The sequence below is a fragment of the Mauremys mutica genome, chromosome 1, assembly GCF_020497125.1.
Source record: "Mauremys mutica isolate MM-2020 ecotype Southern chromosome 1, ASM2049712v1, whole genome shotgun sequence".
Classification (NCBI taxonomy): Eukaryota; Metazoa; Chordata; order Testudines; family Geoemydidae; genus Mauremys; species Mauremys mutica.
Window position 1 is genome coordinate 351,815,006 of NC_059072.1, and position 288,358 is coordinate 352,103,363.

At 42.0% G+C, this 288,358-nt stretch overlaps 1 protein-coding gene across 2 annotated transcripts; it reads right to left on the bottom strand.

Annotated features, from left to right (window-relative positions):
* Positions 1-1,315: 1,315 nt before the first annotated feature.
* FCHSD2 (FCH and double SH3 domains 2) lies at positions 1,316-233,852 on the bottom strand. 2 transcript variants are annotated; one of them, XM_045021812.1, is made up of 21 exons: positions 233,717-233,852; positions 230,245-230,342; positions 188,969-189,014; positions 111,895-111,971; positions 110,619-110,763; positions 97,020-97,153; positions 92,860-92,914; positions 92,337-92,465; positions 57,695-57,817; positions 50,603-50,698; positions 49,480-49,551; positions 36,374-36,490; positions 35,373-35,477; positions 20,194-20,355; positions 13,011-13,145; positions 12,252-12,335; positions 11,937-12,114; positions 11,406-11,626; positions 6,590-6,716; positions 6,355-6,437; positions 1,316-3,529 (listed from the first exon to the last, which is right to left on the bottom strand). In XM_045021812.1, exons 1-21 carry the CDS (start codon positions 233,735-233,737, stop codon positions 3,449-3,451), a joined length of 2,289 nt encoding a protein of 762 aa, XP_044877747.1. In that variant the 5' UTR covers positions 233,738-233,852; the 3' UTR covers positions 1,316-3,448. The 2 variants fall into 2 exon arrangements, with proteins under 2 accessions (XP_044877747.1, XP_044877757.1); XM_045021822.1 differs by lacking the exon at positions 49,480-49,551.
* Positions 233,853-288,358: the final 54,506 nt, after the last annotated feature.

Consider the following 288,358-nt stretch of genomic DNA (forward strand, 5'->3'; position numbering starts at 1 on the left):
TTTGAGAACAGTTGTACTTAGCAAAGCAAGACACTTGGGATGGCTTCTTAGTGCCATCAGAAATCATCACCAAGACTATCGACATCCTGGCTAGCCAGGATGGGCAGGGATGCAAGCCCATGCTCTGTGTCCCTAGCCCCTCTGTTTGACAGAAGCTGGGAGTGCTCGACAGGGGATGGACAAGTGATGGATTACTCGATGATTGCCTGTTCTGTTCATTCCCTCTGAATCACCTGGCATTGGCCACTGTCGGAAGACTGGATACTGGGCTAGATAGACCCTTGGTCTGACCCAGTATGGCTGTTCTTATGGCATAGAGAAATCCAAAAGATGAGGACAGGGCTGTGATCGAGAGGAATTCATACTGTTCACACAAATATATATACACCATGTAATTCTATTACAGGACAAATGTATTTAACAATAGTTGTAACACTTTCTCTCCCGATAAAGGACACCCAGCAATCATTTTAACAGAATTTTTTTTTTACTGACTCACCACTCTTGGTACATTAATACTCTTTCAGAAGCTTGAAAGCAAACAACATTTCTTAGCAGTTTTGTTCTTCGACACCTGGCAAATTCCTGATTTCTCCCACTATGTGTCTTATGGAACGAGCACCAACTGAACAAAGAATTGTTCACCTGCTTATTTATCTAAAGGATCAGTGATGTCAGCAGAGTTCTGGGAACAACGGCCTAGTCCTGGCAAAGTGCTGATGGGAACGGTGCCAGAATGTGTTAGTTGACAGGTGAACTGAAAGACACATTACTTCCTAAGATCCAGGTACAATATTTCACCTGCAACAGTTGATGTTATCACTAATGCCCAGGGCTGGAAGGAGCAGCATTCTTTATGCTGCTTTAGGAACCAGCAATGCTATCAGCTGGGGCAGGGGTAAATAACCCAGGGATCAGGGCTTAGCAAGTAAGAATGGGAAGGGAAGGGCTGATTTTTAATTGTTACACATGTGCCTAAATCCATCCCTATTTAGCAAAGCACTTAAGCACATTCTTAAGTCCCTATGGAGTCATTTAACTTTAAGCTTGTGTGTTCTGCTGAACAGAGATGGATTTAAGCACACATGCAAGTGCTTTGCTGAACCAGGACTTAAATGTCTTGCTAGGAGAGTGACAGATTAAAAATAAACCAAGAAACAAAATAATCCCTTGCATCAGAAGATGTTTCCCAACCTACCATCAGTGAAATTTTGCTCTCAGTTACTGGTGTAAATCTGGAGTAAATCTTCTGGATGAGTTTGCCATTTTTGCAAGAGTCCTGTGTACCAAGAAACACACATGGGTTTAATTTCACTTTTTTATTATTCAACATTTTATACATAATAAATACAAACTTTTTACAGCCAATATAAAGAAAGCATTTGCACCTATGCTTTCAGTGTATTGACACTGTACATGGTGATGCGTCGAATACATGCCCTGTATGAAGAAGTCAGAGTTAAAAAGGAGGCATATTTTTACAACTTTTCTTATTTTTTTTAAATAAAAGTAGCAGCTCTTACAGAAAATATTTTAAAATACAACTAAAGATATTTAATATAACACTTTCTGAATTTTGAAAGTCCGGATATGAAGGACACAGAAAAACTGGCCAAGAAAACTGAACATTAACATTATGGCAATACTTGCTTTTCTTCAGCATCTTGAAGCTTTTAAAAATTTTGCCAACAATTAAATCTTTTACAAAACTTTTTTTTTTAAACTTAAGAATAAGTTTGATAAACACATAAAAAGACCTCAAACAGATCAACAGGACGAGAGATGCAAAAGAACGAAAAACATGGAAAAGAATCTTCAATGGACAGTCATAGATTTCATGACTGACCGATGACATTTTTCTTCAAACAGCTCCACTCTAAGTTAATATCCCACTGGGAGAAGAGATTGGCAAATACTAATGTTTCAGACACCCAGCTTGGGTTGTGATTTACATGTGCAAAGTTTATGATAAAATGTTGTAAAATGATTTAATAAATGCAGCCTCAAAAACAAAAAAAAGCCCTCGTAAATTAACTAAATGTAGACACTTAATTTACTGGCTTAGGAAAAATATGAACACACAAAAGTGCATTCAGTATAACCACTATAGTAGCTCTTAAATGTTTTGTAGGTGGTTTTTCCATGAAGCTTTGACCCTCTGGGTATTGCTATTTTCAGAACAGTTTAATGATCATATTTAGAGAAACAACCATTTTCTCCTGGGATGAAGGATTCCCCTCCTCTCTTTACCCATTTTTATTCATGTTACAACACAAAATACCCCCACTTTCCTAAAATATCAACAGTTCCTTTCTATAGAGAAATCTGGTGCAAAATTACCCTTGAAGTCCTTGTACTCCCAATATCTTGCATAAAAGTAATTTGAGTTCTTAGTCTCCTCTACTCCTTTCACGCCCAAAGATGGTTTCTGAAGGACTGGAGTAGGCCATGGATTTCCTGGTTCTCTGGTCTTGGCTAGCGAATGGGCTTTGCATGGAGAAATAGAATGGGACTATCCAAAGCAGACGCTAAATAATGCATGTAAGGATTCTGAATGACACTCTAGCCAGATGTTTTGATGGCAAAGATATACTGATAATGCTGATAATAAAGTACACGGCAATAACGGATAAAAGTGACCCACCTACTAAAAAAAAAAAATCTGCTAAGAAAAAAATGAAGCTCAATTTCCAGATCTAGACAAAATGTCACTTTTCTACTGGTTGGTTTATGCTATAGAACAAGATGTTGCTACTAATTCAGCACCTCCTTATTAGATACTCTATTACTAAATGAACTGCATAAAGATTAATACAAAGACTATTTTGTTCTGGTTTTTAATTATCGAAGAGGTGTGCATTACTGCAATTAACGCCATATGATCTGCAGCACTTTTCCCGATCTGTAAGATTATTTTCCGTTTTTTTCCCTTCTTTGAGGGGATGAAAGAGGAGCCAGCCTCTTCTTAAACCTATTCTTTTGTTCCCTTTTTTATTCCATAAAATCTGATTACTATTTAATCAGACAGATAATGCTAGTTGAATTGAAAATCTTTAACACATTCCTACAGCAACAGTAATATACTGTACTAATGCACATGGTATAAGTATGCTATGACTAAGTTGCATGAATGAGGCTCTCTCCTAGACCTCCATATAAAAACTGACCATCTTTAGCCAAAAGAGAAACCCGCTCCAACGCATTCCTCTGCTCACTGTTTGGCCCATCTTGGTTTGTGCTAAGGGAGGAAGGATGATGTATATAAAAACAAAAAAAGGCACAAAATATTCATGACTGAGGGAAGGAATCCACCATGTCACTGTCACCTAATCCTCCCCACTTCGTGCTCTATGAAAAGTCTTCATCATGCAAAGGTGCCTAAAAACAAGGTTGACCAAACACCACATTTGGCCTTGATTGTAGCACTACTACTTCACTAGTCCAATCATTATACCAGAGTAATTTCCACATCCTCTATCTTCTCCGTCGTCCTGCGATGGTGTGTAGGGGGAGGAGGAGCGGCTCGTACCTGAAATGAGCAACACACACCCGTAACTACCAGAAGACTTATGAAGTTTTGTAAGGTGGGTGAGGTAATATCTTTTATTGAATCAACTTCTGGGACCAACACGGCTACAACACTATATACGTGAAGTTTCATGGCTTATATAGACTAAAAACAGAAGCATTGGGTCAGACTCTTAAGCTGGTGTAAACAGGTGTGCCTCTATTCAAGTCAACGAGGCTACACCTATTTACACCAGCTGAGGATTTGGCCCATGCAATGAGGCCATCACTGATATCTGTTCTAGAATTGTTCCAGCTGTCACTGTTTTGATGCATAAACTTTTATTATTCAAGAATGATTAACAGCCCCAATACCATAAACATGCAATGGGGGAATATTCACTCTGTACTGCAATGTGGTTCAGAGTCAATAAATAAATCCAGTTTGTATAACAAACTTGTAATTCTATTGCAGGGATCAGGTGACACCACAGATCACAAGAACGGAGCTTGCGTGGATCGTGATGATACCAGAATTTCTCGCTGCAATAAGCAGCTTACTTATATCTAGTCAGTTACTATTACAATATAGATTTTTTTGTTGTTTAATGAACTTTTGCTTTAACAGTAATTTTTTTTAAAAGAAAAAATTGCATCTTTTCATTGATTTCATATTGTGTGTGAGCTTTTAGACCCAACAGACAGCCTATAAAACCATCCAGTTCTTTTAACTCCAACGACATAGAACTGGGTCTGATGTCCTTTTGATTCTCTCCCACATTAAAAAACTTACTACAGCTCTTCTGAGAGCATGATGGTAAACGTTAATGCATTTTGTGAAGGAGTCTTATCTCATGCTCTCAGAATGGCTTTGATAGCATTATCACCATGTAAAACAAGAACTGCAGAGAACACAAAATGGCTTCACAATGCTGGAGAGAAGTGGAAGATTATGATTGGCTGTCGGTAATCAGGGGCGGCTCTATGTATTTTGCCGCCCCAAGCATGGCAGTCAGGTGGCTTTCGGCAGCATGCCTGCGGGAGATCCACTGGTAACGTGGATTCTGCGGCATGCCTGCAGGAGGTCTGCCAATCCCATGCTTTCGGTGTACCCTCTGCCAAACTGCTGCCGAAGCCGCGGGACTGGTGGACCTCCAACAGGCATGCCGCTGAAGGCAGCCTGACTGCCGCCCTCATGGTGACCGGCAGGCCGCCCCAGGCACGCGCTTGCCGTGCTGGTGCCTGGAGCTGCCCCTGTCGGTAATACACCTCGCTTCAAATTTTGATTAAAACAAGTGTATTTCAATTTTAATGCTGCTTCAAAACATTTGTTTACTGAGGCATTACGCTACAACGCTGTCTCAGGCAGACTGCCAGCAGCAAAAATGCCGTGGAACAGAACTACAGCCCACTAGTGTGATGTGGAAAATCTACAACATGGAATACGAAAGACCCAGTAATTCTATTAGTAGGAGTGAGCTGACGTGAAGAAGCTGATCAGAGAAGATCTGTTTCTTAAATACTAAAGTGCTTAATGAGACAGTGCTCTTTTGCTCCTGTGTGTCCAGTGGATAATGGCAAACCACTAAACTGTGCAACACATTTGGCTTATGCATATAACCCACTCACTTGGAGTTGTGGGTGCTCGTTATCTTTGACAATATGAATTTAGGTACCCAATTTAGAAAATTTTGGCATAAAACCATACTTAGGAAGCCATAATTCCATATGCTAAAAAGTTAAATTGTACAGAAGGGTGGAAATCCTAAAGACACTATTGTCTGCAACCTCACTGGTTATCAAAAATGCTAGGAAAATATGACTGTCTAAACTTAATTGTGGCTTGATTTATAACTTTTAAACCCCCAAATCTCTTGATTTCAAAGTAATCTCAACAGATGGATTTTGAATTTTTCAGCTAATAAATTCCCTCCTTCCTCATTTGGCAAAATCTCTTTGTAGGTAGCCCAGACTTCTCAAAATGTATTAGATCTTAGTATTAGGAGCTCCTCATCAGAGGAGCCATGGGGGGGTTACAAATGAGCTTTAACCCTGATGTAAAGGCGCCAACAGGACCACATGCTGAGACAGACTGCTGGCAAACAGATTTCTCTGCCAAACACATTTTGTGGTTGGCAACACAAAATCTCTGAAAAACGTGTATGAAGTACAGGATCCAGCTGCTCCAGCACCTATTTTTTTTCAGTTTTTGAATTCTATTATTTATGCATATTACATTCATATACACAGACAGGATTATTACTCACAAAGAGAGTACTAGCTATGTAAAAATGGAAACAATCCTCCAAAGCTTGAAGTAGCAGTGCAAGATTAAAACTAGCACCTATTCTTTTTTATTATTGCAGATCTGACCACCTCCTCTGATTTTGGTTTCCATGATTCAAAATTCAGGTGTTTAGGAAGGTAAATATCAACACCTAGATTAGATAGAAAGTGAATTATTAATAAGATCCAAGGTCATCGTTAAACACATAAATGACCCATTGTGTAACTAGGTGCAGCTCTGTTTTATTGTGCTATTTACTTATCTAACTGGCTGTCATACACGTCATGTCGCTTCTTGACACATCTGTGTTCCACTCCACAACATGTGAACAAGCCTTCCTTAGCATATTTTTTTCTGGGGATAATGTTTGCATATTTATTAACCTGACAGATAGGATTTATAATAGGATGTGAAGAATATGGTGGCCCAGATTCTCAGCTAGGGTATCAACATAGTTCCACTGGCTTCAATGGACCTATGCTGATTTGTATCAGCCGGGGATCTGGCCCAGTTTATATAATATTACCACATCACTAAACCCAGCAACACTTGAAGCTTACAGGTCGCAGTTTGCCGTATGAGGTTTCAGGAGCAAGTCGTGGAGGCTGTGAGAATCCAGAAGAATCTGAGCCGAAACTATTTTCTGAAAGAGTGAACAATAAAAACCAAAGCATTGTGTGTGTGATTGAACCAGCTGAATATTGTGAAAAGAACATGTTTCTACTGCAATCTGAAATGTTAATTAAAACAAACATTTGGATATAATGTTTCTTGTACTAGCAAAAAATCTCTTACCATTAGTTGATGGTGACCTGGGGAAGTACTGGGAGCCTCTCTTATCAGGACTATGGTAGGGACTAATTGGTGGCTGGTCATACAGCGGCAAGAGTGGAAGGGAATTGTGAGGCGGCTTTGGGGATATCTGTGTTACAGAGGAAAAGAGATGCTGCAGAGATTCATTCTTCAGCAAGTTCAATGAATACGCAGGTATATACTCACTAACTGATACACTGGTATCCCAATTGCTTTAATCTAGTGAGAAGTTGTATCTGTCAGATAAAAGTGCTTATCAGCTGTATTTGGGGAGAAGAGAGAGGATATAATATAGCGATTAAAAAAAAATCACAAGTGGCTATTCCGAGCAGATTTTTCCTCATTTCCCCAGCAGTTGTAATCTAGACAGGTTTTGTTTGAAGGTTGTTTTAAAAACATATCAGCCTGCTGAGCGCATCTCGCCAAATACACCTTCACAAAATAATGTTCATGATCATGAGTTTTATCATTGCTTGACAGCACGTAAGTCATTTAAATGCAGAGAGGAATAAAAAGTAGGAATAATGAAACTCACGCATTTTACTGCAAAAAGGCATCGGTAAGGAGAAGTTAGTTTTCTATAGCACTTCTATAGCATTGTAGGTGCATGCGATGCTTTACAACAGGTAGTTATGCTACACCCTACCATACACTGCTTATAATTTAAAAGAACAGTGGGCACATTGCAGTGAACAGACTGGCATGTGCCCATTATTGCTGATAAGCTTCTAGCAACAGGTGAGGAGGAGGAGGAGAAGAGGGGATGGGAGCTTTTAATATTGGGAGACTGTTCCAAGCATAAGGGGTGGTACAGAAGAAAGCATGATTTCATTATCTGTTTGTCTAGAAAGTATTACTCATAGACTTTAAGGTCAGAAGGGACCATTATGATCATCTAGTCTGACCTCCTGTACAACGTAGGCCACAGAATCTCACCCATCTACTTCTATAACAAACCCCTAACCTATGTCTGAGTTACTGAAGTCCTCAAATTGTGGTTTGAAGACCTCAAGCTGCAGAGAATCCTCCAGCAAGTGACCAGTGCCCCATGCTGCAGAGGAAGGCGAAAAACCTCCAGGGCCTCTGCCAATCTACCCTGGAGGAAAATTCCTTCCCGACCCCAAATATGACGATCAGTTAAACCCTGAGCATGTGGGTAAGACTCACCAGCCAGCACCCAGGAAAGAATTCTCTGTAGTAACTCAGATCCCATCCCATCTAACATCCCATCACAGACCACTGGGCATACTTACCTGCTGATAATCAAAGATCAATTGCCAAATGAATTGCCAAAATTAGGCTATCCCATCATACCATCCCCTCCATAAACTTATCTGGCATTAAGACTAAGCTTGATATGTCTTTTGCCCCCACTACTCCCCTTGGAAGGCTGTTCCAGAACTTCACTCCTCTGATGGTTAGAAACCGTTGTCTTTTTAATCATTATCACAAGATAGAAAAAAATTGCTTGTATAAAAACTGCAACTCCTACCAAATTGCAACACAGCCTGTATTCTGACATTTTTATATCTGATTCTGCCAAACTCTTGCATGGCTCAGTCAGGAGAAATGTGTTGTACAATATTGTGGTTGTACAAACAGTAACTCCTCACTTAAAGTTGTCCCGGTTAATGTTGTTTCATTGTTATGTTGATCAATAAGGGAACATGCTTGTTTAAAGTTGTGCAGTGCTCCCTTATAATGTTGTTTGGCAGCCACCTGCTTTGTCCACTGCTTGCAGGAAGAGCAGCCCGTTGGAGCTAGCTGGTGGGGGCTTGGAACCAGGGTGGACCGGCAGCCCCCCATCAGCTCCCCACTCCACTAAGTTCCCTGTGTGGCAGCCACCCAGCAGGCTTTCAATGCGGCAGTTCAGCTGTCCCTCCTCCCACTCCCATGTGCTTCTCCTGCCCTCTGCCTTGGAGCTGCTCCCGGGAGCCTCCTGCTTGCTGGGGGAGCGAGAGGGGAGGGGGGGAAAGGGAGGCTAATATCAGGGTGTCCCCCCTCCTCCTGCTTACCCTATCTTTATAGGGTGTGTGTGTGTGTGTGTGTGTGTGTGTGTGTGTGTGTGTGTAGGGGGGGATGGGACATGACAGGGCTCAGGATGGAGGAAGCTTGCAGGCAGCAGCTGCTGTCTCAACTTCCTGATCTAAAAAGGCAGAGTGGGGTCAGTGTACTTAAAGGGACAATGTGCATCTCTCTCACACACACACACGTGTCTGTCGCTGCTATTCTGTCTCCCTTCCCTCCATTCATGCTGCCTTGTAGAATATGAGGCTACATTAAAGTGTTACGCCTGGACGGCTCAGCTGAGTTCTAGTTCATCACTTAGCAGTAAGGCATTTCCTCGGAAATATCCCACCCTCTGACTCTACCACCTCACCCAAGCTTCACAATCATCATTGCTAGGTACACTATTAAATTGTTTGTTTAAAGGGGTGTGTGTGTGTGTGTGTGTGTGTGTGTGTTGAAATTTTTTTCCCTGGAATCTAACCCCTCCATTTACATTAATTCTTATGGGGAAATTGGATTCGCTTAACATTGTTTTGCTTAAAGTCACATTTTTCAGGAACGTAACTAAAGCGTTAAGCGAGGAGTTACTTTATCTGACTCTAAGAGCATCCCTGTTCCAGAAGGCAAGAGGTTCCCAGGTATCTCTAGCTGTGAATTTAGGCTGGGTTGACCAACTCAGCGTACCCCAACTCACTATCGTTATAATCTGTATCTAAAAGGTGTCCTGCAATATGTCACTGGAAAACTTACTAGTTTTGTCATATGTCACTGATCATCAATATTCTTGCATTATAGATGTATGGACAATCAAAAAAGGATTATACAGATATGCTGCAACTATGACTAAACTGTGTTTAAACCAGGAAGTCCAGGGGAGTTGATAAACATTTTTTCCCCAGACAAAGGAATACGGTTCTGCCCGCTTGAATGCGTCTCCCATGTAAATTGAGCAAGGTGTGACCAAAGACAAAGAACATTTGTATGCCAGGCAAACAAAGCCATCACAAGAGCAAGTGGGGAAAAAGTGATCACCTACTCTCAGCAGGGAAAGGAGACTGCACTCCCAGGAAGCCTTTCTGCCTCTTGAAGCCGGGTCAATGAACTTTTAGAGATATGCTTTTCAAAGGTTTACTGGACTAGAAAGAGAGGGGCAGAGAACCCCTAAGTTATCCTTCATCTGAGCAGACAAGGAAAACCCCAGCCTTGGACCACGTGGGGCTCCTGACTCAGAGCTAGTCAGCCATTGCTGGAAAAAGAAGATTGGCGAGGAAACTACTTTGAAGAAACAGAGGGGTAGCCATTTTAGTTTGGATCTGTAAAAGCAGCAAAGAATCCTGTGGCACCTTATAGACTAACAGAGGTTTTGCAGCATGAACTTTTGTGGGTGAATACCCACTTCTTCGGATGCAAGGCACTTCTTGCATCCGAAGAAGTGGGTATTCACCCACGAAAGCTCATGCTGCAAAACGTCTGTTAGTCTATAAGGTGCCACAGGATTCTTTGCTGCTTTTACTTTGAAGAAAGACAGTGGAGCTTGTTATGATAGATCCTCGCCATTAGAAAGCGTATGTTTACTGTTGTTTGTTTATAACCCTTTCTCTCTTTATCCCTTGTACTTGAACTCGCTTAAAACATCTCTCTTTTTGTTTTACTTTTTACCTAAACAAACCCAGTGTGTTTGGATTGAACTGAAGTGATTGTTAACTCCAGTTAAGATAACAAACTGCTGTTTCTGTCTCATTAAGTTGGCAGCTCCCGAATGTTCTGTGAATATACACTTGTAGGGGCTGTGCGTTGCAGAGACACATCTCGGAGGAATTCGGGGGCTGGAGTTCACTGTTACCTGCTAGGCAAGGTTTGGGCTGGGAGAGACCTGAGGAGTTTGCTGGCTAGGCAGACAAGCCGGTGTGTCAGGAGCTGTTGTCATACTGTGCAGCTACAGCAAAGTTCCCGCCTGCTGAGGCTGAGGGAGATAGCACGTGTCTCACAGCTCAGCGTATCCCCAGCAGCTTGCCACAACTTATTTCTCATGTCAGTTTGCATGGTCACTTCTCAAAGAGAAACAATAAAAAGCACTAGATAAATTACCCTCTGGTGAAGGCACTGAATTTTTATTTCTAGCAACACTGTTTTTGTAAATAAGAAAGTATTAATTATTTATTATGATATAAGTTGATTAAATACAAAATTAGTGTATATATTTAGATCATAACATTGCACTAAGCTGAGGATGTACTTGTTAAAATCCTACATCTGAATGTTCTGCCCTCTAAAACTTTGTGAAAGTACTGTACAGCTTCAGATATGAAAGCATTAAGATATGATTGTCTGAGCTGATAATATTGTTTTTGCCAGGGTCTGTTTGATCTTTCGATCTACTCCATAAATTAATTACAGGAAGGAGATTGAGAATTTCCTCCTTGGTTCATTTCCTTTCTCCTCTAACCATCCCTTTATTCTGTGCACAAATATTTTATGATTGCCACAATACATCATTTGATGAATATTATATTGGGTCACACAATAAAGGAAAGCAGTTCCTTTTTGTGTTTTGTTTTGTTTTGTTTAGGGAATGGGGAGGAGGGTCCCTGTAGCCCTTTCCCTTTTTCCTTGCTTTGAATCCCACGTTCTTATAGTAGCCACCACTCTCCAACAAAAAAGACACCTGGAGCTTGTCAAAGCTCTTCACTAACTGGAGGGAAGAGGACGCTATACAGAAATGCCTGGGTCTCCTGTGTGGCAATGCAGAACACTAGCAAACCAGGCCCAAGCTTCATTTTTCACATACCTGAATATCTCCAGTCCACTGAGTCTCTCCATTTTCCGAGGCTGTAAGTTCTTCCACTAACACAGATGGGAAAACCCCAACACGACCATTGAATTCCCCCTCCCAGAAGCCATCATCATCCTGGTTCTCCTTGTTCAAGATACGGATGATTGCTCCTTCTGGGAAGGACAGCTCGTCATCTGTCTGGCTCTCATAATCATAAAGTGCTTTTACAAAACAGACTAGATTGGGAGATGAAAGATTATAATCAGAATGAGCTACTTTTTTTTTTTAAATGCACAGTATATATCTTTGCTAAACTGAACAGGACTTTAGTTTGACTTTAGTGTGACTAATGTTGACAATCACAGCATTATGAGACATATCTAGACACATCTGGTAGATTCCAGACATGGACACGGGTACTAATGAAAATGGCTGCCCTCAGGTAAGGAGACACCTGTCCCAAACCCCAGGCATACCATTCATCTGTAGCAAGAGAACGTTATCAAGAATAAAACTAACAGGCATGTTTTATTTATTAGTATTTACCGCTGGAGTCTCCATTTAGGCTTCCTGAGACTAGCTCAGCTTCAGCTGAATTATTTGAGGTGTGTGACCGACTGTCCAATGCCGCAAGCGACTGCAGCATACTCAACAGACTGTTGGAGGTTGGGAACTGCAGATACTTCTCTGGCACATAACCCACTTGGCCTGCTTTATTTCGCGCCTGTAAGTAAACCGGATGAAAATGTATCAAGTTTTTGCATACTGCTGTAAAAGACCATAATGAGAAACAAAAACAGATCTTCCAGTCCCCTTTCAAAATGCTATAAAGGAAGGAAAATGCGCAAGGAAAATCAATACCTTTACCCAGTCTTCCATGTCTCCATCTTCAATCACTTCCAATACCTCATGTTCCTCAATGGTCAGTTCATCTGGCTGAGAAGCCTGGAATGTACAAAGGTCATATACAAAATGAAGAACGTTACTTGCCAGGTACGTGCCCATCACAGAAACCAGAAATTTAAAGGGAAACTGTCACCTTCAATATTTTTTACACTAACTTAAAAAAAATATATAAAGTTTTGATACAGTCCCCTATAAATTGTATGTCCTGGATTTTTTTTTTTTTTTAAAAACCTCTGAAAACATTTTAATAAAGGTTTTTTTCTATTCTCTTACTAATATTTATAAGTAAGTTTTTCAGTCAAGGAGAGTCTGTAAAATTTATTACTAAAATGTTTAGTGATTCATTGGTACGAAAGACACTATGTGAAAGACGGCATATACGTGTTTAACATTAAGCATGTGTGTAGGCCCAATGAAGTGAATGGGACGACCCACACATTTAAAGTTAGAAGTGTCCAAGTACCTTGCTGAACTGGAGCCTAGATGTGGTTAACAAAACTTTATTAAACTTGTTAAAAGTTGATTAACTTTTACAATAATACATTTATAGCATTACTGTAACTTTACACATTTAATGTATATTATTATTGGGCTAAATCTTGAGGTCCTTTCTTGGGAAAACTCCCACAGGCATCATTATTATAAAGTTTATTATATGTTTCTGTGATAACTCACCTACTGATAAGAGACTGAGATTTAAAAAAAAATACAAACCTTATATGAATAAACGACTTTGCAGGTTAGTGGATAATTTCGTAGCGTTCCAGAAGGACTGGAACTACTATCATCAAAAACATCCATGCTGTCTTCAAATTCTTCCCCTTCCTCCCTTTCTGCATCAGCATTAAGCTATTAAGAGAAATTAATTTGTAACTGTATTGGATTATAAAATGATGATGAAAAAACAGTAAAATCAATGGTTTAGGTTCTATTGTAACTCCAGCTACTTGAAATTCTAGATTCCAAATCTGCTGGTGACTGAGTAGTGCTACAATTTAAGTTTCTATCTTTCAAAAACGCCAAAGGAGAAATGCCACCACTAAAAATCAATATATTTGTTCTCCAAATAACTTCAGGAAAATAGTAATCCGTTTGAGCAAATATCCGGAAGCAAAGAATGCAAGTTATCAATTAACATTTATGTCGGACTCAACAACCTCTCTTAACTGAAGAGCAGTCACCTGTGTTTTAAACATACACTAAACCTACATACTGCTGGAATGTAGGGCCCAAGTGTTTGGAAAAGAGTACTCTTATGTGGAGGTATTACGGAAGTGACAAGTCCAAAGTACAGTAGCCATTCTTCAGATTACCATAGAAAGTTTAATGGAGAAAGAATAATGTACTAAAGAACCACATTGTTAAAAGAACAATGAACCTATGTCCATAAGGTACAAAATGAAGCTGCACTAAGAATGAAGTGCTAAAACTTAAAAAACAAAACCAAACAAAAACCAAACAAAAACACCCGCTTTCCTTCAAGTGTATTGCTGACAAAGTAATTCAGTTTTTCAGTTCAGTTTATATGAAAAAAAAGGTCCATAGGGGAAGAAGAAGAATTAAAATAAAAAGTATTTATAAAAAGCTAAATAAAGGCAGAAGTGGGTAGGCTGGAAAAAATACAAGTTTCTGTAAACACAGTGTGAGCAGTGATGACACGCACTGTACTTTGGTTTGGTGCCTGGATTAAACACTGGATAAACCTTCTACCTCATGAAAAAAACCCACCACCTTTCAAAACCAAAGGCAATACTGCTAGATTTTACCATTCTTAACTTTTTATTTATTCTTTGTAATTTGTTTAATTTAGTGAATTTTGTGCTCCTCATGAAAGCAAGAAGGCAGGCCGCACAGCAGAGCGAGGTGTAGAGCAGACAGCTACTGTGCAGACTTCCCAAATCTGTTCTGCCAAAACACTTCAGGCCACACCTGCAACATCCTTGCTATTCTAGTCTTGGTCATTGCCTGAGCAGAATGACATAGGATGTGGGGATTTTGTGATACAGATTGATGTTCACAGCTTTGCCTGGGAGCAACCAACTCATTCTCTCATTTTACCTCAGCCATATTTGAAGCTAGGTAGTGCACTAACTAAATCCACTGTACTAATTATTTTGACTGGATTATAGCTTTGTAATTCATATGAATTTAGACCAGTCTTTCCACCAAAGTCCAGACGGAATGTTAACAGAGACTGCCGTAACAAAAAGTATTTAATATTCTATCTAGTTAACACATTGACTTTTTAAATTTGACATTCCGTAGATTAAGATAAATTTAAGGTCTTCACAGTTCCTACAAATATCATTTGCTAAGCCTGGTCTCCCTCAAAGCAGCCACTGCTGAACCTGTAGCTGAGATCCATATGAAACATCATGGAAAGTAGCATATCATATTTAGAAACATTTGTTCATAAAACATCTGGTCCTGGTTTTCCAATATAAAGAAGAAAAATACATTTTAATGTTGACAGTGTGACTATTCAAAAACCCCTTGACTAGAATCTATTTGAAAAGCAGAGATATAGAACACAAAGAGGAGAAAACAACATTCAAGATACAGAAGCCCTAATGATTGGATTTATATAGCTTTTCTTTCTATACAAAATCTGCTAATGAATGACAATGTAAACACAGAACAAATGTGTCAGCAGCAGGAACAGCAAAGGCACACAAACTGAACCCAAGACAAGAATAAAATCACATAAAAGTAACAGGGCATCATTTACATAACATTATGTTAGATAATTTAATTATCTTGTCTCAACTATACATACACACACACACACACACACACACACACATTTGGGCAGATTTTCTGCTGGTGACTAAATTACTATCTAGAAGTCTTTTATTTATCCTCAGAACAGACGGAGCTCCATCAACAGCAGAAAAAAATCAATTCACCGCTATTCTGACTTGGATGAACAACTTCTAGGAGTAAAAGGAGTTGAGATTTCATACCCACTCACTCCTTTGACAGCTCTGCTGAAACTGCAAAAGTGTCCATCAGTTGCAAATGTGATGTGTAAAAGCAGCAAAGAGTCTTGTGGCACCTTATACACTAACAGACATTATGGAGCATGAGCTTTCGTGGGTGAATACCCGCTTCGTCGGATGCATATAGTGGAAATTTCCAGGGGCAGGTATATATAAGCAAGCAAGAAGCAAGCTAGAGATAACGAGGTTAGTTCAATCAAGGAGGATGAGGCCCTCTTCTAGCAGCTGAGGTGTGAAAACCAAGAGAGGAGAAACTGGTTCTGTAGTTGGCAAGCCATTCACAGTCTTTGTTTAATCCTGAGCTGATGGTGTCAAATTTGCAGATGAACTGAAGCTCAGCAGTTTCTCTTTGAAGTCTGGTCCTGAAGTTTTTTTGCTGCAGGATGGCCACCTTAAGATCTGCTATTGTGTGGCCAGGGAGGTTGAAGTGTTCTCCTATAGGTTTTTGTATATTGCCATTCCTAATATCTGATTTGTGTCCATTTCTCCTTTTCCGTAGAGACTGTCCAGTTTGGCCGATGCACATAGCAGAGGGGCATTGCTGGCATATGATGGCGTATATTACATTGGTGGACGTGCAGGTGAATGAACCGGTGATGGTGTGGCTGATCTGGTTAGGTCCTGTGATGTCGCTGGTGTAGATATGTGGGCAGAGTTGGCATCGAGGTTTGTTGCATGGATTGGTTCCTGAGTTAGAGTTACTATGGTGCAGTGTGCAGTTACTGGTGAGAATATGCTTCAGGTTGGCAGGTTGTCTGTGGGCAAGCACTGGCCTGTCACCCAAAGCCTGTGAAAGTGTGGGATCATTGTCCAGGATGGGTTGTAGATCCCTGATGATGCGTTGGAGGGGTTTTAGCTGGGGACTGTATGTGATGGCCAGTGGAGTCCTGTTGGTTTCTTTCTTGGGTTTGTCTTGCAATAGGAGGCACCTCTGTGATGTGGGCACCTCTGGCTCGAGACCATGAATCATTTTACAGAGGCTGCTGAAAAACTATCAAATGATAATGTGGGCTGAATTTGAACCTAAAAGGTGAAAGATACTATCCCATTACAATCATCCAAACGATCACAGTTCCATGTTCACAGCTAACCAGCCACCTGGAAAGTACACTCATGGTTGGTTGGTTGTTGGTTTTTATTTTCTGGTTATTTTTTTTAAAAACTGCACACTAGTTTTGATTATTATCCATCTCAGCAGAGTTGAGAGTCATGAGTGACTACCAAAACCGGCCATCATTATCTTCCTCTTTCATAGGATAAATAGACTGCGTCATCCCAATTACACTAATATAGAACAGCAGTATCAACCCATTTTCCAGGTGGCATTAAATCACAAAATTGTGACAAAAGCTTTAGTTGGCACCTAAGTAGAATAAATAATTTAGTGTTCTGTCCCCAAACTGTGCATTTCTCCATTACATCACAAAGCCAGCCAGCTGGCTATGTGAGGTGACATTGATTCCTTAGGCTTTTTACACTATTGTATCTTTTCAGCAGGTTAAATAAATATTGAGATATCAAGCTGTTTCAGCTATGCTATTTTTTAATTTATAACTCATTAAAAGACAATTCATTTAGAGCTCTGGTGAACAAATGATCTCATAACAAGACCAGACATGAAGAACACAAACTTTGCTCAGCTGTGCATGACAAAGCACAGGTAGAAGGTTGAAGCCTTAACATTAAAAACTGCCTGCTCCTAGGGAGTGAAGTGAAAGTGCATCTCGTATGAAAAGCAAGCAGTAAATTTTTAAAATTGTAAGCAAAGTAATGTCTGTAACAGCTTTAAGAAATACCATCTATGGGCTGTCCTCATCTGGCCTGCCAAGGTCAATATAATCCTTTATACACAAGGGAGTGTGTATGTGTAAAGGGGGAAAATGGAAATTACATTTTATCCTCCCACGCTGTAGCATCTGCCAGCTTGCGAGGGACTGGCACTAGCTCTAGATGTGGAGCCAACTGTTTGCATGTCTGATTGGATAGAGGAAGGGTACTGGGAAGAATCCAGTTTCTGCAACAGGAAGCTGAAGGAGGTGGGGTAGAAGGAGAAGAAAGGGAAAAAAATACAGTTAAACATAGCAATGCAGCTATTCTCATCTATTATCGCTTGAAAGGGCTTAAACCAAAACCCGGATGAGAACGCTCCTGTGCCTTGGGAAGTCTGAAACCTGGCACTGAATTTTGTGAGACTCAAGTCGCTAATTGTAACACCACCCCTGGGAATCCTGCCCTAGAGACAGAGTTGTGAGAACAAGGATTGTAAATAGCCTGTAGCATAAATAACTTTTAATAAAGTTTGGAGTATAAGCCCAATATTTTCTGGAAGCCAAAGCACAATGCACAGAGAGTGAATTCAGGAGGCTTCCACTGGATTTCTGCTTCTTGTGCAGAAATTAGATGGATGCAGACACAACGTTCTGAATTTCCAACAAGAGACCCATCTGTGAGGGTTTGCCACCAGAATACTCGGCCATTGACAAGAAAATGGTAAAGATACAAAAGAGCCAAGAAAAGGTGGTAAGGAGATGGGTGTGTGTAAATGCTGCATCCTGGCTCAGCAGGCCCTTCTGTTTCTTGAAGGCAGCCAGGGAAGAAAAGCCCGTCCTCAAAGGCATGAGGCCATAAACTACAAAACCACCCTCCAGCCACAAAAAAGATTTTGTTTATACTCCAAGTAGCTGTCAAAAACATTAATGCGAAGTGTGAATTTAACCACAAATAGTAAAGGCATTTGCCCACTGCAATTAAAAAAGCACCCCTCCTCCGCTCCCCCCATAATTGAGACCAAGTTTGTAAAAGCCTTTGAACTTTACGTGCTTTGTCATATGCTAAGTGGATATATAAAATCTGACATTCTGTTTGAGGCAAACTAACTAAACTTTCAGGAATTTTATTTTTGCCTGCTTCCAATGAAGAGCAACAGACTGGCTAGTTTTACTGCCAACGGTGACATCTCAGCATTGCATGCCATGTAAGAAAAATAAGATTAATAGCTCTTTTTTAGTTCTTTCTTTCTGTTTTTTTAAATAGGATTTCTTGGTTTAGGCAATTTTTATCAGTGTTTGTTAGTGTTTATTTTGAGACACATTATTCTTTGGGCAGGGTGAGGGGGAAAAGAAAATTATTAACTTTTCCTGCTTCTTGAATTAGATTAAAAAAATTAATCTCTTCCAGAGTTGAACATCCAAGTAAGTGTGGGAGACCTATGGCCTACTTTGCCTACTCCGTAAACAACTGTAGACAATACAAAAATGGAAAGTTTGATGTATATTATAGCTAACGCTAAGATTTTGTCATGGTTATTTTTAGTAAAAGTCATGGACAGGTCATGGGTAATAAACAAAAATTCATGGAAGCAGCTTTTGCTGCTGCAGCTCCATGGCTGGGAGCTGTGGGGTCCCCCCTCTGCTCACGATGGCTGGGAGCTGCAAGGTGACCGTATCTCCCAAAGAGAAAATGGGACACCCCCAGCCGCTTGCCCGAGGCGTTCCCCTTCCCCTTGTGTGAGGCTGTCATCCCTGGCTGGAACCCTAAGGAGGGCCCCCCCAGGAGCCTGCCACCTGTCACTGGAACATTGCAGGGGGCCCCGTCGCTAGTCGCTGCTGTCACCTATCACTGGAACCCTGCCAGGGCCCCACTGGCTGCCAGAGAATGTCAAGGAGGTCTCTGGAAGTCATGGATTCTGTGACTTCCATGACCTCAGTGACATAAACGTAGCCTTAATTATAGTCTATACAAACCTATTCTTGTATTTTTGGATTGGCCTGATTTAATTGCTTTGTAGCTAAACTATTGACATACCGTAAAATGTTCACAAGCATCTAATGACTTTGGAGCCCAACTCCCACTTTCAAAAGTGACTTAAAGGCACTTAGGAGTTCAAGTCTCAGTGAAAGTCGGTGGAATTTAAGAGATTAAGTGCCTCAGTTACTTTTGATAATAGGATTTAGGCTCTTAAATCATCTAGGTGTTTTCTAAATTTTATGAATGCTCCCTTTCATCCAATTATCCCATACACCATTCAGATGCTGTAGCAGGATGGTCACCCTGCTCCAGCCCTGAAGGGGTTAAAAACAGCCCTGGGGAGCCAATAGGAAAAGGCTGTGAGGCAGCCAATCAGGGCCAGGCTGGGCCCTATAAAAGAGCAGCAGGGCCAGAAGGCAGGGCAGTCTCTCTCCAGCCCTGGAGAGACAGGGCCTCGCTGCTGGGGAACATATGGTTCCTGAAGCAGAGCAGTGCTGGGGAAAAGGGCAAGAGGAACTGGGAAGCTCCAGCCTGGCAACTCACCCGGCTGAGGCCTTGGTCAAGGCCTAAACAGGTACTGGGGCTGCAGAGGTGCAGCCCGGAGATAGGCAGATGCAGCAGGTCTAACCCTCTTGCCAGTGATGAGTGGCCATTACAGACTGCAGTTTGCCCCAGTGAGCAGGGGCTAGATGACGACTGGCAGTAGCCACTGAGGCAAGGTGGGTTTAGAGGGTTGGGGGTTCCCCGGAGAGGGGAGACCCAGAGTGTGGGGGTCCTGCTGGGACAGAACCCCGAGGTAAAGGGCACCAGGGTCCGGGAGGGACACAGGGACAGCGGCAGGTGAGACACTGGCCTCCAGAGGGTGCTCTGTATGCTGGAAAAGAGCTAATTCCCAGATGACCAGCAGGAGGCGCTGCACCAGTGAGCCTTCGCTACAGATTGGTATAAAACACCTGATAGGGAAATCAAGGTACATAAAAGTTACACTGAAGTTTTCTAGCGTTAGCTGTCTAACAGCTATGCTTCCTCAAATTTCTTTCTTCCTGTTTTAATCCCGCATTAATTGTGATCTATGTACCAGTGTCCAGGATGCACATTAGCCAAGGTTCAAAGAGAAACAAGAGATCAAGGTTACAAACTGGAGACCGTACCAGGTGTGAAGAGCCATTATTGTTCACTGCAGGAAGGCTTGCCCAGCGTTCATTTTCCAGTTCTTCCATCACTTGATTCATTGCACTCTTCAACCACGTATCAACAGACACCCCTATCTGCTTTAGCAGATCAAGACGAGCCTCTGCTTTGAGTTTAATTATCTGAAAAGACAAACATGGAAAATATTATCCAAATTCTTTCACATCTAGATTTAATTTCTTCTCACAGTTAAAATACACCCTTCTCTAATCCACCAATTAGACTACAAAGGAAGCTTAGAAATCAGTTCCACTTTGGAAACAAGTCCAGTTATTCATTTGTTTGCCTGCAGAGATGCAAAATATCAGCTTATCCAGATTCCACAAAATGGGATTTTCAACATCACGTCCATCCACTTATACAAACTTGCTCTTTGTATATTTTATGCAAAATTTATCATCTTAAAAAAAAATTTTAAAACCAATTTTTTACATGTAAGATGTAGAATTACTGGAACTGAAAAATAGGAGAAAAATACATATCTACTTTTTCTGTAAGTTTACTTTATGCATTTAGCAATACTAAATGAATACTATACAATACTACCTACAGTTCCCCTCATTAGTGCAGACTCTTCACACTGGAACAGGGGAGAGAAAATGTTTATAAAAATAGGAAAATGTGATTGGAAGAACTCAAACAATGGCAGTATTTGCAACTACTCCCTTTTTTTAACTGACAATTTCAAGTTAATCACATCCCTTTCATAGTAACAAATTAAAAAGACAACCCCCACCCCCTTGCAGTTCACTCATATCTAAAACTGGAAGAGTCCGTGGTCTCGTCCAGTACACAGGAGAAATAGGTAACAGCTCTCTGCATGAGTGCAGTTATCATGGGATACGGGGTTTTAAGGAGCTACTGCAGCAAAAGTATATATTACTACTTAGCATTTAATGCTGTGTCTCCAAGTGCTTTAGAATTATTACTACTTGTTTAAGAGACCTAGAGGCGCCACCTGAGATCAGGGCCCCACTGTATTAGACACTGTACAAATTCACAGTAACACAGTCCCTAACCCAAAGAGCTTACATTTAGATAGACAAGATGAAGGGTGGGGAAGGGAAACTGAGGCACAGAGATGACGTGACTTGCCAATAGTCACACATCAGGCCAGTGGCAGAGCTTTGACTAGAACCCAGGTCGCCTGACTTCCAGTCCAGTATTGTAGCTACCAGACTACCCTGTTTGCATTTCACAGCTGGGGAAGCTGCAGAACAAAGTTTATGTGATTTACTAAAGGTTACAGAGTGATTCAGTGACAGAGGTGGGAGTGGAAACCCATTTAACTGTCTTGTAGTTTTTCCTGTATTTCCTTTCACAGCATTGTTAATTCTTAGCATGTTGCGCCTGAAAAAAGCAGTCTCTTTTCTCTCTTGCCTGGTTCTTCGACTGTGGTCCCAGACAATACATTTTGATATCACTGAATGAATCAGGAGGTAACCAGTCAGAAAGGAGAAAGTTTCTATTTCAGATACAATATGTTGGTAAATCACCAGCAATAATGGGAAGGGAAGCAGAGAACAAGAGTTGGTGAACCAAAGTGGTCTAATGATTTGTTTCAATCTTCAGTTTACTAAAAATTCTCTGGATAATGATCCATTTTCTCCTGCTCAGTGTTCACTGTTTAGCCTAATTTGAAATGGGAATTGCACACTTTGATAAACAGTCACTCTGTTTAACTGTCGATTCTCTAAAGTAATTCTGTGTACCCAGCTAAAATATTGTTGTGTAATCACTGACAGGAAAACTCCTAAATGACTCAATATACAACGCTACTTCTATACAGTATAAACAACTAGGCCGACCTATTGTTCCTTCTTCCTCAGTGGTGGAAGCACAGCTGAAGAATCTGCATTACTCTGTATTAGAACACGAGCTTACTCTACAAGATAGTAATAATTCTTGGAGGTAAAAGAATATGCCTAGTAAGTATTAACAACGTTAAGGGGATTTGGAATCATGTATCCTGCTTTAGTGTGATGTTGGTCTGGATCCTCAATGATCCTACTTTTAATAAAGAGGATAAGTCAGAAAATCTGCAGCATTATTAAGAGAAACTGTAACTATAACCGCTAGAAATCTAACTGAATGGAACTTTATGTTGCCCTAGTGCACATTCTTACTCTGATCAAAAAGAAGCAACAGTGGTAACTATAAGTCTGTTTCAAATTACAGGACTATTTAAAAAAAAATTCTTACTTTAAACATGAATGCAGTTATCACGGGATATAGGGTTTTAAGGAGCTATTGCAGCAAAAGTATATACTACTACTAATCATTTAACGCTGTTTAAAGTAAAGGTAATTTTTTTAAGAGCGCACAAATGTAAGAGAGGACCTGGAAGAAATTCTGAAGTTCAGGAGAATCCGCCAAGATGCTGTTAGATGCAAATATTGGAGGCTGGGGCAGGAGGAGTTCAAAACACATTTTCCATGGGAAAAGACCAATGCCACTGAACCACGAAGAGTTTCTATTTCTCAGTTAAGTTAAAGATAGTTATCAGATAGCCATCAGTTGAATGATTAATGTATACTGTGGATATAGTTCTCATATGCAAACTTTACTACTGAGAAAATAGTAAATTAAAGATGTTAACATGCACCATATGCACCATGTTATTAAACTTCAAAGAATACTGATTTAAACAGAAGAGGAAGGTAAAAGGAGCACTTGACACTATAATTGAAGATGGAGCCACATCTATTATTTTATGTTGTAAAATGGGTCCTTCCAATTTATCACAGCATTAAGCATCTCTTAAAATGCCAACAAATCACTGACTGAAGTGTCTGTTTGTACTTTTGTTAATATTTAACAAGTTCTATAGCATAAACAACAGTAAAATGAGAGTAAATCTGGAATTCCCAGGACTCCCAGACAGATCTGATGAATCTTGCAATTATAAAGAACATGTCATACCTGTGTGTTTCTTTTTAATTGTACCCAACACTGCAATCTGAGTACTCTAAAGTCTTGGGTACAGATGGAAGAACTATAGATTTAACTAAAACAATACATCCCTTATGGGGGCACTCTTATTTCAGTTAAATATATTTATATCCCTGTATCTTAAATTGATTCCTTACCAAATAAGGCTAAATTGAGATAAGAGATTAACTGAAATCAGAGTGTTTGCACAAGACACCAGCTTAACTAAACTGAGTAGAAACCAGTATACCTTTCTCATGTAAACAAGGCCTAAGACTAACACTCTACAATACGTTCTAACCACACCTGACCCCAGTTCCTTACAGACACTGGGGGAAGCTGAGTTCTAGTTCATCAGAAGGGATTCTTTGGTAATTCATCCATTCCTCTATTTGGAGCTGCCCATTCACGCCAAACACATTTGCTAATGACGCCCCGCAGTGTTGCCATGTTGCTTTGTTAAGATGGGTTCTCACATGCATACAGTTTTGGAGCAACTTTACCATACCATAATGCACTTCAATGATGTCGTACCAAATGCTACCCCATTCTAATACAGTATTACAACATGAAGACTTTTCCCATGCCCTGAAAAATGAGACAAGGTATGTTTAGACCATAATTTTTGTTGCAGTTTTAATGTAACTTATTCTCAATTAACTTAATATATTCACAGTTATAAACATTAATCTAGGCACCCCACAAACATTTATGGTTTATACTGCACCTCAGACTATGGTAAACCACAAATGCTTATGTCCTGTTTGTAGACTGTCTAGGCCAGGGGTTCGCACAACAAATTTTTTGGTGGCCTCAGAGTGTGGCCACCAACTCCTGCTGGTGGCCGTGATTACAATTTTTCCTAAAATATTTAATTAACTTTAGGAAAAACAAAGCACTTCCTCTCTGGGTGAGTGGCCCCAAATGGCACCCTCTATCACGAACACTTGTGCTGCTCTTGTATTGGGAGTATCTTTTGTTTACCAAGTAGTTATTCATACTTCCTATGACCCTAACCAACCTTTGTGAGGCATCTCCGCTTTAATACTCCAGGATGCTAAACATGAGCATCTGAAACCTGGACATTACCCATATTTCAAAGTTTTAATTAAGCCTCAATACAGAACATGGGTGTTTTTACAAGGACTGTTTAATAGCTCAGAATTAGAATGTTTTTATGCCAATTTCAAAAGCCTTAAACTGTTCAAGCTGGCTAATAAATAGTGGTCTGCACAATGCCCATTTATCCAACCTAGGTCTTTCTGATGATGAGTTATGAAAATATAATAAAGAAATAAAGTTAAAATTAAGAAAAATAAGACTGAAGATAAAATATTGTTTTATTTATATTTCATGTGCTCCTCATGTTTGTATTACATGGAAGAAGAAATCCTGTTGTGTGTTTACTACTCCTGTGTGAATTAAAGATCAGTATCTGGATCTATAGTTTGCAAAAAATGAGGATAAATTCCTGCTTCAAAACTAAAGAAATGAAAAGAAGCAACAATAAGTTTCACAGCTTCCTGTGAATATCCAGCCAAAATAATGTATTTCTGAACAGTAACGTAACAATGTGTAGATTTATTTCTAGTCATCAATAAATAATGCAAGAAAAGGGCCTGTAGGAAACCAAGTGTTCATTTGCATCCCCAAAACACCTTAGTGACAAGTCTCGTTAAATAGCATCGTTTGAAAGAATTAAAAAAAAAAAGCAACTACAGAATTCCAGAAAAGGTGACTTACTGTACGTGCTAAAAATGTTACAACTATAGTGTTTGATTAATTGTGAATAAGTTTCAGCCCTGTAAAATCACAAAAGCAAGAAAAAAAAGATTTTGCTTTTTGCACTTCATTTTTTGCTATGACAAAAAGGGGGAAAGAACAAGATGGGAAAAAAATGTCTTCTCTGAATCTTACTGCCCTCCTGGATGACATTTTGCCCCTCTTATGGGCCCTATTTTTCCTCTCTGAAGATACCCGATTCCCTAGTGGGCTAGAGGGGAATAACCAGCAGCATCCTGTGGTGTGTCTGCAACTCCAAGTCATTGCACCTTGAAGGAAGCTTGTTATAAAATTGTAACCCACACTGTTTAATTGAACTGAACTGCCATATATTATTGCTGGATGCCCATTATTCATAAACAAAAGTTATTGTGTAAACAAAACAAACGATCAAAAAAAAAAAAAAGACATCCTGTGAGTCAGAACCAGGGGCTTTCTTAAAAGGAGGATGAATGGGAAGTCTTTGCTTTTCCTTTCCCAGCTGCAAACTCTAATATGCACACTTCCCTGACACTTACTAAAACCATACCTCTTTGAACTCCGCTCCCACAGGAGAAGGGTCCTGCTTTTTTAACCTTGAGAATCTAGTCACACTATAAATATTTTTTATTTTTAAGTAAATATATTTATTATTTACTCCCAGACACAAAAAACCCATTAAAATGAAGTTAAGGTTGAGAATATATATCAGTAACGTAAGAGTAAATGCATTATGGGGTATAATGTAATTATCTCAAAACCCCGCACGTATATGCAGGAAGTTCACTTAAAAGAAACCTAAAGATGTTAAGGTAAGGAATGCACAGTTAAGACACCCAAACAACTTTAACTCTGTCCTGTAGTGATGTCATGAATCGTTTGTGGAGAATACTTTCTATTTTTCATACAATACAAAGAGGTTGAATCCCCGTTTTAAGAGCAAAATTGAGCTCAACCTTAAGTATGAAGTCACAGCTAGCATCTCTATAATACTGTAGTAACAGGCCGTAATATTGTAAGTCAAGGCCACACAGTGCTAGCCCTATACAAACAAATCAGAAAAGACAAGTCTCTTTTTGTAAGGCTCTCCATGAAAGTGAACTTCTTCCCTACCCCCACAAACTCTGCCACAGATTTCTCCTTTTAATTTCTTATTCACTTAAATTTGGAAGTGAAGGGCCTGCAATTGTGTGCTTTGCAGGATCATGAAGGCCCGGTGTACAAGCCATATTATGAATTTTCCATACTGTCCCTGAAGTATTGTGTTTTCTGAAGTTATCTTTTGAAAAACTTTAATCTTCCTGTTCATTAGCATTTTACTGGAATATCAAAACAATATCTTAATATAGTTACAAAATGCTAAATTTTACATTAACTATTTTCTTTTATTGGTGCTACCACTTGTTTTAGACAGTCATTTATAAAAATATACAGAGTTTGTTAGAGGTTCCAAAATCCTTCTGGTGCACTGCCAGCCTTAGTTACTTTTAAGTCTATGGGCTTGGCTACACTTACAAATTTGCAGCGCTGCAGCAGGGTGTGAAAACACACCCTCTTCAGCACTGCAAATTGCGGCGCTGCAAAGCGCCAGTGTGGTCAAAGCCCCAGCGCTGGGAGCGCGGCTCCCAGCACTGTCCGTTATTCCCCACAGGGAGGTGGGGCTCTCTCCCAGCGCTGGCGCTTTGACTACACTTAGCGCTTCAAAGCGCTGCCGCGGCAGCGCTACCGCAGCAGCGCTTTGAAGTGCTAAGTGTAGCCACAGCCTATGGAGCATAGCCATTAAACAAACTGATGTTCCTCTGGACATTCCTTCACAGAATGATTTCCACAGTATGAAAAGCAACAGAGCTTTTCAAAAGGAAAGCTTTAAAAAATTGAACAACTGAAAAATGAATGACTACCTGGGTGCAAAAGTATGGTACGATCACTTCAGCTTCCAATGTAAATAAGAACTCTGATTAACATCTTGAAGCAACGTTAGATCCACAATGAAAAACCAGATCTTTGCAAATGAAGAATGCTTATTTTAAGTTTTATTTGTGACCATTTATAAAGTGAACAGTCCTATTGCAAATGGTATCATAACCAACTGATTTAACCTATCGTCTTCCATGTCTTCTGTAACATTTTAATTGTGGTGTCAAGCACATTATTAATTTAGAAAGAAATTGAATGTGGCAAACAGGTCACAAAAACTTCTGAATTACTGATGTTATCTTTACTTTTAACACAGAGGGTTCTCAGAATTATTTCCACATCTATAGCCAATCTGAGACATTTGTATAGGAAATGGAGACTGTTAAAGGATACTATTTTAAGATTAAAAAACAAAATCAGATGAAGAAATGTGAATCAATTTAGCATTTCAAAATAATCATGGCTTTGCAGAGAACACAAAACTGGAAATACCATTCCTTCAACTGGAATTTAGAGTAAGTTAGCCAACAGCTCAAGCGGGTTTTGGAGAAGATCCATATGTCAAAAGGCACAAAAGGTCTTCAAACAATCTGTATTTTTAACACCACAAACTGAAAGTGAACATTGCCAAATTCAAACTATGTATCTGAGAAGCAAGGGAGCACTGAAAACCATGATCCACATTCCAAAGATGAAGGAAAGAACTACACTAAAGGATGCCAATTCCTCCAAAAGTCAAGAATTCAGGAAAGGAGAATTACACAGAAAGCTATTTCAATAGTTATCTTAGACCAGACTAATCCCAGATGCACTTACAAGAACACAGGAAATTCTGAGATATTCCCTGTAGTCTCGAGATCCTACAACAGTGATGCTTAAGTTTTGCAGTACTGAGATCCATCCTGGCACATCGATTCACACCGTATTTTAATTATGAATAAATGAACATTTTGTTTTTAAGGTGGATTTCAGAGTACCTAGCACTCAAGCACATAGTAAGAAATCAGACAAACAATTTAATAGTTTTCTCTCCATGAATCTTTACACTTTTAAATCTCATCCATCTTCTACCAACTTGCAAACATCCTGCCACGCCTGTAATAAAAAATTCATCTTCAGAAATAAATCAACTTTCAGCTGTGGAATGTCCACTGATGAACAATCTAACTGTATTCTCACTGAGCCACATAAATCCCTCAAGGTCTCCTCTCCTAGTTGGCAAACCTGTCTCTAAATTTGGGTATCAACAAGATATAGTGTTACATATTTACCAAGGTTTGGAATCACTGTCTACATAGTCTACAAGCGTCTTGTTTGTAGCACCTGCTTGGAAAAGAAATCATCACTGAAGTTTATCACCGCAAGATGTCATTGATTCTCAAACATAGTAAATGAATTTTTGCAATATTGTGACCAGGATGAGAGATGGTCAAGTACTGCAGATTTGTTTATACCTCTTCATAATACCATGATATAACTTTGGAGCATATCATCCTTAAAATAAAATTCTTATTTGTCTAGTTGTACTTAAATATTTCCCTCTAAGCCAACTCAAAATTCATGATCTGTAGATGTCAAAGTAACTTTAGTTTTTCAAATTAGTTATCTACTTATGGAAAGATTGATAGATCATACAGATTTCTTATTGGATAGGCAATTTGTTTACTTCACACTATTCTCCCAAGTGTGAGTTTTCTTAGCAAAACCATCGACAGAAGCAAGTGATATTCTCAAATTGAATTTTCTGTTCATTTCCTTATTCCACTTAATTCTTTTGGCAGAAGCAAAGGGAATTAGATTTTCTCACAATTATTATGAGCTGAGAACACCACCACTTAAATCAGCAGTAAGGTGGAAAGATACAGCAGCAAAAATGTGCAAACAATAACAGTCTGACCATTGAAATGTAGATATATGAATTGAGATACAGTAAAATCACAAGTGGCACATAATTAATAGATTATACTCTGAGATAGTGTAATGCCGACAGACCCTGGTTGTTGGTGGGTGGGATTGAACCTGGGGCTTCTGGAGCTTAGTGCATGAGCCTGTACAGCATGAGCTAAAAGCCACCTGGCTATTAGCTAAGGCTGTAGAGCAAACTCATTAATCTCTCTCTAAGTGGTCTTGGTGCCACTAGATGGAATAGACCACCACACCCAGGAGTGCCTGGGTTACAATAGCAGATGCACAGCTAGTGAAACAGAATTGTTCCAGTCAGACCTTAATAAATATCCTTGAATTAAAATAAGGGGAGGGGAAAAGTAGTCCCCAATTTACAATTAAAGATGGATTTAAGTGGTGTTTGGCTCTGCTAAACTCTTGAACTAATCAAATGAAGAAAACAGCACCATAATGAGCCTTAATCAAATCTAATCTGGTACAAACAGTCTCTTGACAGCTATAGATATCCTAATTATGAGGCAAAATGTAAATGAAAATAGGATTAATTGCTATGGAGCCCCTGTTCTCCTACCAGAGCAAAGGTGTCTCAGCACAGATGGGTATTCTCTCTTCCAGGTCAAGAGAAATCTCTTTAGCCTTACAACCAGTTATATTACCTGGCGATACCTAACGAAAGGTGATCTAAGTGAGAGGCTCTATATCAGTGGTGGGCAACCTGCGGCCCATCAGCGTAATCTGCTGGCGGGCCATCAGACAGTTTGTTTACATTAGCACGGCCGCCTGCAGCTTCTGGTGGCTGCAGTTCGCCAGCAGATTACTCTGACGGGCTGCGTGCAGCCCACGGACCACGGGTTGCCCACCACTGCTCTATATTTTGACTGAGACAGAGAGAAAGGAGAAATAAATCCAGTAATCTAGCAGAAGAGTCCAGGAGACAGGATTTTATGTAGATTAAAAAAAGAATAGGCAATCCGAGTGAACAGCTTCAGATTTTACTACCTCTTACTTGTTTCTGCAATACAGAACAATAGATGTACTAATGTCAAATGGAGAGGAAAAATTAAGGTGAAGGGATGCAGTCTAGGGAGAAAGGGAAAGCTATTTTAAGGACAACCAGATCCCCGTCAGATTACCTTCATAGCCTGAGCTAAAAGCTATAAAATGCCCAGAAAGTTTCCTCAATGTTGTTAAAGATGAGCACTTAATATACAGTTGTTCTGGCATATTTTCCTCCCTTTGTTGACTAAGTGCAAAGAGGCAATATAAACATCTTATTTTCCTAAGTAACAGTATAGGGCAACAGAATTTCAAGGGCACTTAAATAAAAATAAAATAAAAAGGGGCAACATATATTCCTTTTCTGCTATGTATGTTCCATTCTCTTCTATTCAAACTAAAACGCTTTTGCCTTATATGTGTTTTTCTTTGTCACAATCAACTGGGAAAGCTTGTACCATCACTTAAGTAAAGAGTGGTTAAGACTTTTCTTGCTTGTGAGAGAATTCCTTCAATAGATTTTTACACAATTCCCAAGAATCTAAGCTTTAAGATTCAGGGCTTGTTTACACAGCAAGCCAGGTCATGAATCTACAATGCACAAGCTCGCCGAGCAGTAAGGTCCCACATAAATACAGGAGGTCAGACTAAATGATTTAATGGTCCCTTCTGGCCTTAAACTCTATGACAATATGAAACATGGACACTGCTACAGCACAGCGGAAGTCTTGCAGCAAGGCTTAGCAAACTGTACTTACAAGTAAAAGTATGCACAGCTGCACACTGGGACTTCTGCTGTGGTGTAGCAGCGTTCACATAGGACATTCCTGGGCAGCAAGGCAGTGCCCTGTAGAATCACACTCTGACGTGCAGTGCAGTAACCTGCCATGTAGCCAAGCCCTCAGTATCAACCATTGTGGGTAGAACATCTTGTTCAGTGCCGATGCTCACATCAGGCATGGTCTAATTTTCAGATTATCAGAACTTCGCTCATCTTTAAGTGGAACATAATAACAAACAAAGGAAATGTTTTACAGCAATTAAATAGAGCCGCTGTATATTCGCTAATTAAATGAGAACAATTTGGGGGTGAGTTCTGATTTCCCCGACTTCATCAAGGAGTCTGTCCCAGGCAAAAGGGATGAGTAAATAAATTGAACTAACAAGTCTCTAAAAATATCCTGCACCAGTGAGGAACAACTCCATTAAAGTATTTTTTTTAAGCCAGTGATAAACATCAATTAAAATTTTTCGATCCAGTCTCCACATCTTACTGTGGGAGAAAGTTGCAATTCTCCACATTACTGTCACTCTAGTTTGGAGACAGTGAAGGGTGTTTTTAATCTATTCCTGTAAGGAAAGGATCCCAATTTTTTATGAAGGTAGCTAATTTGGTCTCTCCTGCAATATATACACTTGTTAGCTTGACTACTCTCTGAGACTGTTGTACTAAATTAAGCGGGATGGGACTTTTCCACTTCTAAGCACTGACTGGTCTGACAACAACTAATAGAGCATCAATCTATGGGGCAGGGGGGAGAGGAGGGATAGCTCAGTGGTTTGAGCATTGGCCTGCTAAACCCAGGGTTGTGAGTTCAATCCTTGAGAGGGCCGCTTAGAGATCTGGGGCAAAAATTGGTCCTGCTAGTGAAGGCAGGGGGGCTGGACTCAATGACCTTTCAAGGTCCCTTCCAGTTCTAGGAGATTGGTATATCTCCAATTATTAATCAACCTCCCTCTCATCTAATTAGCAAGCAAAGTCCATTGACTGATAACTTGAATCTAACATATGATTTATCCTGTTATAATCCCTATGCTGATATTAGACATTTTCAGGAGGTGGCAGAGTACATATCAGTCCTGCTTACAAATACCCCAGCATTCCCTACAGTTTTGCAAAAGGAAGGATATAACTTGGCAAGGTGATAATATCCTGAATCTCAGTGCATGAGAGTGATCTGGTTTGGGCTGCCCACATAAGGCCCAATGGTGCAATATGCTGAGCATCCTCAACATCCATTTACTTCAACAAGAGTTAAACGTGAATAGGTTTAAATAAAAAATACTGGTTTTTTATGGATTTTTTTTCATTGGGTGAATCTGATGGGCCAGCTTTTGCAATCCATTACAGATTGATGGAAGGTTACACTGGCCTGTTACTGACTGCAAAATGGGTTTGAGTCATACAACAAAAACACACTGTTTAAAAACTAGTTTGATCCTTAAAAACCAGTGAGATCTGTAGTGTGCTGTGTGAACATGAAACAAAATGCAGTTGTCATATTTTGGTCATTTGGGGCTGAGGGTGGGGATCTGGTGAGGGGAAGGCTCTTGAGCCTTCTTGTGGGCCCCAGAGGAAGGGAGACATAGGGAGGGAGGAGCCATTTTCCAGGTTACCCCCCAAAAAATTAAAGCAGCCCCTCCATAATATTCATGCTTCTCCCATCCCCACACTAATTCATGTTACCCTCCTACACACTGAATGCAGGGTCCACTTTCTCCCTTTCTATTAAGGCAAGACTCCTCCAAAATGAATGCCTGTTGGATTCCTCTCTATCTTGGGGTGGGGGTGGCAGCTGCGGTTGCAGGGGCCAGTCTGATCCCAAGCTGCTTCTGCTCTTGTTATAGGCCTATCTGTTCCTCTCTCCCCTGTCTGCAAAGGATCATGAAAGAGAAGGAAGGGGAGCTACTCAGAAGCTAAGAGAAAATTTTGGATAGGGTAAGGGGGAGAAAGGGGAGGACCTGACTATTCACAAAGGGGGAAATGGAGATTAGGGACCAGAAAGAGCTCAGCTGCCTGGGCCCAGCTCTGCTCCCACCTCCCTTCTCCTTCTTCCTCTGAATTATGCATGGACCCTGCAGAATGGCTCCCTCCTCTTCCCTTCCCTATCTACTGTTGGCTCATGCCAGCTCTTTAGACCCCCTCTTTTTTCCTAAGAGAGGAGGGACAGAGAAAAGCACGGGGCACAGAGCTATAACAGGAGGAGTCTCCTTCTCCTGCTACCTACAAGCCAGCAGCAACTTGTTCTCTGGACGTACTTTGCTTGAGAAATTGGTATGGGAGGACCGGGACTGGACTGAACTGAATCTGAGAGCCCTAATGATGTTGGTTTTACTTTTTGCTCTACTGGGGCAATTACAGATACTGATTCAACTTCTTTTGTTTACAGTTTGTCTCTATCAGTTTCACTTGCTGGTTCTCCTGAATTAGCAGAGCATTGCAAATGTTTGGGTTTCAAATGCTGCAAGAGATGTTTCCACTGAAAACTTAAAGTTCATGGAAATTTTTCTATTGCAGCTTGTCTTTGCAAAGATTTTGGGTCTTTTTACAAAACAAATTATGAGCCTAAAACTATCTGACAGTGCCCCTTTAAAGATTTCTGACATGGACAGGTGATTGCTGAGGACTGCAGATGACAAAAGGGGAGGGCCAAGAGGAAAATTCAGTTGGAAAGTTTAAAGGCTCAATTCTTTGGGCTCAGGTAAACTTTTTTACTAAACACTAAGTAAATTCTGTGGCCACACACAAGGTTCACAAACATATGAAGCAGTTTACATACCCATCATTCAAGAAATCTATGAGAGCACTTAAAATTTCTTTGGTGTATACAGTAAAAAGCATTCATCAAAAGAGAAGCAAGAAAGAGTTAGAGAAGCTCAACTAACCACTGAAGGATACTTAGACTCAAGGACCTGGCACTTTCACCATCTTTCTTTTGTAAAACAGAATGTGATCTCACACTGGGAAGGACAGAGAAATGGCTCAATTACATAATACCAGACCATGCTAAGGAAGGAGGGGAGACAGTGCAAATACTTTAGTTTTCAGTGTTAGCTTTGTACCAGATACAGTGCATTACATCTTATATAAAATAATATTGTACGCACTCTACTCATTCTTCTATTTTCTAGTGTTTAGTGTGTCATGTGTACATTACTCTCCAATTGTTCCTCATGAGGTGAAGTAAAACTGGAATTTGCAGCTTTCTTTTTCCTCTTTATTCTCATTATGGGTCACCTTCATAGCTAGGTATGTAGTTCCCTCCCTGCGCTTCTGCTCCTCCACAATGAAGCTTTCTCTACCAACAAGTCCAATTCTGGAACAAAACCATTCTCCTCTATGGCATACTACAAGGTTCAGTTCTCATCCCACGGCTTTTTTTCTATATATCTTCTGCCTCTTGGCCCTTTTATCTCTACTTTCAATTGTATGTAAACCCTCCTGTGCCTTGGCTTAGTCAATTTGTGATTTCTGTCTAAAATTATTTTAGTTAAGTATCTCAGAAGAACCAGGGCTTTGGAGCTATGCTCCGGCTCTGCTCCAGCTCCAGGCAAAAACCTGCAGCTCCACTGCTCTGCGCTCCAGCTCCGGGCTCCGCTGAGAAGAGCTGCCCTTCTCTTGAGAGACAAGGCAGGGAGGTAATATCTTTTATTGGACCAACTTCTGTTGGTGAGAGAGACAAGCTTTATTACACAGAAGCCATAGATATTATAACAATCTATACTCCACTAACACACCCTCCCCTGCCCAGTTGCTTCCCTCCCTTCCGTTCCTCCCTATGACTGGAGGGGTGTTAATGGACCATATGACCCTGAAAGGTCCCTTGAAATAGGTGTTAAACATTCATGCTAAACAATGTGTTCTATCTTGTATTTAGTTGTGACACTTCCAGACCTGAAGTAGAGCTCTGTGTAAGTTTGAAAGCTTATCATACCATCAACTGGAAACTCCTATTACTCAAGTTTCTCCTATCTCACATCCCAAATAGTAAGTCACATTCCTAATCACACCAGGTACCTTGACTGTCTGGCAATATGAGAAGCCACTTAAATGAAATAATTATGTTTGCTCTACAGCTTTAATTATGTAGCCCACTCAGATGAAAGTCTAACAGATTGATTTCTGTTCTTGCCAATGGGGTTTTTTTTTGAATCAGTGACCGTAAAAGTTCACTTTTAGCAACATAATATTGCCTAGCTAAAAATGAAGGCGCTATATTTCCTTTCTTCACAATCTCTTCATTAATCTGGAACAGGTCTCATAACCCCCTGTGACCTTTTCAACAGTATCTTTGGGGAGCACAAAATGCAGAAAGATACCAGAAAGATTACTTAAGCTGTTTTCCTTCCTTCCTTCCATCCATCTATCTAAATACTGCTGCATAATCAGTGCAAGTGAACATATGGTTAGCTGCTATAAAGAGCCCCAAACCTAAAGGCAGATTTATGACTAACATTTTCTGATATTAGTTCCTTCAGGTGTGATGAAACAGTTTAAATTTCAGGTTGTTTTACCATCTATGTAACTTGAGAGAAGACAGAAGCTGAAATTCCTACCTTCTTGATCAGGGCACACTGGAAAAAAATATAGTAAATTTAATCATCCATATTGCCAGGAGGATTTTTTTATTTATTTTTTTATTGCTCATCTAATCTCTTGAGCCTTGCACTAAATTGATGTCATGATTTTAATGGAATGAAATCAAAGAGAAATGCCATGTCTTAATTTAAAGTTCCCTGATCCTTTGATGCTAGAAGTCTGGATTTTTCACACACAAATTAAGCTGCTGTAATAGACGTGCCACTGCCTCAGGAACCAAAAAACATGCCAGAATGATTTCTCTCTCACCTCAGCTTTGCGGATATTCTCTCTGGCATCATCTATTTTCTGTTCCAGTTCTGCTCGGCTTTGTTCAGACACCACAGGTCCATGGCATTCTAACTCCTCAAGTGCCTATCAAAAATAAGAGGAAGATGCCATATATTTGGTACATTCATGTGCACTGTCTATAAGATAGTATTTGTGACAATTCACGGAACTAATCATATTCAGATGCCAGGGTGATGAGTAGTGTTACACTGCAGGATAAAAACTCTGCAGACTGATGCAACCCCATTTAAAAAGTTCAATCTTTTATGGGTAAAATTATATCATAGGAAAACTATTCTGAAAATGCCCCAAAATCCTAGTAAAGCATCATGATGTTACAACTATGATCTAACATTCAAGTGACACTTCACACTCTTGTTCTCATGATGATCTTTACACTTGAAGACAATCCCATCAAAACCCACATACTTTACAGTGCTCGTTGAAGGAGGGAGTTGAGAGATGATGAGTGGTAAGACAAGGTAGGATGGGTGATTTATTTTGTATTAGTATGGCTTGACTGGTTGGAGCAACTTGCATTCTGGATTTGTATGTCTGCAAGAGCACAAAGTGCTTTTGGGTGAGAGGATTAAAAGAGAGCTGGAGAAAATAAAACAATAATAATAATCCTCAAAGTAAATTAACAAAATAACTCCCTGATTCTGGAAAGCACTTAAATATTTGCTTAGCTTTAAGCATGTGTTTAAATCCCCCTGACTTCAGCATATTCTTAAGTGCTAGTGTGAATAGAAGTGCTTTCTTGAACTGAAGCCCCAGTGAGAAAAATAATCACAAAAATTGTCAAGATAATGCTGCTGGTAGTCCCACTAAGACATGATATGAGGTGCCCATCCCTCCTGTGCACTTCAACATTAAATTCAAGTTATTAGAATCCGTGTAATAGATCTTAATTTAGCATCTCTTCAGCTTGTTTGTATTTTTCTCATGTCACCTGATGCATTTATTTATTTTCAACCTACCCGCTGATTATGGATGATGTTTTTATGCTCACGTGCCACACGGGTGGCCCATTTCCGGGCTTCCTTGTTTAGGCTGTGCTCCTCCGTTGTCCCGGTTTCAGATTCCAGTTGTCGACTCTGGAACACAAATCAGAAAGTGAGTAGTGTACTAAGGATTTTGGGGCTGTCTCCATGTATAATACTGTTACTTAGCAACCTGGCAACTTTATTTAATTCATAATTATCAGGTTCTTGTAAATTCCTTGCCTGGGTCCTTGTTTGTATGAATTAAGACAACAAAGAGGGAAAAGCGCTGTTTTTCATAAGCTTTGTCATGATACCGTGTTGTGGAAAACTGACTATAAAAGCAAATCACAGTTCAAAAGAATTTACAATTTACTATTTTGAAGACGTCATCTTTACCAGGGAGACAATGCCAGACAGTTTCTTTTTATTTTTTTAAACGAAAGACATTCTTGAAGTAGAACACTGAAGCATTATTCACCACGGCACAATATCATGGAGCTGAAAAAGAATAAATGCCCCCAAAGTAAACTGCTATCCTTAGTTTCCCAGATAAATATGCATTTTAGGCAGTATTTAAAAATAGGCATTTCATATGATGCGATGGATCATTTAGGCTTTGTTCAAAAAACGGCATTTAAAAAAATTATATATTTAAAAAAAAATACAAATTGGAAAATCAAATTACAATTTCATATGGATTTTAAAGAGATAACAAAATATGGTACACACATTTATCTGGGACCAAAAAGTTATCTATCCACCAGTAGTTCACATGCCAAGTTTAAGACTAAGGATTCTATATCAGAGATATTTGTTGGTGATACTGTGCTACCATTATGTCCACTCATACTTGCTCCAGTAATTGAGAAAGTAAATCTCTCCCCTCCCGTCAGATAAAGTGAAATTAGAAGTCAAGAATCTGAAAGTTTCCCAGTTTTGTACTGAATCGATACTGTTCAATCTGAATATAGGAGACAAGTTGTTCCATATTTACCTATCATGTCTGTCTCCCATTTTTTAAATTTTTTGCATTACCGTCATAGCAGATTATCCAATGCATTTATGTATAAATCAATATTTAGGACAAAAAGGACTAAGTTTTACCACCTACTCAGTCCCCATCTTTTCCAGAAAGCATATCTTGTGATATTCCTTAATTATTTATCCAGTTCTGGACAAATTTTGCTCTTGGTATACTGAATAGTGATAACCCTATAGAGATCATTCCTTTCTGATCTAATCACAATACTCCCTCCTCCCTCCAAAAATAGGAATTAGAGATGGAAGAAATATGCTTAGGTCATCTTGTTCACCCCATTGCCAGTGCAGAACTGTCCCTTACAGTACACTCTCTAGTGCTTTCTTGTATGACTATGTCTCAGTCCAATGGATCTCACTACCAGTCTAATATTTTTGTTTAATTTCAATTCATAACTCATTCTATGCCTAGTACCACAGGAAAACATTCTTTCTTCATTAGCGTAACCTTGTACACCATTTAGTTTTGTACACTCTTAGACACAGACTAGACGAAGATAGCTGTTGCCTCAAGGGCCACCTGAAAGTAAAGTAGTGTGTTTTATCAAGAGATTTCAATAAAAAAAGAAGAGTATGTGGTACACAAGAAGGGAGGAGTTTCAGACTTAAGAGGCACCTTCGAACTAGATACAAAAACAAGTGTGAAGAAGCTAGCAAACGACTGCTTTGAGGAGGGCAGACTGGGATGAGAGGGGGATTAGGAAAAAAATCAGAGCACAAAGACAAGGAATGAGTTGATCAGTTCTTTTAGGGAATATATGAAAAGTTTGAAATTGATGCAGAGTTTGACATGAGTGTGTGGATTTAATAGGACGAGTCTCAGGATTTGTGTGGCAAGAAAGGAAGAAGATTTTAGTAGCAACACTGAGGTGAAAAAGGAGAAAGATTTTTCACCTTTAGATTATACGGCCTTCAAGGGAAAGATCCTCTAAGTGATTTGCACTGACATTCATACACTGTCATGTACACTGTGATACAATACAATTATTACTAGTAATTTTAAGAGAGGTAAATGTAATGCATCACTCCGGGATGGGTCCCTAGTTGTGGGGATTGACCTTGGACCTCTGGATCTAAAAGCACGAGCCATCCACAATCAGTAGTTCTCTTACCTCAAAGCCAGAGGCAAAATCGAACCTTTATATGGTTCAGCCACTAGAAGGGGACAGAGAACCACACTGTTACAGAGCAATAAGAGCAACAGGATTTGGAGAACCAAGCTTTGGAGGACATGAAGGATGAGGAGGGAGATGATTTACGTAAGACTGAGCTTGAAAGCCTGTGTGGCAGAAGGATAGAGCTGTCTACAACAAGAAAAGAGAGGAAAAGTACGCTGGATTTTTTTTCCAAGTTCAGTATCGTTCAGTTGCCTTCTGCATGTATTTTTAATTTCTGTAGGTATCTCTGAATGATTTCTCTCAGTGTTTACAATACATCTCAATATGCCCCCTGATGATGTCCTTATCACCTACTGCAAACAGATTATTGCATAGGTCATCTACTCCAGGTGCTTACAAAGCATAATACAAGTGACACACCACTTCATTTTTCCCATGCTTTTTTAATTAAACCTTTCTTGTTATAATTTTCCTTCCACAGCTCAGAGTTCACAGCCAGTAAGGTATCATCAAGAACCTTGTCTGACTTTCCCTTCCTTGTTACTCATAGAAATTATCTCTGTAACAAATTACCAATGTTCCCACCAATTGGCTCCCTATAGTCCTGGTTCTCTTGCATATTTAGTTTAGATAAAATATATCTTCTCCATTTCAGTTGTTTGATAACATTTTGCATTACCTTAAGTGTGTTTTTATTTTTTATTACAGTATTTGAATAGAAAATATAAAAGCAAATGTAGATGCTGCCCTCTGAGTATGGACTGCTAGTGGATTGTGATGGTTATACCAGTTGGTTATTTGTTACACAGTATTGTTTCCAAAGAGCCCTCATCTTGACTTGAAGAACTGAAGAATACCAACATCAAAATAGTTAATTAAAAATAGAGCTTTATTTTAAAAAAATCATGCAGGTCACATTTCTAACCATCTTAACTGGATCAGTACCTTCCATCCTGAAATTAGAGGGAATATTTATATACTCAGCATTTATATAATTCTTTTATTATTAAATATTTATACCGCAGCATCACCCAGACACCTCAATCAAGTGCTGCATGAACAAATACAAAGACACATTGCTTCCTGAGAAGAGCTCACTAAGAAACTTTACAATCTCATTTACACTGTCAAAAACATTTACAAACATTAACTTTCAAATCCGGTTTACCAGATAAGTCTTCAACTTAGATCCCAATCCTGTAAACACTTAGGCATGTGCTCTATTGTAGCGGTTCTCAATCAGGTGTACATGTACCCCTGGGGGTACACAGAGGTCTTCCTGGGGGTACATCAACTCATCTATTTGCCTAGTTTTACAACAAGCTACATAAATATCACTAGCAAAGTTAGTACCAACTAAAATTTCATACAGACAATATGAGAAAGTCAGCAATCTTTCAGTAATAGTGTGGCTGTGACACTTTTGTACTTTTATGTCTGATTTTGTAAGCAAATAGTTTATAAGTGAGGTGAAACTTGGGGGTATGCAAGACAAATCTAACTCCTGAAAGGGGCACAGTAGTCTGGAAAGGTTGAGAATCACTGCTCTGTTGTATCAAACAATCTACTTGTTTTCACTTTCAAGACCCTTCATGACCTATTCCCACCCTACCTATCTTTCATACAGTATCGAAAGTCTGACTCCTGCATCTGGCGGTGGCAGACTATATTAGTCTCTATCCCTCGCTCAATACATTCACTAACAAGCACCTTCATGCCTTCTCTCATGTTGCCCTTCACACGTGAGAGGAGACAACCATAAAAAGCTAACTCATTATTCTCCTTCAAATCCCTCCTTAAAACTCTCCTTTGCCACAAAGCCTACAAAAAACACACTTGACAACAGTCAGGCTACTGGTGTGCGGGGGTTACTGCGTATCATGCTGACCAATATTGTCTCAATGTTTTCTGTACTCCCATTGGTTTGTCTATATCGATCGGTTTTCTTTTGTCTTGTATTTAGGTTGGAAGCTCTTTGGGGGCAGGGACTGTTTTTGTTCTGTGTTTGTACAGTGCGTAGCACAATGCGGTCCTAGGCCATGACAGGGGCTCCTAGGCATCGTGATAATACAAACAACATTTAATAAAAGGTGCTTAATTTTAAACATGGGAGCAATCCCACTGATTTCCAATTACTTCACCGGGACCACTCACATGCGCCAAGTGAGTAGGATTGGGGTCTTCATTTGTTGCAAGGTATCTGACTTGATTTAACATCTTTCAAAAAGAGGAAAAACTAAACTGCTTCTGCTGGCAGGAGAGCAAAGAAAGGGCCCAACAAGCTGAGCTAAATATAGATGAACTTTCTGCTTTAGTCTCTCAGCTTGGAGCACAGTGAAAGCAGTGTCAAGTGCTAAAACTCAGTCTTTTAAAGCAAGCAAACAAAATACTTGGTCACCTAAAGAACATGAAGTCACTGACTGGTTGCAGAGACTACCAATTATATGCTGGTTCTCAAAAAAATTACTGTATTTAGTTTGTAGTCATGTCTCCCAACTTCTGTCCAAAAGGCTATTACAGGTGCAGGATTTGTCTTCAGAGGCAAGTATGCAGCTTGTATATACTCGTACATGCAATTATGCTGGATACAGACTGCACACTTGTAGTTTTGGCAGTAAGAAATGTTGACTCCCTTGAACCTAATAAAAGCTCAAAGTGTTTTTCTAGCATATAACAAAAAATAACTGTTTGACAAAGAATAGAAAGAAGTAAACATATACTACATGCAAACCACTAACACAAAGCACACCTAAAAAATCTCAGCCAGTACTTTTTAAAAGTTCAAAATATGATGCTACCATGCCAATGTCACATTGCAAGACCTACCTTATGATCAAACCCTTTTCTGGGATATGCATGACTTAAGTTTCATATAGCTGACATCTAAACAGTAGTAATCAAGAAAAGCATCAGACAAATTTGGTGCCTATTTTGTTATTATATAGAACCACTGCTTTAATTTTAGTTATTAAGAGTCAGCTGGGACTGCCCTGGCACTTCAGAAAGATGGCTTTTTTTAAAATTGTGAACAGGAGCGGCACCAGCCTCTTCCCAGTGGGGGAGCTGAGATGGGCCAGACAGAAAATTGGGGGGGCTGTGCCCCCCTCCTTGCCACAAGGCCTGGCCCTCCTCCATGGCAAGATTGGAGGCTGCAAGCCAGGGCTAGGCAGTGTGAGGTGCTGGCTGCTCACAGCCGATAAGCATTGCCAGGGTGGGGGCACCTGGCTCTTGGGCCGGCTGAGCCCTCAGGGAGTAGATACTATGGAGGGTGGGGCCCAGGAACCCAGGCCAGAGTAGGTCAGTACAGGCTGCTGTGGGAAGCCCCAGACCTTCCACCTGCTGTGGGTGGCATGGCCCCAGTAGGTGGGGATATGGGCTGGGGGCTGTTCTCGGGCCTCCGACCCTCCACCTGGGCTTACTTCTCTGGAGCTGAGTGCCCAGCCAGCAGCCGCCGCTCTCTCAGCTCTGCCTTCAGAGCTGGGTGGCTGGAGAGCAGCCCCGGACCCCCACCGCCCCATCCACCCCCTCCTCTCATTCCTGACAGCCCCCTGGGACCCCTGCCCCATCCAACCCCCAATCCCACCCCCACCCCCTGACCACCACCCCAAACTCCCCTGCCCTCTATCCAACCCCCCCCTGCTCCATGCCCCCTTCCCGCGCTGCCTGAAGCACTGGTGGCTGGCAGTGCCACAGCCGCGCCGCCTGGCTGGAGCCGGGCCACACCACCGCCACCACGCAGCTCAGAGCACCGGGTCAGGCCGGGCTCTGCAGCTGCACTGCCCCAGGAGCTCACACCCCTGCTGCCCAGAGCATTGCACCAGCGGAGAAAGCAAGCTGAGGCTGCGGGGGAGGGAGGACAGCGGGGGAGGGGCGGGGGCTAGCCTCTTGGGCCAGGAGCTCGGGGGCCAGGCAGCACGGTCCCGCAGACTGTAGTTTGCCCACCTCTGTGCTACAGAGTGGCTGAGGCAAATTTTGGGGTGGCAATAACCCTGGGAAGCCCCCAGCACTGCCCCAATTGTGAACAAGACATAGTTTTTTTTAACATTAAACAATTCCAAGGACATTCTTTAACCTAAACTCCCTATTTTTTACTTTAATGTTAATAATTTATTACCTTATTGTTCAAAGCCTTTTTGGTTCACCTTGTTAATAAATAAAGAGCATGTGTCTGTTTCAAAAACTGATTTCACCTAATTTTTTCTATCACCTCACTACTGCTAATCTTGGAACTCCCAGCTAAAATAAGAAGCAAGGTTATACTGGCAAGTGAGAGGGTAAAAAAGGGCATATTTGGGCATATTTCCTAAAGTCCGTATGGACAGTTAGCACACGGTGTCTGTATGGAGGGCCCATATGGTGAGGGCCGTGGGTTTTTTTGTTTTTGTTTTTTTTAATTACACACATTTTGAGGCACCTTATGTCCAGTAGTGTGATGCTTCTTACCTTCCCTAGTTCAATTCTTTCTTCTGACAAGGAAAAGAAGCATGGGTGAAAAATGCAATGAAACAAGATGATCCCAGTAACATCAGAGGATCAGCTTGAGTTCTCTGTATATACCAATTACCATTATGGTGTGTGAAAGGCCAGGGGAACACCCCATCAAACATAAGGCAACACAAAGTTGTCAATTAAAAATAAAGGACCCATTTTCATCCCATAGAGGCTGGTTCTAGGATGTATGCATGGAGAAAGGGGTTCCAGGCTTTCCAGTGTCATCTGGGCCTCTTGACAATCTTGGGAAAATAATTATCCATCATAATTTGTTGGCTAAAGGTAAATTCTCTACACTAAAATATTTTACTGTTGGCAAATAAAGCTCCATTTAATTTGTCCATTGAGATTAGGCATAACAGAAATAGTTTTATTTGAATCAGTTTTCATATGAAAGAAGTAATTGTAAAGATATTCTGTACTGTTGAAATTAAACAATTCATTGAGTAAGTTCCTTTAGGGAGTTGGATATTTATTTATTGTGCATTTGGATTGCAATGTGGTATCCATACTTTGGGATCACAGCTTCACTTCAGATAACTTCTAGAGCAGTGAATTTTCTCTTTAATACACTAAAACACACACAGGGGTTGTCAAAGTAGCTGAGGCCAGGCATTTTAGGATGGAGTTATGGACAAGCTATAGCTTTGCCTCCCTATGCCTCCATGTTGTTTTTAGGAAAAGAAAGGGTGGAATCTCAAATTGCTTTGTTTTTATAAAGCATGTTAGAAATACACCGCTACCTCAATATAACGCCACCCGATATAACACGAATTTGGATATAACGCGGTAAAGCAGTGCTCCAGAGGGGCGGGGCTGCACACTCCAGTGGATCAAAGCAAGTTCAATATAACACAGTTTAACCTATAACACGGTAAGATTTTTTGGCTCCTAAGGACAGCGTTATATCGAGGTAGAGGTGTAGTTCTCAAATACTGTCTAGAATTTTAATTTCTGGAACTCCTAATTTCTCTGCCATCATGGATAGGACTGTAAGATGTTGGTGATCAATAGCACTACTAGACCTCACTGGTGATTTGAGCTCCTCTCTTTATTGTTGCTTATTTACCGACTTAAGTCACTTCATTAGTTTAGATGACTGGGTTTGAAATACTTCTGCATTCTAATTTTTGGTATTGAATTTTGAATCTGATTTATTTTTCATTGTTTATTTAAAAAATATTCATATCTGCTCACTCAAATTCATTTGAAGGAACTACAAGAAAATTTAATTTTCTGGTACAGTATAGAGTGAAATTTGTCCAGAGACTCACAATTCCTCACTTTGTGCAGACAGCCAACTATCATAGCAGCTGCATTTCCCTCTAGCTATTCCCATATACAACACATTGTCTTATAAACAGAAATACAGAAGAATGGCTGTTTATCAAGTATCCACAGTGAAGAGGGGATCTTCTGAATCAGTCTTGGCACAGATACTGACTCTACGGTCATCTATTCTGGTAGTGACTTAAAACATCAGTAGACAGAAGATCTGTGTAACTGGTCTCTTTGTTTTTAAATTACTTCAACAATTGACACTTGTTTTTAACCAGTTGTTCAGAATCAGACATGGACAAAGTTTACCGAATGCTGCTATCAGCATGGTCTCTAGATTCCACAAAAATTTATGTAGTTAGACATTTTAATTTCCCCATATGCATAGTAAGGCAGGAACCATGTTAAAACTCAGCCACAGCTCACAGAGCCGTTGACTGAGTTTGTAATTCTCCATAATTTTCTTCACAACTGACCTTTTAATAAACTTCAAATATGATTACCTAGCGATGAGCTCCCAAAATCCTAAGAACTGGTTCCCTACTGGGTCCTCGGCGGCACTTTGGCGGCGGGGTCTTCACCCGGAGCAAGTGAAGGACCCGCCGCCAAAGTAGTGCCGAAGATCCGGTAGGGAACCGCGTGGTGAGTACAAGCCCCATGTGCCTGTCTCTCTCCCCACGACCCATCCTACCCCAACCCACGTCCTGCCCCCGACTGCCCCCCTCAGAACCCACAACCCATCAACCCCCCGCCTCCTTGTCCCCTGACCACCCCCCTCCTGACACTCCCCCCGACTCTAACTGCCCCCCAGGACCTCACCCCCTACCCAACAAGCCCTGCTCCCTGTCCCCTGGCTGCTCCAACCCCATCCACCACCACCCCAACAGACCCCCGGAACTCCCATGCCTATCCAACACCCCCCTCCCCCGTTCCCAGTCCCCTGACCACCCCCGCAGAACCTTTGCCCCATCCAACCCCCGCCACTCCCTATCCCCGGGACTCCCTGCCCCTTATCCAACCTCCCCGGCCCCTTACCATGCCGCTTACCCCTGCCTCCCCCCTCTCCCGGAGCCTCAGCGTGCTGCGTCCAGGAGCGGCCATGGACAGTGCTGCAGCGGCGTGGCTCCAGCGGGACCTGAGCTCCTGCCGCTCGGCCTGAAGCTCACAGACCCACCCCCTTACCATGTGGGGGAGTTGGATAAGGGGCAGGAAGTCCCGGGGACGGGGGGGGGATTGGTTGGGGCAGAGGTTCTGGGGGGCGGTCAAGGGATGGGGAGTGGGGTGGGGGTTGGGTAGGGGGAAGGCGGAGGCGGTGCCGGGGGAGGGGGAGCCTCAGAGATTCTCGTGGGGGCCCCTGTGGGGCCCGGGGCAAATTGCCTCACTTGCTCCCCCCCTCTGGGCGGCCCTGCCAACTCCTCCTCCCAGCCCCAGCCCGGCCCCCTTATCATGCCTCTCAAAGCGGCAGGAGCTGCAGAGCTGCGCTGGCGGCTCGGCATGCTGCGGCTCTGCAAGGAGGGGGGGAAGTGGGGGAGGGGCTGGGGGAGCCTCCCCAGCTGGGAGCTCAGGCGGGATGGACAGGATGGTCCCGCGGGCCAGAGTTTGTCCACCCGCCCGCCCTTTTAGCAACCGGTTCTACACCGGTTTCTAAATTTAACAACCGGTTTTTGCGAACCAGCTCCAGCTCACCACTGTAATTACCATATCACAAGCCCCAGACTGTAAACCTGTCCCTTGGGAGGGTCACTCAAACAAAAGAACCTTCAGTGACATCAGCCACACACAGGATGTGTCAAATTACATGGATAATTTTACAGCTTTACAAAGTCCCCACTTAGGAAAGACACCAGCATTTATTTACCAACACCTATTGAACTGAATGGTTGTATTTCTTCTCAGCAGCAATTCATAATACCTGAAGCAGTAACATTTAACCATATCAACATTGGCTTAATTTCCAGTAAAGCTACAGCTAAAAATTATCTAATTATTTTGTACCATTTTAAAATGTATGTCGTTTTTTAATACCTTTTCAGGTAGGAAATTAGAGCCTGATTTTGCAGACTGTGCAGAAGTAGTCTAATTGGACTTGGAGCTACTCATATAAGCAAGGACTGCACATCACTGGGTCCTCCTTACTTCTTCACTGACTCACTAAGGAGCCTTAAGTGTAAGTTTAATTTCATTTACACCCACTTTAAGGCCCTTTCATATTGCCAGAGCGATGTAAAGAGGATCTTAGTGGAAATGAGAATCAGGCCCATATATTTTTATAAAGAGAAAATGTTTCTAGTCTGAGTCGGAACAAATGTGGACAAACTCACCTGCACGTTCAAGAAAATAGTGAAATTATTATCTCTGCTCCCAAATACAACTCAGGACATCAGGTCTTAAAAGTTATAATCTTCAGCATGGTCCTTAAGGAATTAAACTGTGGAACACCCACTAATGTTACTGGACGTTCAAAGTTTACTTCCTGCACCGCACCCATGCTGAAAATGTACTAACATCAAAAGGTACATTTAAGTGTGTCTTATAAATTAAATACTTTTTCAAAAAATTAAACTTGGTTAAGTTAGTAACTGTTAATGCCAATTAGCACTAGTTTAACCTGGCTGAGAGAAAGACAACAATCCTAATACTGTAACAGGAGACAACTGTAATTACAAAGGCAGTGAGTAGAAAAACAGGAAGGAGAATTGCTTCAAAAGTTTAGTGTCAGCTCTTTGTTGCCATTATTCTCATTTTTTTGGAGATGCTTTTCATCATTTGTTGCAGTTTCTCACACGATAACATGTAGTTCAAGGAAGGGGATCCTTTTCCAATCAGGAAGTATAAAAAAAGCTGGCTAATTTTCTTTAATATTTTGCCATGCTCTTAAAGATATGCTTATCTAAGTATTGTGGGGATGGACAATATGTATTCTGTACAATGAACTTTGTTGACTTCTGATTAGAAGTTCATTTTGTCCTCTAAACAGACATCCTGATGATTAAACTCCCCATTATGTTAGCTAAAACGCTCTTCATCTATACACGGCACAGGTTAACTGAATTCCTTTTCTTCTGGAGGAAAAAAGTGTCCCCCAAAATGCATTTATTTTTTCTACTCATTCTTGAAAGGCCTTGTGTGTCTGTAAATTTCCCTCTTGAAAGTAGCAAAAACTAGAGCTGGTTAAGATTTATTTTTTTGGTCAGAAAATATCAATTAATCAAAACTGAAATTTCTCCTTTAGAAAAAAGTTTTGATATTGTTGAAATATCCCATTTCAACATTTTTGAAACAAACAAGTTCTGTTTTTTGGGTCAAAACAACTGTTTAGAAATTTAAGTTAATTTATAGAAAAATGTAAAAAAGTCAAAATCAAAATGAAATGTCTTGAAATTATCAAAACAAACATTTCAAATAACCTAATTAGAATTTTTTTCCAGAATTTTGGTTCACAGAAATGTTGAAGATGTTGACTTTCTGCCCTGATTCAGGATGGCAAAATTTTCTGAAGTACTGAAAATTCTCATGAGTCAGGAAAACAGTTTTCCACCTATCTCTACTAAGAACCTCTCATGGCAACTAACTGTCAATGACCGTCTGTTGAGAGAGAGAATTATCAGCTCCCTCCTTTCAGAGGCTGAAGGCACTGGCTTTGCTGCACTCTTAGCTCCTGAGAGCTTTGGACAGCTCAGGGACTGTATGACAATCCTTTATATTCCATGGTACTGGGGAGCTCAACAGTCAAACCAGGCATTCATATTTAAAACCAGAAAATACCATAATTCATCTGATAGCAGCTCCTAAAAACCCCAAACAGGGACCAGAGCTCTGCTGTGTCAGGAACTTATTCTGCAAGGAAGCTCAAAACTGTCCTTTGGAAAAATAGTATTTTAGCTAAGAACGGCAGATCACTCTACAGTATATTTTCTTAACCTTTTAGAATTAAAAATAATCATGCCTATACCATTAAAACTAAAAAGCAACAAACCCATTGTATCTCAGAAAATCTTCCACACAAAATGGCAGGAAATAAGTGGCATAAATGCACAATAGTTATAAATCCTTCAGTCTTAATTATAATTTGACTTACTAGAAAATGTACCACTTCTGACTGAAATTCAGAAGCAAAAATCTTGAGTGAAAATGTAAAATGTAAAAAGACTGTCCCCACTTTCACACAGTTCTAGTCACCACTCTTGACCCAATTAAGTGAGAAGTATTTGACTGTAAAGACATGAAGCTTTTTATGATTTTCTTGGGGAAATAGAGAATTTCAGAAACAGCTAAAATTCCAGGAAAAGGCCATGCAAGGGGGAAAAAAAAAAAAAAAGAGTAATCCTGAACTTGTGTATGGTCAGGCAAGTGAGAGATAAACTGTCTTTAAATACTGAGGCATGATGTTTTACATCCTTGGCTCTGAACGCTCTGGCACTGCTTTCTAGAAAGTTCTTGAAGCTCAGAGAATCAGAGATGCATATTTGACAAGGCGGAACACACAGCGACCACCTCAAAGAAGAATCTTATTTGTAATGGGGACTTTATGAAACTAAACTAAGGTTCTATTTCAGATGCGGGTAGTTCTCTAGAAAAAAAGGGAGAATTTATGTGGTTGGGGGGGGATGGGGCTGGTTATCAGCACGCTAGTGGCTCCCTTGTATGTTATGAGTCTCAGTCTAATTTTACGTTGACAGAGAGAGAGAGAGAGAGAGCGCGCGAGAGAGAGATACACCCTGATATCACACATGAAAGCATGGAACTGATATGTATCTACTTAAAAAATATTGTTGAAGACCTCTTGTCTTGTATGTATTACAAATATCTTCAGTTATATTAAAAGATGAAATACTGAGATAAGACTCTCTATGCATGTCAGAGGAGTGACAATTACACACTTCACTATACATCCTCAAGTTGTGAAATTTTAATTACAAATGATGTGCAAAAGCACAAGATACTTCAGAATGCAAGAAGCTATAAGTGAGAAACTGATCCATACAATTAACATAACATGAAACAAGAAAATGGTAATTTAACTATTAGTTCTCAAAATGGAGCAAGTGAGTTATGTCCTTATATATTATGCATTCAGTTGCTACTTATGCATGACAGTGAATTTAGCACTCACATTAGCATGCATACCAGTAATACCACAAATGCCAAACACTGATGACAAATACTACCATATACCTCTGCTATAGTCATTCTCATAGCACTGACAGGTGAAGGCTCAATATCCACCAGCTGAACTGCATTAAAACTCTGAATGACAAAGATTGCACAAGGACAAAAACACAGAGCACACAATTAGAATTACAATGCACACACAAGTGAGGAAATTCAGCACACAGTACTATGAACAACATAGCACTTTATGTATACAATTTGCTCTATGGAGAAGTTAGGCAAAAATTAAAATTGCTTATCGTTTGTTAAGATGGAAAGCCAAAAGATAACATTTTAATTTCAAGGGTGATTTTGTTATAGTGGTTAGTGTTTATTTCTGGCAAAGTTACTCATACAGTCAATTTCTGGATTTAAACATTCAATGTGAGGGCCAGGCCTTTCTTCCCCCAAGCAGGATTTACCAAGCCTGAACCAAGGAATTAAAAAGTTGTATAAGGTTCTCTCTTTTTAAACTTAGTTCAAAATAGTACTTATACCTAACTCTAGGAGAATGAAAAATCAACATAGACAATTTCTATTTTTAAAAAACCCTTCAGGAACTTATCCATTATACTGTGATTTACTCAATTATAATTTCACTAGTGATTTTTCTGAAAAGTGGAATATGTCAAAAGACTGCATGTATTTAGAAACAATTTTGGAATACAGTGTCAACTGTATCCTATTTATTTAAACCAAAAAGTGTATATTTTTCTCGAGTAAACTGAAAGGAATAGGACATTTGATTTGGCAAAACATTAAATTGTCTATTTGTAACCCTACCTTTATGGACGTTTGGAGAACCTCACCAGAATATAATAGAGTTTAATAGGTTTAACAAAAACTGTTAGCTCAAAACAGAAATCCAGGATGTTAGTCATGCAAGCAGGAGGCAAAAATAGTGCAGTTCTTTTGCAGGTGACAATACTGGCATCTGTTTGGAGCTTTATTGTAATTACACACCTATTGTAAGCAGAGTTGGTGAAATCAGGTCAGTGACCTCTACCTATTCGAAGGAATACCAGCTGTGTTAGTGAACACTGAAAGATTAGCAAACAAGGCTAGTTTCTTACAGTTTACCCCCAAAAAAACCTTGTTAAGAACAGAACTGGAATAACTGAATCACAGAATTTAAGAATGCCCTTACGGTGTCGCTGTCACTAGGCTGGAACTGGAAGGGTTGTGGTCTGTGAAATACAGAGTTCTCCTGTAAAAACAGTTGAAGATTGTAATCCCGCACCACCTGAAATGAGAACAAATTCCAATTTAGAGTTTTTTATTTTGTAGAATTGGGGCATATTATATTTAGTGCTGCAATGATAAAATTAACACACTGTACTTCAAATAGGGCCCAATTCTGCAGCTGCTCCATGCATGGAACTCCCATTGGTTTCAATAGGAATTCTGTCCAGAGACAAGTGGCAGAGTCAGGCCCTAAGGCAATGACCCTATAAATGATTGTTCACAAGGGCTCTGTGGGGTGCTATCCACTGCAGAACTGAGTTCTAAATAATTATCTAACCTTGTTTTTAGATAAGTACCAGAGATTATCCAATGGAAAATACCAGTGCAAAAGGAAAAGTGGAGAACAAAGCAAAGAGACAAATATATAACATTTCAGTTACACAAACACTTGACCACTTATGGACAATTCTCCAAATACAATTTGTATTTTAACAAATTGAAATGTTGTCATATTTTTCCATAAACAGTCAGACTTTGATTAACCATAGGATCCCTAGAAACTACTTGATAAAACATTTGAAAAATGAAGCTTTAGTTGAGTTCTTATAACTGAATATATATTACAGATGGAAAAATTGTCAGATAAAATGTGCATATCTTTTATACCGAGGTTAATAGTGTGCCAATTAAAAACTGCTTTAGCTACAGTTAAAAACATACCACTAACCTGTAATTTCCAAATACATTAAACAAAGTATTTACACATCACAGTCAGTGTGCATTCACACAATTACTTAGCAATTTGATTTAAAAAAATGTAACTTGCTGAACAGAGATTTTAGTACTTTAACTGCTGGAAATAATGTTTAACACATTTATGTGTAACTATATGGCTAAATATACATTACTAAGGTTGACAATTTAAATGCAGATTTCTATCTGGGGATTCAAAATATGTTTACACAGCTAATATTCATTTGGCTACACTGTGGAAGACAGAGGATTTTGGATGATAGTTTTTGCTGCTAAGTAGGATGTATTCCATAATATATTAAAATACAGAAATTTATGTTGCTGAAAGGTTGAGTGGTTAAAAAATGAACTAAGTCAAGAAAGGTAAGTAAAAGTATTCCTCATTAGCAGTAACTCACTCACATTTGATAATAAGGTACACATTTACTGCAACTGTGTACCTACTAATCCCAAATACACCCTATGTAAAGTGCAAATTCAATTTGTGACACCCACATTTCCTGAGAAAAGTGTTTAATAAGTTTTTGCATTTGATTTTCCTGGTTTTTAAACATGAGATTAAGCCACTAAAATGTATTTATTTCACTTTGTACTGTTGAAAATATAGGGATCTTTGCACTGACAGCAAACTCTAATGTGTCCAGACAGGGAAATAGAGAAAAATTAAAAGTACTATTATACTACAATGTATTCACAATGCTCCAAAGTCCCATAAAAAAAGTATTTCACCTCTAAATTTAGAGGAAATTTCATACTACATGTATTGAAAATTATTTTTATATTTCTTATAACTCAAATATTTCAATTTCTTTTCCAGATTAGTCTGAGCCTCCTCCTTAAAGAGAATTTACTCATAAATTCTATAAGTTTTCCATTTCTGTAGTTTTTGAATGACCCCCCCCTTATAAAAAAGTTTCTATAATTTGTCGTGCTTGGATAACTAAACCAACCAAACAGAAATTGCTTAAACTAAAATATTCACTTTTAGTCTGACACCAAAGAAAGATTTTTTTCAAAAATGTATTAGCAGCAAAACAAAGGATAATAGGAAGGGAAGCCCATGTTGTTCCTTGGTTAGATCATTCTATACTAGAAGGCTATAGTACAACATTAAGATATGGCCTAGTGAATGCTTCTGCTTTCTGAAACATCTTTTTTTTAAATTTTTGATTTTGGGGTGATTATATTCTCAATCCCAAAGTTACATGAAAGAGAAAACGTTAATGAAATTTCCTTATTTAAAAAAGGAAAGAAAAGAATTAAAGTGACAAGAGTTCTCAACCCAATCTTCCCTCTACCCCTTCTCCTGTGGCCAAACCGTTTCCCAATGGAAGTTGTCTTCTAGCTCCAGAAACTTTCCCCAATCCTCATTTCCTACTGGAACCAAGTGCACTAGTATATGTCAGTGCGCATATTTGAATATGAGACTAAGACACACGTACATACACATGTATATTTTAACATCTGAATGTGTGATCAGATTACATAATTAAATGCATTCAGTTTAACCTGAACACATTAAAATATACGTACGTTCTAGCTTTCTCGGTCCTGAAAGGAGCCATGAGTTTTGGTTAGGGCTTCTATAGCTGAGAGGTGTTGGTAGCTGGTAGTTTTGAAACTGGAGGATAAATAATTTGCAGTTTTGGGAGGGGGCTGGGTATTTGTCACTGAGGTGGGGTCATTTCCATGTCATATTGTGATTACACAATCAGACTAACGGTATTTATTATTAGCTTGCACATTTAAATATAACATACTAGGTATACTGAATTCAGAGATTCAAATGGCAATGGATCCTTTAAAACACAGACTTTGCAGAAGATGGCAGGAGACCCAGCCAAAAGGCTGCCAAGGCCTACTGGCTCCTTCTGATACATTCTTAAGGTGGTGAGGGATGGGGAGGCAGAGTACTAACCTTTCACTCTCACCTTTCAGATGGTATCAGAAAGAGCCAAGTCCGGCATGTGATGGAGTACCCTAAAGGGATTAATGGAGGCCAGATGGGCCAATTACCAATCAAACAGCAAATGAGGGAGATATAGGCTGATGAAGAGCCTTGATTAGAGGGAAGCTCACCTGAGCAGAAGTGAGCTGGGGTAGTATAAACCCAGGAAGCTGGCAGCAGCAAGGGCTGCTGGGAGGAAGTTGGTGGTCACCCTCTGTTTAATAGAGAGGGAAGGAGGGAACCCAGGGAAAAGTAGGACCCAGAAAGAGGGCAGAGTGGCATTCCCTGAAGAGATCATGGTGGAGAAGAGAGCCTGTGGAATGCAGGGTAGGAAGCAGCAAGGTCGGGGACTGAACAGCGGAAGTGCCACTGACAGGACAGTGAAGTGGAAGACTGCCTGGGTAACTGTGGGAGTGACAGAGACTTTGAAGAACTAAACCCCAGAAGGGGGGGAATGCTGAGTGACCTGGCTGGAGGGTCGAGTCACAAAGAGGACACTGCAATTCTTGGAGTGAGAGAGGGGCTGCAGGCCGACAGGGAGATGGTGTGCAATCGCAGGAAGGGCTGTCGGCCTTGCAGCACTAATCCCTAGAACAATCAGGAGGAGGCACCATCCCTGTGATGAGCGAAGCACCCCGTGACAGGCAGAAAATCTCCCAGTCACCTCATTCAGATTTAGTGCACTCTACATATGCACTTGTTCTGAATTGATCATCTAGTAAATGCACATTTAAAAAAAAAAAAAGCAGCAGCTGACAAATGTGTATGAAGGATTAAGGGGAAAGTGAGGACAACTGGTCCATCTTTACACCATTCTTGATAGATGCTTGGAGACTGACCATACCACACATACTGAGCATACCATTTTCAAACACTGTAACTATTTAAAACCAACATTTTTTTATTTTAGCAAAGCATTCCTTACTGAGGACATCATAAATGCTACATTGGAAATTTTGTGACAAAGCTGCTTTTCAAGTTAATTCAATGTAGAAAACAGCTTGTACTCTACACTTGTATAACTCAAAAGTGGATCGCTTTTTCCAAAGAAAAAATTCACCTCAACAAGACCATACATGTGAGTGTTCCTCTCAAAAGGATCATTATTTAGTTACGAATGACAGAAGACGACTATATAGCTATATTATTATTACTGTCCTGTTACAGTAGACTGTATGTCCAGCAAATAAACACATCTGGGGCATTAAGTACAGTGTGTCTGGCAATTTTTCTGAAAATAAAGAGACTGCCTTAAGCAGCACATTTTAAGGATTCAGCAGCAATATTTCAAAATTAACCTGTATTTTTAAATTCAGAAATTAACTGGATTCCTCACTAATGCAAATCCTTCAGATGCAATAAATTACAATTCAATATATTCTTTTCTCTGGTCCACCTCTTAAAAACCAAATGGTTAGAATGTGCTAGCTTAACCTGACCGTATGAAATACCAATTACATAATGAACAGTTACTGGTGTGTATTATAAAACTGAGACTGCAATCTGGGTTGCTGTACCTTCTCAGTAGAACTAGATCTCAGAAATTCAGCAGTTCAGAAACAACTAATGGGATTTTACCAAAGTGTTCCAAAGAAAATGAACCTTTAAAATGAAAATTTGGAAAATTTAAGTCCAAAAAGTAAAACACTTGTGTAAGAACAGGCAGTTAAAAAGCAAGTTGAATTACAGGTTATGCAGGTCTCTCCAAATTAGTATGAGTAAAACCTCCATACCACAACACATCACAGCATCGTGAACTATGTATAAGCTCCATTCTATAGAAAAACATTTTAGCAGGAAAGGTATAACTAATAAATTTTAGAAAACCTCTACAAATGACTTAAAGTATCGTTTCCATGTGTATGTTTTAGGTCTGGTGTTTAGAAAATTACCAAGAAGGAAGCATGAAAGGTTAGGAATCTCTTTTTCATTGTACTGAGACTTGATGGTCACAAGGTATAGAATCCTAAAGTTTCCACTGCTTCAGGACTGAATTTCAGTTTTAGGTGGAGGAGGAATGAAACTTTTAGCTGACTTTGCTTTTTATTTTAAAAAATGGCAGCTGTTTAAAGCAGCTCAAAGGTATAGAATGTTAGTAGTAGGTCCAGCAAAGATGGATTAGTGGGCAAAGGGCAGGTGAGGCAGTCAAAGTACACAATAAATGTACTTGTTGTCTTGACTACCTAACAGGTGATGGCAGGTTACTTTTATTTATTTTGATGTATAGAAATGCTAAAAATGGTGCACTTTCATATGCTTTAGGTCAGGAGTCCTCAAACGGGGGGTTGGGACCCCACGGGGGTCATAAGGTTCTTACATGGGGGGTCATGAGCTGTCAGCCTCCACCCCAAACTCTGCTTTGCCTCCAGAATTTATAATGTGTTAAATATATAAAAAAACATTTAATTGATGGGATGGGGGGGCACACTCAGAGGCTTGCTATGTGAAAGGGGTCACCAGTAAAAAGTTTGAGAATCACTGCTCTAGGTGCTCTTGAAATATTTAAAAAATACATCCCATTGCTTTTGGTTAAATGCCCTCAGCTCTGGAATTCACCTTCTCTCAACTTTGGTCTGTTCAAGTCCTGCCAGGATGCCTGTAAAACATGCTGAAGGGCAGAGAAGAGAGGATGGGGAGATAATATACTTCAGTGAGTTTGGAGGTATTTTTACTCTCATTCTGACCTGCTGAGTTTTTATAGCAGTAGAATTTTAATAACTCATATAGGCCTTTAGTATTGGATAGGTTCTTGTCTAAATGTAAAGAACAAATTTATCACATAGCTGTGCATTTTCGCACCAGCACATACACACACAACAAGCAGTAATGTAATACAATCTTTCTGTTTAAGGATAAAGAAAAGGAAAACAGAAAAGAATGAGTTAACGCCAACATAACAAACTAGCTAGCAGCTATAAAAGTTATTTTCAGACATGACTGCTGTGGTAACTTTTTTGTTGCTTCTCCAGGTGTTGTGGTAGCTTGGAGAGGCTGAAAACAGAACTACTTATTCCAGATACAAAGCAGAAAATTGTTACTGTACAAAATAAAATGGTCCACAGACTTCTGGTTGAGTAGACGCTTGCTGGCACAAACTCTCTAGCTAAATTCCATAAAAAAATACAACAAAGGTATTTTCTATGCAAGCGACCTTTAGAAATGACAGTTTAGACAGTCAATTCAGAGAAAAAAAAGCAAAGTATTGCACCTTGCATTCTGATTATGAAGCATTTACTAAAATACTGTAAAAATTAATTAATATGCACAAACTCTATAAACATGTGGCCACTATAAAATATTATACTAATTTTGGAGAGCATCAACAGGTCAACTGTCAAGTCTTTAAGCAAAACTATGACACATACAAAAGCAAATGATTAAAGTAAACTCCTTTGTCTGCAGAAGGCTAAAAGGTATTTTTCATCTTCTACCCTGAAATTGCCAAATAAACTCAAGACTGGCTAGAATATAGCAGTACATTTTTTAATCTGTCCATTACACTCTACAGCTAATAAAAAGTAAATTCACTGCTCCAAAACTACTATAACAAGATGAATGGGGAATGATTTTGAAGAAATACATAGTTTGGTATCTACCTGAGTCAACATTCAGAGGTGCATAAATAATATACTCTGTTCCTGTATGAGTGAGCATGGCTCATACAAGGAATATTACAATTATATCATAATACCTGAAGTCTAGTTGGCTTGGGTTTTATTGGAAATCTTTAATAGTACTCAGCATTTGCAGAAGAGGAGGTTAAGCAAGTTGGTATGCCACAATATGAATTTGTAAATAACTAGCCCTATTTCTGATTTTGGTTACTTGGGGCAAAGAAACAAAGATGTTAATTACAAAGATCCTAATCTGTTTTCTATATTGGCCAATTTCAAATCCAAAAAAGAATCATATGTTATGGTGTTTTGTTTTTAAGTTGATCGTTAATGACTAAAAAAATGATCCAAACAGTTTCATACTGCTATTGCTTCACAGATTACTAATGTTGCTTACTGTAGAGTGAAGTGCAGTTTCTCTTTCTAAGCGTGTAGAGTGAACATAATTGGACATTTCCCAACTGCTGCTGCAGTACCTAAAGAATCTGTAGAATGCAAATGCACTCAAGAGAATGCAGTACTTTTGCAGCAACAGGGAAATTTCCCAGAAATCTTCCTTTAGGTTTTGTCAAATTGAATATAATACAGGGATGAACAGAAATATAATACACCTTAAGAATTCTGTATATTTGTCAATATATTTAGGGAATGAATCTCTAGTGTCCAAAAGATAAGACCAATATCTTACTGTATGTTTTAACTCTTCAGCTATAAAGGATAATTCAGTTAAAAGGCTTACCCTGCTGGAAGTTTCCAATAAAAATTGGAATGTATTCTGTACAGCTTGGCATGTCTCTAGCTCAGTCCTGCTGAATGCCATTAAATAATCCTTAAGGTGATCATATACATTCCCATCAAGAACCTGTATAAAGAAGGGAAGAATTATAAAAGACAAGTAATTAAAAAGTGTGCAGGATAATTTGCTTTATTTATATTCATTTTTTAGATTTATAATCCAAATTCTCTAAACACAATGATCAGAATGGCCTGGAAGGGTGAACATCTTTCACTAGCCATAGTAGCAAAGTCATTGTCTTAATTCCACTAGATGGCATCACAGAGCACTATAACAACAAGTGTATTTCAATAAATATGTTTTCCATGCAGTTATGTAATGTATCCATAGCAGAATGCTGAGGTCAGGTTTGGATAACTGATTTCACTTAGAGATATGTTCTCAATGAGAAGTAAGTGACCTTGCAAGTAAAAGGACATGTAGCTTCTACTGCGGAGGATGTACTTTATTGTGAAGCATTCTAAATGCTGTCATGGGGCGGTTAATAAATAAAAGAGTCGTAATCTGAAATATAGATAATATTGACTACAGCAAGAACTACCTGTTGTCCATTACTTTATGTATATATACACACAAACAACCTATCCATGCACACAAATATCAGCTGCACAAAAGCACTGCCTATCACTCATGTTGCAAACTATTATTAATTATATTAAGGCACAGCTCAGAGGCCATGTTGTGCTAATTGCTATAAAAATTACATTGTAAAACCTAATCCACACAAAATTGTGCCAGTTTAATTTAATATATATTGGCAAACTGATTAAACCACTGCAACTGTGTGTGTACAGACATTCTTATATCATCTTAAAACTGGTGTATATTCTTTAAGCTGATATAAACGTGTATGCCAACACACAAAGTTGCACCGGTTTAACTAAATCAGTCAAGGAAAATAGTGCCTGTTTTCAGATTCCTTTGAAAACAGTTTTCGATTAGTGTGGTTAGCGCAAGTATTTGGTTGCATGTGCTTCAACCTTGTCAAAAGCCTGCTTGCTTGACATTCAAGATGTTCTCCACCTCTGGTGTTATTTGCTGTAAAAGTAGGCGCTCTAGAACCTTGACACACATAGAAAGCAGTGATATTGGGTGGTAGCTTGATGCCTGGTTTGGGTCTTTATCACGTTTTGCGAGGCCGATGACTTTTGACATGCACCAAATTTTCGGCAGTCTTCTTTCATTGGTGGTCCTTGTGAAGAATTGAGTCAGCCATGAATGGGTGCATGGGCCAAGATGTTTCAGGAACTCTTGAAGAATGTTGACACAGCCAGCAGCAGTGCCAGACTTGATGTTATGTAGCACTCTGTCCAGCTCTGGAATTGTGAAAGATTCAGGGCAAGCTCTGGATTTTTGCTGTCTGTGGAAGACCCTCTAATCGATCTGGACTCCACTCTTCACTTCTTTTTCCAGGGGTGTCTTTCCCATGTGAAGCAGGAGACTGTCTACTTGGTTAGCACTTGCAGATGATCAGCTTGACCTCACTGCAGCGTATGAAACTGTGTGTATGTGGCACAGGGGTCTACTTGTTAAAATATCAAGAGTCCTCCCACCATGGATTACTGATGCCATCGAACTGCTACTCCAAGACTGATGGTTCAGGATGCATGTGGGTGAAAAAACAAGTTGGAAAAGTTGGAAAAACAGATGAATGGGTTACCCCAGTGGGTCTGTTCTTGCCCCAATCTTGTTCATTCTATATATCAATGATGTGCCACCAACCCAAGTAAAGCACGGAAGTTCATCTATGCAGACAACATCTGCTGCAGACTACAGGCTCCGACTTTTTCTGAGCTGGAGAACACCCTGAGTAACAACAACGCTGCAAAGCCGACTACAGCAAGACATGGTGCCTTCAGCTTAGTCCCAGCAAAACAGTCTCTAGCACATTCCACCTCCACCAGGCCAATGCAAAGAGGGAATTAAATATCATAATGAATGGGTTCTTTAATAAGAAAAACAGTAACTGCTTATGCAACATTACGGTAACACAATTAAATTCTCTCTCTCTCTCACAGCCCATCCACCAGGAAATTTAAAAGAAAGGACTCCAAAATAAAGTAGGTTATGTTGCACATACATAACGTCTTTTATTCTAGTTCCTCTTGGTACAGCATAGCTCTACTACATCACTCTTTTGTTTAAATTATTCAATATCTACAAGTTAATGTTATCGGAATCTTAGCTTCTGCCTTTCCTGACTTTTTGTGATTTTAAATGAGCAAGCAATATTATTATGCTCACATATGCATTCAAACTCTTCCAACAGCTTGTCCCACTGACACATTTTCAGAGGACACAAATAAAGTGGAAAATAGTTTTAATTGGGCTATAGTGTCTCATTAAAGAATCTCTGCACAATGACTAAGAACATTTAGATTTTCATGATCGTGTGCATGTGTTTCTGAAACGTTTCATGCCAAACTTTACCAGTAATTAATACAAACTGGTTATAAATACTGTGTTCACAAGGACCTGCAGTTTTCACTCCAATTTTTAAAAAATGGAGGATCCCAAACAATCAAGATGAAGAGTAACTTCAAAGCTCATTGCCTTGGTCCTCATTTAAAACTCACACATGCTTTTATATTAGATAAAGTGTGTTCTCATTCTTTGCCACTCAGCTCTACTTTTCATTTTAAATTTTACCAATAAATAAATAAATAAAATCGCTCATGCCCTTGATTTCTTATTACACAGATGTGGCCCCTGCTTTAGAAAAAACAGGAAGTATAACACTAGCTTCATACTGTTTCCATTTTATCCACTGATTAGACTCCCAGGTCCTGTGCTGAAGAGCTCTGACCACACAGGTTATACGGATGGTCAACTAGCATTACAGCACTGAAGTAGGCAATGAAATACACCACAAGAAAGCACATAAAGCAGTAAGAACCTCTGCACTTGGGAACTATATTTATTGCCTTTTAAAAGATGGAACCCCCCCTCAATTAATTAAAATTGGCTTCAATATAAGAACTCTTCCAAACCCTGATAATACTTATTTGTTGGAGTTATAAATGAGGGCAACATAATGCTTCCTTATTTGACAGCAAAATAAACCCCATGGGTAAAAAACACGATAGAACGTCAAAAAATGACACTTCCATCAATTCCATTTTCTTGACTCTAATGCTGGTGAGTTACAAGATGCCTTAAGCATTTTATATCAAATTGTAACTATTATAGCAAATTGGTGAGTTGGGTATTATAAATTAAGAGCTGGTTAGGCAAATTATACATAAAAATTATGTATAATAGATTAGTAAGTATATACCTTTATACATATGAATTTTTCTAACTAGAACTACACAATAAATGATTTGCCCAAGGCAGAGGCAGTCCATGTCAAATTCCAGATATCCAGGCTCATGATCAAACTATTGAATGAGATTTCCTTTTCAAAAATATATATTGATATTTTAATACCTATATATAAGGATTCCTATATATTTCTTTTAAAACAGCAGGGACTGTTATCCTTGAATACTGAAATTCAAATCTGGCTAGATATTTACAAAAATGTCTACTTTACAGCTTCAAGAGGAAGATGAAAAACCAACAATTGCATAATCACAGTGTTTGTCCCCCTTCCTGTATCTCAACAGGCTATTATCATATTAAGACCACACTAAATATTGTGTACAAAATGAGGATAAAAAAAGACCAGGTGATTCTTCCCATTTAATTTTTGACATCATCAGGACTCAAGATAATACCAAGTTATATAATGCAGAATTAGGTTTTCCAAGAAAGCAAGCAGTATTTAATATAAAATCTGTTCCATTCAGATGAACTGTCATCTTAAAGATGAGAAAATTTAAGCCCCACTAAATATCACTGAATCAGACATTTTCAAAACGGCTTAACTAAATTCTATATATTTTTTAATTTCACAGATGTTTAAACAGGTTTGAAAAATAGAATGTTTTGAATATTCTGTTTTTGAATACAGACTTTAGAATATTTGATTCTAAATGGCTTCCTAATAGAGGATATGAATTTTCTCAGTTCTAATTTGCTTCATGAGTTTGTCAGTATCACAGCTTCCTTTTAATTCTTCTCTCTCTCTAGTTAAAAGTTGTAGTGGTTTGAATAATTTTATATTATGTTATATATTTCCCCACATCCAAAGATTTAAGTGGAACTGAACTACAGATATTTTAAGTATATTTGGATGTTTGCCTGCTGTCACCCTTCAAAAATGTAACTGTAGAAATGACATGACATATTCACTGAATATCTCGCATGTTCATTTAAGTAATTATTTATTTAGTGGTCTCTTTTACTGTAGTATTCACAGGCCTCAATTATAGTGGATATCAAAACTAGTATTTAAGTATTAAATCATGAACCAGAAACATTTAAAGAGTATTACCATTCCTGGAAAGCTCAAAAAAAGTGTATCCTGATTTTTTACTCTCTTTCTCTCTCTCTCTCTAAAATGCCAAGGGACAAATAGAAATTGTTTGAGCCAGGCATAGTGTGAACAGGTGCAGTACTAGGCTTCCAGACAGATCTGCCAGTCCATTTCAATCATTACTTGAAACATTCCTGCTGTTCTAATTACGATTTTATCTTGAGCAGAGATTGTGTTTTTGTAATATGAACAAGCTTCCACTGATGAAAATTTAGTGTATTAACCTAATGGACCATATTAGCTTCCCCAACAAGTAAATAACATTCGCAAAACATGCCTGCAAGCTTGCATAGCACCCATTGATACTAGACTGGTTTACAGTGTTGAGTCCTTTAATGAACTCTGAATATAGCTTTTCTTTTTTAAAATAAAAATTCTTTTTTTTCTTTTAATACAGGGTAACTATATGACAATACCTATTGTAGAGATTAATGGTATGATTCATGGATGGAATGCTAGTTTAAATTTATAATTGCTTATTTTTGGCTTTTGGTGTCATACATACTACTACTCAGCAACTTATTTGTGCTTTTTTTTTTTCCTGTTACAAAGTTCAGGAAACAATATAGTTGATGTTGGTGGCTAGAATTTCCTTATATGGGTGGAGGTAATGTAACAAAATTAGACCTGACCTTGACCTGCCTTATCTATTCATGCAGTTTAAGGAAAAGTTTTAAATGAACTAAACAAAGTTAATTGTGTTTGCTATGTAATCTGTTACCTCAATGGTATTACATTATGCTGGTATAACAGGTTTTCCTGTTTAATAATCAAAGCAAAAGCAGAAACTAGATGCTCAAGTCTTCCTTCTTTAGGTACAGTGTATCAAAAAATACCAAAGCTAGGTTCTTACACCACCCTCCAGCTCAGATCAACATACCATATGTATGTGCGTCTGATCCGCTCTGTTTGTATCGGAACTAGATTGTAATTCATCGGAATACAGGGACTGTGCCTTTATTATTAATTATTTTTTATTAGTGTAGCGCCTAAACACCCCATCTGAGATTGGGCTCTACATTGCTAGGCACTGTACAAAGACTTAGTTGGAGAAAGTCCCTGGCCTGATGAGTTTACAGTAAAAATAGATAAAACAAGAAAGAAGTGCAAGGAGAAACAGGCACAGAGAGCTGAAGTGGCTTGCTCAAAGTCACACAGCAGGTTAATGAAAAAAGACAAGAACGAACCCAGCTTTCTTGATTCAGTCCCATGCACTATTCACTGGGTCATGCTGTTTGTATTTGTTTCTTTTAGTACAAGCACACCGTTGGCACGTGATAAACAATAACTCGCTTCCTATGTTGTGCCACAATCTTAAAAATATTATTTTCATCATTTTCCTTCTAAATTTCTCAAGTTAATACTATCCTAAACCTTTAATTTCCTAGCAGTTTTAAAACTGTCAAGCCCATTTAAACTGCACAGTGCACAAGCAGGACAAAAGTTTTCCAGTGTTTGGCTCAAAACAAAATATACCTTTACCCCATTAAATATACGGTATAATCTTGATCATGCAAACATTCTGGTGGATGTTGTAGTTTTCAATAATCAAAGGAATTTTCAACATAATGTCTTTGGGAGATGTGACCCAGTTTTAGATATCTGGGAGTTTCAGATAACCAAGGTTGAACTATATTGCAAGAAGTGTAGAAGTTTATGATCAGCAAAACATAAGATGAGAATTCATTATACACAGTAAAAGCTAGAACTGCTCAGAGCAATATGCACATCTATTAAGGCAACAGTTAATTTTAGCACCACACTTCAGCTCTTTTTGTGAGAAGTCTAATATAAAAAAGGCAAACCCTGTTTTGTATTTTTTATATTTATCCCAGGAATGCTAACAGGTCACAGTTTGTTAAGGGTTCTTGGTCCTGGTGGCTAGTTTGTACTGTACCTGATATTGAGAATTTCTCAAAAATTTATCACCTAATGATTAAGAAAAATAAGGATAACCAAGTCGTCATTAAAAAAATCCCCTAACTCACTCACCAGTAATGCATCTGAAGAAGTGAGGTTTTTTACCCACGAAAGCTTATGCCCAAATATATCTGTTAGTCTTTAAGGTGCCACCGGACTCCTTGCTGTTTTTGTGGATACAGACTAACCCAGCTACCCCTTGATACTTGTCACCAGTAATGAATTCAACACAACTCAATGGGGTTGGCTGACATCAGCAGTGTTCTGATTAGCAATACATGAGACCGTTAGCCAAAGACAACAAGAAAGAAAAGGAAGGAAGGTCAGGAAAACCCATCCTTTTTAGTTAACAGTTGCATTCCACAATTTTTTCCCCTCCAAATATTGGTCCAACTCTTTCAAAAACTGCTTTAGTTGCTATTCCTGGTAGTTGTTTATTCCACTGACTAACTTTTCTTTATACAGACAAAGAGACATTTCTTCTCATAACATGACCAGTAATGCAGCATTCCCAGAATGTTCAGCTTTATATAAATAATGCAGAAAGTCGTGTGTTTTATCCTCCTTTCCCTGATACTCCTTTACCTTTTAATGTTTATGCTATTCATTGGACTTATTCCATTTTAATGTATGATTTCTAGTCTTGTGCATTTCTGTAAACTGAACTGTAGAATCCACTCACTACCACCAACTTCTAGTCTATACAAGTAATTCTTCATTTTTATACAAAGGAAGGCATGTAACAATAGAATTTGACACTGCAAAAACTGAAAGTATGGCAATAAAGTTAACACAAATTATTCTTTGATTCTCATTGCAATCCATTCATTTTCCTCCATCCTAAACCACTTTCCCTCACAACAGCTCTCTTCTCCCTCAATACCAAAACCAACTTTTATCAACCCTCTAGGTAACACTTGCTGATGGCTTCAGTTTACTATCAGGTATCAGTTTAGGAAAACTTAGAATATCATAGTAAAGTCAAATGAACATTATTTACTTTATCTAAACTTTTTCAGAGCCTCAGAGTAGTCATAAATTTCTATTTAGGCCATCATTATATAAAATATTAACGTAGGTATAAATAAGGAATAATTCAATTAAAGTATCAGAGGGGTAGCCGCGTCCGACGAAGTGGGTATTCACCCACAAAAGCTCATGCTCCAAAACGTCTGTTAGTCTATAAGGTGCCACAGGACTCTTTGCTGCTTTTACAATTCAATTAAAGTTAATGGAGTTACACTGGTGTAAGAGTGGAGACTCAGGCCTTTTATATCTAATTTCTTAAGAGCCTCTCTTGAATATATGGGTCATCTTAGCTTCTTTAGAGTACATCAGTATACCTATTTTTTCCAAAGAAGACATTGTGTACTGGCAGTTCTTGGGTTTATCTTACCACTTCCTTCATAATTTTGGAATAAACCTGATGGACCATGACTTTTGTCAGTTTTCAGACTTTTTAAAAATAAATCATTCTGGACTACAAATCACAGAAGTGTAGGGCTAGACGGAACATCAAAAGGCCATCCAGTCCATCCTCGCGTGCTGAGGGAGGATTAAATATAGAAGTATCAGAGGGGATGGATCCAGAACATGGATTCCACAACTTCCCATGAAGCCTATTCCAGTGCTTACTGATCCTTATAGTTAGAAAGTTCACCAGGGTCACACTGCATTAGGTTTGGGAGCCCTCTCAAACAGGGGGCCTGAGACAAAATGGTCCCTTCTCATCTTCCCGCACCCATTACTGATAAGTCCCCAGTTCCTATGAGAGCTCATTCTACCATCTCACACCAGCCCCAAGAAAGCCATTACCCACAGAGACGAGCTTTCTCCTTTATTGTAGAGGACCATTATGTTACAAGATTGGAGCTGTCAACCATGGTTTTCATTCAGGAGCTTCAGGTGATCTATTAGATATCCTGGGCCCAAAACATTGGTGCCTTGAAGATAAGGACCAAGACCTTGAACTTCACTCAATAGTTTATGAAAAGCCACACAAACACACACACGATATGTCATACTTACCAATTATATGTTTCTTTATTTCCTTGTTTTCTTTTCTTTACTCCTACACATATTTCATTTGTTAACAGAAGGAATCCAAATACTGATCACTGTAGGTTTACAATCTATTTTATTTACTCTTAGAGGATTTGTAAACATGCTCCCTTAATCTGACTAGTTTGGGTATAATGGATTTAAGTTGCAATTAAAAAAAAATACAAATTAGTTTCATTCCCCCAAATTGTACATAGATTTAAACATACTAACCATATATAACGATGTTTCAAAGTGTCCCACAGACTTGACAGCTACCAATCTGATTCAAATCACACGGGGCCTTTTCAAAATAATGAATTCATGCTAAATACCAGATAGTTAACAGATTTAAGTGGGTATAGTTAATGTGCACAACTCAGCTTTTTAAAAAAATCTGTTATAAAACTATACTAGTTTTACTAAAATTGAGGAGTACAATGGAAAAAAATCAATTTAATACTATTTTTAGCTACTTCTGCCGTTCACACAAATGATCAATACGCCCATTAAAGGAAAATGGTATGAGCCCCATGGTACTGCAATCACTGTAAGAGCTGAATAATGAGGAAAAAAACAATATAGCTGCATGCTAAGGTATAGCAGCTGCACTGCAGTATTAAAGATTAAACTCTATTTCCCAAATATCACTTGAGACTTCGGCATGTCAATTATAACATTCTTTTTTTAAAGTCCATTCTCTCATTTATTCATGGGGGAGTAATGCTAATGAGGTAAATATGCAATCCCTCTGAGCACCATTGGGAGAGTCAACAGTAAGAAACTTTACAATGTACCACTCTGTCTTTGTGGTTAAAATTTTTTTGAAAGGTTTGTCCCCTTTTAGATATATGAATTTATCCTACCAATGGAGTTCAGAGATTGCTATAAAGGAACCTTCATGAAAGCAGTTTGTCTTCATGAGGTCACTCAAAATGGGTTTGCCTTATCAAGTTTCCATAAACTTGATTAAAATTTCCCCCTCCCATGACTTTTTGCCTTTTGTCATGCTCTTACCATCTGTGAACTTAAGACACTATGGTGACGTGCCAGTATGAGTTTCTTGATATATAGTGAACACACTTCAGCATGTTTTCTTTGTTAACTGTGGGCAGGGAAAAACAGGAGTGGTGGATAGATGGGTGGATCAGCCAGTTAATTTAATAAAATTTTTAGTTGATGTGAACAAATTAATGTTTAGCAAGAATAAAATAAAAACTTATGATAAGAAACGTCTAAATATATTTTGGTCTGATGACATTTCATGAGTTAAACTACATTCAAGTGAGCTCACTGTTATTTATATCTTGAGTTAGCCAATTTGACTGGAGAAAAGGAGAGGATGTTATCCACATGCCTATCTGATAAGGCTGGATCAACTTAATCAAATTGGTGTTATACTGATTATGAGGGGAAAATGTTTAAATACTGGACAGCATAGAAATTATTTGTATTTCAGTAGTGCCTGGAGGCCTCCAAAGAGACTGGGGCACCATTGTGCTAGGCAACATATAAACATGCAGCACGTGACAGTCCCTGCCCCAAAAGTTTACACTCTACACAGACCAGACAGAAATCATGGGAAGAGAAACAGATGCACAGAGAAGTGATGTGACTTTTCAAAGGCCACAGAGGTGGTCAGTCGGTGGGAGAGCTGGGATTAGAGCCCAGGTAACCTGACTCCCACTGTAATGTTTTATCCATTGGGAATCTGTTACAACTTTTTGAGTGCATGTAGCACTACCTCTTTGCCAACAAACACAAACCCATGTTTACTGTATTAACTTTTATTTCTCAGGCCTTATTTTTTTAGATTGCTAAACAAGTGATTGTTCTACCTGCCCAGAGAGTAAGGAACCTGGTACACGGAATACTCATTTCAAAGACCAAAATTTTGTTAATACACCTGGACACCCTCACAAACACGTACAAAAGGTGCACCAGGGTCACCTTCTTGTTATTTATTGAATACCCAGCTCCACTGTTTAGGAAGGAGTATAAGGGATGAGGGTCCACCGATATTTTTTCTAAAATCATAATCTGATTAACATTCAAAATTTAGTTTTTCCAGAAGCACATACTGATCAATTTGTTACCCATTATGCTTTACCCTAAAGATATAGGTTTGACATAACTACGATCCCAGGAGGACATGAGAGAAAGTAAAGGAAAAATCAGAAGTGGAAATGAGCAGGGTGAGGAGGTAGATCTCTGCACAAGTCAACTGTTAGAGAAATTCAAATACTGACAACTTTTCATCAACATTTTGAATTTAGATTAAAAAGACTTTGAAAAAATCATATTGTTTTTTGACCAGCTTTAAATCTCATTTAAAAGTGATTCCCCATATACTATGAACATAATTTTCTCAAGAATAAATCTGAATGTCCATGGATCCCAGCACTCAGACTGGGATCCTCACCTCATGATCGTATCTTTCAAACACATTTAACTGAAACAGTATTTTTCCCAATTTTTTTTAGCTGTGGAATTTACCAGAACATGGGCAGGTGTGTTCCTATACCATTTGAGCACAGCTAGATTAGAATCTGTAAGCCGCAGACTCTTGGAGCTAAGTAAAATTTGTTCCGAATTTTAAAATGTGTTAATTTCAGTTTGGAAACCAACACTGTTTTATGGACAGTTTAGCAATTAATTCTGAGTTTAAATAATTATGTAAAACACTGTGCAATATTCTCAGTTAATCTGACTACATTCTGTTCCAGTGAGGTGGTGTAACTGGACATTTTACATCTACAGAAGCTGAGAAAGAATATTTGTTTTTCTTCCTGAAAATGGGATTCCCCCTACCCATAAAATTTGTCTAGCAGCAATGACAACCTGAACGGATGTGCATTTCTTCTACATGAAGACTGGCACTGCAAGTGGACAAATCATACTGCAGAATATTTTCCTGCCAGAAGGCGCTCTTGAGCCAGCTTTCCAAACAATTATCTCAGTAATTTGTAAATACTAAAAGCTGATAATTCCTTTCTGTGGATCAGTTTCACTGGTGGACACCAGCTGCATTCAGCTCCCCTCATAAGAGGCCACAATCACAATGAAGGAACACGTCTTCCTTCATACTCTGGACTCTACAGCCTTCTTTCCTCACAGATCAGTGACTTCCAAAGAGGAAGCTATTGCTTATGTCATGCGTTAACTCTCAAATTTGAACAGCCAGCCATTTGAGCAACAAAGGCTGACTGGTAGGCATCTACATTAGTGGAACCGGTCCATAGAAAATTAATACAAGGTATGAAATTCTGATTTTTAAGCACCAATTGCCCTCAGTTCAGATTAAGTGGGATTTGAACAACAGTATCCCAAATGACAGGGTGGCAAAGCAAATGACTACACCTTAACAAATCCATCCACTCCAACCAGGGGAATAAACACTAGACCACCTCTGATGGGAATCTGCCAAGCCATCCTCAAGTAGGAAGTTAATAACTTTGCTGAAGGGAAAGTACAAAACAGTGTAAGAATCTAGGGACCCCTCAGAAGCTTCTTGTCTCACAGGGGCTTGGGATACCCCTCTTCCGCTTTCCAAATCTTTCTTGAGTCTTTAAAACTAGGCTAGAAACTTCATGAGATTTTATAAGATTTCTAATCCTTCTCACTCGGGTCTCACTAAAACAGTGTAAATGTGGAGCCATTAAGAAAAAAACGGAACGCTACAAGCCATTTTTACGTTAGCACTTCTTAAGGTATAACCGTGGTTTATACCCAGTTTGATGCTCTACATAGTGTATTCTTACTGTTACTTTGCCCATGCTGTAATATTGCCCATTTGCCTTTCTGGATCTTATCTCCCACCTATTGTGCCTCTCCAGCTTTCTTCCTAGTTTCAAGCCCCTAGGAAATGTTTTCCCCTGTCATTTAAAGGAAAGTCACAATTAATCCTTACAGTCCCCTTTTTCCAGACAACAAATGATTCATGAAACCCAATCTTTCTCCACCTCAGCTACTAGTTTATTTCCTTGGTTCTTGGAAATGGCAGAAACTCTAGGAAGATTATTCTACAATCGTATCAAATTCTCTGCCAAGGTCTCTGGAGTCATATAAATTGTAGTAAGTTGATCGCTGTGCCATTCATACCAAATGTGGACAATGAGGAAAATGTTTTCTCCTGCAGTCTTAAATACTAGCCAGCCACTATAGTACTTTGAGATTTCATTCCTGTTATGTACCAAACATTCTCCTGCTGCTTGCGGAACATTTGGTCTACACTCCTTCACCCTGAATCAGTCAAACAACTATATGAAGATTATAGGTATCAATCCCACTACTGCTTGTGTGCTAAGCAGCCACTGAATGAGCAAATTCCATCCCAGTTCTCAAAGAAATTCTACTAACTACCATTAAAATGTATAAATTACTAGTCCAGAATTTCAACAATACATTTGAAAAGGACAAGGCAATAATTTCTGATTATTCCTTTACAGTGAAATTCACCAGTACCACTTAAGTAACACTGAAGTAGCGGCGCATAGACTTTGTACAGGCTCTCTGCACAGGGGAAACTTTCATTGTGAATGAATAGCCGCAAATTCTAATTGCTGGTCAGCCATTAACAGTTAAATCAAAGATACCAAAGTAACATGCAAAGCCAAGATGCCAAGGAAACCATAAGGATATTTCAATATAGTTTCTTTTTTCTGTCACTTGTTTTCAGCAATGGATTTAAAATTCAACAAAAAAAATTAGGATTTCAAAATGAAAAGCTGAGTAATCTTTTCAGGACGTCTGTTTCCATGACTTCTAATCCAGGAATGTTGAATGTTTCCAGTTAAAACTTTCAGATTCAGCCCCACCTGCCTCCCAAGCGTAGCACACCCAGGTGTTTCCTGCAGTTGGGTATTTCTCTGCGTTAGATACAGCTCCACTCCAAGAAGCACAGGCTAAAACTGTGGGCAGAGCAAAGCACTTTGGTAACTGCTCTCAACACATTTCAGTGTTATTTTAAACAAGCTGGTAAATTCCTATTTTCAGCTCAGAATGGGCTCTTTCAACATGTTTCACAGACACACATTCAAGCCATTTTCAAATTCTGCCTCCTCTTCCTCCACAAAATTTTTGAGATCTGTCCTTTCCATCAATCCCTAAAGCTAAAATTCTCATCAAGTCTCCTATTTTGATAACTGTAAACACCTCCTCCCTGACTTCCTCAATTCTTGCATTGCTTTCTCCATATAAACTATTACAGTGAGGACCATCCTCCTAGTCAGTCATTTTGATCACGTCACCTCCCCAATAGTTTCCCCTCCTTTACTGCATCAAGTTCAAGATTTATGCCCTGCTTAACTTTATTCTATTCACCTTTGCCTCCCCCGCCAAAACTCACCTTCATTCACCCCAAAATTATGCCAGAACTTAAGCCCATTTGTCAGCTTCTTAGATAAAAGTCTCCATTCTTATTATATGCCTCCTCCTATGCAGGAAATGCCCTTTCTGAGCACATCTGTAAAGTCTTTCTGCATTCAAATCCCTCCTGAAGACCTACTTTGGTCATGACACCTATGCAAAATTGTCTGACAAGTTTCAGGAATAACCTAGGAATAGTTTTAATAGCCTATTAAAAATAACCTATTACATTGTCATAATATTACTACCCTGACAGACCAGCCACCCTGACTACTTGTTTTATGTGTTATACCTCTTTGTTCTATCGTCTGTAGGTCTATCGCCTATGGATTGTGAGATCCTCGAGGCAGGGACAATGTGTCTAACATTTTGGATGTTACTGGAAATAGAAAGTAACAAAAATAATTCTTAAAAATAGTAGAAAATTAAATATATGTCTCTTCTTTGGGACACACGGTTAGGTAAGGAATGGTCTTGTGCTTAGGACAATGGATTCCAGAGAGATCAGAGTTCAATTCCTGATTCTACCAGACTATCCATGCCGGGGGGGAGGGGCACGCAAAAATCCCAGAATAGCCTGAGTCACACCCCCCTCAGACAACCCTTCCCTCCTGGAAAGCAGCAGCGCCACTGCCTGCTGCATGCCCCCCACCCCCACCCCCCGGAAAGCAGCCGCCCCTTCCTGCAGCTTCCAGCTGTTCCTTCTGCGTCTGCCTCTCCCAGGGGGTGAAGGGTGAGTAAAACAAGGATAACAATACTTATTCCAAGCCACCTTTTGTCGTGCTTTTGCTTTTATTATGAAAACTGAGAAGTTGGCAGCCATGTAGACAAGGTGCTGTGTAAACTTCCATGCACAGCTCTGCTTATTCATTGCAGTCCTGTTATTCCAGCTAATGAGCAGAGTGCATGGCTGCATTTTGTAATGTATACAAATATCTACTAGGCACTAAGATAAGACTAAGCCTGTACATGCCTGCACTATGGCTTTGGTTAAAAGTCAGAGGTGAAAGGACAATATAATCACCCACTCAGTCCAAAACAGAGCAATTTCAACAGACGCAGACATACAGTGTGTCTCATGTCATTAACACATCTAGTGATCATAGTGACTGGCACATTATTTAAGTCACACTAACAAAAGTCTTCTAAATTATCTAAATTTAGATCACACAGTATGGGACATTCATTAACAGCACAACAGGCATTCTAGAGGCTAAATTACTAGCAAGAACAACTATTAAACTATCTAAATTAATATAAAACGTTAAGTTGTTGCAAAAGTTGCAAAAGTTGTTTGTGAAGTAACTTTCCTCCATTTGCACACCCAGGAACTTAATGGAACAAACTAGCAAATTTTGAAATATATAAGTAATATGCACTGTGGGTCTGCAGCTCTCTCCAAAAAACTACAAAAATACCATTTAATTTTCCTGTAGGTGCTTTCACACAGACCCATAGGACAAGGCTTCCATGAAATGAAATATGAATGACTAACAGTTATTAAACTTCTTTGGAATACAGGATGACTCTATGAATTAGTCTAAATGAACACTACCCTCTCCTTAAAGACCCAAATCTACCATGATATCCACAAAAAAGTGTCTTATGTAATGGCCAAGTTTGGGATGGTGGATATTTAAACTAGAAATGGACTGCATGTTTTTTCACCTCTCTTCCTTCTTTAATTTCTCATTGGTCTTGTTAGATTGTGAGCAACTTGAGACAGGTACAGGGCCTTACTATCTATCTGGACAGTGGCTAAGCTTGTGAGTGATATCATAATACAAATAATAAATATAAGGCTGTCAAGTGATTAAAAAAATTAATCTCGATTAATCGTGCAATTAATCGTGTTAAACAACAATGGAATACCATTTATTTAAATATTTTTGGATGTTTTCTACATTTTCAAATATATTGATTTCAATTACAACACAGAATACAAAGTAGATAGTGCTCACTTTATATTTATTTTGATTACAAATATTTGCACTTGTAAAAAGCAAAAGAAATAGTATTTTTTAATTCACCCCATACAAGTAAACTTACAAATGTAGAATTATGTACAAAAAATAACTGCACTGAAAAATAAAACAAATGTAAAACTTTAGAGCTTACAAGTCCACACAGTCCTACTTCCCAAATCTGGTTACAATTTACAGGAGATAATGCTGCCCGCTTCTTGTTTACGTCACCTGAAAGTGAGAAGAGGAGTTTGCAATCCGAGACTATGATGACATGAAATATATGGCAGAATGCAGGGAAAACAGACCAGGAGACATACAATTCTCCCCCAAGGAGTTCAGTCACAAATGTAATTAACCCATTTTTTTTTTTAAATGAGCATCACCACCATGGAACCATGTCCTCTGGAATGATGGCCAAAGAATGAAGGGGCATACGAATGTTTAGCATCTCTGACACATAAATACCTTGCAATGCCGTCTACAAAAGTGCCTGTTCTCACTTTCAGGTGACATTGTAAACAAGAAGCAGGCAGCATTATCTCCTGCAAATTTTAACCAAACTTGTTTGTCTAGGCAATTGGCTGAAGTAGGACTCAGTCTCTCATATCATGTGACCAACATGGTTACAACAATGCTGCAAACAAATATATATAATAGAATACAAAATAAAATTTCAAAATGAAAAGGAGCTTCAAACTGAAAAATCAAAATGTTTCCAGTAATATTGTAATGGAACATTTCAAAATTGTTGGGACATTTTTTCCATTTTTCTCCTAAACAAAATTTAGTGAAATTTATGCAATTTTTGCAATTTTGGAGTTCCATTGAAACTGTATTTTCCAATGGGAAATGGTTCAATGCATAATACACGTACTGTAGTGCAATCTCTTTATCATGAAAGCTGAACTTACAAATGTAGAATTATGTACCAAAAAAACCTGCATTCAAAAATAAAACAATGTAAAACTTTAGAGCCTACAAGTCCACAATCAGAACTGAAGGGTTTCCCAATCAATCATCCTCAGATAAAATAAGGATGGGTGCCCTGTCAGCCTGAAGAGGAAAAGCTAAGATTGAGGATTCCCTCATTCTTCTCAGTGGGACATCAATGACAATTCAGAGGGCAAGTAAGGAGAAATTATGGGAGTGGGGAAAAGAGGTAGAGAACAGTGAGGAAGTGTGCTCAGCTGCACAGCAACTCATTTCTCTGTATCTGTGTGCAATGGAATAGTGTACATTAGCATGCTGAGGAGGAGACTCACACTGGCTAACTTCAGCTTTTCAACTGCCCCCTCCAATCCAACCCAATTAATATAGCAATCTTGTGTAATTCATTAATTTTGATATTCACCTTAATTTACATCTCACTGCTCCACATTTTACAATGTTAAATGTGCTGCAGATTTTTGCATTGAACCAAGTAACTATCTTGCAGAAGTTGTCAAATGGAGAACAGTGGATATTTTGGTAGAGCTCAGTAAAGGATACTCAGATCTTGGCCCCCAGGAAGGCACGGGAGCTGGTTTTGCAGAAGGCAGCTCAGGCTTTTGGTACTGAACTTCCTTTTTAACTCCCCTCTAGGACAGGGGCAGAGATTAGTTTAAATTTCAAATGGGAGTCTTTACCCACCCCAGCATCTCTAGACAGTGAGAAGCTGCGTAGTGCATTCCACCCAAACTCATACCACTACCTCCAAAAGTGACAAAGAAGTAAATTGATCTTGATATTTGTGTTAAAGTGATTGTCACTGAAATAGTTAATGTTGACATTTAAATCATCATCTCTTCTTACGGTAGGGAAGGCATGTTTATTATTTACCCCTATTTGAGAAGAAATTATACCCGGATGATCACACTAGCCTTAACACATGATGTCGTTTCACTTAAATTTTTCTTCTATCTCAGTTTACCAAACTATGCAACAAAGGTATTTACAACTATCTTCACAGTCATGAGGGTTAGAAACGTACATCTACATTTCCAAACATGGGTGCCTAAAGTTAGGGTCCTAAATCCATATTTAGGCATTTACATAAAACCGGCTTGAGGACTTGCAGGGGTGCCTGACTTCAACAGGCTTTGTCAGTGCTCAGCACTTCCAACATCAAGTCACTTCTATTTAGGTACCTAAATATGGATTTGGGAGCCAAAGCTTAGGTACCCACATTTTTTTTTAAATGAAAGCTTAGTTAATGGAGCACAATTACTTGGTAATTTGAAAATCTTCAATTATTCAACATTTTATGCAGATAAATAACCACATTATAAACGGGGCAAGTTAAAAAATTCCACACACATGAACATGTGGAAGTTGATCACAGGGATGACTACTGGAAAGAAACACAAATTGTATTTTTGGCTACACACTTTTATTGGAATGCTAGTGCATTTTAAAACCAGCCCACCTGGCACTGGTAGAGAATTTATTGCATGACTGTGGCTTACCATCTAGCTCACAGCTGGATGTAAAAGGAGGAAATGAAAAAAACAGTTCTCTCTTTACAGGTTTCAGAGTAGCAGCCATGTTAGTCTGTATCTTCAAAAAGAACAGGAGTACTTGTGGCACCTTAGAGACTAACACATTTATTTGAGCATAAGCTTTCCCTTTTATAATTGAGAAAATTTAGGTATCCTAATTCTGGAAGGGAATAGTAAGTGCTGAATTTATAATAGCAACAATTATACCAAAAGTATGAACTTTTCCTGGTGGTATAATATTTTTCATGCTAGTACTTATGACTTAGCATAGCATTAGTTGTGTACCAGAAGTACACTGGAAGTTTTCTATTTTTAACCTAAATTTTAAAAACGTAATATGATGGTAAGAGTATGTAAAAATGTCTGGCAGCAACAACATGGTGGTATACCTAGTTATAGTGCTTGCATTAATGAATGAATGAATGAATGAATGAACATACACATTCAAGCAAGCCCTACATCTTTTACTCAGTTAGTCCATATACTGAACATCTACAATACAGCATTGGTGGTAAAATACCTGGAACCACTTGAAAGTTGCAGTTAATGCAGAACATTCCAATTTATCATTTAAGTAGGATGGACTGACCAAAGCCAAGCAACTGTCTGACACTGCACTGGCAACCAAACAATTTCTGGGCATAACTCAAGGTGTTAGCCAAAATCTATGAAGCCCCTAGATGGTCTTTCAGGTCCCTTCTGCAATTGCTAACATCAGTTCAGCTCCACTGGTGCTAGCAAAGTCTCGAGTCTGAGAGTAGACTAAATGGCAGTTGCTGATGCTGTATTAAATACTGACAGTTAGAACTGCTGTGAACAGGGTTAGATGACACAGCTGAAAATTCAAGACTCCCAAAGTTGCTAACAATGATGGAGGCAAACTGGTATTAGCACTGGTGGGAAATTTTTGAAAAACATGCTTAGTGCAGACAGCCACAGAGGTTGCCTCTTCCCTTTTGGCCTATCCTAGCGTCTCTGGTTAATGTAATTGGCTCCAGTTTCAGAGAAGTGAGGGGTAGGCAGGAGACTTATCTACGTTTATGGAATTTTGCCTTTGCAAACTAAAGCAATGGCACCCAAACACACTGGAGATAAAAGAGAAGTAAAAATACGATGTTCAAGGAAAATTATATACAACTGGTTTCTTATTTAAGTCTGAAACATCACAAGAAACTTAATCAAGCACAAGACAGCCAGTCTAAACAATTTTACTTCCTCAGACCAAAAGTAAGCCAAAAAGTACAGCATAAATAGGGAAGGCACTTAACAGGTGACTGATGCACAGAAAACTCCCACAAACGAAACCACAATATCAAAGAGTATCAAGTATTCTATCTATTGATGCTATCCCACTTCCCCTAGTTCCTCCAACAGCCAATACCATAATATTTAGTGCACTATGGAGGCTCTGACTAGAGGAAAACAGTGCTTTAGTTAGTAATGCTACCTAGTGAAGTTTGTCAGGCCGTGAAAGGAATTTTTTTTATATAATGAAAGGTGTACAAATATCTTAAAATAGTTCCTTGCTATTAAACAACGCACAACTTGTTTTCATTCTGACATACACGCTCAAAAAATACCCAAAGAAGAAATTAGAGCAGTAGGGATATGTTACTGACCACCTGACCAAGATGGTGACAATGACTGTGAAACGCTCAGGGAGATTAGAGAGGCTACAAAGGTAAAAAACACAATAATAATGGAAAATTTCAACTGTCCTCAGACTGACTGCATATGTGTCACCTCAGAAAGGGATGCAGAGATAAAATTTCTAGATACCATAAATGACTATTTCTTGGAGCAGCTAATCCTGGAACCCACGAGGGGACAGGGAATTCTTGGTTCAGTCTTTGTAAAACACAGGATTTGGTCCAAGAGGTGAAAAGAGCTGAACAGCTCAGTAATAGCAAACATAACATAATTAAATTTCATATCTCTGCAGAGGGAAAAATACATAAATACAGGGCAGCATTTAATTTTAAAAAGGAGAACTAGTTAAATGAAATTAAAAGGAACAGTCAACAAGGATGAAATGCCTGCAAGCGGCATGGAGACTATTTAAAAGTACCATAATAGAGACTCGAACTAAATGTATACCCCAAATAAAAAGGGCTGCCCAGAGGATTCAGGGGGCCTGGGGGCAAAGCAATTTTAGGGGCCCCTTCCATTAAAAAAAGTTGCAATACTATAGAATACTATATTCTCAGGGGGGCCCCTGTGGGGCCCGGGACAAATTGCCCCACTTGCCCCCCCCCAGGCAGCCCTGCAAATAAAAAAAACCAAAAACCAAAACAGCACTACGGCTAAGCACCAGCTTAAAAAAGGCAGTTAGAGGCAAAAAGGAATCCTTTTAAAACTGGAAGTCAAATCTTACTGAGGAAAATAGAAGGGAGCATAAACTCTGACAAGTGTAAAAATATAATAAGGTAGGCCACAGAAGAATTTGAAGAGCAACTATCTAAGGACACAAAAATGAATAGCAATTTTTTAAAGCGTATCAGAAACAGGAAGCCTGCCAAATAGTCAGCGGGGCCATTGAATGATTGGGATGCTAACATAGCATTCAAGAAAGACAAGGCTGTTATGGAGAAGCTAAATGAATTCTTTGCACTGTTCTTCCTGAAGAAGATATGGGGGAGATCCCCACACCCAAGCCATTCATTTTAGGGGATACATTTGAGGAACTGTCCTAGGCTGAGGTGTCAATAGAGGAAGTTCTGGAATAAACTGATAAACTAAACAGGAGTAAGTCACCAGGACCAGATGGCATTCATCCAAGAGTTCTGAAGGAACTCAAATATGAAATTGCATAACTACTAACAATGGTATGTAATCGATTGCTTAAATCACCCTCAGTACCAGATGATTGGGTGATAGCTAATGTAACGCTGATGTTTAACAACGCCTAACTTCACTACCAAGCAAACAGGTTGAAACTATAGTAAAGAACAGAATTACCAGGCACATAGATAAACATGGTATGTTGGGAGAAGAGACAACATGGCTTTTGTAAAGGGAAATCATGCCTCACAAATCTATTAGAATTGTTCAAGGGAGTCAACAAGCATCTGGACAAGGCTGATCCAGTCAATATAGCGTAGCTGGACTTTCAGAACACCTTTGACAAGGTCCCTCAACAAAAGCTTTTAAGCAAAGTTAGCAGTCAGAGGATAAAAGGGAAGATCCTCTCATGGTCAGTAACTGGTTACAAGACTGGAAACAAAGGGTAGGAATAAATGGTCAGTTTTCACAATGGACAGAGTGGGGTACCCAAGGATCTGCACTTGGATCTGTGCTGTTCAACATATTCATAAATGATTTGGAAAAGGGAGTGAACAGTGAGGTGGCAAAGTTTGCAGATGATACAAAATTACTCAAGATAGCCAAGTTCAGTGCTGACTGCGAAGAGTTACAAAGGCATCTCACTAAACTGGGTGACTGGGCAATGAAATGGCAGATAAAATTGGATCTTGGTAAGTGCAAAGTAATTCACATTGGAAACAATAATCCCAACTATACACACAAAATGATGGGGTATAAATTAGCTATTACCACTTAAGAAAGATCTTGGAATCATCATGGATAGTTATCTGAAAACATCTGCTCAATGTGAAGCAGCAGGCAAAAAGGAAAATAATGTTAGGAACATTAGGGAAGAGAGAGATAAGAAGACAGGAAATAGCAAAATGCTACTATATAAATCCATATTATACTGATGCCTTGAGCACTGCATGCAGTTTTGGTCACCCCATCTCAAAAAAGAGATATTAGAACTGGAAAAGATGCAGAGAAGGGAAACAAAAATGATTACTGATATGAAACAGCTTCCATAAGAGGAGAGATGTTATTTACCCCTTCACATAACACAAGAAACAGTGGTCACTCAATGAAATTAATAGGCAGCAGGTTTAAAACAAACATAAGGAAATACTTCCTCACACAATGCACAATCAACCCATGGAACTCGTTGCCAGGGGATGTTGTGAAGGTCCCAAGTATAACTGGGTTCAAAAAAAGAATTAGGTAAGTTCATGGAGGATAGGTCCATCAATGGCTATTAGCTAAGATGATCAGGGACATAACCCCAGGCTCCTGGTGTCCCTAAATCACCAACTGCCAGAAGCTGGGACTGGATGACTGGTGATACAGAAAAGGACACTTTTGACAGGATACTGGGCTATATGGGCCACTGATTTGACTCAATATGGCTGTTCTTATGTTCTATAATATGACTCATGACTCTATCGTAGACCTAGCCCCAATCCTGTTTCCAATATGCTTCTGCACTCTTAAGGCAGTTCTTATTTAAAGACCTTACTTAAAAACAGAAGCATTCAAAAGCCATCTTCTGTGAATGATGCACACATTTTGAGTAATTTTTTTTTTAAAAAGAGTAAAATAGCTTACAAGGGTATTTACTTCTTCAGGTCTGGGAAAGATACACAAGGTGGAACAGACTGTTTAGTGTGTGTAACACATATTCTAAGGGACCATTCAAAGCGGAGTGGCTCGTTAACACCTCTGCGGTCATAGATCAAAAGGGTGCGGGGCTAGTGGGTTACAGATTGTTGTAATACGCCCTAATTCCAGTATCTCTGTTCAGTCCATGATTTTTAGTGTCTAGCAGAGTTATAAATTTAAACTCCCAGGCTCATCTTTTGATAGTGTTGTGCAGGTTTCCTTTGAGGATGAGGACTGATAGGTCAGACATAAAGCGATCGCTTTGTGAAGCGTTCACCACAGGTGATAGGGTGTTTTTATCTTATCTTTTTCCTGTGAGTGTCCATTTGAGATCATACTGATTGGTTTCATGCATGTAGTTGTTATTGGGGCATTTAGTGCACTGGATGAGGTATACCTCATGTTGTGATATGTATGTCTAGGAACCATGAATCTTGAAAGGTGTGTTGTGGGCGGGTGTTGATCACTGTAGCCATGGAGATACATTATAGGTTTTGCATCTGTTCTGGCAGGGTCTGGAGCTGCTTTGAGTTGGTGTGTCCTGGTCAGTGGGAGCTTGCTGATGAGCTTGGAGAGGCTGGAGCATTGTTTGAAGGCTGTAAGTGGGGATTCAGGAAAGATTTATTTCAGGGTAGGGTCCTGTTGTCCTCTTTTTGGGTGGGTTCGAGTTGTGATACCACCTTGATTACAGTCTACCAGACTATCCCTAGTCTGGAAGCAGCATGGCTCAGTTGCCAGAGTCAAGACGGCTGCCCTCAGGTGCAGGGCCATGAGACCTAATGGCCAGAGTCAATATAGATGCCCCTGTGTTTGGGGCCGTGTGGCCTAGTGGCCAGAGTCTATACAACTGCCTTTGGGGTCAGGGCTGTGCAGCCCAAAGGCCCAAGTCAGTAAGGCTGCCCTGGGGATCAGGGCTGTATGGCCTAATGGCCGGAGTCAGTAAGGCTGCCCTGGAGATCAGGGCTGTGCGGCCCAATGGCCCAAGTCAGTAGGGCTGTATGGCCTAATGGCCCAAGTCAGTAGGACTGCCCTGGGGATCAGGGCTGCATGGCCTAATGGCTAGAGTCAATCCAACTGCCTGTGGGCTCAGGATTGTTTGGCCCAATGGCCAGAGTCAGTACAACTGCCCTTGATGTCTGGGCTGTGCAGCCAAAGGGCCAGAGCCAGGAGTCGCCACCCTGAGTGGTGGGGGTGGGGCAGGTGGACCCGGGCCCTCCATGTGGCGAGTGTGGTCACCACCCAGTCAGCGGGGATCCTACCGCAACACGCTGACTTTCCTCTGGTGGGAGATACCATTCACCCTGCCTCTCTGGGCCACTTCCTACCGTGTGTCCTGAAGCTGGGGTCTGTTAGTCATCAGGGGTTCTGAGCTCCTCAGCAAAGGTAGCTGGCTGGGATTCCGATTCCAGTCGGCGGCCATAGGCAACAGGTCTCCAGTCTGGGCCTCTGGATCTCTGGTTCCTGCAGTCAGAGGCTGAGGCACCTCCTGGGCTGAAGTCTCCACCAAGCGTCCTTCCTCCTTGGCGGTCAGTCTAGAATGAGCTGGGCTGCTCCCTTTTATACTGAGGCAACAGTTGCAGCATGCCCAGCACAGTCTGAGGAGCGGGACTTTCGCTGTTCATAATGTTAGATTAACACTATCTTGTCTAGTGCAGGGTATGCACAACCCGAAACAGGTCCCCATCGAGTATGGGTTATAGTTGTTTGATGACAACCCGTATGTTAGTCCATCCAAAACATGGGGGAGGAAGTTTTAAAAGGGTAAGAAGGAGAAACTTAGGTAGAAATGTATAGACTCTAAGAGTTCTACAAACAGTGAGTTATAAATAATTGACCATGTGTCTGATTTTTAAGTTATATTGGAATATTTCCTGTTTTTCTGTATAGGCCAAGTCTTCACACTTGCTGAAAGATTGTGGTGAATGTGATGTTTGTTAAGAATTTCACAGCCAATTTTTTTCCTGAAGCAGTCAATGTAATGATCAAGAATATGGTTTTGTCCACTCTGTGGGGTCCAGTCAGATTATTATTTTTTCTTATGATTGTCAGCAGGGACATAGTAATTGTCAGTAGTGTCATTATTGTGAAAGAATTCTGTGACTTGGAGTCAGTGGAAGAATTTTTCTAGTTCTACATGTTAGTATTGTATCAGGTTTGGTAGCGGGGCCTGAGAGAGTACAGATAATTCAGCTCCAATGAGGGGTAGTCTTGATAAACTGATGATGTTCAAATGTTGTGTGGTGTCCATGTGGTGGGTGCTGGTACCCTGGTTTCTTGCGGAGGCGGTGTTCTGTGGGTAGTAGAACAGTTGTAGTTGGTTTCACTTTTTTGTTTTTGTGTTGGATGGCGGTCATCAGGTTTTTCTGATAGTTGTTTTGGATTTCTTGAATGATTTCCAGCTAACTTTGCTGGTTTTCCTTTCCTCCCACACACTGGAGGAGTGCACCAGAGATGAAAAAGCACCCATGTGAAATATAAGGTGCAATGTCAGCTAGGACAAAACACCGTATGAGGGAGGGATGATGTTGCTCCTGGACATTTAGGTCTGACACAGAAAATTGTGGAAGGACCAAAATCTCTTCTTAATGAGAGATCTATGCTACACATCTTACTCAGACATGCGTCTGACGAAGTGGGTATTCACCCACAAAAGCTTATGCTCCAATACATCTGTTAGTCTTAAAGGTGCCAAAGGATTCTCTGTTGCTTTTTACAGATCCAGACTAACACGGCTACCCCTCTGATATCTTACTCACTAGTACTGAAGTATAATGGGGAAAACAGGCCAGAAGACAGCAATGAAGCATAAAAAATTACGAAGGGGATCTTGCAAAAAGATTCAAGCAGAAGGACTTTGAAGCACTCTGGTGTTTCTTCATGACCATAAGGAGAACAGTTTTAGGGGTTGTATTTCCAGCACTCTGCATACTGTCTTAAATATGCAAGCCCCATTAAATGTTAGTAAGAGCTGTGACTCCAGTCCATGATGCAAGGTAAAAAAAGATTACCCCTTTGTCACTTGCAATACAAAGAAAATGCACACTACAATGAAAATATGTATAGCCAACGTTTAACAACTATTAACTTTAATAAGGATCTTAATCGAAGACTCATTGACTTGTCCACTGAACTTGTTAATTCTCAGAAGTTTTATATAAACTGTACACCTCTACCTCGATATAACGCTGTCCTTGGGAGCAAAAAATCTCAACGCGTTATAGGTGAAACCGTGTTATATTGAACTTGCTTTGATCCACTGGAGTGCACAGCACCCCCCACCCCCCGAGCACTATTTTACCATGTTATATTCAAATTTGTGTTATATCAGGTGGCGTTATATCGACGTAGCGGTGTATTTTGAAAACAAATTATTCTTATTAGGTATAATCTTATGGTTAGGCACAGGACTAGGAGACATGACATATTCATTCTGTTGATGGTTGTCAGAAACTTGTGTGACTGCATGAACTCACTTAACCACTCTGTCTCTGTTTCCCTATACCTCACAGGAGTGATGTGAGACATCATGTGAATGAAAATTTTTATTTAGCTGAAGCCTACTGCCACAGCAATGTTTATTTCAGAATTTTTCACAGCAACAGGTAGCAGTCAGTTCACCTTTAACGGTAAAAGGACTATCCCTCTGTTGTCTTTGCTTATTTTTGAATGAGCAAACAATGGATTCATTGCTTAATCAGCAAGGTATGCAGATTAGCCCAGTAATCTTGCTAGCCAGTGTTAAAAAGACAGATAAGATTTTCTACAAAATGATTCCCTGGAAAAGAAATTAATCTTAAAAGAGAAATGGAATTTATAAAAAAAAATATATATATACGTGCTTGTCTTCCATTTAAACAAATTGGAATTGTGTTCACTCTAATAATATAGAGCAGTGGTTCTCAACCAAGGGTCCAGGGCCCTCTGGGGGGCAGTGAGCAGGTTTTGGGGGGCCTCTAAGCATGGCCAGCATTAGACTCGCTAGGGCCCAGGGCAGAAAGCCGAAGCTGCATTGCATGGGGCTGAAGGCTGAGGCCCTGAGCCCCACCACCTGGGGCGGAAGCCAAAGCTTGAGCAAACTAGCTTCGCGGGGGATCCTGTGGCATGGGCCCCAGGCAACTGCCCTGCTTACTACCCCCTAACGCCGGCCCTGGCTTTTATATGCAGAAAAAACAGTTGTGGCAGAAGTGAGCCATGGAGTTTTTATAGCTGGGGGGCAAGTGGGGATGGGCTCAGAAAGAAAAAGGTTGAGAACCCCTGATATAGAGAGACTTCCCAACAATTAAAAATTAGGCTTGGGGAAAGGCTTCTGGGAGAACTGGGAGGGCACTGTAGTAGCAAGTTTTGATTCTTGTCATGAAGCCTGAACTGTTTCATCATTTTATTTATGAACTCTTCCAAGCTTTGGCCACATAAAGTGGCATTCTATCAAAAAGCAAGCAGTACACATTCCACATCTTCCTCATTCTCCCATAACTTCTGCAGACTCTACTAATAAATTCTAAACTATGCCAGTGACCTATTGATCGTTATATGACATCACAGACTCCAGCAACAGAAAATGCTGATTCACTGCTGGAATTCAGTAAAGACAGTTACCTTTTCCAGGGGTGACTGTGGAGATCCCAGTGGCAGCTTGCCTCTGGAGCACAGGACCAACACGGCGGTGCTCCTGGTACTAGCATGGACATAACATCCTGGGCAGTCTGCAGGGCCTCCGGTGTGGAGGGCATCTAGAAAGGCCTGCTCCGAATGGGCCGAGCTACTTCGCTTGACTTGAGTCGGAGGCCTAGAGGCCAGTGGGGATCGAGGACTGCCCAATATGGGTCTAGCCCCTGTCCCAGGTTTACTCCAGTGCCATGGCAAAGAAGGCCTCTTCCTAGCCTTCTTGGCGTGCCCCAGGATGGGGAGTGGTACCGACTGGTCGATGACATCGAAGGGTCGCCGCGCACCAAAACCATGGTGCCCGGTGCCAACTCGGAGTGGCATGCCAGAGCCAAGGTCAGCACCGACTCCATCAGAATAGCCCAAAGCTTAATGTCCCTTTCTCTCTTGGTCCGAGGCTTAAACGACCTGCAAATCTTGCAACGATCGCTGAGATGGGTTTCCCCCAAACAGCGTAAACAGTCCGCATGCGGGCCACTCACTGGCACAGATCACCTACAAGTGTCGCACGACTTAAAACCGGCCTGGGCGCTCTAGCTAAACTAAACTAATCTAACTGAACAACTAACTAACTACAGGTACCATACACTGCACAAACAAGCAGTTTTGGGGACGAGCTACTATGGGTACTGCTAGGGCAAAAACTTCCGGCACCAATGCACATGGCAAGCATGCACATCTATTGTGGAATACACATGAGCAATCACTCGAAGAACTACTACACACCATGATACTTATTGGTGGTTCATGAGCAGGAGGATACCACAATCCTACCCTTTCTAACTCAGATTTAATGAACTAAAAGTATAACTACTCTAGATCAAACTTGAATTAACCTAATTCCAACATTTACTTTTCTTCTTCTTCCCACCCTTAACAGTTTAAAAATGATAAATGATCTAGGCAAACACTAGCCCTTATGATTTCAAGGCTATATACAGAGACAGCTAAAGTTGAAGTTTCATGAAATGCTTACAAGCAGTAGTAATATGGAACCTAACTGGAATTCCCTCCAATTGTAAACAAAAGAATCACAGCTAAACAGTATTTGCAAAATTTTTTAACAAAATTTCATTTCTAATCCAATTAAAGAACACTCGCTAAAACATTTTCTGTTCACTTAAATAATGTCACAGGGTTAAAGTTCAAAAGATGTACAAATATTTTCCCTTCACTCACCTGAAATGGAAACCAGCCTGCTAAGACACACTACATGAATATTCAAGCTACGTAACATATGGACACTTTTACTTGAAATTAAAAAAAATTATATTAACCTAAAATTCTTTCTATTCAGCAAGTATGAAGATTTGACCTATATAGAAAAACAGGAAATTTACCAGTACTACTTAAAAATCAGTGATATTGTAAATTATTTATAACTCACTGTTTGTAGAATTCTTACAGCTTATAAATTTCTGCCTATATTTCTTCTCCTTACCCCTTTCAAACTTTTTTCCCCTATGTTTTGGATGGACTAACAGTTTCCAGATGTACAGTATGTAGTCTATCTTCTGCCAAAACATTTTTCTGTAGTGCAACAGTATCATTTATTGTAGGATACTACCTCTAGGATGAATACAGCAGAAGACAGACCAGTAGAGGGAGCATGATTGGGGTTCTATGTAACACATTCATCCTAAATTATGTAGGTGTTTCAATATCTTTGTACAATGGCTAGTATATAAGATCCTCAATCCTTACTGGTACTTCTAACACAAAGAAAAAATAAGCATAATTACACATGGTGCTTTCACTAACAATATGTTGTATATCTTTGTAGCAAGCTTAAGCTACAAATGTATTTACACCTCTACCTCGATATAACGCTGTCCTCGGGAGCCAAAAAAATCTTACCGCGTTATAGGTGAAACTGCGTTATATCGAACTTGCTTTGATCCACTGGCGTGCGCAGCCCCACCCACCCAGAGCGCTGCTTTACCGCGTTATATCCAAATCCGTGTTATATCGGGTTGCATTATATCGGGGTAGAGGTGTATTTTATGAGATGCGTGTGTCAAATTGTCTGTGCATCTAGAAAATCTTGACAGGTACATTACTTCACAGGTTCATTGAAAGACTAAATATAAAAACCACAGCCTTCTTAAAAACATGCATTTAAAAAACTTTTAAAATTACACCGCAAGTTGCCATATTCAGAATGGTATGACTTAATTACTGACATTCTCAGTACACAAAACTATGCATGGTAATTCAAAATAAATATAAATGAATGGAATAGATAGCAAAGATAACTGGCCATTTATTTTACATCTCTACCAACTAATGTATGAAACTGATTTCATACCAAAAAAACAAGAACAAAACAGCAAGCTTTCAAAGAAGCACGATAAAGCTTCAGAAACTGCAAGGTCACTGCAATGGCAGTTGTACAGAGTTCTATAGTAAGGACTCTAAAAACTGTAAGTCAGCAGCCGTCAGCACTTAGTACAACAGACTGGATGTGTTCCAGCCAAGCAAGTCAGGCATCAAATGAGTGCACTGTGAAATAGATAAGTAGACCACTGTCCCACCAATAAAAATACACAGTGCAAATTCTTATTCTGGAAACAATAAACTGATCAAAGCTAAAAACATACAAAAAGCCAGCATCACACACCAAAAGAACTGTGGTCTTTGAAACATTTGCAAATAAGCTACAAGCTTTACATTCTTACATAGAAATAACGTATAATTAACAAACATTTTCAAGCCATTTTTCATTTGTAAAGTATGTCCATTTGGTTAAAACATTGGGAATTTATACCACTTTAGAGTAATATAAATAAAAAATGTGTAAACATCAGAGTAGGAACACGACGGCTATTAGCCAAATCCATATAGACAAATTCCAAAGTAATAAACATTAAACCAAACATGAACTATTTTTATAACTGAACCTTTAAAAAAATATCTCCGCTAGAAAAAAGAGCATATAAGACCCTTTGCCTTTAAGAAACCCACAACCGAATGAAGATGGCCAACTAGTGAGTTTTCCCCACTCTTAAAAGCCCTACTTTAAAAAAGAAACAATAGATGGCTCAGTTAAGTGTTCTGGGTTTTTGTGGGATTTTTTTTTTAATCTGAAGATTAAAATTTCCCCAAATAAAGTATACAAAAATGCCATTTGTTAAATTCATAGAGATAATACACTAGTAGCTGAAGCATACAAAATAGGACATGGATAATATTTTAGACTACACAGGATTAGTAATGATTCATGTTATTTTGTGTCATCAGGCCAGTTCTCAAATCTGGATGTGTTTGATGTGCCTGTTGGAGAGTGACATATTTGTGACATAGCCTACAGGTGTGTTTACTCTGGTAGCTTTTCCTGGATATCTAATAGACCACATGTGTTTAATTTCCACTAGAGACAACAAATGTCTAACCATTAATGTTTTAATAAAAGATAAATACTTGCCAATTTTATTTTATTAGTGTCATATTCAAGAGGCATCCTTTTTAAAGCAAACTATGACCATTACGTCCCATAGCAATGGAGATTGGAAACTTAGCTAGGAAAGGAAAAAAAATATAGATTCATAGATTCTGAGGCCAGAAGGGACCATTGTGATAATCTAGTCTGACTTCCTGTGTAACAGAGGATATAGAACTTCCCCAAAATAATTACTAGAGCATATCTCTAACCTCTCAGGATAGGACAAGAAGCAATGGGCTTAAATTGCAGCAAGGGCGGTTTAGGTTGGACATTAGGAAAAACTTCCTAACTGTCAGAGTGGTTAAGCACTGGAATAAATTGCCTAGGGAGGTTGTGGAATCTCCATCACTGGGGATTTTTAAGAGCAAGTTGGACAAACACTTGTCAGGGATGGTCTAGGCAATACTTAGTCCTGCCTTGAGTGCAGGGGACTGGACTAGATCACCTCTCAAGGTCTCTTCCAGTTCTATGATCTTTTAAAAAAAACCTGATCTTGATTTTAAAATCATCAGTGATGGAGAATACACCATGTGTCCATGTAAATTGAACCAATCATTAATAACCTTACTGTTAAAAAATTGCCCCTTATTTCCCGATTTGTCTAGCTTCAACTTGCAGCCAATGGATTGTATTATACTTTTCTCTGCTGGACTGAAGAGTCCATTATTAAATATTTGTTCCTCACATAGATACTTACAGACTGTAAACAATTCATCCCTTAATATTCTCTTTGTGACACTAAATAGATTGAGCTCTTTGAGTCTATCAATATAAGGCATAGTTTCTAATCCTTTAATCATTCTTTCTTCTCCTCTCTGAATCCTTTCCAATTTATCAACATCCTTCTTGAATTTGTGGATACCAGAACTGGACATAGTATTCTAGAACTAGTCGCAACAATGTCAGAGAGACTGTTTATTTATCCCAGGATTGCATTAGCTTGTTTGGCCACAGAGTCACACTGGCAGCTAGTATTTAGTTGATAATCCATCACCACCTCTATTCTTTGTTTCAGAGTCACTGCTTCCCAGAATAAAAGCCCCTATTCTATAAGTATGGCCTATATTCTTTGTTCCTAGATGTATATATTTATATTTAGCAGTATTAAAACACACATTGTTTGCTTGCTCCCAGTTTACCAAGCGATCCAGGTTGCTCTGAATCAGTAACCTGTCCTCTTCATTATTTACCTCTTTCCCAATTTTTATCTGTGATGATTTTATGTTTTCTTCCATTCACTGGAAACACTGGAAACACACCCGATCGATAATGATTTTCCATTTACTATTACATTTTGAGACCTATCAGCTAGCCAGTTTTTAACCCATTTAATGTGTGCTTCGTTAATTTTATATAGTTTTAGTTTATTAATCAAAATATCATGTGGTACCAAGTCAAATGCCTGACAGAAGTCTAAAAATATTATATCAACACTATTACCTTTATCAACCAAACTTATAAACTTACCAAAGAGGTATCAAGTTAGTTTGATATGATCTATTTTCCATAAACCCATGTTGATTGGCATTAATTATATTATCCTCCTTTAATTAGTGACAGAGGATGTGGAGAAAGCTAGTGTACTCAATGCTTTTTTTGCCTCTGTTTTCACAGACAAGGTCAGCTCCCAGACAGCTGCACTCTGCAGCACGGTATGGGGAGGAGGTGACCAGCTCTCTGTGGAGAAAGAAGTAGTTCGGGACTATTTAGAAAACCTGGACGAGCACAAGTCCATGGGGCCAGATGCGCTGCATCCGAGGGTGCTAAAGGAGTTGGCTGATGAGATTGCAGAGCCATTGGCCATTATCTTTGAAAAATCATGGCGATCGGGGGAGGTCCCGGATGACTGGAAAAAAGCTAATGTAGTGCCCATCTTTAAAAAAGGGAAGAAGGAAGATCCAGGGAACTACAGGCCAGTCAGTCTCACCTCAGTCCCTGGAAAAATCATGGAACAAGTCCTCAAGGAATCAATTCTGAACCACTTAAAGGAGGGGAAAGTGATCAGGAACAGTCAGCATGGATTCACCAAGGGCAAGTCATGCCTGACTAACCTAATTGCCTTCTATGATGAGATAACCGGTTCTGTGGATGAGGGGAAAGCAGTGGATGTACTATTTCTGGACTTTAGCAAAGCTTTTGATACAGTCTCCCACAGTATTCTTGCCAGCAAGTTAAAGAAGTATGGGCTGGATGAATGGACAGTAAGGTGGATAGAAAACTGGCTAGATGGTCGGGCTCAACGGGTAGTGATCAATGGTTCCATGTCTAGTTGGCAGCTGGTATCAAGTGGAGTGCCCCAAGGGTCGATCCTGGGGCCGGTTTTGTTCAATATCTTCATTAATGATCTGGAGGATGGTGTGGACTGCATCCTTAGCAAGTTTGAAGATGACACTAAACTGGGAGGAGTGGTTGATATGCTGGAGGGTAGGGATAGGATACGCTGGAGGGTAGGGACCTAGACAAATTAGAGTATTGGGCCAAAAGAAACATGATGAGGTTCAGTAAGGACAAGTGCAGAGTCCTGCACTTAGGACGGAAGAATCCCACGCACTGCTACAGACTAGGGACCGAATGGCTGGGCAGCAGTTCTGCAGAAAAGGACCTAGGGGTTACGGTGGACGAAAAGCTGAATATGAGTCAACAGTGTGCCCTTGTTGCCAAGAAGGCTAATGGCATTTTGGGTTGTATAAGTAGGGGCATTTCCAGCAGATCGAGGGATGTGATCATTCCCCTCTATTCAGCATTGGTGAGGCCTCATTTGGAGTACTGTGTCCAGTTTTGGGCCCCACACTACAAGAAGGATGTGGATAAATTGGAGAGAGTCCAGCGGAGGGCAACAAAAATGATGAGGGGGCTGGAGCACATGACTTATGAGGAGAGGCTGAAGGAACTGAGATTGTTTAGCCTGCAGAAGAGAAGAATGAGGGGGGGGGATTTGATAGCTGCTTTCAACTACCTGAAAGGGGGTTCCAAAGAGGATGGATCTAGACTGTTCTCAGTGGTAGAAGATGACAGAACAAGGAGTAATGGTCTCAAGTTGCAGAGAGGGAGGTTTAGGTTGGACATTAGGAAAAACTTTTTCACTAGTAGGGTGGTGAAGAACTGGAATGGGTTACCTAGGGAGGTGGTGGAATCTCCTTCCTTAGAGGTTTTTAAGGTCAGGCTTGACAAAGCCCTGGCTGGGATGATTTAGTTGGGTTTGGTCCTGCTTTCAGCAGGGGGTTGGACTAGATGACCTCCTGAGGTCCCTTCCAACCCTGAGATTCTATGATTCTATGATAATTCTTTATTAATCAAGTTCCGTATCAGCCACTCCATTATCTTGCCAGGGATTGATATCAGACTGAAAGGCCTATAATTACCCAGGTCATCCTGTTTACCCTTTTTAAATATTGACACAATACTAGCTTTCTTCCAGTCTTCTGGAACTTATGTAGTGCTCTAAGACTTTTTGAAAATTAACATTAATGGTTCAGCAAACTCCTCAGCCAGCTCTTTTAAAACTCTTGGATGCAAGTTATCTGGACCTGCTGATTTACAATGTCTAACTCTAGTAGCTTCTGTTTAACAGTCTCCAGAGATACTAGAGGAATGGAAAGAATGTTATCAAATGATATGACTATATCATCAGTTTCCACCCCAAATTCTCTTATTTTAGGGTTGATGGTGATCAGAAACATAGAAGAGGGTCAATATTGTGACCAACCCTGGCATATTGGGATAAAAGTATATGAATGTCAACATGTGTATTTATGAAAACAATATTTGTATCTCATGAATCCTCTTCCCCACTTCAATAAGGAAAATCAAACTATATTAGTTCGCTTACCTTCATAATGTTCACCAAGTCTGTCTGATAGTAGCGATCCTGGTGTGCATTAGCAGCTGCTAAAGTGAGAAGGTAGTCATTCCTTGCATGGGTAGCCTTTGAATTACACTCAGACCGTCGTGCTTTTAACTACATTTAAAAAAAAGGAAATCAAAATGTAAGGCAGCTGATTTTGTACTTTTATACTATGAGCAAAGCATTAAAAGATATATGGCTTTAGATGGGTTGTTATATGTGTTGCTGCTTTGAAGAATATTTCTACTATTTGTATATATACTTTATACAATTTTCAGTAGGCAAAATTCCACCACACATATGTGAATGGCTGAACAGATTCATCACGTGCTTGTACTTGATTCTGGGGAAACATTCTGTACCAACTGGCCAGTCGTTATGAAGACAATATGCCTGATAAAACGTGAGGCCTCTCTAGATTCAAGATAACATCAGTTATGTGTCCCATGAAAGTGACATAATGCTTTACTGTAGTTTTACTGAGTAGATCATTTATTCTGAAACTCACCTTTACACTTGCCTTCTGTAAGCTTATCCTTGACTGAAAAAGACTAAGCTTGGACCTGTATTAAAAGTCAATAGAATAGATTAATATAAGAATTTGTCTCTGGGACAGATATCAGATAGCCCATTTCTGTCTCTAAGGGAGAGGTTTTCTTTTTGGGTTAAATAAATGCAGTAAAATAATTCAATAGCAATTTTTTAGGCTAAACATTTTATTATATTTAAGAGTAAATTTTAGGTTTTAGGAAGTGGTTACACATGTTGAACAAGCTCATTTGCATAATCAGCCATCTTCACTGCATATTCTGAAATGTTTTGCTCAAATCTTACACTAATTTTCAAACAAGGATTAAATACAACATGGCAGAAAGCTCTGGTGGCAACAGGAACTCACAAAATTCTTTTGTTGTTTGTTGCTTAATGGCTATTTGAAAGTCTTCCATTTGATAGCCAGGGTTGCAAACTTGAGCTACTTGCCTTCTAATGGGGTAGCAATGTACAATCACCAGCAATCTACTCAGGTAAGGTTAAGTGAGGTCTGCCCACAAATCATTTTTTAAAAGCAAGCGTTAGCCTAATTTTGAAACTTTGATCATAGGGTAGGAATCAGTTTGTATTTTTTTCCAGGTTAATCATTTAAAAAAAAGCCAGAGCCCATACAAGCATCTTAAGAACATCAGGCTTATTCACAATGAGGTATGAAGGAAAACTTAACTAAAATCATGAACACTTGAATTCTGAAACATTATTCTGTTTATACCATAGCAAGAAAAAAAATTTGTGAAACAGACAATATGAATAAATGTTTTAAATCAGATGATATCTAAGCTTTCTGACAAGATATAAACCCTGAAGAGGTCAAAACAACCAATGTTCTCAGAAGGAGGAAGGGATAGCTCAGTGGTTTGAGCATTGGCCTGCTAAACCCAGGATTGTGAGTTCAATCCTTGAGGGGGCCACTTAGGGGTCTGGAGCAAAGATCAGTACTTGGTCCTGCTAGTGAAGGCAGGGGACTGGACTCAATAACCTTTCAGGGTCCCTTCCAGTTCTGTGAGATAAATATAATATATGGAGATATACCTATTAAATAAAACATTATCCAATAACTGTAAATTTTACCTTGGGCAACAAGCATCCATAAATACCAACCAAGAAGATGGCATTTGAAATGGAGTCAAATAACAACAGCCTTTGTTCTCTGTTGTACACAAAGAGAACATTACACATTGTATTTTGGTAGAAGTGGAGCATCTTTGGACAAAATTATTCCTGGTTAAAATAACTTTGTTCAATTTTTTAAAAAGCTTTCTAAAATTTCATATGTAAAACTGATAAAACCCCCCCACAAACTTTAGCTATATTTGATTCTGATGATGATGATGATATGATATATAACCATACCATCCCCACTGATAAATACATCCACTACCCTCATTTAACTTCAGTACAGTTTTCCCACCAAGTCTACATTAGAAACTGGATCTATATTAGAAACTTTAGCTGGGATAGTAATGTTGGCTAGAGTTTTTTAAATGACATTAAAATATTGGCAAAAGCCCTGGAGTATATAAGGTTGTGCCAACATAAGAGAGCTTTTGCTTTAAAGTAAAACAGGATAAGCACTTTTGCCAAGATAAGTGTTGTGTACACTAGGAGGGTTTGCCAATACAGCTATATTAATTTAAACCTGGCCTAAGTCTATTCTAAAGAAACTGGCAACTACTGTGACGCAATGTTACCACAAAAAGCCAATGTGCAAATATTGACTGTTTGGTATGTCAGGTGGAGGACAGAAGAGTAAGAAAAGGGATTCCACAATGACTGGTAGCTTCTATACTGGTTTTAATAAGACCTCTGTCCCCAGGACACAATAGCTGTTCTATTCTAAGCAAAAAGACAAGGAAACACTGGGGTTTTGAGCTGCTAATCGAGGCCACACAGACCCCACCCCGCGCCAAAGCAGGCCCACAGATGGGGGGAGGGGAGGCAAAGGGGGCAACTGCCTGGGCGGACCACAGGGCTCCTAGGCACGTGCAGCGTGGTACCAGCGGCAGTGAAAGCAGCCAGGCGAGCATGTGGAAGTCCTGGCTGTGCCGGGAAAAGAGCGCGCCCAGCAGCACAGCTGGCAGCAGCTCCCTGGGCACCAGCCAGCACAGGCGCAGCACCGCCCAAATGTCAGACGGACCTTTCTAGGGGGCCCATTGACTGTTCTGCCATGGGCAGAGCCGTCCCTAGGGTACGGCGAATTGAAGCGACAGCTCCGGGCCCTGTGCTTTGGGGGCTCCTGCCGGCCGGCACGATTGGCCAGCATGGTTGGTCCTGGAAGTGACGGATTCTTCACTTCCGCCCCAGGCCCCACGCCCCCCTAGGGACAGCGCTGGAGCCTGGAATTGCTGTCAGCAGGCCCGCCCCTGAGTAAAACCCAAGGGAGCGGGGGCAGGAGAAGGAAAGCTCAACAAAGAGTGTTGGGCCCCCTATTGAAAGAGCAAGTAATTGGCCTCCAGGATCCAGGTTTCAGGCAGATCTCCTTTACCATTCAATATGAATGCCCTCTGCTTTCACAGCAACTTCAGGGCCCCTGGAGCACCTTCCAGCTCTCTGCTAACGTGGCTGTAGCCTGGCTTTCTCCACCCACCACCGTCTCTGGCATCCCCTTCAAGGGGAGCTGCACATTAAGGAGAGGTTTCTGGGGGAAAAATGAAAGATTGCCTCAGGTTTCATTAAAGCCCTGTTGGGCTTCCCACAAACATAAGAATTCTTGGATTCATGGAAGGCTCTCTAACCATGCCCTTTTACTGCCCACAATTTGAAAGTGATTAGTAGTTGGTACTGTTACTCTTATTTTATCTTTTTAAAATTAATGTGTTGCAAAAGGTATCCACAGGAACATTAGTTAGCACCATCTCTGAACTCCCAGGTGAATTAGATTGTTCCAAGCTGTGTTTTTTTTCTGTACGATTTATGAATGGAGAAGGATACAATCCCTTACTCGTGATAAATAAAATATTTTACATTTTTCCTGCTTTTTCTAAGATTTGCACTTGATTGTTAGTTGAATAATTGCATAAAGCTGTTTAAATTGTTTATAACATTCATCCAAACTTAGCTTTCCAAAACCCTCATACCACCAGTGTTTTGGATAACTTTCAAGTTCCAATTAGAAAACAAAATATGCACCCGAAAAGCTGAAAAATTATGTCAGTAAATTCTAGTATCAAAAGGATATCTAGAATTTGATAGTGTTTATGTTATACTCCCAGCCTTCATAAATTGCTCAATTAAGAAACTGAAGGAAAATAGCACTGTATACACAAGGCCAACTATTTGTACAAATCTGATGCAAACTGGATTTTATCTGCACGCAGAAGGCAGCCTTTTGCATATCATCTGATAGTCTGCCATTTTAACCTTTACAATACCAATGTGAGACCAAGCCAATTCCTCTAGCTCAACCTTTGATCTTCTGAGGAAGTGGGTGGACAGTGTATGATATTCCCACCCCCTCCAGCCAGTGTATGTCACCACCTCCAGAACTTTCCAGTTCCTGAATTGTGTGGAAAGAGCTCCCTGAAGAACATTTTTTTCTAAATAAATTGTTCTTAAAAATTAAAAAGAATAAAAGAAAATACCTCAAACTTTAAGAAGTGAGTGAGTATCCTTTTACATTACCTTATAAAACACCCATAACAGGTAATTACTTTATTTTTAAAGATGCCAGGTACACAACTTTGCCATTCTTGGAGAACAAGTTTGAGGGATTTTTGAATAATAATAATAATAATAATAATAATAATAAAGTGATAAAATTGCAACAGGCTGTGAAAAAATACAGGCCAAAGCCCAAAATGGAAACATGCAAGTTATGTGTTTTAGTGAAAGGAAGGGTAAGATTACCTCCACAGGACAAGAGGTATGCGAAAGTTACAGCCTCAAAGATATAACCTCATAAAAGCAAAACGAACACTTCCCAAACAATACTCAACTGTGAAGCAAGATGCATGCTTGATCAACAGGATGTATGAAAGCAAAGTAAGGCAACCCTCAACACAAGCTTATTCAGAACTAGTATCCTGCTCTTACAACAAAATGGAGTGTAATGATTAAGACAAACATGATATTTACACACACATATTTAATTATAGAGTTGCTATTATAAGAACATACTTGGCCTCAATATCAGCTTTTTCCCGCACTGCATGAGCCATCTGTTCAGTCTCAAAGTACTTCTTCTTGCTCTTAGCTAAATCTTTTACTGTCTCTTGTAATTCAGCCTGGATCTTTGTCAACTGGTCTACACACTGCAAAACAGAATACAACAAACAAGCTTATAATATATGATTGTACTATTATTGTTCAATAAATCTTGCACAGATCCATATGCTCTACAAGTTCTTTTAGGTTAACTATAGATTCAGTCCACCTTTTAAAATGAATCAAAACAAAGAACCAACATCTTTTTATCTCAATTGCTCTTAAAAAAAAATTAGCAACTATGTAACTCAAGGTTTAAAATATGTAGTGTTGTTGTAGTCGCGTTGGTCCCAGGATACTAGAGAGACAAGGTGGATGAGGTACAGAGGTGAAAGTAAGCTGGTATGATCCAGTATAGCGTACCGGCAAGAGCCAGTGTGCCGGACCAGACAGGCTTCCCCAGGCAGCGATTTGAAGGGCCTGGGGCTCCCGGCAGTGGCTGAAGCCCCGAGCTCTTTAAATTTCCAGCAGAGCCCTGCCAGGGGCGGCTCTAGGTTTTTTGCTGCCCCAAGCACGGCAGGCAGGCTGCCTTTGGCAGCTTGCCTGCGGAAGGTCCCTGGTCCTGCAGATTCGGCGGCACACCTGCAGGAGGTCCGCCGAAGCCGCGGGACCAGCGGACCCTCCGCAGGCTTGCCGCCACAGGCAACCTGCCTGCCGCCCTCGTGGCAACTGGCAGAGCGCCCCCTGCGGCTTGCTGCCCCAGGCATGCGCTTGGCGTGCTGGTGCCTGGAGCCGCCCCTGAGCCCTGCTGCCGGGAGCCCCAGGGCTCTCTCAGTGATTTAAAGGCCTGGGGCTCCACTATGGTAGCAGCGGCCGGGAGCCCCTGGCTCTTTAAATCACCGCCGGAGCCCTGGGCCACTGCCGCTACCCTGGAGGCTCCGGCAGTGGGGCTCCAGCAGCGATTTAAAGGGCCCGGGGCGGTAGCAGCGGCCGGAGCCCCGGGCCCTTTAAATTGTCGCCTGAGCCCCGCTGCCGGAGCTCTGGAGTAGCAGTGGCAGCCAGAAGCCCCCGGGACTCCTTTGGCAATTTAAAGGGCCCAGGGCTCCACTGTGGGTAGCGGCGGCCGGGAGCCCCAGGCCCTTTAAAGCACCGCTGGAGCCCTCAGCTGCCGCTGCTACCCTGGGACTCCAGCAGCGGGGCTTGGGCGGTGATTTAAAGGACTTGGGGCTCCACCACGGTAGTGACAGCCAGAGCCCTGGGGTCTTTAAATGGCCCCCGAGCCCCGGGCTCCCAGCCACCTCCACAGCTGGTTGCTCCGGCGGTGATTTAAAGGGTCTGGGCTTCCAGTCTCCTCTACCGCAGCCGGAGCCCCTGCCCCTTTAAATCTTGATTTAAAGGGCCCGGGAATCTAAAAGCCCTGCCTCTTCTGGTTGAGGCCCCATCCCCGCTCAGGACTCCAATGTACCAGTAAGTCCTTTAAGTTACTTTCACCCCGGTGAGGTGATCTCTTTTATTCGACCAACGTCTGTTCGTGAGAGAGACAAGTTTTCAAGCTTATATGGAGCTCAAAAGCTTATCTCCAAAAACCTAAAGAAGAGCTCTGTGCAAGCTCAAAAGCTTTGAAGTTAGTCCAATAAAAGACATTACATACCTCACTCACCTTGTCTCTCTGTTTAAAATGTTATACTTACAAGATTCTTCACACAACACAGTCAACCTGTGGAACTCCTTGCCAGAGGATGTTGTGAAGGCCAAGATCATAACAGGGATCAAAAAAGAACTAGATAAATTCACGGAGGATAGGTCCATGAATGGCTATTAGCCAAGATGGGCAGGGATGGTGTCCCTAGCCTCTGTTTGCCAGAAGCTGGGAATGAGCAACAGGGGATGGTTCACTTGATGACTATCTGTTCTGTTCATTCCCTCTGGGGCACCTGGCACTGGCCACTGTCGGACGACAGGATACTGGACTAGATGGACCCTTGGTCTGACCCAGTAGGGACATTCTTATGTTCTTACGAAAGCTCTTAATGGGGAAATTAGTTGCAATAACCCAGATGCAGTATGGAAATGCCAAAGAAGGGATATGGAAAATGACTTAGAGACTAGCGACTTCAAGCAAATAAGCACAACTACTCTTGTACTTCTGTGGCTTAAGCGATTAGAGAAAAGACTCTATCATTTCTAACACTGAGGATAAGCACCAAAAAGGTAGCACTAACAACTGTAAATAAATACAACTGTCCCTAGCCTCTGTTTGTCAGAGGGTGGTGATGGATGGCAGGAGAGAGATCACTTGATCATTACCTGTTAGGTTCACTCCCTCTGGGGCACCTGGCATTGGCCACTGTCGGGAGACAGGATACTGGGCTGGATGGACCTTTGGTCTGACCCAATACGGCCATTCTTATGTTCTCTTCCATCTTAATTTTTAAAAGGTCACAAAGGCATTTCATACTCCTACTATACATTCTTGTTCCCAACTTAACCAACATTCATTTAAAACCATGCACTGCAGTATAGAAAATATTTTTACAACAAAAGCCATTTCAGAATATGTGATGGGTTCAAGTATCAGTCTACTTGACAGAACACAGTGAAACAACTTGCTTTCAAAAAGCTAGCAAAAAAAAATCATACTAGTAGAATACCTGCAAAATTTGAGAATCTCTTTCCTTTTCCCCAAAAACTGAAAGCAGAGAAAAAAAATATACTCTCTTTGAATCCAAGAAAGAAATACAACCGAATAATTCTGAATTGTTAAATACTATTTTAAATGTGGGTTTTTTTCTGTTCCAAGCTGCATGTTAAGAGGTTTCCAATGCGTAGGGTTAAATCGGAAATTACCATCAAGCACAAAGATAACTTTCTTTATACCTAAAGCTTAAAAAAATCATAGCTTTTCACGGAAAGGTGAAATAAAAATGTCATCTGTTTGCATGGGTAAAATATAAGAATATAATCAGCATTGATAATGTACATTTTAATCTGACAGAAAACAGTGTGTGGAGAAAAAGCAGGAACAGCAACGAAATTGTTCAATGGGAGAAAACACATACTGCCTCAGAAATAACTCAGAAGACATCAATGCCCAGAATTACATCCTGCTTCATAAAATAATAAATCCATGTTTTTATTTTCGTTTAAACTACCTGTTCAACCTTGAGTAGGCAAGATTGTCACACAAATATTACAGTATATGGGTTCAAGTCCAGTGATATCTCTGAGAGACTTTTTCACTAGTTTCAACAGACTTTGGATCAGACCCTATATATCAGTGGTCCCCAACCTTTTCGTCTGGCAGGTGCCAGACGAAGGACCAGGGCGGCGGTGGAGCATCCGCCGAAATGCCGCCGAATTTCTGTGGAATTTCGGCGGCGACGCCTCTCGATGACGTCACTTACTGCCGACGCCGAAATGCTGCAGAAATTCTGGGGCGACGCCTCTTGATGATGCCACTTGTCAGCAAGCGGCGTCATTGAGAGGCATCGCCGCCAAAATGCCGCAGAAATTTGGGGGTGACGCCTCTCGATGATGCCGCTTGCTGCTGACAAGCAGCGTCATCGAGAGGTGCTGCCCCCTAATTTCTGCAGCATTTTGGCGGCGGCGACGCCTCTCGATGACGCCACTTGCTGCCGACAACTGACGTTATTGAGAGGCGTCGCCGCTGAAATGCCGCCGAAATTCGGCGGCATTTCGGCGGATGCTCCACTGCCGGCCAGGACGCGGGCGCATTTAGATGCCCCTGCGGGCGCCATTGGGGACCCCTGCCCTATATGAACAACCCTATTATAGTAAAGCATTATGCATCTTCTCATTTATATGCAAAAATTCTGACTTGTCCTTTGAATGCAGAAAAACGGTTGTAACATTAATATCTGAATTAAAGTTTTGATGCCACAGTAGGACAATCTTAAAAATGTATTTTTCAAAGATTCATTATTGTACTCAAAGGCTTTCTACATTTCCTTTTTCACTATACTAATTACCAACAGGGTGTTTTGTAAACCCATATTCTTTCCTTTATAATCAGCCTGGTGTTATGCTTTAAGTGCAACCATCCAATGATGTAACATCATACTTTAGTTACATATTGTTAAAGGCAGAACAGTTAACAACCATTTAAAAAAAAGCAAAAAAACAACTATTGCCGGTCACCTATAACAGTTACTTGATACAGATTTCAAGATCTGCTGTTGTTAAATGTTAAAATGTCACGTATCCTAGTATAAAGTTTTGTTAAATTATACCACCCTCCTTCTCAATACTGGCAGTTTTCAAATTCAACTTCCTTTCTGGTTGAAATCTGCACTGAATACAGGTTTAAGGAAAAAGTTGTATCAGTTCAAGAGAAAATATCCAACAACAACAGAAATCCCAGGATATGTACAGTCCTCTCTTCAAAATCTGCTGAGAATTCAAGTGCCTAGCAAGGGATTTTTAATGTATCCCTTCTTAACAGAAATCTGTTCTCCCACTAATAATCTGAGATTTCCTTCTGGCTAGTGGAAATGAAAATCTAGTCCATTCATATTAAAACCATCACCTCAAATGAGCAGACCAATGAAGAACAGACTTAATATAAAATTGATAGACTTTATGGAGAGTGCTGAGTTCCTGTCTGAATGATTATTTTAGACTACTGGGATTTTGTTGCAATAATGATTAGAGTTAAGGTGTCTAAGCCCTTATATAGGCAGTTTTTCTTTAAAATATTTAAATCAAAACGAGAATATTTAAGACTTGATCATGTTTATACCTATATAGATACATATAAAAATAAAATGAAGTAGAATGTGTAAGAGGCCTTTATTGCTGAAGAGTAAAAACTTCACAGGAGAAAGAAGTCCAAAAGTATTTGTTTGGGATGGATTTTTTTGGGGGGGGGGTTGTATATTTTTTAAAAATTCTTTGATTTTAATATGTATTTGAACTTTACTGCCCAGAAATCCTAAACAAAATTTTTGAAGAGCAATGAACAATGAGTTTATCTAAGTTAAAATCTGACACTGTACTATGTAATCTCAGAGGAACATAAGAACATAAATAGAGAAACAAAAAGGCAAAGGTACTTAAATCAGCATCTCAAACTGCCTCTTCAGGGGGTTTAATGAAGCCAAAGTAACTAACTCTATCTGCACTAGATAGAGCATGATTTCCTCGAGTTATAGACTAATTCAAACATGCAAAAACCTGTGTTTACAGTTGGGAAGAGATGTGTGTTTTTGTTTCATTTTCTCTGTATCAATGATTTTTACCTCTATGTATAGGCCTTTGAGACTCCTGCATCTAACCTTCTAACTATTAAACTTTACAGACTTTTATTTGAAGTTGCCTGCAGTTGCTCTAATTTAGCATGATCAGGACCCAGAAAAAGCTGAGGTGAAGTTTCTTGTTGAGGGTCCCATTATCAAGGAGGTAGAAGCTTGGGGGGAAAAGATGTAGTAGATAAGACAGCATCTCAAGTGTCACTGTTTCAAGTTGAAGTTTACTTTGATGCCTTCCAGTATGGTATCAGAAGTGCTTTACTTGCTCCAGATCTGAATTCACTAGGTTTTTTAAATCAGGACAGAGGTCAGAAATATCATAAGAACAACTGTGTGCTTAACTCTGTTTGGAAATCCAAGAAAACAACTGGCTCCCAGCAGATTATGTTGTACTTTATCCACACTTGCACTGTTTAAAACATTAATTTTGTTATGAAAATATTTAATTATGCTCTATAGTACATGCTTATTCTGAGCTATACAAAAAGTACAATGATCCCAGGCTCTCTCAGACCGGAAGTACCGCATCGTTCCTCCAAGGACTTGTCCCACTAATTTAGAAGCGGTGAACAAATTCCAGAGGGAGCCACATCCAGCCCTCTTTAGCCAGAAGAACAGTTATCATGGCTTAAGGGTGAATGGTGAGGGTGAAGTGATAGAGAAAGGGAACTCTTAAAAATACTACTACAAACTTTTAAAATAAAGACCTCCTTTCCTACCTCTGCCATTGGTTCATAAACTCCCTGAACTTCCAGTATTTATGGAAGCAGTAGCAGGAGCCATTTACCAAACTAATTAAAACATGAGAAATTACCATATTTGTTGGAAAATTCCACAGAAAAATAAACACATGCAATAAGAGAGTTTGAGCACCAGAAAAATCAATGTCTCACATAGTGGGTGGACCACTACAGTAATCTCTTAAGGAATTGGCAACTGAGCTTATGATGAGACATACATAAGTTTATACCCCATGCATCTGGAAAAGTTACAGCGTGGGATGTCAGCTCATTTTAGCTAAGAACACTGCAACTGTCACATCTTTATTTGATAGAGAAAGATTCAGGCTCTGGAATACTCCCAATTAAACATGACAAACGCCCTATAATCAAATTCTGGGAAACAATGTAAATAAAAAAAACTTACCTGTCGTCCCCCTCTAAACAAGCAACATTCTTGTTACATGGCAGATTAAACATTTTCAACCACAAGCAGTTTTTTGGACAGTTGCAGTATGTGTTCAAACAGCACTCCCTCGACTTGACCTCCTGTCCCCCCTGCCTTTGGCCTATCTTATCAAGAGCACATCAGAAGATAAAGTTACTCACCTTGCAGTAACTGAGGTTCTTCGAGATGTGTGTCCCTGTGGGTGCTCCACTCTAGGTGATGGTGCGTCCCGGCGCTGTCGATCGGAGATTTTCGGTAGCAGTGCCTGGTTGGGGCGCACACACCCAGATGGTATCTCCCGTCTAGTTGGAATCTTCCTGAGTGCGTGCACCCCACACCCTCCTCAGTTCCTTCTCTACCGTGGAGAGTAATCTTAGTACTCCAAAGTAGAGGGGAGGAGGGCGGGGAGTGGAGCACCCACAGGGACACACATCTCGAAGAACCTCAGTTACTGCAAGGTGAGTAACTTTCTCTTCTTCTTCGAGTGCTGTCCCTGTGGGTGCTCCACTCTAGGTGAATGTGTAGCAGTACCCACTACGGTTGGTGGGACTTTGGAGATACGGCAGGGAGTACTGAAGATAGTACTGTATGACCTACTATTGTGTCTGCCGTGGTGTTTTGCGTTAGAGCATAGTGTTTTGCAAACATGTGTTCAGATGACCATGTAGCCGCTTTGCAGATATCAGGAATGGGAACATTGTGTAAGAAGGCAATGGATGCCGACATGGCTCTAGTGGAATGAGTTCTAACGCCTTTAGGCGGTTGAAGATTCTTCGCACGGTAACAGGATCTGATGCAGTCAGAGATCCACTTGGACAGACGTTGTTTAGAGATAGCCATACCGTTTGATTTTTTCGGTAATGGAAACAAAGAGTCGCGGAGACTTGCGAAATGGTTTAGTCCTGTCTAAATAAAAGGCAATTGCTCACCTGACATCGAGAGTATGCAGGGTTGCCTCTTGTGGAGTCTTGTGAGGTTCGGGATAGAAAGTAGGTAAGTATACAGGTTGGTTGAGGTGGAAGGTAGATACCACTTTAGGAAGAAATTTAGGATGTGGTCTCAAAGTGACTTTGTCTTTGGAGAAGATTGTGTAGGGAGAGTGGGCCATCAGGGCACTCATTTTACCTACTCTCCTTGCCGATGTTATGGCAACTAAGAAAGCCACCTTCATGGGTATATGGAGATGAGAGGAGGTAGCCAAGGGCTCGAATGGAGGCTTCATGAGAGCGTGTAGAACGAGGTTAAGATTCCATGAAGCAGCTATTGGGTGAATTTCAGGGTAGAGGTTTTGCAGGCCTGTGAGAAATCGTTTTATGGTTGGGTGAGTAAAGAGTGAATAACCTGCTAAGAGGTCATGGAAGGTGGTAAGTGCCACCAGGTGCACTTTGGTGGAGCTGAGCGAATGTCCGTCTTGTTTTAGTTCCAAGAGGTAGTCTAGAATGATAGGGAGGGTTACCATATTGGGCGCTAAGTGATTACGTAAGCACCAGAGGGTGAAATTCTTCCACTTCTGCAAGTAGGTTTTATGAGTGGAGTCTTTCCTACTGTGCAGGAAGACATATCGGACTTGCTCAGAACAGACTAGTTCATGGGTTTGGAACCATGAAGGAACCACGCTGTGAGGTGGAGCTTGAGGAGCTCAGGGTAAAGAGCCAGTCTATTGTTCTGGAAAAGGAGATCTGGCCTGTTGGGGAGAGCCCGTGGGGGACGGGAGGACATGCAGAGTAGGTAGGGATACCACGTCTGTCTCAGCCAAGCCGGAGCAATAAGTATGACCCGGTCCTTATGGTCCACAATCTTCCAAAGAACCCCGTGTAGCAGAGGGATTGGTGGAAGGCATACAGGAGAGAGGTGTTCCGCGGGATGAGGAATGCATCTCCTGGGGATGCAGTTCTGAGTCCCACTCTGGAGCAAAACTGGGGACATTTTCGGTTCTGGGTTGTGGCAGAGAGGGCTACTGACGGGGTGCCCCAGAGGGAGAAGAGCTGTTGAAGTATTGTGGGGTGCAGTTCCTATTCGTGTTCCGTCGAGAAGTGCCTGCCGAGTGCGTCGGCAGTAGTGTTGTGGCAGTCTGGCAGGTAGGAAGTGGTGGTCTGTATTTGACGTTATATACACCAATTCCATAGACGGATGGCTTCCATGCAAAGAGAATGTGAGCGTGCTCCCCCTTGTCTGTTGATGTAGTACATACATGCTATGTTGTCTGTTAAGACTCACAGGTATTTGTTCTTTATGAGGGGAAGAAAATGAAGGCACGCTCATCTCACATCTCTGAGCAATAAGAGATTTATGTGTAGGTGCGACTCTGATGCAGACCACTAGGCTTGTGCCCTGTGTCCCTCTAAATGCGCTCCGCAACCAATTAGGGAAGCGTCCGTGGTGAGCACGAGTGCTGGGGATCAGTTCTGGAAGGAAACCTTAGTGCAGAGGTTCTCTGGTCTTGTCCACCACTGTAGGGAAGCTAGAAAGTTGGGAGGCGGAGTTAACAGCATCCCTAAGGTGTGTCTGTTGGGTTTGAAATTGGAATTGAGCCAGCCCTGAAGACATCTCATGTGCAGCCTGGCGTACTGGAGTATGAAGGTAGTGGCTGCCATATGACCAAGGAGCTGTAGGCAGAGTCTTGCCTGTGTCCTTGGATGAATAGAGAGCGTGCGTTTGAGCTGCGTGATAGCGAGGAATCTCTGATATGGGAGCAAGGCTCTGCTCTGGATTGAGTTGAGATGAGCTCCGAGGAACTCAATCTGTTGTGGAGGTGTCAGGGTGGATTTTTGGGCATTTATTTGGAGGCCTAGGCTGTGAAAGAGGGTGATAGTGAAAGAGTAGCTTGGAGTGTCTCGCCATAGGAGTTGCCCTTGATGAGGCAATCGTCCAGGTAGGGGAACTGCGTGACCCCATGTTTGTGGAGGTGAGCCACGAGTACAGCTAGAATTTAGGAAAAAAACTCCCGGCGCTGTGGAGAGGCCGAAAGGAAGAACTCCGTATTGGAGATGGTTGTGACCGACTGTGAAGCTTAGAAAGCGTCTGTGAGCTGGATGAATTGATATATGAAAAGAGACGTACTGTGGGTCGAGGGCTGAAAACCAGTCCCCTTGATCTAGTGCAGGAATTAATGTGCCGAGTGTGACCATTTTGAATTTTTGTATCCTCGCGAATTTGTTCAGTTGGCGTAAGTCTAGTATAGGCCTCCAGCCCCCAGTCCTTTTCTGGGTCAAGAAGTAATGGGAGTAGAAATCTTTCCCTGGATGTAGCATTGGCACAGGCTCCACTGCGCCTAGCTGTAGAAGATAAGCAACTTCTGCGCGAAGCAGGTGCTCATGAGAGGGGTCCCTGAAGAGTGACGGGGAAGGGGAGGAGGATAGGATATAAATGGGCTAGAGTAACCGGACTGAACTATCTCGAGGACTCAGCGGTCCTGTGTAATTTGCTGACAGGCATGTTGGAAACTCTGGAGGCGGTGGCGAAATGGGCAAATAGGCTGTGGAATCAAGGAGTGGTCGCACAGACCCTGAACCAACCTTTTAAAATTGTTGTTCATTGTATGAAGTAGTTCATCAGGTGGTTTTTTTGTTTGTTTGTTTTTTAAAAGAAAACAGTTTATGTTTATCAAAGGGGAGGTCCTCCACTTTGTTCTGCAGGTCTTTAGGGATGCCAGATGCAGAAAGCCATGAAGATCTGCGCATAACCACAGCCGGTGCAGTTGTACGGGCTGCTGTGTCTGTCGTGTCTAAAGAGGCTTGTAGGGCTGTTCTGGAAATCAATTGGCACTCGCTCAGAATTGATTTAAAGCCCGCTGTCCTGTCCTCTGGAATGTAAGAGGCAAATTCAAAAGTTTATTGTAGTTATCAAAGTCATGGCTGGCAAGGAGTGCAAGATAGTTTGCGATCCAGAATTGTAGAGTGGAGGATGTGTGAACCTTGCGACACAAGACGTCAAGGCGTTTAATGTCCATGTCTTGCGGGGTGGACTGATATTGTGGCTGTTTCGTTCTTTGTGCGACTGCATTTATAATGAAAGAGTTCAGTTGTGAAAAAAATAGGAAGTCAGCGTCCTTAGCAGGAACATAGTATCTATGTTCGGCTTTTCTGCAGGTTGGTAATAAAGAAGCTGGAGTTTGCAGAGAGCGTCAGCTGGTTCCAAGAGTGCCTCATTTACAGGGAGCGAAGTAGGGAAACTGAGGCTGGAGGCTGCGGACCTTAGCCTGAGGTGGAAAAAGTCTCCAGTGGGAGAGGAGAAGGAGGTGCAGAGAACTCTGCTTGCCGTTGTAGATCAGGTTCGCTCTCAGTGAAGGTAGCCAGTTCAGGTGGTGGGACTGCGCTATGTCATGTTAAGAAGCGAAAGTGAAAGTGTGAGCGGTGCAGTGGGTTGGTTGGAGGTGCCCTGCAGGGGGTCTGCTGTTGGTGCAGGGGCGGAAGGCAGGCTCGGTGCCGACGTCCTTCCTGGCACCGGGGCAGAGCACGCGGTCGGAGCCGCGGCTTTTTTTTTTTTCCCTTCTTCTTCCGTCCTGAGGCTTGCGGTGCCGGCGGCTTTGTCGGCACTGGGGCAAAGCGCATAGCCAGCTCCGCGGCTATTTTTAGCGCTGAGGCTTCGGCACCGGGGCAGAGTGTGCAGCCGGCTCCGTGGCTATTTTTAGCCCTGAGGCTTGCTGTGCCGACATCCTTGTCTGCACCGGGGCAGAGCGCGCAGTCGGCTTCGCAGCTATTTTTAGCCCTGAGGCTTGCGGTGCCGACGTCCTTGTTGGCATCGGGACAGAGCGCGCAGCCGGCTTCGCGGCTGTTTTTAGTGCTGAGGCGCTTGGTGCCGCGGAATCCTTCTGTGTTCTGGAGGTTGAATTTCCGCCTCTACGGTCTGTGGGAGCCATTGTTGAGGCGTGATCCGGGGCTGAGGCTTTGGCGCTGTCAGCACAGAGGGTAGGGATCTCGCAGGAGACCCCTTACCCTTGTTAGTCTCTCTCCTATGAGACTGCTCTGCTTCTTGCCTCCGCTCCAGGGAGGGTGAAGCAACGCTCCCCACCGGTTCCGATCTGGCTGGGGAGGATGTGGGAGTGGATTTAACTTTCCCCATCTCCGAAAGCGGCTGCGGGGATTTCTCCATGAGAAGCATTTTAAGCCGCAGGTCTCTGTCGTGCCGAGTCCTCGACTCGAGGCTCATACAGTAGAGGCACTTTGTGGGGATGTAGGCTTCCGCAAGGCACTTCACACAATGTGAGTGCCCATCCAACCTTGGTATGGAGTCCTGCCAGAAAACACACCTCTTGAATCCTGAAGCCCCTGGCATTGTAAATTAGAAATGGCAGGGGAGTGTGTCTCAGTGAGAGACAAGTCTGAAGTGATTTTTTTTTTTTTAACTAAGTAACTAACTATGTAACTATACTAAAGGAAGGGAAACAACTGGGAAGTAATTAATAATTATTTCTGTGTTCTTTGTTACTGTTTCCTATAGATACCAGGGAAGAGAAGGCAGCACTGCTCCGAGTCCCGTCTTCAGCCAAGGACGGTTGAGAAGGAACTGAGGAGGGTGTGGGGCGCACGAACTCAGGAAGATTCCAACTAGACGGGAGATACCATCTGGGTGCGTGCGCCCCAACCAGGCACTGCTACCGAAAATCTCCGATCAACAGCGCCGGGACGCACCATCACCTAGAGTGGAGCACCCACAGGGACAGCACTCGAAGAAGAAGGTAGCATTTTTGGTAACTTCTAGACACAAACTGCTCATTGCAATGCTGATAATTATACTCTGTGCTCTCTCTTTAAAATGTCATTTTAGCAATCCTCAATTTACAACTACTCTCACCCCAAACTCCACTGAGATCCATAATTAACTTCTCTGCATAATACACAGCTCATTAGAACATGAAAAATATTCAGCTTAAATGAACAAGAAGTGCTGTATTTAAAAAGACATTTTAGATCATTTATAAAAGCAGATTCCACATAAGGTTTGATTAAAAATATATTGAATACTGAACCATTCTCACTGCACATGTTAAGGTGTAAATCACATTAAAATTACAAGTTGAAAACCTGTGCATTGCATGGGTGTAATTTGTAAAGTGATGTGTGTAAAAAGTCCAAAAACGGTTGATAACGTAGAAACTGGATGGTAACAGACTGTGAAACCCAGCGATGATTGAACCTGGTGATATTCTAAACAAAAAAGAGATTGCAAACATGCTTGTAGCTGTTTCCATCACATCACTCTTACTTTACAAGAGCATTTACTTTACAGACATTTTAGGCTGCAGAGTGATACAGTGACAACTCCTGGAATCTTCTTATATCGCTGTAGTAAGTAATAAATGAAAGTAAGTTTATTTTCTCTCTTAACTATAAGAATTTTTCTGTACAAATTAATGCATGAGACTGCCTCTGGTACCAACTTTTACAGGATGTGACTGAGTGTTCTTCGGGCGACCAGATGTCCCAATTTTATAGGGCAAGTCACGATTTTTGGGTCTTTTTCTTATATAGGCTCCTATTACCTCCTACCCCCTGTCCTGATTTTTCACACTTGCTGTCTGGTAACCCTAAGTCTTCTCCACTTCCATAACATCTTTAGAGACTTCATGTGCCGCTCCCTCAGGTTTAAAATGCACTGCAACTTAAAATCAGAACCTATTCTACTGAAAACTCATTTGGAAAAAGTCAACACCACTTCCAAAGCAGACTATTTTTTCTATACTTGTGTCACTATTGGATCAATTCAATCTGATTGCCAAAGCATGAAGTTAGATTTGCAAACGAGGTTTTTGACCCTCTTTACTTGACCCTCAAGAAGGGTGACCAGATGTCCCGTTTTTAAAGGGACAGTCCAGTTTTTTGGGAATTTTTCTTATAGAGGCGCCTATTACCCCCCATCCCCGTCCCGTTTTTTCCACAGTTGTTATCTGGTAACCCTACCCTCAAGTCAATTAAAAAACTTCATTCTGGAATATTTAGTCCATTATTATGAATAACTGGTTCAATACAAACTAACGGTTTAACTTCTACAAAGGAACACCGCTGAACAGGAAGAAACAGTTATACAGATTCTTTAGAAATATTTCTACTGCTCTACAATCCCTACTAGTCTTGAACAACACACTTATAAAAGCAATAATTCTCAACAAAGAATACAAAGAAAAAAAGAGAGAAAATACCTTTTTTAACTGTTGTTCTTTAAAACACCTGACTGTCCTGGCAGGTTCAGAAATTAGGTTTCTGTAGTTTTCACAGATATTGAGCCGCGATTGGGCCACCTGCATTGTGCCTTCTAGAAATGATTTCCAAACTGGATACATGCTCCTACAAACAAACAAACATTAAAAGATGATGAAAAAGGGAAAAAGGGAGACAGGAATATTTTACTTTTACTGCTACTAATAACTTATAAAACACTGTTAATGTATGCACTGCTTTACAGAGTAGGACACGCTTTGCAGCTGGCTTGCCCTTGCAGGGAGCCTTTGCTGTTTCAGCACCAGGGGAGCTTGGGAAGGTATCGATGCCACCAGAAGTTTGGGTCCCTACTGTTCCCGGGAGTCGGTGGCAGATCCTTTAAGGGGCTAAGGGCCCCAACTTGGGAGGCTGGTCCATGTGGCTCTGGAGTGGCAGGGCAACCCGAACTCGGCCTTGATGCCCCATGGCCTTTCTTGCCCAGTGCCGGGGAGCCAAGCTTCTTCATTTTATTTCTGGGCATTGGTGATGGGGGTGTACTGTGCACCGAGGACAAGGTACTAGGCGAGTCTTGGCGGGACGGCTCGGAAGCCAGACGAAGGGCAGCCTCCATGAGGAGAGCTCGCAAATGAATATCCTGCTCTTTCCGAATCCTGGGTCGAAAATGTTTACAAACACGACACTTGTTCTTCACATGTGATTCCCCAAGCAATTGAGGCAGCTGCTATGGGGGCGGGGGGGGGGGCACTTACAGGCATAGGCCTGTTACAGTCTGTGCAGGGCTTAAATCCAGGAGACTGGGGCATGCCCCGCCTGGGGCAAAGTCCCCAATGGGACTCTAACTTCTGACTCTTAACTACTACTTAACACTAACTACCGTAAACAACTATTTACGAGGCCCTCCTAAGGCTTGAAGTCTGCGCTAGCCCTTGCTATGCAAGGAAAGGTGCACTGACTAACTACCACAGGCTGTAAGAAAGAACTGAGAGACGTAGGGCCAATGGTGCCTGATATAACGACACACGAGCGCAGCATTCAAGAGTGCGCCACAGCCGGCCCTATGGATACTGCTAAGGCAAAAATCTCTGATGACTGCACATGTGGGCGCGTGCACACCTACAATGGAATCGACATGAGCAAGCACTCAAAAGAACATTAATTTCAGCTACAGAAGAAAGGGTTCTTCATTGTTGTGTAGAATAATTACACAAATTGGCAATGTAAGAACAGCTATTTAAAAAGCCCCAATTGTTAAATTACCTATAATCACTTCGCTCATCTGTTTTTATTCCAGGCCAATCCTTCTTTAAGTATTGACTAGCCAACTTCTGAATGCCCTATAAAAAATAAATAAAAAGACTGTGTTAAAAACAATAAGAGAATATACTATAAAAAGGAGTTTCACTATAATAATCTCATATACAAATAAAAAAATCTGACATTTTAAACAAACAATCCAGTAATCTATAATTTTAATAACCTAATGTAATACACAACAGTTCCTCTTTCCCCAAATATCTTTTTATATTTTTGCTTTGTATTGAGGTATGTTGATTCACTTTATTTGGTTTTATGGCAACATTATTAGCTTTGTTTTATATATACTGTCCTAATCACTTTGTAGACAAATAAGAATTCATTAGAATATTCAACATGGATAATGTGTTACTGAAATAAATAGCATGAAATACATATAAATTCCGATGTTATAGGTTAATAAAAAAATATCTACTGTAATTATACATGTATAAGTTATCCTAATACAATAACAAATTTCTTATAGAAAATATAATAAAAAGTACACTACAATAAATATGTAACTACAACAACCCTCAGCTTAAAATCAGATACCGGAAACAAATTTCTTTAACTGAGTTCAGACCTGCAAGACACTGAATGTCCTCAACTCTCATTGAAGGTAACGAGAGTTGAGGGAACTCAATTCCTGACAGGATCAGGCCCTTATTTACAGTATCAATTTAAATGCCTATAAACTGGAGATTGAAACATACAGTTTACTTATAATTATTTTCGCTGTTTACTTTCTGCAACTCTCATCTTGGACACTGCACGTCAATGATATCAGTTTCATTTTCAGCTTCTCAATTCAGCTATGTTTGGTTTGCAAACACTGAAGGGGAACCTCTGGTATAAAAAATAATCATCAGTTTCCTTGTAATTTAAAACATACGGAACCATTTATATAGGTCTTATTGCATCTTTTAATGCAATCTAATTTTTGGACCAAATTTGATTCACAGTATCCCTTTAAATGTAGAAGCGGTCAACAGATTGGAGGAAAGCAGCTAGAGAGAAGGTTTTCTTTCCAAGATTTCCATCCCTCAGCTTCTGAACCTGCTCAACAGAATGTGTTGACGTTTTACTTGATTGATTTCATGATTTGAGTGCCATAGGAAGAATAAAGTGGCAAACAGAATACATGCCAACTGTTAGTATGTACAGACAATGGGTTTATTGAAACAAGTGGCAAAACTTCCTGTGGCAGCTGACATCCAGCATGATAAAGGCCAAATTACTGAATGAATATTAAAGTTAAGAGCACAGTTAGCTGAAAATGTATCAGCTACTTAAGGCAATTCATGCATAAGTTAAATGCAACAAATAATTATTTTGGATGCACAGGTAAAACAGAGCATAATTTGGCTTGCAGATATTCTATTGCTGGTGATGCATGAGATAGAAACAAACTTGAAGGTCAGAGAACAGCATGAGGTTGTTGAACTGGTGGATTTATTTCTGAACTGAGCACACATGACATGGAAATCTGTGAGGCAATATGAATGTAAAGCTTCAACAGTTTTGAGAAGGGCTGTCAAACAATTAAAAAAATTAATTGCAATTAATCACAGTTTTAATTGCACTGTTAAACAACAATGGAATACCAATTAAATTAAATATTTTTGGATGTTTCCCTACACTTCCAAATATATTTATTTCAATTAGAACGCAGAATACAAAGTGTAAAGTGCTCACTTTATATTATTATTTTTTATTACAAATATTTGCTCTGTAAAAAAGAAACAAGAAGTCAAAGCATGAAGGGGCACAGAAACGTTTAATGTATCTGGCATGTAAATACCTTGCAATGCTGGCTACAACAATGCCATGCGAACACCTGTTCTCACTTTCAGGTGACATTGTAAATAAGTAGTGGGCAGCATTATTTCCCATAAATGTAAACAAACTTTTTTGTCTTAGCGATTGACTGAACAAGAAGTAGGACTGAGTGGACTTGTAAGCTCAAAAGTTTTACATTGTTTTTAGTGCAGTTATGTAAAAAAAGATAATTCTACATTTGTAAGTTGCACTTTCATGATAAAGAGATTACACTACAGTACTTGTATGAGTTGAATTGAAAAATACTATTTCTTTTATCTTTTTTACAGTGCAAATATTTGTAATAAAATAATACAAAGTGAGCATTGTACACTTTATATTCTGTGTTGTAGTTGAAATAAATACATTTGAAAAGGTAGAACATCCAAAAATATTTATAATTAGTTTAAATTGGCATTTTATTAACAGTGCGATTAAAACTGCAATAAATTTTTATAATCAAGTTAATTTGTTTTGAGTTAATCGCTTGTGTTAACTGCAATTAATTGACAGCCCTATTTTTGAGTCATTTTTCAGGGTAGAACCACACAAACAATATGCCCACTGCAGTCTTTACGCAGGTGGGTCTTTGTCTGGCTAGCTGGAAGAAAAGGGTTACCTGACAGCAGGTGGGGAAGCAGAATATGGACAGGAAGTGGTTTGGACCAGGTCAGGACAAGGTAATTGCATTTGTCCTTCCTGCTGACCAGAAGAGAGGCACGTATTTATATTCTATGCAGCCACAGAGAGGCCCGCTTTACCTCGATAAGGCTATTGGCAAAATGTGATCTCAAGTCAGTTTTTCTATTACTGCCAATTCATCCTTCCAATTTTAGCCTGTTGGGTTTCTGTTTTGAGAGCCAGTTTTATTTCAAAAAGTCACTTCCAATGGGATTATCCATCTCCAGCTCATTATTTGAAAAATTCAGTACAACACAGAAATCGGCAGTGGTGCAGGAGTCAGTATGAAAGGGACATGGTTATTGGATAAACTGGATTTGAAAATGATTTGAAGGAACACATCACTTATGGGAGCTGAATAAGGTGGGTTTGGGGCTCCTATGTTTTCTCAGCAGGCAGCCAACCTCCTCCTTTTCTTGGTCTCTTAAGGGAGCTGAGGAAGGGGGTTTGGGGCACCTATGTCTGGATCAGCAGGGCCCCCTGCTCCCTACACCATACAGTTTGTTGCGGGGTACACCTAGATATTATAAGTGAATAAAATTGCACACCAACTGAACCGCATCCATAGCTTCCTGACTTTCTTCCGATGTGGATGGACCATGTCAGCTCAATCCATAATTCTTTTACAAAAAATTATAAACTAGCAGTTCAAATAAATGCAACATAATATACCTTTTAGAACATTTCATATAAAAACAGTAATTGTCATAAGCAAATGTACTATTTTCAGCTAAACTAGTACAGTAAGTTCACATTCCTATTCAAAAGGACACATTCAGTAAATAGTGCAAGATCTTCCTTGTTCATTTCTCAATGACACTTGCTGTTTTGCCTCTCAAAAGATCACCAAAACAAAGAATACCACTGTTTAGCTCAAGCTGGGAAACCTACTGATTGTTTAACCTTTGACTCAGTTAGACTTCGTATGCCGTCTAGGAGCGTGCTCAGCACTTGCTCACACTGCGCTCTTCTCTTAATTCAAGGAGTTGAGATTCTAATGTTTAAATTCAGGAAAAAACATTAAGAGACGTCAAAACTGAAGTCTACAAAATTGTCTGACTTGTAAATGATGTATCAAAAGATTCATTATTTATCATTTTTATATAGTTTCATAGAGATGGATGGCTCTTCACTGGACAAATAGAGATTCTCTACAAGAGTTTACAATCTAAGGGCCTGAAGCCCATTGAACTAAATGACCCCACTGATTCAATTAACTTTGATCAGAGCCTAACTTAAGATCATTAGGTCATGTTCATAATTCTAGTGACCAAAGCCAACAGTATCTGAAATATTATTTAATATTTATATAATAAAAGCATTAAGAAGCCCTATTAGGATTGCCACAACACTGTGCAGACACTATACAAACACACACTGTGCAAGCCATAGTTCTTGTTTCAAATACATCTTACAATCTTAGAAATATCAAAGCAAGTTTTACAAAGATACAATATTTATAAAAGTCCATATTTGCAAGACTGAACTTCCCAATCTGCATAAAAAGGACAATAAAGCTATTCAGAAAAAAGTGACTGCTGCCTTTCATGAAGAAGGCAGACAGACAGAAGAGGTTTAGCTAACAAAATCCAAATGTACTGGATCCATACATTAATCTGCTGTCCCACAGTGATTATTACTGGAATACAGTCCATTTCCACCATGGTAGTATCTATCATAGCATTTGCATCAGATCTTCAGTAGATTTTAGATGGCTTTAACTATAAGATTTGAGTCAGTTCCATTTATTCATAAAAGCCTTAACAAAACACACTGGTTTCATGAGCAAGGATTACAATTTCTAATATGGGGGAGTCAAAACATTGTAATGGTCTCAATATATAGTGGAGCACAACAAAAACCAGGAGTAACCTCTGCTTGCAACATGTTGAAGATTCAAATGTGCAGTGCCTGGTGACTTTCAGCTTCCAACTTCAACTTCGTGGAAAGCAAACTCATTTTTTTTTTAAACGACAAACATAAAATTGTCTAAGCCTAGATTTCGAAGCTAGGAAATCCCATGTATGTTTTCAATACTGGCTCCTTCTAGCAAGACACTTATCCTCTTTGTGTCTTGGTTTCACCCTCTGTAAAATGGAGATACTCTCATTTTTCAAGTATCAGAGGGGTAGCCGTGTTAGTCTGGATCTGTAAAAGCAGCAAAAGAATCCTGTGGCATCTTATAGACTAACAGACGTTTTGGAGCATGAGCTTTCGTGGGTGAATACCCACTTCGTCGGATGCAAACATCACCCACGAAAGTTCATGCTCAAAAACGTCTGTTAGTCTATAAGGTGCCACAGGATTATTTGCTGCTTTCTCATTTTTCAATTCTTCACATCATAAATATGTCAATCTTTCCCTTTGGGAGGAATTTTAAGACTTTATGAAGTACAGAGCTTGAAAAAATTGCCATCTATTAGCCAGAAGGCAGTATGAAAAATGCGGATTAACCATGTGAGGTTACCCAAGGTAATGCCTGTACTAGTTGGCATATTAGAGGTTAAGAGCTCAACGCAAAATTCCTTCTACTTAAAGAAAACAACATTAGAATATCTACAAAATAGAAAGGCAAACTGATGTTTAATCTATATCGGAATAAGTTTCCAGTGCAGTCACCACTATTTAACTTTCCACGTCCCCTTATATTATCTAAGGAATTACATAGAACTATCTAAAGAATATCTAAACACTCCACAGAGAGGCTAACACTGGCCACATCAGGAGACAGAAAAACAATTGGAAACCATTTGCCATAAAAACAAAAGGATGGACATTAACCAGACTTTGCCGTATTAAAGAAACAAACTAATTAGAATAAACTGGATAACATGGGAGGAAAAGAAGACGTTTCAGACATTTATTTTGGTATTCTCCCAAAACAAAAGAATATTGGGACAAAATCAGATGATCTTAAACACAAATGTAAACAATTACTTTCAAGAGGATCCCAAGATCTTTATTATTCAAGAGCTGAAAGATATTAAAGACTTAAATTACTGCCAGAGTAATTATTTTGTTAATAAACATAATTTTACATCCCTGGCAAGTAAGTTGAACATCAAGGATTGGGCACAATAAAAAACATGATGTACAAATCTCTGTCGTCAGCCTTACAAAAACAGTTCACATACAAGTGATGGCCCTAGAGGCATGGAACCACTGCATTTCAGCAGAGTCATTGGGAGAGAGCAAGTTATCCATTAGCACCTGAGACATAACCATTGATCAATGGCAGAAAGCACTTTAGAGCCCACCTGAGGTAACTGTTGTGCTTCTGAAAGTACATAATAGGACAACGGCTGCCTTTCTTTTTTAGTATTAGGGGAATCACTTGAACAGGAAGGCATCTTTTTTCTGTTCAAAGCATTTCTTCTACAATTCCAATCTTTAATACGGAAGCTATCCCTGCTCATGAACAGTATCATGAAAAGAGTAATTGGAAAGAGATGGGGAAAAGGTCAGGAGGCAGCAAGGAATGCTATTTTAGTTCAATAATCTCTAGCAGCCAGTGATTCAGTAATCTTTTCCAAACACTGGTCCTGAATTAGTAATTGTAAAGAAAATAATCCTGTTTCTAAGACGTATGCATGCTAGTCAGTTTAGTTGGTCCTCAAGAGCAATGTCAGTCAAAGGACTTACTTGCAAAATATGTGACCTTAAACTACTTTGGAATCATGTGGCACCATTCTATTTATCAAACACTGTACCTCAGGGCACGTACTATTTCTCCTCTGGCATAGCTCTCCTATGGCAGGAACAAGGCTACTCCCAATGCAACTCACTTCAGTAAATATTAGAAAAGTTTGAAAGAAAGCTGTACTTCTCAAAGCCAACAATTAAGAGCTTTCAGGTAGAAGCATCACTAGAAACACACAATTTATTCTGCAGTGAAGTCACTAATATTTTTAGTTAATTAAATCCTTGTTATCAGGCCTGGCCATTGCTTAGATAGTTGACTAAAAAGATTCTTTACAAATATTGGGTAAGTTAGATGTTGGAAAATGCATCTGTCCATAAATGTAAATATAAAGCAGAGTAAAACTAACTTGGCTTCCATAATCACAGAAAGAGAGTGCCAGTAAAGGAAGGCTCCAAAACTAAATTCTGCTATTAACTATTTAAGGCTGAAAAACACATGTGGCCAATTCCAAGGTTAGTGAAATAAACAAGAGGGAAAAAAAATGTATAAAAACCAAAACCATAATGGGACTAAAACTAGCTGTCAAAGCTTGCAGATGTAATAGACACTATAATGAAAAAAAAATCTAGTCAGAACAGTTGCCAGAAAGGATTCTATATGAATTAAGAGGGAAAAAATTAAAGGCAGGGAAGCATGAGAAAAAATTTTTGACCTATATTTTACATAGCCATCTTTTATGTTTTCAAGATGATATATAAAGAACTTAGAAAAATTTGTGCAGGAAGAAGAGAAATTATTAACATTACTAAAGAGATCCAGACTACAGAAATGACAATAGTATGAGACAATACTAAACATGCTCTATTATAAAATTTGCCTTAAAATACACCAGACTTTTAAAAGCTACAGACAAACAAACTGAAAATCTGCAATGAATATAGAAATGTGCTAGAAGGAAAAATAAGGAAACTACTGTCTAGTCAGTCTGATGTCTAACCTAAGCAAAATATTCACAACATTTACTAGTATACATTAACCTTTAAAGAATGGTGTATATGAGTCCAATACCAGATTGTCTATGAAAAATCAGCCAAAACAAATCAAATAGTCTTCTTGGAAAGAATTTCTAATTCAGCAAATACAGCAGATATAGTACAGTGGACAGCAACAAAACATTCAGTATAGGGCTGCACAAACTTAATGAATTGGTTAATTAGCAGTGTTGGCTGACAAAGAGAACTGATAGTATTAATTGTTAAGAACTTCAAGAGGGATCAGTGTGTTTAAAAATAGCTTAGATAACAACGAGAATGATACAGGGAATATACTCAAAAAATACAAGCTGCAAACTGAATGACAGATGTGGACTTTTGGCTCTGAGAGACAGTGATGTCTCAGCCATCAAAATGACCTATGGTACTAAATGCCTTATGTTACACAGTATATTGCACTTTCCACAAACAATTAAATAAGTCATTAAATCCCAAGAACACACACAAGTGCAAACAAACTGATGTTTGCCTGCAAGTACTGACCTAATGTTGAAACTACTTTCTTCCGTGTTAGGCAGGCATTACCTAACACTAACCATGGTCTAGTTATTTTACATACACCATAATGACATCAAGGTCCATAGCCACATATGAAGGGTGGCTTGCCATAGGGTGCAGTACAGTTAAGTGTTAATGGCCTACGTCAGAGGGTAGGATCAAGTTGTTTGTGTTTATCATCAGAAAAGAATGGGAGATAGGCTTAGTAAATGGTAAGTAAGCTGACATGTGGAAGGATTTGGCTAGGGATGTGTCATGGAGGTATGCTTCTTCATTTCCTACCTCTCATCATAATACTAAATAAATGTATGGTTGAGTAAACTAATTACGCTCCTGTTAAGAGCGTGAATAAATTGTTATATTTTTTAATTACAATGTACTTTGAACATTTTTGTGAATCACTATACTTTTTAATTATGATGGCGTTTGAACATATTTGTTCACTTTAAATTTAGTCACTGTAACATACATATAACTGCAAAAAGGAGGGGAGTTTGAACATAAACAGGAGTTAATTTAAAGTGATAATGTGGAGGAATGTTGGCACTAGGTTTATTGTGTAAAATTTTTTAAACGGGACTATGTGACTTTCAATGATGTATGTCAGGTGCTTTTGAAAACTGAACCTACCATTCTTCAAGGGCATTATGGGGGTGGTCGGGAATCCTGAAATTATGACCCTCTGAGCATACTTATTTGACTTGTTGTGTTTCCTTAACTATTTTTATTTAAATATAAATCAGAAGTCTCAAGACAATAAAGACTGATTTAAAAGGACTTCTCTGGAATCTCAAGACATGAGGAATATTCCATTATTTAGTGAGCATTTTGCATGGGAAATATCAAACACTAAAAAAAAGCACAACTATTTTATAAAGGCATTATTACTGCAAATGTGAGAGAGTCTTAAATGTCATGATAGCAGCGGCGGCTCCAGGCACCAGCGCTCCAAGTGTGTGCCTGGGGCGGCAAGCCGCAGGGGGCAGCCTGCCGGTCCCTGCGAGGGCGGCAGTCAGGTTACCTTTGGTGGCATTCCTGTGGGAGGTCCGCTGGTCCCGTGGATTTGGTGGCAATTCGGCGGCGGGTACGCCGAAGCCACGGGACCGGCGGACCTCTCGCAGGCATGCCGCCGAATCCGCGGGACCAGAGACCTCCCACAGGCAAGCTGCCAAAGGCAGCCTGCCAGCCGTGCTTGGGGCAGCAAAAAAGCTAGAGCCGCCTCTGCATGATAGGTACTGGAATTATGCCAAGTCTCCAAAAGTGAGGTACTCCACAAAATATTTATGGAAGCCTGTTCTTCCAAAAGTTAGCAATATAGTAATTCTTGAATCTGAATGTAATAGTGTAAAAGAGTACAGTGTTCTGTAGAATGGTCTGAACTATTTTACAGAAGTAGAAATAATGCCTGGAAGCAATGCAATTTTCTCATTCTTCATAAATTGTGTTAGAATACATATTTTCCACTTCATTTTATATTGCCAAAAAAAATCGAACTTGTTTTATTCTGTAAAGATCAGTTGCTAGTTAATTCTGGAGGTGTCTTACTATTATTCACCTTTTGGCCTCTTCCCAACTGAACAAGCTGGTATTTTACATCATGTGAACCTTTAACTAAGTAGTTCCCACAGAATTACAAATAATTTATGTAGCCTCATGTTTTATGTGGTCCAGGCCTTACTTTCTTTCCATTCTAAAATGGCTGGCAAACAAGTTTTGCATATGCTGCCCGTCATGGAGAGGCTGTCAAATTGGTTAATACATTTAAGTTTCATTATTTAGAGGTTATTTTATCAGTTGCAATACATTTTCTGCTAAGTAATCAACATCAGAACCTCTCTATTTTTAGAGCTAGAATCAAATTAAGACTAGAGCTGGTTGAAATATTTTGGACTAATACTTTATTTTAAAAAAATGCAGTCTTGGGTTGACAAACTATTTGCAAATTTGATATGAATTTGCCAATAGTTTCAGCCAAAAAAAATGGGAGGTGGTGTGGAAGGGGACACTACATTCACAAAGGACTTAGGCACCATTAGGCACTGTTTACAATATGAACAGAGGAATCCTTATACCCACTACGTTAGTGGTTAGGGCACTCACCTGTGATGCGAGACCCAGGTTCAAATCCCCACTCTGGAGCACAGACATGAACCTAGGTCTTCCTACCTCCCATTTGAGTGTTCTAACCATCAGGCTATAGCAGGGGTCGGAAACCATTCAGAAGTGGTGTGCCGAGTCTTCATTTATTCACTCTAATTTGAGGTTTCACATGCCGGTAATACATTTTAACGTTTTAGGTCTCTTTCTATAAGTCTATAATATATAACTAAACTATTGTTGTATGTAAAATAAATAAGGTTTTTAAAATGTTTAAGACGCTTCATTTAAAATTAAATTAAAATGCAGAGCCCTCCGGACCGGTGGTCAGGATCCCAACAGTGTGAGTGCCACTGAAAATCAGCTTGCATGCCGTGTTTGGCATACGTGCCATAGGTTGCCTACCCCTGGGCTATAGAGTCATTCTCAGGCTACATCTACACTTAAAGCCACAGTAGCACTTTAGTGTAGACACTCACTGCAGAGACAGAAATGGTAGCAGAGGCAGTAGCTAGGTTGAAAGGGGGTTAGGGCTGCATAGCTGTCTCTCTCAGGGGCATAGATTTCGCAGTGTAGACCAGCTCTCATTCCCTCTCGCTGGCCCAATGACTATTCTAGTATTTTATACCAAATGGAACAGCTTCTGCAGGAGAGATTGAGGGAGACACCCCAGAATATCCTAGAGTGGTCAGGGCACTCACCTGGGAGGAGATAACATGGGTTCAAGTTCCTGCTCCAAAGCCACCACAACCAATTCTGTGAATCTGGCCCTTTGCTTTCATTAAAGAAGTTTTAATTGCCGAAAATTGAAATGACACTTTTGTTGACCTAAATCCAAATTTTTATACTATCTTGATTTGTTGAATTGTTTTTTTAATCAATTTTGGTTAAACCTAAACAGAATTTTTATTTTTCACTTCCAGCATACCAAACAAAAAAGAGCAATAATTCACACAGCCCTAGTTAAGACAGCCACACCCAACAAGATACTTTCTTTCCTTTGACTTGCCATTTATTATTACATGCAGACAAAAACACCTGTCAGGGATGGTCTAGGTATACTTAATCCTGTGTCAGGATGAGGGAACGGATTGGATGATCTTTTGAGGTCCCTTCCAGCCCTACAGGATTCTGCGATTCTCAGTCAAGACGAAACATGTAACCAACCAAAATGTAATGTAAAGGGCTAGCAAGTCATTGTTTGAGGTGGTTTATAAGGTTTCAGCATGGCTGGATCAGATACTTTGACTTTTAAAATCCAAGTACTGCTGCCGTTTCTGAATGCAAATGACATGTCTTCAATCAGTTTTACTGTTCTCCACATGGAACTATTAAGAGGCTATTCAAATCTTGCACTTAAGTTTTTTCTCGTCTTTCTAAATAGTTGATTCTAAAAGGTCCTTTCTTTTCTCAACCATATCTTTATGCACCTAACTTCCAAAAGATCTTATTTTGAACACTGTTGAAAGAAGTTAGATTCTATACCATAATTCTTTCACGCAATATTATAAAAAAGTAATTCTTCTCACTCTTAAGTGATTGCTTCTCCAACTATATGTGCTGACCCAATTGTTCTCCATCTCTAGTTACTATTAAATAAAGTACAAATTTTAATCAGTACTTCATAAAACATGTAATAAAATGAGAAGAATTAATCTGCGTACAGAGTTCTCTAGTGAACGTTATCAATATGACAGTTCCATCACAGTGCCATATTCAACCAACATATCACAAAGCATCCCAAGAGAGGTGGCATGCTATATGGGTCCTAATACAGAGTTTTGTCTATATAAGCTACAACATTAGCAGAAAACAGAAATAGTGCAAATAAAACATTCTCTGGGTCAAACTGCTGTGTAGCTCGCTGCAAAAAAGGATATCCTGTTAAGACCAAGCTAAAATGTTTAAATACAATACAGATGTTGATGAGAACACTTAAGTACTTTATATAATACATTTAAATTATCCTGTGGGAGGCACAAGGCCAAATCTATCAAATGTAATAGTTGTAATGACAGTCATTTCCAAGTTTTGTTCAATGACCTCCCCCGCCACAAGACAGGCTTATTTTCTTCAGACTAATACAATGCTTGCAGAGGCTGAAAAATTCTCTGTTTATTCTCAAGCCAATTTTTTGCATATTTAAATAAAGAAAATAAGTGTACTTTATTAATACAGTCTGGTTCAACCATTAAGTTTAAAAGTTATTAGTTCAGTAGTTTCATTTTCTATTTTTATGACATGAACATTTACATACTAAAACTAGCCTTACACGGATCATGAAAATTTGTTAGACCAAGTACAATATCTACTTACACACTTTTATGTATGTGACCATGATGATTCTGTGTGCCCAGACATCTGGGCCAGGATTGCCCAGTAGCAGGAGGAAGGAGAGACCGAGCGCATGGGTGCGTGCATGTGGAACTTCTAGGTGCCCTCCTTCCTACAGTGTGCATGAAGGGGTGAGACCAGTCTGCAGGCCAATTCCATTGGCAAAAGAGCTGGGAGAAGCCACTTGCCTCATTTTTTGGTGCCTTTGTACCTGAGTCATAGCCTGCAGTGGTCTACCTGTTCCTCCACAGAGTAGGAGCCCCGTAAAACAACAACATCTCTTCTTTTTTGCCTTCTCGTTGCTAGTAAATTTTGTCCCCATAAAGGGGGATTGGAGTGCTCCTTTCATGCATTCCAAAAAACAAGCAGACAGAACAGAGGAGTCCTGCTGTGGCAGGCAGCATAGAGGCTCCCTACATTTACAGTACTTTAAACCCCTTCTGGGAAGTTTTTCTGACAAAGTGGGATTAGTGTAAGGAGCTGCATGCTGCTGTGACTATGCACTGTGGGGAGACAGAAAAGAAATTAAAAGGTTTAAGCACTAACATGACAGGAGAAATCCAGCAGAGGGCATCAAAACTCTTCATGATTCTGATTGGCCAGCTTCTGCCCGCTGATCTGCAAGTCCTTAAGACAGACCTATCTGTAGTAAACCTTTGTCTGGGAATGCAAAAAAATTTTACTTATCTTGGGCGAGCAAAATTTTGCAAAGATATTCCAAGCAAGAATGGAATTTAATTGAAATAGCACCAATTCCACCTTTCCACAGCTTCACACCCCAATCTCTACCACACACTTCACAGCAACATACATCTAGTTACCACGAACAATTTTGATTTTTGAAATTAACATTTTTTAAATTGTGACAGCAAGTTTTTGACATTCTAGTTGAGTTGGTACTAAAATTTAACACATTTTGAAGAATCTGTAAACCCAATGATCTGCTAACCAACATATGTGGTAAATCGCTGTCACACAAATTACTACAACCAAGACTCAACATTTCCGTTCGTTTCATGAAATGGTCTATTCTGATCTAATATTTCAGTTTCAATTAATTAAATGTCTGTTTGGTCTTACAATAAAACAATTGACCATTCTCAAAACAGGTGGAACTGTACCATGGAATGGATCAATGATCAAATTAGTGCAACTGTACCTTTTGTGATTTCCTGTCCAGACTGAGGAGAACCATTGTAGACTGTACTAGTTCAGCCAGACTTGGCAGGAGATGATACTCCAGGGGTTGCAGAAACCAACTGGTGCAGTTAACACTCATAAAAGACCTGGCAGGATGTTGTTCAGGTGTTTCAAGTTCTAAGTGTTCCAATCAATTTTTTGTTTTGTTTTGCAATTCCCCCCCCACTTATGTACACAGGTCCAGAGACCCACAGAACTGATGTGTTGTAATAAATACAAACCCATTTTAAGCCCATTAAAACCACATGTCCTCCTTAAGATCCCTTTTTATAGCTACACAGGCCATGGTTAGGAGAAAGAATACGAACACCACTGACGATACTGTAAAAGGTTTGTACTGAAAAGATCACTAGCAAATGTAACATTCAAACCACCTTTTAAATCATTTAAAAATCTGTCAAGGATATTTACATTACTGATGCCAGTATTCAACTAGGCAGGTCAAAGGGTTCATTGGCTCTGAAGTTTATTTCCTGTTTTTTAAAATCAGTAGAGGGGATTTTAGAGCAGTGGTTCTCAAACTTTTGTACTGGTGACCCCTTTCACATAGCAAGCCTTTGATTGCGACCCTCTCTTATAAATTAAAAACACTATTTTATATATTTAACACCATTATAAATGCTGGAGGCAAAGCGGGGTTTCGGGTGGAGGCTGACAGCTTGCGACCCCCCCCATGTAATATCCTGGAGACCCCCTGAGGGGTCCTGACCCCAGTTTGAGAACCACTGTTTTAGAGTCTGGATTCTCCGTAATTCCTGTAGCCAGATCCTTACCACAGGGGATCCCACCTCCTCAAATTAGCCACTCTAATATTAGCTCAGGTTGCAAGAAGGAGGTTGAAAGCAAGGTGTCTCTTTGGAATGAAACTATTTATTTTGTACTTTTAAAAAGAATTTGTTTTAAGTGCAAGGTAGTCCTTCAACACTCCTCTCTCATAGAACCCAGGGCTACACACATCATGCAGTTTATTTAAAATCATACAGTAATCCTCTGGAGAAGATATCTTACGCCTCCACCAAAAATCTCCAAACATTATTTTAACTTCCCTCAAAACAATCACCAGATATTTCAGACTTGTAAGTCCTTCCAGTATGAGTGGACAGGTTAACAGTGTACACCATAAACTTAAATATTTGAACTATGTAGAAGTTTAAGTAAAGGTTGAACAACTTGCAAATCTCCTTTTACAACATCTGTAGTCAAAGAAACCCTGGGGTTCTCTCTTAATAATGAAAACCCCCTCTGTTTCTCTCAGACATTACTGAATAACAGGCAGTTGCAATTACTGCAGATGTACTGGAGCTTGTGTTTGCATCAAGTACCAATGGTAATGAGCTCTACACCCCAGGATACAGACCTGTTAGGTGCCAAAACATTCACTGAGAAAAAATCTGTTTGAAAATATTTTTCTTCTAAAGTTGCAAAGTCAGCTAAACTCATGAGAGCTGCCAAGAGAATCTAGGTTCAGTTTAGTCACTCTTTAGTCACATAAATACATTTCTTCCTGTACAGTTAAAAAAATAAACTTACAATAAGCACATCTCAAATAAAATTACTACACAGTAATTACACTGGTAAAAACAGCTTAAAGAGGAAGAAAGTTTGTGTTCAAATTTTCATAATGCAAAATTATTTAGCCTCCTTTGCAACAAACTTACAAATCTTATCATAGGAAGTGTATGCATATTCACATATGAAACTACATTTAAAGACTCAGGGTTGCGACACAAACTGAGAAAAGCAAGGAAATGCACATTTAAGAGGGATGCGTACCATATGTTCTCTAACACCCCAGCACAATAGGGCACATAAAGGAAGCTGTTTAAAAGTGGTGCCCTTACTGGATAGGTATTGGAAGACATATGTTACACTTCCCGTCAACTGTGTATTTCCTTGCCCTTCTCGGTTTGTGTCACAACCTTAACAGCCTTGCAGTGTAGCTTGTGTGTGAACTTTTTCTCATATTGTTCGAAAATAAAACTCAAGCAAATTGTTCAGAATTCTTTGCATTGAGACTGAATTGGCTCTGAAAGAGAAAGCGGAGCAATTAAACCAAAGCAGCTTTGAAATGTTTCAACAGTTTTTTGGTTAAATCTTTCAAAAAGATTCTCTTACTATTTCTGCTTTAAAAACTTACACTGTTCTCACACAGCAGAAAAAAAAAATTCCCTGAGCTACTCTCAAATTGGGTCAAAAGAAAAAAATAGCGATTTAGCTGGTTCTGAAATAGTCCAACAAAATATTTACATCCTTTCAAGAGAACACCTGTCAAGTTTCAGAATTAGTTTCTTGTTGTTAAACCAATATTAGCCTTTGTCTTTTAAAACTTATGAAAAACTAAATACAATCTATATATTTTTTTCATTTTCCAAACATTCAGTTTACTCATGCATCAATGGAATGGCAAGAAACCAATAGGGAAATCTGAGGTCATGGTTAAAAAGTAAAATAATTTGAAAGCCACTACTTGTAGCATGTACGATGCTTTATTTTAAGTTAAAGAAGAATTTTTAGCAAAGGACCAAAACCAGCTACACCTCTACCCCGATATAACGCGACCCAATGTAACATGAATTTGGATAAGAATGTGGTAAAGCAGTGCTCCGGGGGGAGAGGGGCGGGGGGGACGGAGGCTGCACACTCCGGCAGATCAAAGCAAGTTTGATATAATGCGGTTTCACCTGTAACACAGTCAGATTTTTTGGCTCCCGAGGACAGCGTTATATCAGGGTAGAGGTGTACTTGAAAAACAGATTCGTATTTCACAGCTATTATTCTTGTATTGGTATAGAAGATAGCCACTTCTCGGATGTTTCAGTGAAACAAACAGTCTTAAAAGCAACAACGTCAGTCTAAAAACAACAAGTATTTCTCCTCCACCCTCCTGCTCCAATATCCAAGTTATTCCAACCAAACATGCTTTCATTTTTCTCTACACTAGCACAGTCCTTACTACACCTCTACCTCAATATAATGCTGTCCTCAGGAGCCAAAAAATCTTACCGCATTATAGGTGAACTGTGTTATACTGAACTTGCTTAGATCCACCAGAGTGCGCAGCCCCACCCCCCTGGAGCACTGCTTTACCGCGTTATATCTGAATTCGTGTTATCTCGGGTCACATTATATCGAGGTAGAGGTGTATCTTTCTGGCTAAGGAGGAATCCACATGGCTCTTGAAATCAGCTAAGAGTGGATGAAGCATGGAGATGAAGGGAAAATTGCTAGATGCAAGAACTCCTCCTTCCCCTTAAGGAGAAGTGTTTCCCACCTCTACCGCAATCCCAGAACAAGGAAGATAAGCTAGTTTTGAGCATTAGTACATTTCACTGTAATTATATTACCATTAAAAAAGGCGATGGGAGAAAGGACATCAAGAGATTTTACATTAAAAAAAGAGTATTCTTGGCTACCCTCTACAGTACATGGTTTAACACCCACATATCATTTGGCACTATGCCTATAGTACAGCTCTGGCTACCCCTGCCCTAACCCAACCCACTCCCACCAGGAGAGCATTCCAGGCAGGAAGGTTTAAACTAAATTGTGAAATCCAGAACCATGTACAGCTAAACAGTAAGGCTGAAACTATACTATGAAAATTTCCCTCCACTTACTATCTTTCCCACCCTACGCCTCATTTCAACAGAACTAACTGACCAGGAGGGTTAATTGAGCTCTTTTCAAAACTCCACCAGTGCGGTGACTATTTTAGGGAATAACAAAGCTTAACAATTTGAAATTGGTCACTCCTTCACTTGATAGTGACTGGCATGCACCAAGTTAGTCATTTCACTGGTAAACAGGGCTGCTCAATTCTACCTACAAAACAGAGAAATCAGCCATTATCAGCTTTTGACCCATTCTAAAGTCGGTTTAAACTTTACTTAAAACTTTTAAGATTATGCAATAGTTACATGTAAGTGCAGCATCTCAGACTATAGCATGTTCCACTATTCTGTGAAAGGTACAATGTTCATTAATGTTGAGCTTTTTCTTACACTATTTTTGTATGCATAACAAACTTCCACAAGTAGGTAATATTCCTAAATAGAAAAGATAAATGCTAAAGATATAGTGAATCTGCAACATTAAGGAGTACCTCATATACCTATTAGTGCCAACTACTACTGTTTTATCCCCTCACAGTAATCTGGTGCAGATGAGTTTAGGGAACCACAAACAACTAACTCCCTTCCCATCACAAATATGTATATCCACTGTGTGGCAAAGGCTGTGAAAAGGATTTACACATTTGCCCAAAAAGTATGGTCAATATAACCAACTGGTCAGTAAACAAAGAATGGACTTTAGTCACTTCTTTACCCATAATTAAGACATTTCACTGATACTCCTATGCCATGATCAATTCAGAAAACATTACCTTTAACTAAACCATTCTACTACGACTGCATGGGGACTTCATTAATCCATAAAGCAAATATGTCAATGGAAGTGACCCTTAGTCTTGTATTTGCACTTTAATGCTTTCAAAAGACACAATTCAACGCAAATGAAATGTTCTGCACATTACAATCCAAATTATACCACAGCATTACTCATATACAATATCACTAAATACAGAGTAAATCAATACAGAGAAAAGGAAGTCTAAACTGAGATTTAAAAAGAGGCATTTATTCCTTACCTCACAATGGGCAAGAAAAAAGTAGGTATTTCGAGATATAATTGCAAGCAGCACAATTCAAAGACCAGTTCACAAATATGGAAAATCCCAAGAAGGAGAGATAGGGAGGACAAGGTTGAAGATGATGATTAGAGAGTAGGTGGAATTAAAATAAGAAAAGGTGAAATTAGTCCATGAATAGTTCTGAAAACTAGAAACCATAAAAAGGTGTATGGGATAGGTAGGCTTAGAAGGATTAAATTTTCATCAGTAAATGTTAAGAAACGTTGCTTTCACCATACACACACAAACCGATGAAAAAATGTTTCCCTCAATAACTGAAATTTACAGATAGGCAAAATAAGAAAAATGCTTCTTGAGAATTTGAAGTTTGTTTTAAGGATATTTACTTTGTATACTGTGATATGTGATGTTGACAATTTAATTGTTGTAAAGTTTTAACTTTTTGAATCCGAACTTCTACTGTAATTAAATAATTACTGTCGGACTCCGCTTTTGGCAGACCCTCTTCCCCATAACTTCCCACAACTGTGAAAACTGAAGATGATAAAAACAGAAAAAATGTTTAAAAATAAAGACAGATATCCATCAAAATTATAAAAATTAAGAACTGAATTCTGCGCAGACTAAGGCTAGGCAAAGGAAGATGGAGGAAATAATGTTCTGCTTCCAGCGAAAATAGTCTATATACAGAATTCTGAGTCAGGTGAACATTAGACAGATTTAAGATAATAAAATTTGCGCTGTTGTGGTCATACATTATAAATTGTTATAATAATAGAAGTATCTTCTAAATTTGAATTCACATATCAGTACCTACACATTAAATGGCAAAGGAAATATACAAAAATTAACTAATTTTCAAATATTTTTCTCTTGACATTGTCAATGATAATATTTCATACAAGTTATCTACCACATTTTGCTACCTGTAACTTTTTTATACAATAATTATAATATAAAGAATAACTGATTAAAAAAACAAGGTAAAAAATCCCTCTAATTTATTCTATTGTGAAGGAAGTGGAAGATTATGACTGGTATTGTGCATGAAGAGTTCTGGATTCTATTTCCAGTTCTGACACACACTGTGCATCTTTGGGTAAATCATCATCTTTCTCTTTCTGCTTCATTTTCTCCATCTGAAAAAATGGGTGTAAAAATTACATTCCTTGCCTGGGGAGCTGAGACTTAATATTTGTAAAGCAATTTATGATTCAGGGTCAAAAGCACGTCATAAATGTCAAATGCTTATAAGCACAATTGCTCACACTACTGGAACTCTCAATATCTAGGCACAAAGGTCATGAGATATAAGCCACATCATCACTGCTTTTTTCAGTCTAGGTAAAACTTTATATTTTAAAGTAGTATTTTAAGATTTTTTTCATGATGTATCAAAGGAAAGTTACTATAAATATAAAATAAGAACTAATGAGTGCAGAAGTCAACAAAAAGGAAAGCAATTAAGAACTGTCCCTGCCAAGTAATATTTTTTTCAAAAATATGCTGTATTCACTTTTTCTTAATCATGGATAATGTCATTTTTGATTGTTCACACAATATTAAGTAATGTAATCCTAAAAGACATGAGTACATTTATATTTATGTGCAACATAATCTTGCCATTTATTATTTTTTATTGTATCTGGGTCTGTATGCTCAATTACTCTTCACCAATGGAAAGTTAATTTCTAAACTAAATGTGGGCTTCACAGAAAAATCTGAAAGATTACATGAAAATCTTTTCAGTCAGAATGCTTACATCAACTCTTAAGACAGCAACCTATAAATTAAGTAGCTTGTCTAATTGCCCTATGATGGCATCCAAAGATTCTAGCCTCCCCCACTCTCATACACCAAGATGCAATTCCAGTTGGCCGCACTTTCAACACGGGCCATTATTCACAAGAGTCCGCCCTAATGTTAAAATGAGGTACCAAAGGTCAGGCTCCTAATAATAAAACAAAGACCAAGGTTCTCACACTCACATAAATTCCTAACTCTAGAGGCCACATCAGCAAGCGCACATCGAAAAACCTAGGAAACTTCATCAATAAGTAATGGAGGAAAGAATCAATCAAATCAATGTTGAACTTTCAGATTCTATATCCCCCAGATTCTAATCCTGAATATGATCAGAATGAACCATTCCACCCACTTCGATCTGAAACATATTTCTAACTCAGAAATCTAATCTAAAAAAATGGAATTTCAGTCTACTGTCAGAGCATAATAGCATGTGTAAAAATCAATTTCCAATCATTCTGGAGGGGACAGAAAAAGTGTTCAAAAGCACAGGCTAAAAATCCATATATGCTTGATGATTAATAAGTATAATTTTCAGTTCAGAAATCATTACTTTACCATTTTTTAAAAAGAACCTAACCCTCCCTTGCTGCAGGGATCATTACTTTTTGTCCTACCATCAATGGACATGGAAAACAACTGATCACTGTCCTCTTTATAACAGCACTTAGACTGGAAGACTTACCAGATCCTCCCTTAGACTTCTTTTCACAAAACTAAACATGCCCATTTTTTTTAACCTTTCCTCATAAATCAGGTTTTCTAAACCTCTTATTTTTATTGCTCTTCTCTGGACTCTCTCCAATTTATCCACCTCTTTCTTACCATGTGGTGCCCAGAACTGGAGACAGTACTCCAGCTGTGGCCTCACCAGTGCTGAGCAGAGCAGGACAATTACCTCCCAATTGTTTTACATACAACATTCCTGTTAATACAACCCTGAAGGATATTAGCCTTTCTGGCAACTGCAACACATTGCTCGTTTATATATTCAATATGTTTATATTCACTATAATCCCCAGATCCTTTTCAGCAGTTTTACCACCTAGCCAGTTATTCCCCATTTTGTAGTTGCACATTTGATTTTTTTATTTTATTATTTTGCATTTGTCTTTACTGCATTTCATCTCGTTGATTTCACAACAATTCTCCAATTTGTCAGGGTCCTTTTGAATTCTAGTCCTGTCCTCCAAAGTGCTTGCAACTCCTCCCAACTTAGTGTTATAAGCAAATTTTATAAGCATACTCTCTCCTCCATAATCCAAATAATTAATGAAAATATTGAATAGTATCAGACGCAGGAGAGAGCCCCACAGGACCCCACTAGATACATCCTCCCAGGTTGACATTTATAACTTCTGTGAGCACAGTCTTTCAACCAGTTTTGCACGCCACCTTATTATAATTTCATCTAGAGTACTTTGCTTATGGAATGTTATGTGGGTCTGTGTCAAAAACCTTACTAAAATCACAACGTATCACATCTAGAGCTTCCCCACTATTTACAGTAACCCTGTCAAAGAAAAAAATCATTAACCTTAAGAAACTAACAGATGTTTGGAAAGGTTAATAATTTTTCAGAATGGACACATCAAGGCCTTTTACTTCCCCTCTTGTTAAGGAATGGTGGTTATCAATTCCCTGCTTTCTTCCAGATGTGTTTGATGGTTTGAATTCTCTGGAGAACACCAAACCCCACAAGACATTTGTGTTCCTGCTTAATAGTATTTTTTTTTTTACTTTAGTTCTGAATTATCTTTCATTGTAGCAACATTTAATTTAATAATTTTACTTTCTTTCCTGTATGAAATAGTTTTTAAAGAGGAAAGCAAGTAAAATTATATATATTTATAAAATTATACACACAGACACAAACAAATAAACAAAACTAGTTTTCTCCTTACCAATACTACTGATCTACAAAAAGATTTAAGGAATAGATCAGCCAGATTCCTAACACAACTTTCACAATAAAAATCCACAATCATCCAACTGTATTGCACCGTATTAGCAAGATATACTATTATTTGTATACACAAAACTGCAACATTCATCTTACATCTATTTTACACCAGATTGTCGGATAATAAATTAAAAAAAAGACTAAGGTTCCCAGACCTGATGAAGAACTGTGTGTAAGCTCAAAAGCTTGTCTGTCTCATCAACAGAAATTGGTCCAATAAAATATATTACCTCACCCATCTTGTGTCTCTAATATCCTGGGATTAACATGGCTACAACACTGCATAAAGAAAGGACTATAAGGTAGCCACTCAGTCCCATCACCACAAGTGGTCATTAGTGTATAGCAGTAATTAAATGCCATTGTGTTGAAACATAGTACAAAAAAGTGAAATGTGAATCAAGCCTAACTACTTAAATATAATTCTAATTGATGCAGAAGGATGTGATTCCTCTCTCTCCTCTAGCCTCACCAAAAAAAAAAAAAAAGAAGTAATCATAAATGTCAGGTCAAGGGTTCTGAGCCTTTCCTTCCAGAGAACACAGAGGAGGATTACAGGTTCATAAATGAAAGTTCAAGGAAAGCCTGTATCACAGTGCTTCTTGATTTCACACCATGCCATTATATTCCCTGGAAGCAGTTCTGTTATCCACAGCTGTTATTGAGAAGAATTGGGAAAACAAGGTTTTTTGGGGGGGGTTTCTGAGTGCGCATTTTTATTTTAACCAAATATGTTCAATATTGCTGATTTTACTGTTTTTAAATATAGAAAGAAAATAATGAAAGACCACCTATAAGATATAATAATTATTAAGAACAACTGGAAAAAAGGGGGCTGTAAATACCAAAGGTATATTTAACCATTAGGGAAATCTTACCATCAAGGCCTGCCTGCATTCCTCTGTTACAGCAAAAAGGAAATGAAGCTTAGATGATTTTTTGCCTTACACTGTATTTTTAAACGTGAAATTCACAGAATATTCTACACTGTGTATATCTTTCACTAGAGAATGTTAATACAAAATGGTAAATATACTAACTAGACAACAGTTGAGTCCTCCATTTAAATCTAATATAACCTGGCTGGCTACCAGCTACATCAAATCTCAATGAAATAGTGTACCTTTAATTTTTCCACTTAAAGTTGAAAATATCTGGTCACTGTTCTGATTTAATAGAGAATACAGAACAGTACTAGCAACACTATATGCACTCTCCAAAGAAATGTGTGAAGCGCATAGGATTAACTTTTGTGGTGAAGCACTAGAGAGGGCAACTTTCATCAGTAACCTTTGTTACTCTCCTCTACTTCCTTGCTAAGAACTCAATTGTTTTATTAATTGTTTTACATAGGTGAAATGGACCATTAGAAAACATTAGACAACACTTAATTTATAATTTATACAGAGGGGAATGCAAATCATTTTGAGGTTTGGGTTTTTATTCCCACACCCCTAATTAATATTCATGAGGATAATTTCACAAAGGCAGTTATAAAACTATGTCAGAGGGGGCCTGAAAATATAGTTATGGTAGCACAGAAAGAGGAAATTCTTTTTTGCCTTGAAAGAGGGATTTAAACCCAACACAAACATTTACTGAATGATGGGTTTTATAATATTTTAATCAAGTTATTCATTACACAGAAATAACACTGTGGAAAACCAGATAATGTTACACAAAGGCTAAGTTCATTTGTTCTGGACAGGTGGCCAGTCTACAACTCTGTGCTGGCATCCAAAGCCCGCCCACAATAGCACTAAAGACGATTATGCAAATGCTCACTATTCCCTGCTATTTTCCCAGGAATGGGAGAAGGGCTCCATGTGGAAGAAGCAATTGTTTCCCAGTCATGTGGAAAAACAAACCAAGCAGATTTCCCCCTGCCCAAAGGGGAGAAACAAGAGAGGGAATGTGCACAGGAGATAACTATATACACTTTCACACTTACTTACCAGTCCAGTCTTCTGCTGCTGTGCTACATTTCAAGCATTTATCATCAGAGAAGGAATCATAAGATGCCTGGTATTTCCATATAGAAGTGCTGATACTAGAGGTCAAAGGGAGTGTTCCGACCCCAGGAAATGCATTGTTCATGCATAACTATTAAGCATTTTCCCCTTGCATTCCACTGAGGAACAAAACAAAACAGTGTGAAGATTGTAAACCCCCCCTTCCTTTGTTGTACAACACTAAAATGTGAAAACTGTGTCTGTGTGACATTTTCTTGTACTGTATGTAATGTACATTAAACCTATGTAAAATGTGCACCTAAACAGCTCGAGTGGTCCTTATGCACCATATAAAATGCTTCAAAACCTTGTCCAAAATCTTTAAAGAAGGATTTTTCTCAAGTGATTTGAATGAAATACTTTCTACCTCACAAATGTCAATCATTCACCTACACAGCAGGGGAAAGGATTTACCTATCATTCTGCTGATTATGGGAAGATTTTCCTCTCACAGACTTCATTGGGACACAACTTTATACAAAGAGATGCAATTAAAGCAGCAGAGCGCAGCTTTATTAATTTTAAATAGACTAATGAGAGGGACTACCTCCCTCCCTTCCACAAGCTAACAGCAAATGACAGTCTGCCCCCTTCAGCATAACCCTCTTTAAATGAAGACAGTTTAGCGCAGCTACTCAATCCGCACCCCCCAGGGTAAAAAAGGGTACAGAAAAGGGATGCCTCAGTCTGGGTGAGACTGGCTAATGGGGTCTATGCCAGCTGCCTCCAGCAAAAGTTTACCCCAGGAACTGGCCCACGAATCTCTCACTTGCACTGGATGCATCCCCCAAGTTGCAACGGTAGTTACTCCATTTATTAGCCCACTCTAAGTTTTCTTCTTCCTTTTTTCAATTGCTATCCCTTATCCTTATCATCCTAACCAAAGAGGCCTGTGAGATGTCATGAAGGTGAAAAAAACCCAGACACCTTGTCAATCTTGCACAGAGGCAAAAAAACCCAACCCTTCCTCACCTCAAAAGAAGCAATCTAATCAGATTCATAGCAAGTCTGGAAACCCATCTCTGACAACTGCAACAACCTGCAAGGCAGGAGTAGGCAGCAAATGAGCACCCAGATGGTAGCCTCAGGCCAAATGGAGCCAATTTGCTCCCTTGCCTCCTGCAAATCAGCCAATAGGTGGTGACAACCTGTAGAGATTCCCAAGTCAACAGATAAGTCCTGCATGTCTTCTGGGCTGGTAGGAGGCATCCAGATGTTGGAGGACATACCCACTCCATATTGACAAGGGGCAGAAATTGGGCATCCCTCTCCCAGGCACATCAAGTACCCTGCTCCCTCAGAAATCATTTAATAAGTACCTTAATCACCACACCACAGTATTATACGAGTACATCCAAACTGTAATCTTTTCTTGCACAGTGAAATAATTCCATGTACCTCTAACTAGACAAATATCAAGTATTAGAGGGGTAGCCATGTTAGTCTGGATCTGTAAAAGCAGCAAAGAGTCCTGTGGCACCTTTCAAGAACATATCTGCTAACATCATGGATGTCACAACCAGGCTTCAGATCAGGGCACAACATGGAGGAAGTACTAGTGGCACTAACAGTTGACCATCTACTTCGTGGCAATGGAGAGACACCACATATTAGTGCTCATACTACTCAACCTCTCTCCAGCCTTCACAGTTGAACACAAGGTTTCTGACCCATCTAACTGAATAGCTGATATGGACTACAATGGTTCCCTCCAATCATTCTTTCCAGCAAAACCAAGAAAGTGGTGATAGGCTGGATCCCTGTGGGATTCTGCAAGTGAGGGTTCTAGTGGAGAAAGAAGAGTTGCCTATCTCCCTTTGTCATCTCTGTGAGATCAGACATGGAGAGGTGATGAAATGCAGTGAGAGCCACTGCAAACAGTATGCCCATGACACCTATCTGTGTATCATCACGAGGATGTCATTGTTCACAGGAAATCAGCACCTGGTTGAAGAACAGGTAGCTCAAGCTAAAACCAGTCAAACAAGACAATGATAATTGGAATTGGAAAGTGCTCCAGGACTGTTCTGCCCTTCCATCAAAGGCACCTCCATCACCAGGTATCTGAGCCACTTTCTCAAAGTGGTGTGAAGCTTCAGGGTCCTGTTGGACTCAATCCTTAGATTAGATAATGAGATAGTATGAGTACTGAAAAAAGCTACTTCCCACTGGGGAATTCACCCCTTCCACCTAGATAAAGGTTTGGCCACAGTGTTCAAGGTGTTTTAACACTTCCAGGTTATTTTACTGTATTTGACATCTCCCCATTTAATTTATTTATATTATGTTTTAATATGAATAATATAATTTTGTGATCTGTCGAGTTATGGAAGGATAATCAAAACTAGATCAACGATTTTTTTTTATTTTAAAAGGGCAGGTTTGGTAAATTAAGGGAATTAGAGAAATCATCTTAACTGCAGAGCTGAAGGAGGAGGCTTGGAATTTCTTCAAATCAGCTGTACAAAAACTATCTGGAATTAGCATTCCAAGCAACGTGGAAAAACTTGTAGGGAAAGGCTCTGGGCTCAGCAGGATGAATAACCTCAAAAATGTTATTAGGAGTAAACAGAGAGTCTATAGGGAATGGAAGAAGGGATTGATCAGAGGGGAAAAAGCCACATCTTGGAGGTTAGAAAATGTAGGAATAACGTGTTGAGAATTGCTAAAAGTCAAGCTGAATTAGCTCCTTCCAAGAAAATTAAAATAAATAAGAAGAGGTGTTTTAGTTATATAAATAAATAGAGAATAGGGAAGTATGCAGTTGGGCTGCTAGACAGTGTGGATGGGAAGGAGATTAAAGATAATTTACATATAGTCCCAAAACTACATGAATACTTTGCCTCAGTTTTCAGTAAGTATGATAATATTGAACATGGGCATGAAGGAAGGACATCTGATGGAAATGTGTAGAGAAATGGAAATTACTATACCTGATGTGGAAGAAAAGTCTAAAGCTCAAATGAGGGGGTAATATCAATCCTAGAATATTGAAAGAACTAGCACACGAGTTTGCTAGTCTGGTAGCAGGGATTTTTATTAAATCTATGTGCTCCAGAGGGAATGAACAGAACAGGTAATCATCAAGTGATCCATCCCGTCGTTCATTCCCAGCTTCTGGCAAACAGAGGCTAGGGACACCATCCCTGCCTATCCCAGCTAATAGCCATTGATGGATCTATCATCCCAGCAGTTATCTAGTTCTTTTCTGAACCCTGTTATAATCTTGGCCTTCACAACATCCTCTGGCAAAAAGAGTTCCAAAGGTTGATTGTGCATTGGATGAAGAAATACTTCCTTTTGTTTGTTTTAAACCTGCTGCCTACTAATTTCATTTGGAGACCCCTAGTTCTTGTATTATGTGAAGGAGTAAATCAATCTACCCTGGATTTATATAGAGGCAATATTATATTTTCTGTCGTCTTATTAGGGCTGTAAAGCAATTAAAAATTAATCACGATGAATCGCACGATTAATAATGCTGTTAAATAGAATACCATTTATTTAAATATTTTTTGATCTTTTCTACATTTTCAAATATATTGATTTCAATTAAAACAAAGAATACAAAGGGTACAGTGCTCACTTTATACTTATTTTTATTACAAATATTTGCACTTAAAAAACAAAAGAAATAGTATTTCAATTCACCAAATACAAAGTACTATAGTGCAATTTTTATCATTAAAGCTGAATTTACAAATGTAAAATTATGTGCAAAAAATAACTGCACTCAAAAATAAAACAGTGTAAAACTTTAGAGCCTACAAGTCCACTCAGTCCTACTTCTTGTTCAGCCAATTGCTCAGACAAATACGTTTGTTTACATTTGCAGGAGATAATACTGCCCACTTCTTGTTTACAAGGTCACCTGAAAGTGAAAACAGGCATTTGTATGGCTCTGTTGTAGCTGACAATATTCACCTCTTGGACCAGACCCTGTGCTCCTCTTAGGACTAAATCAAGAATGGCCTCTCCTCTTATGGGGTCCAGTCATTTAAGCAGATATACAAACAGGGTTAAAAAAGTAACATTTCCAAATTTTAATCAACATATTTATGTAACATTTTGCTCTTCCATATGAACTGCTCAGAAAAATGTATTAGTATAGGATCTCTACCTTCCCTCAACCTAATTACATTAGCGTTTCTGTTTAACTGAGTTTTACTGAAACTCAGGCTGTACCTTCCACTTTTAAAATATATTTCACAAATGAAATGGTTTTTTGGTCTGTGTTTTAAGAACACTGACAACAAAATAGACAAAAATATGGTGGATTCTGAAGGCAGAAAAGTGTCTAATGGTGGTGACAATGGGGTTGTGGAAGAGGTTACACTTCAAAAATTATTTTCATGCAGCCTGGCTGAGATGTTTTGATACCTAATGAGTGCTTCTACATGTACAGTGGAACATTTTTGGTGAAGTTGCAGAGCTTTCCCATACATAGATTTCAGGGATCTATGTCACTGTTACCTCATGACCAACTGGGACATTTACTAGGATTTAGCAGATTTCATTGCAGTGTCATGAAGATGAAGATTATACTGAAAAGTACCATATGCGATGTTTTACTTAATGTATTGTACATACTAAAAGAACTGAGCTCCCTCATTGGTATCTTCACTCATGTTCTCCATCTCTTCTTGCCCTCTTCTAGGTACCTTATTACTTTAGCCAAACCCCAAATTCTCCCTTTTATATTCTGATTTATCAAACTATTACTACATACTGATCTCTCAGCAGCTGGAAGTTCGACGGCATCCTACTGCATAAAATTGCAACAGTAATTGTACGTTCCAGACCATACTGTCACACCTCAGTGAAAAGCAGTGCCAAAAAGTTGAAAATCTCACTAAATACTTTCTTCACAAAGGTTGTTTCAAGCAAACTGGCTTTTTGTAGACATTTCCCTCTAAATTATGCTCTTTACTCAAAGTTAGCAGATAGGAGGAAACAAAACTATGTCCAATTCAAAGAAGGAATTGGACTGAAAGTACATTTTCTATGAGCCAACTGAAAAAGCCAACATTAGGAAAGGATATTTTATCTTCTGAACTTTTTAAAATTTCAAATCAGTTGGTTATCCTTCCTTGTCTGTTCTCTCTCATACATATATATAATATGCATATGTAAAAGACTAATACATGTTGTGCAAAAATCCCTACAGTTAATTTAGTGTATAATTAATGTACACCTGTAAACTCTTCTTATTCCACTCTAGCTCCTTGCTTCAATACTTTCATTCTAATATATAGATTATGGCTTTACTCTATCATTCTAAGGCTCAAGATACCAGTACATTTCTGGTTTAAATTTTTGGACAACAGGACAATTCATCAGTTCACATCTGAATGTCTGTTAGTTACTGGTAACTCAGCTATTCGTTCCTAAAATATTTTTTGCTGCTCATATATTACTTGTATCAATGTAGAGAAATTATGTTAACTATAAGCCAATGGGAGAAAGAAAAAAAAAGAAATTAATGGTAAATAACCATCTTGTCTTGCAAGACAGACATTGGCGTGTGCCAAGTCAAATTAATCCTGGACACAAAGATCTGAATAAAGCTTTCAAACTGAGATAAAGCAGGGAAATTACAGAGATCACTTAGTTTTATTTCTCTAACTTCATTTGGTACTGCATCTTACACACTGGCCAATGTGTGCCTAAAATTTTAAGTTTCTGCAAAGTTAAATGCTGTTCACATGGATGCCCAAAGCCAGAAAGAAGAGAATACTGTATATACATGACAGAAAAATGCAGATTAGCTTTCTAAAGCTTTGTTTTACACGAACAAATCAAGAATAAATTTCTCCTAAGAAAAGGCAACATATCTGATTCTGAAACAGAATCAGAACCAAAATGAACTACACTCATATTGACATCTGCATGGCTCAATAATAGATTTTAAAATAACCTGTTATTTTCTCTACAGGAAGTTTCAAATTTGTACTCAGGTCTCATCTGCTCCACTCAAATCTTTCTTTACTCACATTTTTCATTTTGACTCCTAGTTTATTAAATACATTGTGTTTTTCTGAACACAAAGGAACAAATTCAACCCAATGTGTAAGTTAATTAACCTCAGTTGGTTTCACACTATTATAAAATATGTATATAGTATTTTACAAACATAGACCAAGACATGTTCCCTGCTCAGAAGCACTTACCATTTAAATCAGGGTGAAAAAAAATTGGTGAGTTAAAAAAATTAAAAACTGATTTTATTTAAATTCAATTTTTTATTTATATTAAATACATTTTTCACCTAAAATGAATTTATTTGGAATTATGACAACCTATATTAAGGCCTAAACATACTATAATTATTACAGTCTTATTATATATATATCCAGAGTTAGTTGACGTACTAAACCAGCTTTTGACAGCAGTAGAAGAGAATATTTTCTTCATTTCACTTTAATGAGTTCAATTCAATAGCTAATTGGTTAAAAGTTAAAAAAACAATTGGGAGTTGAAAAAGCAGAAAAGCTTATTTTCTTCTTCCCATTTACAAAAAAATGAAGTGTCAGGATAGAATCTACTAGTTCTAAAATCTTGAAGGACAGGGTGAGCAGAAACAATCAGTTCAGTTTACTAACTACAGATAATACATCTTTCATTTAATCAATCAGTTTTAAATGCAAAACATGTTTTGGTAAACTTACCTTTCCTTCTTATGTATCCAGTATACTGAAGGTCATTTTATTAATAAAAACAATACTAAAAATGCTATTTGTGCTTTTTAAATTAATTTCCAATTTCTATTCAAATGCAGCCGGACACAAACTTCAAGTAAAAAATTAATCATCTAGTACATAAAAATGCATCATTCACCATTTTCTATCATCATATAAAAAGGTAAAAGTTAAGAATCTGAATAAATGTATGTTACACTTTCTAATTACTTAAATGTATTTAGATATAATGTATCCTCCTGGTTAGCAAAAAGAAGTACCAAATTTAGAGTAAATGTAATATTTAGCTCCAAATGCACATTTGAATATCTATCAGCCAATGAGAATCAACCTTTCTTTATGAAAATAACTAAAAAGTAAAAATGTAAAACAAGGTTATAATGATTAAAATCAAGGTTTCCTGCTTGCTGATTTAAATCAATCCACCTTGATCTAAAAAAACCCAGACAAACATAAGACAGACCCAGGATGACAGCTCATGAGATGGAAAGTGTGGAGACTGAGAAGAAAAGACTACTTGAAGAGGAGACTATGTATGCTAGGAACAGGGAGTAGCATGACTGATGGTAAAAAGCAGAGAGTGATGGCATGAGTCACAGAGTAAGTCTACACAGCATTTTGGCGTGAGCCTCCCAGCCCACAATGACAGACTCAGGATAGCGGGACTCATGCTAGTGCTCTAAAATAAGCTATATAGACAGTGTTTTGAAGTTGCAGCTCGGGCTCTGAAACTCACTCCCACTCCCTAGGCTTCAGAGTCCAATTTTAGAGCACTAGAGTGAACCCTGCTAACCCAAGAATGTCAACCCAGGCCAGGAGGCTCGCTCCTAAATGCTGTAGATATACTCACAGCACGGAGGACGGTGAGAAGACTGAAGAAGCTAGGAAAAGGGGATAGTAGAGAGAAATGAATATAAAGCAGATGAGAGGAAGATTATGTAAAGCTTTGCAAGTGAGGAGGAGCTTGATTATTATGCTTTAAAGGAGGGAGAGACAATAGGATGCAATGGCGGGGGGATAATATGGTTGGAGAAGGGAAAGATGACATCAGGAAGCAGCATTGTGGATGGAATAGTGGCAGATGTTTGCCATACTGTATTACCCAGATCTAGAAGTGTCTCATTGATCGGTAACATCACACTGGAGGGTGTTATTGACTGCAAGATATCCAGCAGTTTATGCTGCAGATCCTTGGTCGCTTCAAGAGGAATCTGAAGTGTGAGAGCTATCCCTCCTAATCAGGTCTTGAAATTGTCTGAAGTTGTCAGCTATGGAAGGTGGTGGAGGCATGACCACCTCATGGGGCAACAAAGATGAGATGGGAGTTTCAGGGGGTGATCTTTTCATCCATCCTAGCCTCCTGTTCCTCAAATTGTCTTGTGTGGGGGCTGGTTGGGGAGGGGTAGGTTGCACAAACCTGATTTCCCTATGAGACAGTATCAGTGGTCTTGCAAACTGCTGTCAATAAGCCACCCAGAGGTCCCAGTATGGCCACTGTGGTCCATACTAAAGTGGAGGTCACATACAGGATTGATTCCATCACCGTCGGTGACCAGTACAATACTGCCTGTGACTAGCTGGAAAGAGATTCCTGAAGGAATATGCGGAGAATCCGACCAAAATTGAGGAGAGTGATTGAAAGTCTTCCTCATCCTCCTTCACATCATCCCATGGAGAGGCACCCATTGAAAATGGTGGAGAGTCTTGTGGTGCTTGAGGATAGTAGCCCAGAAACCAGGGCCTTGATACCAAAAAAGCGCTCGGTACCCATAAGAAGTGGAGAGTCTGATTCATCTAATACCAAAAGGTCCTTAGAGCATTGGAATTCCTGTGGTATGAAACGGATCCTGTACTGATGTGGCAGCAGAGGCCATGGTTGCTGAAGCCGATGGTACCAATGAAGAACACACTGTAGTTGAAGATGGACAGCTGGGCCAGACGCATTGGTGCCCGATGCTTACTCTCCTTGCTGGTAGAGGTTACTGGAACCCTATCAGAGCCACGTCTCTTCTTCTTGGAGCTCCAGGGCTTCATGACCTAGTCATGACCTAGCGGTGAAGTCTTTGGCCTCAATGGTATCTTCAGAGATTGCACATTAACTGGGGACCTGGTGTTTTTTGGAGCTGGCTCTTTGCATTGAGTCCACGCTCCTCTTTTTGGGAGTCTTCTCAGAAGCCCCCAAAGTCTTCCCTTCCTTAGGGGAACTTGCCACAAGAAGCAAGAAGAGGCACTGGATCCATCCAGGGACAGATGTACAGGGCGAAGGGTCACAGGGAGTGTTCCATCGCAAAGTCTTAGGTTGAACTTCTTCCCTGGCCTAGACTTGAGGACCAAGGAGAAGTTACACTTTGGGAGATGACGGACTCCCCCAAGCAAGAGACATGTTTAGAGTGTCCATGGCTTACAGGAATAGCCTCTCAGCAGGAGGGATAGTGTTTGAAGCCTGGCAAGCCAGACATGCCATGCCAGGTGAACAAGTTTCCCAGAGGAAAAACAAGCAGAGAACAAACAATCCCCTCAATACCTATGCAAACTAACTACTACCAGCTACTAAGTTGCTACCAGACTAAGTAGTTTAGCACTAAGGAAAAACAGAAAGGTCGAGGCACGCTCAAGGCGGACATGTTATGGCTCTGTCTCAGGCCAAGGTGACTGAGAAGGAATCAAAGTGTGAATACTAATCTTGGGGTGAGTGAGGTTTTTTTGGCTGTTTGCGTCTCTCTCTCTTTCAGGTTATTTCAGTTACTGGGTCAGTTGGGCTTATGTGTCTGGGGACTGTTTGAGCCTTTGTTCCCTGGATCATCATTGATCAGCCTCAATCAGCCTTGTGATCATCCTCCCACTGTGTGATTAATGATGGGGTAGGGCTGACCTAGGAGAGAAGGCCTTAAAAGCCAAAGGCTAAGCAACCAAGGGATTGCAAACAGGAGTTTGTAGGAGGGAACTGTAATATAATCTCTATGGTTAGGAAGGGCCGCATCGCCAGGGCCAACACTGCTCCTGTCTCCTCCACCTGCACCTGTATCTAGACAGACAACCTAACCAGGGATGCCTCTATCCAGATCCTGGTGTGGATTTGCAGAGACTGAGGCCTGCATTTACCACTCTCAGAAAGCTAGGGTTGGGGGGACCATCCAGTGAGAAAGGTGACTGCTGGTGAAGTCTCTCAGGAAGCAGGTGAGAGAGCTACAGGAGGAGGTGGCTAGGCTGCGGAGCATCCGTGCCCATGAGGAATTCCACGAGAGTATTCACATAGAGACATCAAAGACTGAGGAAGCTATCCAGCTACAGAGGACTGCTGTCACACCACCAGGGGAGGAGGATATGGCTCTGCTACAGGGAGGACACTGGCAGCTGGTTACTTCTGGCAGAAGGCAGTGCTCCACCCCTATTCCCAACCCACCCACTATTGTGATGGAAAACCGCTACCCTGGCAACGAGCTATGAGGAATCACCCCTGGAGGAGGAGGAGAAGCCATGCACCCCCAAGGCTGGGAGGATCACAGCCACCACTCCCAGGAGAAAACAGTAGTGGTGATTGGTAACTCTCTTCTGAGGGAGACAGAGGCACTCATCTGTCTCCCTGACATGGCATCACAGGAGGTATGTGGCCCTCCAGGGGCCCGTATCCAAGACGTTATAGAGGGATTGTTGAGGATCATCCCCATGCTCTCCTACTACCCCATGCTGCTCATCAATGTGGGCACTAACGATACTGCAAGGTATGACCCTCAGCAGATCAGAAGTGACTACAGGGCTCTAAGAGTAAGGGTGAAGGAGTTGGAAGCACAGGTGTTGTTCTCTTTGATCCTTCTGGTCAAGGATAGGGGCCCAGGCAGAGACAGATGCATCCTGAAAGGTGAATGTCTGGCTGCAAAGTTGGTATCACCAGGAGGACTTCAGCTTCCTTGACCACGGGATGCTGTTCCAGGAAGAAGGACTGCTAAGCAGAGATGGGGTTCACCTATTGGTGAAGGGGAAGAGCATATTTGGATACAGACTGGCTAACCTAGGGAGGAGGGCTTTAAACTGGGTTCGAAGGGAGCAGGTGATCAAAGCCCACAGATAAGTCAAGAACATGGAGGCCTGGGAGAAGGTTCGGAATTTGGGGGAAGCATGGGCTGGTATAGCAGGGATAAAGGAGAGACAAGACAGAACGGGGCAGGGTGGTGGTGGAAATCAAATCAGTATCTTAGATGTCTGTATACTAATGTGACACGTATAGGGAATAAGCAGGAAGAACCTGACATGGTAGTAAATAAACACAGCTATAACACAGTTGGCATCACAGAGACCTGGTGGGATAATACGCATGACTAGAATATTGGTATAGAAGGGTACAGCTTGCTCAAGGACAGGCAGGAAAAAAAGGGAGGAGATGTTGCCTTATATATTAAAAATGTATATACCTGGACTGAGGTTGAGATGGAAATAGGAGACAGACTTGTTGAAGTCCCTGGGTAAGGATAAAAGGGGTAAAAACAAGTGTGATGTCATGGTAGGGGTCTATTACAGACCACCTAACCAGGAAGAAGAGATGGATGAGGCTTTTTTTTAAAATAACTAACAATCATGTAAAGCACAGGACTTGGCGGTGATGGGGGACTTCAACTACCCAGACATCTGTTGTGAAAATAACACAGCAGGGCACAGATTATCCAATACATTCTTAGAATGTATTGGAGACAATTTTTTATTTCAGAAGGTGGAGACGGCTACTAGGGGAGAGGTTGTTCTAGATTTGATTTTGACAAATAGGGAGGAACTGGCTGAGGATTTGAAAGTGGAAGGCAGCTTGGGTGAAAGTGATAATGAAATGATAAGAGTTCATGATTCTAAGGAATGGTAGGAGGGAGAACAGCACAATAAAGAAAATGGATTACAAGAAGGACGACTTAAGCAAACTCAGGGAGTTGGTAGGTAAGATCCCATGTGAAGCAAGTCTAAGGGGAAAAACAATAGAAGAGAGTTGGCAGTTTTTCAAAGAGACATTATGAAGGGCACAAGAGCAGACTATCCCACTGCGCTGGAAAGATAGGAAGTATGACAAGAGACCACCTGGGCTTAACTAGGAGATCTTCAATGATCTAAAAATCAAAAAGAAGAGTCCGACAAAAAGTGGAAACTAGGTCAAATTACAAAGGATGAATATAAACAAACACCACAAGTATGTAGGGACAAAATCAAGAAGGCCAAGGCACAAAACGAGATCAAGCAAGAGGAAGACCAAGGATGGGGTGGGGGGGGGGGGGGGAATAACAGAAAATGTGGAAATGACAGAGATGCTTAATGACTTCTTTGTTTCAGTTTTCACCAAGAAGGTTGGTGATGATTGGACGGCTAACACAGTGAATGCCAGTGAAAATGAGGTAGGATCAGAAGAGGCTAAAATAGGGAAAGAACAAGTTAAAAAATACTTGGACAAATTAGATGTCTTCAAGTCACCAGGCCTGATTAAATGCATCCTAGAATACTCAAGGAGCTGACTGAGGAGATATCTGAGCCATTAGTGATTATCTTTGAAAAGTCATGGAAAATGGAAGACTCCAGAAGACTGGAAAAGGGCCAATATAGTGCCAATCTATAGAAAGGGAAATAAGGACAACCTGGGGAATTACAGACGAGTCAACTTAACTTCTGTACCCGGAAAGAAAATGGAGCAAACAATTAAGCAATTTGCAAACATATAAGAACATAAGAATGGCCGTACTGTGTCAGACCAACGGTCCATCTAGCCCAGTATCCTGTCTTCCAACAGTGGCTAATGCCAGGTGCCCCAGAGAGAGTGAACCTAACAGAGAATGATCAAGTGATCTCTCTCCTGCCATCCATCTCCACTCTCTGACAAACAGCCTAGGGACACCAACAGAAGCTAGGGACAGTAGAAGATAATAAGGTGATAAGTAACAATCAGCATGGATTTGTCAAAAACAAATCGTGTCAAACCAACCTGATAGCTTCTTTTGACGGGATAAGAAGCCTTGTGGATGGGAGGAAGTGGTAGACATGGTATATCTTGACTTTAGTAAAACTTTTGATACTGACTTGTGTGACCTTCTCATAAACAAACTATGGAAATTCATCCTAGATAGAGCTACTATAAGGTGGGTACAAAACTGGTTGGAAAACTGTTCCCAGAGAGTACTTATCCGTGGTTCACAGTCATGCTGGAAGGGCATAATGAGTGGGGTCCTGCAGGAATCAGTTCTGGGTCTGGTTCTGTTCAATATCTTCATCAATAATTTAGATAATGACATATAGAGTACACTTATAAAGTTAGTGGACGATACCAAGCTGGGAGGGGTTTCAAATGCTTTTGAGGATAGGATTAAAATTCAAAATGATCTGGATAAACTGGAGAAATGGTCTGAAGTAAATAGGATGAAATTCAATAAGGACAAATGCAAAGTACTCCACCTAGGGAAGGAACAATCAGTTGCACACATACAAAATGAGAAATGATTGCCTAGGAAGGAGTACTGCAGAAAGGGATTTGGGGGTCCTAGTGGACCGCAAGCTAAATATGAGTCAACAGTGTAATGCTGTTACAAAAAAAGCGAACATCCTTCTGGGATGTATTAGCAGAAGTGTTCTAAGCAAGACACGAGAAGTCATTCTTCTGCTCTACTCTGCACTGATTAGGCCTCAACTGGAGTATTGTGTCCAGTTCTGGGTGCCACGTTTCAGGAAGGATGTGGACAAATTGGAGAGAGTCCAGAGAAGAGTAACAAAAATGATTAAAGGTCTAGAAAACATGATTTATGAAGGAAGATTGAAAACATTGGATTTGTTTAGTCTGGAAAAGAGAAGACTGAAAGGGGACATGATAACAGTTTTCAAGTATGTAAAAGGTTGTTACAAAGAGGAGGAAGAGAAAAAAAAATTCTTAACCTCTGAGGATAGGACAAGAAGCAATGGGCTTAAATTGCAGCAAGGGTGGTTTAGGTTGGGCATTAGGAAAAACTTCCTAACTGTCAGGGTGGTTAAGCACTGAAATAAATTGCCTAGGGAATTTGTAGAGCCTCCATCATTGTCTAACCTGCTCTTAAAAATCTCCAAGCACCTGTCAGGAATGGTCTAGATAATACTTAGTTCTGCCACAAGCGCAGGGGATGCGACTAGATGACCTCTTGAGGTCCCTTCCAGTTCTATGAAGAGGGCAGTTTGCCCACATGCCCCTACATAGCCTTTGTGTCTGACACAGCGAGGCTTACAGCACATGTGCAGGCCAAATGGTCGCTGCTAGTTGAAAATTTCCAATCAAGAGCTTCAGAGGTACATGTGCACCTGAAGTAGAGCACCTACTGAGACCAAAGAAGGGAAGTTAGGACTGAGATCAAAACCCTGTGCACAGATGGGTGAAAGTGTGCATCTGAAGTCATTAAATGAAATGCTCAAGGTAGGGCAGAATCAAGAGAGCAGTTATACAATCTGAAGGAAGAGAGAAACCAGAATGGATCAGCTGTGTAAAAGGTATCAGAAAGATCAAGTAATATGAAGATAGGGGAGTGACCTAGCAGGAGGTCATTGGTGACTTTGGGGAGCCCAATTTTTGGGGTGTGTTTTTAAGAAACTCAACTGCTTTATGAGACTTCAGAAGTAATTGTTTCAAAGAAGGTAGTTTGGATATACAGAATAAGTCAACAGGACTCAAATGGTTTCTTCTCCTGTGCTTTTAAGGAAATTCTTTACGCAGCTTTTGACATTTCTTTGTACCACTCGGATATATCGTTCTCTGGTTATGTGGCCTATCTAACAAGATAAAGATTTACTCTTTGAAGATGAAAGGATTCTAACTCTTTCTCAAATTATGAAAAGTACTTACAACAGGTAACTTAAGCAGCACCACCAGATACAGATATTGGGCCTGGGTCTTCCAAGACTTACACATTCAGGAAAAATTTGCATTGCATGGAATCTGAAATGCAGCAATGACAACCATTTTCATTACTAGTTTTCACCATCCATCTTTTCTCGCTACAGTCCCATTTCTGGGCACATTGCCGATTGGTATTTAATTAAAATTTACTCGGCTTTTGATTCTTCCTCAGTAACTCAGTTACCAACTACATTGGCCATTTATGCAGTGAAAGGAATTTAATAAGATAAGCTATTCTCTATTGCATTTGCAGAATTGGTGGTGGTGTAGTTTTGATGGAAGAGCCAGCCCTAGCACTGTCTAGTTTCCTAAAAGACCTAGAGATGAAATTTGTAAACTTGGTGCAGAAAGGCAGGGTGGGAAAGCAACGGGATATTGTGTTCAATGACACTGCAGAAATGCAATACATTTATTTGTTACAATTTAGGATTTAACACTGGACAATGAAATAAACTCATAACTTCTTGCAAAGGTTTCCTTAAGCAGACTAGCTGTCTTTCCAAAGAAAACACAATAGGGCAAAACCAATCAAATCCTAGTATTGAAGTTTAATATCAGAAAGTTGAAAATATTTATAATTAAGATTGATTTAAACTGAATATGCTCTGGGCCCAAAGAACACCAATCAAACATGAAATATAAAGCAGTACACAAATGAGGTCAGAATTCTTACTTATATAATGAAAGGACAAAGTGCCTGACTGAGCAAAGCACTAGCTTGTCACCTCCAGGCCGAATTTGGTCCAGAAAATTTCATTGAAACTAAAACTATAATTAGAGATTGATGATTAAACACATGCTGTGAAATCCTGGCCTCACTTTTGAAGTAGTGAAACTCCTAATGACTCCTCTGGGGCCAGAATTTCATCCTTGGTCTACCAGACAAATCCTAAAAATATTCATTTGGCAATTTTTCAATACAGAACCAGGACAAAGGTTATTGAGAACAGTGAAATCTCTAATCAAGGAAATCCTAAATTAAGGATGGAGTGTCAGAGAGAGTTTGGAACATAGATGAAAATCTGTGACTGGGGGAGTTAGGATGAAGAGTTCATGTCCTGTCCTATATCCATATCTAGAGACAGTATACAGATATAGTTTCCCTCTAGATCAGTGGTTCCCAAACTTGTTCTGCTGCCATGCAGGGAAAGCCCCTGTCGGGCTGGGCTGGTTTGTGTACCTGCTGCGTCCGCAGGTTCAGCCGATCGTGGCTCCCAGTGGCCGTGGTTCGCTGCTCCAGGCCAATGGGAGCTGCTTTCAGGGCCACTGGGAGCCGCGATCAGCCAAACCTGGGGACGTGGCAGGTACACCGGCCCGGCCCACCAGGGGCTTTCCCTGCACAAGCGGCGGAACAAGTTTGGGAACCACTGATCTAGAGTATAATTTTTGTTGGCTTATCACTAATATTTTAACAATTTTCTTTTGATGTAAACATGGTTTTCCCTATTCAGCAACAGTATGTTTTTACCATCTCAGCTGTTTTCATTTTTTTGCTCATGGAGATGTGTCAATGTGCAGATCTGTCTTTGAAAATGCAACTGCTACTACTAGTAGTGCTATTAAAAAAAGATTAAGCTTGTACTTCTGGAAAAAAGTATGACTTTGAACATGACTTTTGTAGACCTGACAAATATAGGGGAATAGTGTGATTTTTGGCAGTTTGTTTTTGGGTGGAACAAAGCAAAAGCAAACCTCACATCCTCCCCCAAACAAACCGCTCACTCTTGCAATGGAAACTGAAAATGTAGCTGATTTTTCTTCTACAGTGATTTGTTTAGCAGATTTTTAATAATTAATGGACCATCCTAGAAGAAAAAATTGTTCAAATAAAAAAAGGTTACAATATTTTCATACAGCAGCTACTGCAGATAACAAGCAGCATATAAAAGTAGGCAGCCTTTTTAAAGTTGAACTGTCACAAGCCAGACAGAATAAATCTCTCTACCAACTTCAGTAAGCCACCAGTCAGAAAGCGGAGTGAAAATGCAGATTTTTCTGTAGTTCTGTGGGTAGAGACATAGGATTTGACAAAAGATCAGACCAGCGCTTTGTCCAACCTAGTATCATGTCTCTAACATTGGCTATCATTAGATGCTTTAGAGGAAGGTGCGTAAATCCATGTGATGGACAGTTATGGAATAAACTGTCTATAAAGGAAGTTTCTTGCTTACCATAGGCAATTAATTTTTCATGAAAGTTTACATCCTTATATATTTTATTTTTTTATCCTATTATAACTGGATGTTCCCATGATCCACATATTCAGGCTTTTAAAAATCCTGTAAAATTCTTGTACTCGATGATATTTTGTTATGCTGAATTTTATGGATTAATTATGTACTTACCAAAAAAGTCCTTCATTTTCTAAGTTTATTGTATTTCAGTTTTTTAGGGTATTCCTTGTTCTTGTATTATGAGAGATGGTAAATAGGAACTTCTGGTTTACCATCTCTATACCATTTATTCTTTTTGTATACTTCTATTACATCCCCTTCTACAAATCTCCTTTTTAAACAGTCCTAATTTTTTCAGCCTCATCTCAAATTTTGTTAAAACTTAAAGATGCTGAAAAAGATTGGCTAGGAGTTACAGAAACTGCTACTTTGTCCCCATCATATTATGTTCATCTAGGCATTTAGTAACTCTTTAATTATCTTTTCATGCATTTTACCACGTACTGAAGCAAGGCACATTGCTTCATAGGTTCCTAAGGTCACAGCAAGCACCTGTTTAAAAAGATACGTATGACATATGCTACCTTCCAGCCCTGCAGTATAGTCTTAGATTTTAATGAGTACTTATCTTTCATTAACAGCTCTGCCACTTTATTCCTAAGTTTTTACAGAAATTCTTGGTTGAATGCCATCCAGTTCTAGTGACTTGTCGCTGTTTCATTTATCAGTTTGTTCCAGCTTCTTTTTTGACACCTCAGTCTCTGACAGCAGTATCCAAACTTTATTCTGTGTTGAAGACCGAGGCAAAGAAATCATTTAATTGTGTGTGTATTTTGTAGACCTATGGATTATCTCACACACTTCCTGCTTCTGATTCAATTAAAAAATTTCATAATTATTTTTGTCTTTTAGCTAGCTGGTCTTCAGAATTCTTCTTAGCCTTCTAAATTTCCACCTGACAGTTCCTTTTTAGTGGCTGCAGGGAGGCTATTTTTTCTGCTTTTTGAAGGATCTGTTTTGCTTGAAAAACCTCTTGCACAGCATTTTGCTATTTGTCCAAAGTGTGTATGTTTTCCTTTGCTTTTCTGTTTCCTTTTCTGTTTTGTCTTTATCATAGCTTATCTAGCTTAATTATTAGGTATGTATGAGTATGCCTCCACATTTAGTTTAAAAGATAGTAATTTTCTCACTTTTGACATTATGGGGTCTTTTTCCCTATTTTAATAGTTTCATTAAAATCATCCTTTGAAAACATTTTGATCTTGAATCATGATGGGTTTACTCTGAAAGAGAAAGAATTTTTCCACAAAGTTTGAGGAAAATTGATCACTTTTTTTGGTTTACTGATCATTCAAAAAATACCCCAATTTGAAATTGTATCTTGTTTCTATCCCTCAAGCTGAAAAAGTTTAACCTCTTCAGATTTTTCATGTAGTTAGACATCCTTGAAAATTCATTCATAGGCTGTCAGGAGTGGCCATCTTCAGAAGTTCGAAAGCCGGGGCACACCTGCCCTCAGGGCTTCAGCCCCACTCCTGCTAAAGCCCCGGAGCCCCGACAGGTGCACCCCGCAGGGCTGAAGCCCTGATCCCCCCACTCCCTGCTGGACAGAAGCCCCTACTCCACCATCCCACTGCAAGGCAGAGATCCTGAGCTCTTCCTCCTCCCACCCCCAGTCTGGTAGGCGAAGAATGGGGGGGAAGGGGGGCCTGGAGGGGCTTGCAAGCCGCACTTTAATGGTAAAAGGTAAAATGGTAAAAACATGGCTTGTGAGCCACAGTTTGGCTACCCCTGCTATATATGAAGAAAATAGACTTCAGCAAAGGAAAGTTAATTGTTTAATTGCAGTGGTTATAGCGTATGAACAATTTGTCTCTGATATGTGGTTGCAGCTTCCAGAAAACAGAAGCATGGTTCTATACATAACTACCATGAGATGTTTTTATCTCAAATAGTAGAGGGTGGTTAAGTTTTTGTAACTAAAGAACAGTGTTTTATTACCGGCTTTTCTAATGTGTATGGCTTATCTAATTGTTTGTAACAATGAATCCATTGCAGCATAGCACTTACGTCTGTGAGGCTTCATAGAATCCCTATATTCACTTCCTTTACAACTTTGTCCAGGAAAAAAAATTGTAAGGATGTTTAAAACAGTACCATTTGAAATGTTCTTTGGTGTCTTAACATTGTGGGGTTCCTTTAGATAAACAAGAGCTTGAATGTAAAACTTCAAACTTGTATCTGTGTCGATCCCAGGATATTAAAGAGACAAGGTGGGTGAGATAATATCTTTTATTGGACCAACTTCTGTTGGTGAGAGAGGCAAGCTTTTGAGCTTACACTGAGCTTTGAGAGCAGATTCTGGCCTGAGAGTTTGGCCAACCATGTTCCTGGAAATGTGGTAAGGGACTTCACCTGGAACAAAGTCTAATTTAAGTTTAGTAATAGGAAACATTTTATCTTTATTTCTCTTTTAACCATTTCTGACTTTAATGCCGTGCATTGGTACTTACTTAAAACCTATCTCCTTGTAGTTAAATAAACTTGTTTTATATTCTTTTTAATCAAAACGAATCCAGTGTTGTGAACTATTGTATATCAACCTGCTTAGAGAGGCAACGGAACTAATATATCTGGACTGTACAGGAGAGGGCTGGACAGTGTAGAACACACTTTTTGGGCGGGCGGGGAGGGGAAATCAGGGACTGGAAGTGTGTTCGGGTCACCCTGCGAGTGTTAACCACGGCTGCTGGAAGCTAAAGTGTGGCTGGGGTTTCCTGATAGGTTACTGGGGTCAGAGTTGCCTGGACCAGGGCTGTGGCTATACACAGACACTTAGGGTGTGACCTGCATGCCTGCAGGCTATTTGTGTGCAGTCCAGGTGGGAGCTACAGCAACAAAGCATTGTGAAGCAGCCAAGGTTGCAGGGCAAGGGGGACACAGCCCCTCACTGGTCTGGATTGCACCTTGGAATGTCAGAGTGATCTGAAGAAGATCTGTGTGTAAGTTTGAAAGCTTGTCTCTCCATCAACAAAAACAGGTCCAATAAAAGATATTATCTCACTCACCTTGTCTCTAAACTTCAAACTTGACATAGTTAAATATAATTACGGTAAATGCAGTTAATTCCAAGATATAGGCTATTTTCTAAAACAAAGAAACACTTCTTACAAATATTGGCCTTACCACTAAGTATAGTGATGCATGCTTTATAAATCTACTTAGAGCAGAGGAGAAATGGGAACCCTGGGGTCTTTTGCTGGTATTGCTTATTTCACTCGGGGGGTGAAGTGGGGGGGGATGTTGCCCAAGCAAAAATGCAGTTTTGCAAGTACAAGCTGAGCCCACACTAGGAGTGCATTGCTTCTACCAGGGACCTCAAACTCAAATCACCATGAGGGCCACATGATGACTAGTACAATGGCCTGGTACATCACTGAAGCCTTTTTATACAAAAGTATAGTCAAAAATGATTTTGGTTGATTTGTGTTGGTGGCAAATAAGGGGTGTGTGCTGGGGTTAGGGGCTATCTGTATTTGGACTTGCTGATTGTGTTGTTGTGTAGATGGTTGTGCTGATATGTGAGGTGGCAGCTAGGCACAAGGGTGTGGCAGTCAGGCCAAATAATCCACCATCTGCGAAGTCTCCATCAAATAACCAATGAAACTATAGCATGCAAATCAGCTATTGAGTAAGGGTGGTGATTGGTTGAGTTATCTCTGATATCACAATGATCTAGTACTCTTGGCACAGCACAGATACACACCTTTCCGCAGTTGTACACCAACTGTCAAGTCAAAATAGCTGAGAACTTCAAAATTGGTTAGTAACAGACTGCAAAACCCCCACTACACCCCTTCCATGCAGCCCCGCCCCACCTTTTCTCACCCCTTCCCCGCCCCCATTCCAACCCCTTCCCTAAAGTCTTGAATACATTCAAGATAGCAGAATAATTATTAATTTGGAAGTGTTAATTTTCCTCCATTCAGATTTAATAATGAAAATTAGTAAATGTCACTAATTGATTTTACTAATATAATACATGCCAACTCTTCTGAAGGTATTCACTACATAATCCTCTCCTCATTGTACTTGTAGTGACTTCATATTGTTGAAATCTATCTTGTCTAACCTCTTCTAGGAAGAATAGCACTACTAACAGATAGATTTCAACAACATGAAGTCCAAATACAGATAGCCCCTCACCCCAGCACACACCCCTTCTTTGCCACCAACACAAATCAACCAAAATCTCCCAGCACAACACAACCCAGGCACAAATCAACACAGCTTCCCATCGCAACACACATTTGTCCACCCTCACTCATACTTACCATAAACTTGAGTGGCTAAGTGGCAAGTTCTTTGCTAGTAAGCATATATTGGGCTACTGTGACAACTCAATAAAAGTCGGTAGAAAAATCACTGTAAGATGCTATACAATTTAAGGGTGTAGAAAAAAGGAATGTATTATATGAGAAACAGTATGTGACCCTGTAATTAAAAGATTACATGATAACACAGTCTCAAAGGAGCAGAGAAAAAGTTGTGTGTGCAGCCCTAATTTTGGCACATGTGCTTAACTGTGCAGTCTTAACATTCTCTTAGTGTAGTTTTTTGTACGGAATGTGGTCCAATTTGCAAGCAACACTGAGACTGGTTTTGTCTCAGGATATTAAACCTAAAATTGATGCAAAACGCTGCCAGCTAAGTGGCCAAAAATGAAATGACTGTCAAAATTAGCACTGACTTTTCGCATTACAGTTTTTAAAAAGTTGACTTTTAATAGCATACATTGACTTTTAATAGCATAATATATTACTCTTCATTTTTTACTATACTTTTGTATGAAAAGGCTTCAGTGATGTACCAGGCCAATGTACTAGTCATCACGTGGCCCTCATGGTGATTTGAGTTTGACGTCCCTGGTAGAAGCAATGCGCTTCTAATGTGGGCTCAGCTTGTACTTGCAAAACTGCACCTTTGCTCGGGCAACATCCCCCCCACCCCACCCCCCAAGTCATAGAATCAAAGAATCATAGAATCTCAGGGTTGGAAGGGACCTCAGGAGGTCATCTAGTCCAACCCCCTGCTCAAAGCAGGACCAAACCCAACTAAATCATCCCAGCCAGGGCTTTGTCAAGCCTGACCTTAAAAACCTCTAAGGAAGGAGATTCCACCACCTCCCTAGGTAACCCATTCCAGTGCTTCATCACCCTACTAGTGAAAAAGTTTTTCCTAAAGTCCAACCTAAACCTCCCCCTCTGCAACTTGAGACCATTACTCCTTGTTCTGTCATCTTCTACCACTGAGAACAGTCTAGATCCATCCTCTTTGGAACCCCCTTTCAGGTAGTTGAAAGCAGCTATCAAATCCCCCCTCATTCTTCTCTTCTGCAGGCTAAACAAGCTCAATTCCTTCAGCCTCTCCTCGTAAGTCATGTGCTCCAGCCCCCTCATCATTTTTGTTGCCCTCCGCTGGACTCTCTCCAATTTATCCACATCCTTCTTGTAGTGTGGGGCCCAAAACTGGACACAGTACTCCAAATGAGGCCTCACCAGTGCTGAATAGAGGGGAATGATCACATCCCTCGATCTGCTGGAAATGCCCCTACTTATACAACCCAAAATGCCATTAGCCTTCTTGGCAACAAGGGCACACTGTTGATTCATATTCAGCTTTTCGTCCACTGTAACCCCTAGGTCCCTTTCTGCAGAACTGCTGCCCAGCCATTCGGTCCCTAGTCTATAGCAGTGCATGGGATTCTTCCATCCTGAATGCAGGACTCTGCACTTGTCCTTGTTGAACCTCATCATATTTCTTTTGGCCCAATCGTCTAATTTGTCTAGGTCCCTCTGTATCCTATCCCTACCCTCCAGCGTATCAACCACTCCTCCCAGTTTAGTGTCATCTGCAAACTTGCTAAGGGTGCAGTCCACACCATCCTCCAGATCGTTAATGAAGATATTGAACAAAACCGGCCCCAGCACCGACCCTTGGGGCACTCCACTTGATACCAGCTGCCAACTAGACATGGAACCATTGATCACTACCCGTTGAGCCCGACCATCTAGCCAGTTTTCTATCCACCTTACCGTCCATTCATCCAGCCCAGACTTCTTTAACTTGCTGGCAAGAATACTGTGGGAGACTGTATCAAAAGCTTTGCTAAAGTCAAGGAATAGCACATCCACTGCTTTCCCCTCATCCACAGAGCCGGTTATCTCATCATAGAAGGCAATTAGGTTAGTCAGGCATGACTTGCCCTTGGTGAATCCATGCTGACTGTTCCTGATCACTTTCCCCTCCTTTAAGTGGTTCAGGATTGATTCCTTGAGGACCTGTTCCATGATTTTTCCAGGGACTGAGGTGAGACTGACTGGCCTGTAGTTCCCTAGATCTTCCTTCTTCCCTTTTTTAAAGATGGGCACTACATTAGCTTTTTTCCAGTCATCCGGGACCTCCCCCGATCGCCATGATTTTTCAAAGATAATGGCCAATGGCTCTGCAATCTCATCGGCCAACTCCTTTAGCACCCTCGGATGCAGTGCATCCGGCCCCATGGACTTGTGCTCGTCCAGCTTTTCTAAATAGTCCCGAACTACTTCTTTCTCCACAGAGAGCTGGTCACCTCCTCCCCATAACGTGCTGCAGAGTGCAGCTGTCTGGGAGCTGACCTTGTCTGTGAAGACAGAGGCAAAAAAAGCATTGAGTACACTAGCTTTCTCCACATCCTCTGTCACTAGGTTCCCTCCCTCATTCAGCAAGGGGCCCACACTTTCCTTGACTTTCTTCTTGTTGCTAACATACCTGAAGAAACCCTTCTTGTTACTCCTAACATCTCCGGCTAGCTGCAACTCCAAGTGTGATTTGGCCTTCCTAATTTCACTCCTGCATGCCTGAGCAATAGTTTTATACTCCTCCCTGGTTATTTGTCCAATCTTCCACTTCTTGTAAGCTGTTTTTTTGTGTTTAAGACGAGCAAGGATTTCACTGTTAAGCCAAGCTGGTCGCCTGCCATATTTACTTTTCTTCCTACACATCGGGATGGTTTGTTCCTGCAACCTCAATAAGGATTCTTTAAAATACAGCCAGCTTTCGACTCCTTTCCCCGTCATGTTATTCTCCCAGGGGACCTTGCCCATCAGTTCCCTGAGGGAGTCGAAGTCTGCTTTTCTGAAGTCCAGGGTCTCTGTTCTACTGCTCTCCTTTCTTCCTTGTGTCAGGATCCTGAACTCGACCATCTCATGGTCACTGCCTCCCAGGTTCCCATCCACTATTGCTTCCTCTACTATTTCTTCCCTGTTTGTGAGCAGCAGGTCAAGAAGAGCTTTTCCCCTAGTTGGTTCCTCCAGCACTTGCACCAAGAAATTGTCCCCTACACTTTCCAGAAACTTCCTGGATTGTCTGTGCACTGCTGTATTGCTCTCCCAGCAGATATCAGGGTGATTAAAGTCACCCATGAGAACCAGGGCCTGTGATCTAGCAACTTCTGTTAGTTGCTGGAAGAAAGCCTCGTCCACCTCATCCCCCTGGTCTGGTGGTCTGTAGCAGACTCCCACCACGACATCACCCTTGTCGTTCATACTTCTAAATTTAATCCAGAGACTCTCAGGTTTTTCTGCAGTTTCATACTGGAGCTCTGAGCAGTCATACTGCTCTCTTACATACAACGCAACTCCCCCACCTTTTCTGCCCTGCCTATCCTTCCTGAACAGTTTATATCCATCCATGACAGTACTCCAATCATGTGAATAATCCCACCAAGTCTCTGTTATTCCAATTACATCATAATTCCATGACTGTGCCAGGACTTCTAGTTCTCCCTGTTTGTTCCCCAGGCTTCTTGGATTTGTGTATAGGCATGTAAGATAACTCACTGATCATCCTGGTGTCCCAGTAAGGGGCTGGAGCCCTCCCCTCTTGCACTCACCTACTTGTGCTTTCTCCCGATATCCCACTTCCCCACTTACCTCGGGGCTTTGGTCTCCTTCCCCTCTCTTCGTGAGGTGGAGCCCATCTCTGCCTAGCAATCCTTCTTCTTGGAAGACCATCCCATGGTCAAAGAATCCAAACCCTTCTCTCTGACACCATCTGCGTAGCCATTCGTTGATTTCCACGATTCGACGGTCTCTACCCTGGCCTTTTCCTGCCACAGGGAGGATAGACGAGAACACCACTTGTGCCTCAAACTCCTTTATCCTTCTTCCCAGAGCCACGTAGTCTGCAGTGATACGCTCAAGGTCATTCTTGGCAGTATCATTGGTGCCCACGTGGAGAAGCAGGAAGGGGTAGCGATCTGAGGGCTTGATGAGTCTCGGCAGTCTCTCTGTCACATCGTGAATCCTAGCCCCTGGCAAGCAGCACACCTCTCGGTTTTCCCGGTCAGGGCGGCAGATAGATGACTCAGTCCCCCTGAGGAGAGAGTCCCCGACCACCACCACCCTCCTCCTCCTCTTGGGAGTGGTGGTCGTGGAACCCCCATCCCTAGGACGGTGCATCTCATGCCTTCCAATCAGTGGAGTCTCCTTCTGCTCTGTTCCCTCAGATGCATCATCCACTCCATCCTCTGCACTAGTACCTGCGGAGAGAACATGAAAACGATTGCTCACCTGCATCTGTGTTACTGGTACATGGACATTTCTGGTACTCTTTCCTCTTCTGGAAGTCACATGCCGCCAATTATCCTCACTGGCCTTCTGTCCCTGCTGCGTAGCCTGCTCTGAATCTTCAGAACATTGTGCCCGCTGAAGCTGATCCTGACGTCTATCCAGAAAATCCTCATTTTCTTTTATGGAACGCAGGATTGATATTCGTTTCTCCAGACCTTGAATCTTCTCTTCCAATATGGAGATCAGCTTGCACTTCGTACAGACAAAGTCACTCCTATCCTGTGGAAGGAAGACGAACATGGCGCATCCTGTGCAGGTCACAACAGCGGATCGCTCAGCATCCATAGTCTCTTCCTTCTAAGGGCTTCCTTACTTGTGGCAGACGCTACTCAGAGAAACCTGCGAGGGGGGGCCTCAGTAGGCTCTCTCCAGGCGAACTCCCAGGCAAACTCCTTCTGTTTGCCTCTCTGCTGTTCGCTGGTTCGCAGCTGATTGCCTTTTTATAACAGTCAGGCCCAGCAGCGCAGTCCCCCTACTGCAGCACTTAGCGTACCTCTGCTCAGAGGGATCCCAGGCAAACTCCTTCTGTTTGCCTCTCTGCTGTTCGCTGCTCAGCTGGCTCGCAGCTGACTGCCTTTTTATAACAGTCAGGCCCAGCTGGAACAAAGCACTCCCAGGTCATACAGCGCAGTCCCCCTACTGCAGCACTTAGCGTACCTCTGCTCAGAGGGATCCCAGGCAAAGTCCTTCTGTTTGCCTCTCTGCTGTTCGCAATAAGTGAAATAAGCAATACCAGCAAAAGACCCCAGGGTTCCCATTTCTCCTCTGCTCTAAGTAGATTTATAAAGCATGCATCACTATACTTAGTGGTAAGGCCAATATTTGTAAGAAGTGTTTCTTTGTTTTAGAAAATAGCCTATATCTTGGAATTAACTGCATTTACCTTAATTATACTTAACTATGTCAAGTTTGAAGTTTAGAGACAAGGTGGGTGAGATAATATCTTCACAGAGATGCTAAAAACATACTGTTCCTGATTTCTTTTAAGCTCAAGACACAATATATGAAATGCACCAAAAGTTATAGTTTTTAATCATACAGAATCTTTACAACAAAAGAGTCTCACCTTTACAAGAAAGACAGATGAGCACAATATCAAGGCATGTCTCTGCCTCATATGCACAAAGTACCTCTCCTTATACAAGAGTCAACATAAATCACGGTAACTCCCCTGTCCCTTCACTTGAAGTTCAGTAGCCATTGGCACAACCATAAATAGCCTTTTCCCACCTGGAACACATAAGAAAGCTATTCTTGAATTCCCACCATGCAGATCTCAAACAGGACAATTCTTCACGAACAAGTTTCACCAGGGCCCATGATCATGAATTTATGAGACAAACTGGAAATCTACTCTGATATCCAACTATGCTCATCCAGGCATTATAGTACCCCTGCTACAGCTCAGATATGATTTCCATAATCAAGAGGGCTCAGACCAACCAGCTGTCTCAAGCAAGGGAGAACAAAGGGTCTCCATTTCTTTAGAGGACAGAACCTGCCCAAAGACTTCATTGTGACCCAAGACTTGACTGTCAGTAGCTGAAAGAAGAAAGGGATATACTACTCTAGAACTCTTTGGAGGACTATGACGCAAAATAAATATCAGACTCTTTTAGGTGGGACCCAATTTATTAAAGTTACAAAAACAAAGTTAATTACCCCTCTTCTTCCAAAGTTTGTGAGGGACAGCGAGGCACGTTGTCCAAAAACATTTCTTACAGCATAGTTCACAGTTACTGTGTCATTGTGAGCCTTCTGCTGCTCAAATGGTTATGCTCTCATTACTCAGAGAATAACTGATCTCCAAGACAGACAAGAAGGGTCTGACCCCCAGTACTGTGTTGATCTCTCCTCTCCTGGGTTCTTGCATGCAGAAGACAACTCTCCCTCACTTTACATCTGCAAGAAATTCTCTAGAGTTAGCTTCCTTCTCCAACACCCCTAAAAGTCTAACTATTCAGGCAAGGCACAATCAAATAAGCATCATGGGTCTGCCCATGCTTGAGCAGGAATCGCTCTCACATTCTAAAACTTGAGAGGATGGGGAAAGAGGCTTTTCTTCTACGTGACATAAACAGGGAGGGACAAGACATGCCAGACACATGCACTCGCTTGTGGAGAGGATGCCCCCTGGAAGCATGGCATTCTACTTGCATTATCTGATGCTCTGTTACCACCGAGGAATTGGTTCTGGGCCTGTGAATGGATGCTTCCCCTCTTGGAAACTCCAACAAGCTGGCAGAACTGCATGAGGGCTGGGTTGTACTCAAGCCAAATTGCCTGTGGAGCTTGCAGAATAACAAAACCATTAGACACAGGTTCTTCTGTGCCGCTGCATTTACTCGGCAGGATTTAGCAACTAGACTGAATATTCACAGAGTGTGGTATATTCTGGCTAGTGGGGGGAAAAAATGGGGAGTTGAAACCTGAGTGGCAGGCAAACAGGCCCTTCTTTATGTAGACTCCTCAAAATAACTAAAAAAAAAAAATCTTAGAGCGGAAAATAATTTAGCCAACATTTACACAACAAAAATTGGATAGCCTAAATTATCTTCTACCTGACTGAGATAGGGAACAACTGGCAGCTAAAATATCCTCTACAATACTAAGTGGAGTCACGCTTTAAGAAGTCCCCAGGATAGACTCAGAAGCAATGATTGCTGCCATCATAAGGGGAAGGAACAGAGAAAGGACTTTGGAAGCACAAAAATCTCGCAGCCATTCTCTTCCCTCTCAGGAATACCACATGGGTTACAGCCCTCTAAAGAGCTTCCATAAGGGAGTGGCCCTTTAAGAAAGCTCTAGAACCCCCAGGTAGGAAATAGTCAATCGCACTATTTCAGACTCAGGAGAAGCAATGATATTAGCAGTTCCAGACGATCAGCTGTTTTGTGGGGTTGCAGGGTTGATGGTTGGGTAAGCAAGGTGTGGGAGAGAAGGGGTAACAGGGATGCTAAGTAATGGGCTGACCTCAGTAGTATTTTCATAGCCCTTTGATACCAGCGGCATCATAATGTGCATGACCCATGACTGATCAGTGGACTTTCCACTCCCTTCAAACTGACACCTGAAAGGACATGTCCATGCTTCTCATCAACGTCAATCAGAGAGAACCCCAGTGGACCTGCTGGTCTCTCAGTTCTATCTACAGCAAGCACCCCAGAAGCAGGAGTGTTTCTGTAGATGAAGGGGGGCCAATCGGCTGATAGAGCTGTGGGATGGATATTTTTAGAAGATCTAATAATTCTAGGTAGGGGGTAGTTGGGGACAGGCTACATGGTAGGTGGTGGAATGCATTAACATTAGGATAATAGCAAGTGAGCTCAGGGTCACATTTTCACAATTTTGGTGGGACGGGACTGTTAATGGGGCACAGGTAGACATGATTTGATAGCAATTTTTTATATTATTGTTCCAAAAGTTTACAGTATTCAGAACCATTACGTTGTGCACTTTATTCTTTATTCTATTGCTGTTACCTCCGACATCCCCACCCCTTTCCACTGTCCATTTATACAGTGCATCACACAATTGGGTCCCAATCCTGATTAGTGCCTTTGGTTTCTATTGTAATTAAATGACATAGTGGTATCAATGTTTCTATATTTTCCTCTGCCTGCCTGTTGGAAACAGAGAATCAAACCCACTGTGGGGGCTGGAATAGGAATACAACTAAAATGTGCTCACCACAACTGTATGCAATGGGTCCTTTGCCTGGCTGGCTGGAAGAAAAGGGGTTCTTACCCCATAAGGGCTCCCTCTACAATTGGTGGCAGAAGGGGAAGGAAGGGAAGGTTCACATGGATGGGGCAAGGTGGAGCAGGAAGTGGCCAGACTAGGTGTGGGGGACACTACCCTTCCAGATGACCCACGGAGAGGAGGTATTTATTTCTCAGGTAGTTCTGGAGAAGCCACCTGCAACTGGGCTGTTAACACCCACCCTCCTATCCATGGGACCAGAGTAGAACTGTGGGCATTATGCTAGTCACCCTTTTTCCTTCGGGCTAGGAAAGTTTCCCACACCCCCAGATAGGTCATAGTGGAGTGGGTGTTTTTGCCTTCCCCTCACAGTGCATCAGGGACCCAGTGAGGTGGGAAAGGAGATTAGGTGTAAACATTGCAACTTCATAAATAAAAAAAAAAATGTAGCAGAAGTCCAGCACAGGTACTTGCTATGGAATGAACACAGTGATCAGATAAACTGGATTGGAAAAGGATTTAGAGGAAAGCCTCCCTTAAGAAAGTTGGGGAAGGGATTTGGGGCTCCTAACATTTGGTACAGCAGGGAGCGGAGCCCCCTTCCTTTTCATTCAGCCCCTTTAACCCTTGTCTGAGGAGAGGGCAGTGGGGTCACAGCACTGGGCTGACTGGGACCAGGCTGGAAAGGGAGAGGGGCTGGCAGCAGTCCCCCCTCAAATAGATTGAAATGATTAAGGAAAGAATGTCAAGCTACACTGTACAATTTATTCTCTTGTACAATCAGATATTTTTGCTGAAGAAAGTTGTGGCCTAATTAAACTACATCTGTTGCCTCATGCCTTTCTTCTGACACGGCCTGACAATTTCATATTACTGTGGGACATATAAAGCAATCTCCAAATATGAACACAGCTAGTCAGAACCAACAACTTTTTTTTTTTTGTAGAACAATCCCTTTCACTTGTCACTACAAAATGCTGTAAAAAATGGAATTAATGACTTTAAAACTTTCATGGCTGAAAGCTTAGCAGCAAAGCCAAGGAATGTGTTAAATTAAGGCAGGGTGATGCCATGCATGGAAACTCACAGAAAAAAATTAATGCTCTGATGCCCAGCAGTGAATTCTGGAGCACTGATGGAGTGCAGGTCCCATACTGAGTAGCAGTCTCTGCTTATTAAAAGAACCACTTTTCCTTTCAGCAATTCTGACTTTTCTGTCTGTGGAAAAAAATCTTAGCAGCACTAGAGAGCCTGGCACTCTGCTCCAATGCAAAAATCTTATCTGGAGGTATTTATATATCAAATCTTTAGAAGAGATATCTGAACAAGATTTTTTGACAGAGAATTGTGAAAAATTACTACAAACACAAAATTTTCATTAAAATATGCCCCGCTGTTATGCAACAAGTTAAAAAGGTAGCAATTGTCTGATTCTACTGAGTCATCCAGTGGGTTGCAGTGTTCACTGTAATTTTCTTTTCAAAAGCTTCCATACAAAGCTATACATTTTACCTGAACATACGCAATCTTCAAAATCTAAAGCCTAGATGGTTTTAAATCTAATTAATTAATAAATCAGCAAAACATACTATCCGTGCCTACTTTAATAAAACTGCTATGTAATCTCACATTTTCTCAGCTTTCTAATTCTAGAGGGCTAGTTTCAAAGCACGTCAATTGATTTTTATGTAAACATTTCAACAACCTATTAGAATAGCCAGTACTCAACCACATTTACATCAACCTTTTGCAGGTTCCAGCCACACACAACTTAACATAAATCACGTGGTCCTTCATTTAATATTTAAATTAGTCTTCTGAGCTATTTGAAACATATGTAGCAAAGAACGGAACATCATACATCACTGGGATGTCTTTAAAGTATTAGGGATGTTTATTCAATGTGAAAAGGATTTCTTAAAAATAGCATTTTGAAGAGTTGGCATATTTGCCTATTAGCAATGTAAAATGCCATATTGGACTGGGTCCGTTTCTTCCTCTATACTCTAAAAAAATAAAGATTTATGATAGTAGCTGTCTGGTGAGACAGTATTTGTCAGAGAGTCAGAACAGCAAAGCAGAACAGAAAATTGCATTTGTATCCTTCACTTCTTTAATTTGTAAAAGCCAAAAAGATAATTTAAAAAAAAAAGAAATACTGTATTGGATCTTGATTTTGCTTATGAAAACTGTAGACCTACTGAATAACCAACAGAAGAAGGATACTTGTAAGACAAAGCCTTTTTAATTTTTTTTTCCCACATAACACTGGCTCCTGCCACTACAGAAACCTATTAGTCTATACACTTTTTATGGAAGAGAGTTTGCTCTAAAATAATACAGTAACAGAGATATTAAAGACATTTGTTATTCTTATTCATAAGACACATCAGTGACAGGTACATACTAGAAAAATGAAATAAAGCCCAACTGCAATCTCTAGAATATAAGAAACCTTTGGGGTGGGAATATTTCAAGGATCTTACATTTCCATACTGAAATTAGTTTTGAGCATGGAGAAGCTGAGCATGGATAGGTCCTAGATCTTTATCATCAGGAAGAATCTGGAGTAGAAACCAGAGGTTCTCCCTTTAGTTAGATGGGATCTGATTATTGATAAAAGGGAAAGGAGATGCTATTCAGTCTAGAAATCCTTGTCTTTTCACATTACTTTGAGGGGGATGAGACAAGGGAAAATTAAGGGTGGATCTTGAAAATTTGTGAGGCTTTGTCTGAGAAATTCCATTAGAAGTGTTATTAGCTGAAGTTGAGAAGGAGTTCTTTAATCTTCCTCAAAGGGAAAGGTGGACATAAACAAGCAGTCTTCCCTGCTCCTGTTGGGAAAGAATTTCCTGGTTTTGGTGCACTGAAAGAAGGAAAAACTGGAAAGATTTGGTAGAGCTGGAAGTTACGGTGAAATTACTTGAAGCTCCTAGAGCGTCTCTTGCCAAAAATTGGTTGGGTATATTATTATTCACGTCAGAGGAATCCTTAGAATGTATCCTTCATTTCTAATGCCTTGCTGAAGAGATTTACCTCGTCAAAGGACTTTTGAAACAGTTTGCTTTTGGGAGTGGTGTCTATACCTAGAGCCACATTTTTTTTTTCCAAACAAGAGGAGATCTAGCACAGTATCTAGTGATGCTACAGGAAGTATCAGACAAAAAGCAAACATTTTGAGAGTTCAGCTGTGTTTTAGTCTCCCTCCTTTGATCTCTATGGAACCTCTTTCCAAGAAAGCAAAGGATAAGCCAGTAACAGTGCTCTTCAAGCTAACACTATGCACATCATTTAACAGCACACAAAGCAAGAGACAAAGATATAAAGCCACTTATGGGAACTTTTGTTCATCTTTGGTCCATAAATCTTTTCAGGAACCCTCCTGTCCCTCTATACCGTTATCCCAATCTTTTGTTTCTGACTAAGATAAAAGAAGGACAAGTCAATCTTTGGGGCACAAGAGAACTTTGCTGCAAGGGGATCTGCACAACAGTATGGTTGGGTCAGCAGTGGGGAATTTGCAACTCTCTCAAGTCTCCCTCCAAAGAGAAAACAGGCTCAGAGAGGAAGTGAAGGATAATACTGGGTTAGGAATCCTGAAGTGGAAGAAGCCCTGGCATTGTCAAGGCAGAATAGGAGAAGCCAAGCATCCTTTTTGTTTTACGTATATAGCCCTCTTTGGAGGGCTTTATTTGACTTAGCTCTTAAAGGAGCAGGATGCTACTTTGGATTAACTAGTTTCCTGTAACAACCACTATCGCCTGAAGAGCTTTGTTCAACTTCACGTTTTATTTCCCATTCTCCACAGGCCATTCACCATGGTATCTAAGTGCTTTCCAAAATTATAAAAGCGCACACTAAACGTATTACACTTCTTTTTTCTAAGACGAAAGATAGCCATTTTGTTTTCTCCTTAACCAGCTATGACGTCTACAAGTACACTGCAATAACTCTGTTCCCACCTACACCAAGAGAAGGGTATTCATTTAAATAACATGGTCTAAAAACACCCCATAAATTTTCAAGTGAAAGCTATAAGGTCTATCTTTCAGGACATATTATTGAAACAGAAGCAAAATAATCTGGTAAGAAATGCAATCTTCTCATGAGCACATTTGGGAAAAAAAGCCTGAAAGAAAAAGCAGAAATGTAGTTCACATCCCACTGGAAATACATCATGGGTATCAAAAGCATTTCATAACTTTGAGGGATAGCTCAGTGGTTTGAGCATTGGCCTGCTAAACCCAGGGTTGTGAGTTCAATCCTTGAGGTGACCATCTGGGACAAAATCAGTACTTGGTCCTCCTAGTGAAAACAGGGGGCTGGACTTGATGACCTTTCAGGGTCCCTTCCAGTTCTAGAGATAGGTATATGATATATCTCCATGTATTATATCACAGAAGAACATGAACATCTATTTTTCTGTAATTCAGCCCTTTATACTTTGGGCAGGTAAATGAAACATTGAGTCGTGTTACTAACAGTTATGTTTGCAGACAATCAAAGCTAAGAAAACCACCGCTCAGCTTCTTTCAAAATCCCCAGACTTTAACTTCCTCCCATTCAATTACTTTGTTTGCAATCAATATGAAAAATGCTTTCATTCCTGTCAAAAATCTGTCAGCCACCTAATGATACTGTAAATTGGAAAAGGTACTATGTTAAGAATGCTGCTAGTAAAAAATGTATTACAAGGATATCTATCAAACTTGAAAGAAGAGAGTGTCTGTTGAACACAAACTATTAACTTACCAAAATCATCAGTATGTGAATTCACATAAATTATATTTTACATATATAAATTAAAATACAAATCATGGCCTGTGTTAAATCTTTGGTTCCTGAATAATATTAATGCTATACTTAATTCTTGTGAAATAGTGCTACTCATAACCAGGTCACTGAGTAACTACCAACTGATACAAAAGCATGTTTGCCTATGTAACGGAAGTGCACAGTAAATTTTTTATCTTAAAATATATGGAGTTTTACCTAACAAATATATTACATATTTAATATATATAAACTATAGTACAGTCACATGCCAAATTATTACAGATTGTTAGGGAACACCTTCTAAAAGTTATCTCAGAATTTTCAAGTGCAGTAGGCACACTAATACTGTTGTGATTAGCAAGGTATAAAAATATCTACATAAGAGTTGCAAATGGAGGACAAGATCAGTACGTAAAGAGTTGATCTTCAAAATTCTAGGAGGAAAACCTCTATTAAACCTAAAATGAAAGAACTCTGAACTAAGTAGATCATCGCTAATTCACACTGACTGGCAGCTCCACTGACAAATACAGAATTTTGAAAACTAAAGAGTGAATAAAAATAGCAAAGAATCTGTATCACAAAATGTTTGTTCGTTCATATGTGCTTTGATTAATTGAAGCCTAACTTTAGGCACATACTTAAGTCTATCTCTATTTTTCAAAGCCCTTAAAGTACATGTTTAACAACTTCGTAGAATCTAGACTTATGCAGCCTTCATTGAAGTAAATAATACTTCTAGTACAACCAGAAAATGGCTAGTAGTAGTATACTGAGTTTTTGTAACAAGTCCTCGCTGAAGCATTCTAGATTTTTGTTTAGAAGTGTTTTTGTCAATCTTGTAGTAATCCCTCCACAACGTTTTGACATACCTCTGGGCTGAGGAAGAAAAAGATTTAAAAAGTTAATGCCCTAATTACTGTAAGGCAGTCCCAGGCCTGACAACATTGGCATTTTTAATACACATGAGCTTGTCCTCTCTCTAGCTGTCTGTTGTATCCACCTATCATCCCTTGTCTTATACTTACACTGTAAGCCTTTTGGGGCATGGACTATCTTTTCATTACATATGCATACAATGCCTAGCACCATAGGGCCCTGGTACTTGTTCAGTGGCCTCTAGGTTTTACTGCAATACAAACAAAAACAAAGAACAACAGGTTTTTAATCTGGTCTGGGCCAGCAAGTGTATAGAAGGGCCTAAACAGAGTTAGCATTGTATTTTAAAAATCACATTCTAGACTAAAACCTGGGCTACAACATGATTTGCATCACCAGTCTATGGTCTTTTTTAGTAAGGATTGCTAGTCATGATAAATTGTGCGGCTAGCTGTCCACTATAAACCAATAAACTTACTTTCCCTTGTGACCAAACAAGATTTGAACCCAGATCTTCAGCGATCAGTAGCTAATATTAACCCACTACATGAACTATCCATCAGAGGTTGTATTGCTAAGATTTTTCTTCTTCTTTTGCTATAGCTCATTAGTTTTCCAACATGTAGCAAATGAAATTGACCCAGTTGCCTTGCTGCCAACACATGAATCTGAAAAACAGTGAAATCTGGTATAACATTGCCAGTTTTCACAATGCCAGAGATTACAGAAGCTCTCTGTAGCAGAGCAGCAGAATTGTCTATCTGTAGATTTAAGAAGGCATCAGTTTAACCTTCATTTGTATTTTGAAGATTATTTTCACAAAAACAAGGGCTACAAACTAACTTATTTTCTTAAATAAAAGCTTAGATTTTGCAGGCTTGGACAGTGGTATTTTTCTTTTTTACTTGCCCTAGAAAGTGGGTGCAGGGTTTTTTCTAAGCCCTGTTCACAGAGGTACTCTTTGTGTGCTCTGGCACTATGCAACATCCAAGTCAGTGAAAGGGTTATATAGCCTCATTTTCATAAAAGCATACCAAAAAGAACTGTATACACTGTATACTACAGATGACATTTTTATATTATATGGGTAAGAAACATCCTAGCATTTCATTTATATATTTACCAGTGTAGTGACCTGAACAAAGAGCATCTTAGAGTATCTTAGGTCCTATAGAAACACTTCTCTGTTGATAGCAAATATTTCTCAGATTAGTAGCACATCTTTTATTACTTTGCAGCTGGTATTTGGAATGGTTTACTCAACTGGCTTGACTATTCTTACATTTCCTCCTCCAGCTTTCTCTTGGGAGAGGGCGGCCAAACTGGCTGATAAAAGGCCTTTTATCTGTATGAAACTGAACAAGTCAACTACTGTATATTTAGAGTCTTATACTGAATAATCATTTACAGTAGATTTGACAAACATTCTCTGTTTATTTTAGCTCTCACTTTCTAAGAGTGAAAAATAGTAAAGAACACATTTATTGTAGCCTTTAAAATAATCCTCAGTCTAAAACAAATGGTGCTATTAGCCAAGCGGTCTTATTGTACTCAGTTTTGCTTACGTCCACCTAAGAATTTGCTAATGCCAGTTATAAAATCATGCTCACAGAGTTAGGGCTTGTTTCAGATTAAAGCTGATAAAAGCCCTCTCAAGCAAAAATTTTAAAATAACTTTTTATGAAGTATACACTGAACATAATGTAAATTAACCATTTTTGCAGAGGGTTCAATGAGCCCTACAGTGTCCGTTCACTTCCTAATTGCTAATACCCAGCAGTTCAAAGCTTTGGCGGGGACTGACTGTTGGTATGCCTCAAGGAGTATCAAAACAAATTATAGTATTTGAATTTTTCCTTCAGAAATATTAATACCTCTAACAAACACCACTAACTAAAAATTTTTTACGCATAGTCCAAAAGCATTTTAGTTTGCTGCACAGAATGAAGACTCACTTAGGGCTTGTCTACATGGCATCGCAGTATGAACTACACTGTGTGAACTGTAGAATGCTCTAACATGTTGCACTCTAACTGCCCCATGTAGACCTTGCTGGCGCAAACTAAAAGGTACCTAGTGGCCTTTAATACAGCCCTGCTTGAAACATGATTACATCCTTGTGAACTAGGGACCTTTAATTCACACCAGCAAGCTGTACGTGGGGCAGTTAGTGTGCAACACATCACAGCACTCTACAATTTACACCAGTCTAGTCCGCAGGGAAGAGCCAGGTAGCCAAGCCCTAAGTTCTCAAGTGCTGAAGAAAAGAATAAAGGGAAGTTACACATCGTCTCTCATTCCACCAGATGTTTGCAAAGTATTTGCATTAGGGGTGTACCAACATTGTTTACTGACACTAGAAACCTAATGATAGCTTTCATTTTCCTATTGTGGGGAAACTGGCTTAGTTTACTAAGAAAGCAAATCACTGCTTTTCCAATGGCTTTTCAAAGAAAATGGCACAACTTTCAATGAAGATAGAGGGGTTTATTTAGGAGAATTGACCAACTGGACTTCAAGATAAGCTTCTTTTGCTCTGACAGGTTACAGTGCAGCTATGTGTATCTTTGTCCTTGCAGGCAAACTGAATTTTCAACTAATTAATTTCATTTTGGATTACCCCTCAAGAGTGACAGTCTGAGGTAACTCGGTGACCTCACTTTTCTAAATGTTCACCTTTTAATTCATTATAGAAGGTACTACTCGTTATAGAAAAGAAACAGGATTTGTGAGAAGAAACAGGACTTGGGGTAGAATATGAAAGACTGATATTTATGATGGTTCCAGAATGAACACGGGGATGTTAATTTACTTTACAAGAGGGAGTGCAAACATGCACACCACAAAACAGACAAGAGCAGGTCAAAGGCCATTAGGCTTTTCACTTTCTTTGGGTGCGATATTGTGTGCGTGCAAGGGGGAGGAGTGGCTGAGGAAAACAGGATATACTACATGGTAGACTTGTCACCAAGTTTCTTCCTTTTTAGCTAGAGGTTTCAGCCATAAAAATGTCAAGAGAAATGCAGGCTCACCAATAACATGCAGGCCCCTGCATTATAATCTACAGTACAAGAGAATATCATCAGCATAAAGCTTGGAAACATATTTTGCTGCTCAGAAGCCTGTCCCCAAACAGTGTAATGAGGGATCCATCTGATACAGAATTGAAGGCAATTTGTTTGTTATTATACTGTTTGTGGAAATGTGAAAGTAAGAGCTGTGTGAACATGAACAGTACAAAGAATTTTCTGGTCAAACTGAGGGTGGGAACAGGAAATGCATGAGGTCAGAGGTTGTCTCCGTTACCAAATTCACTGGCAGTATAGAAAAATGCATTCCTATGCCATCCGCTAGTTGGAGTTAGTCTATTCCAAACAAGTTATACTGTACCGATACTCCAAATGTGGAAAGAGAAAACACTAGACTAAATTGCTGAGAATAAATGTCAATCTGTCTTCAGAGCTTTTAGCTTTGTAATCAATCATGTTAATGATACTACCGCCTAAGGAACCACCAAAAAACGGGGCCTCATTGTGCTAGGCACTGTACAAACACATAGTAGCGCAGAGTCCCTGTCCCCAAGAGCTTACAATGTAAACAGACAAGACAGACACACAGCAAATGTCATGTTAAATTAGGAAGAATGAAGGGAGAGAGGACACTGAAGTGAAGAAGTGTAAGGGGGACAGGACAAGGGGAAAGAGGGTAAGAGTGACAGGTGTGGAGGAATGAAGTTAAGGGGAAGAGACTGAGAAAGGGGGAAAGACTGTAAGAGCAAACAGCCACTCAGCACGGGACAGATAAAGTCCAGTCAAAACTGTAGAAAGTTCTCAATGTTCAAAGGTGCCTGCTATGGCTGCTTCTGAAGCTGGTGTGTGGGCAGGGAAGCACCACTTGGGTTATAGTGCTCTAGAGTGTGGGCGATCTTAGTTTTCTGTGAAGGATCCTGGCTCTTTTAATGTAAGCTCTGCCTTAATCAATCGTCCAGATATGCTAGAAGATTCCATCTTGCAAACCAATCAAGAGAGCATAGGGATACATTACAGCTGTTACTAGATTTGAGACAGAAGAAATGGATATGCAATATTTTGGGTTAGGTGAAAGTCAGTGTTTACTTATGTGTCACACTGTCCCTTTTATGGAAAGCGTGAGCCAACACATGCCTACTCCAGGTTCTGGTTCCAGCATTCTAGTAGGAGTCCCCAGAGGTCATGTGACTGTAGGCTGCTGAGAGACACACTGGTAAGGCATGCCAGGTAATAATAAGGAGCAGCCTTCCCCTTACAGAGTCAAGGCCAGATATAATGGCAGTGACACATCAAGAGAGAACACACAGTTCAGGAGGTGCTGTGGAAAAGGTTCAAAAAGTAGCTATACAGAAGAACCCCAGCGAGAGATGAAAAACATGAAGGAAAAGGCCAGGGGGAACACTTTCCTGGTGTGGGCTGAAGGACTGGTGTTGGCGTTTGTCCCTATTTAGCGGCCCCAAGCCAAGACTTTCAGAGAAGGCGAGAATCTCCCCATGCTTCTTCATCTTCTGAAATCAAGGTAGAGATGAGGACAGATATGCCCACAAGAATCTGAAGAATAAGCAAAAATGAATAGTTTCAAAGAGCAAGATGTTTAGGATGAAAGTATAGCCTCTAAGTTTACCAAATTTCCAAGCAGAAGCAGTTTTGTGACAGCACTAATTGGAAAGAAAAATAATGACTAAGGAAGGCTAAAGGAATTTTGCTTGCATCATTTCAGTATAAAATGTAGTTTCTTTATGGGGTTTTTTTTGTACAAATACTGTAGTTCTAAGTTTACATATCCCTTTATGAGGAATTTAAATGTTTTCACAAAAAATAGAAGCTGACAGTATACCTCTGTTCTTATGGAAATATTGCTTTAAGTTAAAGAATTCCACAAAAACTGTAGTGGATAGTATGGTGTTTTGTATTTAAAAAGGTGACCTCCTTAAAGGAATTTTTTTTTAAATGGCCAAATACTTAAATGTTATACATTTTAAAATTTGGTGTAACAGTGCAAAAGGGCCCTTCTTCATGCAGACCAGATATTTGATTTAATTTTGTTTTTTTTAAAGAAACTTATCTCTATAGCTAAGAGGAAGAGGTGATCTGTCAAAGGAGATGTCCATTCCACATAACATCAGCAAATGATTCTTGAATGACCAATACTTTGAGATTTTAGTATGCACTAAAACATTTCTTGATGCAGAGTATAAAAATGATATGGACAAAACTAATTTCCTCTTCGATTTCTTCCTAACCTAGAGTCATTAAAAGCATTCTGCATAGATTTCCACTTCATGGATAATCTGAGCTTCACAGAGAAGTATTCTTGCACCATGCATAATTAACCTCAATATAAAATACTACTGCTAGTGATAATTTAAAGACATGTATTAAGGGACAATATAAAACAAATGCCCCAGAGGGAGTGAACCTAACACGTAATGATCAAGTGATCTCTCTCCTGCCATCCATCTCCATCCTCTGACAAACAGAGGCTAGGAACACCATTCCTTACCCATCCTGGCTAATAGCCATTAATGGACTTAACCTCCATGAATTTATCCAGTTCTCTTTTAAATCCTGTTATAGTCCTAGCCTTCACAACCTCTTCAGGCAAGGAGTTCCACAAGTTGACTGTGCGCTGTGTGAAGAACTTCCTTTTATTTGTTTTAAACCTGTTGCCCATTAATTTTATTTGGTGGACCCTAGTTCTTATATTATGGGAACAAGTAAATAACTTTTTCTTATTCACTTTCTCCACACCACTCATGATTTTATATACCTCTATCGTATCCCCCCCTTAGTCTCCTCTTTTCCAAGCTTAAAAGTCCTAGCCTCTTTAATCTCTCCTCATATGGGACCTGTTCTAAAGCTCTAATCATTTTAGTTGCCCTTCTTTGAACCTTTTCTAATGCCAGTATATCTTTTTTGAGATGAGACCACCACATCTGTACGCAGTATTCAAGATATGGGTGTACCATGGATTTATATAATTCTAGATAACTGTAGAAGTTAACAGGGTGAAAATTTGATCCAACTTTATTAATCTGTCTGGAAAACATGATTAATCACTTCTCTAACAAAATAATTCAAAACTGTTTTTCAATTTAAAAAACTACTAGCCACCAACAGCTCAGCCTTTGCAAAAGACACCACTAATAAAAAATCCTGTGTATGGTAACTAACAGATAACACCTGCCTTATGGCATTTCTCACTCAGTGCTCGGAGGGCCTTTTCAATTAACTCATCTTGTGCCTTTTGGGGGGGGGGGGAGGGGGATGGGGGGAGGTTTGCAGGTCCAGACAGTCGGCACTAGCAGATGAGTTGGAGATGGTCCTGAGAGAGCTCTATACAGCTCATTTTCAGCACCATGGCATAGGCACCAGTGTCTGAGGGTGACATTCTTGGCACCAGTTAGAAGTCACAATAGGCCTCTGAGTTGAGGCATTGACCCCAAAGTCCAGAGCTCTGGACAGCTTTGGGGAAGGGGAGGGGTGTCAAGAACTATTTTGATATCAACTGAGCCCATCCAGAGCAAGAGTCAAAAGCAGGAGAGAGACCAGAAACTTGGAACTCTTCAGTGCTCAAGGAGTCTCACCAGGAGAGTAATCCTGGAGGACTTCAGCATCCCTGCTTTTGGATTTAGACCCCTTTTCTCCACAGAAAGGGCCAGTGATGCTAGAATCCGTTTATGGAACTCAGAGGTGGAGGGTTTTGATGCCAACAAAGGCCATTCTGACTATGCACAAAAACCCCAGCCTGAACCCATGGATGGTCTGCTGATTTTGTCCATAGGGCAAGAAAGCATGGAGCCTTACATGGAGCCTAAGTTGAGGCTTTGGGTGTAAGAGCCCAACAGATGTTACTTCTGTCCAAAGTGTGATACAAACTTCTCCTAAGCAAAAGAGGCATCATACACAGGCAAACTGACTAGGGAATTATGAACGATCAGGAGGTGGACCATTTAAAACTTTCATTAAGTTCCACTGTGGATAACTGTGGCATTGACCTGGGGAAAGCGTAGGACATAACTTGAGGGCAAAAATGGGTAATTTAACCTCATCTGTGCTATACTGACACTAAAACCATTGAAAAATTATTTGAAACAGTATATAAAACTATTCATAAGACAAAGGTAAACTGTCTAAAAGTTACGCAGACAACTCTGAGGTTCCTAATGCTCACAGACTATAGTGGCCAGAAAGAAACGAAGACAGTTAGGGCTTGCAACTCTTCCATGTAGCCTGGAATCCAAACACCTGGTGGCGTGAGGTGGTGCTCATGTGAAGCTCACTGGGCATGGCTTTCCAGAACACCATGGTGCAGGTGCCTTGAACCCAATGAGTGAGATTACACAGAAAGAACACAAAACAAGAAGTGTTTCGCTAAAACAATGCATTTAAAATTTGTTTCAGTTTAAAAAAGAGCAGACCAGTCTTTGTGAAAGATCCCATAATTCAGGAACAAATGTCACTTTTAAGCTTCTAAGAGTTTATTATAAAAAGTTAAAAAATATAATTAAAAGGCAAGGAATATATTATACAATATTTCTAATATGCTACGGTCGAGGGTTTCTCTCAGAGCCCAGCACTGCAATTCTTATACAGGGAAGCCTCCGATTTACTTGAGTGAGAGGCTTGCCTGTATAGAAAGCAGGATCACAGCCAAATTTCTTCACAACCTACAAGCATGGTAGACACTACAATTTGCATATGAATGCTCACTATTATCAAGTAAACTGCTAGCATCGCTTATAGAAAGAAGTTAAAAAAAAATCTTAATTCCTTAAAAAAGGAAGCACATGTCTGAGTCTTAATGACAGGCCATTTCCCCACATTTTAAAATAGTTTGATATGCATTTTTAAAATGATCTCCCAACTAAAGTAAACAGTATTTAATAGACATACAAATAAAAACAAAGCTGGCATAGCAAAATTACTCCTAGAACAGCCTAATGATGAATTTTCAACTGTGGTACGTCCAACTCCATAATAAAATTATTTCTTTAGAGAACAAAAATAGGTTAAAAAATTACTTTAATGCATCAGTTAATATCAAGGTTATTGGCCAATGGATCCATGTCTGCTTCTTGTTTGTCCCCAGGGAGAGACCCGCCCTTACAGTCTGCAGTCTTTTCCTCTTCTTTTTACAGCCACAGTAATCTTTTGTATCCTTCTCCAGGAAGAACATTTTGCCAGGACTACATGGCATGAACTAATAGACAAAAAGTTGCTTGTAGACACTTTCAAGGCAAGTACCTCCAATTATTTTACTGATGCCCAGCGGTTAGCTAACCATTGAGTCTGGGGCCAGACTTGATTTCACCCTAATATTAATAAATTAGTACTGAACAGCTGTCACAAGGCATGTGTTCTCTAAGATACAGTTGTTTTATCTGTGCAGAAAGTGAAGTTACTTCTGTGTTCAACACTGAAATGATGACATTTATAACGCTTGTTTTTAAAGTGATAATCTGTCATCTAGACATGGCTATGTAATTTTTTTTTTTACAATTCCAGATACATTCGTATTCTTTTTTTTAGTGTCTTCTGTCCCACTGCAGTTATCTTTATTACAATGCACCTAAGACTTAAAAAAGACAGTTAAACTACCTAAATGCCTTAAGTTGTCTCAGGTTCTAGAACAGGGGTCGGCAACCTTTCAGAAGTGGTGTGCCGAGTCTTCATTTATTCACTCTAATTTAAGGTTTTGCGTGCCGGTAATACATTTTAACGTTTTTAGAAGGTCTCTTTCTCTAAGTCTATAATATATAATTAAACTATTGTTGTATGTAAAGTAAATAAGGCTTTTAAAATGTTTAAGAAGCTGCATTTAAAATTAAATTAAAATGCAGAGCCCCCTGGACTGGTGGCCAGGACCCGGGCAGTGTGAGTGCCACTGAAAATCAGCTTGCGTGCCGACTTCGGCACCCGTGCCATAGGTTGCCTACCCCTGGTCTAGAACTTGTACATTACCCCTGCAAATGAAAGCTTTAGGATTTTTTAAACAGATTGTTCATAATCTTTTAAGTTATCCTTTGCCTGTTTCTTTCTGGTATGACAGTGTGGGCACTGTACTAATACATGTTTATACAGATGAAAAGCCCTGTATATCTGAAAGCATTTTACAAAACAAGGTAAGAATTGCCATTTAACAGATGAAACAGAGGTTAAATTACATGCCCAAGGTTTGTCTTGTACTTAAGGAAATGAACTCAAAAGATCTGAGATCCACTCTCAGCTCCACCACAGACATCCTAGCTCTGTCCAAAATCATTCAGGTTTTTCTGTGCCTGCGTTCCCTATCTGCAAAACAGAGATAATACTTCCCTACCTAACAGGGGTGTTCTGAGGTATTTAAAATCAAGTCAGACAAGTTAGGGAGCCAGTGGGGCACACCATCCAGTCTCCTGATTCCCAACATCTGTCCAAAGAATTTACAATCCAATTAAAAAAAACAGTCAACCTGAAATCCACATTAAAAGTGCCATTGGGTTTTACTCCTAGAAATACTTCTTCCTAGTCCAAGACTGATAGATGTCTTGGACACTTCCTTTTTTAGCTCAATTACTGGAAAACTTCTGGGTCTTCTAGATCCAGAAACTAGGCAATATAGCAAAAATCAAATAAGTATTTGGCTGCAAAAGGCTGAAAGTTATATACATACGCATGTACACACACAACTGCACAATGTTACTGGGGCAACTAATAAAGTTCTTTAAAGGAAAAAATATTTATGTTTTTGAATGTCTTGAATCTAATAAGTGGTTTTTGAAGTTTTTTATTTGTATGTTTTTAAAGTTAACAACACTAGTTTTGCTCTAAATTCCATCTTCCCTCCCATCACTTCTATTCCTCTGCCCCACATTGCACATGCTTCTCTGGCACTTGGTCCTTCAATCTTCCCCCTGCACACAATTCCCTACCTTTTGTTCCTTCTCCCCTCTGTCCATACAATCCAATTACCTACTTTTCTTCCTCCTGTGGCTATGACGACCAACCACCTGGGTCCTTCTCTCCCTCTGGTAAACTGGAAAGGCTGTCTAGCTGCCTGGTTCTCTTTTCTGGGCACTCCTCTCCAAGTTGCAGCTGCTGGTTTATCTTCGGCTGACAGCTCCCATTGGCAATCACAGCACCAGTCTCACTGGTGGCTCCAGTCTCTGAGGGATGTTCACTCATATGTACAAACAGGCCACAGTGGAGACAAGCTAAACTGTGTCCTTCTCTTCCTTGCTTCCAGATGCTTTTAGAGATATTAATATGTTTCCATAAGACCTGTCAGCTCTCTGCAGACCACAGCTTGGCAACAACTGTTAGATAGTATCCATATTGCCTCCTAAACATTAATTTGGTCTTACGACACTCAGGCAGAAAAAATCATAAAGATACATTACATTTAATTAAGATCCTCGATTACAAGTGCCTCCCACATCTAGCGTAGACCTTCATAGTATGGTACTTCCTCATCTTTCTTCCATGCTTGTAATAGTTAATAATGCTGACACTTAAAGCATTATAACTGGCATCTCAATTAGCACTCATTTAAATGGTGTAGTTTGCAGCTCAAGCTATTATTTCAGGCTCTCTGCAAAGTCAGGCAGATATCATTGAACTGGTTACACTAATGTCACATTCTGAAGGTTTACTCTGCAATTATAATGGCTAAAGACTAATTAAAAAATAAGCAGCTATTCTGAACAACAAATGAGGTCTGTCTGTGCAGGGTCACATGCCACAATCTCTGGGAAAAGCTGTGCTTTGGAGTTATAAATTGTAAATAATAATGAAAAGTACAGTACAGATGCAACTATGATCTCAACAATGTAAAATATTTTTTCTTTTAAATGCTCAGAGGAATTAGTAAAGTGGATATTCTATGGATAGTATCCAAAGTAACTGCTCACCAGACTGCACTTCCATTCAGTGACATGGTATTTGAATAGCTTTGTACCATGCAGCCAGCACACCAGTCATGACTAATAGCCAGCACAGCAAGATTTCACTGCAGGGGAGTTTGCAACATTGTCGCTTCCAAACAATATCATTAGATATCCTTTAGCGGAATGGATGTGTGTAAACACTTTTGGTTCTGACCATTAGGGCAAACTTTTAAATGTATATGTTTTTGTTTAGCAGAGTACTGCAATATTTAATGCCACAAAGTTGTAGTGACAGGACTGACTGAGCATATAGTCATTACCATAATACAAATAAAAAGAAATAAAACTCTGAGAGCACCAATAAAGAGTCCACTGAGCTAGGCATCATACAGACAAGTAATTAAGACATTCCCTGCTCCATAGCGCTTAGAGTCAAATGTGTTTCTCAAATGCGGCCACCGTGGGGCTTTTTGTATGGCCACAGGCCTCCTGGGCAGTTATTGGGGGGTGGGGGTGGAGAGGGGAAAAGTCATGTTAACAAACATACAAATATCACTTTTCACATAAACAGACTTACTATCTAGCAAATCTTAGCGGGAAAAAAAGGCAAAAGAAACAGACAAAAACATGCAAAGCACATTATTTGTTTCTATTCTGTTTAGGTCCAGTAAAGAATAGTGACAACTGTACATTATTATTATTATTATTACATAAATAAATTACAATGATTTGAACATGTATATATACATGTATATTTGTTTTTCCTAGAGCTAATTAAGTATTTTAGGAAAAATTGTCAGAGCGGCCATCAACAAGATTTGGTGGCCGCACTGAGGCCACAAAAAATTTCTCGTGAGATCCCCTAGCAAAAGGACAGGTATAATACGTAAACCAGGGGTCTCAAAGTCCCAACCCATGAGCCAGCTGCAGCCCAAGAACCTCCCCAATGTGGGCTGCAAGGCTCCAGCAATTTTGGGGCCGGGTCTCTCCCGTGGCCCTGCCTGCTGCCCCAGGGTGCTCCCCCCTGCAATTTAAAACAGCCTGGGGCCCCGCCCACCACCAGCAGCGCAGCGGGGCTGAGCTGCTTCCTGCGCGCTCGCTCCACGTGGCTGCCGGCCCCGGGACAGGATGGGGCCATGCCTCTGCACACTGCCCCTGCGCCCGAGCAGCCCTGTGGCCAATTGGAAACTACAGGGGTGGTGCTTGGGGGCAGCAGCATGCAGAGGCCCCCCCGCCCACCCTGCCTTGGAGCCCCAGGTAAGTGCCGCACCACCCCGACCCCCTCCCAGAGCTGCACCCCCACCTCACACACTCGCAGCCCCCAAACTCCTTCCCAGAGCCTGCACCCTCTTTCCTTCCCTCCCACCCCCAAACTCTCTCCCAAAGCCTGCACCCCTCCCTCCTCCTCCATCCCAGAGCCTGCAACTCCACTCCCTCCTCCTGCACCCCCACCTCCTGCCCCAGCCCAGAGTCTGCACCCATCACCCAAACTCCCTCCCAGAGTCTGCACCCTGAACCCCCATCTCCTACCTCCTCCCCCACCCAAACTCCCTCCCAGAGCCTTAAGTAGGTGGGGGGCAGATTCTGGGCAGCATGAGTGACATTACTGGCCTGCTGGGAGATTTGAGGACTGACACTGGCTCTAAGGTAAATTGAGTTTGAGACTCCTGACATAAACAAAAGCAGGACACTACTGTCTATATAGGTTCCATCCTGAAATAAAGTTGTATTGTGCAGAAACTTGGCACACAAGTACAGTACATCAGCATACAGGAGTTTTTCAAAATAATACAAAAATGGCCTTTTTGACAAGGTGATGAGAGGAGTGCTAATATTGTTTTTTTTAAATTTACCTACTCTTTCCTATAGACTAGCTTGGCAAATAAGTCGAAGTTTAATCTTGCATAGAATCATAGAATATCAGGGTTGGAAGGGACCTCAGGAGGTCATCTAGTCCAACCCCCTGCTCAAAGCAGGACCAATCCCCAACTAAATCATCCCAGCCAGGGCTTTGTCAAGCCTGACCTTAAAAACCTTAAAAACCTCTAAGGAAGGAGATTCCACCACCTTCCTAGGTAACTCATTCCAGTGCTTCACAACTCTCCTAGTGAAAAAGTTTTTCCTAAATCCAACCTAAACCTCCCCCACTGCAACTTGAGACCATTACTCCTTGTTCTGTCATCTGCTATCACTGAGAACAGTCTAGATCCATCCTCTTTGGAACCTCCTTTCAGGTAGTTGAAAGCAGCTATCAAATCCCCCCTCATTCTTCTCTTCTGCAGACTAAACAATCCCAGTTCCCTCAGCCTCTCCTCATAAGTCATGTGCTCCAGCCCCCTAATCATTTTTGTTGCCCTCCGCTGGACTCTTTCCAATTTTTCCACATCCTTCTTGTAGTGTGGGGCCCAAAACTGGACACAGTACTCCAGATGAGGCCTCACCAATGTCGAATAGAGGGGAATGATCACGTCCCTCGATCTGCTGGCAATGCCCCTACTTATACAGCCCAAAATGCTGTTAGCCTTCTTGGCAACAAGGACACACTGTCGACTCATATCCAGCTTCTCGTCCACTGTAACCCCTAGGTCCTTTAATGCAGAACTGCTGCCTAGCCATTCGGTCCCTAGTCTGTAGCAGTGAATGGGATTCTTCCGTCCTAAGTGCAGGACTCTGCACTTGTCCTTACTGAACCTCATCAGGTTTCTTTTGGCCCAATCATCTAATTTATTTAGGTCCCTACCCTCCAGCGTATCCTATCCCTACCCTCCAGTGTATCTACCACTCCTCCCAGTTTAGTGTCATCTGCAAACTTGCTGAGAGTGCAGTCCACACCATCCTCCAGATCATTAATGAAGATATTGAACAAAACCGGCCCCAGGATCGACCCTTGGGGCACTCCGCTTGATACCGGCTGCCAACTAGACATGGAGCCACTGATCACTACCCGTTGAGCTCGACGATCTAGACAGCTTTCTACCCACCTTATAGTTCATTCATCCAGCCCATACTTCTTTAACTTGCTGGCAAGAATACTGTGGGAGACCGTATCAAAAGCTTTGCTAAAATCAAGGAATAACACATCCACTGCTTTCCCCTCATCAACAGAGCCAGTTATCTCCTCATAGAAGGCAATTAGGTTAGTCAGGCATGATTTGCCCTTGGTGAATCCATGCTGACTGTTCCTGATCACTTTCCTCTCTTCTAAGTGCTTCAGAATTGATTCCTTGAGGACCTGCTCCATGATTTTTCCAGGAACTGAGGTGAGGCTGACTGGCCTGTAGTTCCCCGGATCCTCCTCCTTCCCTTAAAGATGGGCACAACATTAGCCTTTTTCCAGTCATCTGGGACCTCCCCCGATCACCATGAGTTTTCATGAGTCAGTCCCCTAAAGCATCAAAAGGCATTTGGATATTTTGGACTAAATTATTTGCAAGAAATACATTAAAACAGCTTAGGGTTTTGTCTACACACCAAGTTTCTGTGGGCAATCCAGGGCATGAATCTACAGCACACCAGCATGGCCATACAGTCATACGCACGTGGACGCTGCTATGGCACAGTAAGCACTGCCCTCCAGGGCTTTCAACGCACTGTAGTAGTGTCCAGATGGCATGTTACTGTGTGGCTGAGCTAGTGTGATGTCGATTCATATCCTGGCTTCCTGCACAGTAACTCACCTTGTTCACAAGCCCTTCCAAGTTTTGCTTAAAAAATAAGCTACTGAGAATTCTACGCTCCTTTTATAAAACTTTGTTTTAAAGACAAAACTCGCATTATAATTAGTGGGAGAGGGTTTATATTTAGTTCATTGACAATTTGTATTGTTGGGAAGCATTGGCAGAAAATTTCACGCAGAAGAGCTCTAAATGTGAATTATCCAATTTTTCACACAACACACCTATCATCAAACCGAGGATGCAATCCTGAAAACTTTTATTCATATGATTAGGCAATCACTAAATCAATGATGCCAGCTGCATTGCTGGAAATTTGCATTTTTTACTAAAAAGTCTGAAAACCTCAGGTGTTATAGCTCCAGAACTCCAAGAATGCAATTGTTCATTTTGCTAACTTCATTAAGACTTTACCCCATATAGAATGAATGCTACAAATTTTCACGAGAACAAAAACACATAACTCACCACTGTGTTTAGATAATGCAGAGAAATATATTAAGATCTTAGCTCAGACGCTCTGCATCTCTTAGGCACAAAGGCCTAGATTTTTACAGGTGTTTAGGCATTGCTGCACTCAACATTGTAATTGATTTAGGAGTCTATGACATTCCGGGGTGCAATCCAGACCAGTGAAGTCCTGTGTCACCCCTGCCCTGCAACTTTGGGTCCCTCACAATGCTTTGCTGCTGTAGGTCCCACCTGGGCTGCTCACAAACAGAATGCAAGTCACTCGAATGTCTGTGTATAGCTACAGCCCTGGTCCAGCAACTCTGACCCCAGCAGCCTGTCAGCAAACACCAGCCACACTTTGGCTTCCAGCAGCGTTTGGTTACTACTTGCAGGGTGACCCCAAACATACTTCCAGTCCTGAACATGTGTTCTACACTGTCCAGCCCTCTCCTGGACAGTCCAGATATATTAAGTCAGTTGTCCCTCTGAGGTGATCAATATCTTAAACTGAGTTACCCAAACAATTCACAACTCTGGATTGGTTTTATTTAAAGAATAAAACAAGTTTATTCAACTACAAGGAGACAGGTTTTAAGTGAGTACAAGGCATTAAAGTCAGAAATGGTTACAACAGAAATAAACATACTGAAATTAGACTTGGTTCAAGGTGACATTCTTACCCCACAGGTTCCCAGCAACACTGCTGACCAAGTTTCAGGTCAGGATCTGTTCCCAAAGTCCATAGACTGATTCTTTTGTCATCTTAGGTGAAGGAGAGAGAAATGGAGAGGGAGAGACAGCTTGCCCCTCATTTTTATAGTTCAGTCACCCTTTAACATGTATTTTCCTGTGGGTTACCCCTAGATAAAGTTCCTACCACCTGTGAGGATGGAGACATGAGGTCTCATCGTGAAAGAGGTTTCATGCTGCTGTTTGCTAAAATGCAGATTTATCTTGTCTCCCTCTTACTGTTTCAAGGAGCCAGTCTACTACACCTCTACCCCGATATAATGCAGTCCTTGGGAGACAAAAAATCTCACCGTGTTATATCAAACTTGCTTTGCCCCCCCCCCCGTTCATTGTTCCCTGACCGCCCCCGCCAGAAACCCCCATCTCTAATCACCCCCAGGACTTCACCCCCTACACAACCCCCCTGTCCCCTGACTGCTCCGACCCCTATCCACCCCACCCCCTGACAGACAGTCACCGGCAGCAGCGGGAAGCAGGGCAGCCCGGCCCCAGTCTGCCAGATCCCAGCCGCAGCGCTCCGTTTCCCGCCGCCAGTGAGTGCGGGGAGGTTGGGAAAAGGATGCCCACCTGCACTCACCTGTGGTGGGAAGTGAAGTGATGCGGCCCCAGCCTGCTCCATTTTTCTTGCCCCGGCCCCAACCGTGTCACTGGGGGGCGGCTGGGGAAAAGGTCCTGCACTCACCTGCGGCGGGAAGTGGAGTGCCACGTCTGGGAGCTGGTGGAGTGAAGCTGGCTGGGGCTAGGCTGCTCCGCTTCCCACCGCCGGTGAGTGCGGGGAGGTTGGGGAAAGGACGCCTCCTGTACTCACCTGTGGCGGGAAGCGGAGCGCTGCGCCTGGGAGCTGGTGGAGTGGACCGGAGCGGGCTGGGGCTGGGCTGCTCTGCTTCTGCCGCTGCTGGTGAGTGCGTGGGGGGATCCCTTCCCTCCCCAAAGCGACACGGCTGGGGCTGGGGCGAGAGAAGCAGAGCAGACTGCTCCCAGCCCCCCGCTAATCCCCCAGGCCACTTTGGGAATGCAAGGCCCCCAAAAGTGCTCTCCCACAGCTCCTGCCCCCCAGACCCTAGGAGGGGAGCCCTTGACCACCCGCAAGACCCTCTGACCTTATGGAACCCCTCGGCCCCGGCCTGGCCCGGCACCCTTAACAGGCTGCTCAGAGCAGCGTGTCAGAGCTTTATCGTGTTGTATGCGAACCCACATTATATCGGGTCACGTTATATCGGGGGTAGAGGTGTACTTATATGTAAATTGAGGTACACACACATTCCTTTGTTTAAGACCTGCTTGACCAGTCCTGACTAATCAGGGCTACATGGGTTTGAACGTGTGCTACCAACACTATTAATGGGGAATTCATAACTTTACATATAATGTTGCTACACGCATTTCATCATGATATTATTCACCCGTGAGTTATTAGTTTTCAAATGATGCCTCCCAAGGCATATTTTGCACAAAGATTATTACGATGTAAGGTCTGAATACAGGGGTGCATTCCCACAGAGTCTAAATCTCATTTTTGACTGTCAATGGAATTTAGACTCCTAAATAACTAAATCCCTTTTGAAAAGGAGACTTAGGCTTTAAAATAGCTTTAAAAACCTGGGTCTAGAGCATTAGTTAAAAAAACTAAGCCTTAAAACAAAATATATTGATCCTGCTATTCAAAAGTAGTTACTTTAGTGTAACTGCCAAAGTGATCAATGACACAGTAATGTAAAGTCTAATGTAGCAAAGAATACTCAGATAGCATCAGTCATCTATTGACTTTTGATACAATCTAGATCTATTGCATTAGTTTTCAGTTTGTGGATATGCACACAGATATTGTTAGAATATACAGCAAAAGACTGACCTAAACACAACATTTTTTAAATAAAAGAGGCTTCATTTCGATTTAGTTCCAGGCTGAGAATATGTATGCAGGATTTCACCATGAATAAAATGTGTATGGTAAAATTTTAAAGTCTTGACAAATTAGCCGCTGCTATGATTTACAAAATTCACTCTACATAGAAATATAACAAGTCCCTCTCTTCAACGTTTCTTTATTCTTTTTTTGTTTTAGATTTATAACATTTTAAAGAGGCCAACCTAGGCTCTAAGAACTTTTGCCATAAATTAAGAAGTCACAAATTAAACCAGCAGATGCTCATTGTCCCCAAACCAGAAGGAATCTGACAAGAGGGAGAATCAAAATCCACTAAATCAATACCCATCCCACTCCTTACCACGCCTCTCCTTCAACAAAAGCATGGGTAAATAGATGGGCCTTGTAGAATGTGCTGAAGTTCACTAGGTTTGGTCTATTTCCGACCAAGGGGAAGTAGGTTCTAAACAAGGCTATATTTAAGGCAAATATGCGAAGATGCTGCTACAATGACTTTTTCCTCTAACCAATTTGATTCCACTAATTACATGGCTGCCACTCTGACCCCGGGAAACAGTTGAAAAAAGTTGCTGTGGACCACTTCCAAGACCAACAATTCCTCCCTAGATCTTTCCCAAGTCAGGCTTCAGAGCAGGATAGAGAATAGAGATTGTTGAGCACAGCCAGGAATATCGAATCCAAATTATGAAGAGAGATATTTTGTATTTCTTGACGCACAGAAGACAGCCAATGTAAAATGCAAAATAACGTAGCAGGAGATTTCCTAATCAGTTAATGTATCCTTACATATGGAGAAGAATGGCTTAGACAATAAAGGAAAATTTATCCTAGGACTTACCTGTGCATATTCTCTCTCAATTGCAGCTTTCTTCTGACTGAATGTCCTACAAAAAACAGGGGAGGAAGTCCATTAACACACACAGCCATATACCAGCAATGCAATAATTAAAAAGGGGTTTTATGTAACTTCAGTTCAAATGCACCATCAGGCAGCCTTTATAGCCAAGAGAAGCGCAAAAGAAGAGCCGAACTGTTTGATAATTGTGCATTAACTGCCTAGCAACCACTTGCATGTGGACATCATAGATTAAGAGCTCCTTCCCTCAAGCTCCAGTTACTTCATTAAAGTCTCTTCAGCTTTACATTGGTTTATCAGATAAAAACATTTGGCCTTCATGCATCTAACCTTTTTTTTTTTTGGAAAGTCATCTCTCCCTGACTGCATCTGAACATACTAGGCTAATTGTTTCAGATGCAGGACTCATCTTACTTTCATGCATCATCTTCACTCAGGAATGTCCTGATTTAGCAATCGGTGTAGCTACATCAGCGTGGACCCACTTAGCTGAAGTGGTTTAAATCCCTATGCACCTTTCTACACTTAGGGGTCAGTAGTGGTACAGCTACACCAATTGCTTGTCACAGCCTATTGAACTGAGGCTAGTCCTCAGTGTAAGTGAATGCCAAGTATTACTGATTTTAGACATGGGCAAAACAACAAAAGAACAGAAGACTCAGTATATTTCAACACAAGCTCGATATATTATCCCATGGCTTACACCAAGGCATTGTGAGCCAAATTCTGCTCTTTGGGTGTCAGTATAAATCTGGAGTAATTATAAACACTTCAAATGCGTTGTGCCAAGTTTACACCAATATATCAGCAGAATTTGGCACTGTGACTTTATTTAATCGTGTTCTGGCAAAAATGGGATTTGCAAAGCTTTCAATATACTTCTGAATTATAAGGTCCAAATCTGAAACAATCTTGCTGTAGAATAAAAACGGATTATGCTACCCCCTTTCCTTCTAAATACAGTAGGTTTCTGTACTCTGTAGCACTAGGAGAATCAAACTACAGGAGCACAAAGAAAAGGAAGAATGGTTGAAACACTGTTAACCCTCCTCAGATTCAGAACTCTCCAGATGTATCAAGATTCCTAGTAGTGCTCTGATAGTTTAAGTCATTTTCTTTTTACACTCAAGCAATAGGATATTCCTTGGTCTGCATTTCCAGATATTTAAAACCACATTTTTCTGCTAAGATTAATAATACACTATGCACAAAACATTTTACTTTAATTCTATTTAAACAGATTGAACAATAAGTATGGAGAGGAGACAAGCTAGAAATTAATGTAAATACAGTAGACACTTGTTTGCAGCAACACCTTGTAAGAGCAACAGCCTCTTACGAGCAACATTTCCCCTGGGAACACTTTTCCTACTGTGAGTTATTGACACTCCCCATAACAGCAAAGCCGGTTAGGAGCAACATAGCGAAAGAGCACCGACATATTTCTACTAATAAGCATCTACTATATCCTGTAATAACATCCTATCAAGTTCATATTTGAATGTAAAAACAGAATAAGCACCAATGGTGCATTCTATTCCTGCCCACCCCTCTATTAAGCCCATAGAGCAAACTGTTAGAGGTTCCATATTTCAGATAAGATGTAAAACAGAAGTCCTGGCCAATTGTAGTCATTAAAGATTCCATGTAACTCTTTTCAAGAGTAAGGATTTTATTAGCTCTGAGGGCCTGGCCATATTCCAACACTGGTTACCACATCCTGTCTACCTAAATTTCCCTGGCAGTTTCAGCTGCATATAATTGACTCCATTTCAGACCCAGGTGAAATCATCCCTGCATATTGTTTATAAAGTTGTTTAGGATCCTTCTGGAAGAAAGATGCTACATAGTACATGTAAAGTATTGTTATAGGTGACATTGGACCAACATACTTCAGTAGTTTTCTTATCAAAGCCCAAACTTCCAACTATGATAGCAAACATATTGAAAAATTAGGGCTGTCGATTAATCACAGTTAACTCATGTGATTAACTCAAAAAAAATTGTGATTAAAAAATTAATTGCACTGTTAAACAATAGTAAACCAATTGAAATGTATTAAATATTTTGGATGTTATTCTACATTTTCAAATATATTGATTTCACTTACAACAGAATACAAACTGTAAAGTGCTCACTTTATATTATTTTCAATACAAATATTTGCACTGTAAAAATGATAAACAAAAGAAATAGTATTTTTCAGTTCATCTCAGACAAGTACTGTAGTGCAATCTCTATCGTGAAAGTGTAAATTACCAATGTAGTTTTTTTGTTACATACCTGCACTCAAAAACAAAACAATGTAAAACTTTAGACCCTACAAGTCCACTCAGTTCTACTTCTTGTTCAGCCGTTTGCTAAGAGAAACAAGTTTGTTTAGATTTACGGGAGATAATGATGCCCACTTCTTATTTACATCACCAGAAAGTGAAAACAGGTGTTTGCAAGGTATTTATGTGCCAGATATGCTAAACATTCGTATGCCCCTTCATGCTTTGGCCACCATTTCAGAGGACATGCTTCTATGCTGATGATGCTTGTTAAAAAAATAATGCATTAATTAAATTTGTGACTGAACTCCTTGGGGGAGAATTATATGTCTCCTGTTCTGTTTTACCTGTATTTTGCCATATATTTCATGTGATAGCAGCCTCAGATGATGACCCAGAACATGTTATTTTAAGAACACTTTCACAGCAGATTTGACAAAATGCAAAGAAGGTACCAATGTGAGATTTCTAAAAATAGCTATAGCACTCCACCCAAGATTTAAGAATCTGAAGTGCCGTCCAAAATCTCAGAGGGATGAGATGTGGAGCATGCTTTCAGAAGTCTTAAAAGAGCAACACTCCGATGTGGAAACACAGAACCTGAATCACCAAAAAAGAAAATGAACCTTCTGCTGGCGGCATCTGACTCAGATGATGAAAATGAACATGCGTCAGTCCGCACTGCTTTGGATCGTTATGGAGCAAAACCCATCATCAGCATGGTGCACGTCCTCTGGAATAGTGGTTGAAGCATGAAGGGACATATGAATCTTTAGTGCACCTGGCACGTAAATATCTTGTGATGTCAGTTACGACAGTGCCATGTGAATTCCTGTTCTCACTTTCAGGTGACATTGTAAACAAGCAGAAAGCATTATCTCCTGCAAATTGTAACCAAACTTGTTTTTCTGGGCAACTGTCTGAACAAGAAGTAGGACTGAGAGGACTTGTAGGCTCTAAAGTTTTACACTGTTTTATTTGTAAATGCAGGCTATTTTTGTACATAAGTCTACATTTGTACATTCAACTTTCATGATAAAGAGATTGCACTACAGTACTTGTATTAGGTGAACTGAAAAATACTATTTTTGTTTTTTACTGTGCAAATATTTGTAGTAAAAAATAAATATAAAGTGAGCATTGTACACTTTGTATTCGGTGCTGTAATTGAAATCAATATATTTGAAAATGTGGAAATATCCAAAAATATTTATATAAATGGTATTTTATTACTGTTTAACACCACGATTAATTGTGATTCATTTTTTTAATCGCTTGACGGCCCAAATAAAAATGCAATATTCTTCCAAAATGATTTGTTTCTTAGAGAAGTGCCACTGACTTCAATAGCCCTGTTACACGAACTGCTGAAATTTATAAACATTTAGGAGGTAGTGGGAAACAAGCTACTGTTTTTAAGCCTTCATAAATATAGGGTGTAAATTTCAAAAGCAAGAACAAAAATACACCATTACTAGTTTCTACTCAGGCAGCCTCATTTGAAAATTTACAGTCAGATCTAGATGTAAAAAAGAGTATATGCACTATAGTGCATTCTAACCTTAAACCTACTGGTGTGGAATTTAGTACAAAAGAAATTTAGTATTTTTGGACTGAATTTGAGTTGTACACTGATAGAAACATTGAAGTTTGTTTTCAAATGAAATGGTTGTAATCTCTAGTTAGATGAGGAAAAAGGGTTGTACAGTAGCAGACATATATATGCAAGGAACATCTAAAAGCAATTTTAGATTTTATTTAAGCCCTACCTTTCTATGATTCTATTATTCTAAAATATTTAATTCACTTAAGTATAAACAGATTTTATACCATCAGAGTTCAATTTACAGAGTGATTATATTTTTGGGTTTGTTTTGCGTTTCAGTAGAGTTAGTGGGAAAAGAGTAAGTATCAGAGATTGTTCTTTAAAGATTGTTCTTGAAAAATTTGAGAATACCAAGAACTTCTGCTAGGAAACAAAGCAGACTGACTGACAAAGTATTTGATGTCTTCCTACCTTAACAAACCTGACAATTTCCATGTATACACTTGTATAATGTCAAGAGTTTTATTTTTAACCTAACCTCTATTCAAGATGGAAGTTTATGTGCACTTACATTCTACGAGAGACTATTTAATATTATATTAATAAAACCTATTTCAACATTGTGAGAAAAATCTTGAAAGAAAACAAGTTAGTTCCCCTGCAAAAAGATAAATGTATTGTGTAGTTTTAAACAAAAGGAGATGCATTTACAATTACTATTTTTATGCATAGAGCTAAACAGAGGTGTTTGGGGGGCCCAGGGTAAAATCTGAAATTAAAGTACTTCACTCCCACTCCTCCCCACAATCTTCCAAAAAAATTAACCCTGAGAGGCGGCTGGAGAGGGCATGTACCAGAGCACAAGCCCACACTGCACTCACCCCACGTGGCAGAGCCACCTGGTTTTGGATCAGCAGACCCTCAATTGTGACAGCAGGGCTGCTGGGCCAAATTTCAATGAGTGGCATTGCAACCCGGCATGTGGGGGTCCTCTTCAATGGAGGCCAAGAGCAAACAGTCCCTTTCCCCCTGCTCTGTTTATGCATTTATCAAGTAATTGTTACAAAGGAAAGAAAGTAGGTTAGAGTTGAGAGCATATTTTAAAATTTTTCTTTCAATTACTTATTTCTAGACAGTGATTCCTATCTGCAATATAGACTTTTCAAATAAAGCTTAACTCTGTTTTACAAACAGCAACTCTTGAAGTATGCTTACTTCTGACAGTAGTCCCATAAACATTAATAGGATTATACACAGAAGCAAACACACACACGAGTACCTATTTCAAGATGAGGCCCTACATTTGTCAGAAATAAACCTAGTATAAATTAATACATTCAAAATTCCTGAACATAAAACAACAAGATTATTAGCACAGCTGAATTCAGTAGATACATGGGAGCTATGTATCAGAGTTGTGAACACTTGGTATTTTATTGCGAGTTTGATATTTGCCCCAACTGATGGAATTATGTTATTGTGTAAAAATCTCAGCTTTCACTTTTTAAAAAAGAAGTTTCAAGCCTTCATGGTTAAGAAGAAAACTATGAAAACTGCCTTTTGATTTTTGAAGATTTCAAATTAAATAAAAGAACTCAACATTTATTCTTTTATAATTCCCATGATTTTTAAGTTAGTCTCATACTTTGAGATCTGACTCATGATTTTTGAATGCTTGGGATTAGCAATACTTGGAAAGTTGAAACAACTCTTCCTGCATTTTATTTTAGTCTATTTAACTTAACTTTAGTAACTGCCTCATATTCATTTTCAGAGCAAAATGATATTAATAACTATCATTACGAGAAACAAAAAGTGAAATATTATATATTAATCTAATTTACTGACACCAATTAAGTAACAGTGAATGTTTGACAGCAGTGACTGTAGCACTGGCACCTAAAATCCACCTAAAAATCAATCTATTACAGTAATAATTAAAACAAATGAACTACCACTTAAACATTAAGAGCTCTAAGATTATTCTTCCCCCAAAACCAAAGCCTGCAGCATTGCAAAGTTAACACAGGTATAGATCTGTGCACATTCTCCAATGGATACATAAAGAGCTGCTACACTTCCACCAAAAAAAAGTGAGTGATTTGTATGTGACTGAGTACTTGAGAAAACAACAGGGGAGAGGGAAATTACTGCTGTCCTCCCCACCCACCCTCCAAAATGTAGTCCTTTCCTTCTAGGTTTCACCTTGCACACACCTATCCTTATAAACTTCTCATGCGCCTACTGACATTTTTAATTTCCTTATTTATAAAGATTTGTGTACTGTAGTTTTTATATCTAAGAAGGAGGGAGAGTTGTTTCTACTCTATTCTACATTACCTCATTATTATATACATTATTTTGTCTCCCTCATAACATTTAAATAATATCTCCTCAATAGTAAAACAAACATCTTTTTTTTGCTTTTGATATTTTTTAATAATGCAATCCACCTCAAGGGTAATAAAGCTACAACAATAACTATACTCTTCTCTTGCAATACTACTAGACCTATGGTTTTATTTACCAAATTTGAGTACCACCTGCCAACTGAAAGTCAAGTTCCAGAAATGTGAAGACAGCTGTTGTATATTTCAAGTTCCTCACATCAGACATTAATTTAAAGTAATGGCTGCTATGCTGTATTAAGATTTATTTTTAATTTTTTGTTGCAGATCAGATGAAGAGTATTAAGCAAGGAGCTGGATCAGTGGAGAATCTTGTGTCAAGCAGTGTCTCCAGAGTCCTTGCTTCCCAGACAAGAAAGATGGAAGGAAAACATTCAAAACATGGCTCTAGAATTATATTGTTGCAACAGTATTACCAGAGTATCAGTCAAGCCAGTGAACCTCCTTTAGTGCTACAATCTAATACATTACATTTTTAAGGCTCTAGATCCACAATAAACATGGAATTGTTCACGTTTTTAAATGATTAGGCTGTATCATAACAGACAGTTAAGGAATACTGTAACTGATGTCACCTGATCACATAATAAATGAGGATGTGTTTCTTCACAAACAGATTGCATAGTGGAAAAAAAAGCTGAAATAGTTATAGTATAAGCGTTGATCTCAACTACACTGGTAATGTTTCATGAAGGAAGTACAAATATGTCTAAGCACATACATAGTAAATATGTGGTCAAGCTCCTTCACATATAAACCTGTATTAAAATACACAGACAAATTTATATCTGTTATAAGTGACTGCATCTCCCATGGAAGTCTTGGACAAATTCAGAAGTGAGCTAAGCAATGGTATAAGCTGCATGTGGAAATTAAGGCCTGTGAAAGCGTTTGTAGGATCAGGACCTATGCTGGTAGAAAACAGATGCATCTTAACTAGCAAAGTAGTATAACTTTCACTAAATTAGCATTCAGTGAGTGTGCTAAACAAATACAGCTTAATTCACATCTACACTACAGCACCTTAGTCAATATAGCTGTCAGCACAGTTATGCTGGCAGAGCCCCCTAGTGTAGATGCAGCAGAAGCAGGCAGAAGCCAACACACCGTCAGCATCTAGGGTTTTTGCCAGCACATCTATATCTGTAGGGGGTGTGATTTTTTCCCCCCACTCTTAGCTGACCCAGCTATATAAGCAAAACTTTATAGTGTAGACCAGGCCTTCAACACTGACAAGACGGAAAGGGTTAGAGGTTACAACAAGTAAAGCAACTAACAGGAGGATGTAAGTGAGGAGAAAGGCCTGCTCTTTCCATTCCCTCACCAGGTAGATTATACTCAGTTTGCAGAGTTATTCCTTTTCTGGCCGGTTTACCACCTCACATGAAACTTGTTCATTTATGCTATGCCTACATCTTCTCTTGAAAGAATGCAAAAGCCAAGCTATAAGAGAGTTGCTAAGTAAATCACAGGTATAACAAGATTTTAAGGTTGTTTATTAAGCCAATTTATGAATTTGCTGGCTTTAAAGTGTTTAATATTTTGTTTCTTTTTAAGTAACAATGTTCTATTAAAATCAATTTTGGAAGTTACATATGTATAAATTGCTAAATATTAAACAGAATAGTCCTTCAAATGTATATAAAGTATTTAAAAATTAACATAAAACAAGAATTTCCAGAGTTACACAGTAAAAAACAACCTATGATTAAATATCTCCAATACAGTAGGCAACAAAATAACGTGGTCCTTCTGGTCTTGTTTCTGTAGTTTGTGGTTACCTGAAGGGTATTGTGAGAACCTGCTTTATCTACAGAACTCAGGGAAAATCTTTTCACGTAGAACAGTATAAATTCCTGCAATTTATACTATTTTTTCAGCAATTACTGAACGTGATATAACTTGTGTTGTGCAATTATGGAGGCACTAGAAGGGCAATGTGTAATTTTATTAACACTGATTATCTTTTAAACACAAGTGTATTAAGCATTTCACAAAACACACCTGGCATTTTTGGATATTATCTGAGACACCCCACAAATGCTGGAACTAGCAAGAAACAGCACATGCAGCAGGCCAAGCACTGAAGCAGTTGGAGCTCACCAGAACATCAGGGCATGGAGCAGCAGTACTTCCAACACTATCATCTGATGGGAGAAAAGAAAAATGTCTTCCCCTGGATCCAAGGGGTTGATGGGTAGAAAGAGCATGATCCACCACTGCTCAGATTACCCTTGAAAGTCTCTTTTCTCTCTGTTTCCTGGGATTCTTACCTCACCAGTTTGACATTGTCCTGCATTGTAGTAGAGGCAAAAGAATGAGGCCAATGTCATTTTCACTCTCCTAAACCTGCAGCCTGCTCCACAGCCCACTAAAGTCAATTAAAAGACTACCAATGATTTGCATGGGTATTGGATTGGACCCCTATTTGAGGAAAGATTATGCAAGCAGGAACATTTCGGTCAGAATTATTTTCCACAAGTGGTGGACAAAGCAGAGATAGGTAAACAGGGAGAGAAGAGAGTTTTAAAAAAAGTAATTTCAGGGAAACTGGAGACTGGACTTGAAGCATTAAAACTATTCAGAGACGACTCTTTTGGTGTTGTTCGGCAGATCACGAAGGTTAGCTGTAATTAAACTTGGCACATCTGCTTGCACATCCTATTTTCATTACCTCTCAGTCACAAATTCACAAATGATCCCTGCTGCTACTTATGTTGAAATATAAAGCAAGGGTAACTGACATTCAATACAGTACTGTTCTGGTGTAAGGTTTTAGAAGATTACTGCAAGAAAACAATGAAAAAAGCAACAAACAGACCAGTCCCTAACAAACATGTCAAAAGGAACCAGCTGAGCAACCAACTGAAATATAAAAGCACGTCCAGAAAAATTCAAGGGAAGTAGCAACAGCAGCAGCAACTTTATGTCACATTTCCTCTTATTTTAATCTTGCAAAACTAAATTTATGGGAACAGGCACAAGATCCATTTGCCCACCGTGACCATGATATTGATCAAGAATAAGTACTTGTGCATCAAAAAACCCATTTGGGACAAACATTTAAGCAGAATTTTGCAAGGATGCTCTAGTCTTATGACGCTAGAGAATGGGCATTTACATTTAGTGTGGCTACACTTCAAGTTTCCCATTGTTTCATTACCCATCAGTCCAACTCCACATTAAATAAGCTATTATTAAAAAGATGTATTAAATTTACAGATATTAATTTAATGTTTCTGTATGGCTTTATGTCTAATTATTGGCACAGGGAAAGAAAAGCGTACTATATGTTACAAATGTCGTCAATAGGGCTTGAAAAACCTACTTGCAGTCTTCCCGCTAGCAAGCAGGAAGGGGTGGGGGGAGAACTTCCCATGTCCTGCATGCAGGCTGAGGAACACAGGAGTGAAGTAACACAGACCCTTCCTCCTTGCAGCAGCCTGAAGATTCTGGAGGAAGGCTAATGGAGCAGAGATCCTTCCCACATTCAACAACCAGGATGCCCCAAAGGGCAGAAAGTTCCTCTTTTCCAGAAGCTAGAGAGGGATGAAGCTTCAAAATTACTAGACACCTAATAATCAGACGATACGAAAGATGGAGCCCCCAAGCAGGGTGCAGGATAGCACCCAGAAGAAATTCCAACATTCTCCAATCACACCAACTCAAAGTCATGAGGGGCCTGGGTTTTTAACAGAGTACAACCCACTGGATAGTTGGATTACTCCTCTGATTACACATCTGGTAAATTTTTCAAAACCTGGTCATGCACACAACATAAAGGGAAATGAAAGATACATATGAAAGCCAGAATGCCCTTACTAAGTTGTCCCTCACTAAAACACAAATGCTCTTGCAAAAACAACAACATAAGAACTTTAAAGGTCACAAGTGATCAGAACTCAGTTTCATTTTCCACGCTGTATCTTAGCTTAATCATAGAATCACAGGACTGGAACAGACCTCAAGAAGTCATCTAATCTAGTCCCCTGCACTCGGGGCAGGACTAAATATTATCAGGACCAACCCTGACAGGTGTTTGTCTAATCTGCTCTTAAAAATCTCCAATTATGGAGATTTCAAAACCTCCCTAGGCAATTTATTCCAGTGCTTAACCACCCTGACAGTTTTTCCTAATATCCAATTTAAACTGTCCATGCTGCAATTTAAGCCCATTGCTTTTTGTCCTATCATCAGAGGTTAAGGAGAACAATTTTTCTCACTCCTTCTTGTAATAACCTTTTATGTATTTGAAAACTCAGGTGTGTCCCCTCAATCTTCTCTTCTCCAGACAAAATAAACCCAATTTTTTCCATCTTCCCTCATATGTCATGTTTTCTAGATCTTTAATCATTTTTGTTAATCTTCACTGGACTTTCTCCAGTTTGTCCACATCTTTCCTAAAACGTGGTGCCCACAACTGGACACAATACTCCAGTTGAGGTCTAATCAGCATGGAATAGAAAGGAAGAATTACTTCTTGTGTCTTGCTTACAACACTCCTGCTAATACATCCCAGAATGATGTTTGATTTTTTGCAACTGTGTTACACTGTTGACTCATATTTATCTTGTGATCCACTATGACCCCCAGATCCCTATCCGCAGTACTCCTTCCTAGTGTACTCTCTATCCCATTATCTAAATCACTGATGAAGATATTGAACAGAACCAGACCCAGAACTGAATCCTGCAGTACCCCACTCAATATGTCCTTCCAGCTTGACTGTGAACCACTGATAACTATCAGAGGGGTAGCCATGTTAGTCTGGATCTGTAAAAAGCAACAAAGAGTCCTGTGGCACCTTAAAGACTAACAGATGTATTGGAGCATAAGCTTTCGTGGGTGAATACTCACTTCCTCAGACACATGTAATGGAAATTTCCAGAGGCAGATATAAATCTTCATGAGGCTGACAGATTTCCATTCCATACGGCTAAATGCAGTGCCTTGCATGGTATTCACCCATGAAAGCTTATGCTCCAATACATGTGTTAGTCTTTAAGGTGCCACAGGACTCTTTGTTGCTTTTCACTGATAACTAGTCTCTGGAAACAGTTTTCCAACCAGTTATGCACCCACCTTATAGTAGCTCCATCTTGGTCGTATTTCCCTAGCTTGTTTATGAGAAGGTCATGCGAGAGAGAGTATCAAAAGCCTTACTAGAGTCGAGATGAGGCACTGATTCAACAACAAGAAAAAAGAAGAAGAAGAAGAAGAAGAAGAAGAAAAGAGTGCCACATACTGAATTATAGTGAATTAAAACATTTGAGCCATTAGGACAATAAAAATATAGAGCTCCATACAGAGTATTGTGTTTAATGACTCCAGAGGTCTTTTCCAACTCCATCATCTGATTCCATAAAAGTGTTTCAATATGGTACATTGTTACCCTACAACTATATTTGCTTAAGAGTATAAATAATTGCCAACTTTCATTGCAAGACACACACATTTGTTATTCAGTATTACCTACCCTATAATTATATGCTAAGTTTAAGGGACACCATCAGCAATAAAACCATATCTCTGTCTCAAGATTCTGTACCTACTATTGTTATAAGTAACATCTAAGATTACAATTGTTGAAAGATACTCAGGAAAAAATTGTTTATTGCTTTGCACATTTGATGCACTGTGTGCACAGTTTCACAGTTTGGTTTTGCTGATGGTCAGTTAAGCTTCCTGTCTCTCATATTAGCAGGAGGATACTGCCCATGCACTTCTGAGGGGAGCTCACATGCACACTCACCCTCAGTCCTGCAAGAAGACCTATACCACTAGCAGTTACAGCAAAACAAACTAAGAGACGGCAAGAAGGCAAACATGCATGGAGAGGAGAGAGAAGAAGTGGGACAAACATGTTTGGTGGTGCTGTCCTCTGGCCCACACAAAAACCCCTTAAAAAAATGAAAGTTGGTTTGGAAGAAGACATTTACATTTCCTTTTAAAAGAAATGTTCAGGTAAATAAAGTGTGCTGTCTATGAAATTTTACATTTAGATTAGTAAATTTCAAAAACTGTCTTGGTAGTGGGTCCCTTTTATCAGCTTCAAAAGCTGGAAAATCCCACTAAGTAATACAGCTATCTTTAAATATACATTGTAATGTAAGCACAGCTTTACATTATAACACGCAGTACAGCCTTATCATAACTTTAACGCAACCGTTATAGATTTTTTTTCTTCTTCTTAATTGCTAAAAGCTTAACTGATGCTACTTTTAAACTTTCATGATTCTTTTGCCTTAAAAGAAAAATAGGAAAATGTTTAATTGCAATATTTTAAATACCTTTCCTGAGGATTTTTACCTCATGTATACCTTTAAAGTATCCGTTTGTATTTTAATTCTTTAAATGGGTCTTGAAAAATCCACTTTTCTCTGACAAGAGGATGCTTGTCCTGCCAGATGAGATGTATATATCAATTTCTGCAGAATTCAACCCTTCTTTAGAAAACAAATTTCTATCTCTTGAGTGCAAAGACAACCTTCCAAACATGAAGAAATACGGTGCCGTTTCCCAAGTCTGCATTCAGCTTCAGTGCCATTGCTGCTGCTCAGTTTCCTCAAGCCTCAGCAGTATGAAGTTAAGACAAGTCAGTTTCCACTGCTGTTATTCAGAACTGTGGGAAGCATGAAACTGTCAAAAATCATGTCAATTTCACTCTGCTAAATCTGAGCAAAGCTATGAGATGCAAGGAAGAAGGCAGGCCCTATTTTGTTTCATGAGAAGAACCCACCCTCAAAAATGGCTGAGAGAAAGTTAAAGTTGAAGAGATCCTCCCACCTTATAGCAGAGAAAAGGTTTGGGGAGGGAGAGAGTAGTGGAAACAGTATCATGCACTGGGCAAAGCTAGGAGACTGGGGACGGAAGGAGAGAATACCTTTAACCTTTCCAGAAGCTAGATGAGAAAGTAGAGACTTCAGACCTGAGGAATCCACTAGCTAAAGGCAGATACAAATACCAAAAAAAAAAAAAAAAGGAAGAAACCACCACCACCACATTCCATGGAGAGCAGTCTGGATGGAATCCTAGCAGCAGATGGGAAGTACTGGGCTTCTCATGGGGGCACTCATTGGTGGGCCACCCCATTCATCTTGTGTGTCTACATCTGACTAGCAGTTTAATACTCTGGGAAAGCAACAAAATATGCCTGGCACATGTGTTAAAAGCAGGGCTTGACAAATGTACTGTTTGTACTATCTCCCATATAATTAGCTATGATAAAAAAAATGATGATGATCTTATGACCATTAGTGTAAATTAGTTAGCTGTTGTGACAGTATAAAAGTTATTACAGATTGATTATTTAGGCCACATATCTTGATATTTTTGGAATATCTATAGGTACAATAAAATATTACAAAATATACCAATATTTTCATAAAGCATTGTCCCCCACACAGTAGAAGGTCATGACTTTTTTCCTTTTTTTAACCTGCAAGACTTACAAACCCCTTTCTGGATCCTGATAACTGCAACAGTGACATTTTAAGTTCAATATTAATATCACAAGAGAAAATCTTGCTACCTCTTGTCTACTCATTTGTGTAACATGATAGCATTTACATGACTCTCACAGTCTGCTTTAGACCTGAAAGGACAATATCACAACTAAAATCTTCTAATGTGCTTTCCCTTCCTACAGCTAAAGGTTAAAGGCTGCTGCTATAGCAAAGTTTAGCAAAACTATTGTATGTGTTTTCCTGTAATTAGCTACTGGACATTCAATTAAGATGAAGCATTTTAGCTCAAAGATAATCCACCTAATTAAAAGAAAGTTGACCTGTTGAGTGGAGAGTGTGACGGAAGGAGTTCCTACCATATGGAAACAAACTTGTTTATTATACTCTGTTCCTAGGTTAAATCAGATCTTCAGCTATGTAGCAAAGGTCTTCTCTACATCTTAGAGCCCAAGATTGTAGATGTATGTTTACGTTAAAACTACTATGCAACACCCTCTAGCCCTGCTTGCAGGCCACCTGAGGCAGCTTACCTTGCCACCATCACCCACACTAAAGGCCACCTGAACCTGATAACAGGTGAAGTCTATGTTATGATTTCATGACAAAAATCTTCTCATGTTCCTGGCATTTCTCCTAGGATATGAAATGGACCACACTGGAAGCCTTTTCCCACAACTCTACCTGAACATAGTCATGAGGTTTGATAGTTCCATAACTCACAGGGTATCAGATACAGGAGGATATAAAGTTTACTAAATTCAGTTCTAACGGCATGGCTTTGGATTCTGGGGTACAGTACCATGAGTGCAGTCAGTCTTCTCTTGAGCCATGGCAGCCTTAACCACCAGACTCACATGGTAAGGGTGGGAGATGTAGCTGGTGGCATCCTCAAGAACCTTGTATTTCCTTTCCACTTTTTTCAGGACAGCTATTTAAGAAATCATCCATATTTTCTTCATCATTCTGTCCAAAATAGGGTGCCAAGACCTTACTGGACATTTGCTCTATAGTGGCCCTCGCAGATTCCTGGACCTGCTGCAACTCAAAACTAGCTGTATTGGACATCTTTGCAAGAAAATGGGGAACAGTAGGATCATCTGCTTAGAAGGCGTTGCCCTAATGCTCTTCTACAGTGGATAAGTATTTGGTACTGGGAGAGTGTCAGCTCAAACAGCAGCTCTCATCACCCCATTCTCCTCCTGGCATGATTCAAAAGGATGGAAAGATCCAGATGATTTGGGGAAGGAGTGTGGGAATATTGGAAAAATGTCATTACGCATCAGCTCTGGCATCTGATATTTGTGTCATCATGTATCAGCTGGGTTCTGTCAAAGAAATCCTTCTTAATAGGTGACTACAGGAAGGGTTTCTAAATGGGAATGGAAAGATTAATTATATGCATAGGCTCCAAAGAAATTAAAACTCCTGAAGAAGTCAGAAACAAGCCTGAACATGACCTTGAGCCATGCTCTCAAGAGACTCATTAGGTGTAGCTATGTCTAGAACCAGTGAATAACCTTACTGATCATTGTCACACTCTTCTCAGACAAAGACTTTGTTGTTCTGAACTGGACGCAGAGGTAATTAAACCACAGAGGGTTAACACTCTAAGGGGGAATAAGTGGCAACTGTCTTAGAAGAAGCCAAAACTTCTCAATTGCTTCACTATGAAACATGTCTGTCAATGAATAGGGTTTTAGAGAGACAAGGTGGGTGAGGTAATATCTTTTATTGGACGAATTTCTGTTGGTGAGAGCGAAGCTTACATAGAGCTCTTCTGTGTAAACTCGAAAGCTTGTCTCTCTCTCACCAACAGAAGTTGATCCAATAAAAGATATGACATCCCTCATCTTGTCTCTCAAATATTCTGGGACCATAATGGCTACAACACTGCATACAATGACCAGGGTTACAACCTGAAACTTTGTTTCAACACTTTTTTTCAGACGGAAACTCTTGTTAATCCAAGACATTTTTCTGGTTAAGAGGTGGAAGGGACTCAGAGCATCAGGGACATCAATTGCTTCTACCCCCTCCTCCAGGCAGTAGTAGTAGCCCAATGAACTGACTAAAAGCAGCACAAGATTGATCGTTAAAAATGGATGGTGCATGAAAAATGGGCAAAAGACTGTGCTTTTGAATTGTCTGATGAAACAAACCTCAATTTTGAGGCAGAATACATTCTGGGAACCAAAAGCACTAATTCTATTTACACAAAAAAGTTACTAAAAAGAAAGCAAAGTACATTTAGGACCTTCCGTCAGCCACAAAATCCAGAGTCATCCTTAATCAAATCGGTCATCTATAGGGCTTCAGCTCACAAGGGTGATCAGAATAGAGGGTCATTTTGTAAGCCCTGTGATACCTGTCTGTATCAGAAGTTACATCTAGCCATCAAATGAATTTAGGGCAGTTTCACGCCAATTCTGAATTTCATGGATTTTGGAGGTTTTCAAACACTTCATTGTACCATATTCTTATGTGCAAGAATGTTTTTTAATGTTTAAATTACATTTCTTACTAAAAAGCTTAGACTTTTTAAAAAAAAATCTAAATCACTTCCCCACTAGTGTAGTAGTTTAACTGAAATATTTACAACATATCATGCAAAACTACCGTATATACTCCTTCATAAGCTGAATTTTTTTGGTAAAAAAGGGAAGCACCAGAGAAGGGGGTTGGCTTATGAACGGGTATAGAGAGGGAGAGGTGGGACACAGCCCCTCCCCCCAACAGAGGGAGCAAGGAGAGGCAGCACAGGCAGCAGAGCCAGAAGGGAAGAGGCGGGGCCAGAGTCTCTCCGCTTCTGGCCACGCTGCTCTCCCCCCAGCCTCTGAAGCAGCTGCAGCTCTGGGGCTGGCAGGCTGCGGCCATGCTGCTCGGCCCCCGCCCATCAGAGCGGGTGCCCGGCTCAGCCCCCTGCAACATGCTGCCGCCGTGCAGCCCGGTCTGGCCCACCGGAGCAGGCTGCGGCCGCACTGCCCAGCCTGCCGGAGCAGCTCCAGCCAGCCAGAGACATCCTCCTCTGGCCCTCCCCAAATAAGGTGGGAAAGGATGGGATGGGGAGAGTGAGAGAGTCCTGAGCTAGGGGTGGGGTCATGTGGGAGCTGGTCACAGGGGTTACTCCCCTGACTCCCAGCTTCTCCACCCAAAAAACTTCCCCCACCAGTTGCTGTCCCGGACTGTCAGGGTAAGCAGCTGGCGCACCGGGATGCTTTGTTTACTTAGGTTTACCTCCGTGCCTACGGATGCTCGAGGTAAACAAACCATCTCGGCCCACCAGCGGCTTATCCTGATGGCCCAGGAGCCAAAGTTTGCTTACCCCTGAATTATAAGGTCAGCTTATGAATGAGTTATACAAATTTTCCATTTTTACTTATCCATCTTGGGGGGGTCGGCTTATAAACAAACTGGCTTATGATTGAGTATATATGGTAATTAAAAATTCTTTACGAACTGATATTTTCATCCAGAAAACACTTATGGGTCACTTGGAGCTGCTGCTATATAAATACTTAGGTGCTCGAAACACCAGGTTATTTTTAAATGCTGAACATAAAAAGTTCATCTAATAAAAAATGCTCAAAGATTTCAATGCAAAATATTAGTGCACACATAGTAAACAAAAGCACAAATGCACAACTTCACAAACTGCAATTTAAAATTAATTCCTTTTGAGGTTACAGCAGCAGAAAAATGCATCCAAATTCAGTAGCTTCCCTTTCCTTGATAGTCCTATCAGAAAAATGATTAATAAATTGTCTTTGAAATTTCATTTTAAATATGCTTCCGAGTTAAGGCTTTGTCAACTGAACTATTCTAATCCACGCTACCCTTAATACATACTATTTTCAGATGATATAAGATATCTTTATTATAGCTGCATGAACAACGCTCCTTTAATTAACAATACATGTGAACACAAAGGAAAAAAATATTCCAGACAACATTAAACAGCAAGCATTGTATTCCTTGTAAATCACATAGTTAGGGATTAGAATGAGTTGCCATTAGCAACAGAGCTAAAAATCAATTCTGTTACTGTGTATCTAGAATTCTCTTAACGCCAAAAGTAGTAAATCCTTGCTGCAATTCCAGTTTCAGTCACACAGACATCAGTGTCCAGAACATGATTAGAGGGACATCATACCCAGACACAATACAACTCTAAAACAATAGACTAACAGCATTTCCTATTCAGAAAGGGGGAAAAAGCTAACAAAGCTGCTGGTGGGAAAAAAAAGTTATTAACATCAGTCCCCCTCTTTGCTGTATACAATTGCTATAATATCAGAGGGGTAGCCGTGTTAGTCTGGATCTGTAAAAGCAGCAACAAGTTCTGTGGCACCTTATAGACTAACAAACGTACTGGAGCGTGAGCTTTCGTGGGTATTCACCCACGAAAGCTCATGCTCCAGTACGTTTGTTAGTCTATAAGGTGCCACAGAACTCTTTGCCACAATTGCTATAATGTTAGATATTTACCAAAAACACCAAGACTTGGTTTTCCTGATTAGGATCATTTTAAGTAAGCTGAATCAGGTTTGTTTTTTAATACCAAAAAAAAAAAAAAAAAAGAAGAAATAAGAAAGTGATCCAACTTAGACAAATTCAAATATAATATTTAGATCTTGCACAATATTGATCCTTCTCATTCTCAAGGTTTGAGACACAGAAGATTGATAACCATAATAATCTTACTTATGAAAATGCTGACACAGAAATTCAAAGGATTTGGTCTCAGAATAGCATCACTTTACTTAACTTCTCCCTGCAGAACTCAAACCAAAGTTCTTCATTAATGGAGTTTACTTGTACCCTAAATCTGTAAAGTATTTAGTGGTGGGTCACAATATTAGAATTCTTACCCGGTTCATGCGTGTCATGTTTTAGGAATACTGGGAGTGCCATCCGGACTCTGTATCATGTAGATAATGGGTTTTATTTGCTTCCACTGCCTACTTTTGGTGCAGCATCCACAGATTCATTACAATGGGTACATCAGCCTGCAGTTTGGAGGCAGAACTGGACCTGTCGGTCACTGGCAAAAGGGGAGTGCACCATCACTTGACCTTCCCTCAAGCTGAGAATTTCCACAGCCATGACAGTTCAAATCTAATTCCTAAATTATATTATGTTTCATATTCTTTGAGGAAAAATACAATTTCTCCTACTGTAGAGCTTGGGAAATTACACCTAACAACAAACCCAAATACTTGGGTATCAATTTTCAGCTCTATTCTAGATGATCCATTTGTCTCCAGGATGGGCTAGGTCTGTGGCCCTATTACTCGAAGAAAAGAAATTTTCAGATAAGCACAGATACATTTTCCTATTTTGTGCGCGAAGGTCCACAGTCCCATTACAATGGGACTTTCATACCAGCACGCCTCCAGAATGGGGAAAAGATCATCCTTTAAAATGGGCCTCCAAAATGAAGTAGATTATCTTGTTCATCTTCCCCTGGACACTAAGGCATAGAGAAGACTTCTGCTTGAAAAAGGAAATTGGATTGGCTAAGACTGGATAACCTATATGCAGAATTTGGTGAGCCTATGTATTCACAGATTCTAAGGCCAGAAGGGATGACTGTGATCATCTAATCTCACCTCCTGCATAACATGGGGCACAGAACTTTTACAAAGTAACTACTGTTTGAACTAGAACATCTTTTAGAAAAACATCTGATCTTGATTTTAAAATTACCAGTGATGGAGAATCCACCACAACCTTTGGTACAAAGGCATGCCTTAGTTCTAGTCTGAATTTGTCTAGCTTCAACTTCCAGCTATTGTATCTTGTTATACCTTTCTCTGCTAGATTAGCCCATCATGATCAAATATTTGTTCCCCGTGTAGGTATTTACAGACTGATCAAGTCTTCATCTTCTCTTTAATCTAAATAGATCTCAGACTCATGAGCAACACCCCCGCTTCTACCAAATTTCAAGTCCCTCCGCCAATGTAAAAAATATACATATACACATACACACACACATTTTTAAACATGGGCTAAACAATGTATTCTACCCTGACCTTGCTCTTGGAAATAGCTGAACCATTTTAGCTGAAACTTGCCCAAAAAATTCAGCCCCAGGCAGAAACCCCACATGGAAATTTTCAGCCTTAACAGCTTAAATCTGGCAGTTATAAGCAACTGAAAACAGGATCTTATAATATAGAAGTGTTGGGCAAACAACCATTGGCATTGAAGTGATTCTACTGTACCCTTTGGCTAAGCAGCCTGAAAACAAGAAGAGCAAACTAAATAATTACTCATTAAGCAAAAAGAATAATGTATATGAATTAGTATCTTATGCTGTACAAGTCTATTACATACATAGTATGAGATTTGAAAGACTTGAAACCTGTTTTTCACTCTTGAAGGTCATGATAACTTTAGGCTCCTCACTCCTGCTCCAAATACATACACAAGTTTTCTAGGAAACACATACAAGTTAGTTTTTATTTAGAGTGCTGTAAGAGATTGTAGAAATTTAAATATTTTCCCCGTCTTTTATCAATCCACTGTTGTGATGGTAAAGTGAGCAAAGATAATTAACATAGAAACTGAAGAAAGGAATATTTTCACAGATGACTATATGAAGAAACTTTAGTACACATACACATAGAAGCATAAAAATTATTTCAACACCTGATGTCGATCAATGGAGGTTAACCAACAAGTGGCCAGAAAGGAACGTTCTTCTTAACATAATGAAATATGTAATTTCTCTGGAGGAAAAAAATGGAGAAACAAGCTGCAGAAAAAGTGCTGCAGGTATCCTACTCCTGGAATGCAGTGATTCAAAGTGTACAGAAGCTGACAGATTTCACTAATTAGTGTGAGAAACCAAAGGCTTAAAGTGTCATATCCTGGTTTCATATTAAGGCAAAAAGTACATACAACTGTATTTCGATTTTTAAAAGCTTTGAAACTGGGCATTAATTGATACAATGTACTACATATATGTTTAACTGTGCAAATTAATTGCTTAAGTGTGTAATCTGAAGTGTGAAGTAGTGCTACCATGTGTCATATGATTATAATGTTTACCATGCTACTCTGAGGCTAATTCCAAAGTCATAATTCCTAACATGAAATATATAGCGGCCATTGACTGGGAAGAACTAATAATACTGATAACTATTTTAGCAACTAGTACTAAAAATTCCAACAAGATAAATCACACACCAATAAAAAATGGTATTTGTTTAAAACTGAGTTCCTTCTGAGCCAAGATTATTACAATTGTAGGTAGCAGAACGTTTGCTGCATTCCCTCCCTAACCTCTGTTCATGACCTATTATTGTGATAGAAATTATTGTAGAAATAGCAAGAAACTTGTGAAACAACCTATGAAACTGATAAAAATACTTGTTTATGGGAATGCACGTGGGGAAAAAAAGATATAAACTAAATGACTTACTTAATACATTAATGTATTAAGTAATACAAATTCTAAGGATTGCACATGAGAAAAAAAAATCAGGACTATAACCTGCGTTAGTTTGACTACATGCTCACTAAGAACTACAGCAGTAGGATGAATGAAAATTAATGTCAACTAGCAAAACAGAACCATTGACATATTCTTCAGTAGGGGCACATTAAGTTTGGCATTAGTGAAGAACCGTTGGTTTCTGCTTGAAATACTTACGTTTGCTGTTTGTATGTTCACAATTATAGTTGAAAACTATAGACTGGGTAAAAACCTGAACGCTAACTTAGGATACGTCTACACTACCCGCCGGATTGGCAGGTAGTGATCGATTTATCGGGGACTGATTTATCGCGTCTAGTGTAGACGCGTGTAGAAAGTTGATCCCCTATCGCTCTGCCGTCGACTCCTGAACTCCACCGCGGCGAGAGGCAGAAGCGGAGTCGACAGGGGAACAGCAGCGGTCGACTCACCGCCATCCTCACGGCCAGGTAAATCGACCTAAGATACGCTAACTTCAGCTACGCTATTCGTGTAGCTGAAGTTGCGTATCTTAGGTAGACACTCCCTCCGTCTCCCCCCCGCCCAGTGTAGACCTACCCTTAGTAACTTCATAATTTCTACATAACTAAGACAATACGGTGCTCAATTTTCTGCTTTACTTTAGTGGATACAAATCTATCCCATGCAAGGGGAGAAACAGCTTTAAAATGGCTAAATAACAAAATAAGTAACAAACCTTCACTCTCTTGAATCAGAAATTAACCCCTGAACAATATAATTGATATTCAATAAGCTATGTTAATAATCCATAACAATTTTTAAAAGATACAGGCTATTTTTATTCAAAAAGCAATTGCTTAAATGTTTTAGTTAATGTTTGGTCTAGCTTAGGAGAAAGCCAGATTGAAAATAAAAGACTCCTGCAGTATTTAAAAAGTTTAATAACTTTTGTGTAGAAGCCTGCAAAAAATAGTGTTTTTGTTTCCTTCGCTGACTAAAAGGCAAGTATTAATAATTTTTTTCCTAGAACTCTGAAGATATCGGGCAATACACATCATATACTCACTAGTATGTTCCAGGCTTTTTTATTTAGTAGGTATTGCTAGAGAGAGATTAACTGCTATTTAAATGTATGTTTAAAACATGCACAAGAACTAGATAGCTAACTGCTATCTAAGTGTATGCTTTTAAAACATTAATTATATTAAGAAAAAAGTAAAATTTCTTCATGTATATCAAAACAAACAATGGTTACACGGTTTCTATTTTGGACAGATGCAGTAAACCCAAGAAACATCTTTACATAATTCTGACTTCATCTAGTTGCTTGCATTTCAGTTTTATTTTATCAACTCTGCAAGCAACTACTTTTCAAATTTCTTATAAAATGACATGGTTTGTTGGACTCCAGTGTAGCCCACAGCATGGCACTGTAACCAAACAATTTGTTACACCTTCTCAAAGCTTCAGAGGAATCTCAGATAAGATTAGAAAAATAATTAAATTTTCAGAGAAATACTAAATATTTTGATACAGTTTGCTTATCTAGATAGACTACTGAAATCTATTCTGCTTGCATATATGCACATTTTTCTGTTATCCCCATCACATCCACATTTGAAAAAGGAAACTATTTTGCTAGCTGAATTATTTTGCATTTCCCTCTCTGGATTTCCACAGGTTACTTTGCAAAGGCAAAGTTTAGAAAGCTCATCTCTAGTATGCAGATCAGCTGCTGCTGTAAGGGCAGAAAGAGGATAAGACATGATCTAGACATAAAACCTCTACGATCTAGGACTCTAGTAATCTCAAAGAAATGCTCTGCAACCAAGTACTGAAAAAAATCCAACATTTACCCATTTCTGCACATACACTCACGCCGCTTCCTCCCTGCTCATTTGCACTTTGCACAGATATTCTGCTTGAATACTGCTGCACATCCAAAAACATAGTCTAATATTTCTGTCATCAGCAATGCACTAAGGGGTACAATAATGAAAGGAAAGAGAAATGATTTTTGCAGTCTCCTGCCTCAAAGTATTTAAACTGGCTTGGTATTGTCATTAATACTATGCAAATGAGCTTGAAAATTCACACCAATAAGACTTCCAAGTGGAAATTTCCAGGGGGAGTGGAGATGGAGAGTGGAAGTTTTATTTTTTCCAATACCACAAAGATAGAAACTAACAAAATAAAACAAAAAAAACCTAAGCCAGTTCAATAAGCTTTGGTAGCAGAACTGAGACACACACTATGGTTCACATCAATCATCAAATGTCTCACACTCTGGGATGTCACTGAGCCAATGCTCTCAGACTAATTGGAAGGGGTGCAGACTACACTGCCCTGCATGAAATACATCTTAAGGGTTAGCTGTAAAATAGCATTGTAGCCCAGATCATAATCCACCCCCCTCAACTTCATGCAGCAAAGATAATTGCTAGGGCTGTCGATTAATCACAGTTAACAAAAAAATTAATCGCAATTAATCGCAGTTTTAATCGCACTGTTAATAGAATACCAATTCAAATTAATTAAATATTTTGGATGTTTTTCTATATTTTCAAATATATTGATTTCAATTACAACACAGAATACAAAGCGTAAAGTACTCACTTTATAGTATTTGTTTTACAAATATTTGCACTGTAAAAATGATAAACAAAAGAAATAATATTTTTCTATTCGTCTCATACAAGTACCATAGTGCAATCTCTATTGTGAAAGCACAACTTACAAATGTGGATTTTTATTTTTGTTTTGGTTACGTAACTGGACTCAAAAACAAAACAAAGTAAAACTTTAGGGCCTACAAGTCCACTCAGTCCTACTTCTTCAGCCAATCGCTAAGAGAAACAAGTTAGTTTACATTTATGGGAAATAATTCTGCCCACTTCTTATTTACAATGTCACCTGAAAGTGAGAACAGCTGTTTGCATGTCACTTTTGAAGATATTTACATGCCAGATATGCTAAACATTCGTATGCCCCTTCATGCTTCAGCCACCATTCCAGAGGACATGCTTCCATGCTGAAGACGCTTGTTAAAAAAATAATAAGTTAATTAAATTTATAACTGAACTACTTGGGGGAGAATTGTATGTCTCCTGCTCTGTGTTATACCTGCATTCTGCCAGATATTTCATGTTATAGCAGTCTCGGACGATGACCCAGCATGTTGTTTTAAGAACGCTTTCACTGCACATTTGACAAAACGCAAAGAAGGTACCAATGCGAGATTTCTAAAGATAGTTACAGTACTTGACTCAAGATTTAAGAATCAGAATTGCCTTCCAAAATCTGATCGGGACGGGATGTGGAGCATGCTTTCAGAAGTCTCAAAAGAGCAACACTCCAATGCACTACCTACAGAACCTGACCCACCAAAAAAGAAAAATCAACCTTCTGCTGGTGGCATCTGACTCAAATGATGAAAATGAACATGCGTCGGGCCGCACTGCTTTGGATTGTTATCGAGCAGAACCCATCATCAGCATGGACGCATGTCCACTGGAATTGTGGATGAAGCGTGAAGGGACATATGAATCTTTAACACATCTGGCATGTAAATATCTTGCGACACTGCCTGCAACAGTGCAATGCAAATGTTTGTTCTCACTTTCAGGTGACATTGTGAACAAGAAGCAGGCAGCATTATCTCCTGAAAATGTAAACAAATTTGTTTGTCTGAGCATCTGGCTGAACAAGAAATAGGACTGAGTGGACTTGTAGGCTCCAAAAATAAAATAATGTAAGACTTTAAACGCAGTTATTTTTGGACATAATTCTACATTTGTAAGTTCAACTTTCATGATAAAGAGATTGCACTTACAGTACTAGTATGAGGTGAATTGAAAAATACTATTTCTTTTGTTTTTTACAGTGCAAATATTTGTAATAAAAATAAATATAAAGTGTTGTAATTGAAATCAAAATATTTGAAAATGCGGAAAACATCCAAAAATATTTAAATAAATGGCATTCTATTATTTTTTAACTTTGTGATTAATTGTTGTTATTTTTTTTAATCGTTTGACCGCCCTAGTAATTGCTATATATTGCTGCCTTTCAGGAAAATAAATTGACATTAAGGGAATAATTATGGCACAGAAGGATTGTGCATCAGAGTTTGAAATTTCTACCGGTTAGGTGACCCAGGGAAGGTACTACTGAAGCATATTTAATGCCTATTGTAGCTGCCCATACAGTAGATTGAGTAATCTTGTCACTGTAAACTGGATTATATTTCAATGCAACAGTAGCATTGATGTATTTCAAGTAGTTATGATTAATCACTTAAAAAACAACAGGGTCCAGAACCTCTTGTGACTTGTGCTTACTAAGTTCTTATTACTTAGATTGAATGTGTCTTTTTTGACTATTCCTTTCCCTATTGCATTTTACTTTTTTATTTAAATAAATGATTGAAAGTCACATTTGAAAATTGTGTAACCACCTAACAATTAACTGAAAGTAACATGTGTACACACATGCTGTTACACAGTTTGTGCAGACCCTACAGACCATCAGGCACACAATGAAATGAAGTGCCACAAGAGTGCCACATAACAAATGGAGGAGGAAAAGCCAAGGAAACCACTGTTATAAGATTGCTGCATACACCTGCTGTCAACTAAGGTTATTTGTTTTAAATAACCTTTTCCACTCACATACAAACTCATCCATACAAAAAGCAATCCTTTAAGTCGTAAACACATTAAAACTAGATAACCGCTGTAAACCAGTCTTCTAAAACCTTGTTTCATTAATGACAACACAGGTAAAATAAGCAAAAGAAATTTAGAGGTCAGCAATCTGGAAATGTTCAGGTGCTATTGCTGTATACCCAGACCAACTGCAGATAGAGCAAGCGATGCAATACCAATATATTTCAAACACATAACTGTTCTGAGTTCATAGTTCAGTTTGGGAGAAAGAAAGGAAAATCTAAAAGATTACCCAGAATTAAGGAGGTGATTTTTTGCAGGGTGGTAAGGAGGGGAAGCTAAGTGTGAAGTGAAGTTCAGGCAACTGTTCCTGCTTCTTAGAGAATTATTAAACAATTGGATAAAACAAAAAGGATAAATTATAAGATGAAGTATAATTAGATAAAAGGAAAGTACATCTCAAAAGACCTTAACTCACACAGCAACAGCTTCCAGCTCAGCTATAAAAGCAGTCACCTGCTCATACACAACCACTTTGCTTGCATCATAAGCCCTGTTTACACCTGTTTTTCATACATATGTTTTTAAGACATTTAATAAATGCCTGACTTTGCCAAACATTGCTAGGAAGCTCTCTCAGACAGCATTCATTAATTCACAAATTCTTACACTCAAAGACCATTAAAAACATACTTCTGAATTGAGATCACAATGAACTGTGTGTTCCTCTCAAGGGAAATTCTTTATTTTGATATGCACAGAGAGTATACCAGACCCAATAAACAACAAATTTATGTTTGGTGTTATATGTATTTAAACATGCTCCTAAGTGCCAAAACATTTTATTCACTATCCTTCAATGACTTGCATCTGGCATTTGAGCTAGAAATGAGCTATAAATAATGGCTCTACCACCATAAATCTTCCCCAGTCTTCTGCAATGGCCAGGCTAGTCTCATAAAATTAAACACTGATGCCTTTTTTCTCCCCCATTAAAAGGATTCTTGCTGCACAGAGTGAAGGAGGATAGAGACTTTGTGTGAACAACTCGCTGTAGAATGTGGAGACTGGACCTAGATACATTCTCAAAGGCACCAAGAGAAGGAATACTAAGGATAAAAGATTTTAAAAGAGCCTTATGTGGGTTACTAGCAACACCTTAAGAGTATTAAAATTGGAAGAACTTTAAAATCCAACTTTTAAGCAACTATGTCTAATTTGCACAATTCATTCAGCGTGTACAAGAAGAGACTGGGCTCTGTAGTGAGTTTCACTTTCTAGTTTCTTATGCAATAAAAAATATTGCAAGTGAATATTCATTTTTCATTTTTTTTTAAATTAATAAAAACATTTCTAACATTCACTTTGGTAACTTCATACTAAACTTTTAAAACCTATATTGATCGCTTAAACTACTTGGCAGTGTTCTTTTAAAACTACCATAATGCAGACATGCATTGCCAAACATATTTGCAACAAATGAAGCCACCTAACCAGCATAACTTTGCCCCACACTATTGCTGACAGCTGATCAGGTTTTGCTGTTTTGTTTTACAGTTTGTTTTTCGTACATTTCAGAATATAAATATGAAATGCAAAGTCCCTTTCATGTTACCAAGAATGACTAGAAGAGGACAAGCCATGGAAAATTGGACATACTTATGCACTTGACACAAGTTAAAAACTAGACCTATATACACATATATATTCACAAAGGCTGTCAATTTATCACAGTTAACTCACGTGATTAACTCAATTAATTGTGATTTAAAAAATTAATCACAGTTTTACTTGCACTGTTAAACAACAGATTAACAATTTAAATGTATTAAATATTTTGGATGTTTTCTACATTTTCTACAAAACTTTAGAGCCTACAAGTCCACTCAGTCCTACTTGTATAGCCAATCGCTAAGACAAACAAGTTTGTTTACGGGAGCTGAGTTTGCCCACTTCTTATTTACAATGTCACCTGAAAGTGAGAACAGGAGTTCGTATGGGGCTTTTGTATCCGGCACTGCAAGGTATTTATTTAGGTGCCAGATATGCTAAACATTTGTATGCCCCTTCATGCTTCGGTCACCATTCCAGAGGACATGCATGACGTTCGTTAAAAAAAAATGCATTAATTAAATTTATGACTGAACTCCTTGGGAGAGAATTGTGTGTCTCTGGCAGTTTTACCCGCATTCTGACATATATTTCATGTTATAGCAGTCTTGGACGATGACCCTGCACATGTTCATTTTAAGAACGCTTTCACTGCACATTTGACAAAACGCAAAGAAGGTACCAATGCGAGATTTCTAAAGACAGTTACAGCACTTGACTCAAGATTTAAGAATCTGAAGTGCCTTCCAAAATCTGATCGGGATGGGATGTGGAGCATGCTTTCAGAAGTCTTAAAAGAGCAACACTCCAATGCACTACCTACAGAACCTGAACCATCAAAAAAGAAAATCAACCTTCTGCTGGTGGCATCTGACTCAGATGATGAAAATGAACATGCGTCGGTCCACACTGCTTTGGATTGTTATCGAGCAGAACCCATCATCAGCATGGACGCATGTCCACTGGAATTGTGGATGAAGCATGAAGGAACATATGAATCTTCAGTGCATCTGGCATGTAAATATCTTGTGACGCTGGCTGCAACAGTGCCATGTGAATGCTTGTTCTCACTTTCAGGTGATATTGTGAACAAGAAGCAGGCAGCATTATCTCCCATAAATGTAAACAAGTTTGTTTGTCTGAGCGTTTGGCGGAACAAGAAATAGGACTGAATGGACTTGTAGGCTTTAATGTTTTACATTGTTTTATTTTTGAACGCAGTTATTTTTGTACATAATTCTACATTTGTAAGTTCAACTTTCATGATAAAGAGATTGCACTTACAATACTAGTATGAGGTGAATTGAAAAATACTATTTCTTTTGTTTTTTACAGTGCAAATATTTGTAATAAAAAATAAATACAGAATGAGCACTGTGCACTTTGTATTCTGTGTTGTAACTGAAATCAAAATATTTGAAAATGTGGAAAACATCCAAAAATATTTAAATAAATGATATTCTATTATTTTTTAACAGTGCGATTAATTGTGATTTTTTTTTAATCGCTTGACAGTCCTAATATTTATGTACATGTCAGACACCTACCAGCCAGAAAACTAAACCCACCAGCCATAAAAGAGGATTTGAGTGGAGGGTCCATTAGGAATAGCAAAGGCAACACTGACCAGAATTAATGTAATTCAGTGGCTAAGTGGGAAAAGCAGGAGCAGTAGAGGCAGCACTGGGGTCATCTGCTGGCTCAAGAAAACAGCCCGACATTGGTTTATATTCAGAAGGTTCTCCTAAAGGAAGACAGAATTTTCCCTCCCACGAAGAAGCCATACATTCTGCAGAATTTGATGTAGGTCCCCTCATTCACCAGGACAAGTTTCCCATTCATCAGCATTGAGTAGGCATGTGGATTTTTCAAGCCCTGACTAGAGACAAGGACAAACGCATTTCCTCTTTTGACTCCAAAGTTGGACTTGAACCCAGGCCAGGAATCCAAATTTTAGAAGAAATCCTAGCATAGCAACACACTGGACCATCAAGTGCCTGCATTAACCTATATCAACCTAAAATCCACCCACATTTCTTGAAACTCTACTAAATACATACTGGTCCTGTCTACACTGATCATTTAACTATTTGCAGCACCACTTCAGATGCTTCAGCTACCATCACACATTTTACAAGTAAATTTCCTGGTGCAGAAAAGTCTTTCTTCTCTAACCCTGTAGCATAATCTACACTATGGAATTTGTACGAAAAAATTCCCACTGTTTCTAATGTTGACAGCTCTCCAACTCCAGCAGCCGTTTTCAGCACCACGTCAATTAGACTTGCTCTGAACAGGGTAGACACATTGTTTAAAAACAGTTACATTAAGTCTCCCAAGCAACAGCAGGAATTGTTTAGAAAATTTCCTTAGTGTAGACAAAGTGCAAAGAGCTGAGAGCACTGCCAGCTTAGGATCCAAAAAATGGAAAACAAACCAGAATCTCTATCAAAACAGGAAATCAAACCAGCCTTCATTCATTCCCTTAATAAACGTGTGCAATTCCAGATTGAGCCCATAATAAGGATAGTGAAAAGGAAGGGTGGTGAACACCTTCAACTCCCAATGAAAACTAGTGGGAGCTGAGGATATTCAGTACTTTGAAAGAGTGCTTGCATCTTACAGGATCCAGTCCTTTAATTGGTGGTGGGAAAAGGAAGTATACTTGTCTGCATTGTATCATTATTTGTATTATGTATCCTAATTCATGTAACTGGGACTGAAACCATATTAAATGCTTCAAAGCAGCTTTCACAAATCAAAATAAATAAATATGCTCACTTGAGGGCACTTCACAATTATTGTGGATAATGTAATAATGAAGGCTCTGCACAACTGCACTGGATGAAGAAGAAAACTAAGAGCTCCAGAAAACTAGTAAAATAATATTTTAGGAAAAAAGAAGAATTTGTTTTACTAGCTCCTATAAAGGTTAAACCCCAAAGAGAATGAATGACTTAAGGAATGGACAATGTTTTAAAGAAAAGTAATTTCTAGCCAAGACTGAAAATATAACCAATAGCAAAACATTATCAGTCTTTAGTAGTCTGAGTCATTTTTAGTCATTGCTCAACACAACAGCAGACTAAAAGTGTCTTGCTCACTAGCTACTAATGGAAAAATATTGAGCTTTCCTGCAAGCTGTTAGGGAAATAAATGTCATTAACCTAACCCCATTTACACTGTGTACTAGAATTAAATTTAAATAAAGCTTTCTTATAAAACCGAAGTTCACATCCAAATAGAAGAATACATTTTATTTTTTTCCTCCTATAAACATAACTGTACTTTACTATTGTTTCCACTTCAGATCACCAAAATAAAATAAAATAAAATAAATGCACTCCAGAATTAACTAGAACTTTGCCACTAGTCAAAGTTATAATGATACCTACCAGTATTAAAGCAGGGAATCCATTACTGCTTTATACCAGGTTAGAACAAGAATTTTAAAAGGACTGTGGCTCATTTCACTGTGCCAAGATTGGCTTGAATGACTACACTGTTGCTATGTTTATATTGAAGCTTTTTTTTTTTTTTTTTTGCAGGCTGCAAACGTAGATTTCCGTGCCTGGTAGGCAAAATTATTTCAGTGTATTCCAGTCCTCCTTCAAACAGTTCCAGTGCAAACATCACCAGGCTTTAATTCCTTCAAGAATGTATGTTATTAAATGACTGTCTAATTATAGATAACATACCTAGACCACAAATTCTGCAGCACTTTAAGGCAAAAGAATATTCAGAAGCAATAACACTGCCTTCTAAGAAAGGTTCTGGGGGATGTGTGTTTTGATGTTAGAACACCAAATGAACAATGCTGCATCTATTGAATGGTTTTAAGTAGGCACGGCTTGAAAAATATCAACACATACTCATCACTAGTGAAAAGGAATTTCTCTTGTGAGGAAAGAACTGCCATCAACAGCTAAAGAATCTAAGCTTCCAGATTAAGAAAGATAAATCTTCTCGCCTCATGGTGAGCTACAAGCAAAATGAAGCAACACTGTTTTCCCAAGTCTGCAGTCAACCAGCTCCAGTTCTCTGCTGTTGCTCACTTCCCTAAGCAGCAAGATAGAGAAAACTGATACTATTTGGATCCTATGGGCAGAGTGAAACGAACATGAATCTTGTCAATTTCACTCTAATGCTGCTTGGAAAAAGCTATGAGGAGCAGAGGCAAGCAACAAAGCTATTCACTAGAGAGGACAACCCTGGAGATGGAGTAAAGTAGTGGAGATACAGCCTCCCTGCTGCAGCACTCAGGAATTTTGAGGAGCAGTAGAGTAACAAAGACAACCCCTCCTCCTTGCCAGGAGGCTCTGGGCAGTAGTGTGTGTGTATATAGAGGTAAAGAACTGCTTCTCCTTTCCAGGAGTCATTCCAGGAATGTATCAACTCCTAAAAGCCAGAGACTAAAGCAAAAGATAGAGCCTCATATAGGATTCGGGAACATCATCCTAGCGGGAATCCCAGCACCATCCATCTTCCCAACAACTGGGGACTGGTAAACATTGGACTTGTCACCATCATGTTGCCTCTGAATAGTGGGCCCCACAGCACTTGCCTCTGTTTAGAAGGATTAGCCCTCTTGCAGCTTTTTCGAGACCTATGTTTTTCTCAGATTCTGTTCTGCAACACAGTATGTTATACGACTGGATTTTCCTAACATCAAAATATTTTAGATGATCTGAGTTGTAACTACTGTATTAGATGTTCTATGTTTAAAATATACATGAAGCTGTAATTAGTACTTTGTTTCTACTTCAGTAGCTTTAACCCTCAGCCCCAGTTGCCAAAAACCTTATCACTCAGCTACCAACAATCCGAGAGATTACAGAAGTGTAGCTGAGTTCCCTGGAGAGTGTGAAGTGTATTCACAGTAAAAGGTTATACGCAACTTCATTAAGCAGAACACAATTCAATACATAAAATGCCATGTTAATATCAGTGGCAACCAGACATCTACAGATATAACTATGCAGTCATAAATGCAAATTCATCTTCTTGAGATCTGTAATATTCAGTCATACTTAGTCCTGTCACTACAGGGTAGCATCACTACCGAATGACTGCAGCTACTCCCTTTCCTTGTACCTAGCCCCCAGCCAGAAAACCCCCAAACAATTCCTTCTCTAGAACTAGTATGACATATGCTGTCATCACATTGTTCATTCTCCTATTTGCTATATCTCTTTCCCCCCAGCCTGCATCTGTCTTATCTATTTAGATTGTAAGCTCTTTGGCACAGGGACTGTCTGCTCCATTTGTACAGTGTCTGGCACAATGGAACCCCATTTCTGATTGGTCTTTAGGCACTAGCATAATAAACATGATTAATAATAATATCCACTTCTCTTTCCGCCACCCAGAATCTCCTATCCCACCTTCTGTGCTATCCTTCACCTCTCTGCCCCCAAAGTACCCTTCCCCCTTCAAGAATTCCTCTCTTCCCCTCCATGAGGAAGACTACCAGTCTTTACTCCAACTGCTCCCCTGTTGTGCACCTCAGTGGAGCACAAATGGAAGAAAGTCCATTGAGGAGTTGAAAGAGCAACAGCAGTAGCAGATGCAGCATTCTACATGGGAGAACAGAGCTCGAGAGGGCAGGGAAGGCTCAAAAGAGGAGCCTCTTGGCCAGGAAGGGTTGAGCAAGCAGACACAAAGGCTGTCTCCATAGGAAGGTGGTTGCTAACACTGTTAAAATCCTAATGTAGCCTGTAGCTTTAACACATATTAGCTGGTTGAGGTAAACATTGGGAGGGGAGTGAACATTAAGCATAGTGAATTCGAGTGTGGGAGACCAGAACTGGATTGATGGCAGAAAAATGCAGGGTCAAGATTTGATGAACTGGGGGAAGGGACACAAATGAAACACTGATAGAACTGTGTCACGCAGAAATTATAAGTGGAGAATGGATTTTCAGTATGGAGGGCAAGTGTGATGAATTACAGAATGGATTTTGGAGAAGGGGAGGAACACAGAACACACTGTGTGAGGCAAAAAGGGGGGGAAATGTTAAAGAATATGGAAAGGAAGAACACCGTGGATTATGGAGAAAGTGATGAATGGAGTTAAAGGGGATATGGAGTAAAGAGTGGTGGGCTAGATTAAGTAAGCGAGGGAAGAATAAAGAGAAGGATGGAAAGACTTCAAGAACAGAGGAAGGAAGACGATAGAAATGGAGGAGGAGGAGAACGTTTTCATATATTATACTTCAGTATATTTCTGGGAAATTCTCATTCGCAAACTCGGGAAATACGGTCTAGTTGAAATTACTATAAGGTAGGTGCAACACTGATTGAAAGATCATACTCAAAGAGTAGTTATCAATGATTTGCTGTCAAAGTGGGGATACATAAGTAGCGGGGTCCTGCAGGCATCTGTCCAAGGACAGTACTATCCTTGGTCCAGTACTATCAATTAAATGGAGAGTATGCTTATAAACTTTTCAGAGGACACCAAGTTGGGACGGATTGCAAACACATTGAAGGACAGGATCAGAATTCAAAACGACCTTGACAAATTGGAGAACTGGTCTGAAATCAACAAGATTTAATTCAACAAAGACAAGTGCAAAGTATGATACATATGAAGGAATAATCAAATGCACAACCACAAAATGGGCAATAACTTGATTACGCAGCAGTTACTGCTGAAAAGGATCTGTGGGTTATGATGGATCACAAATTGAATACGAGTCAACAATGTTATGTAGTTGCACAAAAGGTTACTATTCTGGGGTTTATTAACAGGAGTGTCATATGTAAGACATGGGAGGTAACTGTTCCACTCTATTCAGCACCGGTAAGGCCTCAAGCGGGGTACTGTGTCCAATTCTGGGCACCACACTTGAGGAAACATGTTGATAAACCAGAGGGAGCCCAGGAGAGCAGCAAAAATGGTAAAAGGTTTAGAAAACCTAACTTATGTGGAAAGGTTAAAAAAACTGGGCACGTTTAAAATCAGAAAAGAAGACTGAAGGGGAACCTGATAACAGTCTTCAAATATGCTAAAGGCTGTTATAAAGAAGACAGACATCAATTTTTCTCCATGTCCATAGATGGTAGGACAAAAAGTAATGTGCTTAATCTGCAGCAAGGGAGATTTAGGTTACATATTAGAAAAAACTAACTATAAGAATAGTTAACTACTGGAATAGACTTCCAAAGGAGATTGTGGAATTCCCGTCATTGGAGGTTTGTAAGAACGGGTTAGACAAATACCTGTCAGAGGCAGGGATAGCTCAGGGGTTTGAGCATTGGCCTGCTAAACCCAGGGTTGTAAGTTCAATCCTCGAGGAGGCCACTTAGGGATCTGGGGCAAAAATTGGTCCTGCTAGTGAAGGCAGGGGGCTGGACTTGATGACCTTTCAACGTCCCTTCCAGCTCTAGGAGATTGGTATATTACCTTTATTAGCTTAGAGATGGTCTAGGTATACTTGGTCCTGCCTCAGTGTAAGGCACTGGACTAGGTGACCTCTCAAGGTCCCCTCCAGCCTGACAATTCTACACAATACACGAGTGCATTTAGGGCCCTGTGGTTTTGGTGAATCTTATATGCTGGTAATTTAACAGAACATAATTGCTTATTCCCAGTGGCAATTGACAAGTCATTCTAGGAAATAATTTATAATATAGGCTTGCTATTTATTTAAAACAGATTTTAATGGCAGGGGCTACAACTGCTTTCTCCATGTACAGACAGGCTGGAGGGCCTGAGTGTTGGAGGTGCTAGCCATTGTATCACTTGGCTCAAGACTGAGGAAATACAGTCAAGCCTAAAAGTTGGATAGACCAAAGTCACCTGACTTTATAGGCAGCTGCATTTTTAAAAGGATAATCTGGGATCATACTCCACAAGAAAGTTTTAAAAATGTTAATTCTGGGGAGGGGGGGAAACGGTAGCCAGGGAATATAAACTTGCAAGGAATTAAGGACAAATAGAATTCTCTGGAGGACATTCATCTTTAATATATTAACTTTGCCCTTAAAGGATAGAGGAAGGGCCTGCCATCTATGTAATTCCAAAATCATCTGTGTGATAAAACAATTTAAATTAATTTTTACTTTTTTATATATATTCGAGGAAAGAGGACTCCCAACTACCCAATTTACACTTACTGACAGCAAAAGGTATTATCTAAGAGGGTGACATTACACACCCTTCAAGAGATACTGAGAGCCTCTGACCTGTGCAAATTAATTTTGTATGCTAAGATATTCCCAAAGAATTCAGTAGTTCAAAATATACTGGGGATGGCCTGAAGGGGGCTGATATATAAAATTATATAAACATTTTCATTTCTTAGGATTCTATTTTTAGACCCTGGATCCATGGTATACTCTAATTTGTACGGCAGTAGCTCTAAGGAAAACCAAACAGATTGTGTGGACAGGGGAAAGCCCTGTCTATAACCATGGTGAAGACTGAAAAAGTGGAGCTGTAGTTATTGGGTACAACACAGGAATTAGTATTGGAGTACAAAAGTCTAATCCAAGACACGAAAAATTGACAAAATCTGATTTTTTTGTAGAATGAAGAACAAATTACCTCCAATTAACTTTGATGAAGGTTTTTCCTGCATTCAGTGACAAAATAGCCAATGGTTTCAAGGGGGTTTGGTAATAGGATGGCATACTCATAAACCAATGAGCGTTGTCTGATCCATGTCTCTTTTGTATAAAACCCACCTGGCCCAGATGTATTGTGCTCATTATTTTTTCTAATCGCCCAGCTAGGATTTTAGACAACACTTTAATATCAAAGTTGATTAAGGATATTGGTTGATAGCTAGCACGTTCTGGGGCATGTCAGGCTTAAGCATGACTGAGATTAGAGTTTCATTCACTAAAGAGTGCAGAGTGCCTCCATCAAAAGCCTCAGTAAATACCTCAATCAATGTGGGAGCAAGGGTGTCTTTGAACTAGACATAACATTCAGCTGGAAAGCCATACTGCAGCTGCCCAGGGTCTGATCCAATTTCATGTCACCTAGGGCAGCCATAATTTTCACAGGTATGTAACGGGGAAGCAATTCGTTTTATGTTCCCAGAAATACATGTAAGCAAATTAGCCACAGGTACTCATGGTGGGAAATAACCCAAAATGCATCTTATGTCATGCCCACTGAGACCCAGGGGTATGGCTAAGGTGAGGAGTCCAGGATGAAGGGTATCTAGGGAAAGTCATAAGGAGTTCAGATGGAGAGGAGGGAGAAGAGAAAACAGAGTGGCAAGAGGTTAAGTGCTAAATGCACAAGGAGTTGAGAGGAGATTGTCTTTTCTTATACGACAGGTAGGTTACGATGTGAGACAGCAATGCGCTCAAGTCAGAGTGGGAGAAAAAAAAATCAGGTTGGGGGGCAGCTAAAACGAACATATCCTCTTTGCCCCATGTAGAATGCACAAGAAATGAATATTCCCCAACCCTCTACATTACAAAAGCAGAGATTGGGTGGGAGGAAGGAGGGGGAAAGAAGGGTGAACATCTGGAGCACGTTTTTAAAAGGTTTCTGGGCTAAAATACACATATATTTGCATCAAAGGTTAGGATCATACAAGACAGATACTACTTGGGGATGTGCTAGAAAAAGATTGGCAGGATTTGAGTCTGAGTGTCTGATGGTTCCTCCTTGCTCTATATACGGGCAAGATGGCACATATAGGGATGCAGAGCTGAGGTGGGTGTTTCTCCCTTTACCGCTGGTGACAACAACCTGGCAACAACTGCTGAATAGCAAAGGTAAATCCCAAGGCAACATATAGTTAATGTTTTATTATACGGAGGCAATGCAGTTTGCTGCTTCTCCCAGTTTGGAGAAGCTAACGAGCTGGCCATCCTGCCCGACCTTAAAAATAACCGGAAAGGCTATAAAATTAGATCAGGCCTTTCTCCTTCGCCTGCTTCCTTGCCATAGTGAACAGGGCTCTTTTTTTAACTACGTCCCAGCTGCAGTGGGAAAAAATCTTTATTTTATGCCCATTCCTGCTCATTTTCCTTTTTTTCTGGCTCTTTTAAAGATGGATTCTTTCACACTGTATTTTAGGAATTTTAATACAAATGCCCGGGGTTTGGTGGCTAGGAAGCAGTGGGTGCTCGCTCTGTCCTACTCTCTATCAGGATGTAAGGAAGGATCCCAAGTAAGATTTTAGACAAAAATTCTACTAGACTTCCCTCTTCTTCCCCATCCTCAGGGAAGACAACCATTCTCAAATTATTTCTTCTGGACCAGCTCTCCAAATCATTCACTCTATCTTGTAGATTTTGGATCAGACTTTGTTGCTTGTCTATTAGAGAGACAAGGTGGGCTTTTAGTGGACCAACTTCTGTTGGTGAAAGAGAAGCTTTTCAGCCGCACAGAGCTCTTCTACAGATCTGGGAAAGGTAGTCAGAGTGTCTGCTGAATACAAAGTGTAACAGATTGTTTAGCATAAGTAGTTAACACATATTGCAAGAGCCCATTCAGAGCCCTCCCTGATCCTGGAGGATAGCCCCTGCAAACTGATCTATTGTGCTGCAGCGGTGGATTTAATTTCAGAAATATCCTCTGATATTTTTCTAAGCAGGATCTGTTCTTCTGATACCTGCTTTAGCATTTTATAGATCTAAGACAGGCGTAATCAAGTCCTCCTCTCAGAGTGGTGCCATGCTGCACTGTACAAGGCTGTCAGAGTGCCTCTGCTTCTTTGTGATTTGTGGGGAGTCCCAGGAGGAAGGGGGGTTCAAAATGAGATCCATCTGCTACTAAGATGTTAAAGGCGGGATGAACCACCCAGAGACAAAAACTGTGCTGTAGTTTAGCAGATTTTAGAGGGGCTGAGCAGCAGTTCCAGGTTTAGGCAGCCATCTTCCCCTGCGGGGTCCGCCCAGTCCACACACATTTGTTTTGAAATGTTTTAAAATCTTTTAGACAGGGACTTGCATTTAGTATTTTAAACTGTTGTGGAGAAAGTCCCCTTGACCTCACATCCTTTGCCCACCATTTCACATTGCCTCTGCCTCCCCATTTCTATTTGACTAACTACAGGACTATTTGTATACCTTTAATAGGCTTGGAAGGATTATGTTTTATTGGTGTCAATTTCACCATACACATACATACACAAAAACCAAGGAAAAAATATTTCCATCCATAACAACTGAAATTTACAGATAGGCAAAGAAAGAAAAAAAATGCTACTTTAGAACTTGGGAGTTTAAAAATATTTTTGTATATTTTGACATGAGATGTTGACAATTTGTGGTTTAATCATTATAAAGCTTTAACTTTTTGAATCTTAATGTCTACTGTCATTAAACAGTCTGACTCTGCCCCATGATTTCCTGAAATTGTGAAATTGTAAATCAAATAATTTTAAATGATTTAAAATAAACACTGGTGATATCTGTCCAAATTATTTAAAAAAGTAATTCTCCAAGCCTAGCCATAACAAAAGAATTGAATAGTTTGCACTTGCTATTGAAGGTCTGTAGTTTCAATTACTATTTGTAATGACATCTCCAAATGAGAAATAACAAATACATGGCATGAGCTGCAGAAAAGGCATTGTCCCTATAAAAGCACACTCAGCTGCCTTATATTTGAAAAGTGACACAAACACATTTAATGGTACAAGAATTACTTCTACTCTTGTAAAAATGGTAATTTTAACGCTCAAGAAACACAAAACCAGAATAGAGGATGTTGCTGCAAATGAATGTTCTGAGGAAGAGGTCAAAAATAAGGGGAAAGGTGGTTAAATTTAAGGTGTGCCTGAAGCACACAATAAGAGTCAGCAACAAATTTTACACCTTGGCTTGCCAGAGCTCAAGTGCCAGCTCCCAACCCTGACATTTGATAGAAGGAAAGTGACAAATTCATGAAGGACATACACTTATAACCTTCACAAAAGTTAGGCCTCAGTCACTGTGTGTTATTCACCATGCTTAAATTCATCTCAAACATACACCATCCCTGCTATTCTAATACCAGCTCTTCTGCAAAGACTGCAAAAGCTGTGTGGTGGTAATGTCACTCAACCAAATGCCATTAAGAGATTATGCTGAATCAAATGCATGAAGTTTTTTACCATCAAATCTGATCAAAAATTGAACCCAGGCCTCAATAAGTGAAAGGACCGAGTACTAACTTGCTGTTTAAAAATCTGTGGTGTTTGTTTTCACACATGTATTCCAATAAGACACTGTACTGTCAACTGAGACTCCTGTTTAGAAGACAACACAGAGTCCACACTTTCATACTATAGGAAAGCCACCTATTTAAGTCTTACACAGACAGAAACTTAGTCAAGTCACAGAATGGCAGGTGTACCCTCTTTAGGAGTTTCATTCCCATTCTCGCATATAAACCATAAGAGTAGAGAACAGAAAAAATAGTTTTAAAATGTTTTTCTTTTTAACACTATTGTACTTAAGTGGTAAAGAGCGTTCTTTTGAAAAACAGGTTTTTACAGACAAAATGTATAATACATAGCAAATGCTTGCAACAAGACTGATGGAAAGGCCCACTCAGTGACCACTCTTAATTCAGATTCTTAATTTGTAACACTAACATTTTAAAAATTATATTGATTCAAGAAAGCATTTTAATCCAAACTTTCACCTGCTCTCTTTTAACTTTTATGTAGCCAGAGACAATGAGATTTTTATGCCATGTTTCAGCAGAAAACAAGTATAAATGCCTAAACTATAAACCCCTGAAAATAAGGGTCTAGAAAGGAAATGCTGACAGAACCTGAACTAAAGCAGCACTTCCAGGTGCAGATATAATAAAATGAAGTTCCTATCTAAGGAAAAAAGTCCTCACATACCAATCTGCTACTCATTAACCAGTATTTACTTTGCAAATAATGTATAGCTACTACTTGTAAGATAACAGATGTGGTGATCTTTCCCATACAGAAGCTTGTTTCACTACCCATGAAAGAAGGCAGGATTCAGACAAAGATGGAAAGTGCAAGCAATTCTGGATATGACAAGTTTTATTGACATGAGACATAAGGAGACAGAGACTGAAACTGTAAGAACTTCACTGTATTCTAATCTCTTGTGAAGTTAAATCTTTGAGCTGGCACTTCACTTGCTCTCTACTGATAAGTAATATTACTGGATTTTCAGTCACTGAGTGAAGCACAAGGTGCCAAAAAGAAGGAAAGCAATAGGTGTACTGATGACATTTGAATATTTCACAGCATGCCCATTGTAGAAATTGACAGTTTCTAAACAGGTTGAGTGATTCATTCTCCACATAATTCCAGGTGCCCATTAGTCCTGCTTTGATCATAACATATATAAATGTTAAAGACAAACATTCACATTATTTAAAGACAAATAATGAAACTATCATATGAAACACGTAGAACTTTTCTATTGATCTCAATGTGCAAGGTTATGTAAAAAAAGTGCTTTATAAGTACTAGTGCAAATACTTTTACTCATGTTTTCTGCACAAAAAATTAAATTCATGTAATGAATGCTCTTTAAAACTTCCTATGGCTAACTATAAATCATCAGTAATTTCATAAAAGTATTTTTAAAAAATGTTTTTAACACTAGAGACATCACTTGAACTGTGAGTCTATCCCAAAGAAAAAAAGTGCTGAACAGACCAATACTTTCTGGATTTGTTCATGACACATTTGTACACTTGCCCCATTGAAGAGAAGAAAAAACTATTTGCATTGTGTTAGTCCCAGTTATAATTTCCAGCTGTGTCAAAACTTTAACAGCCTAAAAGCAGGAAATCCAAGAGGAAATTCCATCGTCAGTTCCCGGAGTTTTGTAACCCAATGTTCTTCCAAAAGGAGATCTTAAAGGAATTTGGTAGCATTTGCTGTAACCTTACCTCACATCTTCAAGTAGATCACATTCTCCCTGATGCTTGGCCTGAAGTTTTGTCATCTGTTCAATTTGAATATTTTTTAGCTCTTGTGTAACTTTTACCTACAAAAAAGACAGATCATATATTTTAAGTAGGGTCTAGCTGTCATTTCAGTGAGAAAAAATATTTGATTTCCTTCATCTAACTTTATGATCTGTCCATCAGAATATGCAAATTAAACATTTTCAGTATGTGTAAACCTGTTTTGCTTGGTTAACATAACCCAATGCATCTACTTAACCAAAAACTGATTTTACCATATATTGTTTGGATTTAACCCTGTAGCGTCTGCATTTCATACATCAGAGCTGTGCTCTGCTTGTTAACAACAAATATGCATGTTTTCTTCTTCCAAACCTCTGAGGATAAACCTGTCTACAACAGAAGAGGTTCAGCTTGAAACAAATAAGGGAGTTGGGGGAAAGAAATAATCTGCTGCTGATTTAACATTTAATAAAAACAATTCACACATTAATGAAATGTGCATTGATTAAACACTCCTACAATGGTTTTGTGAACATGCCTTTAAACACAGTCATGTGGTTGCCAGCACATCAGATCAAAAGTCACCCTCCTTAACAGTATGACTTCAGAAACGTTGCGCCTTTTTTTATCATCAGTACAAAATACACTTTCTGTATGTTTTGAACCTTATAGCATTAAGATTTCAATAACCTGGGAACCAGAGTGATAGTTGGCAGCATGGCGGGGGGGTGAGGGAGGGATTGTTGTGATAAACATTAACCCCAGAAAAGGACTGACTTGGCCACAGAAACATGGGATTTTTAAAACAAGATCTTGGCATTTAACACATTCATTGATCAAGATGCATCTACATAGCAGCCTTAAACAGAAACAGCATCCATGCATCTAAAAATGTGATGCATGCATGAAAGGGGGGAAAAAATAAGAGTTTCTGCTATGGGGGAGGGAAAGACAGGGAGGAGGTGAAGGAAAGGATCTGCCATAAACCTCCCCTTTCTCTCAAAGCAAAACAATCCTCCAAATCTTATCTGCTAGCAACAGCTCCCCCCAACCTCAACACCAAAAATAATCCCCCAGCAACAAGAACCCCCAATCCCAGCACTACAGCAAGACAAGTTTCTCACCTCAGCTCCTTTCAAGATACAGCAAAACATACAAACCCTATGCTCTGATTAAGTAAGAAAGGGGTTTAGGTTTTTGAAAACAATACAAATGTTGAAACCTACATAGTGAAAATAAAATTCCATGTGAAAAATACAAGAGGCAAAGCATAAAGCACACATGCAATATAAATGAAATGCCAAATGCAATCTAAAATCCCGTGAAACATAAATAAGAATCCTTCAAAGGAAGCAGAGTCTATCCTCACAACAACAGAGGCAGAGACATTAGGAGGAGAGCAAGCAGTCAGTCCCCTGCAGCTGGATGCCCCGAGCAGCTAGGGAGCCCAGAAAATGACAAGAGACTGACAAACAGCAGCCTTTTGTTTACACAACACAGGCACCCCCTCCCAATAACCCTCACCCATATGCAACTCCCTCCACACAGGCACCCACAAACCATTCCCTACATACACAATTAACTCTCTCTATCCCACTCCATACGCTAATCCCCAAATATTCTTCTCACAGAATAACCCTCTCAACCCTAATCTATATAACTCCAACCCTCCACACCAACACGATCATCATTATCCCACTGTAAACTATTCCAACCCGTCTCCCACATCAAGCCAAACAACCCCCTCTCCATACAACCATCAAAATATAACTCCCCCACGCCAACAACCCTCATCTACACAATCCAACCATACTCTACCACCTCAGTACCTCAATAGAGACCATTTCCTAACCGTAGCCCCTTCTTCACCCCAGTACAGACAATCCGAAAACCCGCCATACCCCAACATGCAGCCACACAATCAGCAAGGCAAATAAGCTCTCAATCCTATTTGATACACCTCCACCCCAATACAAACCAAGCCCTGCCCTAACCCTCCAATACAGATAAACACATACCCTTACACACCCCAATCTCTACACACAACTCCAAAACTCCTCACTCCCAATACACCCAGCCACCCACTTTCAATACAGCCTGTGGCACTCCCACACCAACCCCCCACATCCCAATACACCAACCCGTACACAGCCCATGTCCTTACACCAATACAGCCAGTACCACCCCACCACCCAATACACCCAGCGCCCAACCTGCTCACAGCCTACTCAGCCCCAATACAGCCAATGCTACCAGTACTGCCAGTGCCACCCCACACCCACTATACCCTGATCCCCAATACACCCAGCCCCAGGCCCCCACTGCAGCCAGTGCCCCGGTTCTTGAACCCCGGTGCCACCCCACACCCACTATACCCTGATCACCAATACACCCAGCCCCAGCCCCCCAGTGCAGCCAGTGCCCCGGTCCCTGAACCCCGGTGCCACCCCACACCCACTATACCCTGATCCCCAATACACCAGCCCCAGCCCCCCAGTGCAGCTAGTGCCCCGGTCCCTGAACCCCGGTGCCACTCCACACCCACTATACCCTGATCCCCAATACACCCAGCCCCCCAGTGCAGCCAGTGCCCCGGTCCCTGAACCCCAGTGCCACTCCACACCCACTATACCCTGATCCCCAATACACCAGCCCCAGCCCCCCAGTGCAGCCAGTGCCCCGGTTCCTGAACCCCGGTGCCACCCCACACCCACTATACCCTGATCCCCAATACACCAGCCCCCCAGTGCAACCCACTATACCCTGATCCCCAATACACCAGCCCCCCAGTGCAGCCAGTGCCCCGGTTCCTGAACCCCGGTGCCACCCCACACCCACTATACCCTGATCCCCAATACACCAGCCCCAGCCCCCCAGTGCAGCCAGTGCCCCGGTTCCTGAACCCCGGTGCCACCCCACACCCACTATACCCTGATCCCCAATACACCCAGCCCCAGCCCCCCAGTGCAGCCAGTGCCCTGGTTCCTGAACCCCGGTGCCACCCCACACCCACTATACCCTGATCCCCAATACACCCAGCCCCAGGCCCCCACTGCAGCCAGTGCCCCGGTTCCTGAACCCCGGTGCCCCCCCACCCCCACTATACCCTGATCCCCAATACACCCAGCCCCAACCCCCCAGTGCAGCCAGTGCCCCGGTTCCTGAACCCCGGTGCCACCCCACACCCACTATACCCTGATCCCCAATACACCAGCCCCAACACCCCAGTGCAGCCAGTGCCCTGGTCCCTGAACCCCGCTGCCACCCCACACCCACTATACCCTGATCCCCAATACACCCAGCCCCAGGCCCCCAGTGCAGCCAGTGCCCCGGTTCCTGAACCCCGATGCCACCCCACACCCACTATACCCTGATCCCCAATACACCCAGCCCCCCACTGCAGCCAGTGCCCCGGTGCCCCCCCTGCCCAGCCCGCCCCAGCGGCTCCCACCTTCCTCGGCGGGGGCTGCATGGCGCTGCCGTCGCTCTCCGCATCAATCCCCGCTCGGCAGCGGGACACGGCCCCCGCGGCGGAGGGAGGGAGGAGCCGGCGCCGGGATGCGGAGGAGGGGAGGGGGGGGCGCAGCGCGCGGCTGCCGGCGGGGGGGGGGGGCGGCGGCTCCCTCACGCGGACTCCATGGCCCGGCGGCGGCGGCGAGGCACCGAGCGGCTCTGGGAGGCGGAGGCGAGCGGCGAGTCCCGGCCCCGGGGAGGGAGAGCGGGGAAGGCGGGGACGTCGGCCCCTCAGCCAGCCCCAGGCCTGGGGGAGGGTGGGAAGGCGGCTCCGCAGCGCCCCGACGCGGCCGCCGCGGGGAAGCGCTCCCTGGAGGCGGGCGGGGAAATGGCGCCCCAGCGCGGCCGAGACCCCGCCTGGCGGCCACCGCCGCAACACCCGCCCCTCCCCCACCGCGGCTCCGGCAACCACAGACAACGGTCCGCCCAGCCGGGTAGACGTGGGGGCAAAACCATAGAGAGCTAGGCGGGACGGACACGTCCCCGCCAGGCGGGGGCGGGGCTCGGCGGGTAGCGCGCGAGAGGCCACGCGCGGCTGGGGGCGTGCGCGCGGCCCGCGCTCATTCCCTAGTTCCTTTGGCTCCCTGCCGCGAGCGCTCTGGGCTGGGGCTGCACGTGCGGCTGGCGCGCGGGGCTGGGGTTGCAGCGCCTGGGCGGAGGCGCTGGAGACGCAGCAGCAGCGGGGGTGGGGCAAGTGCAGCACCCGAGCGGAGGAGCTGCGAGCGTAGCAGCGCTGGGAGCGGGTTAGGGTGACCAGCTGTCCCGATTTTAGGGTCTTTTTCTTATATAGGCTCCTATTACCCCCCAACTCCCTGTCCCGATTTTTCACGCTTGCCGTCTGGTTGCCCTAGAGTGGGGTAGGCAAGCTGTAGCTAGCAGGGTGTCCAAGGAAGCAGCCCTTGCCCTCCTAGTGATGGGCTAGATGTCTACGGTGTGATGCACCTGGTGCAAAGTGTCAGGGAGGGGATAGGCAGCAGGCACGGAGAGCAGCACTGATTGCTCTCTCCCAGGTCAGCAAGTTGTCCGCTGGGGGTGAGCTGAGTTGCCCTGAAGGCAGTGCGCTCAGCTACACAAAAAGAAAGATCATCCCTTGTCCAATGAGCTTTCAGTCTAAAGTGAGACGCCTAGCATGTGGGGATGCAGTGGGGAACCCGGGGAGTGGGGTGAACTTAATTGGGAAAGGTGTTTGGTTTTTTGTTTTGTTCTGTTTTAATGGGATGGCTTGTTGTAAACTCACTCCTAGGCCTGGGCCTTATGGACAAAGTGTGTTTCTGACAGGAGCTTGAAGAGAAATCTTGTGGCTTGCCTGGTGGGGATGGGAAGGGCATTCTGCACATAGGCAGCAGTGTGGGCAAAGGCTGCACAGAGATGAGAGCAAAGGGCGAGTGAGGTATTGGCACTGGTTTCCGTGGGAGAGCTGACGTGGGGGCAATCCAAGGTCTGAGATATAAGCAGGAGTAGAATTGTGAAAGGCTTTTAAGGCAAAGATGTGTTTAAGCCTATGGTGCTGTAAAGGGGATTCAAAGCGGGATTTGAAAAGGGGTGTCCTGATTAGATGGCTGTGTAAATGAGAAGAAGTCACAAATTCTATAAGGGGCCTGGCAGTAGGGGGGCTTTCTGACTAAATCCCTCCCAGATCTTCACCTGTCTCTATTGTGTGTTCTCACTATCAGGTGTCTGTGACTTTGGTGTCCCTTAGGTGGAAACAGCCCATTGCTGCGATCACTTACTGGTCTTTCCGGGTGACTGGGAGAGTTACCTCCTGAACAGCAGCTGGACTAGTGAATTACAGTGTTCTGCACTCAATCCTCCCTGGCACTCCTGGCAGCAGCTTCATTCAGACCGATCTGAAGGCTCCCAGCTTATTTCACTCCCGGCCTCCAGCTGCCATGGAAGCTTTGCCAAGGTTCCTCTTTGTCCCAGTTTGCCTCTAGTACTTGCATTGAGGTACCTGAGCTGTACCCGTTGTGTGCATGAATCAAGGTTTTCACTCTCCAAGGCTATTAATCCTGCCCCTTTTGTCAATATTAAATTAACTATGCCATAATTTGCAAAGTGCTGTGTGATTCTTTACAATGAAAGTTGCTGTATAAACAGGGCTTCAAAACATTGCCAGAGTTAGGTATAAACGTGAGGTAAGGAGGCTCCCATCAGGAAGATAGAGGATCAATACTAGCTGTTGTGTGTATGACTGGATTCTTATCGTGGTGCTGACCCGGACCCTTACTTGAGGGCTCCATCTTCTGCTGGAATGGATAAGGAGCTCTCTACTTCCCAGGTCAGCCTTAGAACATCTGGATTGTTGGGGCTATCTTTGCTATTCTTCCACCCTCTTGGGTGTTGTGAGGTGTGGTGGTCTCTGCTACTTTAATCTTTTTGAATAATCTTTCCCACAGAAAAGCCCCTCAGGCACTGTTCATACCTTTCCCAAGCATCAACCGAGTGAAATTGTCATGATCTGTGTCAGTTCTGCTGCTGTAGTTCTGTAGTTTTATTCATTTTACTCTGCTGCTGCCTTTCAAAGGCACCATCCTGCAAGGTGCTGAGTGCCTTCAAATCCCAGGTTAATCAGGACCAGGCCCCAAAGGCGGCATATTTCTCTGCTCCTTCCAACATGGGCTCTGACCTGACAGTATTAGCTCTTCTTGCTCTCTAGGTGTATTGGCTCCTCTTGCTCCCTAGGTGTCATGGAGACAGCAACTGACAGGAAATGAGGAGAAACGAGACAGCACCTGAGGGGAAACGATCGCCAGGTTGGTTAGTTTGGGGTGATGTAAAAGTTTACTTTGGACGTCAGTTTTGTCATTAAATAGATATTTCCCTCTAATTTAGTTAAGATCACCCAAAGAACCTTAACTTGGCCATTTTCTGATTTTTGAGTGCTTTCCTTTGCAACCTTGATGATTTTGTACATTTTGGAGTATGGCGTTACAGCTTAATAGCTGTTGCTTAAATTTGAATCAAATACTTCATGAAATATTGACTGATGGACACTTTTCAATGAAATATTTGTGGCACTGATTATTACATAAGTTTCGAAGTGGGAGGATCTGACAATACCAACATAAGTTGGCAGTAAATATAGCATGAATGCCCTTGGATTGCTGGTCCTGACTTCATTTATCATATTAGATCTGAGATGTGAAGAGCCCAATGGGATGTAGGAAATATCCATGTGCGTTTCATGAAAAACTTGTCTTGAATCATGTTCCACTGACTTCACCAATGCTCTTACCAGTCTACGGAATTCTTTGCCTCACTGTTCTCACACTGCTGAAGTATTATTTCTATTTCGGGTTTTCTTTATTATTTATGAAGTGAGTTATTTCTACTCAAAATTGGCACCTTTATAACTTCTAATAAACAAATACCCTAGTGCAGGGGTGGGCAAACTATGGCCCGGAGGCTGCATCCGGACCCCCAAACATTTTAATCCGGCCCTTGAGCTCCCACTGGGGAGCAGGATCTGGGACTTGCCCCACTCTGGCGCTCCAGCCAGGGAGTGGGGTCAGGGGCTTGCCCTACTCCGCGTGGCTCCCAGAAGCAGCGGCATGGCCCCGCTTCGGCTCCTATGCATAGGGGCAGCCAGCGGGTTCCACACACTGCCCCTGCCCGAAGCACTGCCCCGCAGCTCCCATTGGCCAGGAACCGCAGCCAATCAGAGCTGCAGGGCAGCGCCCGTGGACAGAGCAGTGCACAGAGCCACCTGTCTGTGCCTCCGCGTAGGAACCAGAGGGGAGACATGCTGCTGCTTCCAGGAGCTGCTTGAGGTAAGTGACTCCTGGAGCCTGCACCCAGACCCCCTCTCAAGCCCCGACCCCAGCCCTGAGCCCCCTCCCTCTCTCCGAACCCCTCAGTCCCAGCCTGGAGCACCCTCCTGCACTCCCAACTCCTCATCCCCAGCCCCACCTCAGAGCCCGGCCGCACCTCCAGCCGGAGCCCTCACCCCTTTCCGCACCCCAGCCTCCAATTTCGTGAGCATTTATGGCCCACCATGCAATTTTCATACCCAGATGTGGCCCTAGGACCAAAAAGTTTGCCCACCCCTGCCCTAGTGGAGCCTGATTTTTAAATAGAAGTAATGTGTCCTTATTGCCACATGAATTATTAGTGATTGTATTTATTTAGTATTGTCGTTAGGTAAGGGAATTAGCTTTCCCTGGGAGACCTTTAGTAAAGGATTTCTAAACTCCAGTGCACCAGTTTGTAGTGTTAATGTGCTGGTTCAACACTGCATCTCACTGTCGTTAAACTGTCTGCAGTGTGTAATCCTACTGACCTCTATTGGCTATGTAAACAGTTTTGTATCAGGATAACTAGTATTTCCTTCTTCAAAAAGTCAGATAGGTCAGATTATAATCTCCTGCTCTGTTGGGGTGTTTCTCAGTGTTACCCATAGTAGAGAAGAGGCTATAAAATGATAATAATGACTATAAGAGGGGTGGGTGGGTTGTGACCGCTGGACATTAGTACATGTGGTTCTTGCCCTCTAGCTCCTAAATCTTAAATGCAGCTTATGTTGCAGTGGTGCCAGCAGTTGCAGCAGTCAGAGAGGCTTGGGGGCAGGTGACTTTACAGCTCTATTGGCCAAAATTTCTTCTTCCTTACACAGGGAGGGGTTACTACAGTATTATCCACAGCCTAATGGAGTCCTTTCCCCTCCACCCTCGCAGAACTCACCAGGGCATAGTCACTTTTCAGGGCTTTGGATCTGGCCTGCGGGATTTGCCCCCCGTAGTGCCGCAGGCCCCGCATCGCTCTCGGAAGCGGCCGGCATGGCACCACATCCCCGGGGCCCTGGGGGGGCAGAGGGGTCCATGCGTTGCTCCAGGCACTGTGCCCCGCAGCTCCCATTGGCCGGGAACAGGGAACTGTGGCCATTGGGAGCTTTGGTGGAGGTACCTGGAGGCCTGGCAAGGGCAGCGCGTGGAGCCCTGTGGGGCCCACCCTCTGGGGCCGCGCAGGGATGTGAGGAGTGGCACGGCATGGGGCCAGGGCAGGCAGGCAGGGAGCCCCCCAACTCCCCTGAGCCCCCTGCCTGCACCTCACACCCCTCTTGCACCCCAACCCCCTGCCCTGAGCCCCCTCCTGCACCCTGTCAGGTTTCAGAGTAGCAGCCGTGTTAGTCTGTATCAGCATCTCTACGCAAAAGAATAAACGGACACAAATCTGACATCAGGAATCATAACATTCAAAAACCAGTAGGAGAACACTTCAGCCTCTCTAATCACTCAGTGACAGACATTAAGGTGGCAATTTTGCAACAGAAAAGCTTGAAAAACAGACTCCAAGGAGAAGCTGCTGAACTTGAATTAATATGCAAACTAGATACCATTAACTTAGGTTTGAACAGAAACTGGGAATTGCTCGGTCATTACACTAATTGAATCTATTTCCCCATGTTAAAGTATCCTCACACCTTTGTGTCAGCTGTCCGAAATGGGCCATCTTGATTATCACTACAAAAGTTTTTCTCCCCTTCTGATAATAGCTCCTCTTAATTAATTAACCTCTTACAGTTGGTATGGGTACTTCCACCTTTTCATGTTCTCTGTATGTATAAATATCTTCTTACTGTATGTTCCATTCTATGCATCCGATGAAGTGGGCTGTAGCCCACGAAAGCTTATGCTCAAATAAATTGTTAGTCTCTATGTGCCACAAGCACTCCTGTTCTTTCTCCTGCACCCTGCCCCCCAACTCCCTGCCCTGAGCCCCCTGCTGCACCCAGTACCCCTCCTGCATCCCAACCCCCTGCCCTGAGCCCCCTGCCTGCACCCTGTACCCCTCCTGCACCCCAACTCTCTGCCCTGAGCTCCCTGCCTGCACCTCACACCCCGACCCCCTGCCCTGAGCCCCCTCCTACACCTCACCCCCCCAACTCCCTGCCCTGAACCCCTGCCACACCCCACACACCCCTGCACCCAACCTCCTGCCCTGAGCCCCCTGCCTGCATTCCCAAACCCTCCTGCACCCCAACTCCCTGCCCTGAGCCCCCAACCTGCACCCCTCCTGCATCCCAACCCCCTGCCCTGAGCCCTCTGCTTGCACCCCTCACCCCATCTGCACCCCAGCTCCCTGCCCTGAGCTCCCTCCTGCCCCCTGCCCCCAACCCCCTGCCCTGAGCCCCCTGCCCGCACCCCACACCCTTCCTGCACCCCAACTCCCTGCCTTAAGCCCCCTGCCTGCACCTCGCACCCCTCCGGCACCCCAAACCCCTGTCCTGAGCCCCCTGCTGCACCCTGCACCCCCCATGCACTCCAACTCCCTGCCCTGAGCCCTGTCGCACCCCACACCCTTCCTGCACCCCAACTCCCTGCCTTAAGCCCCCTCCTGCACCTCACCCCCCCAACTCCCTGCCCTGAACCCCTGCCACACCCCACACACCCCTGCACCCAACCTCCTGCCCTGAGCCCCCTGCCTGCATTCCCAAACCCGCCTGCACCCCAACTCCCTGCCCTGAGCCCCCTCCTGCCCCCTGCCCCCAACCCCCTGCCCTGAGCCCCCTGCCCGCACCCCACACCCTTCCTGCACCCCAACTCCCTGCCTTAAGCCCCCTGCCTGCACCTCGCACCCCTCCGGCACCCCAAACCCCTGCCCTGAGCCCCCTGCTGCACCCTGCACCCCCCATGCACTCCAACTCCCTGCCCTGAGCCCTGTCGCACCCCACACCCTTCCTGCACCCCAGCTCCCTGCCCTGAGCCCCCTCCTGCCCCCTGCCCCCAACCCCCTGCCCTGAGCCCCCTGCCCACACCCCGCACCCCTCCTGCACCCCAGCTCCCTGCCCTGAGCCCCCTCCTGCCCCCTGCCTCCAACCTCCTGCCCTGAGCCCCCTGCCCACACCCCACACCCTTCCTGCAACCCAACCCCCTGCCTTAAGCCCCCTCCTGCACTCCGCATCCCTCTTGCACTCCAACCCCCTTCCCTGAGCCCCCTCATACACCCCGCATCCCTCCTCTGCCCCAATCCCTAGCCTCTTCCTGCACAGCGCATCCCCCCACACACACTCCCTCCCGCACCTTAACCTTTACGATGTTTGCCTTTTAAAAAAATAATAATTCCCTGGGTGCACCCCCTAATGAAATGTGCTGCGCACGCCTGTGGTCACTTTACTTATACCATGCACACTTCACAAGATTTGCTCCACAAACTATAGCCTATGCCATACAAAAATGACTTAGCAAGACTCTCAACCAGTATACTCCAGCCCTGTTTGTGAATTTGGCTCTTCCCTCTCTGATACCAGGCTTGTTTTCAGGAGTGATGGCAAAGTATTTGGTTGTTCCCTACACAGCCAAATGCTGCTTCTAGTGACATGCTTGCAGCCAGCAGTCATGTGCTGTGATCATCAGATCTCAGATTAAGCCGGAATGGGCAAAATCAGCACTTGGTTGGGAGATCTTCAAGGAAAACTCGGGTGCTGCAAGAAGTGGAGTAGTGTCTCAGAGTTTGGGCTGTTGAATCAATGCCCCTATCAGGATGTTAGGAGACACTGATTGCTGTTGTGTAATTGAGATGTACCATCAAGCTTTCAGCCATCTGTGGTCATTAGTGATTCTGCAGCACTTTTCATGAGGAGTGGTGTTAATCTTGGTCTTTTGCCTAAATTCTGATTTAGGGGATTATATCCTGCCTCCATAACACAAAATTCCTCCTATTTTTTGAACTAGGTCTGACATTCTTCACTTGTCCTAAACAGTTGAATACCAATGCTGTGCTCTGATATCCTTTACCTTGTTCAATCCTGGAAGTGGCAGCAATTTAGGGATGGTTGAAGCATTTCCTGGATATATGCTAAGCAGTGTATAGGTTGTAAAGTGCTTTGGTGTGACAAGTGTCAAGTATAATCATTATTTAATACATGGCTGTAGCACTACTCACATATAGTACTCCTGGGGGGATTCTGCACCACTGTGTGCATGCATATTTCATGGGCCCTGCATATTTTTAATTTTTTTTTTTGGCCAAAAATATCTTCTGCTGAAAAGTTGGTGCAGTTTTGCCCTTTGCCCACCAGAGGGTGCTGTGGCCCTGGAACAGAGCAGCCACTCCTGGCCAGCCCCAGCTCCGACAGGGGAGAGAAAGAGTCTGCAGTGCCTTCTTCGCAGCGCCTGCCGGGCCAGGTCAGGAGCTGTGGGGAGACTGAGGCTGCTGGGAGGGTTAGACACAGGGGCTCATCAGGGCTAGTGGGGGAGGACAGACTGGGGCAGGGGCTGGATGGGAGTGGAGGCTCAGGGCCACGGGGGGGAGGTGCAGGGCCACATGGGAAGAAGGGGAGGAGGTGCAGAGTTATGTGGGGAGGGGGTGTCAGAGTCTACCCTCACTTGAAACTGGGGGGTTTCAAGGTGAGGACCCGCATGTCACCATGTCAAAGGTCTCACCCCCACTTGGAACTGTTGGGCTCCAATGTGGGGACCTGACTTGGTTTCCCTCTAAACTAAAATCCCAGTTTAGATCTAGTAAGCTGCCACCACTCAATTAGGAAATGTGAATTGAGACACAGTCCTTCCCCAAAATCCTAGGGGATTCCAAGAGCCCCAAATCCATGGAGTTCTTACACCCAGGAGAAACAAACCATTCCCCCTGCTTCCTCCCCCCTCCCTTTTCCTAGGAGAGATACCGGGATCTAACTACAGAGGGATACCTCCCCCTTCTCTTTCCCTGAGAATCCACCCAAGGAAAGACCAAACAAGTCCTTAATAGAAAAGAATTTATTAAGAGAACAAAAAGAAAATACAGAATCTCTATGAGCCCAAGCTGGACACTCATAGGGGATAACCTTATCAATCTCTGGAGAGAATTCCCCCTCCCCCCTTTCTCAGTAAAAGCAATAACAGCAAACAGGAATAAAGCATTTCCTTTAGCAAACACACAATTGCAAATATAGAAATCAAATCATAAGACTAATTCACCTTCCTAATTAATACTCACTATTAATTAGTAGAACCTACTCCAGGAGAACTTGGAGACATGACTGTCCTCTTAGATCCAAAAAGAGTTCTCACCCAGACAAAGGCTTCCCTCCACAGAGATTTGAAATTATCTCGTCTCGGATTGGTCCTTTGGTCAGGTGATCACCAGGTACTGCATGTTAACCCTTTACAGGTAAAACAGACTTTAACCCTTAACTATCTGTTTATGACACGCCCCCCCAAATCGCCAACAGTGGGAACTACTGGTGGTGATTTCCTCCTAGAACTGTAAAATAAACAGATAAACAAAACACATGCACTATTACATATACTACTAAGTATGTAAACAGCAAGATATTTGACATTGAACAACACTTTTTATGCATTTGCCCATTCTCCCAGTGGAAGGACTTCCCCAACCTGTGTTTGGTTGTGTTTACCCCAGAATGACCACTGGGATGTCATGGCCCAAGCTTAAGAGCTTGTACCGGTACTTAGTTGGAACTACCAACTGTTTTTGAGGATTTTGGCCTTTCTGGTGTTTACCAGAAAGAATGTCCTTATATAAAAGTTCTTGTTTTACAACAAACTGGAATTGGGTAGAAGAGCTGAGAGGCGGTGGGTTGCTTCGTGCCGCCGCCCAAGCTTTCTTAAGGCTGTCATCGGCTTCCTGCTCTGTCTGGAACTGTTCCCTTGAGGCGGGAGACACCAGTTCCTCTGGGAGCGATGTAGGTGATGAGGTTGTTTCCGTTGACTGTGAACCGCTCTCCGCTGGTGCACAAGGTGATATTTCAGGCTCTGGCTGAGCCTCTTGGGTAGAGTTGTTTGCTGCTTCTGCCAGTTTAGGCCCGTTGGCGCCCTCTGGCGGTGGAGTTGCAAGCGCTGGCGTCCGTGCTGGCGCTGGTTGTGCCGCTGGTTGCTCTTCCAGTTCCGGTCCTGGGACTGGATGTACTATGGCTGCTGTAGTTGTTGGCATGGGATTTGGTTCCACCACCTCTGTCTGGGTCTCTGGTAACACAGACAGGGTCCTGGTGGATGGCTCAGGAACAGGGATGGGAGTGCCTGCTTGTTCGGCCTGGCTGCGGGTGACCACTCCCCCCCTCTTGGCCAGCTGCACATGGTTGGCCAAGTTTTCCCCCAATAGCATGGGGATGGAATAATTGTCATAGACAGCAAAAGTCCACTTTCCTGACCAGTCCTTGTACTGGTCTTCAGGGATGCTGTACCCATGGCAGGTCCTTTTAACCTTTTTGAAGAAGGCCTTAGTGTCCTCACCTGCCATGTAGGTGGGAAATTTCTTGGGATGGGGAACAGTGCCTTCTGGTGCTGGCCACACCCCTCTGCAGTCAGTGAATTTTATGTGTGGCTTGCTGGTGTTGCTTTTTGGTGCTGGCCACACCCCTCTGCAGTCAGTGAACTGGTTTCCCCAATTCCTAACCCTTTCTATTCACGAAGAGACTGAATAGAAAAAAAACCAAAAACTTTTCATTTGCAAATGTGTAGTTGCTGTTTGCTGATATACTGAGAAGACCAAAAAAAACCAAAACTGGTTTGTCCTGTTTCTAGCAACTTGCTAAGTACCTCACAGTGGGGGTCCTTTTAACAGCCTGTTAGAAAAACTTACACCTCTTTCCTAGCTGTTTTCAAGCAGACAAAGAAAAAAGAAAAAAAAAGAAAAGAAGAAGAAAAAAAAATCCTTTCCTAACACAGCCCGTTAGAAAACCTTATTTCCCCCAGCTAAACCCAGCTGAAAATATGTTTTCAAAAAAACACTAATAAGCCCAGCTGACCGGCTGGTGCTACTTAGTACCTGCGAGAAAAGTGTAGTAAATCCTCTCAGGGATTTGTATTCCCTGGCTCCAGAGGATTTCAAAAGACACGGGGAAAAAAAATATGGCTGGAGGGTTTCTGTCTCCCCCCCCAAACCTGTTTTTCCCACTGGATGGGAATGTACTTTGTCGAGCACTTCCCCCCACCTTAGGAATCCTGAGTGATACCTGATATCACAAAGGAAGGACACACCTCTAGGGAAGAGTTTTTCCTCAGCATAGCCAGCAGAGAAAAAAAACTACTTCTAACCCTGAAAACTGCTTCAAAACTGCCTTTTCCTCAAGCTGCCTGTCCAAGCAAACAGAAAGAAAAGCTGCTTTTTGGTAGAAATGCCTTGCCAGGTTCGTCACCGCTGCCAACCATGTCAGAGTCTACCCTCACTTGAAACTGGGGGGTTTCAAGGTGAGGACCCGCATGTCACCATGTCAAAGGTCTCACCCCCACTTGGAACTGTTGGGCTCCAATGTGGGGACCTGACTTGGTTTCCCTCTAAACTAAAATCCCAGTTTAGATCTAGTAAGCTGCCACCACTCAATTAGGAAATGTGAATTGAGACACAGTCCTTCCCCAAAATCCTAGGGGATTCCAAGAGCCCCAAATCCATGGAGTTCTTACACCCAGGAGAAACAAACCATTCCCCCTGCTTCCTCCCCCCTCCCTTTTCCTAGGAGAGATACCGGGATCTAACTACAGAGGGATACCTCCCCCTTCTCTTTCCCTGAGAATCCACCCAAGGAAAGACCAAACAAGTCCTTAATAGAAAAGAATTTATTAAGAGAACAAAAAGAAAATACAGAATCTCTATGAGCCCAAGCTGGACACTCATAGGGGATAACCTTATCAATCTCTGGAGAGAATTCCCCCTCCCCCCTTTCTCAGTAAAAGCAATAACAGCAAACAGGAATAAAGCATTTCCTTTAGCAAATATAGAAATCAAATCATAAGACTAATTCACCTTCCTAATTAATACTCACTATTAATTAGTAGAACCTACTCCAGGAGAACTTGGAGACATGACTGTCCTCTTAGTTCCAAAAAGAGTTCTCACCCAGACAAAGGCTTCCCTCCACAGAGATTTGAAATTATCTCGTCTCTGATTGGTCCTTTGGTCAGGTGGTCACCAGGTACTGCATGTTAACCCTTTACAGGCAAAACAGACTTTAACCCTTAACTATCTGTTTATGACAGGGGGTATGGCTGAAGGGAGGCACAGACACATGGGTGCAGGGGACACATGGAGATGCGGGGAGGGGGCTGGCTGAGGAGGTGCAGGGGGGGCGTGGGTGTCAGTGGGGATGGAGGGACATGTGGACAGGGGTGCAAGGACACGTAGGGACAGGAGCACATATGCCTGACTGAATGGGAGAGGCTAGGGCTCAGCCAGGGTCTGCATGGGGGACGCTCCCTAATAATCCCTTCCCACCCCGCAAAAAACCTGTTCCATACTTTTTTCGAACCATACCCAACAACCCTTCAAGTTCATATCCAGGGTCCTTCCCAGCAATTACTTCCCTCTCCCTCAGCTTCTCCGTTACTCTTGACTCCCCCAAGCCTTTGCGTTACTTCTGAGGGGTATGGGAAATACGGTTCTGTACTGTAGTTTAAATGAATTATTACTCAGAGTTCTGTATTAATATGCCTAGTAAAGAATCTCTTTGTCGAAAAACATTTCTTGGATTTTTTTGTTGTCTGTATTGTTACAGACATACTCGCTGACAGGTATTTTTAAATAAATTACCAAATAATTGAAACTGGTGTGGTTATATTGTGTTATTCTGACAAATAAAATATGCAGAATTTTAAAATATTATGTGCAGAATTTTTAGTTTGGTGCAGAATTTTTAATTTTTTGGCACATCATTCCTCCAGGAGTAATGTAGTGTGGCAATTGAAGTCAGGAAGAGAAAACCACAAGAATCATTTAGAGAAAGCAAGAATATTATTCAATTTGGATTTTAAAACAGCAACTGGCCTGGCCAACTGGGCCCTTGTCTACATTAAAAAAGTTAGTACCTACATTACAACAATTACTAGAATCAGTGCAGCTGCACTAATGGTAGTAACATTGCAAGCACCAGCGTAGAGAGGTTCCAGGAGACCTACCCCATTCTCAAGAGCAGTTTGGATAAAACTTGTCATTCACAAGGATAAAACCACCTGAGCCCTATCTATGCTAGTAGTTTAGCACTGGTGCATCTACTACAACTTTGGGGTGATAGAGGTACTTACTTTTCAGGTGGAGATATACCCACTGTAAGAGAATCCCATCAAAGGAGCAGGAGAGATGTTAGAGAGCTATCTGGTGAACTGTAAAGGAAATAATGGGTAATGTTAGCAGGACATCTCCTGGTCCCTGGTGCAAGAGACCACTGAGCCAAGTACAGTAGCAGGATTTTTAGAAGGGCCATGTAATTTGTGACTAATACTAACCTTTGTAGTTATGCAAGCTAAGGTAAGGGGTTATCAACATGATCAGCTGTTGGGAAATGAAGAAATCTACCTTCCCTATGTACATGCATCCCCCATTACCGTATTCCTCAATGGCTATGTTCATGAAGGTATTTTCAATCTTTTTCTGAAACATTGGTGAGTGTCAGTGCCCCAATCCTGATCTGATGGGATGGCCCATAATCCAATCAAGTATGTTCAATCCTATGTTACTGTAACATGCCTGATGACTTCCAGCATGTGAGAGAGGTGAGAAATACCTTACATAGGGATTACCCAAAAAACCAAAACCCACTTTCTTGTACGTGACTGCTTCATCCAGGGGACATGTCCTCTGATTAAAATGGAATCAGCAATACCATCACCTTTTTGTGCCAAGGCCTTTCTCAAACAGCCACCTTATTTCTTTAGTGCATGAAATAATCCAATAGAAGAACTAGTTTGGGGGTTTTGAAGGATTCACATGTAAGAAATCCAAGTAGAGAAAATGAACATCCTTGTTGCTGCCTGTCCTGTAGTTCTTTCCGGCTTGTCTTTTACAATGATTCTCCTAATGTGTAGTGCAATTTATGTACTGGACCTATTGGTCTACGATCTGGTCTTGAGGTTCCCAAGCTGTGGCCCCAGTACTGCTCTTGGGTCATTGAACACTTCCTGATGGCCTATGAAGATTGGACTGGTCACATGTTGACTCTCCTTGTTTCTAGCTGTGGGGAACAAGACAGGTGCGAAGGAAACATGAAGAGCCAAAGTATGATCTTGCTTTTTCCCTCACAAGGAGGGCAAAGCAATTATTGCCATAAAGATAGCTACAGACAACAAACACTTCTCTACTATCTTTCCATGTAAGTAGTTGCTTTAATTGCCCTCAGGATAGGGGAGCTGTCCATGAGCCAAATTTTCTATTAAGATAAGATCCAACCCGTGAAAGAGTTGCAGAACTCTTGATCTAATCCATTTGCCATATTCAGAGCAGGCCAGGCCTCGAGATAAGAGATCTGGAGTGAAAACAGCGATGATCAGTACCTCAACCTCTACATGTCAGTAATGGAGCCCACTAGCCAACAGGGACTGATCTTTATGACTAAACAAACTTGGATCTCATGTATTTTTTCCAGTTAGTAGGAAAGCAGTTCATGCTGAAATATCTCAAAGTATTTATATACACAATGTGTATATCTTTACAGGAATTGCTTTACCATCAATAAGCCACAGCCACTTCTGGAATGGAAAGAGGCAACTGTTAAATAATTCACAGCAATGCAAAACTTGTAGGTCAGGAAGTGATACAGAAGATGTAGCCAAAATTGCTACTGCTGTAGACTTTCTGCCGGTTTTTAAAATATTTCATGCTGCAACAATTAAAGATAATACAATAGGACCAACTGAATGCTCAGTAAACCTGTTCGCTACATTGTATGCAGCAAGTACATCACTTTCAAGATACAGCACTGATTTCTTGTTTTCACACAGCTTATTGCTACACAAGACTCATTATTTAAAAGCTGATTGCAAAGTACTATGCAAGAGACAAGAATGCTCTGTTTCCCCTGCTCAAGTCATTTCTCATTCTGAACTGCTTTAAATAGCAAAACTCAAGCTTGGAGCAAGTTCTCTTGGCTACATTATTTTTATCATTAATGCGGCAGTTTACCAAAATGGCCTTGCACCGCCACAAACCCCCAAAAAATCTAGACAGTAGTGAAGAACATTTGTAAATATTAGTGCAGCTAAGGTATTTTTTTATCTGCCATCTCTGACGTTGGGTGACCTTTAAAAATTCTCCCTCTCATTTTCAAATGTCCATTGCCTTCCACGGAGCCACTTTCCAGTCCCTCTATTTTCAGAGTGAGAGCTGCATGCGTATTTTTGGCATTAAGTCAAGTTAGTTTAAGGTGGACATTGGACTCTGCCAATGGTGCGTCTTGCCCCTACTTCTGTTCATGATTTTCATGGACAGGATATCAAGCTGCAGCCGAGCTGTGGAGTGCATCTGTTATGGGGACTCGGAGGTGGCATTTCTGCTGTTTGCAGATGATGTTGTCCTTCTTGCTTCTTCAGACTGCGATCTCCAACGCGCACTCAAACGACCGCTGCTGAGTGTGAAGCAGCTGGGATGAGAATCAGCACCTCCAAATCAGAGGTCATGGTCCTCTCCTGGAAGAAAGTGGACTACTCTTTCCAGGTGAGGAGGGAGCAGCTGCCCTTAGTGGACAAGTTCAAGTATCTAAGGATCTCATTTATGAGTGATGGTAAGAGAGAGCAAGAGATCAACTGGCGGATTGGTGCGGCAGCGGCAATGATGCAGGCACTGTACCGATCTGTGGTGGTGAAGCAGGAGCTGAGTTCTCAGACAAAGCTCTCGGTTTACAGATCACTCTATGTTCCCATCCTCACCTATGGTCATGAACTTTGGGTAATCACTGAAAGGACGAGATTGCGGGTACAAGTGGTGGAAATGAGGTTTCTCCGCAGAACATGGAACCTCTTTCCCCAGAAGACTCCATATCTTTGTCCTCACAGCTGGAAGGAACTTTATCTGGGGTAACCCTCAGGAAAAAGCATTTTAAAAAGGGTGACTGGACTATAAAAGTGAGGGGCAAGAATACCCCAAGCAATCTCTCCCTATCTTTTTCTCTCTTTCACCTAAGAAGATCAAGGAACCAGCCTTCAGGCTTTGGAAGGGATCCAGACATGAAAATGTGGTTAGCAGTGTTGCTGGGAACATGTAAGGATTTCACCTTGAACCAAGTCTAGATTAGTTTTAGCTACTAGAAAGCGTTTTCATCTTTATTTCTCTTGTAACCATTTGACTGTAATACCTTATACTTGTATTCACTTAAAATCTTAGTTAAATAAACTTGTTTTATTTTTTAATCTAAACTAGTCCACTGTTGTGTTTGAATTGAGCTGGTTGGTGACTCCGTATAAAGTAGCGGACTGTTACATATTGACCCCTTATGGGTGCAACAGACCTATAATATCTGAACGGTCCAGGAGAGGGCTGGAGAGTGCAGAACAAATGTTTTGGGGAAAATTCAGGACTGGGATGTTTTGGAGTCACCATGTAGGTAGTAACTAGGACTGTCAATTAATCAAAGTTAACTCACGTGATTAACTTAAAAAAATTAATTGTGATTAAAAACATTAATCGTGACTAATAGCAGTTTTAAATTCACTGTTAAACAATAGAATACCAATTGAAATTTATTAAATATTTTGGATGTTTTTCTATATTTTCATATATATTGATTTCAATAACACAGACTACAAAGTGTATATTATTTTTATTACAAATATTTTCACTGCAAAAATGATAAAATATTCTTTTTCAATTCACCTCATACAAGTACTGTAGTGGAATCTTTGTCATGAAAGTGCAACTTACAAATGTAAATTTTTTTTGTTACATAACTGCACTTAAAAACAAAATGTAAAACTTTAGAGCCTACAAGTCCACTCAGTCCTACTTCTTGTTCATCCAGTCACTAAGACAAACAAGTTTGTTTACATTTACAGGAGATAATGCTGCCCTCTTCTTATGTACAGTGTCATCAGAAAGTGAGAATAGGCATTTTCAAGGCACTTTTGTAGCCAGCATTACAAGGTATTTACGTGCCAGATATGCTAAACATTCGTATGCCCCTTCATGCTTGAGCCACCATTCCAGAGGACTTGCTTGCATGCTGATGACACCCGTTAAAAAAATTATGTGTTAATTAAATTTGTGACTGAACTCCTTGGGGGGGAAATTGTATGTCCTCTGCTCTGTTTTACTGACATTCTGCCAGATATTTCATGTTATAGCATTCTTGGATGATAACCCAGCACTTTCACCGCAGATTTGACAAAATGCAAAGAAGGTACCAGTGTGAGATTTCTAAAGATAGCTACAGCACTCGACCCGAGTATCTGAAGCGCCTTCCAAATCTCAGAGGGACAAGGCGTGGAGCGCGCTGTCAGAAGTCTTAAAAGAGCAATACTCCAATGCGGAAACTACAGAACCCGAACCACCAAAAAAAGAAAACCAATCTTTTGCTGATGGTATTTGATTCAGATGATGAAAGTGAACATGCGTCAGTCCGCACTGCTTTGGATTGTTATCAAGCAGCACACCCATTATCAGCATGGACACATGTCCTCTGGAATGGTGGTTGAAGCATGAAGGGATATTTGAATCTTCAGCGCATCTGGCATGTAAATATCTTGCGACGCCGGCTACAACAGTGCCATGAGAACACCTGTTCTCACTTTCAGGTGACATTGTAAACAAGAAGTGGGCAGCATTATCTCCTGCAAATATAAACAAACTTGCTTGACTGAGCTGAACAAGAAGTAGGACTGAGTGGATTTTCAGGCTCTAAAATTTTACATTTTTTTATTTTTGAATGCAGGGGGGGTTTGTACATAATTCTACATTTGTAAGTTCAACTTTCATAATGAAGAGATTGCACTACAGTACTTGTATTAGGTGAATTGAAAAATACTATTTCTTTTGTTTTTGACTGCGCAAATACTTGTAATCAAAAATAAAGTGAGCACTGTACACTCTGTTTTCTGTGTTGTAATTGAAAATATATTTGAAAATATCGAAAACATCAAAAATATTTGAATAAATAGTATTCTATTATTGTTGAACAGTGCGATTAATCACAATTAATAGGCAGCAGGTTTAAAACAAATAAAAGGAAGTTCTTCTTCACGCAGCGCACAGTCAACTTGTGGAACTCCTTACCTGAGGAGGTTGTGAAGGCTAGGACTATAACAATGTTTAAAAGGGGACTGGATAAATTCATGGTGGCTAAGTCCATAAATGGCTATTAGCCAGGATGGGTAAGAATGGTATCCCTAGCCTCTGTTCGTCAGAGGATGGAGATGGATGGCAGGAGAGAGATCACTTGATCATTGCCTGTTAGGTTCACTCCCTCAGGGGCACCTGGCATTGGCCACTGTCGGTAGACAGATACTGGGCTAGATGGACCTCTGGTCTGACCCGGTACGGCCTTTCTTATGTTCTTATGTTCTTAATTATTTTTTTTTCTCGCTTGACAGCCCTAGTTGTAATCGCGGCTGCTGGAAGCCAGAGTGTGGCTGGGGTGTTGCTGACAGGCTGCTGGGATCAGAGTTGCTGGACCAGGGCTGTAGCTATACACAGACACTCAGGATGTAACCTGCCTGCTCTTTGTGAGCAGCCCAGTGTGGGAGCTACAGCAGCACAGCATTGTGAGCACCCATGGTTGCAGAGTAGGTGGTGACAACCCCTCACTGGTCTGGATGGCACCCCAGAGTGTGACAGCTACAGACAGGTTTTGCTCCAATTTAACTATCTTGGTTAGAGGCATGACTTTATAGTTAAATTGGTACAACCCCTAGCATGGACTCAGTTATGCCAGTATAAAGATGCTCATACTTCTCTGCCACTAATGCACCTGAAAGCTGCATGGCATCAAAAGAGTTAGTGAGAACCACCTTGATATTAGAGAAAACTGGATCTCTCAGAGGATTGGTTGTGGGATGTGTTTCCTTTCCCCTATTGTCTACACATGGAAATTGACTGGCACAGGTATTTTGGAATAACTATTCTGCAATAGGTATTCCAGAATAACTCCCTGTGTGAACACTAATCCAAAATAAAACTGGCTTTATTCTTGAACAATTAGTCTGCTTTGAAAGCCAAGTAATTCTGGAATAAAATCACTTTTACTCTGGAATGGAGTCTACATTGACTGGAATGTCTATTCTGCTATTTTCCTTGTGTAGAGAAGGCCTGAGTCGTCTGTTCAAGTACTACCAAAGACTTGGTAGTAGTGAGTGAAAGTTCTTGTCAATGCCATCAGACAGTCATCAGATGATTCAGGAGTTGGTAGTCTGAGTCCAGTTCCCAACTGGAAACCAAAGATTGCCCCGACTGACACTTATCTGTTATGCTGAAAGGTGCTAATGGCAGTTGTCAGGTGACTCTTTGGTCCAAAGACAATCACAGACCATGTTGAAGTGAATGGGTGTGCTAAGCATTCTTTCTGAGGCAAGGAAAGGAACCAAGCCCCTTTATATAGTACAGACACATACAAACACTGGAGGATTGCTCACACTACACGGCAGGTCAGAGTTGAGCCATGTGAGTTGAGGGCATTCCCCAACTGCAAATGCAGAGCGTAGGATATTGGTTTTGCAGCTTGTATAGCGTGTTGGAGGCAGAAAGCTCGGAGAAGCAGTTGTGAGCGTGAGAGGAAGCAAAGAGACAGCACACTGGGCACAGAGCTCACTGGAGATTTCTGAGCAAGGCAATTGCCTGCTGTTGTTTGTTTACAAAAATGTGCACAAAGTCCTGTTTCCCTGAACACAGTGGAAACATAATCACACCAAAGAAATACCTGGCTAGTCAAATTGTTTTTTCCCCTCTAATGAAAACAACCCTGCAAGGTCCTGAATATTGACTCCCTTGAGAACCATGAGAAGATAACATAAGAACAGCTGTACTGGGTCAGACCAAAGGTCCATCTAGCCCAGTATCCTGTCTACCGACAGTGGCCAATGGCAGGTACCCCAGAGGGAGTGAACCTAACAGATAATGATCACGTGATCTCTCTCCTGCCATCCATCTCCACCCTCTGACAAACAGAGGCTAGGGACACCATTCCTTACCCATCCTGGCTAATAGCCATTAATGGACTTAACCTCCATGAATTTATCCAGTTCTCTTTTAAACCCTGTTATAGTCCTAGCCTTCACACCCTCCTCAGGCAAGGAGTTCCACAAGTTGACTGTGCGCTGTGTGAAGAAGAACTTCCTTTTATTTGTTTTAAACCTGCTGCCCATTAATTTCATTTGGTGGCCCCTACTTCTTGTATTCTGGGAATAAGTAAATAACTTTTCCTTATCTACTTTCTCCACATCACTGATGATTTTATTTACCTCTATCGTATCCCCCCTTAGTCTCCTCTTTTCCAAGCTAAACTGGTTGTTTAGCAGGCTTCCTGCTTCTGATGTACTTAAAAAACATTTTGTTGTTATCTTTGAGTTTTTGGCTAGCTGTTCTTCAAACTCCTCTTTGGCTTTTCTTATTACATTTTTACACTTAATTTGGCAGTGTTTATGCTCCTTTCTATTTACCTCACTAGGATACGACTTCCAATTTTTAAAAGATGCCTTTTTATCTCTCACTGCTTCTTTTACATGGTTGTTAAAAGCCACGGTGGCTCTTTTTTAGTTCTCCCTGTTAGCAGCCCCTGTTCGCAAAAAGACCAGTAAGGTGCAACCTTCCTTACTCCTCTAGTACCAACCAGGAACTGAGTGGCTCAGCCTCTGTAGTGCCTTTTAAATGAGCCTGCTGGGCTCTGATTGGCTGTTTCCCTGCAGTCTTTCTAGGCAGGCCTGCAGGACCCAGCTTCACTGCTCCCTTTCTGGGGCAGGGTGTGGTAGGACCATGTGACCTCCAGCAGGGGGCCTCAAAGGACCCAGTACACCCCGTCACAGTCCCTTACTACAGAAAGAGGGTTTTTTTTATTAATGTCAAGGATCTGTTAGGATGAACTGCAGAGCTAATTAAAAAGGAGATGCTGCCAAAGGACTTTTACAATTTTTTCAATAATTGTCTCACTTTTTATTATAATTACATCAAACCTGCATGTGGCATTGCACTAAACATCACAGCGTGAAATTCCCAGGCCTGGCTCAACCCTGTGAATCCATGGAGCTCTGGGGCAGCTCCGTTGGTGATGCCAGGAAAGTTCAAAGTGTGCACCCCTGCGCATGCCAATGGAGAGTTTGAGAGCACAGTATGCTGGGGTGGCGTTGTTCATCCTGGCAACATACACCACCACTTTTGGATGTAATAAGTGATTGGAGGAAGGCCAGATCTCTGTGAGATGGCATTTCGCACAAAGTCAAGCCACTTTCTGCTCAGGATTTTGCACTAACAGCGCATGTGGAATGTCTCTAGCTGTTCCAAGTCTGCCTGTAAGAGGGTCCAGGTTTAGATCCGTATAGCAATAGATCCTGAATTTTGCCTCAGCACAGAGATGTTTTTTGTGTCCATAAGTGAGACATGGACTTCATGCAGGAGCCGGCAAGACCAATTTGTGGGAAGACATCCGGTTTGCTGTGATTCTTTGAACTCTGCTTGAACCACACAAGACATTTGTAATGGAAGTTGTTATTTCAGTGAAACTAGGCTGAACTTCAAGCAAACCTGGGCAGAATTCCAGGTGCCAGAGAGAGTTTTTTGCCTTCAGCAAAATGCAGTATTTTCGTTGCAACCTGGAAGCTAGAAAAATTCAGCCATTTCAGCAGAATTTTGCTTTGAGATTTGGGGTTTGTTTGAACTCAGAATTATAAAGTTAATACTGTAGCAGATCTGCAGCCACCTAGGACTCGATGGCTATTGCTGTGCTGCATAACATAGCCTCTTGGAACTTCCTGGCACTGGACACTAAAGGTATGTCTAGACAGCAAAGAAAAACCCAGGGCTGGCCTGTGCCAGCAGACTCAGACTCATGAGGCTCGGGCTGAAGGGCTGTTACATTGCTGTGTAGGCTTCTGGGCTCAGGCTGGATCCTGAGCTCTGGGACCCTCCCACCTCACAGGGTCCTAGAACCTGGGCTCCCGCCTAAGCACAGATGTCTACACAGCAATAAAACAGCCCCACAGCCCAAGCCATGCAAGCCTGAGTTGGCTGGCACAGGCCAGCTGCAGGTGTCTAGTTGCTGTGTACACATATCATAGGACTCACCTGTACCAGCTCCAAAAGCATAGGTCACTACCAGTAAACGAGCATTTAGTTTCATGGTATAAAGTCTCTGACACACAATTCCTACATTGTCCTATTGAGCAGTTCTTATTCTATCCTGATGGCACTGGTAATATAAACACTATCTGTGGCAGTGGTTCTCAGACTTATTTGATCACATCCCTCTTTTTTGTGTCTGTAGTAGTTTATGCCTCATCCCCTCTGAGTGACCGGGCAGAAGCCGCCACTCTCTGGCCACCCAGCTCTGAAGGCAGCACCGCCACCACCAGCAGCACAGAAGAAAGGGTAGTATAGTATGGCATTGCCACCCTTACTTCTCTGCTGTTGCTGATAGTGATGCTGCCTTTAGAGCTGGGTGCCTGGCCAGCAGCTGCTGCTCCCTAGCTGCCAAGCTCTGAATGTGCATGTGGCACTCCGTACCTGAAAGCAGCATCCTGGAACCCCCATATTCACCCCTGTCATATAATTATGATATATTTCATACAAAGGATGCCATGTAAGACATCATATGAAAAGTCATGATTTGCTGAAACCCATTGTTCTGTCCAAATATGTGTCATAGAATCATAGATTCTCGGAAGTGTGTATGAAGTTATGAGATTTTGCTGTATGGTTGTTACTGAAATATATTGTAAGTTTGAGAGTCTCTACTGCTAGTTCCCCAGTGACAACAAGGGTGGTGATCCATTTCCATGAGAGTGTTAAGCGACCATTAATCAGCAGGGAAATTCTAAACAAGGGATTTACAATGCTGCAAAAGGGCTGCACAAACTTCACACAATGGAGGATTGCTCAACTCTGTGACTCAGGCACATGGGCTGAGGATATGAAATAGGGGACAACGACATCACGATTTTGGCCTTTTCTCCTCACCCACCTATGCTGGAAGCAACAAGAACACTTGAAGGGCAAAGACTTGAACTGAGGAGACTGGTCCCAGGCTTAACGGGGAAGCCTTTGTATTAAGAACTGTAACCTACCAGCAACATTCTGTGGAGTGAGAAAAACTGCTTGATCTAAATACTGCTGACTCTAATAAGGTTTAAGATTTAGACTGTGCACTTACCTTTTATTTTCGTTAGTAACTCTCTCTGACCTTTTTTGCCTACCACTTATTATCACTTAAAATCTGTCTTTCTCTATTTAATAAATCTGTTTTATATTTTTCCTAAAACAATATGTTTTATTTGAAATGCGAGGGAAATCTCAGCTCAGTTTACAAAAGCTAGTGCATGTCCTCTCCATATTGAGAGAGGGGCAGCCTGGGTAATGAACTTACACTGGTCAGGTTTCTGACCAGGGGAAGACAGTTCAGGTCTGGGCTACGAGGCTGGGGATATTTGCTAGTGCCTTTCTCTTGGTGATTTATGAGGGGCTCATGGAGCAGTCACACAATCTAGCTGGGTGTGGGACTCCACATGAATTGTGTTGCGAGATAACAGCACCTGGAGGGGTTTGTTGCTTGTCACTTTGTGAGAGACAGCCCAGGCTGGAGAGTTAAGCGGGCACAGTGGTGCCCCAGTTCCAGGTTGTACTCAGGGGATCCCATCACAGTGCGCAGCAAGGTTTTTTTCCCTAAAGCTTCTCACACACATCCAGGATACATTCCATGCCCCCTCTGATCTACGGTAGTGTTTTGGTCTCCATCCCCATAGTAGCTGTGCACCTCAGAATTTTTCATGTATCTATCCTCAGAACCCCCTGTGAGGTAGAGAAGTCCCATTAGCACCATGTTACAGATGGGGAACTGAGGTACAGGGAGCGTAGCGACTTGCCCAAGTTCAAATAGTCTGTAGCAGAGCTGGGAATTGAACCAGGATTTCACCAATCCCAATGCATAACCATTGGACCATTCTTCCTCTCACTAGCCAGTTTACCTCAATAATAGCACTTCTGTAGCTCCTTCCAACAAAAGACTTACAAGCACTTTGGAGACTGAAAAGTTAAGTGCTCTGCCCAAGATCACAGAAGAAGTCAGTGCTTGGATTAGAACTCAGAAGATGGAGTTCCTGGTTCCCTGTCCTATACACTAAGTATTAGACCACAATTCTTTTGTCTGTTACCTCCTAACTTCGTGTCAGCTACTGACCAAGGTGGGCTGTGAACCATAGCCTCCCAAAACTAAAGATTCACGTGTGTCCCTACGAACTGAAATTGAAAATTTTTGTATAGCTCTAAAAATAACCCAGCTGGAAGCTTGACATTTAAATCTTCTCCCTTCTCATTAGGTTTGGTTTCCTGGTTGTTTTGGGGGAAGATTTTTATCTCAGTGATGCCAATTACAATGGAGTCACTCTGGATTTACAGGGTGTAACCAGGAGCAGAATTTGGCCCTTTAAAATATCTATGTAATATTGAAGCTTTTGGTTTGCAAAATATATTAATAAAGGATGACACAGACACTGCAAACACAACAGAAGAAAATAAATTTAGGCTGAGATTTTCAAAGCCAACTAGAGGATTTTGATGCCCAAGTGTCCAATCCCCTTATTGCCAGCTTCCTGAACTCACTATTGTCCCTTTAATGTCTTCTAGGTGGCAGAATGACATGCTTAAAATATAGCAATAACCTTTGCATCAGGAGGTCTGTGTTCTGTTTCAGGCTCTGCCCCTGTATTCCCTATGTAACTTTTCCAAAAATTATATATAAAGGTTGACATCAGTTTCCCAGCTATGACAACCAGTGCATGTACTTAGATTGAAGAACAGATTGAAGACTGGCACTAAAAGAAAACACTACAGGTTATGAACTGGTTAAAAAAATTGTTGAGCAGTTTTAAGTAGACATGTCAGGAACACGTTTCACAGTAGCAGTGCATCTCTAATTTACAACCCCATCATAGGGCATGAATCTATGTTTTAGGGCTAGATCCAATGCCTGCTGAAGTCAGTAGAAAGACGCTCATTGAATTCAGTGGTCTTTGGCTGAGGCCTTTAGTGCTTTGTTATTACTGCTCCATATGTTAAATATTCTATTGACATTTAAAGGAAGAAAAACAGTAGAAACACCTGACTCAATTACAAATAATCAAGTGAAAATACCAATGAGCTTTGCTTCCAAATGTTTGTTAACCTGGCAACTTAGTCCAATTATTAGGCTTGTACTTTTTTCTCACCATTTTATTCTCAGGGCTAGATTTTGATCCAAGTTATGTCAGTGTAATTCTGGAGTAACTTCAATGTAATTATTCCAAATTTACGCTGATGTAGAATCTGGTGCTTTGAATTGTAAGGCAGGGCCTGAATGAGCTCTCCCCTGCCATCTACTGATGAACTGAGGGAAAAATCCTCAGGAGCAGAGTGTATTTGCATAGATACACCTAATTTGCCTATGTGTTCATCAGACAGACCTGCTTTGCCAGGTGTGTTTTTGGTTAAAAGTCAGTTTAATCTTGAATGCAAGGTTAATGAAATGTTGCTATTCTTATTGTATGGCTAAAGGGCTGCAGAACTATACTTAATATGCCCTAATAGGGGGTCATCCTAACTTGAACCTTACTCGTTAAGCATGGGTTAGTGATGCCAATTAAAAGTGAAAATCACAGGGGATGCATGTTTTTGTGGGGTGGTTTTTAAAGGAGTCTTTGATATTATTTGATCCTTCCCACCAGTGTTTGAAGCTAGAAATGATCAGTCTTGTTTAGAGTCATTATTTCTGCTCAGTGATTGTTAGAGGTAAAATCACTGATGAGTAGGTTTAGGGGGGCTGAGCCTTAGAGCTGGCGTTGGGTTCAAGTGAAAGACAACACACGGGATACAGCAGCAGGGAGGTTCCCCACTCACAGCCCAGTGAAATCACTAAGAACTGGGCTAAGTGGTAGCAGGGCATTGCAGTTAAAGGCAGAAGCAGCAGATGCAACAGCTGTGGGGTGTGCAGCAGCAAAGGGATTGCTTGACCTCTCCTCTTTTGGAGGTGGGAGGTGAACACACATGAACACACTCCTGACTTCTGGGCCTTCGCTGACCTCAAGCAGCCAACTGTGAGTGGGGGAGCAGTGGAGGGAAAGGGGAATGGTTTGTTGAAGGGACATTTGTCCATTGGACTTTCACACGGCAAGGTGTGAACTGAGGCAAAGCACACTGCCCCAGGTACTGTGGGCCGGGTGTCTAAGTACGGTTTTGCATACCTTTGGATAGTTGTTGTAGTGTTTTCCCAAATTAATGCTGGGTTCCCTTTCCCTTTGAATAGAAGTTTTCTTTTGTTATATACAGAATTGGTGCTTGCAAGTACGGAAATATCACCTCTTAGGGGCATCCCCAGGTGATGGTTCGTTTTCCCAGATTCCTGTGTGGGGGCTCAGTTCCTTTTTGCAATGGTCAGAGGAATGCCTAGAGATTGAACCTGGCTCTTGTTGCCATTTGGCAAAAGGGTTACAGAATCAAACAAACGCACAAACTCTGTGTAGTTTAGCTGTTTGTACTTCACTGAACCCATGTGTTTTGTTTTTGTTTTAAATAAACTATACAAAAAAGCAATAATGTGTGGCCTTGGGTAACGTGTGACATGACAAACAGCTGCCAGGTAAGTATGCAAAAAAGTGCAATTGTCTTTGGAGAACAAGGTCAGATTTCCCAGGGACCCTTTTATTTTATTAGTTAGAAACTGAATATTGGGCAGGTGAAGAATGCCAGATTCTCCTTTTAGTTTAAATAAAAGCTTAGATTCTGGAGTGCAGTTCTGCAGTAAGAAGCAAAGTCTGTAGCTGTGAAATCATAGACTGCATTGGGGTCTTGTCTTTAGGATTGATCCTGTTATGCTGACAGGTGCCAATGACTGCCATCGGGCAAATCTGAGATCCAATGACAATCCACAACCTCATTAAAGCCAATGGCTGTGCCAAGCACTCTCTTCAGGCTCAACAGAAAGAGCAAACAAACCCCCTGGTGTAGTAAAAGAAGCTGCAGACAAAGGCGGTGCCAGCCAAATGCCGTAGGCCACCTGTCAGATCAGAGCTAAGCCACTTGAACTAAGCGGTTTACCAGGTACAAATGCAGGGGTTAGGATACCAGTTACAGGCTGAGTGTATTGGAGGTGGAAAGCCAGTAGGTAGAACACCAGGAGAAGGTTGAGAGCATGAATCTAAAAGGAAGCCAAAAGACACAACTTCTCGATCACAGAGCACCCTGGAGTGGCAGACGTGAGGATTTCTGAGCAAGGAAACCACCTACTGTTGTTTGTTTCTGTTGTGTTCAGGGAAACAGGACTTTGCGCATGTTTTTTGTAAATAAACAAGATTACACCAAGAATAGACCTGACTCGTATCACCTGATTTCTCGTCTTAATGGAAACAACCCTGCAAGGCCTTGGTTTAGCTAACCACTCAGGCCAAAGGGGCAATGCTCCAGAGAGAGACGCTAGATCCATATTGCCCTTGGCCTATTGGACAATTCAGATCAAGACCCTAGTGCAAAGGCTGTGGTTGAGGCCCTTTCCTAACTGAGTGAGGTCACTAGCAGGCCTGCACACAGAGTGGCCACCAGAACATAGAGCAGAAACTGAACTTCGGCTCCCTGGCTGACAGCCCCTGTACTAACTGGGCAAACGCTCCATAGCCTATACATTCCTGCATCTATTGGCCATGTAGCCAGGAGCTCTCCCTATACTGCAGGTTACATCTTATGTGTTTTGTAATTAATATTGTGTTCTTCATGGATCAAATACTGCAGACCTTATTCAGTCAACTCCCAGTGAAGTTCCCAAGTCACTGGCTTATTCTGTCTCCAGAAAAGCTTTTTCTTCATCTTTTTGTTTTTTACTGCTGACAACTATGTCTGTTGCAAGCACAGCTGGGCTCCGTTTCTATGTGCAGGGGGTTGCTGCTCTCCCCAAGACCAGCTGTGTGCTTATGTAACACCGACAGACCCCGGTCATTGGCAGGCAGGATCTAGGGTGACCAGACAGCAAGTGTGAACAATCGGGACGGGGGTAGGGGGTAATGGGAGCCTATATAAGAAAAAGACCCAAATATCGGGACTGTCCCTATAAAATCAGGACATCTGGTCACCCTAACAGGATCATAAAATCATAGAATTATCAGGGTTGGAAGGGAACTCAGGAGGTCATCTAGTCCCACCCCCTGCTCTGGAGCTTAGTGCATGAGTCAAAAGCCAACTGGCTGTCAGCTCAGGCTGTAGTGCAGACTCATTTAACTCTCTCTCTGAGTGGTCTCGGTGCCCCTAGATGGGACAGAACACCACACCCAGGAGGTGTGTGGGTTACATACTTCCCCTAGCTGAGGAAGCATGTGCCGAGCTTCAGATACTTCCCAGTTGAAATCCCAGACGAGCCCCCACTTGTAACACAGACAGACCCTGGGCATCGGCGGGTGGGATTGAACCTGGGACTTCTGGAGCTTAGTGCATGAGCCTCTACCACATGAGGTAAAAGCCAACGGGCTGTTAGCTCAGGCTGTAGCGCAGACTCATTCTCTCTCTCTCTCTCTCTGCGTGATCTCGGTGCCACTAGATAGGACAGAACACCACACCCAGGCGGTGTGTGGGTTACACTTAGATCATGGTGCACAGAAGTCAATATGTTTGAGGGCCAGTACAGGATTGTTCCCTTTGTACTAGCTCCTTGGGGCAGGAACGATCTTTTTGTTCTGTGTTTGTGCAGCGCCTGGCACAATGAAGTCCTGGCCCATGAGTGGGACTCCTACGTGCTACTGCAATACAAATAATAACAAATTTCCCTGTGCTTTTGTCCATTACATTTTTAATGACCTGAAAGATGGGGCTCCAACCACTTTCCCCCAGTCTAATAGACCAAACTCTTAGGAAACGCTTCCTGGTAATCAGCTCAGGTTTAGTCTTACTCAGTTTCATCTTGTAGTAGCCGTGTCACCTCTGTTGAATCTTATCCTTGTTCAAACCCTCTCATCCAGCAAGGGGGAATACATAAGAGACTCTATGTGTGTTCTGATTTTTGTATGTTATACACTGAAATAAATAAATAAAATCCAGCCACTGTGATACTTGGAGCAGCCAGGAAAATAATTTGTCAACCTGGTGATCTTAATGTAGTGGAATAATTTAATATGTTGCTTTGTCATTTTGCCTGTTTGCAGGGAAGATTAATTATATCCCTTTAGTCCTCAGGGCTGGTAATCAGAGCTCACTGACATTATATAGGGACTGATTTGCCTCTTCCTTACACCAGAATAAATCAGGGGTTGCTTCATTAGAGTCAATTGTGTAAACGAGAGAATGGTCAGGCACTGTGCAGTGGTAGCAGGACTCAATTAGCTTATGAATGAAGTAATTAAACACCATGTCATTTCAGTCACACACAACAGAAGTGTTGTTTTATATAGACAGTAGAACCCCAAAGATACAAACACCAGAGTTATGGACTTACTGGTCAACCAGCCACCATGTGGAACTGGAAGTAAGCTGAGATAACCCACCCCATCAAAAAACAGCAAATATTATACTGCCTCTGGGCTTTAGCCATGGGGGGGTAGGGCTGCAGCCGCAGAGTGGGGAGGGTCAGGGTTCCAGGAGGGCAGGGGGCTCGAGGCTTCTCTGCCCCATAGGAGTACCAGGGCTCAGGGATTTAGACCCAGGGGGAGCGCTGGGGCTCAGGGCGTCATCCCCGTGGAGGGCACCAGGACTCGGGGCTTTAGCTATGGGGGGCCACTGGTTTCAGCCCCAGCACTTCCCCCGTAGCTAAAGCCCTGAGCCCCAGAGCCCCGCCCCTCGCTGAAACCAGGCGCGGAACCCCAAGTCCCAGTGCGCCCTGAGGGCAGAAGCCAGGAACAAAACCATGGGAGGTCATGGAAGCTCCTTCACTGGAGGTTTTCAAAAGGAGGCTGGAAAACCATCTGTCTTGGATGATCCTGCATCTTGGCAGAGGGTTAGCCTAGATGACCCTTGCAATCTCGTCTAACCCTATGGTTCTATGATATCACAAGAAACAGCCACCTGCTTGAATTCACTGTGATGATTAAACAGTTTCCTTATGTTGGGGAGGATGTAATGATCCATACTGATAGTCTGGCTTTAGGGTTGTTTTTGCTATTAGAAGCAACTGCTGGACCTACGAGGTAGACACTTGCTACAGAAGTCAGGAGGTCCTCAGAGAGAAGCCACTTGCATTACCCCATCAGTGGTTACTACCTTTTGTTTCCTGGCAGCACTGAGGAGCAGCTGTCTTTTCCACTTTCCTGTCCAAGCCCCTGGCTCACTCTCCTTTAATTCTGCTTTTCAGTGCCTTTACCCATGGCAGTTCTTACACCTACCAAAACAAAATAGCAAAATGGCTCAAAATCTAAATTACAAACCACTTTCTTGAAGTTCTTGGATCTCACCACATGGGGGTGCTATACTGACATGAACCTAAATCCATGCTGCTGCTGATAGCACTGGCCTCAGCTAGTTCCAGCCCGGCGGAACTTGGCTGTTTGAAGTCATAGGATGCTTGGTGGCCTTGTCTTTCCTTTCTTTGCTGCTCCTCTGGGGTCACTCTCCCTAGTTTTGCTTCCTCTCTGAGGTTTGAATGAGCTTAACCTCAAAGTGACACTCAGCTGAAATCACCATGCTTTGCCTGATTTGGGGTCAAAACCCATCAGTCCCAACCTGTCGCTGGAGGGAAGGCGCAGCCCTGAGAACTGCCTCCACTTTGTCCCAGCTTCATAGACAGTGAAATAGCCAGTGGGCCCAGTTCTTGCAGGTGTAAAAGGACACTGTCCTGTTGATTTCCGTGGAGTTTCGCCCACTTACACTAGCAGAGAATTTGGCCCAATGTGTCATATATTGAGCTCACAGGCTGTTTAAATTACTGCTCTTCACTGCCTGCCTAGGTTTTTATATCAGACTCGTATCACGGTACAGGACCTGTGCTTCCTACCAAAAAAGAAAACATGTCCAAATGGGGATGTAGCAAACTTGAACCAGGCATCCCAGCCATAAACAAGATGATGCCTGGAAAAAGGAAAACTGGGCTTCAGAGTCCAAAAGGAGACAGTCAATAAATGCCAGTAGCAATTATCTATGTGCCTTCTGGAGCAAGAATTCAGTTTGCACTAGTCACCCAATCCCATTTCCAATCACTGATGGATTTACCCATTTGTCACGGTTTACTGTCATGGTAGCAGAGGAAATTGCTTTCTGTGTAATGGGGCACACATGGAGTTCAAACAGGAAGCAGAATGTTTTGGGAGACTTCTGCTAACCAGGAACAGGATCAGAACGGGAGAGAGGGATCTAGGTTAAGGTTTGTATTTCTACCCACCAAAGCTGGGATTGTTCTGGTTTGGCATATTCAGGCCCTGCATGTATAATACCAGCATGCAGCTGTATAAACTGCTGTATACATGGCCATCTTTCTGAATTTGCCACATAACTGTGCTCCAGAGTACAAGCTTTTGTAAAGGATGGGGCATGAAATTATATTGTTCTCCATTTATCTCAAAAGGGTGTTAACCCTGAAGCCTAATGATGATACTTTGCAAAACCCAAGCATTTAAGAGCAAAGAAATGAGCAGTTAGTTAGAGACACTAAACATTTTGCATTGTCCATGTAATAAATGAAGTATTCTTGCAAAGGAAAAATAAGCATACATTTCAATCACAACACAACCACCTTTTCTTTGACCCCAAATTAATGTGATTGTCACAGGGTAGCTGGCCCTTCTTAAGGGAGATAAGTCTCAACCCACCTGTGACGCACCTGATTTTCCTCCCCTCTTGGAGAGAATGAATTAAGTCATGTGACAGAAGTGTGACTCAACCCGGCCTGGGTGGGAGCTGTAGAAAAGTAGAGGCCTGTGTGTAGACAGCGCTGGGGGAAATGGGTGGCCTGCTACCCAGGTAAAGCTGCAGGGAGATGGAGTCTCCTGTAGTGCTCCCTGAGGACGGGAGTTGTGCCTGGGTAGAAAGATCCAGCTGGATGTTTAGTTTTCCTTTTAGAGAGAAGGCAATGAAGGGAGATCAGGCCTCGTGTCTTCTCCAGTGCTTGGGAGCAGAGGAAGACCTAAGGCAGTGGTGTGGTCCTAACTCTGAAAGTACAGGAACTCCAGCATCAAACACACAGCCGGGGGATATCTGGACCCTGATTATCACACCCCAAGGGGAGAACAGGGCATCTGAACCCCAAAGAGTAAGCAATTGAAACAACTGGGTGTAGGTAATGCTACTGTGTTTAAAAAGATCAAGTAAGATCTTTTAGGAAAGCCTGTAATGGTCTGAACTCAATGGTCGTTATAAGATGTATGCAGATATGAAATTATGTATCTAGGATCCTATGCTCATGCCCTGTAGTACAATTTAAAGTACAGCTCACAGCAGGGAGGGACTTCTCCCAAGCCAGGTGTTTACACAAAAGTAACTTCAAGTACCCATCTATTGTCCAGCCAGGACGAGAGGGCCCTGGGCCATTAAAGTTAATGGAAAACGGTTGAACCTGAAAAGAAAACCCAAATCTTGAAAAACTAAGAAGAGCGTTTTACCCATGTGGAGTGGCCATGAGTCATCATGCCCAGAGAGAGAGAAGGGGAAAAAAGGGAAAAAAACTTTTAAAAACAGACTTGGGTGCTAGGTCTGGGGGTTTTGGCCCGGAGCTAGGCCAGCAGCTAAGTGGGTGCTGCTCATGAACATGCTGGATCAGACAGAGGGCACCCAAACCAGCCTGACTCTCCTGAACCCCTCCCCACCTCCCCTGAAAAACATACCATGGACCAGCCTGACTCTCAGGGAGCCCCTGTCCACTCCCACCCCTCAAAACCAGCCCAACTCTCATGGAGCCCCTTCCTACACCTACCCCCTCCTCCCCCAAAAAACCAGTCTGACTCTCATGGAGTCCCTGCCAACCCCCTCCCCCCAAAAAAACACCCTAGCCTGACTCTTGTGGAACACCTCCCCCACAAAACATACCAGGTACCAGCCGGACTTTCATGGAGCCCCTGCCTACACCTCCCCCTCTGCCCCCACCAAAAAACCAGCCCCACTCTCATGGAGCCTCTGCCTCCACCTCCCCCACACCCAAAACCAGCCTAACTCTCATGGAACTCCTGCTTTAGGGTTACAATCTTTCAGGTTCCCCAAAAGAGGACACTGCCAGGGAGGGACAGCTGAAGGGGTGTGTGTATTGGGAGCAGGTATTTGGAGGGGTGCTGGAGGGGTGTGTGCACTGGGAGGGGTCCCTGTGGGGTGCCGGAGGGGTGTGTGCACTGGGAGGGGTACCTGTGGGGTGCCGGAGGGGTGTGTGCACTGGGAGGGGTACCTGTGCGGTGCCGGAGGGGTGTGTGCACTGGGAGGGGTACCTGTGCGGTGCCGGAGGGGTGTGTGCACTGGGAGGGGTACCTGTGCGGTGCCGGAGGGGTGTGTGCACTGGGAGGGGTACCTGTGGGGTGCCGGAGGGGTGTGTGCACTGGGAGGGGTACCTGTGCGGTGCCGGAGGGGTGTGTGCACTGGGAGGGGTACCTGTGCGGTGCCGGAGGGGTGTGTGCACTGGGAGGGGTACCTGTGCGGTGCCGGAGGGGTGTGTGAACTGGGAGGGGTACCTGTGCGGTGCCGGAGGGGTGTGTGCACTGGGAGGGGTACCTGTGGGGTGCCGGAGGGGTGTGTGCACTGGGAGGGGTACCTGTGGGGTGCCGGAGGGGTGTGTGCACTGGGAGGGGTACCTGTGCGGTGCCGGAGGGGTGTGTGCACTGGGAGGGGTACCTGTGGGGTGCCGGAGGGGTGTGTGCACTGGGAGGGGTACCTGTGCGGTGCCGGAGGGGTGTGTGCACTGGGAGGGGTCCCTGTGCGGTGTTGGAGGGGTGTGTGCACTGGGAGGGGTCCCTGTGGGGTGGTGGAGGGGTGTGTGCACTGGGAGGGGTCCCTGTGGGGTGGTGGAGGGGTGTGTGCACTGGGAGGGGTCCCTGTGGGGTGGTGGAGGGGTGTGTGCACTGGGAGGGGTCCCTGTGGGGTGCTGGAGGGGTGTGTGCACTGGGAGGAGTACCTGTGCGGTGCTGGAGGGGTGTGTGCACTGGGAGGGGTACCTGTGCGGTGCTGGAGGGGTGTGTGCACTGGGAGGGGTACCTGTGCGGTGCTGGAGGGGTGTGTGCACTGGGAGGGGTACCTGTGCGGTGCTGGAGGGGTGTGTGCACTGGGAGGGGTACCTGTGCGGTGCTGGAGGGGTGTGTGCACTGGGAGGGGTACCTGTGCGGTGCTGGAGGGGTGTGTGCACTGGGAGGGGTACCTGTGCGGTGCTGGAGGGGTGTGTGCACTGGGAGGGGTACCTGTGCGGTGCTGGAGGGGTGTGTGCACTGGGAGGGGTACCTGTGCGGTGCTGGAGGGGTGTGTGCACTGGGAGGGGTACCTGTGGGGTGCTGGAGGGGTGTGTGCACTGGGAGGGGTACCTGTGGGGTGGTGGAGGGGTGTGTGCACTGGGAGGGGTACCTGTGGGGTGCTGGAGGGGTGTGTGCACTGGGAGGGGTACCTGTGGGGTGGTGGAGGGGTGTGTGCACTGGGAGGGGTACCTGTGGGGTGGTGGAGGGGGTATCTGCGGCCTCAAGAGGTGGGGGGCAGTGTCCCTCCCCGTCATGGTGGCAGGGGGGCTGGCGCAGGCCAGGACACAGCACCAGCCAGCCATCTGTCAGTGCCTCCCTGCAGGGCTCTCCCTCTCCCCAGGGTGGGATCCGGCAGCTGCGGCTGTAGCACGGGAGCAATCGGGATGCGGAGCCAACTCTTTCTGAAGCGCAACATCAGCTTCGCAAAAATCCCGGACATTTCCTCTTATTTGAACAATCGGCCCGGATAGAGGATGGAGGATCAAAAAGAGGAAACGTCCAGGAAAACTCAGACGTCTGGTAACCCTACCCTGCCTACACCTACACCCACCCGCCCACCCAAAAGCCAGCCTGACACTCATGAGCATTTGCCACTGCGGGCTCCCTCCCCAGCCCATCTCTCCTGGACCCGGAAGGGAGCCCCAGCCACCACCTCTACCCCCAACTCAACTCTCCCAGACCTGGAGCTCCTGCAGCCCCCACCCCCCAGTCCCAGCAACACCGCAGCTGACTCACGGCAGGGGCAAAGTGTCCAGGAGTGCACAGTGGCCAGAACTGCAGTACCTGCCTTGGCCAATAGAGTGGCTCTTGTCAAGTCCTAACAAAGTACCAGAATGGCGTTTGTGTCCCACTACCCCAGTTTTCTCAGGGAGGTGATGCTGTGTCCAATTTACGGCTGGGTGGAACATAAGAACGGCTATACTGGGTCAGACCAATGGTCCATCCAGCCCAGTATTCTGTCCTCTGAGAGTGGCCAATGCCAGATACTTCAGAGGGAATGAAAAGAACAGGTAATCATCAAGTGATCCATCCCATCATCTAGTCTCAGCTTCTGGCAGTCAGATACTTAGGGACACCCAGAGCAGGGGGTTGTGTCCTTGACCATCCTGGCTAATAACCATTGATGGGCCTATCCTCCATGAACTTATCTAATTCTGTTTTGAACCCCATTATACTTTTGGCCCTCACAACATCCCCTGGCAACGAGTTGCACAGATTGACTGTGCATTGTGTGAAGTACTTCCCTATGCTTGTTTTAAGCCTGTTGCCTATTAATTTCATTGGGTGACTCATGGTTCTTGTGTGATGTGAAGGGGTAAATAACACTTCCTGATTCACTTTCTCCACACCTGTCATGATTTTATAGACCTTTGTGATATGCCTCTTTAGTCGTCTCTTTTCCAAGCTGAACAGTCCCAGTCTTTTTAATCTCTCCTCATAAGGAAGCTGTTCCAAACCCCTAATCATTTTTGTTGCCTTTCTCTGTACCTTTCCTATTCTAAAATATCTTTTTTCAGATGGGATGACCAGAATTGCACATGGTACCATGAATTTATATAGTGGCATTATATTTTCTGTCTTCTTAGCTATCCCTTTCTGAATGGTTCCTATCATGCTGTTAGCTTTTTTGACGGCTGATACACATTGAGTGGATGTTTTCAGGGAACTATCCATAATGACTCCAAGATCTCTTTCTTAAGTGGTAACAGCAAATTTAGACCCTGTCATTTTCTATGTATAGTTGGGATTATGTTTTCCGGTGTGCATTACTCTGCATTATCAACATTGAATTTCATCTGCCATTTTGTTGCCTAGTTACCCAGTTTTGTGAGATCGCTTTGTAACTCTGCAGTCAGCTTTGGACTTAAACATCTTGAGTAATTTTGTATCATCTGCAAATTTTGCCACCTCACTCTCCAGGCCTTTTTCCTGACCATTTATGAAAATGTTGAGCACTGGTCCAAGTACAGATCCTTGGGGAACCTCACCATTTACCTCTGTCCACTATGAAAACTGACTCTTTATTCCTACCTTTTGTTTCCTATCTTTTAACCAGTTACTGATCCATGAGAGGACCTTCCCTCTTATCCCGACTTTTTGTGTATATTTTTTAACTTTAAGTTAATAAACCAGACCCTAAGAAGGGCTGTTATTATTCTATTTGTGAAAGCTTTTTGTGCATGAAGTTCACTGGGGAGCCCAGGAAGAAGGGAAACTGAGGCAGGGCGCCGCAGAGCCACCTCTGGCCACCAGAAGGCATGCAAGAGGCAGTTGACACTGTTACACTTATTCGCTCATTCGTAATCTCAATATAACACAACACAAAGCCTTTTTGTAAAAGAAACACAAAAGTTATCAGGTAGATCCTGGCCTATGTTACTCTTTCCCTGAGATAGAGGAATCCTTGGTCAGCATAGAATCAGCATAACTTGCAAATCTTTTTCTGGATCTCTTTGGCATAGAGAGCAGGCTTGGGATAGGTGGAGTCAAAGGACTTCCCATCCCCAGATGGTGGTCCCCGAGGAAGGAAGTTGTAAATAGGTAGAAAGACTCTACCTATTGTTTTGTTTTCCCCAGACAGTGTAATAACCCTTGGGAGGCCATTGCAAACTGGTGAAAATTAATGAAGCCCTGAGGCTGCTCTAAATTACAACAGGGGCTGAACCAGCCTCTACCTGCTTAAAGCAGAGTTTTGGTAAAGCTGATCAAGCTGCATATGAGTTCAGACTAGTGCCATATACTGGGCTGGGTTTTATTAGCGTGTCTGCTCAACAGCAAGCTGTTGGTTGAAGACCGAGTGATAAGCACAGCTGCCATGCCCCGTTGTGTTTCTGCCTTGCTTAGCTGCAGCTTAATGAAGTAGCTGCTAGTAAACCCAAGCTGCTCCGCTTCACTTGTCATGCTATCTTGGTCTCTCCCGTTCCCGATCATAATATTTACGTTACCTGGGTGTGGGAAGTGGGATTAATTTCCTTGAGAACACACACAGCCACGCAGTGATACTTGGCAGGATTTTCACTGAGCTGGCGGCTCTCCCACTCTTTTGATGGACACACAAGATGTTCCTGAACAGATGATTCCACCAAAAGGTGAGGTAAGTGCAGTTGACCGGCCAAAATGCGAAGGGGCAAAAAGATTAGTTCCGGATTCTGCCTTCCCTGATAAAACCACAGGGGCATTATTGTTATTTATTTACTATTCCTACCACACCAGCAGGGCAGATGGCCCTTGATGGATTAAGTTAAAGAGACAGGGCCAGAAGCCCTGGTGGTGTAAATCAGACTGGATCCACTGAGTTTGCTGGAGCATCACCAATTTACATCAGCTAAGAATCTGGGCCACAGCTTGCTGCCCTGCAGAACTGATTATCAGAGTCAGACGGGGGGAAGACAAGCAGGTGGGGATGCTAAGGCTGATGGCCACAGCAAAAGACAATGAGATGCTGTTTGTTCTATGCAATGTAGCCAACTCTCATGATTTTGTCCTAAGTCTCATAATAATTGTTTTCCTTAATGCTCCGGCTCCGGGAGTCCAGTGTCTATGTGATGCTTTCAGCCTTCATTCTTAAAGAAGAAGTACGTTTCTGGCCCTTGTGGCTATGGAGAAAGCTTCAAAATGTGACCCCAGTGCACCCTAAAGGCTCAAAAAGTAGAAGGCAAACACCTCCCTCACCCCTCCTAAATCCATTATTTTAAAACCAATCTCATGATTTTGGAACATTTGGGGTTGGCAATACTGCATATGTAACAGCCCCCAATTTGCCCACCTGGACTGAACCTGGGGCCTCCAGAACTGAGCGTCAGCAGCGAACACGCGTTAGCTGAGTCTGTGACAGACACTGAAGTCATCCTCTGTAACGTGATCACAGAGGATCTACCACACGCCCCCGTGGCCTCAATTTAATCATGTGGGTAAATGAATCTCTTTCACTTTAATATATTCAAAGGAGCCAAGTCAGTCGGGAGGGCAGGAGCCATGGATTGGAGGCCAGCATTGCAACAGGAACCAAGAGCAGTGAGGCCTGAAGAGGGACCTGAAGGAAGGCAGACAGGCTGCAAAACACATGGGACCTTAAAGGGTGGTCGAGCACAGGGCTGGCATGAGAGTCGGAGTGGAGTCACATGAGAGAGGCCAAGGGCACATCAGCGCTCAGTGAGCTGGGTCAGGACAACACAGGGCAGGTGCAGGGGAAGGAGACTAGAGATGAGACCTACCTGACAAGGGCCAGGACCAGCTTCTTCAGAGAAAGGTACAAGAAACCCCATAGTGCAAAGTTACGGAGTAACTTACCAAGGAATTTCGTCTTGCTCCCGCCAGTGAGTGATTGCCTTATGCCGTGAGGTGAGGGTTTATAATGCTCCCAAAAGAGAACCAGGTCCTAGCTATAAAACTCTGGGTGTTCTCATTAGCCACGTAAATATCAAATCTGGTTCTGAATCCTATTAACCCCTTGGCCTCAGTTATATCTTGTGGCAGTGAGTTCTACAGATGAACTATGCCTTGTGCAACGAAAGGGTCTATTATCTGTTTTAAATGTATTGCCTTTCAGTTTTTTGAACACCCCTCCCCCCCCCCATTCTAGTGTTATCAGAAAGGGTAAACAGTGTCCGGTCTGCCTTCTGTGCATCAGTCATATCGTGTCCCCTCTCCTTTGTCTCTTCTCTGTGCTAAACAGGGTAATTAGGTGCAACACACACCCTATGCCACGTGTACACGTGCAGATAAAAATGCAGTCAGACACGCTCATTTACCTGTTGTGCACCATTCTTTAGGAACAGACGCTCTTACACAATTTACATTCCTCACTAGGGAATGGTGAGCAGCATTTACACAGAGCTACTGCTTAGGACACAGTTATGAGAGGCATCCCCACACAGAGCTCCATCCCATCCCTTTATTTCCAACTCAGCCTTTTCATTTGCCTCAAATGTCTGTAACCTCGGTGTCATCCTGCCCCAAACCTTCCCATCTCCCCTGCCTGCAGATCTGCCTATCACCACTCTGCAATGTAACCCATGTGCACCGCAGCCACTGCTCTGTCTCTGCTGAAATCCCTCTGGATCTATTACCACCTCCTCTCCCCCTCTCCCCTTATGTAAAGCCCTTCCCATGGCTTCCCCGACTGCCAGCTCTCCAGATTCCAGCTAGTGCAGAATACTGGGGCCTGCAATCTTCCATGAACAAAGTGCAGCCACATCACCCGTCTCTTCAAACAGCTCCCCAGACTGACCCAGGCATTTCAGAGACCTGTCTATCTCATAATTCATTTCAGTCTCCTCTCTTCACCGCCCTGCTGCTGCTCCAACTCAGCTCTAACCTCTGTCACCTCCCCAAATCTCATCACTCTCAGGGCAAGAACCTTCTCCCCTAGCACGACTGTTGTTGGGATCAGCCTTCACCTGCCTTCCTGACTCCTCCTCTTGGTTTGAATCTCAGCAGAAGACGGCCCGTGCTTCTTAAATTCTCTCTGCCTCTCCTAACAGGTTGTGGTTAATGCTCTCTCCATGGAATTTGCATGAAAGTGGCTACATAAAATTAATAAATTCATAGATTCCAAGGCTAGAAGGGATCATTGTGATTGTCTGGTCTGACCGCCTGTGTAACAGGCCAGAGAAGTTCCCCAAAATAATTCCTACAGACCTTTTAGAAAAACATTCAATCTTGATTTAAACATTGTCAGGAATGGAGAATCCACCACGCCCTGGGTAAGTTATTCCAATGGGTAATTACTCTCACAGTTAAAAATTTACACGTTATTTCCAGTCTGAATTTGTCTAGTTTCAAATTCCAACCATTGGCTCATATTAGACCTTTCTTAAACCAAAAAGCGCACTATTAAATCTCACAGGACCTGGCCCCTCCTGTCCTTTTTTGCCATTTCCTGTCACAGGTGCCAGCAAGCTCATCTAGGGTGACCAGATGTCCAGATTTTATAGGGACAGTCCCGATTTTTGGGTCTTTTTCTTATATAGGCTCCTATTAGCCCCCACCCCATCCCGATTTTTCACACTTGCTGTCTGGTCACCCTAAGCTCACCCCTTGCTAGGCTCAAGGGCCTCCGCTGGAAGTGGGACTGTAAAAAATGGCACTTTTGTACTCAGCAGATAAGAATCCAAGTCACCTCTGCTGACTGTAGTGATAACACCGCATCTGTCTGGCTTGCTCACTCCTTAGGATCCTACAGTTCTTCGAGATGTGTGTCCCTGTGGGTGCTCCACTCTAGGTGACGGTGCGTCCCAGCGCTGTCGATCAGAGATTTTCGGTAGCAGTGCCTGGTTGGGGTGCATGCACCCAGATGGTATCTCCCGTCTAGTTGGAATCTTCCTGAGTGCGTGCGCCCCACACCCTCCTCAGTTCCTTCTCTACTGTGGAGAGTCATCTCAGTACTCCAAAGTAAAGGGGAGGAGGGCGGGGAGTGGAGCACCCACAGGGACACACATCTCGAAGAACCTCAGTTACTGCAAGGTGAGTAACTTTCTCTTCTTCTTCGAGTGCTGTCCCTGTGGGTGCTCCACTCTAGGTGAATGTGTAGCAGTACCCACTATGGTTGGTGGGACTTTGGAGATACGGCAGGGAGTACTGAAGATAGTACTGTATGACCTACTATTGTGTCTGCCGTGGTGTCTTGCGTTAGAGCATAGTGTTTTGCAAATGTGTGTTCAGATGACCATGTAGCCGCTTTGCAGATATCAGGAATGGGAACATTGTGTAGGAAGGCAATGGATGCCGACATGGCTCTAGTGGAATGAGTTCTAATGCCTTTAGGCGGTTGAAGATTCTTCGCCCGGTAACAGGATCTGATGCAGTCAGAGATCCACTTGGATAGACGTTGTTTAGAGATAGCTGTGCCTTTTGATCTTTCGGCAATGGAAACGAAGAGTCGTGGAGACTTGCAAAATGGTTTAGTCCTGCCTAAATAAAAGGCAATTGCTCGCCTGACGTTGAGAGTATGCAGGGTTGCATCCTGTGGAGTTTTGTGAGGTTTGGGGTAGAAAGTAGGTAAATATATAGGTTGGTTGAGGTGGAAGGTTGATACCACCTTAGGAAGAAATTTAGGATGTGGTCTCAAAGTGACTTTATCTTTAGAAGCAGCAAAGAATCCTGTGGCACCTTATAGACTAACAGACGTTTTGCAGCATGAGCTTTCGTGGGGGAATACCCACTTCTTCGGATGCAAGAAGAAGTGGGTATTCACCCACGAAAGTTCATGCTGCAAAACGTCTGTTAGTCTATAAGGTGCCACAGGATTCTTTGCTGCTTCTACAGAACCAGACTAACACGGCTACCCCTCTGATACTTTATCTTTAGAGAAGATTGTGTATGGAGGGTGGGTCATCAGGGCACTCATTTAACCAACTCTCCTTGCTGATGTTATGGCAACTAGAAAAGCCACCTTCATGGACATATGTAGATCATAGGAGGTAGCCAAGGGCTCAAATGGAGGTCTCATGAGAGCATGAAGAACGAGGTTGAGATTCCATGTAGCCACTGTTGAGTGAATCTCAGGGAAGAGATTTTGCAGGCCAGAGAGAAAGCGTTTAATGGTGGGGTGTGTAAAGAGTGAGTACCCATCCAATAATTCATGGAAGGTGGTAAGCGCCGCCAAGTGCACTTTGATGGAGCTGAGCGAAAGTCCGTCCTGTTTTAGTTCAAGGAGGTAATCTAGAATATTAGGAAGGGTCACGTTGTTGGGTGCTAAATGTTTATGTGAGCACCAAAGAGCAAAGCGCCTCCATTTCTGAAGGTAGGTTTTACGAATGGAGTCTCTCCTACTGTGCAGGAGGACATGTAGGACTTGCTCGGAACAGGCTAGTTCATGGGTTTGGAACCATGAAGGAACCAGGCTGTGAGGTGGAGCTTCTGGAGCTGGGGGTGAAGGACTCGTCCATTGTCCTGGTAAAGGAGGTCTGGCCTGTTGGGGAGAACCCATGGGTGACAGGAGGACATGCGGAGAAGGTAGGAGTACCATGTCTGTTTTGGCCAAGCCGGGGCAATAAGGATGACCTGGGCCTTGTCGTCCGCGATCTTCCGAATAACCCTTTGTAGTAGAGGGATAGGTGGGAAGGCATAGAGGAGGTAGCTGTTCCTAGGGATGCAGTCCCGAGTCCCGCCCTGGAGCAAAACAGGGGCCATTGTCGATTTCGGGTCGTGGCGAAGAGCTCTATTGACGGGCTGCCCCAGTGGGAGAAGAGCTGTTGGAGTACTGCGGGGTGCAGCTCCCACTCGTGTTCTGTGGAGAAGTGCCTGCTGAGTGCAGCGGCAGTAGTGTTGTGGCAGCCTGGTAGGTAGGAGGCGATGACCTGTATTCGATGTTGTATGCACCAATTCCAGAGTCGAATGGCTTCCATGCAAAGAGAATGTGAGCGTGCTCCCCCTTGTCTGTTGATGTAATACATACATGCTATTTTGTCTGTTAAGACTCGCAGGTATTTGTTCTTTATGAGGGGAAGAAAGTGAAGGCACGCTCTCCTCACTGCTCTGAGCTCTAGGAGATTTATGTGTAGATGCGTCTCTGATGGAGACCACCAGTCTTGTGGCCTGTGATGAATAGAGAGCGTGCATATGAGCTGTGTGATAGCGAGGAATCTGTTGTATGGGAGCGAGGCCCTGCTCTGGGTTGAGTCGAGATGAGCTCCAATGAACTCTATCTGTTGCATGGGTATCAGGGTGGATTTTGGATGTTTATTTGGAGACCTAGGCTGTGACAGAGGGAGATGGCGAGACACGTGGCTTGAAGTGTGTCGCCATAGGAGTCGCCCTTGATGAGGCAATCGTCCAGGTAGGGGAAAAGTGTGACCCCATGTTTGCGGAGGTGAGCCACAACGACGGCTAGGGTCTTGGAAAAAACTCTTGGAGCCATGGAAAGTCTGAAAGGAAGAACTCTGTATTGAAAATGATCCTGACCGATTGTGAATCGTAGGAAGTGTCTGTGAGCTGGATGAATTGATATGTGGAAGTAAGCATCTTGTAGGTCGAGGGCTGTGAACCAATCCCCTTGATCCAATGCAGGTATTATTGTGCCCAGTGTGACCATCTTGAATCTTTGTATCCTCACAAATTTGTTCAGTCAGCGTAGGTCTAGTATAGGCCTCCATCCTCCGGTCTCTTTCTGCGTTAGAAAGTATTGGGAGTAGAAACCTGTCCCCTGGTGTTGCAGATGCACTGCACCTAGTTGCAGAAGGTGAGCCACTTCTGTGCGAAGTAATTGCTCGTGAGAAGGGTAGGATATAAAAGGGATGGAGTAACCAGTCTGAACTATTTCGAGGACCCAGCGGTCCTGTGTGATCCGCTGCCAGGCATGTTGGAAATACTGGAGGCGGTGGCCAAATGGACAAGTAAGTGGTGGAATCAAAGGGTGGTCGTGCAGACCCTCGACCAATGCTTCAAAACTGTTGTTTATTGCCCTGTGGACAGAGAGTGGTGGCTTGATTTTGGTTTTGTCTGCATTTGAGAGGTCTAGAACGATTCCTAGTTGTGTCGTATGGTCTGGATTGAGGGCGATAGTACTGATGTGTGCGTGGTCTTTGGTAGGGTTGGTATTGCTGTCTCCTGGGAAGAGATGGGTGAATGCCCAGGGTGCGCAATGTCGCTCTGGAATCCTTCATGGTGTGGAGGAGTTCATCATTTTTTGGGGGGGGGGGGAGAAGAGTTTGTCCTTATCGAAGGGGAGATCCTCCACTTTAGTCTGTAGTTCTTTAGGAATGCCGGATGCAGAGAGCCATGAGGCTCTGCGCATAACCACAGCAGTTGCAGTAGTACGGGCTGCTGTGTCTGCCGTGTCTAAAGATGCCTGTAGGGCCATTCTGGAGATCAGTTGTCCCTCAGACAGGATTGATTTGAAGTCTGCTCTTCTGTCCTCTGGTATGTAGGAGGCAAATCGAAAAGCTTATTGTAATTATCAAAATCATAGCTGGCGAGGAGGGCAGAATAGTTAGCAATCCTGAACTGTAGTGTAGAGGATGTATAAACTTTGCGGCCCAGGACATCAAGGCGTCTAAGGTCTTTGTCTTGAGGGGTGGGTCGATATTGTGACTGTTTGGTCCTCTGTGCAAGTGCATTGATGACAAGAGAGTTCGGTGGTGGATGAGAAAATAGGAAGTCTGCGTCCTTTGCAGGAACGTAGTATTTACGTTCAGCCTTCTTCCAAGTTGGTACCAGAGAAGCTGGGGTTTGCCAGAGAGTGTCAGCTGGCTCCGAGTGCCTCATTTATAGGGAGCGCGATTTTCGAGGGCGCAGATGGTTGGAGGATTTTAAGGAGTTTGTGTTGCTTCTTCTGAACCTCTTCCAAGGGAATATCCTGGCTGAGTGCAACCCTCCTAAAAAGTTCTTGGAACTGTTTGCAGTCGTCCACGGTCTGTGGAGGTGAAGGGAGGATGGCTTCATCTGAGACTAGTGGAGAGTTAGGATTAGGCGAGTCAGGATATGGTGCGTAACTCCCAGAGTCAGGAGGGGGCTCAGGCACCCTAGAAGTGGATGGAGCAGGAGATTGAGGCACAGACGGAGGATGATTGGTAGGAGGATGTTGCCACGGGTACCACTGAGGCCAAGGCATAGGGTAGGAGAACCCAGGTGCCACCCACAGGGGGAGGCAAAGTAAGGAAACTGAGGCTGCTGAACTTGATCCGTGACCTGAGGTGGTAAAGGTGCCTGTGGAAGAGAAGCAGGAGGGGAGAACTCCGCTTGCTGCTGTAGCTCAAGGTCACCATCAGTGAGAGCCAGTTCAGGAGAAAGTGGCGGTTCAAGAAAAGAGTCCTCTGTATCTAGGAGCGGAGTGAGGGCTCAGGTGGCACTAAAAGGTCACTTTGAGTAAGAAACTGTTGCTCCTGCTCCCTAGGCTGAGCTAAGCTTGCTCTCTGCTGTAGCTCGTTAGTAGTGAGTTTAGAGGTGCCCTGCAGGGGTCTGCTGCTAGTGCGCGGGTACAAGAGTGGCTGGGTGCCGACGCTTTTCGCCGTGCTGAGGCTGATCACGCTGTCGCCACCGCAGCTATTTTCACTGCTGAGGCAGAGCGCGCTGAGGACCGCGGCTGCTTTTAGCGCTGAAACTGACAGCGCTGTGAGTGCCTTTGTCAATTTCACTGCGGGTGCCGAACGCGCTGTCGCCACCGCAGCTATTTTCACTGCTGAGGCAGAGCGCGCTGAGGACCGCGGCTGCTTTTAGCGCTGAAAAAGACGGTTACTCACCTGTAGTGGCTGGTGTTCTTCGAGATGTGTTGCTCCTATCCATTCCATGTAGGTGTGCGCGCCGCGCGTGCACGGCTCTCCGGAACATTTTTACCCTAGCAACTCCGGCGGGCCGGCTGGCGCCCCCTGGAGTGGCGCCGTCATGGCGCCCCTTATACACCTCAGCCGGCCCGTCCGCTCCTCAGTTCCTTCTTGCCGGCTATTCCGACAGTGGGGAAGGAGGGCGGGTCTGGAATGGATAGGAGCAACACATCTCGAAGAACACCAGCCACTACAGGTGAGTAACCGTCTTTTCTTCTTCGAGTGATTGCTCCTATGCATTCCATGTAGGTGATTCCCAAGCCTTACCTAGGCGGTGGGGTCGGAATGAGACGTGGCGGAGTGTAGCACCGCAGAGCCGAAGGCTGCGTCGTCTCGGGACTGCTGCACCAACGCATAATGGGAAGCGAAGGTGTGGACGGAAGACCAGGTGGCCGCTCGACAGATGTCCTGGATGGGAACGTGGGCCAGGAAGGCGGCTGACGAGGCGTGCGCCCTTGTCGAGTGTGCGGTGAGCCGGCACGGGGGGACGCGAGCAAGTTCGTAGCACGCCCGTATGCAGGATGTCACCCAGGAAGAAATCCGTTGAGATGAAACAGGCTCGCCTTTCATGCGCTCCGCAATTGCGACAAAGAGCTGGGAGGAACGCCGGAAGGACTTAGTTCGGTCAATGTAAAAGGCGAGGGCCCTACGGACGTCGAGGGTGTGGAGCTGCTGCTCACGAGGTGAGGCGTGCGGCTTTGGAAAGAAGACCGGGAGGAAGATCTCCTGATTAAGATGAAAGGCCGACACCACCTTTGGGAGGAAGGCCGGATGTGGCCGAAGCTGCACTTTGTCCGCGTGGAAGACGGTATATGGGGGACCCGCCGTCAGGGCGCGGAGTTCGGATACTCGTCTGGCGGATGTGATTGCCACGAGGAAGGCCGTCTTCCAGGTGAGATGGAGGAGGGAGCAGGAGGCCATGGGCTCGAAGGGCGGGCGCATCAGCTGGGTGAGAGCCAGGTTCAGATCCCACGTAGGAGCCGGCGGCCGCACTTGCGGGTAGAGGCGGTCCAACCCCTTGAGGAAGCGGGCAACCATGGGGTTGGAAAACACGGAGCGACCATCTACAGCAGGCCGGAAGGCCGAAAGCGCCGCCAGGTGTACCCTCAGGGACGAGATCGCGAGACCTTGGCCTTTCAGGTACCAGAGGTAGTCAAGGACCGTCTGGAGAGGGGTCGAGAAGGGGTTAAGACCTTGCTGATCGCACCAAAGGGCAAAGCGTTTCCACTTTGCCAGGTAGGTAGAGCGTGTGGACGGTTTTCTGCTTTCAAGGAGAACTTGCTGCACCGCCGCAGAACAGGTCCTCTCCGCGTCGGTCAACCACTCAGGAACCAGGCTGTAAGATGCAGCGACTGCAGGTTCGGGTGACAAAGCCTGCCGAGGTCCTGAGAGATGAGATCCGGCCATAACGGTAGGGGAATGGGATCCCGGATCGATAGCTCGAGGAGCAGGGTATACCAGTGCTGCCTCGGCCAGGCCGGAGCGACGAGTATGACGCGGGCCTTGTCCCTCCGTAGCTTGAGCAGTACTCGGTGGACTAGCGGGAACGGCGGGAAGGCGTATAGAAGGGGACCCGTCCAGGACATGAGGAACGCATCGGAGATGGAGTCCGGAGCCCGACCCTGGTACGAACAGAACCTGTGGCACTTCCTGTTGGTCCTGGAGGCAAACAGGTCTATTTGGGGAAATCCCCACCTTTGGAAGATGGTGTGGGCCACGTCGGGGCGAAGGGACCACTCGTGGGCAGCGAAAGACCGGCTCAGACGGTCGGCCAGCGTGTTCTGCACCCCTGGTAGAAAGAACGCTTCGAGGCGAATCGAGTGGGTTACACACAGGTCCCCTAGGAGCATCGCCTCCTTGCACAGCGGGGAGGATCGGGCCCCGCCCTGTTTGTTCAGATAGAACATGGCTGCCGTGTTGTCCGTGTATACCGCGACGCAGCGGTCCCGGAGGTGTGCAAGAAAGGCGAGACAAGCCAAGCGGATCGCTCTCAATTCCCTGACGTTGATGTGCAGGGAGAGCTCCTGGGCCGACCAGAGGCCCTGAGTGTGCAGGTCTCCCATGTGAGCCCCCCATCCAAGCGCCGAGGCGTCTGTGGTCAGGGTGACCGACGGGCGAGGGGGGCGAAACGGAACCCCGGCGCAGACCACCTCCTGATGCAGCCACCAGGTGAGCGTCTGGAGAGTGGGGTCCGAGACCGTGACCACCAGATCTAGAGGGTCGCGGTGGGGCCGGTACACCGAAGTCAGCCACATCTGGAACGGACGGAGCCTCAGCCTCGCGTTCGCGGTCACAAAGGTGCACGCAGCCATGTGGCCCAGCAGGCGAAGGCAGGACCGGGCCGTCGTGGAAGGGAAGGCTTGTAAGCTGCGAATGAGCGAGACCATTGTCTCGTGTCGAGAACGAGGGAGGCAGGCCCTGGCGAGGGTGGAGTCGAGGACTGCTCCTATGAACTCCAATCGCTGTGTCGGCAGTAATTGGGACTTCTCGGCATTGACGAGGAGGCCGAGAGACCGGAACAGGTGCAGTATCTCTGACACCTGGGCTGTCACCAGTTCTCGAGATCGCCCACGGATCAGCCAGTCGTCGAGATAGGGGTATACGTGGATTCTGCGACGACGGAGAGTTGCGGCCACGACCGCCATGCACTTGGTGAACACCCTCGGGGCAGTGGAGAGGCCAAAGGGTAACACCGCAAACTGGTAGTGGGTCGCGTTGACCATGAAGCGCAGGAAGCGTCTGTGGGGGGGGTAGATCGCCACATGAAAGTAAGCGTCTTTCATGTCGAGGGCGGCAAACCAGTCTCCCGGATCCAAGGAAGGGATAATGGACCCCAAGGTTACCATCCGAAACTTGAGCTTGCAGAGGTATCTGTTCAGCTCCCGGAGGTCCAAGATGGGACGAAGACCTCCTTTCGCCTTGGGGATGAGGAAATATCTGGAGTAGAATCCCCTGCCCCGCCTGCAGGGAGGCACCTCCTCGATAGCACCCACGCTCAACAGAGCCTGCACCTCCTGTATGAGGACTTGCTCGTGAGAGGGGTCCCTGAAGAGGGACGGGGAAGGTGGGTGGGAGGGGGGGGGCGAAAGAAACTGTAGGCGGTAGCCGTGCTGGATGGTGCTGAGGACCCAGCTGTCCGATGTTATAGCAGACCACGCCGGAAGGAAGCGGGCAAGGCGATTGGAAAACAAAAGAGGTGGATCCTGGGGGGAGAGTGATGGGCCGTCCTCGGGCGTCCCGTCAAAAGGCCGGCTTTTGGCCTTGCGGAGCCTTGGACGAGTTCTGCGCCTGGTTGCGCCGCCCCCCTGACGGTCTACGGCGGAAGGGGGCCGTTCGGCGGTTGTTAAACGGCCGAGACCTGGCCTGGTTGAAGGGACGGTAGGGCTGTTGGCGGAAGGAACGCCTCTGCGTGGCCGGCGTGTGCATACCCAGAGTTCGTATCGCAACCCTCCCATCCTTTAGGGACTGGATTCTGGCATCCGTTTTCTCAGAAAACAGCCCCTTCGTGTCAAACGGGAGGTCCTGGAGGGTGTACTGGACCTCAGGTGGGAGGGTGGAAGATTGTAGCCACGCAATGCGGCGCATCGTCACCCCGGATGCTACCGTTCGAGCCCCTGAGTCTGCTGCGTCTACGGCCGCTTTGATCAGTGTTCTGGAGGCTAACTTGCCCTCCTCCAGCAGCGCTGAGAATTCAAGGCGGGATTCCTGAGGGGTTAGCTCCGTGAACTTCGCAAGGCACCCCAAGATATTAAAAGTGTATCTGGATAAGAGGGCCATCTGGTTGGCGATACGGAGTTGGAGGCCTCCCGCCGAATAGATTTTACGCCCTAATAAGTCCATGCGCCGGGCGTCCTTCGCCTTCGGCGCAGCGGCAGGTTGACCGTGTCGTTCGCGGTCATTGACCGATTGGACCACCAGCGAGTCCGGGGTGGGGTGGACGTACAAGTATTCGTAGCCCTGGGGCGGGACGGAATACTTCCTTTCGACGCCTCGCGCCGTGGGGGCAACGGAGGAGGGCGACTGCCAGATAGTGGCACTGTTCTTCTGAATGGTGCGAATGAACGGGAGCGCCACTCTGACAGGGGCGTCATCTCCCACAACGTCCGTAATCGGGTCCTCGACTTCTTGCACCTCCTCTATGGGCAAGTTAATGGCCTTTGCCACCCTTCGGAGAAGGTCCTGGTGTGCCCTGAGGTCAATGGGCGGGGGTCCCGATGGCGAGGCCCCCGCTACCGCCTCATCTGGAGAGGACGACGAGGAGTGGCCCGGGAGCACCTCCTCCTGTTGGTGCTCGCCCACCTGGTGATCTGGCTGCAGCGAGTCCTGGCCCAAAGAAGGGTCGTGGGCGGCGGCTTGCGTCGGTGGGGACGGGGGGGCTCGACTAACGGTGGCCACCGGTACCGATGGTGCCGAGCCCGGCTGCCTGGGTGGCAGGGGAAGCCCCTGTTCATATTGCGCCCAGGGCACCCAATGTCCCCAATACTGGGGTCCATGATCCGGGGGAACGGAACCGGCTCTGAAATCCACCGCACTGCCTTGGGGTGAGGCTACAGAGGGTTCCCTGGAGGGCCAGGGTGGAGCCGTGGCGATGCCTGGGCGGGCGTCCAGCGCCGGCGTGAGACGATCCTCCGGTGCCGAGGGTCGGTGCCGGGCGTCTCTGGGGTCCAGTGGCGAGCGGGACCTGTGCTGCGCACGGTGCCGGGAGCCGGATCTCCGGTGCCGGGAGCCAGATCTACGGCGTCGGGAGCTGGATCTCCGGTGCCAAGAAGGGGAGCGGCGGCGGCGGGAGCTCGACCGGCGACGTCGGGAGCTCGACCGGCGGTGCCGGGAACCGGACCTCGAGCGGGATCTGCGGCGCCTCGAACGGCTGCGCGAGTCCCGATGTCCGCGGTGCCTGGACGCGGACCTGCTGCGGTGCCGGTGACTTCGTGACCGGGACCTGGAGCGCCGCCGGGAGTACGACCGGCCCCGCGATGGAGAGCGGTGCCGGGACTGCGACCGGTGCCGGGACGCTGAGCGGCGTCGCGATGGCGATTTACGGCGGGATGGGGAGCGGTGCCTCGGTGACCTTCGCCGGGAGATAGACCGGGATCGAGACCGGATTCTGGAGCCACGGTCGCCACGGTCGCCCGGAGATGAGGGGCGCACCATCGCTGGCTTGCCGAGGGACTTGAATGTCCGCACCAGTGGTGCCGGCGGCTGATATGACGGGGCCGTCGCCTCGATCAGCTCTCTTGCCGTCGCGAACGCCTCCGGCGTCGACGGGATCCTCAGCTCCTCCTCGGTGGGCACCGGGGAGCTGGGCGGAACCGGACTCGACGGGCCAGGCGGCGCCGGAGTCAACGGTGCGGTGCACTTAGCGTGCACTGCCTCAGCCTGCACCGTTTTCGTCGGAGGCGGCTGGGCTGACGGCTTTCGCTGCTGTTTTGCGGCAGCCGTCTTCGGCGCCTTGTGCTTCCTCCCCGGGGAGAGGGAGCGGTGCCGGGTCTTTGGTGCCGGCTCGGTGCCGGAGCGGCTCGGTGCAGTCGGAGCGCTGCTTGTCGAGGCGGTTTTCGGTGCCGCAGGAGCTGGCGCCGGAGGTTGGAGCGCAGACTCCATCAGTAAGTGCTTCAGCCTAGAGTCTCTCTCTTTCCTCGTACGAGGTTTAAAGGCTATGCAGATAGAGCACTTATCTGGCCGATGCGACTCTCCGAGGCAGCGGAGGCAAGAGTCGTGCGGGTCGCTAACCGGCATAGGCCGCTGGCAAGCCGCACAGGGCTTGAAACCCGGTGCTCCGGGCATAAGCCCGCACCGGGGCGGAAGAAGAGGGACAAACCCTCTAATTCCGTAACTATTGACACTATTAACACTAAATATATATATAACTACAACAAGAACTGAACTAACTACTAAAACTATCTACACTAGAACTATGGAGAAACACTAGGGTTGTGGAGGTAAGGGAGCACTCCACTGTTCCAACTGGCCGTCACGGGCGGGAAGAAGGAACTGAGGAGCGGACGGGCCGGCTGAGGTGTATAAGGGGCGCCATGACGGCGCCACTCCAGGGGGCGCCAGCCGGCCCGCCGGAGTTGCTAGGGTAAAAATGTTCCGGAGAGCCGTGCACGCGCGGCGCGCACACCTACATGGAATGCATAGGAGCAATCACTCGAAGAAGAACTGACAGCGCTGTGAGTGCCTTTGTCAATTTCACTGCCGGTGCCGAACGCGCTGCCGGCACCGCAGCCGTTGTCGGTGCCGAGGTGGAACGCGGTGCCGGTGCTGCGGCTGTTCGCGGTGCCAAGGAGGACTGAAGTGTCCGCGCCGTGGTCGTTTGTGGCGCTGAGGGGACCGAATTAAGAAGTACCTTCCCAGCGCGGGAGGTAGGGTCCCTGCCTCTGTGCTCTGTCAGAGCCGTTGCTGAGGGATTAGAGGAGGCTGAGGCAGCTGTCTTTCCTGCTGTCAGCACAGAGGGCAGGGATCTCGCAGGAGACCCCCTACCCTTGTCAGTCTCTCTTCTGTGAGACTGTTGCGCTTCGTGCCTCCGCTCCAGGGAGGGTGAAAAGACGGTTACTCACCTGTAGTAACTGTTGTTCTTCTTCGAGTGATTGATCCTATGCATTCCAGTTAGGTGTGCGCGCCGCGCGTGCACGGCATCTCGGAACTTTTTTACCCTAGCAACACCGGCGGGCCGGCTGGCGCCCCCTGGAGTGGCGCCGCTATGGCGCTAAATATATACCCCAGCCGGCCCGTCCGCTCCTCAGTTTCTTCTTGCCGGCTACTCCGACAGTGGGGAAGGAGGGCGGGTCTGGAATGGATAGGAGCAACACATCTCGAAGAACAACAGTTACTACAGGTGAGTAACCGTCTTTTCTTCTTCGAGTGATTGCTCCTATGCATTCCAGTTAGGTGATTCCCAAGCCTTACCTAGGCGGTGGGGTCGGAGTGAGACGTGGCGGAGTATAATATCGCAGAGCCGAAGGCTGCGTCGTCTCGAGACTGCTGCACCAACGCGTAATGGGAGGCGAAGGTGTGGACCGAAGACCAGGTGGCCGCTCGACAGATGTCCTGGATCGGAACGTTGGCCAGGAAGGCAACAGATGAGGCATGCGCCCTCGTCGAGTGTGCAGTGACGCGGCCTGGTGGTACGCGAGCCAGCTCATAGCAGGTTCTGATACACGCGGTGACCCAGGAGGAAATCCGCTGGACGGATATCGGCTCTCCCTTCATGCGGTCAGCAACCGCTACGAACAGCTGGGGCGAACGCCGGAAGGGCTTAGTCCGCTCGATGTAGAAAGCGAGCGCTCTGCGGACGTCGAGGGTATGCAGCTGCTGTTCCCGAGGCGAGGCATGTGGCTTCGGGTAGAACACCGGGAGGAAGATCTCCTAGTTGAGATGGAAAGCTGACACTACCTTCGGGAGGAAGGCCGGATGAGGGCGAAGCTGCACCTTGTCCCCATGAAAGACCGTGTATGGCGGGTTGACCGTTAGAGCGCGAAGCTCCGAGACTCGTCTCGCTGATGTAATAGCGACGAGGAAGGCGGTCTTCCAAGAGAGGTATAGCAGGGAGCACGTGGCTAAGGGCTCGAAAGGAGGACCCATCAGTTTGGCCAAGACAAGATTCAAATCCCATGTCGGGGCCGGGCGGCGCACCGGCGGGTACAAGCGGTCCAGGCCTTTGAGGAAGCGGGAAACCATCGGGTTCGAGAAGATGGACCGCCCTTCCACGGAGGGAAGGAAGGCAGATACCACTGCCAGGTGGACTCTCAAGGAGGAGACCGCCAGACCTTGCTCCTTAAGGTGCCAGAGGTAGTCCAGGATGGTAGGGACCGGGACCAGGAATGGATTAAGACCTCGATGATCACACCAGAGTGCAAATCTCTTCCACTTCGCTAGGTAAGTGGAGCGAGTGGAAGGCTTTCTGCTCTCGAGCAGGACTTGTTGAACTGCAGCAGAACAGCCTCTCTCCGCGTGAGTCAGCCACTCAGGTACCAAGCTGTCAGATGGAGGGACTGCAGGTTGGGATGGTGGAGTCTGCCGAAGTCCTGGGTGATGAGGTCCGGCCACAACGGGAGGGGGATGGGTTCCCGAACGGAGAGCTCGAGCAGCAGGGTATACCAGTGCTGCCTCGGCCAGGCCGGCGCAATCAGAATGACGTGAGCTCTGTCCCTCCGAAGCTTCAGGAGCACTCGGTGCACGAGCGGGAACGGAGGGAAGGCGTAGAGGGGGCGATCCGTCCAGGGGTAAAGGAAGGCGTCCGACAGGGAGCCCGGCGAGCGACCTTGGAACGAGCAAAACAGGTGGCACTTCCTGTTCTCCTTGGAGGCGAATAGGTCTACTTGGGGAAACCCCCACCTCCGGAAGATTGTGTGGGCGACATCTGGACGGAGGGACCACTCGTGGGAGAGGAACGACCTGCTGAGATGGTCGGCCAGCGTGTTCTGCACTCCCGGAAGAAAGGACGCTTCCAGGTGAATGGAGTGGGTCACGCAGAAGTCCCACAGGAGCATCGCTTCCTTGCATAGGAGGGAGGAACGGGCTCCGCCCTGCTTGTTTACGTAGAACATCGCGGTGGTGTTGTCCGTAAACACTGTCGCACAACGGCCTTGCAGGTGGCAGCAGAAGGTGCGACAGGCCAGGCGGATGGCGCGCAGCTCGCGAACATTGATGTGAAGGGCGAGCTCCTGTGCCGACCACTGGCCCTGCGTGTGGAGATCGCCCAGGTGAGCTCCCCAACCGAGCGCTGAGGCATCCGTGGTCAGAGTGGCGGATGGGCGAGGAGGGCGGAACGGAACTCCGGCACACACGACTTTCGGGTCGAGCCACCAGTTGAGGGACTCGAGGGTCGTCCTGTTGACCGTGACCACCATGTCGATGGGGTCTCGGTGTGGCCGGTACACCGATGCGATCCACGACTGGAACGGGCGGAGGTGGAGCCGCACGTACGCGGTGACATACGTGCACGAGGCCATGTGGCCTAGGAGGCGGAGGCAGGAGCGCACCGTCGTGGTAGGGAAGGCGACGAGGTCCCGGATGATGGAGACCATCGACTGGTGCCGAGCGCGAGGGAGGCAGGCTCTGGCCAGTGTGGAGTTGAGGACCGCTCCGATGAACTCTACCCGCTGCGTC

Coding starts and splice junctions, on each gene's coding strand:
- FCHSD2 (XM_045021812.1), bottom strand. CDS start 233,737: ATGCAGCCCCCGCCGAGGAAG. Junction 49,552..50,602: donor AGCCTAGTGACAGCGACACC/GTAAGGGCATTC, acceptor TTTGTCATTCAG/AGTTTTAATGCAGTTCAGCT. Junction 12,336..13,010: donor AAGTCGTTTATTCATATAAG/GTTTGTATTTTT, acceptor TGTACATTCCAG/GCTTCTCAGCCAGATGAACT.